The 231,070-nt window shown below is 33.8% G+C and overlaps 1 protein-coding gene and 2 non-coding genes across 12 annotated transcripts; 2 read left to right on the top strand and 1 right to left on the bottom strand.

Annotated features, from left to right (window-relative positions):
* The first annotated feature begins 24,445 nt into the window (after positions 1-24,445).
* Positions 24,446-24,548, top strand: LOC116157571 (U6 spliceosomal RNA). Its single transcript, XR_004141700.1, has one exon. It is a non-coding gene; the product is annotated as a U6 spliceosomal RNA (small nuclear RNA).
* Positions 24,549-30,171: 5,623 nt separating this feature from the next.
* Positions 30,172-228,012, top strand: BIRC6 (baculoviral IAP repeat containing 6). Of its 10 annotated transcripts, none has more exons than XM_064494613.1 (74): positions 30,190-30,635; positions 53,332-53,513; positions 54,799-54,936; positions 61,023-61,216; positions 63,426-63,537; positions 65,177-65,259; positions 65,922-66,144; positions 66,227-66,387; positions 69,877-69,935; positions 74,037-75,431; positions 80,797-80,946; positions 83,204-83,429; positions 85,046-85,206; positions 86,252-86,383; positions 86,859-86,990; positions 89,062-89,240; positions 90,267-90,400; positions 90,748-90,909; positions 91,000-91,131; positions 91,703-91,800; positions 93,228-93,375; positions 94,134-94,267; positions 98,796-98,942; positions 106,932-107,020; positions 107,906-108,229; positions 108,473-108,572; positions 110,567-110,781; positions 110,967-111,175; positions 111,509-111,855; positions 112,447-112,666; positions 113,274-113,407; positions 114,143-114,280; positions 115,638-115,765; positions 117,753-117,884; positions 118,694-118,909; positions 119,505-119,688; positions 120,317-120,472; positions 121,870-122,003; positions 122,635-122,788; positions 124,990-125,106; positions 126,754-126,908; positions 127,402-127,528; positions 129,833-129,943; positions 131,426-131,559; positions 134,347-134,474; positions 140,562-141,124; positions 142,083-142,258; positions 143,225-143,321; positions 143,468-143,662; positions 144,462-144,662; positions 146,894-147,173; positions 148,043-148,299; positions 148,561-148,669; positions 151,528-151,749; positions 152,766-153,546; positions 154,958-155,101; positions 155,705-155,834; positions 160,728-160,859; positions 162,142-162,309; positions 163,325-163,498; positions 164,750-164,946; positions 169,971-170,271; positions 172,107-172,324; positions 175,655-175,819; positions 176,693-176,861; positions 193,700-193,910; positions 208,429-208,574; positions 209,225-209,335; positions 211,669-211,886; positions 213,491-213,652; positions 217,248-217,325; positions 219,866-220,054; positions 223,176-223,310; positions 226,846-228,012. In XM_064494613.1, exons 1-74 carry the CDS (start codon positions 30,311-30,313, stop codon positions 227,023-227,025), a joined length of 14,568 nt encoding a protein of 4,855 aa, XP_064350683.1. In that variant the 5' UTR covers positions 30,190-30,310; the 3' UTR covers positions 227,026-228,012. The 10 variants fall into 10 exon arrangements, 9 of the variants coding, with proteins under 9 accessions (XP_064350683.1, XP_064350680.1, XP_064350687.1 ...); XM_064494610.1 differs by having other exon boundaries at positions 106,932-107,119; positions 112,465-112,666; XM_064494612.1 differs by having other exon boundaries at positions 30,191-30,635; positions 86,294-86,383; positions 98,796-98,930; positions 106,932-107,119.
* TRNAN-GUU (transfer RNA asparagine (anticodon GUU)) lies at positions 224,013-224,087 on the bottom strand. The gene has a single exon. It is a non-coding gene; the product is annotated as a tRNA-Asn (tRNA).
* Positions 228,013-231,070: the final 3,058 nt, after the last annotated feature.

Below are 231,070 nucleotides of genomic sequence, written 5' to 3'. Positions count from 1 at the left end.
GTAACATGGCCGTCTCTTGGTATGTATTCCTTTAGCAACCTTATCTGTCAGGAAATATCCAGCAATTCTGAAGCAAGCCTACAAAAATTTGCAAGATATCAAGCCTGTCTCTCTACCTTTCCACCTCTCCCTCAACCTACAAGAGAAAAAAAAAAATCAGATTTTAAGCTGTAGGAAAAGTGTGGAGCTACCCTTCAGCCAGAATAATGTGGGAAAATTATATAATGCTGATTTTTAAACTCAGCTTAGGAAAACAGATTAGAAGCACCAGAGGGGCAGAAATTCTAGAACCTAAAATAATATGAAATAGTATGGAAGAATCTGTAGCTACAGGAGCAGCAACTCTAGAATAAACATTTGTCACACTCCAGGAGTTCCTGAGATCAAGACTTGGTTATAATGGATTATTATATTTGATTTCATGATATTGACCCTGGAATCTTCCTCAAAAAGCTTGGGGGTCCATACCAGGCAGTAGAGTTTTACTAAGCAAAAAGTTAAGGTGTTTTAGGACCAACTTCATCAAAAGATGGTTTAAAAATTTTTTAATCTATCATTTCTTTAAGATGTGAATAAAAAGTTTACTTATATGGACCATGTTTATTCCTAATAATGTAAGATAAAGTGAGGTAATTGTGTTCTAAAAAAGCTTTTAAAAATAATAGCATTTAATCTTGGGAACTGCCCTGTTTTAGGGTATATATAAATGCAATTTATAATGCTTCAGGCACATCCAATATCTTCATGTGCAAATGAGCAAAGCAGTTAAAACAGATTGTTAGTTTGAAAGCACAGTTTGTAAATGTGTACAAGATACAGTACTGCTACAGCTAATGGTAAGCTGACCATAATGACCTCTCCTTGAATTTGTATATGATAATATTTTATAAGTCATACTAATTTTAAATCATGATTTCCAATCTAATTAGTAGTTCATTTGTAGTTTTAAACACAACTAACAAGATAGTCTCTTCTAGTTATGTGTGTGTGCGTGTTTTAAGTGTTATCAGTTATGATCCTGATGAATGTTACTCCTTAGAAAAAAGAGACGTCTTTACTTCTGTTTCAAATTGATTGTAAAATAACTGAAATTTTTATTACAGATCAAAGTCTATATAATTTTTATTGTATTAAAATACAGTTTAGGAAGATTTCTAAAATTTTATGAACCTTTATTAAACTTGGCAATTTCTAAGGTCAGTAAGACAGTTTTATATATTATGTGTCTATTTCCAAAAATTCCCCAAATATTAATATATTAATATTTCTAAATTAGTGAAAATTTGACTTAAAATATGAGGTAGATTTTTTGTTTAAGTATTGTTTAAAATTTAGGTCATTAAAAATTCTGACATAATAAAACATTGAATAAATGCTTCTATAAACTAATAAAAACAATATTTTCCATATTCAACAAAACAATATTTTAAGATGATTGTTATTCATCTTTTCCATTTTTATTAGTGCATATTTTAGCTAGTTTAGGCTTTAGGAAATTGTGACACATTTGTTAAGTTTTGTTAAAATATCTTCTGTATGATTTTTCTTTTGTAATTGAACAGGTTGGATTTTTTGTTTGTTCGTTACAAGAAAAGAGAACAGCTCTCATCATGGGGACCATAGGGTGTCTCAGAATGTTAAAAAGGCCCTATTACAGGATGTAGGCTTGTTTATGTTGATATAGTTCTTTCCGATTACATGGCATTCTGAAATAAGTGTTGATAGAGCTGAAAATCACCTTCAGATATTCTCTGCTCTTGTTAGTTATATAAACAAAATAGTAGTATTTTGTTATTCTCTTTCATAAATGGTTTCTTTAATTGGACCCTTGTATTACATCTTACCTAGTACTACATTTTAATTTCCCTTTAGAAACTTTATTGCAAGTGCTCTATTCCTTATTTGTATAGTTTCCTGACAGTAGTTTGTGTGTTTGAGAGTCTTTGTCACTTTATAAATAAATCCCCAAATATGATTTTGACATCAGTTAAGACTAGACATTCTTATATCTTTGCACCAGACATCATACTATTTTCTGAAGAAAATTCCACTTGTGAATACATTTTCTTTGTAACAAACTGGTATGAATTTTATACTCTACTGTGCCTTATGGGATATAGTGGTCTGAAGAGAAATGGTTAAGAGAGTATCCCCTATGCAAGGTATGTATTATTAAACATGAGGCTTAGGGTTAGGTTTCTCATTTGAAGTTCTTTTGATATGCTGAGGTTCCAGTTTGGAGGTTAATTCAAAGAAAGAATGTCAGTATAGATAAGATGATATTAGTAAAATAATTCCCTATTTTACATTTTGTATTGGTAGTAGTCCTGGTTTCAACTAATAATTTTCAGCAAGTATCCACAAGGTTTTACTTTGAAGATATTTATTTTATAGTTTGCAGGTGCTTGAAAAAAATTCCTTAAACATCCCTTCTGAACAGTTTAGGGATATGCTAATACTGTCACTTAGATTTAAGCTAGATATTAATATGAAAAATATTTTTGTAAAATATTTCAGTACTTGCAATTAGATGAAAAAGAATATGAAAACAAATGTAGGTATATGTATGACTGAAACTATGCTGTACACCAGAAACTTGACAGAACATTGTAAACTGACTATACTTCGATTAAAAAAAAACTTGCAATTAGAGTATATAAGGATTGTTAATACTTGTGGGGGAAAAGTAAGCTTTCCTACCTGTAGTAATTTTCTTAAATTAACACTTGGAATATTAAGTTAGATTTATTAAGAATAGAAACCTTAGTTTTTCTATAGTAGTTGCCACTCAGCAATTTTGATTAAAAATGAAACAGGCATAAAAAGCTTACCAAAGTATTTACATAGGATCAAATTAAATTACACAGAATGACTGGTTATGGGAGAAATTTGTCATCTGGTGAGAAAAAGATAACATAAAAGTGATTGCTGCTATTCACAAGTAAGTGCTCATTGTTGAAGATGAAATATTGAAATTCTGCATTTTCCTCGATTTTATAATGATTCTACTCACTTGTGGAATTAATCAGTTGCTATGTAAATATCACTTAAATAATGTGTATGAAATAATGAAACAACCCATATGTTTTATAGTCCTTATGCTAAATTTCTCTCTGATAATTATAGTGACTCCATAGGAAACAGTAAAAAATAATACTTGCTGATGATGATGGGCCTAGGCGCTTGAGTCCTTCATACTTAATCTGCTTTGCCAAATGAGATTTAGGAAAATATGTTGCCTAACACAAATTTATTTTCAACGAATGGTAGTGGTGGTAGCCCCAAGAACAAAACAAAACATTCAGAAGAAACAGCTTTTGAACTGGGTATGCTGAGTATGAAGAGATAGTTGATATTCATCAAGTATTTATTGACCCCTTTTTATGTGCCAGGTACTATGGTAGGTGCAGGGATACAGTGATACGCAACAAAGGCCACAAACATATGCACACCCTAAACTTAATGAGCCAGTATTTTTTGAGACATAGACAATTAGTTTCACAAATTGTAAAACAATTGCAACAAATGGAGGGAGGTCTGTGGAGGCAAGGGAGTTTGTAACAGAAGAATTCCATGAGAAAATCCTTCCTGAAGAAATGCTTAAGCTGAGATTTTAGGGAGAAGTAAAAGTTAACTAGGCAGAGAAGGGAGGGAGACTATTCCAGACAGAGGGAATAGCAGGTGAGTAGAAGGAAATGAAAACTCATTTGACTGAAGTTTAGTAGTTTATGAAATCAAACAGGTATGTTGGTACCACACCATACCTGACATTCTAGGCCATGTTTTCTTTGTCAGAGCTTTTGATTATGAATATGATATAAGAGATGTGTCCTTTTAGTACTAAGGTCAAGATCTGCAATTGTACTCTTGATATATCCCCAACAGAAATACATGTACATATGCCACAGGAGACATGACCATGGTAACATTCATAATAGCCAAAAATTGGACATAGCATATCCATCAACATAAGATGGATAAATAGGTACAATTATTCAGTGGAATCTTTTTGCAATGAAAATGGTTAGAACCATGTGCAAGAATATGGAGAATTTGTCAAGCGTTATGTTGAGTGAAAGGAGCTGACACCAAAGAATTTGCACCTGTTAACTCCATTTGTATGAAGTTCAAACACAGGCAAAATTAAGCAATAATATTTAGGGATACATATTGAGGTGCAACGTTTTTAAAGCAGCTTTAACAAGGTTTACACACCACAAAATTCATCCATCGTGAGTGTGCAATTTGATAATTTTTAGTAAATTTGTATAGTTGTACAACCATCACCACAATCCAGTTGGCAGAGTTATTTTTATAAAAAGCAAGAAAGTGACTGCCATAAAAGTCAGGTTAATGGTTACCTTTTATTGTGAGGGAGAAGGTTTGCATTTGGAAAGAATCTTGAGGACTTCTTTAATGGGTGATTTTTAATAATTCATTAAGCTGTATGTTTTCTGTGTGTGTGTTAAAGTGCATCTTAAAATTTTTAAATTGTTTTAGACAGGTTACACTTAATGTAGTTAAATTGCCACTTTGCATTTTGCTCTTTTCGTGCCATAACCATCTTCATGTTACCATTTCTTCAGAGAACTCTTCCTTGAATCTTGTAACTATCCAACCATGTGCCCCAGTTAAACTCTATTACATCATTGCTTATTTTATTCATAGCACTATTACTCTCTGTAAGTGTCTAGATTTTTCTTTAAATTCCTCCATTATAATGTAAGCCCTATTGGGGCAGGGAAGTTTTCTGACATGTTCATTAGTGTACCCCTAGTACTTCTGTTGAATGAGTGCATGAACCGGGTCACCGAATCTCAAATTCAAATCCAGATCCAGTGAATTTCAAAGCCAGTAGCTTAATCATTAGTCTTTCATAAAATGTTAAAGTTAGGGAAAAGCTCAGAGCTCATCTAACGAGTGTAATCATACCTTATACAGATGAGGAAACTAAGGCCTAAGGAAAGATTGTCTAAAGTAACACTGTTGACCTGCAAAATTGGAATAAGGGCTTACATTTTCAAACCCCAAGTCAGGTGCTCTTTACATTACAGCGTGGAACAGCACAATATAGGTAGTTGCCTTCTGCCATAATTGAAACATCTTTCTTTTTCCTTTTTGATCTTTTTTATTCCACTTTTTAGAAATCCACTATTAGTTTTAGGCTTACAGGTACTTCATGTTAATATTAAATAATTAAGGTTCAAAAGACTGTTGTGAGGATTGAGTGAACTAGTTAATATAAAGCACATAGAATCATCCTAGTATTCAGTGAATATTAGCTATTAAACTGAGGTCATTTAGATCAATGAAACAGGAGGGTTTCCAGAAATGTATTCAATTATAGAGAGGAAGTTAGTATGTGAAAAGGTAGCATGTCAAATTGGTATAAAAAGACGGATTATTAAATAAGTGAAGATGCTGCATCAGATAGCAGTGTGTTTGTTTTCAAGAAACAACCCTACGACCAGTGGCTTCACTTAATAGGAGTTTACATTTCTCACAGAAGTAATCCAAGGGTGTATAATCCAGGGCTGATGTGGCAGCTTAATGTCATCAAGGACTGAGGCTCCTTTTATATTTTTACTCTGCCGTTTCTGGTGGGTGGCTTTCTTTCCTGGTCTCAAGATAGCTGCTTCACCTCTAGGTATTACATCTAGATTCAAAGCAGGAAGAAAGGGAAGGTTAAGAGGCCAATGGAGCATGTCATTCAAAGTTGCCTTTATTTAAAAATCTGTCTGAAAGCCACATTCATTGACTTTCCCCTATTTCTTGGGGTAGAACTGAATCACTCCTTGCTGCAACGGTCTGGAAAGTATCTTAAGCTGGGCACGTTACTACCTGAAACAAAGTCACAGTTCTGTTAGTAAGGAACCAGGTAGGTAATGGATGCCAGATAGGTAACTAGCAGTGTCTGTCTGACAAAAACATTATAAGCCACTTAGGAAAATACAAGGCTGGATCTATACCTTAACTTCCTACACCAGAGTAAATTATGGATATATAAAATATTTTAAAGGCAGAACAAAATAGAAATTGTTTTCATATACTTTTTGGGAGGATAGGGCTTTTGAAGCATGACATAAATAGAAAAGCTAAAAAAGAAGAGATTAAGTAACTCGACTGTGTATCATTTAGGACAGTTCTGAAAAAGATAAATCTACAAATTGGAGGGAAATATTTGCAAGGCTAGTGTAGATAAAGGGCTAATTTCCTTAATATGAGAACATTCACAAATTAGTGATTTGAAATGGGCAAAGCATATACATGGGCAATCATATAGTATACACTATGTAATAATAAAAATATAAATTGATAATTTAAGATGGACAAGGAATATAAATAAGCAACTCAGGAGAAATGATTAAAAAAAAACAACAAAATTTTTAAAAGACCAATAAATACATGTCCAGATGCACAAATTTGTGTTTGAATGCAGCTCAGACAACAGCAACATTGACCTCTCAGTTTGTCAAAACCTTAAAAGATTGAGAATATCCAGTGTTAATTGGTTGGGATTATGAGCAGATATGATATTTAGTGGATAGACACTAGCATGGATGTCTCAGTTGTTAAAATACTGAAATTCGTCTGTATCAGTGGTAAATAGTATTACTGTAACTGAAATAGTACTGAAATTAATAAATTATTTAAATTTTAACGTAAATTTGTTAGTTCTTTTGTGACAGCCATTGATAATGGACTTTCTGTTGTAATGACATTTGAGAAACAATTGCAACATCTATTAGATTGGCCTGTATCATGGTAAATACTATTGCTGCCTTGTGCATTACCCATGAATCATTTTATGTTCTAACAGTTGCTACTGCTTCTAAATAGTTTAGTTTTTAATTTGATTTTACTATTTTAGTGCATTGTAGTTGTTAGTTGAAAAGTTAATACAGTGTTTTAATATTTTAAAATAGAAGAATTTGTAACGAAATATAATGAACACCCCAAAACTGACACTATCTGCTATCAGTTGATGTGGAACATATGCATACCATATCACCCAGCAAACCCACATGTTCACCAGCACATGAATTCAGCACTGTACAATGGAACTTTCTGTGATGGTGAAAGTGTTCTGTGCTGTCCATACAGTAGCTACTATCCACGTGGCTGTTGAGCACTTGGAATGTGGTTAGTGCAACTGAGGAACTGATTTTTAATTTTATTTTATTTAAAGAGCTACATGTGGTGAGTAGCTACCATACTGGTCAGAGTAGTGAGTGTTCATAGCAACACCATTAATAATATCCAAACCTGGAAACAACCCAAATAGACAGTCAATTATGGTGTCACACAATAGAATACAAGAAGATTGAAAGATCTGTAACTACGTGTAATACTACTCATCTCAGAAACTTAAGGTTGAGCAAAAGAAACCAGACACGAATACATGCTTTATTCTATTTATGTATGGGACAAAAACATTATGTTGATTACTTTTGAGTGGGAAGGAAAAAACTGAAAGAAGGTACAGGGGTTGGGGCTTCTGGGATGCTGGTATATTCTATTTCTTAATCTAGGTGCTGATCATATGGGTCTGTTCAGTTTGTGAAAAATTTTCAAGCTATACGCTTATAACATACACCTTCCTGTAAAAATGTATTTGAATTAAAAGTTGTAAATTGGAGAGAGAAAAAAAACACCTAGAATGTTAGCAAAGTGTTGATAAGCTTCTTAACATTCTTTTTAAATGCTTTAAATGTTCATATTCTAAAATTGTGGAAGAACATAATGAACTGTAGCTTGGAACATTTCTTAAAACATCCTGAAATGTCTTTTGATATGGTGCAAAAATTAATATGAAATAAAACAAATGATTTTCATTTCTGAAATGAAAACATGACTTATTGCAAGTGATGTAAATGTTGAATGCAAACACTGTTTGCATTTCAACACTTGTAGTGTCGAAAGTGCTAAACTAACATTTCACCCCAAAAGCAATCATGTTCATGTAAAGCTCATGGTTCAAAGATTTGCAGTTATCAATAAGAAAATAAAAGGATATCATAAATCATTTACAACAATAAAGAAGTTGAAATAATGACTTCTAAAAATTTCACCTAGGAGTTTAAATTGATCAAACAAAAAATATTTTTAAAGGATCATCCAAATTGTTAACACCATCTACTATGTTGTTAATGTTGAGTACAATCAAGGATTTTTAGGCATGAAACATTTAATAAAACATTAATACAGACTTACTACAATTTAGATTTATAGTCTCACTTGTAAAAAAAAATGACAAAAACAGTAAAGAAAAATTTCAGTCATCACTGCAAAGCTTCAATTAAAACACATAAAATTGTCTTAATTTACTTAAAAGGCAAAATACCACAATTTAAAAACCAGCTTGATGGCTTTCATTGATGCTGTGGAGCTAAAGATAACATATGGAGCAAGATAACAAACTTTATTACCGGTGTTCAAGGAAAACTATATAGAAACTTTACTGGGTTTTGAACAGACAGTACTATGGGATGCTAGGGAAGAACTCTGGAAATTTTGCCAAAGTTTTAGAAAGATTTCCAGATGTTTTAATTTGGCCCAAAGACAATAAATTTGATTATCTCCAAATGATGCAATAAAGGTGTAAATAAATGAATCACTTTTAAGTATTTTCCCAATAAACTGTATATTTACTATCATAAATTTATAGTAGCAAATGTAACATTTTTCTGAGAAAGTAATATTATCTGAAGAGCTTAGAATTGTGATAATGATAATTGAAATTACATCTTGGCTTCAGTGGGAGCCTATAGTGCTAGAACTACAAAAGTAACCTGGAAATCGTATCAACCCTTGTATATTTTCTTCATTAGATATTTTGAAATCAGAGCAAACATTTAGGATATTAAAATATTTTTAGAAATTTGACCTTACTGAAAGTATTTAGCAGAGATACCAATTCCTTATTTAGATTTTCCAGAAAGTGTTTTAGTGGTTGAGGTTTATAAATTAATTTGATGGAAACTAAAAGTGTTTGAAACTGAAAACATGAAAAAGAAGCAGAAATTCTTTAAAATATGGAAATACATATGATATTGTATGTTAATTACAACTCAATATGATTTTAAAATAAATACGGAAATGCAATATGCCATTTGAAATAAAATACAAGGCCAATTCAAGTGAAACTATTATTATCTAATAAATTGTCTGATAACAGTTTGGTATATTCCTTTCTGTGGTGGTTAATTTATATGTAAACTTAACTGGGTCACATGGTGCCCAGATATTAGCATGTTTCTGTGAGAATGTTTTTGGATGAAATTAACATGAGAGGAGTCCTCCTAGCTGACTGCCTCTTAGCTGGGACCTCTGTTTTTTCCTGACTTCAGACTCAGAACTCTTCTTGGGTTGAACCTGTTGGCCTTTGGACTGGAACTTCACTATTGACTCTCCTGGGTCTCCAACTTGTCCGTTCACCCTGCATATCTTGGGACTAGTCAACCTTTATAATCTTGTGAGCTAATTCCTTATAATAAATCTGCGTGTGTGTGTGTGTGTGTGTGTGTGTGTGTATGCAAACACACAAAAACATATTTGTAGAGGAATTTTATTATTGCTACAGTTATGTAAAATTTACAATATAGTTTAGCCCTTTTTCAGAGGTCATGAGATATATTCAGCTTTTTGCTGTTATAGCAAATATCCCTAGACTTCTGGGTTTCTTAGGATCATAGGTGTGCTTTTATAAGTGTTTGTCTCTGGCAGCTATTGTTTCTTGATGTTTAGACTTCATATTGTACCCTCACATGGTAGAAGGGGCTAAGGAGCTCTCTGGGATCTTTTTTATATGAGCAAAATATTATATATAAATATATGAAATATATATTTATAAATATATATTATATATTTGTAACAATATATACATTTTATACATATTTATATATATGTATGTGTATACACACACACACACACACACACACACACACACACACACACACACACACACATATACTTCCTATTGGTTCTGTTTCTCTGGAGAACCTTGTTATATACTTTCTATCTTTTTTTTGTTCCCTATGCATAATCTTAAAACATGGACGTTTTATGTAAGTAACTTTTGTATAATGTTATTCTAAGTATGCTTTAGTGCTCATTGATTTTCAGGCACCTACATAATAGAAGATAGTGATATAATATTTACCTTTTTAAAGCACGAGGTATGCAGGCTTCCCCTAAGTGGGCTGGCATATGTGTAAACAGCTTGTCATAGAATATGGTTACCTGAAAGCTCAATTTCACTCACTTCTGAGTACCTTTTGGCTGTTCCTCAAATCTGGCTGTGGTCTAATTGGCACCCAGTGGGATTTCTCTCCTTCTGGTGATCTGACCCTCTAAGTCTGCCAGTGCCATCTGCTGTGGGGTTTATTTTCTTGGAAGCTGAATCATACTGATTTCCCAGCTTACAGGTTCATCTAATGCTTCTGTTGTACACTTTTTTTTAGAGCCTGAGTTTCCTTGTTTTACCATTGGCCTGGCCCATTAATTTGGAAAAGATAGGAAATAGAGATTTCTAGCTCTCTTTGCTTCTAATTATCTACTAACAGTGAACTCTCTTCTATGGATTTGGACCTATTCCTAATAGTCTGTAGCCTTTGCTTATTCTGTGTGGTAGCTTTCTGGCTTTAATTTAATGTGTAATCATTCAGGTGCAAGAAACATCACATTTATCTGTTTTTCTAAATTAAATCTTATCTGAGCTTCCCCAGGATTGGCTAAAGAATTTCCACTACGGATGGAAAGTCAGATTCCCTAACTTTTCACTAGATCCTAAACGTTAACCCTTGGCTCTCCCTAATGCCAGATACGGGGTGTGGTTCATTGTTTTCATTCCATTGCTCCTTCTAGAGAATGCTGTTGCTGGGGAATGGTCTTCCTCTGTCTGGTAGGCCCTATTGCTCTTTAAGGGTCACCAAGATGCCTTACTGCCATCTCCCCACTGATCACAGGCTTTGCTCTCAAGGCCCCTGCACTTATGCCAACCTTAACCACCCTAGAAACGGCCACATAAGAGAAACTTGCCTAACATCTTAAGAAAAACCCCCAAACCCAATCCCCTTCCCAGTCCCCAGGACCTCTTTTTCTCCTCTGATTAGGCTACTCCTTTTATCCTCCCAGCACCACTATCTCCCACATCCCTATTCCATTCTCAATACCAGGTTAAGTCCTTTCTGACTTTTCCATGGCAGCCACTGAAATACAAAGGAGCCACAACAGGCCCTCCCTGCTTCCTACACGGACACCAGTGGAGAAGAACCCAAATTCAAGAGCATAAGGGCTTGATTGGAAAAGGGGTAATACCTCTCTATCATGATGAGGAACTACATTTCTATCATGATGGGCCAACAGTCAGGAAAGTAAGACCAAGGTGATTTTTCTTTTAACTATACTATGAAACATTTCAGACTGATAAAAGGGTATGCAGATTAATGTAATCAACACCTGTGTTAAGAAATAAATTATTACTAATAGTTTGTACTCCATTATCACATTTTCCTTACTCCACCTACCCAACAAGAGTACCAACTCCTAAATTTAGTGATTTTCATTTCTGTGCATTTTGTTAAAATTTAGCTACATAGTTGTACACATATATATGTATGTGTATATATATATATCTATTCTTAAGCATTATATGTAGCATAGTTTGTGTGTTTAAAAAATTTATGTCAGTGATGTCTTTATATATTCTTTTGCATCCTGCTTCCTCTGTGGGGATACAAATAGCTGTAAATTTATTCAGTTCCACTGCTGTAGAGAATTTCCTTGAATGAATATACCACATGTTATTTATTTATCCATTCTCCAGTGAATGGGGCACTTAGGTTGTTACCAAATATTTGCTATTACATACAATGTAACTATGAACATTGTTCTCATATTGCCAGGTCCTAGGGCATGTGCATCTTCTACCTCAATATAAGCTGCTACATTGCTCTCCAAAGTAAATACAGCAGCATACTCTCTTACCAGAACTTTCCTTTTGCTTCACATCTTTACCAGGGTTTAGTGTTCTCAGAATTATTAACTTGCCAATCTGATGGTTCCTCATTTTGGTTTTAACATCCCTGATTACCAGTGGAGTGGAGCATCTTTTCATATGTTTGCTGGCTGTTCAAATTCCCTTTACTGCAAAGGCTCTTGTGCATGTTCATACCCTCTGTTGTTGTTGTTGTTATTATTATTATTATTTTATAATATTGGGTTGTCTTTTTTTGTATTGATTTGTAGTTCTTTATGTGCTCTAGAAACTAATTCCTTGTCACTCATTTACATTTGCAGATACAATCTTCCACTCTGCAGCTTGTTTTTTTGCTTTGTTTGCAGAAGTTTTAGATGTATATAATTTTGAAACTTTACCATAATTGTATGTAATTTTCTTTCATGTGTGCTTTAATTTTGTTTAAAAAGAAAACAACAAACAACTCTTTCCTATCCTAAAGTCATATAAACTTATCAACCCTGGGAATACTTTAATCTTTAAATATTTATCCTGAGAGGGTAGGCCTGGAACCAGACTAACCAGGTTCTAATCTCAGCCTTATCACTTAACTGGGAGACCTTTAGCAATTTATTTAACTTCTATGCCTCAGTTTCTTCAGCTGTAAAATGAAAATAGTAAAAGAGGTAGATACTGTATAGGATTGTAATGATGACTAAATGTTGATACAGACATAGCTTGGTGATACTGCGGGTTTGGTTTCAGACCACCAAAATAAAGTGAATACTGCAATAAAGCAAGTCACACGAACTTTTTGGTTTCCTAGTGCATAAAAAAATGACGTTTACAGTATACTGTAGTCAATTAAATGTGCACTAGCATAATGTCTATAAAACAATGCACATACTTTAATTTTAAAATACTTTATTGCTAAAAAATGCTATCACCTGAGTCAGCGAGTTATAATCTTTTTGTAATAACATCAAAGATCACTGATCACAGATCACCATAACAATTATAATAATAATGAAAAAAATTAAAATTTGTGAAAATTAACAAAATGTGACAGCATCCAGATGTTGGTTTCTAAATCCCATTCTCCATTAAAAAGAATCAAGACCGCTTGAAGAAATGCTTCATTCCAGGACTGGGACAAGGGAAATACAAGATGAGCCTGGCCCACATTTTCTTGAGCTATGTCAATCATATACTGTTTGAAGGAGCTCTTTATTGACCAAATCTGTAATAATGTGAACATCGAAATAAAAAAACTGAAAGCAAGGGAATATAACCTACTGAGTAAAGAACAGGACCACAATGATAGAACCAGATGGACAGAGAGAGAGATAGGAAAAGAAAGTTCATTTTCTCAAAATAGAAAGCCATGTAGAAGAAATGAGAAAATTAGCAAATCGTCATTTTGCAACCATCATAGTAACAATAATGGATGTTCAAACTTGTGGGTGAAACTGAGGAATAATATTTAGATAGTCTCAAAGTATCTCTCTGAAAGATACCTACTAACTAAAAGGGGTAAATTAATAATTTGACAGTGGAGAAATCTGGCCGATCCTACCACCTTAACCAATGTCAAAGATAGCACTAATAATGAGAAAAACCAATATCCTATGTCTTTTGAAACACTGACAAGATTTCACTATCACTTTTTTGGTATTCTTGCCACATTGCATAGCCTGAATCTAATCATGAGGAACTACCAGACAAATCCAAACTGAAGGACAGTCTACAACATCAGTGGCATGTACTCGTCAAAACTGTCAATGTCATTCACTGTGAAGAAAGACTGAGAAACTGTCCTAGTCTAAAGGATGATAAAGAGGCATGAGAATTGAATGCACACATTCATCTTGGATTTTCTTTTCGATTTAAAGGACATTTTTAGGAGAAATGGTGAAATCTGAGCATATGTAGGTTAGATAATAGTATCATAATAATGTCAATTTCCTTGATTTTAGGGAAAACACTACACTGAGGTGTTTAGAGGTAAAATGGAATGACATAACTTAGATGGCTCAGTAAAAAATTACACACTGTACACACACACACACATACAGAGGGAGGAGGGAAAAGCAAATGTAATAAAATGCTAACTGGTGAATCTTACCAACTGGTGAAACTTAAAAACAGTAAGTGAAAGATATCCAGGAGCTCTTTGTACTATTCCTGCAACTTTGCTGTCTGAAATTAAGTCAAATTAAAACTTTTTTATGATATATATGCTTATTGCCTTGATTGTGGTGATGATTTCATAGTTGTATGCATATGTGCAAACTTATCAAATTGTATACCTTAAATATGTGCAGCTTTTTGTGTATCAATTATACCTTAATAAAGTAGAAAAGTATTTAATTTAAATAAATGTAAAGGAGCTTAGAATGGTGCCTGGCACATAATAAGGAGTATGTGTGTTTGCTGTTACTGTAAGGACGGATTAGAAACTTATGTTATGTGAAGATATAAGAAGGTGAGGATAAAGAACATGAAGGTAGGTAACATTTTCCTTAGAATATCACAAGTCCCAGGAGTCTGGGGACTTGTGATAGTTTACTTTAGAGTTTAATGTAGCCTGGATTTTATTTTCACTTGGAAAGAATCTAAAAGCATATGATCTTAAAGTGGAAAGTGAAAAATAGCTTCTTATTTGAAAAGAATGGAAAGATTTTGTAGGCAGATTATAAGCACACCATCTGGTTAACTCAAGAGAAATCCTAACAGCTTAGAATTCACATTTGTGTCAGCCATGTGTGGTTTAAGATAGATCTCCCTAAGCTAAAAATATCAAATCATACTTGTATTGCTATTCATAATTTGAAAATGCCACTCAACTGCAGTGCTAAAGATTTCTATTTATCTTATCTAAGAGTTCAGAGTCCATTGTGGTTTATATATTCTCGAGTTCAAATGTTCACCGGTATGCAAGACAAATTCATCACATAAGAAACAAGCAATGTTGGCACAGCAGTAGCATCTCTAAAATTAATTTTAGTTCTTTAAATATAGGATCACACCCAATGGTTCTTAACCAGGTACGAAGTCTGGAGACAGTTTTGGTTGTCACTACTGGGAGGATGGGAGAGGGGAGGGGATATTACTAGAGATGCCGCTAAATATCGTACAAGATACAGAACGGCCCCTCAACAACTAAGAATTATGTGGTCCAACATGTCAATAGTGCCTGAAGTTGCAAAATCCTTCACTAAATGAGCACATTTTCTAAAATTTCACATAGTTATAAAGTGCTTCTAGGAATGGAATCATGCTTCTAGTCATGTCTTGATACAGAATATTTATCTGCTAGCCTTGTGCCTGGTAGATAATATTACTCAATATATATTTGTTTACTCAATCTATTCTATGACCATTCTTATGGTTTTCCCTTCATTTTTATTTGCACTAAAACTGGACCAAGACTTCATTACTACCTGCCTCATAAGTATCCCACCCTTGTCTCATAATATAGCAAAGGAGAGATTTTTACACAGATTATAGGAAAGTGGAGAAAAGCCAATATTAATTAGAGATTGAATATGAAAGAAAACCAATTTATGTAGCTTCTAGTATAATGAACAAATTTTAAATAAAGACACTTATTAGGAAATCTCATTAAAACAAAAATTTCAAATGCAATTAGAAACATGGATAAGAATTCAGCTCTCCAAGGGTTCACACGCTGTGCAAATCTCTAATACTGTTCAGACGACAACTACTTGTCCTAGTTGTCCTGATAAGCTGTGGGGAGGATAAATCTCTCCCCATCTTCCTTTGCTTATTTTGTGCTTGAGGAAAATGATTTATCAGGTCACTTATCACTGCTCCACTCCCCAGGGAGCATAAGCTTGAAGATGCACCCCTTGCCCCTGTTAAAATGGAGACAATATGAACTGCTGAGAGTTTGTCTATACCACTTGGTTTTATTTTTCTCTATGACAGGAATTGTCCACAAAACTTTAAAAAATCTGTGGCAAAATCTCAGATTGTCTGATTGGCTTGAAAATGATGTGTAATGTGTTATACTCCGTGACTACCTCGTGTCTAGAAATCTCTCATGTGAGAAACAAGTGATGATTACTTAGCAAATATAGTGGTTACAGAAGAAAAAGCATTAATATTCTTTAGAAACATATACAATTTCTTATGTATTTGCATTTATTTGATTATGATGATTTTTAATTGTTTACTGTATTCTTAAATACTGTAGCAGTAACAGCAGTTCTCCCCACATTTGATATACTAAGGACAAAAGTTAATATATCTATTTTCAATTCAAGTTGGTTCTTTCATTTTTATTCACTGTTTTAAGAAATTAATGTTTAGTAAAAAAAAAAATTAACCAGTCCAGAGGACACATAATGAAATGCCACAGCCCTTACTGCCATTCCTTCTCCATTCATTCCAATACTGCTTCTCTGGGACCACTCATTTTTGTTTGTTTTCTAGGTAGTCATCTTTATAACTCTGAATAATATTCCTATGTTAATATTTCTTGATGTGTCAGTTGTAGGCATTTACTCCTACCTTTGAAAGGTAAGGTCTTAATTACTTAAGCTACTCTCCCTTCTCTCCATTTTTAGTGGTTGTATTATCTTTAGTTATTCTATTGGACGTCTTAAGATCAACTCCTGTTTCTTGTTCATCAACTGATTTTACAATAGCTTGTCCCCCTTGTATGTAAGATGAAGCCATCATCATACTCCTTTCCTTCTTTCCCCTTCTTCTACCCAACCTCTGTCAGCTTCACTTTTGCTTTCTGTCCTTTAACTTTATGACATCAAGGTTAATGACAACTATACTCTGTTCTGTAACTATAAATAAATATGCACTGTTTTGTCTGTAACTGATTCTAAACTTTAAACAGCAGTAAACAACATTTGCTTTGTTATCACTATGAAAATATTACTCAGTGCAGAGGCAGGTGCTATGCCAGAACATTTCCTCCTTCACGAGTCCACTTTTTGACCCCTCTGCCATCTAAGAGAGAATGTCTCTTTCCTTAAATCCCATCAGCTGTCAGAATCAACCCATTTTGTCTTTGCTTCATGTCTGGACTGTCAGTCAGTCAGTCAGTTATTTGTTTGTTTGTTTATTTGTCTGTTTATATTTGGGGTGGGGGTAAAGAATCACCCAATCAGCAAAGACACTACAGGCTTGTATACAGAGATGCTCTTCAAAATATTTGACAACCAAGAGGGAACAGTCAAAGGGCTAATCAGAATTGAGTCTGACTGAGGCTCTGGAAATCATGCCTGGAGGACCCTTGCTGGACAGAGCATTAACTCTGGTGGATACATTGTAGGGAGGGTCCAGGTGGCCCCCAGGTGGGAGGGAAAGTGTGAAGGAGCACTGGGATGTCCAAGATGGTGGCTATTTCAGTATTTTAACCTCCTGTATAGTCATGCTGGTGAGTCCTGTCTCTCTGGGTTGGTCTCTAGCCTGAAGTTCTCGCAGGAATCAGAGATCCAGGTAGTATTCTAACTATCTATTCAGCAACTCAGCTTCCAAGGTGTTAGGCAAAAATCCAGCTCTTCAGAAATTGAGCCACAAGTGTAGAAACTCAGCTCCAGAGGGGATGTTATGCCAGATGCTGAGAAACCTGGAACAAAGGTCAGATCAGGATAAGCAGCAGTCTTCAGCTATTGCTTTGAGCAGGGTCAAGGTTGGAATCAAAGAAGGACCACTGGGATGGGGGGTAATTAGGAAACCTGGATTGGAACGTGAAAGTCCAGGCAGAATGTTTCACTATATTATTATTCTCTGAAATCTTACTGATTGTACCAACCAGGGTTCAGCGCAGGAAACAGAAACCATTGAAAGTATTTTAAGCACGAAGGGATTTATAATGCAGATTTATGTGCTCAGAAAATCTTTGAAAGGGCCGAAGGAGCAGGTTCTAGGCTGGGACTCCAGGAATGACTCTTACAACACTACAGAACTGACTCACCAGGGGGAACTGCCTTCTGAGGGCACTACTTGGAATGACTGACTTCAAGACCACAATACCATGGATACATTCCAGGGTTCAGGAATCCGGTATGGCTCCTGTTGCCACAGTAACTGCATCTCAACCCCCAGGAAGCTGTATAGAAGGAATACTGAAAGTGCCGCTGTAAAAAATAAACCCACGCATTCCAACGACCTCACCCTGCAGCAGAAAAATTAGCCAGAGGAGCAGGAAAATAGCATCCACCTTGATGGTGCCTCCCAAATTTCACACGAATATGTCTAATTTGTGGAAGCTAATTCACATCCAGAGCTGTACCTGCAAAGGAGGAAGGACTGTAGAATTTAGTGTTCTAGCCTCTCCAGTACAGGAATGTACTCTGGAGGAGGATAGAATGCAGGCTGTGTGAACCAATCCACATTATCCACTAAAATGACACACCAACTTTAAGGTGCAAAGAAGTACACTGAGTGGGAACAGGAAGGACCACTCAAGGTGTCAGCTGGAGGCCAGGTGCTGTGTAGAGGTGCTGAATTCAAGATCAAACATTTTCCCATGGTGTTTACAATCACTGTGGGCTTGATTTGCTTTTAACACTAGTACCATATTGGTCAATCTTTTCTCCTTTCAAAAACTTATTTGACAGTATTACTTTGTGAGTAGGTAATGCATTCATATCGTTCAAAACTTGAAAGGTCCACGAGGAAACAATCACATCTTTTATGCGTATGCTTCAGAGATATTTTATATACACAAATATAAGCATATATGTGTATCATATTCTCTCTCCCTTTTTACACAATGATGGTCGTTTTGCACCTTGCTCTGAACTGTATTTTTTTTCACTTCCCAGTAGATCTAGGAGATTATGCTACATCACCACAGAAAAAGCCTCTCCATTCTTATTTATAGATACCTAGTATTCCATTGTATTATTTTTAACTACAATTTATTTAGTTCCCTATTGATGTATGCTTTGATCGCTTACTTTTTTAAAAAATTAATTAATTTTTGTTGTTTTTTGGTGGGGAAGTAACTAGATTTACTAATTTAATTTTTTTAGAGGAGGTACTGGGGATTGAACCCAAGACCTCCTGCATGCTGAACATGTGCTCTACCACTTGAGCTATACCCTCCCCCTGCTTGCTTCTTTTGCTACTACAAATAAAGCTTTGAGAAACAATGCTGTACACATGCCATTTCACAAGTCTGCAGGCATATCCATAGGAAATTCCTAAATGTGGAATTGCTCGTATTTTCATTATTTATGAAAAAACATGGATTAGAAATGATAAGGAAGACCTGAGAGCCTTAAGATCATTTTGCAGAGGAAGGTAGCCCTAATGTACTTAGATTTGGGTCACCCTATCGTAGATCCTTTACGACTTTCATTAGGACCTGGTGAAAAACAGTTTCACTTGCCAGCTTGTCCCTTAGGACTCCAATGATCAACTTGTCCTCTAAAATTAAGTAAAATTGATTAAGTAAACTTCCCTTTTATGGGACAGTTTAGCATTATCTATCAAAATAAATAATACATGTACACTTCACCTTGCAGTTCTGCTAGAATCACCATAATATCTAGCTTCTAATGTGTAATAGTAAAAAGGACAAGATACATTCATATTTGATTGTAAGTAAATGTTTAAAAGTTCTAGAATGATATGAAACTAACAACAGTGGTTAACTGTTAGTGGCAGAGGAGGAGAAGCTAGGCAAATGGAAGACAGGAGGGAGGGAAGGCAGGGTGGGTAAGGGAAAGGGGGAAGGAGAGGGAATGATTTTTTAAATATAGCATAAAATAAACTTTAAGCAAAATAGTCCAGAAACCCCAATATTCCTCCAAAACCTCTGAAGTTCCCATGGTACCCACATATTTCCTAGCTGTCTCTGTCTTTGAGTTCTTGCTTCTACTGACTTGTCTGGATTTTTTTCCTCTCTGCTGTTTTATCTCCCACACGGTGTTGTCCGGTGTTGTCCCTTTGCTGCCCTGTGTTACAGCTCTGCTTCATCCTGATATATTCAGTTCCCAAAGCACCACCACAAGGCTACGAGGAGCACGTTTACTCAAGGAGCACATGGTACCACATTATGGCCAAACAAAGAACCTCAACTTGGAGGCTGTTCTTAAAAGCCCCTCAGCCACTCTGTCTTCATGATTGCCTCTCCACAGAGAGCCTTGTAGCTGGGTGCTTGTCTCCTCTTTGACCTTCTCCCCTGTCCTCTAGTGTCACTCTCCAAAGTCCTGTGAACTTCTTAAGCAAAGCAGTTTGTCTCCCAGTCCATTTCAATGGGCCTCAATCGACCAAAAGCAGCCGTTAAGATATGTGTGTGTGTGTGTATGAACTTTTTATTTTGAAATAATTTAGACACACTGATTCTGAATACCTATCACCCAGATTTCCCTAATGTCAACATCTTTCATAACCATAGTACATTTATCAAAACCTAGAAATTAACAGTAATAGTACAATAGTATTAACTAAATGACCAACGTTATTTGGATTTCATCAGATTTTCCGTTAGTGTCCTTTTCCTGTTCAAGGATCCAATCCCAGGTCCCACATTGAACTTTGTCATCATGTCCCCTTAAATCTCCTCCAGTCTGTGACAGTTCCTCAGTCTTTCCTTGTCCTCGTGACCATAAAACTTTTGGAGAATACTGAAATTGTGAAGAGTACAGTTCTTTGTAGATTGTCCCTTAATTTGGATCTGTCTGATATTTTTCTCTTGATCAGATTGAAGCTATGCATTTTTAGCAGGAAACTTCAAAGTGATGTCCTTACCAGGAGGATGTGACATCATGGGGTATGTGATGTTGCTATGTAAAGGAATTTCAGAACTGCTAACCTCTATGCCTGTGAGAAACAAGTTCACTAAGGTACAGTACTTCACGCAGTAATTCTTTTCTTAAACTTACAGTATATAGTCAACATACATGTTTTCAAAGCCACTTAGATTAGTCCTTCTCTGCTTCATTCCCTTTAATGTGCTTATGTTATTTATTTGTAATAAAGTGAAGTTCATTTGTTGTAATTTATATTCTCTTTTGGGTTTCCTTCGGTCTGGTTGAATTTTTAGAAAGTTTACATTAAGACATGTTTTTAAGGAAAGTATATTCTCTTCAGGAGAAAGATTCTGTTGGCAGCTCTCTTAAAGTAGAGGCCCAGCTAAGTTAAGCCCAAAAATATAATTTGTTTGTCTACTCGGACATTTTTGTGTTTTTTTTTAACAATTGTGAATTCCTTGCTAATATTAAGAAATTGGAATATTTCACATAAAAAGTCCAAATTGACAGTTTTGCTTAAAAGAATCAGGTGTATCTACCCTGAGCCTGCCTTCCCATATGAAAACAATTCCAACACAGTAGGTCTGTTGTGGGACAAGGAAGTTCCCCTAGAGGCCTGAAGGGCTCCAGTGATTGAGACCTACTGCTCAGAGACAGAGTGAGGCACACGTGGAAAAGCCAGGGTTAGAACAAGATCCTCTGATCCAAGCCATCCTCTCATTACACCATGTTCCTTTTGAGCATTAATATCAAATTAATAAAATCATACCTTTCAAAGATTTACTGTAGAGCACAGGGAACTATATTCAATATCTTGTAATAACCTACAATAGAAAAGAATATGAAAAAGAATATACACATTTATACACCTCTGAATCACTGTGCTATACACCTGAAGCTAACACAATGTTGTAAATCAACTATAGTTCAATAAATAAATAAATAAATGAAAATGAAAAAAATATATACCTTTCTGTGGGAAGTTTAGTATAGTGACTAAAGGGACAGGCTATGAAGTCAGACGGGAGTTCAAAGTTCAAACCCTGGCTCCTCCATTTACTACTATATAATCTTCCTTATTCCTTTAACCTCTCCCTAACTTCCTTAACTTGTTAGGACTTCAGTGGCCTCATCCATAAAACAGGAATAACAACATTTTGCACCTTACGATTGTGGTAAAGTATGTCCAAGGTAATGTTCAAACTGTGTACAGCCCAGTGCTTGTATTGAAAAGTTCACTGCAGCTGCTACTTTACATGTGAGATTGCTCATCAGGACTATTCAGCATCATGATCAGTTGAATAAATGAACAGAGGAATGATCTCCTAATTGGTTTTCCTATTTCTGCTTCTGTAGGGTGAGACAAGTGAGGCACTTAAAGGGGTGCCAAAAACCTTGGTGATCCAGATAAATCGTATTTTAATGAAATTCTTTTTAAAACCAAAACAAATACCAAAAAATGGTGGGAAAGCATTAAAATTTAAAGACAGGATCTACACTAGCACAATCCCATTGTACTTTTCTTAATCTAATCTCCGCCCTGAGAACTTGATTTTCAAAAACAGGGAACTGGACTGTAGGCTGTAGTTTGTAGATTTGATTTTTAAAATACTGCTTTAAAATATGGCTTATCTGGATCACTGAGTGTTTTGGCAGCTCTTTAAATTCTGCACCCAAGGTGAGTGCTGCTCCCTAGTTGAGCCCTGCTTGTTGCCTTTAGATTTACTCTTTGCATAGCAGATTGGTCTCTTTAAAGGTAAATCAGATCCTGTCACTGCATTGTTAAATGGCTTTCCCTTGCGCTTAGTATGAAGTCCAGATTTCTCATTGAGGCCCATACCTATCAGCTCCTACGTAAGCTGGCCCCTGCCTCCCTCCTGAACCTCATCTGTGCCATTCTTCCCACGGCCTACTCAACTCCAGCTACACTCGCTGGAAAAAGCCAAAAGCCCCAGGGCCTTCATACAGCCTAGAGTATTCCCTTTTCCAAAATGCTCCTAAATACTTTCCTCTTCAACTGGTATTTCCTTGTCAGGTTTTAGATGTCAGCTTGATGTCCACATATGTTCAAAAGCCTGACTTGACTTTCTGGTCACTTTTTCATAGCACTATAAATTTTTCCTTCATAAACTTATCACGTTTGCAGTCACATTTTTTTTGGATAATGATTTGATGTCTGTCATCTTAATTGGTTGTAATCTACAAGGAGCAAAGTTGATGTCTGTTTCTTTGTTAAACTATTGTTTCTTCCATCTTTATCACTAGTGCCTTGTATGTAGTAAATGCTTAATAAATACCTAACATAGGCCATAATAAATTGTCACTAAATGTTTGAAATTATTTTTAGAAAGGTAAATCAGATAGTGTATGAATGCAAGAAGGAAATCGAATGAACTTTCCAGGCACTTTAATGACTTCCAATGAGTTTCCACTGTTGTTTTGTTTGTTTTTTCAGTCCATGACTATTTCCTTAATTTCAGGCTGCAGTCCTATACTTACCCTTATCATATTTGTAGCTCCTGAAGATATCTATCTTTAATCCAGAACAGCCTGGTGAATTTTTTTATGATTGCCTGAAAGTGTCAAAGGTAAGTGGATCAGGTATCCAAGCCTTTCAATTAAATGCTACATAAACTTTTCTCCAGCAACAATGACTGTTCGCACCAAAAAAGGCACTAGGCTTTTTCTTATGGTTATTCTACATCAAATTCAGAAAATGGAAGCTGTTCAACATGCTTCACTTCCTGTGAATGTGGTTTGGCCAAGAAGGAAGAATTGAACCGCTGAAGCAATAGAGCATTCCCCTGACTTTTGCTTCTGATCTTCTAGCTCTGATTCTCAAAATATGGTCCAGGTATCATCAAGCATTGGCCTCAGAGCTGGGAACTTGTTAAATGCAGAGTCTAAGATCCCCACCCCCAGAATCTATATTTTAATAAGATCCCTGGGCCTTGAAAAATTTAAGAACGTGTGTTCCTAGTAAGGGTTTAGTATAAACAGGTAATCATTCCAGAATAGGAAGAGACTCTGTAGTTCAAAGTTTTTCAAACCTGGTTGGTATCAAAATCCTGTGAGATGCTTGTATAAAAAATACGGATTCTGTGAGAGTCTAATTTTATAGGTTTAGGGTGGGGCTCCAGAATGACTGTGATGCTGCAAACACATAAAATAACATTTGGAAACTGATGATTTTATCCGGCTTTATAATTTAACACAGGAGGCGACAGAGTTAGGAAGCTCTGGCAGCTTGCTCATTGTTGCTACATAGTGACAAAACTGCCCTGGAAAATAATGTTTTTGGAGGGAGATAGAGGGAGATTATAAGTGTTTAATTTTATATTTTCATTCTGGTAAGTATTTTTAAAAATTTTATTATGAAAAATTTCAAACGCATAGAAATATTGAGAGACTTTTCATAGTAAACCACTTTTTAATGACCATTTAGACTCCGCCATTAACATTTTACTATACTTGCTTTATCACATATCTACCCACTTTAACCCATTCCTCTATTCATCCATCCCCAATCTATCTTTTTTTATGCATTTCATAGTAAATTGCACACGTTAGTACATCCTCCCAAACACTGCATCACACTTAGGAGGTAATTTGTTTGACTTCTCATCTTTACATGGTATCACACACTTTTCATAAGAAGGGCAAGAAAACTATAAAGAAAGCAGAAGTAAGAAAAACAGTAAAAACGTGTAAGAGAAGGAAAGTAAGAAACATTGGCACAGTGCTCACTTCGGCAGCACATACATTAAAATTGGATACAGAGAAGATTAGCATGGCCCCTGTGCAAGGATGACGTGCAAATTCAGCAAGTGTTCCATATTTTTTCACTTTGCTGTACACCAGAAACTAAAACAACATTGTAAATCAACTATACGATGATAAAAAAAAAATTAAAAAGAAATCCTGGCACATTTAAAGATGATTACCTACAATTTTTGAAGTACAGAAAACCTCATACAAATCTAGTAAGTTTGTGCAAATTACTACAGAGAGTAATTTTTTAAAAAGAGTACCTCCCAGATACGTATTAACTTTATGAAGACTGATCTTTGGCACTAGACCCAATATTTGGAGCTAGCATGCTATTGTTCCTTCTGACAGCATTTCCCTCCTAGAAATCATGATATTCACATCCTAAATATACACATCCTGTAACAGCCCTAGATCTGGCCTCTTTCCAGGACACTAGGATACCAGTGATGTGAAATAAAACTGAATCTTGAAAGATTGGGGGAATTCAAATTCCTTCCCAGTAATAAGAAACAAATGTGGACTATGCTTCTGTTTTCTCCTGACAGTGAAAATTTTTTATTAAAAAAATTGTGATAAAACACATATAAAATTTTAATCATTTTAACATTAAAAAATTAAATCTTTAATTTTTTGAACAGTTTTAGATTTATAGAAAAATTGAGCAGATGGTACAGAGAATTCCCATATAGCCCCTCCGCCTGCAATCATTTCTCTTATTATTAACATCTTGCATCTAAATGGCATATTTTTTGTAGTAAATGAACCAATACATTCTAATAGGTGTGTCGTGGTATGATCATAACCATTTTTTTTTAAATTTTAAGATTTGGCTTTTTTCAGCTCTTCATGACTCTGGCATTATCCCAGCTAGCAGAGAGAAAGGAGCTCCCCATTGTAACCATTTTTAAGTTCACAGTTCAGCAGCATTAAGTACATTCACATTATTGTGCTACCATCACCACCATTAATCCATAGCACTCTTTTCATCTAGCATGACTGAAACTCTGTAACCATTTAACAGCTCCCCATTCTCCCTTCCCTCCAGCCTCTGCAACCACCATTCCACTTTGTCTTTAAGAATTTGACTGTTCTAAGTACCTTATGTAAGTGGAATCATGTGGCATTTGTCTTTTTGCAACTACCTTATTTCACTGAGCATGTCCTCAAGGCTCATCCATGTTGTGGCATAAGTCAGAAATTCCTTCCTTTTTAAGACTGAATAATATTCCTCTGTGTGTGTGTGTGTGTGTGTGTGTGTGTGTGTGTGTGTGTGTGTGTATACACACACATATATATATACATATGTATAATATTTAGCTACGAACACGGGTGTTTCGAGACCCTCCTATCAGGTCTTTTGAATATATCAGGATATATCCAGAAGTGAAATTGAATATACTCAGAAGTAGAATTTGAATGTATCCAGAAATGGAATTGCTGGTAACTCTATTTTTAATTTTTTTTTTGAGGAACCACCATACTATTTTCCACAACAACTGCACAATTTTACATTCTCACCAACAGTGCACAAGGGTTCCAATTTCTCCACATTCTTTTCAGCATTTATTTCCTGTGCTTTGTGTTTGCTTTGTTTTTAGTAGTAGTCACCCTAATGAGTGTGAACTGGCATCTCATTGTTGTTTTGTCCTGAGGGTGAATTTTAATGATACCTATACTGGCTGTCAATATCAGGCCAGATAGAAGGAGTTCTTAGTTGATCAGCCTTTCAGTTAGAAATTGTTAGAACTTCATGGTACTCTGCTTTGGGACAAAGCAAATATCCCTGTAAATTTCAGCAGAGAAGTTAATTGGGCACCAGGGTATTGATTTTCAATTTTTATTTTTTTAGTTTAGAGATTCCTTTATTGTCACTAAAGTTTTTTTCCCCCTGAATTTAGATTCTCTTATCATATCAAGCATTTGCTTTATGCAGTTTTGTATATGGCCTAAGTGTATGTGTGTGTGTGTCTGTGTGTGTGTGTGTGTGTGTGTGTATGTCTGTATTGTGGGTTTTACTGGAGTATGTTAAAAAATGCCCAAATTCTAGTTCCTGTGGTGTGACAGCCATTTACTCAGAGTCTCTCTAGTACTTCCTAGGGATAGTGTTTGCTGTGTGTGCTTCAGAATCAGTTTTGCCTCTCTCCCTGCTCCTACATGGTGCCAGACCCAGGCCTCCACTCAGCTAAAGCCCCTGCTTACTCCTCTGCCAGTCTTCATCTTGCAGTTCTGGGACAGCTCGTCTCTTTTAGACCTCAGCCTCTACTCTTCCTACTAGTGGCTTCCCACCACCAGTGGCTGCACAAGGGAAATCGAGGGGCGGGTGGGGGGTGAGAAACTCTGTCCTCTCTCTCTTTATTATTTCTTTTCCTTGCCTTGTTGCAGTGACTTCCGTTAAGTTCTAGAACTTCCAGTACTGTGTTAAAAAAATGAGGTGAGTGGATGTCCTTGACTTGTCCCTGATTTTAGAGGGAAAGCATTCAGTCTTTTACCGTTTTTTTCTTAATTGAAGTATAGTCGATTTACAATGTTGTGTTAGTTTTTGGTGTACCGTATACTGACTCACTTATACATGTATTCCTTTTCATATTGTTTTTCATTATAGGCCATTACAAGGTATAGAATATAGTTTCCTGTGCTACATGGATTAGGACCTTGTTCACCTATTATATATTTAGTAGTTAGTATCTACAAATCCTGAGCTCCCCATCCTCTTTCCCTCCTGGTAACTGTAAGTTTGTTTGCTATGTCTGTGAGTCTGTCTCTATTTTGTAAATAAGTTCATTTGTGTCCTTTTGTTGTTGTTGTTGTTGTTGTTGTTGCTGTTTGAGATTCTACTTCAGTTCTACTTCATTCATTTTGAGTATGCTGTTAGCTGTAGGGTTTTTTGTGGAATTTTTGTTTTTTTATCAAGCTGGGGAATTTCCCTCCACTTTTAGTCTGCTAAGAGGCTCTTTCTTTCCTTGAATGGATGTTGGATTTTTATCAAATGCTTTTTCTGTATCAATAATGCCAGCTTTTTGAGTCCACATTTCTGATTCCTGCAAATTCCTCTTTCCAGAATGATTGTGGGAATTTCTACTTCCTTTAGGTGATCGCTACCCATGCCCAAAATGGTTGGGCTGGAGGCTCTCAAAAGGCTATCACTTCAAAATAGACCTGCCATGAAAATCAGTACGTTTTCAATGTCAGGAACATTTGCTCTCAACTCCACGTGCAGAAAGACATCGACAACACAGTTGATGCTAAACTTCACTCTGTCTTGCCCAGTTTCATTTTCACGAACAGTTCCAGGAATCTTACCCAGGGTCCTGAAACACTTCACTGCTGTCCGGTGGGGGGGGGGTGTCTCAGCAAGTACTCAAACAAAAACACTCCCCAAAACAAGGAACAAGTTACACTAAAGAGCGCTCTTTGAAACACTGGCTTTGCAGGATTCTGTGCTGATATGAATTTATGAGATGTTGATAAAGGAGGTTAAACAGTATTCTTTATCCGAAGAGGTCTCAGAGCTTTTGAAATGATAATATGTATTATAAATCTCCTAAGAGGAGAAATACAGGGGGAGTTCTTTCCTCAATTTTTTTGATTATGAAAGTGTTTTATTTCAGAACATCTTCTGGGTCATGAGCTTTGGAGAATGCTGGTTTACAGGTGAAGGGTATCTAAATTCACGGGAAGAAATATTTTTTGTCCCAACCCCAAAAAAGTAATACAGGCTAACAGAAAAAAATTTGCCTTTTATTCTTTTCAATATAGTACAAGATTAAAGTAAACTAAGTTTAAATTTAGTGTTTAGGTTACTAGTTTGTTTTTCCTACCAAAAAGATGGGGGGCTTGATTTGCATCAGAAGCCTATTCAGGGGAACCTTTCATATTAACAGAAAAGTTCGCCCCAAATGGGTCTTGAGAGAGAAAATCTTTGAAATGCTAGTTTATAGTTTCAGCCTGTGTCCTGAGATTTAAAAACTGTTTTGGAAGAATGCCCCCAGTTACATTTAGATGTGATTATTTGTAGTCTTTTTTTTTTTTTTTTTTTTTTTTTTTTTTTACTGCAAGCCACTGAAGTTTTGAGCAGGAGGGTTAAGTTAGGAGTATGGCTTCTGGAGTCAAACAGCCTGAGTTCATACTCTGGCTTGTTGTTATCCCTGTCCTCACAAGTGGTGAGATCTCGGACAAGTCATTTAATCTCCCTGTGATCTCATTTTTACAGTTTACAAGTACTTTCACAAGTACCTGTAACAACTCAAAGTAAGGCAAATAATTTGATCATCTCCATTTAACTCTTGGTGGAACATTCTCAGAATGTATAAATTACTTGTCAAAGTTCACAGATAAATGAAGCCACAGTGACTCAAAATCAGATATTCATTTAGACTTTAATAATTTTTTCCACTTTATTATATGTTGCCTCTCAACATCAGATAAAACTGGTGTATTTGCCATTTTAAAATGGAGTGAATATTTAGATTACATTAATACAACTTTGCATATGAATAAACAGGTTAAAGATGTAGTTTGGATAATCTACGAAGATTTCTTGAAGGAAGTCTGCAGGAATGTGGGAGGGCAATCAACTTCCATAGCTTTTATTGAGCACCTATGCGTCAGATCCTTTTCTACATATTTTACAAATGATTATCCTCCCAGTAGCACGTTGATTAGGTTTCAAGGAAGAGGAAATTAGGCTTTCTGAGATAATATTAAGCTTTCTGAGATAATCTAATGAGCCCCAAATACACAGAACAAAGAATTGTGTATCTTGATCACACTGCGCGAATCCACACTTGATAAAATGACATACAACTATACACACATCATACATATGTCAAATCCCTGCTTTTGATATTGTACTAAAATTACGTAACCTTTGGGGGAACTGGGTAAATTGGACCTCTCTGCTCTATCTCTGAATCAGAGTATTGGTCAGGTATTCTATAGACGACTCAATTTGGGTCTGTCCAATGTTCTTCTCACAGTTAGATAGGGGTTTTGGGTTTTGGGGAGGCAACTAACTGTGACTCAATCTACTAATTATTTTGAAATACAAAGTAAAAAAAAAAAAGTTATTCTCCAAAATTTGTAAATTTACTTGACTACAATCCTTTCTCGTCCCACAACACACTTACTAACAATTCTTGTTTGGAAGCTGGACAGAGAAAATAAGCTTAATTGTATGTTTTTAGCACCTTGTATTTGGCACTTATAGTCAACAAAAAGACTTGGGGGTGGGGGTGGGGGCGTTATGATACGCATGGGCTGGGGGAGGTCGCTCGGTTTCTCCAAATCCAAACTAGACGTTTTTCAGACTGCTATCCTCAGACTAGAGCTACGACCCAGACCGTGTCTCCTTTGGGCCATGGCCAAACAGCGGAACCGGGTGTGGGGGGAACCATCCGGGCGCAGCTAGAACATTAGCAAGGGGCAAGGGGCCTCAAGGTGTCTCAGCCAGGTGGCATGGACGCGGGTCCCCGCTTAGCAGAAATACACGCCCCAACCCCCTACGCCCCCCCCCCCCCCCCCCCCGCGGCTCGGAGTAGAGGACCCGGGCGGAGCCCAGGCAGCGGCCACTCCCTCGCCTTGGAAAAAGAAACTGGGACGTTGCGGACGCGGAGCTGGCCGGACCAGCGGCGCGTGGCACGCAGGAGCCCTCCGGCGCATGCTCCGCCCGGCCGCCTCTCGCTCCCGCCCCGGGTCCCGCCTCTCGCTCTCTCCCCCTCCCCTGCCAGCCTCCCTCCGAGCTTGGCCCCACTGGGCGCGCGGCCGACGTCCCGCGTGCGTGCCGGCGCCTGACTTCACTTCCGGCTAACGCGCTCCGCTTGCCCCCTGGCCCCGGATGGTGACTGGCGGTGGTGCTGCACCTCCCAGGACTGTCACTGAGCCGCTTCCCAGTGTGATTGTGCTGAGCGCAGGCCGGAAGATGGCGGCTGCGGCTGCGGCGGCCTCGGGCCCGGGCTGCTCCTCGGCGGCGGGGGCGGGAGCGGCTGGGGTCTCCGAGTGGCTGGTGCTGCGGGACGGCTGCATGCGCTGCGACGCCGACGGGCTGCACAGCCTCTCCTACCACCCGGCGCTCAACGCCATCCTGGCCGTCACCAGTCGCGGGACCATCAAAGTCATCGACGGCACCTCAGGGGCCACCCTGCAGGCCTCGGCGCTCAGCGGTGAGTGTGCGGCACGCCGGGCGGGGACCGGACCCTGCGCGGGAGGAGGACGCCAGGGAGGGAAGCCGCCCAGCCCCGGGGCTCGGCCTCCGGAGGAGGGAAGCGGCGTGACGGGAGGTGGTGGCGGAGGGCAGGGCTGGGGGCTCGGGCCTGGCTCTGAAGGGAGGCCCGGAAGCTGAGGGAGGAGGACCTTAGGACTTGGCTTTTTCAGCGGCTGCAGCTAGGGAGGAAAGATGGGCGAGGCGGGGAGTGGTGGGAGTTGCCTTTCGGGCCTTGAGCGTCCGGTGTAGGTTGGTCCTCTGGGAGAGGTGAGGAGGCCCCGGAGCTCGGCACTGGAGAAGCCTAGGCCCCCAGCTAGGTCCTGGGGAGGGTGTCCGTACTGCCTAATGCTGGATCAGAGACCGAAAGGGTCGCAGGGTTGGTACCGACTTGAGAGGCCGGTGGCGGGAGCCGAGCGTCCGAGCCGGCATCCAAGCCCTCCCCCCTTGTGGAGAGAAGTGGTTCCGCGGCTGTTCCTGGGACCCACAGGTGCGGGGATGTAGCGCCGGCTTCGCCCCTGGGGTGGGGGTGGGGTGGGCCCTGGGTGGGGGTGGGGAGGGAAGTAGGCGGACCAGCTGCCTGAACTGTTCGGTCGACGACTTTAGGACTCGGACGGACGCCATGGAAGACTAGACCTTGTCCCCTAGCTCGGGGCTTCCACCTCCTATCCCCTCCCCAACACGGAACGAGAAACTCAGCACCTGCGGTGTCTGAAGTACAGATTCCTTTGGGTTCATTAGGAGGTGAAACTTCAGGTCCTCTCTGCTTGTTTCACCACAGCGAGCTGAACGTTGGGATACGGAGGCGTGTGTGAGACTCACTAATGGAGGAGAGCAGTTCTGGCTGGTGTAAACGTTGGTCCAGGGGCGCGACTTTCAGTATGCATGAGGTCAACGCTCAGTGGGCTAGAGTGGAGGGTTTTGGAGTGCCCCGGCCAAGTTAGATTTGGCTGAGATGACATTTCATTTGCGGTTGAATGATGAGGCTTAATTTAGATGTTACAAATTGAGATGGAAAAGTTAGTATACGAGTAGGGTAGACTCATTCACAGAGATGTAATGTATACGACTGTCTGCATTTAGTCAAGTGGAAGTAGTTATGTGGCCTTACTAATTCACTTGTATTTTGACAGAGACACATTAAGAAAAGAAGGTTAGTCTAGTTTACTGTATGAGGCACTTTAGAGTAAATGGCTATTTAGGGATACAAAGATAAAGGATTTAATTTTGGTTGATGTGAGAGTTGTGAAAGAAATGGATTGCGTATAGCTATGAAGTATAAACCTGGAACATAACTAAAAGATATCTAAGAGGAAAGTTTGTATTGTAGCTTTGTAATTTTTCTTTTCTTGGCTTAGGCAAAGCACAGAAGTGGTGTCCCAGAGGTAGCAGTGAGCATTTACTGCAACTTGGTCATAACAGCTTGTCACTCTGTATGAGAGGATGATTCTCATTAGTAATTGGTTATTTTTCTTCTTAAACTCACTTAAATATATTTCATATAGGAAAAGGTGTAAAGAACAATTATGTTGGACAACCATATATTCCTGACTCAGTTTAAAAAATACATTACACATAGAGTTGAAGCCTTCTGTGTCCCTCCTGGACTGCATTCCTCCAACTGTCTCTCTTCCATGAGCATTATCCTTAATTTGGTTTTATCATTTTTATACATGGCTTTTTGTTTTTAGTATGTACCTTTATCTTTAAACAATATCTAACACTGTCTTTGATGATTTTAAACTTTTAATAAGTGGTATCATAGTATATATATTTGGATTTCTATAAAAAGCCATATTAACAAAGTTAAAAAATATTTCAATAGAAAGAGGAGTCTAACAGGGTCTTTTTATGTCTGGAGGCCATATTTCAGAAAGATTATATGTGCCGGAGTTAGTTATAAATGATTGGGGAGATGGGACATACATGAATGGGCCTGTTTGTGAAAGGGAAGAAAATAGTCACTCTAATGGTAGATTGCTAAAAGGGAGAGCTTTAGGTGTACACTGTAAGTGAAAAGATAAATGAATAAACTATAGCACTGATTTGGGATACTTTAGTTGAGAATGTTGGGGCATTTAATTAGAAAGTATGGGATTGGATATGATGGTGGATGGCCATGCGTTGGGGATTGAGTAGTATATGATTAAAAATATGTAGACGAGTTCATGACAAACAAAAGGATTACAAAAAAAGTTTGAAAGTGACAATGGACAAATTCTAAAGTGTTTTCATATATGAGAAGTGCAGTTTATTCACAATAATTAACAGAAGTTGCATAGGATCCTGTGTGTGTTGTTTATTCAGATGATTGGGACAGAATGCTGCATTTTATGTTTTGCCTGGAATATGTAGGAATTTAATAGGTTTGCTTTTAATGATGAATTGAAGGTGACAGTCCTATAAATAGAATAGGGAGAAGGTGCCAGTAGTGACTGTGGTCCTAACATGACCCCTCTTTACAGTTCATGGGCAGTGAGCCACCTTTTCTACCTTAGAGGAAAGACATCTTTGTTTAAGGGATAAAGAGTGGTGTAATCATGGAGTTTTATTGTGTGTTAGAGTAGTCTAATGGTTGGGTTCAGTTTATAGGGTTATGGGTAGCCTATTAGTGTAGATTGGAAACTGGAAAAATGGGAGCGGGACTTGTATGTATATGTATTCAATTGGGTGGCAAAGACGGTGAATTTTTAACTGTCAATTAGAACATATCGTCAAATTGTCTGTATCTGACATAAAATGTTTATAAATACTCTTTCATTAGTTTAAGAGTCATCAGTATATACTTAGGTTAGGCAAGTATTTGCTCTCTGTTAGTGTTTAAGAGTTAAGATTTCTAAGTCTCTGTGCTGATTTCTTTGGCTTGACCTTCAGTGACCTCCATGATGTGGCCTCTACGAGTCTTTCTAGTTTTGTCTCATTGTTTTGTTTTGTGAAACTGGTTCATTTAATTTCCTTTCCTAATTCCACTAGTTTTACTCTTTCTTGGAATTCACCAGTTCCCTCCAGATTAGACAAATCTTACCCATTTTTTCAAGACTTAGAGCATATCTTAACTTCCTTATTCTTTTAGTCTGAAGTGATCCACTGAACCCCTAAGTACATATTGTCCTATTAATGTGTATTTTAGTTATTTGGCAAGTTAGCTGTTTGTGGTATGTTTTCTGTCTTGAACTATTTATATATTATTTTATTTATTTTTTTGTGAATATGTGGTATCTGTTTAACTATTTCAAACTCCTTGTGGGAAGGAGCCTTGTCTACTTGTTTATATCCCCTCCGCAGGATGCTTAGTATGAAATATTAATAAATATTTTTGATTTGGTGCATGTATACTAATGAGTGTGTTATATGGATGCTTCCTTATATATTAACTGCTAATTAAACACCTTTTTTGGCTTTTTTTTCCTTAAATAGACTATTTTTTAGAGCAGTTTTAGGTTCATAGTAAAATTAGGCAGATGTTAACCACTATATATAAAAATAGATAAAAAACATATTTCTTCTGTATAGCATAGGGAACTATATTCAGTATCTTGTAATAACATTTGAAAAAGTATATGAAAATGAATATATGTATATATATGCATGACTGGGACATTATGCTGTACACCAGAAATTGACACATTGTAACTGGCTATACTTCAATAAAAAAGATAAATAAAATTGAGCAGAAAGTATAGAGTTCTCATATTACCCTTTTTCTGACCCCCCCATCAACATCTGACACTGCAGTGATATGTTTGCTACAGTCAATAAACACATCATTATCACCCTAAGTCTGTAGTTTATGTTAGGATTCACCCTTAGTGTTGTATATTCTATGGGTTCTGACTGTATATGATGTATTGTTTAATATAATTTCATTGAAATCCTCTTGCTCTGTATATTTTCTCCTTCCCCTCTATACCCTGGCAACCATTGATCTTTATACTGTCTCCATAGTTTTGCCTTTCCTAGAATGTCATATAGTTGGAATCATACAGTGTGTAACCTTTTCAGTTTGGCTTCTTTCACTTAATAGTATGCATTTAAGTTTCCTTCATATCTTTCCATGGCTTGATGGCTTATTTCTTCTAGCACTGAATAATATTCCATTGTCTGGATGTACCACAGTTTATTTATCCGTTCACTTACTAGAGGATATTTTGGTTACTTCCAGGTTGTGACAGGTTATGAATAAAGCTGCTATAAATATCCGTGTCTAGGTGTTTGTGTGGACGTAAGTTTTTAGTTCATATGGGTAAATACTAAGGAATGTCACTGCTGGTTCATATGGCAGGAGTCTGTTTAGTTTTGTAAGAAACTGCCAAATTCCCTTTAAAGTGGCTATGCCATTTTGCATTCCCAGCAGCAATGAATGAGAGTTTCTGTTGCTTCACAGCCTCATCAGCATTTGATGTTGTTAGTGTTTTGAATTGTTGCCATTCTCATAGGTGTGTAGTGGTATCTTATTGTTTTAATTTGCAATTCCCTAATGACATGATATTGAACAATTTTCACATGCTTATTTGTGGACTTGGATTTGAAAAATCAAAATAGCTCTACATACACCACTTGACTGTATTTTTTATATTATTAGATGTATTCCTCTCTTTAACTTATTTGTTAATTTCATTTAGTGTAACAGTTAGGAAGGAGAAAGGTTTTAAGTTGTGATCCTGGTTTCTGTCCCCCTCCCCCGAACTGTGTAACTTTGACTAAATTACTTACCATTTCTTTTCCAGTTTCCTCATTTGCAAAATGGGGGTGATAATTGTATTAATTGTGAGGATTAAGTATGTGTAAAGTGCTTAGAATGGTGTTTACTGTTAAAAATGTTTCTTTAATTTACTTGTAAATCTCCTTTTTTTTCCCGTTAAATCTTTGTGATTTTCTCTGTTAAATCTTTTGAACTTAACCCCAAATTTGGACTTCTTAGGAATTGCTATTTACCACTTTTCACCATCCTGCAGAATCTATCTAGTTTTTGCTTTGATGTAAGAGTAAGGTATTGTTAATTTGTTCAGTATTTTCATATTTATTTAATTACTGGTGGTGGTGTTTTCTCTTGCTTTCTGAAATGGGGCCCCTTCTCCCCTAAATGTATAGTACATTTTACATATATATATATATATATATATATATATATATATATATACACATTTTTTTTTTTTCAGTAAGCTTTTTTGAGGACATGTGGAGAGCGAATGGGCTTTATGTTTTAGGTAGTCCTGAATTTTGAATTTAGCTCACTTACTACCTAAACTTCCTCAACTCCAGCTTCCTCATTTGTAAGTTATGATTAATATTTAATGGGATGGTTGTGAAGATTTAAGAGGTAAACATTTTTAAAGTGCCTAACACTGCTAGGCTTATGTGTAAGTAGATAAAGAGCGAATGCTGATTCTCTTAAGCCTCATGGGTGCTTAGTGTTGCCATGTGCCTCACTATTACTCTCTACAAAGTGTTTACTGACTTAGTGTTGTTTTTTTTTTTTAACATTTTTTTAATTGAGTTATAGTCAGTTTACAATGTTGTGTCAATTTCCAGTGTAGAGCACAATTTTTCTGTTATACATGAACATATATTCATTGTCACATTCTTTTTTGCTGTGAGCTACCACAAGATCTTGTATATATTTCCCTGTGCTATATAGTATAATCTTGTTTATCTATTCTATATATGCCTGTCAGTATCTACAAATTTTGAACTCCCAGTCTATCCCTTCCCACCCCCTTCCCCCTTGGCAACCACAAGTTTGTATTCTATGTCTGTGAGCCTGTTTCTGTTTTGTATTTATGTCTTTTTTTTTTTTTTTTTTTTTTTTAGATTCCACATATGAGCGATCTCCTATGGTATTTTTCTCTCTTTCTGGCTTACTTCACATAGAGTGATATTCTCCAGGGACATCCATGTTGCTGCAAATAGTGTTATGTTGTCATTTTTCTATGGCTGAATAGTATTCCATTGTATAAATATACCACATCTTCTTTATCTAATCATCTATTGATGGACATTTAGGCTGTTTCCATGTCTTGGCTATTGTAAATAGTGCTGCTATGAATATTGGGGTGCAGGTGTCTTTTTGAAGTAGGGTTCCTTCTGGATATATGCCCAGGAATGAGATTCCTGGGTCATATTGTAAGTCTGTTCCTAGTCTTTTGAGGAATCTCCGTACTGTTATCCACAGTGGCTGTACCAAACTGCATTCCCACCGGCAGTGTAGGAGGGTTCCCCTTTCTCCACAGCCTCTCGAGCATTGGTCATTTGTGGACTTTTGAATGATGGCCATTCTTACTGGTGCGAGGTGATACCTCCTTGTAGTTTCAATTTGCATTTCTCTGATAATTAGTGATATTGAGCATTTTTTTCATGTGCTTATTGATCATTTGCATTTCTTCCTTGGAGAATTGCTTGTTTAGGTCTTTCTGCCCATTTTTGGATTGGGTTGTTTGTTTTTCTCTTATTAAGACTGACTTAGTGTTTATATACAGAGAATAGATACTCAAATGTAGATGGAAATAAAAATGTTAGTAACAAATGCTATCTATATTTGGATAAATATCTTTCAATGTATTGGTGTGACTGAATGTAAGAATGAAGTCAAGACATGTATTACTAGTTCTGTATGTGTGTATATATATATATATGGATTGTTCATACAGTATATATACATATGTAAATGAAGATGTATGTAGATGTTAATCAATGGATATTGTGGTATGTATGTGAGAGGAAGTCACATCTCTTCAGTTCCTGAAGTGTGTTCCATATCTTTGTCACAGTGATTAGGAGGAAACTCCAAAGCTGCTCAGTGTTTTCACAAACACTCCAGTTTTTGTTTTGTTTTTTTTTTTTTGTATCTCCCTTTTCCTTTTCCTTTGTAGATACTGACTTTAATTTGATTCGAGAAGTTTGTACAATGTCATAAATCAGAAAAAAGATCGTTGTACTCTACTCCAGTTGCAGTGAAGTTCAGATTGGGTGACTTGATTGATTGTCTTATATGACAGCTTCTTGTTTGGACTTCAAGCCCAGAGTTGCCTGCTCCAAGAAGTCTTGGAATGTAGAAAACTAATTCTCCAACCTGTTCACTCTCCCCACAACCATTCATTTTTCTCTTTTCTAAGTAACTAGCACAACCAGAAATTGGAATGAAAGCTTAGAAGACTAACATTGAAGTATTAATGGCTTATGATAATGCTCCTTAATAAGTTCTAGCAATCTAACCAATGCTTCCTTTATCCATCTAGTTTGAGCTACTGGGGAGATTTGGGCACTCTCAATCCTTATCTTATTGGCAGGTTCCCAGGCCAGCATGTTAAGGAAGATGGAAGGGCCCAGGAATAGGATGGGGGAGTTAAGTTGGATAGACGTTTTCCCCTGTGACCCTGGAGCAGGCACACAGAAAGGATGGAAATCATGCTCATCTAAAGCTAGGTGTCTCTGCACGGGGTCTGTGCCCTTGCTGTTTTACCAGCAGGAGGTGATGAGGCTGTGCAGTTCAATTCCTGCTCTTACAGGGTGTGGCTGGCTTTCTTCTCTGAACCATGTCTGCCCCTAGTAACCCTCAGTCTTGGTCAAAGAGAATGATCTTCCCAATTAGAGGGGCTGTTCTTTGCTAAAGTACTGATTTTTTTCCCTGGCCTCATCTGCTGTTTCCTGGAGCACGCTACCCTGGGCTGTCCACAACAGTGTTAAGCATCAGACAGGCCAGAGTTCAATTCCTGCTCTGCTATTTACCAGTAGTAGGACTGGTGGGAAATCATGTACTCTGTCTGAACTTCAGTTTTCTTACTGGGGAATAATATCACCTATGCCATAATATTATAGAGAGGATTTAACAGAAAAGCTCCAAGGTCATTACTTGGGATGTTAGTCCATAGATGGTGGTGGTTACCGTAATAACAACCGCACCAGTAATCAGGTGTCAGGGAATTTGTCATTCGAAGCTTCTCTGGAGGCAAATGGGCTAGACCTCGGCAAAAAGTGTGTGAAATGGGCAAGATTTATCTGTGACATCTCTAATCCCGCTTTTCTTCATTCTTTGTTGATATCACGTCCACTCCCTCACAGACCCAGTGGTATTCTGCTTTCTGTCCACCTTCCTCAAACGGAAGGGGTAAGATTCTGATGATGACATAGGCGTGCGGATGGATCCAAATCTCATGTAGATCGATAGTTAGCTGCCTGTTTTTGTACTGCCTGTGAGTAGGAATGTTTTTTCATGCATAGTCTTCACAAAATAAATTTTATGGATCAAACTCATACTTATCACCTCTTTAGAGGTAGAAAATATTTTTCTTACTACTTCTGAATTGGGCATACATTAATATGGGTAAAATGTAACATCTTCCTGTAGGTCTCAGTTTTGGAAATTGTAAATGATACAAATCTCTTCCTATTTTCTGACTAATCTTGGTACATGAGTTCTTCCTAGTCTCAATTGTAAACATGGTATAGAGTTGGAATTTCAGTAGCCCTACCATATAGTTGTCTTCTGGATGCATCTGAGTTTGTTCGTTTGTTCTTTCTTTCTTTCCTTCTTTCATCCTTCCTTCCTTTTTCTTACATTTTTTAATTGAGTTATAGTCATTTTACAATGTTGTGTCAAATTCCAGTGTAGAACACAATTTTTCAGTTATACATGAACATACATATAGTCATTGTCACATTTTCACTGTGAGCTACCACAAGATCTTGTATATATTTCCCTGTGCTATACAGTATAATCTTGTTTATCTGTTCTGTGTATGCCTGTCAGTATCTACAAATTTCAAACTTCCAGTCTATCCCTTCCCACCCTCCTTGCCCTTGGCAACCACAAGTTTGTATTCTATGTCTATCAGTCTGTTTCTGTTTTGTATTTATGTTCTTTTTTTTTTTTTTTTGAGTTCTTTATAAAAACTTAATTCAGCAAATATCTTTGACCATGGGCTGTGACTATGTACTTTGGCTCTTGTTTCAGTTGACTGACTTTAGTAACGCTACATGATGATGTATCTTATGTCAGAGATTTGCTGTTTTATTGGGAAAACATTTTTCTGTAAATAATTAGAGTGAATTAAGATTCTTAAAAATATTTTGCTATGTTTTCAAGATCTATATTTATTCAAATTTTTGCATTTACCTCCCACGTTTTCCCAAATATTCAATACTCAAAGATGGTTTTGCTCTAGCAGAGAGTTTATTCTAGTCTTTGCTACTAATGAGAGGCAGTATAAGATACCAGCCTCTAGAACACAACAGCATAAGTCTTAGTTCTGCTTGATCTTGAAGTTCATCTATAAAATGAGGATAATAATATTATCTACCTCTTAAAGTGATTGTGAGAATTAAAATGAATTAATATATGTTAAGCATATAGAGTAGTGCCTGGTACATAGGATATGCTCTATAAGTGTTCTTGTGGTAGCAAAGTTTGTAGAGTGCAGTAGATATTTTTACTACAGATACTCTGTTGAAATTGCAGTATTTTTTTCTTTCAGTTCTCCACATGTATGGGTGGGAATGTGGTGAAATCTAATAGACGTAAGAGCAATACTTTTGTATTATAGGAGAGATAAAAACTATGTAAGTTAATTGATTTTGGACTTGAAATTTTTAAAAGAGCAAGATGATGTGAAGAGCTGGTTTATTGACATTCATTCATGCATTTATTGAGCATGTGCTAGGCATGGGGCACAAAATAAGGCAACATTTTGATCTTTGAATGAATGCTTGGAGATGTTTTTAGGTAAACCATTTTAGCATAAGTACTATAATATAGATATGCAGAGTGCTGTGTGAGTATAGAGGAGAGAGTTTCTTCAACCTGAGGAAAATAGAGAAGGCTTCTCAGAGGATGTTGCCTTTATGATTGGTTTGGGAAGATGAGATAGTGGGAGGGAATGTTATGGGATGATCATCTTAAGCCAAGGTACTAGCTTGTGCAGAAACATATTGGTCTTCAAAAACATGGTGAATTCAGGAAGTTTTGCGGGGAAGAGGGGTTGGGGTTGGATGGTTAAAGTTGAAACTGAGAGATAGATAAGGACAAGGTCGTAATATGTTTTGCTAAAGAAGTTTGGACTTGATGTCAGTGGTAGGGTGCCATTGTAGGTTGTGACAAAATTGGTTCAAGCTAATGCCCAGGTGTGAGAAGTTGTGAGAGCTGCATGTAACTTAGCTTGAGAGGTAGGAATAAAATAATTCGGTGAATGTGGGGATGAGAGGGATTGACAGGGTGAAAACTACTCATACTTAGGTTTCTACTTTGGGTAACTGGGTGACTGGTGTTTAGTAACCGGAATAAACGGCACAAGAAGGCGTGGTGAGTAGCTTTTGTTGGAGCACGCTGAGGAGCAAGAGGGACATAGTGATTTCAGTTGTGTAAATTTTGACGTTCTTGAAGGACATCCAAGTAGAGATTTTTAGAAGACATTTGAAATTCAAGATTGAAGCTTGAAGATTGGGGAATACAGATTGGAAAGCATTGGTAGCTATAGAGAAAGCCTGGTCTAGTGGTTAAAGATATTGGTTCTGGAGCCAGACTGAGTTCCAGTCTATGATTCACCGCTTATTAGTTGTGTCCTTAGGCAGGATGCTTAACCTACCTCTGCATTTCGTAATTAGCACCTAACTTCTTTGGTTATTGGAAGGATTAAACAAACTGATACATAAAGACATGACTTGACCCACCATAAGCACTACATAAATGTTACTTTTTGTATTGGTGTTTTAAATTATACAGTTCAGTTCAACAAGTGTTTGTCTGCCATATGGGGATAATAAGATGAATTTTAAATACACTCCCCCTAAATTTGTAAAGCTTTCTAGAAGAGGTGACGCTTCAGGTGAGACTTGAAAGAAAAGGAATTAGCCAGGTTGAGGGAACAGCATGAGCAAGAGTAGAGCGTGAAGCAGGTAATATTTGTTATAAATGATTTTTATTAGAGTGCAAAGATGATGAAGAGAGTGATGAGACAGCCTGAGGATCTTGGACTTGGTCCTCTTGGGCCATGGCTCCCATGTTTTTAAGTACGAGAACTCCCAGTATAAGGTAAAAAATGTTGGGTCCTGTTATGATAGATCTGTTTTTAGTGTCAGTTAATTGAGAGAGTATTGCAAAAAACCGCTTTTAAGTAATTTTCATTTTAGACTTATTATCTGTGTAATTTGAAAAATACTACTACACACTTATTTTGGGCTTTCCTCTCTGCTGGCTTAGCCTTGAGATTTTGATGGGGGGAAATAAGTTAGTTAACACTCTTCCATCTGCCCCTCCAACTTCAGAAATTTTGTTGTTGTCATCTCCTCACTTGCTCTTTTTGTCTTTGTGGGTTTGTTTAATGCCCTCTTTAGTATTTCTTTCCTGTTTTTCCAGTGAGAGTGTGGGAGGGAGCAGAGGTAAATGTGTGTGTATTGTATCCTTGTTGTTAAAGTGGAAATTTAAACCGTAGTTAGGTTGTTGAACATTTGGAAATCTGTCCTTAGGAATGTTAACTATAACTATAGATAGAATGTAAACAATAATAGATTTCTGTAATGTAGTATGTAAAAATAATGGGAAGGAGGGTGGGAGGTTCCTGTCTGATATGTGCATTGTTCTGCTCATAGTCTCATGCAAAATGTCCTTAGCAAGGCACTTCTCTGAGTTATCATCTCTAAAGTGGGCTAGTAATTCTTGCCTAGACTACTTCATCATGTGATACGATAATGAATGGAGAAATTCTTTGTAAATTATACTTCAAATGTGAGGGATACAGAAAAGTTAAGCCAAACTCCTTGGGTATAGAGAGGAGACAGTGGAGGTACAAATGACAAAAAGAATAAGTTAATTGCTATATAAGTATGAAATAGTTTGTGGCAAGGGCAGTGCTCCAAAGAAACAGTTGTCTAGTTTGTATGTTAAATCAGAGATATATTTTATAGGAGATGAATATTATGCTTACTTTTTAGAGAAAATGATAGAAATGTTAGAGTGGGGCAGATAGGAATGTGTTCTTTGAGATTTATTGTGAGCACCAGGAATTTAAATCTTTTATGATTTATTTCTGTACTCTACTTTATGAAATAGGAGAGACAAGTAAGACTGGGCAGATGGCACAAAGCAGTGCTTCTCAGGCTTGGTTGCTCATTAGAATCATCAGGAGAGCTTTTAAAAAATACTCTGCTTGTGTCCCAGTATTCTGATTTAAGTGGCCAGGAGTGGAGCCCAGGCATACTTAAATTATTTTTTATTTTTTGTTTTTAAGGCATGGCAGGTGATTCTAATGTGCAGCCAGGATGAGCGGTTCAAACTTCACCTAGGATCTTAAATGAGCAAGTTTATTTGATATGCCTGGAATAAATGAGAGATTTTATTTGAATTGAATAGTATTCTATTTAACCTTACTTTTTTTTGGTAAGAAAACCTCCCAAGTTAGTTTGTCAGTAAAACCTACCTCATTGTATTTTAAGTTGAATTTAGTGTATATATAACGAAATATACTGGTAAGCAGCAGGACTATATCACAGGCCATATTTCTGTTGTTTTATGTTTTGTTCTTTTCTGATGTAGCTCAGTTCTGCTTGATTTTTTTTGAGTTTTTTTTTTTTTTTTGAGGTCTGATTTTTTTGAACCAATTCAGTACTCTGATACTTTTTCGTCGAAATGCCACTGCAGAAAAGACAGTGACCTCAATTTGGGGACAGGAGGACAGAAGGGGAAAAAGGTAGCTATAGAGGTCAGAGATGGCTGAGGTTATCTGTGCCAAATCAACTGTTTCATGCCTAAAATTGTTTTCCTGTTGTATTATGAAAAAAGCTAAGTGTGAGAATGTTGCATTTTACCACATTATAAGCTTAGTTTTAACACATTAAAAAGTTCTTCAAAGCTATAGAAAACGACTCATTTATTCAAAACATTTACTGTGTGTCAAGCACTGGTGATATAGTAGTTAACATAAGTCCTTACTTTCCTAGAGCTCGTGGTTTAGTGGAAGGAGGTATATTACACACATGCACACCTGCATGTACTTTATCAGGTGGTGATAAATGCCGTCAGAAATCAAACTGGTATGAGACAGACAGTGGTGGACAGATTTGTGCTGTGTGGTGCGCTGAGGGAGTCTTGCTCAGATGGCACTTGAGTAAAGATCCTAGTGATGTGAGACAGCAGCAAGGCAGATGTCAAGGGCAAGTTTCTGTTGGCCTGTCTTACTGTAGTATGCAAAAACAGCTGGATGGATTTTCATCATATTTGGATGGAATTTGACTTGCACTGACTTAAAATGTAGGCTATGTGAGGAATCTTGAGAAATCTGTGACTGCTAGTCTGGAGGTATGTGCCATCATCTATATTAAACAGGGAATAGTAGTTTCATATATGAGCTCCAAATAGAAAGTCACAAGGGCACATGTTTCAGATAGTAGAATTGTATTGATTTGTAGCTGAGTTGTTTCTCAGATGGGAAACTTTGTGTAGCAACAAGAATTTATTTATAGATGTTTTAAGGGTTCTCTTGTGCAATATCAGATAGGGATTTTAGTCCCCACATTTTAATTATAGCCAGGTCGAGTTCTTTTTTATTTTTCTTTTAAGTTTAAAAAAAGTTTTTGAGGGGTAAGGTTTATTTATTCATTTATTTAATGGAGACACAGGGGATTGAACCTGGGACCTTGTGCATGCCTAAGCATGTGCTCTATCACTGAGGTATACGCTCCCACTGGGTTAGCCAGGTCAGATTCTGAAGGAAGAATATAATCTATGTATCCCAGAGTGACTGAGAGATATAACTGTGAAAAATTGAATATTATATATATGAAAAATATCCCACAATTTCTTGCAGGGAGTAAGTCCTTAAAGATTGAGTCCCATCCTTAGAAAATTTTCCGTGGTTATTATATCCTGAAAACTTTTCCAGTTGATGTCAGATACTTAAGATTATGGTAAAATAAGTGGTCTGGTGGCAGTTTTAGATAAAGTGAATAGAGAGAATTGGAACTTGAAAATCTTAATTCCAATAATTCTGTATCTTTCAGAGAGTCTCTTCCATGCTTAGGTAGAGGGTGGTTCTCCTGCCTGGAGTAATACTATCCCTGCATTACATTTTATCCGTTTGTTACTTTTTTCTTCATGGACTAGCCACAGAACTTTCCCAAACTTTATTTGCTTTGCACCAAATTCTGTTTTTTTGTAAATACTCAGTTAGTCCTTGAATTATATAGTATACTAACAACTTTTGTAAAATTATTTTTTGCTAACTTTAATTATATTTTAAAGGCTTTGTAAGAACCTAACATTAATTTTGCACCCTCTTTACTGACTTTGAATGATGGTTGTATATTTGGTTGTTATGGTAGACTGTTTCAATCATTGAAGTCTGATGTCATCTCAGTGAACATGGACTTTTACAGCTTGTTGTGTCAGTTTGCCAAAATAGTGTATTTCTAATGATGTTTTTTCACGTTTTGTAGGAATACATGTTGTAGATAGTGCACTATTAAAAGGTGGCTGTTTCTTGATGTGGGTATTAGAATGATAACTAATTAAAAAAACACAATTTCCTTCCTTTGAAAATTTCCATTTTAAAGGTGACTTAGCTTATTATAGGACACCAGATAGACTAAAGGAAAGAGTAGTCACTTATGATTTCATTACCTAGAGATGGGCAGTTTTAGCATTTTGGTGTATAACAAGTTCTTTTTGCCTGTTTCTGTTGTTTAATGTATTTTTTAAAGAATTTGAATTGTAAAACATTATGGTGGTTCCTCAAATAATTAAAAATTACCATATGAACTTGCAATTCCACATTTGAGTAATGGGTATAAAGAACTGAAAACAGGATCTTGAAGAAATACACAGTGTTCACAGCAGCATTATTCTCAGCTGGACAAAAAGTAGAAGCCATTCAAGTTTCCATCAATGGATGAATGGATAAACAAAATATGGTGTGTATGTATATATATACAATGAAATATTAATCTTAAAAAGGGAGGAAATTCTAACACATGCTACAATGTGAATGAACCTTGAAGACATTATGCTCAGTGAAATAAAACAGAAAAGGACAAATACTGTATGATGCCACTTACATGAGGTACTTAGTCAATTTCATACAGACAGAAGAAAATAGAATAGTGGTTGCCAGGTTCTATGGGGGTGAAGGTGGGGACTTGGTATCAATGATTATGGACTTCCAGTTTTGCAAGACGAGAGTTCTGTGGATGGATGGTGAGGATTGTTTTCCAACAGTGTGAATGTACTTAATGCCACTGAAATGTACACTTAAAAATGGTTAAAATAGTAAGTTTTATGTAATGGGTAATATACTACAGCTTAAAAAAATCAAGTTGTCATGTTTATGCAGATCTAACTCTGGATTTTGTTCTGTTCCGTAGATCTAATGTCTGTCCATTTTCTAGTAGCATACTTTCTTGTGGTACTGTAAGCTTTATAGCAGGTCTTAAAAGTCATGTAATGTGATTTGCCCAACTGTATCAAAATTGTTTTGGCTATTCCATTTCCTTTGCCTTTTCAAATTACTTTGGACTCATTTTATCTATATCTCAAAAATCTTGGAGGAATTTTGATTGAAATTAAATTAAATCTAAATAGCAGTTTGGGGACTTTTGACATCTTTGCTATGTTGATTCTTCCAGTCCATGACCATGATTTTATTTAGGTTGTCTTTGATTTCTTTCACTGGTCATTTGTACTTTTCAACATACATATTGTGTATACCTCTGTATCTTAATATTTTATGTTTTTAGAGCTCTTGTAAACTTAAGTTTTGGGTTAAATTTTTGTTTCATATTGATCATTGCTAGCATATAGAAATACAGTTGATTGATATTTGTGTATTTGTTCAGTGCAAACTTGTTAAACTCTTTTGTTAGCTCTAGGAGTTTTTTGTTTTTTAGATTCTTTGGGATTTTCTATATAGGTAATCATGTTGCCTGTGAATAGGGACAGTTTCATTTCTTGCTTTTTTTTTTTTAAACATTTTTTATTGTTATAGTCATTTACAATGTTGTGTCAAATTCCCAGTGTAGAGCACAATTTTTCAGTTATACACAAACATACATATATTCATTGTCACATTTTTTTTCACTGTGAGCTACCACAAGGTCTTGTATATATTTCCCTGTGCTATACAGTATAATCTTGTTTATCTATTCTGCATATGCCTGTCGGTATCTACAAATTTCGAACTCCCAGTCTATCCCTTCCCACCCCCCCATTTCTTGCTTTCTAATCTGTCTGACTCCTCATTTCTTAACTGCAGTGGCTCAATCTTCCAGTATGGTATTGGATAGGAGTGGTGAGGGTGTAATATTTTTGTCCTATTCCTGATCTTAGTGAGGAAGTGTTCAGTCTTTTACTGTTAAGTATGTTGATAGTGGTAGACTTTTTGTAGCTGTCGTTTATCAGGTTGAGGAAATTCCCTTTTAATTTGCCGAGGACTTTTTTTTAAATCATGAAAAGATGTATTTTGCCAGATGTATCTACTGACTTGATTGTGTGGTTTTTTGTTTGTTTGTTTGTTTAAGCAATTATTCTGCTGGCTTCTACTGATGAATACTGAACCTGTTTTGCATTCCTGGGATAATCATATTTGGTCCTAGTGTATTATTATTTTCATATGTTTCAAATGAATTCCATTTGCTTTTATTTTGTTGAGAATTTTTGCCTCAATCTGTATGAGGGATAATGGTATGTAGTTTCTTTTTTTTTTGTATTTTTTTCTAGGTTTGGTATCAGGTTAATTCTGGCGTCATAAAATGAGTTTGGAAGTGTTCCCTCTTTTTCTGTTTCCTGAACGAGATTGTGTAGAGTTGGTGTTACTTCTTACTTGAATGTTTGATAGAATGCTCCATTGAAATCAGTTAAGTCTGGAGATATCTTTGAAGAGTTTTAAACTATGAATTCACTTTCCTTAATTCAGATTATCTATTTCATTTTGAATAATTTGGTAGTTTGTGGTTTGTAAGGAATTTCATCTGTATTTTCAAATTTATGTGTGTAGATTTATCTGTATTACTACCCAGTTACTTTTTTGACATCTGTAGTGTCAAATTTATTTATTTTGACAACCTGAGTTGTCAAATTTATATGCACAGAGTTGTTCATAGTATTCTTCTATTTATCTTTTGATGTCTGCAGGATCGCTCTGGCTCCTCTTTCATTCCTGGTATTGTGGTAATTTGTGTCTTTTCTCTTCTGTGCCAGTCTTTGCTAGAGCTTTATCTATTCCATTGATCTTTTCCAAGAACTCTTTTTTACTTGTATTGATTTTCTCTATTGTTTTTCTATTTTCACTTGCATTAACTTCTGTTATTATCTTTATTATTTCTTTCCTTTTGCTTGTTTTGCTCTTTTTCTAGTTTTCTTAATAGGAAGCTTAGGTTATTGATTTGAAATCTTCTTCCCCACCCTAATATAAGCATTCAGTTTCTATAAGTTTTACTCTAATCACTGTTTTAGCTTCATGTGACATACTTTGATATTATATTTTCATTTTCATTCTTTTAGAAATATTTTCTGAGTTACTTGAGACTTATGTATTGGCCTAAGGGTTATTGAGAAGTATTTTTTTAATTTCTAAGTATTTAAAGGTTTCCCGTTATATTTCTGTTATTGATTTCTACTTAAATACATTATGGTCAGAGAACATACTTTTAATTTCATTTCTTTTTCATGACCCAAGATATGATCTGTGTTGATGAATGTTTGATGTGCACCTGAAATGAACGTGCATTCTACTGTTGATAGATGGAATATTTTAAAAATGTCATTGGTTGATGGTGTTGTTCAGTTTCTCTATATTTTTGCTAGTTTTCTATCTACTGGTTCTAGTTCTATCAATTACTGAAAGTTGAAGTTTCTAACTGTAATTTTGGGTGCCTGTTTCTCCTTTCGGTTCTTTTAATTTTTGCTGAATGTATTTTGAAGTTCTGTTAGGTATATAAACATACATATATATCTTAAACAGTCCTTCAGAAGTCTCCCTTTAATTGGTTAGGTGTATATGTATTTAGAATTGCCTTTTCTTCTTCATGAATTGATCCTTTTATCATGTAAAGCCCCATGCATGCCTGCTTGATCTAAATATAGCCATTCCATCTTTCTTTGATCAACATTGGCATGATACATCTTTTTTCTATCCTTTTACTTTTATTTTTACCCTTTTATTTTTCTTCAGGTGGGGGAGGTAACTAGGTTTGATTGTTTATTTAATGGAAGTGCTGGGGATCGAACCCAGGACCTTGTGCATGCTAAGCAGGTGCTCTTCAACTTGAGCTATACCTTGCCCCCCCCTACTTTTACCCTTTCAGAATAGTAAGTTTCTTGTAGACATCATAGAGTTGGATTGTGTGTTTAAACTCAATTTGTCTTTTCATTGGCATACTTAGGCCATTTATATTTAATGTAATTGTTAATATTTTGATTTAGTTATTCCATGTTTTATTTGTTTCCTCTTTTTTTCTCCTATTTTTGGTTTGATTTTTTTTTTTTACACTTACATATTGCTTTTGACTAATTGTATATATTTTTGTAATTATTTGAGGGCTTGCAATATATATACTTTCCTCAGTCTATTTAGAATCAATATTTTACCACTTTAAGTGAAATGTAGAAACATTACCACCCTATCATACCCTTCTGTCTCTTAAATTATACTGGACTTACTTATTACATCTATGTGACATTGAAGACCATCAGACATTGTGATTTTTGCTTTCAGTTGTCTAATAGTTAAAACTGAGGTGAAGAATGATCATTTATATTTACCCAGATATTTACCATTTCTGTTGCTCTTCCCTCATTCTTGATAATCGTAGGTTTACTTCTGAAATAATTTCCCTTCTCTTTGATGAACTTTTTGTGGTTCTTTTCAAGCAGGTTTGCTGGCAAAATTTCTCACTAGTAGTCCTTCATCTGAGAATGTCTTTATTTCACCTTCATTCCTGACGGATATTTTTGTTGAATATAGAATTTCTTTTTTCAGTACTTTAAAAGTGGTCCAGTTCCTAAAGAACCCCATGGTTTTTAATGATAAATGTGCTTTCGTTGTAATTATTACTTGTCTGTATGTAATGTATCCTCTCGTTGCTTTCAGGATTTTTCTTTGTTAGTTTTCAGCAGCTTATTGTGTTTGGCTGAATTGTTAACCTACTATTTTTATGGTTTCCCCTGCCCCAAAAGAAAATCTGTGCTAATGTAAGTCATTGGTGTCAATCCAGGGTCTGTAAACTATGGCCTACCACCTCTGTAGCCTTCAGGCTGTCTCCTGATTTTATAAATAAAATGCTACTGGAACACATCCACACCCATTTATTTACATGCTGCTTTTGCACTACAGTGGCAGGGTTGAGTAATTGTGACAAAGACCACGTATGTGTCTTGCAAGGCACTGGGTATTTACTATCTGACCTTTACATAAGAAGTTTGTTGATCACTGGTATAGATGGAGGAAATTTGAGTTTTTCTTCTATTAAATTTTTTGCTTGAATTTATTTTTAAACCATATCCATGTAGGTTTAAAAGTCATTTTACAAGTATCTTCTGTACAAAATTCTTAAATAAGGTGCAATAGGGTGATAAAAATTGGTGGTTATAGGGTATGTATAAGAGTTTTCCCCCTCTATTTAAAAACCAAAAATGGTTTTTTTGAAACTTTTCTTGAAAACTTAACAAACAGTTAAGCAGAGCTTATCTGTCCTTGAGAAGTTTATTTTCAGACATTTTAAACTCATAAGGAAAACAAAATAAATTTCTGTTAAATAACTGGTTTATGTCAAAATAGGATGAAAAAATTTTAAAGGTAGTCTTGGGAGATTTAATTTAAATATAGGTTATAAGTTATTTATTAATATTATTTACAACATTAAAAATTTTTGACAGTGTTGCATAGTAATGCTACTAAAACCACAGACAAAGCAGTATGGATAAAAGTATAACTTAAGATACAATTTCATGCAAGACTTTGAAAAGATGTTTTCTTACTGAGTGACACAACCTGGCTCAAACATAGGTTTCTTGGTTTCTTCATCTCTTTTATGAACCATTATGTGCTTAAAATTGTTATTCTTAGGACAATTAAAAATAAATGTTGAATTTACCTCTTATTATGAAACCTGTGCTTTTTTTCTTTCTTTCCTTTTTTTTTGCTGTACAGGTAGTCAATTCTGGGTCAAACTTAAAGAACACGTGGATTCAATTTTTAACCCAAATTAGAGAATTTCTGTCATTGGTCTAATTTCTTGTTAAGTAAGAAAAGAGTTGCTTAGACATGTAAGAAGGTGAAAAGTTCCACAAAATATTCTTTATTCAATGCAGGATATTGTTTCTTCACAGAAATCTAGGACTTGTTTAGGGGCAGGTGTAAATTGAATCTTGAGCATACTATCAGACTACATTAATAAAGCGCTTTCTCTCAAAATGAAGTTCTCAGGCTGAGCAGAAGATACAGAGAAAGAGCCTGTAGTGGGTTGCATAATCCTCTCTCAAAATTCATGTCCACATGGAACCTCAGAATATGACCTTACTTAGAAATAGGGTCTTTGCAGATGTAATTAGTTAAGATGAGGTCGTATAAGCTCAAAGAGCCTTTGGGGTGATATGGCTGATAATCAGTTTACTGTCTTCCCTCTGTGCAGTACAGCAGTCACCAGTTAAGAACGGTCTTCTGTAAAAAACCGTGAGTGGACTCATCTGAGTAAACGTGGGCCTGTTAACACGCTGCTCTATGGGCCTGAAAGACCTCTGAAGAAATTGCCAGTAGGGCTGCTTGGTCACTGTGCATTACTTTGAGTGCTAGTAGAGCATAGTGTAAGAAGTTAAAAAACAGTGTTGACTTTTTTTCAATCATGATCTTTTGAGGAATCTCTGTGACTATATATATGGAATTCTAACATGGAAACCCAGTTGAAAACCCTGGTGTAGAGTCTCACATTTTATACCTCTCTGGGGAAGTTTTAACAAAATAATGATTTTTATAGTTCATTACCTAATTACATGCCCCTAAAATAATAAAACAGAATTCGTAGTTTGTTTTAAAATTTTTCGTAGTTACTTGTAGGGGCAGAGCACATACGGGAAATCTCTGTGCCTTCTGCTCAGTTTTGCTGTGAACCTGAAACTGCTGTTAAAAAAGAATAGTCTATTTAAAAAAATTATAGTTAATGAATTTTGGAACTATCTTTACAATTTCTTACACAATTTTACTCTGAGTTCCTGTAATTTGTATGGTTTGTTGTGGTTTTACCTAGAGATCAGAGTGCTAGGTAAATACTCTGATTTTATTGTATTTTCCTATATGCTAACATATATTTCAAACCTTCAGATCTGAGAATGAACTATAGAAATTCCACGAATTATTCTTTGTTTTATGTAGATAATGAATTAATTCTTACTCAATTTTGTAATGCCTCCAAGAGCTTGAGAGAACTATAAATATCTGGGTTAAGAAAGCCACCCCTAGTGTTTATTGATTATAACATGTTTTATAGTTGTCCTAGAGATCGGTGAGTTTCTCTTCCTTTCTACTTTTGTATCACTAGGTAATAACAGTACTAATATCAGGAATGTTCTTTAGAGTTGAGATTGGAGTTTAGAATAAGCTGTACTGGCAGCAGGATTGCTTGCCCACAGAGAAGTATCTTCTCTAGTGCAATAGAATTTCACAGTTGCTCATTCTTTGAAGTCTTTTTACAGAGACATTATATTCGTGGCAGAACACTTAACATTAGTTTCCTTATAAATCTCCTTATGAATTTAAATGTAAAAACTGATGTTACCTTTTCCAAACTATTTTTTGGTATTATATTTAAGGCTTCTATCTTTTACTACGTTTTATAAGACTTCTTGAAATTCTACGCTAACTTATCCTGAGAAATTTTATAGTTAGTGTATTCACTGGCTTTCCATTAAAAAATACTCTTCTTATATCGATTCAGCAGAAACTTCAGGGAACATTGATCTTCATAGTTGACTGTGTTTTTTTAGTGGTGTTTAACTAGAGATTTTACTAGTTCTCTTTCTCTTAACTTAGGTTATAAACATTTTCCATAGTTTTATCTCAGATACAAAAAGCCCTAAATAAGTTTTTGAGGTAATTACCTCGAAACTATCCACACTGACTTTATGCTTAATGATTTTTGCAAAAAAAAAAAAAAAGACATAAATAAAATATAGAATATCCTATTTATTTATTTATTTAATTGAAATATAGTTGATTTCCAAAGTTGTATAGTATTGAATATTGAAAAATTTTTTCCACTTTATTTTAAAATAGTGTAATGCAAAGAACTTCCCTATAACTTTTACCCAGTTACACTTACTTTAATTGTAAATGTTTTACCACATTTGCTAATCGTTTCCCCACGTATACATACGTATTACTTTTGCTCTATCGTGAGTAGGTTTATATAATATATCATGCCCCTTTACCCTTTACTATTTCTGTGTTTATTTCTAAAAACAATGATACTCTCTTTTATAACAGCAATTTAGTTTTCAAGTTCTGTTAATTTCATATTGTTATGGTAATCTACAGTACATACTCTGATTTAACCAGTTCTGATAATGTCCTTTAGAGCATTTTTCCAATTGAAGATTATATATTATGTTTAGTTGCCATATAAACATTTATTTTAAATGGACTATTGGTTTTAAAATCTTAAGTATTGAATTTTTGTTCTTTTAACAGCTAAACCAGGTGGACAGGTGAAATGTCAGTATATTTCTGCCGTGGATAAAGTTATATTTGTGGATGATTATGCAGTAGGGTGTAGGAAGGACCTTAATGGAATCTTGTTGTTAGACACTGCTCTGCAAACTCCAGTTTCAAAGCAGGATGATGTGGTTCAGCTTGAATTACCTGTTACCGAGGTAAGTTGAAATCAGTATCAATATGCTTTTCTACTTAATGTAGTCTCAGACCTATTAGCTGTTAAATGAAATTAGGTTGTCTTTTGAGGATATTATATACGTACCCCTATAAAAAACAAAGAATTGACTTATTGATCACAGCTTTCTTGAAATACTTGTCTTTTCTCTGCATAATTAATTGATACTTGTTAAAATGGTATGCGTGAACTGTACAGGATAAACCACTGTAACAGAGACCCTAAAATACAATGGCTTAAACAAGATAGTTTCTTTCCAGTAACAAAGCAGGGCTAAGTGTAGGGACAGCTTACTTACCTAAACACTTAGCTTCCATCTTGTGAGTCCAAGACAGCTGCTTCAAGTTTCATTATTTCCCAGTCTTAGGGAAAGAAGGGGAGGGCAAAAGGCCAGGGAAGCACACTGGCATTTCCCACTCTGCTTCCTGTCCTTTCCCTTCACCTCCCTCCCTCATCCCCTTCCTCCCTTTCCCCTAGCCCCCTCATTTTTCTTGTTCTCTTTTATAAACTATCTCACATATATCCTTTTCATATTCACCCCATTAGCCAGAGTTTACTCACAAGGCCACATTAAGCTGAGGTGGTTCTTTCTTCTTTAATATTAAAAAAAAGGAATAAATATTAATGGACAACCAGTAATCTTTGCTGTGTATCATGTTTCTTAAGAATTTTAGTTTAAAATTTCAGCCATGTGTATTTTCTTGTGTTACATATGCATTACTTAATTTTTAAGTCTATTCTAACTTAAATCCTTTGGTATGTGTTGATGGTCATATCATGTAATTTGAAAGTACAGTTTTCAGATTAATCAAGATTTTAAATCATCTCAGAATATTAAAGATTATAATGCTATATACTTCCTAATAAAGTGAGGTATTATTTCTGTCTTCATACCAAGTTGTTGATTATTAATTGTTTTGCATTTGGTGGATTGATATGATTAGTTAATAAAATCTGTATATCATATTTCCCATTTTTTAGTACATGAAAAGTATTAATGTGTGAATTTTAAGTGCAGTATAAATGATTTCATTCCTTCTTTGAAGGCTTTTTGTAAAAAAACCCCCAAAATCCAACATATATATACTTAGATTTCATGTTTAGTGTCATAACACTAAAGTCATCTAGTCATCTAGATTAATTAAGTTTGTTTTGAAAAAAGTAGGCAAGCTTTAGTATAGTACCTGTCAGAATGAAAATATTTGTATAAGGATCTGAATTTAACATTTTCTGTTGTGTTTAATTTTTTGTGATCATCTTTTATTTAGGCACAACAGCTCTTATCAGCATGTTTAGAAAAGGTAGATATTTCTAGCACGGAGGGTTATGATTTGTTCATCACACAGCTCAAAGATGGTTTGAAAAATACATCTCATGAGACTGCAGCAAACCACAAAGTTGCTAAGGTAAGAAGGTAAAAAAATTACCTTGTTTGAGGTTATAATAGAGAGAACACCTCTATACTTTCACCCTTCTCTGTCCTCCCCACACTGATGACTAGGATGTCTGTGGGAGATGGTACTCTGAATTAAATCCTCAGGTATATTTCATTAATTCTGCATTTTTCTTTTAAGATCTTTTCTAAGTTATAAATGTAGTACATATAAAATTTTTATGCCAAAGGGTATAAGGTAGAAAGTAAAAGCTATTTTTCTAAAAATAACTTCTATGTTTATAAATGTCCTCTTCTCAGTTCTTCTACAGTTGAAATTATACTATGTACTGTGATATTAATGTCTTAGTCTGCTTGGGTTGCTATAACAGAATACCACCGACTGAGTGGTATTCTTTTGGTAAGTCCTTCTTCCTGGGTCATAGCTGGCACCTTCTTGCTGTGCTTTTTACGTGGTGGAAAAGGCCAGGGATCCCTCTGGAGCCTTTTATAAAGCAGGCTCCACCTTCATGACTTACGTATCTTCCAAAGGCCCTACCTACTAATACTATCCCCTTTTGGGGTTAGGATTTCAAAGATGAATTTTGGGGTGGGGGACACAAACATTCAGGCTATACCATATACTTTTTTTTTTTTCATTGAAGAATGTATCTTGAGTATCTTTTCATATCAATCCTCATAGATTATCTGTATTCTTCCTAATATTTATATTGAAGTTTATTTTATAGATTTACCATGATTTTATTCCATTGATGGGACATTTTATTTAGTAAAACAGAAGCCATACTATGCATTACAACAGAGAGAATTTATTGTAAGGAATTGATTTAACATGTGTGTAAGAACTGGAAAAGTGAAAAGGAAACCCTGAGTTAATACACAGATGATAATTATGGGAAGCACCCTTACCTAGGTCTGAAGGAACAAGAGGTTAGGATTTTCAGAACTTAGATACTTAGAAACTTACAGAATATGCCCTGTGGGTCTGGGACTCAGACTTCTGAGGAGCTGTTGCCCATAGGTACCTCAGGAGCTTGGAGATTGAAACTTGTGGAACTGAGACTCAGATCTCTGAAGAGAGGTGCTACTTTGCTGATGTTAATGCCTCTGAGGGAGCTTTTAAGACTGGTTCTAGGAATGCTAAAACAAAAAAATCTCTGAAGACAGGAAGAATCAACTGCTACTACCAGGTCCTTTGCTAAAACAATGTTGACAGCATTGACAAGTAATAAAGGAGTAAGTCTTTCTCCTCTCATCATGCTTTCCAGTTTTCATCCTGTGTTCCTTTTGTCAGAACTTAACAGTCTGGAAACTGGTTGGCAAACTGGTTTACAGAATCCCAACTCCAGCATGACAGGGAACAGAGATAAAGGGTAGGTTTGGACCTGAGAGACAGTGGTTTAGTAACTGTCACAGTCTACTCCTTCGGCTACTCAGCATCTCCATATGTACTGTCTATATGTGTTTAAACTTTCGTACAGCAAAAGTATTATGTTTTTGCTTAACAAGAGGCACCATTCCTTTTTACAAAATGAAGATTCTCTCTCCCCATCCCAAGAACAGACAGACTCTAAGTTCCAACAGATATTTTATTTAAGCCTAGGTGATATTAACTACTCCTAACATTTAATTATAGTCTCAGATGTTTAGTAACAGAACTGTGCTACCTAAAGACTAAATTAACTAGAAACAAAAATTCTTACATAAAATAATAAGTCTGTCTCTGTGTATCTATCTAAATCTATATCCGTCTATCATTTATATAATAAAGAAAGAAACTCTGTGTAGCTGTATATCCCTTAGTTCTGGTTAAGAGGATATACTTGATATTTAGAGCCTCCCTCTTCTCCCTACCTATTCCATATTTCCTTTGTCCTCAGCCAGCACTGTAACTAATCAAGTGTCTTTATGTGATGGAGTGACCCAAGTCTTTACTCTTGTAGGATCCACATCCTCTGTGGTGCTGTGTTAAGTTGTAATTGTCCTTTCACTCTTACTACTGGACGTGGAAGGACTTAGAGGCACCCTAGAGATTCTCCTGGATTGTAATTAAGTTCTCCTTGCTTCTGTTATTTAGCATCAGTCTGATTCCCCCATGTGTTTGTCATTTTAAATCATAACCAGCCAATAGAATAACCACCTTTGCTTGGTGAGTCAGTGACAAGAGGAAACCCAAATTACTGAGTAGTAGTATCAACACCTAATTCAATGGAACCATTGTTGTACCCTTGGTGGAACATTCCTTCCTTGATGTAAGACCTCTAGAGCCTAAAGCTTAGGAAAAAAAATACCTGTGAATGGATTACTAAGTATAATAGTGACCTTGCTAGGAGAAGCTGTGTCACGTACTTTTTGTTGATTCAAAGCATATATATATAAAATCCTGTAAGGTAGAACTCCCACCTTTCAGGCATCTCTCCCAATTAATAAATTGATTGGGAAATGAAATGAATGAAAATGAATCTTTTTTGTCAGCTCAGCTCCTTCAGTATGATACCACAGTAGGAACAGTCAGTTTCATGGACAAGAGCCCATTGCTGCTTCCACCCTTTTTTTTCCTTGAAGTGCTTTCTTGGTCAGAAGCAAAAAGCATAGTTGTGTGGAATACCTTGTTGGTACATAAGCCATTCTGTTAGTCCACAGGTATTGTAATATTATGGCAGAAGCATTGTGGGTGGAACAGATAAATGTACCTCTGAAGTACGTTATGTATTACAGTGAAGACAAATTGCCACCCAATCCATGACTGAAGGAATCCAATATAATCAACCTGCAATCAGATAGCTGGCTTCTTCTTCTGGAAAATGGTGTCATATTGATGGCTCACCTTTGGTACCTGCCATTGGCAGATTAACCTGATGTTAGCCTGCTTAGTCTTAGTGAAAGGAAGTTCATGTTGGGCCTATACATACTCTCTATCTCTGGCCGTGGCATTTTGAGGACAGGTTCATTGAGTAAGGACTGCAGTGGCTATGGAGCAAGGGTGAGTGACATTCATATAATGTGTATAAGTTGTCCATGCTGTCCATTTCCTCTGGGATGGAAGGTTTTTTTTTTTTAAATGGAAGTACTGGGTATTGAACCCAGGACCTTGTGCATGCTAAGCATGCACTCTATCGCTGAGCTGTACCCACTGGAATGGATGCCTTTTGATAAGCATTCACGTATTTCACAAATATTTTTACACTCTGTGTTTATTTTGATAGGTCTGTCCATAGACTTCTACCCTTAACTTCCTTGTTAACAATCTTCCAAATGCCTGACCATTCAGCCAAAACATTAGCTACTGGCCATTAATCAGTGAAGACCTTTACTTCTGGCCAGCTCTCAATCCAAAGAGAACAGCCAGATGTACTGGTTGAAGTCCTGCCCACTGAGAAGATTCACCTTCACCACTGTCCTGACTGGGACTGTGATACTATGGTCATCAACTTTGGCATGGTATCAACATAGTGTGCAGAACCATCTGTATGTCAGAGCCAAAGGTTTTCTTCCTCAGTTATCTCTTCATAAATTCCCTGTGAAGCCAACAATGTGGAATGAGAAAAGAGACATTATAAGAGTAGATATTTTAAGAGTGGAAATCTGAGCTAACTTGCTATTCAGGTGGTTCAAAATTGAATTGCCTTTTGGACTTTCTCAAGACTGATCTCTTAAAAGCCACTTGATGAAGGATAGCCCTTATGCCCAGTAGTATGATTTGCTGTGTTAAATAACATGTAGTTTGTGGTGGACAGTTCTGATTGTGTAGACATTTATCTCATGGATAAGTTATTTCTGTCAGGGACTACTGAGAAGCCAGGGGTTGTCACTCAAAAGGAGAACAGTTTTAGTTACAGCATCTTTACTTATGGCAGATACTTACAGTGTCACTGAGTATGCTCATCAAGTACAAGTGGGAGAGCATATTGTCGTTCAGTCTGGTTGTGCTACAGAGCTTGTTGTTCCGTGCCTTATGTATTATTTGATAATTGAGTTAGAGCAGCATACTCAAATATACCGGACACCAGGTCCAAAATCTACTTAATCCCACCAAGCATTGTGCCTCTTTTTCATTGTTTGCTTTTACAAGTTGTAGTAACTTGTCTTTTACCTTGGAGGAAATATCTTGATGTGCCTAGACTACTGGGCCTCCAGAAATTTCGCAGAGGTTGCAGGATCCTGAGTTTTTCTGGGGATTATTTTCTCTGGCTTGCATGTTTCTTACTAATACGTTTAAGTTTCTTGCTACTTCCCCCTTATCTGAACCAGTTAGTATGATGTTGCCTACATAGTAGACCAAGGTGATGATCTGCGGAATATTAGGTTGATCAGAATTTCTATAGACAATGTTATGGTAAAAAGCATCAGATACAGTCCTCGGGTAGGACTGTGCAGATTTATTGTTTTTTCCAGATAAAAGCAGTCTACTTTTGGATGGTCCTAAAAATTAGTATAGAAAATAGTATTTGACAGAATTGTAACTGCCTACCAAATATTAAGGGATTTGTTGATTTGCTTCAGTAAAAATACTTCATCTGGAAAAGCAGCTGCAGTTGAAATCATCACCTGATTTTACAATGCACAGTCATTCTTCAAGACCCATTTATGTTTTGCATGGGCCAAATAGGCCAGTTAAATGGAGGTGAGATAGTTTGATTATCACAGTATCTTTCAGGTCTAGTATAATGACATTGATCTCAGAAATTTTCTTAGGATCTGATATTGCTTTCATTTAGCAGCTTTGTAGAAAATGAAACTTCTAGGGGCTTCCACTTGGCCTTTCTTACTTTAATAGTCCTCAGAGAGGATTAGAGAAACAACGTAGGAATTTTTCCTACATTGCCTATTCTGCTTCTCTTCTAGTTGTACATTTGGAAACTTGAGAAATAACTACAAGATAGATCTGGAGACCCACAGAGTTCACTGTGACAACTTTGGGCCAAAATTCCATTAATTGTTTCACCATCACAAGTCCCCACTTTAACTAGTGGACCACAGTGATGTTTTAGTTCAGTTCAATGCTATTATCTTGTAATGCCTGAGATATCACAATATTTTCTATTCCCCTGCACAGTGACTATAGTGAATGTCCACAGGTGCCTTTGAGGAAGGCTTGGAGTGTGATTTATAGTGTATAGTTGAGGAATTGTAGGATCCTTTTTCAGGAGGATTTAGCCTTCCTTTCAACCAAGAGTCTCTGCATCTATGAACAGGTTAGATCTAGGAACAAAGTAAGGTCAGTCTGTCTCTGTCTCTGTCTCACGTAATTGAAGTCATGTTTCTAGCCACAAGTATTTCCATTAATATAGGTTAAGTAGTAATTTAGTAGGTTGCCTGGAGTGTATTAGGAAGAATGGAAACCATTCATAGGCTAGCAGGGACAGGATATAAAGATGAAATTACTCTATAGACTTATTTCTCTTGGAGAATAATAATTAGCATTTTTTTTTGCAGCCTGACTTTTTAAGTAATTATTTTAATACTGAATAATTGTGATTAACTTTTATTGAATGCTTACTCTCTCGGCCACTATACCAGGCCTTACTTGAATTTTCATAAGAACATTATGTGAATATAAAAGCAGGAAACTGAAGTTAATCTGACCAGGATCACATGGTTAATGGTGAAGCTGGGCTTGGAATCCAAGTCTGTGTGACTACAAGATCTATGCTTTTAGATATTTTTGCTAGATATCATGGTGACAACAACAAATACATAGGAAACTGCTAATCCAAAGTAAATCCTCATGCAACCCAGTAGTGATGAATTATACAACTATATTTTTATGAATAGGAATATTTGAGTGCCTAGTTTATGCTTAACATTGTGTTATGAGCTGGAGGAATATGAAAAGTGACAGATAATTTTAGTGATCCTTAATTGTGGATAAGATATGTAAAAAGACGTGCTACCATCCGGTTCTAAACTTTCTTTTCAGGATGATTAGTTGAGGTTTCATTTTTTACATAATTGCAGATTTCTGCTTTAAATGATAAATTAATGAAGTAAACTGACTTGAAACTGTAAATAATTCTTTTTCTTACAATGTTTAAGTTATGGTTTTGGTGAAAAGTGTTGAGTATGTTTTCCTTTGCTTACACTCCCATTTTCTTTCAGTGGGCCACTGTTACATTTCATCTTCCTCATCATGTTTTGAAGTCCATTGCCAGTGCTATTGTGAATGAACTTAAGAAAATAAATCAAAATGTTGCTGCCTTACCTGTGGCGTCCTCAGTGATGGACAGATTGTCTTACCTTTTACCTAGTGCACGTCCAGAACTTGGGGTGGGGCCAGGCCGTTCTGTGGACAGGTATGACCTTACTTATAAACTGATGCAACAGTGAGATTGAACTGATTAGTATTTTGGATTAACAAAGAATAACTGTAAAATTTGGTTGTGATTTAAAAAAATTTCAGAATAGTTTTGAAAACCACTCAGATTTTTATTTCTATCAGAGTACCAAAGTGAAGTAAATACTTCTTGAATTGCTATTAAACAGTTTCTTTTGGTGCCTGGAAGGTATTTAAAGGGATTATAAAACTTGATTTAAAAATTCCGCCTTTGTTCCTGGTTAGTAAATATCACAGTCAACTTACAAATACTATGATTATTCAGTATAAGAATTATTTTGCCTTGGAAACTGACACAACATTGTAAACTGACTATTCAATTAAAAAAAATTATTTTGCCTTGATGAAATTTTTTGATCTTCAGCATAAATTTTGGTAAATTAAAAGACTGTGTCAGAATCTGAACATAAGAGCCATATAATATTTCCTACTTAAAAAAATGAAAAGCATTAAACAATTAGAGCAATTTTGAATTAATATTTTTATGCTGCCTGCCCTGGATTTAAATAGTGTGTTACGAAAATCATACCTCAACCATCATTTTCTTCAGTAGCGATTTATCGAGGTTCTGCTTTGTATAAAACTAACTAAAAAGCCAGTAATACATTCATTTAAAAACTTAAATGATTTTACTTGAAATAATACCAAATTTTTATTAAAAGTGCTGAAGTTCTGTTTTGATAAGTTCACATTTGCCTTCCCACGTAGCATTTTACATTTTCACATTTTCTTTGGATGCGAATTGTAACTTACAATAAACGTTTCTTGTCCGAGAGCCATGCCCATCTTGAGATTATAATTTCAGAGTTGTTTTCTTTGCAATCAGTAAGAGAGTTTCTGAAGAAATCAGTGCAAGCTGTGATGAATGGTTTATTTTAGGAAATTCATTCATTAGATAGGATTTTTAATGTTTCTGTAGGTGTTAAAATGTCTCAAAATGTTAATTAAAATTTTTTACTTATTTATTTTTAGGGGCAGAGGTAATTAGGTTTATTTACTTTGGAGGAGGTACTGGGGATTGAACCCAAGACCTCATGCATGCTAAACATGCACTCTACCACTTGAGCTATACCTTCCACCCTCAAAATGTTAATTTTGATGTAGCCTGTGGTGTTTATTTCATTAAAAATGAATCTAGGAACCTTATGAGGACCTTGATGAACTCAGGTTTGTCGGAGGTTTGAGTTAGGGTCTACTGGATGCTATTGCTGTTTTGTTTGGTAATGTAACTAAGTGGTCAGGTTTTCTGTTCTGAAACTGGCACAGATCCTGAAGACATCTGTAGCCTGTAGATGATAAGGCTTTTCTAATCGAACATTTTTGTTTTGTTTTGAAGTCAGAACACAACTATGAGTTATACCTAAAAGCTCACTAGCAATATTATAGGAAATCATGTTCTAATTTAAGGGAAGAACTTAAAGAAAAATATTTTTCTGGTCTTTTTGTGATGACTTTTACCTCTTTCTCTGTCCTTTTTTAAATCAGTTGCACTTTGTGTAAGGAAGGGGAAGCTTTGTTGATCAGTCCTTTCTTACTTGAAGCTGTTTGGACTTTCTAATTTTGGTGGGCTTCTTTAAAAAAGTACTCTAGTTTGTTACAGGTTCACTCTCAGCTAGCTAATGTATTTTAAAGAAAACATACGTGAAGATTTCCTTTTTTTTTCTGATAATTTCCTGGAGTGTATAAGTTTCTTGGGAAAGGATTTCTCTGGAGAAGGAACAGAAAACTGCTTTCTACTTAAAAAAAAAACAAAAAAACTAGAATATATTTTCTCAGTATGGCTGAGATAAAACCACTGTTCCTTTGGTTGTGGTTTTATCCATTTATGTAAAACTTGTCACATTATGAAAGTGTAAGTTTCTCTGCCTCTACGTTTCCAGATTTTCTGCTCTCTGATTGGTGATTTCGCAACATTGATTAATTTAATCTACCCCTGGAATTGTTTATCAGTTGTAGCCATCTTATCAAACATTTCTTTTCCCCAACTCTTGTTCAGGGGACATTCCTAAAACTTAGAATTTTTAGTTTAAAATACAGATTTAACCTTGGTCGTTAGACAGTCCCAGTTTTTGTTGATAATCCAATAAATTTTTCTCTCCAGTGCTAGTTAGAAGTGTCACTGTAATTTGATGCTTAACTTCAGTTACATTTAGTATATTTACTTTTAGATCATTGATGTATAGTGAAGCTAACAGAAGGGAGACATTTACCTCATGGCCTCATGTAGGCTATAGATGGGCACAGCCAGATCCCATGGCTCAAGCTGGATTTTATCATCAGGTAAAAAAAGACTGTCAATTTTTTTTCAGTATGACTTTGTAGCCTTTAGTGAAATTGTCAACATTTTAATACTTTTTTGGAAATGTATATTATTTTATGCAACTTGGCTATGTGCTTGTGTGTATACATGTAATGTGTGTTTTGTTTTATTTTGGGAGTTGTGCTCTCTGGTTGTGTGTTTATTTTCAGTTTTGACTTACGCATTCATAACAGAGTAGTAAGTATTAGGGTAATGCAATAAAAGCAATGCATTACAGTTACTCTTGAAAGTTTAATTTTATTGGGATGCAAATTACCCATATGCTAGATGACTATGGAAGCAGCATCGCAGATAGTATAGTGTAACCTGAATACACATATATTGAAGAACTGATAAAGAAATTATGTAGAAAGAGAAATAATTATTCAGGGAAAATAGTCATAGTTTTATGTATGAAAAGAGGAGTGTGTACAGGGTAAAGATGAATGTGACAAAAAGGCATGAGAATGGGATATTATAGAAAGCTTCACTGAGTTAAAGTAGAGGGAAGTTAAGAAAAATGAGTTTAGGTAGGCATAAAAAGAACAGGTAAAGGAAACTCAACAGAGTAGTCTAGACTGGCTCACCACAGTTTTGCCATTGCTAAAGAAGCTAAGAAGTCTAATACTTACATGTCAGTTTACATAAAGCATGCTTATTTAATTTTAGAATTCAATTAAATTTTGAATACATTGAAGTTAGTATTATAAAGAATCTTAAGAGTGATTAGTTCTTGAAGTATCTTAAGATTAAATCAGAAAACCATATGTATTTGAAGATTTTATTCCAAGTTTGTCTGATTTCCAGTTAAAGATAGATTTGTTTGGAGACTAGGTATTATTAGAGTTACTGAAATTATTTTCCCAAGTTAAGGATTGAATAAGGACCATTTTTCCTAATAACTTACCTTCTTTCTTCTTATTTGGTGTAATTTCCTAAAACAGTCTCTGTGAAGTGATGCCTTGACATTTTTTCCATTGAGCTATTATCCATTGTATTTCATCTTTGCAAAGAGAGCAAATCATAGGTTTTCTAGATTCTGCCACCTGTTAATACAGGGGCTGATTATTCTTAACTTCTAAAATATATAATATATTTACACCTGTAGACATAGCAAGTGCTAAGTAGAGTAAGTACTCAAAAATACTAGTTTTCAGAGGTATATTTCAGTTCAGGTTTTGGAATTTTTGTCCAATGTGTCTTACTTAAAGAATGTTACATGAATTATGTTCCATTGTTTGCTTGTCCTTTTTATTTGTCCTTTCTTATTAATAGTATGGAATTCAGTTTTTAATAATAAACCTGTTAGACTATTTCCTTTCATATACTTCATTCTATTTAAAATATTTTAGTAATATTAGAAGATGCTAGATCAGAGATTGAGTATGTGTGTGCCTCCATATTTGATTTAGTGGTTATTTGCTGATGAAACACAACTTTTCAAATAAAACATCAAATTTAAAGTATTTGGGGATTCAGTATATTGTTGGAGCCTGATGGGATAGGCTAATTTTCTTTTTCTCAGTATGGAATTTTACCTAAAATTATGGACTTATTTAGGAGTTTTTATTAAGAATCTATTTTAATATTGATGAACCTTTTCTGTCTATAAATTTGCAGCCTGCCTCATCTGGAGATGATAGAGCCATGTGTTTTACTTGTAGTGTATGTCTTGTTTGTTGGGAACCTACTGATGAACCTTGGTGAGTCTTGATTTTTCTGAGTATAATAGGCTAAGTTCTATAAATGTGCTTTTGAATCTTATTTTTTTAATCTGTGTATATTAATATTCTTGCTTTTTGCCATCTGTGTTTTTGCCTTTGTCCTAAGAGAGTGAGGTAGTGCTGACTATGATCTGTCACATCATTTAGCATATAAGATCTCTGTCTTTGACTACCCAAGACCTGTACGTGGGAGAAGAGCCAAAGAATGGAACTGGGCTCTGACTGAAAACTAGAAGGCTATGATAAAATGAAATAAAATGTACCTAACATAAAAAATTTTAAACGGAAACCAGGTAGTTATTTATATAGAGCTGTGGGAAGCCAATGTGAAGAACTATCAGGAGTTTAAACAATTTTATCTGTTACACAATAGCATTTATTTCTCACTTTAATCTGAGACTGGCTTTATTTGTAATCACTTAAAGTGAACAGTGCTATTAAAGTGAGTGCTTAACATGTTAGAGTGATCTCAGTAAAACTGAATGATTTGGTTTATGAGTCTTTTTAATGAAAGAATACTTTAAGTTCAACTAATTGTTTTTTTTTAAAAAGGAAAAGATATCATATAGTTTCTCTTTTAGTGTATAAACTTAACAGATTTGTTGTTCAGTAAACTTTCCCTACCTTAATTTTTTGTGAAGGTCTGAACATGAGAGACATTCCCCAAACTGCCCATTTGTGAAAGGTGAACACACACAGAATGTGCCATTGTCAGTCACTCTTGCAACAAGTCCTGCACAGTTTCCTTGCACAGACGGAACTGACAGAATATCTTGCTTTGGGTCGGGGAGCTGCCCTCACTTTCTTGCTGCTGCAACGAAACGAGGAAAGATCTGTATATGGGATGTTTCCAAACTTATGAAGGTATGTTTTTAATTTTGAAGTGACAGGTTAGTAGTTCAGAAGAAAATCAGTGTAAATTTAGGTTTCTCATTTATTTGTTTAGGTGCACTTAAAGTTTGAAATTAATGCATATGATCCAGCAATTGTACAACAGCTTATTCTATCGGGAGAACCAAGCTCCGCAGTTGAATCAAGGAGACCAACTTTTACATGGCTGGAAGACTCCTCTAGTTGCTCAGATATACCAAAATTGGAAGGAGACAGGTATGTAAATTTGTTGTAATAGTATTTATAGAAGGGAAGTGTTTTCTTTTCCTAAATTGTATGTTCTCTTAATTCTAATTAAAGAAACAGAAAAAATTATTAGGTCAAGAGATTAGAGACTAAATGTTTAGTTAGAAATCTGAAAGAAGTATATGATTATGGGAAAAAAATTTCATTCAGAAACACCATAGTCTATAAAACATACTTTATTTTCTAAATCTATGTCAATTGGAAACCCCATTGAGAAATGAAATATAAATAATGAAGTGAAATCCTTGGATTAGACTTAGAATTTCACCTTCTACTAAATCTTTTCATAGAGTAATTGAATCATTTGGTTCATTTTTCCTTTTTTCATTAGCACCTTAAAATACAGAAGTGGTAATGAATAGTAAAGCAATCTATAGCTAGGCAAGATGACCTAATAATTTAAAACAGTAAACATATCAGTAGTCAGCATTGAGTTGAGGCACAATAATTATTGCTAAAGAAAGATTTTGGTAAAGTTGCTCTTCTGGATTCTGTTCCATTCAGCTTTTCTTTCAGATTCATATTTCTATGGCTGTATTTGATCTATGCAGGGCAGGAGAGTCAAAATATAATCCCATCTCACCTACTTGTCTCCCAAGAAGCTCTGCAGTTGTAACTCTGAACTGGGGTAGGATTATAGAGCAATATTTGTAGTATTCCCATGTAGACGTAATAAAGGGTTCCATAAACCACACAGTTTGTCTTAAGCATTAGAAGCTACCACCTTTTAAGATTCTGAAGGTAGCAGTGTGAAACGGAGTCTGTGTAAATGTGATCAGATGTCCTGGTATACTGAGATATATCATTTCACTTGCAGGGGCTTCTTGTGTTACTGATGTGTGATTGGTGTTACACCACAGTCAGTGATTTATCATTGTCCTTCACAGTCTTTTTGGTGGCATGCGCTTTCATTAAGAAGTAATATAAAGCTTTATTAATGGAAATGATTTCATTATTTAAATTAATGGAAAATTCACAACATATCAGATGGGAAGTTTACCTCTGTCTAGTCCCTCTTGGTAATAGTATGTCCAAATTATGCATCAGTAATGCATGTGGTCTGAGCTCTGGAACAGACTGATTTAAAGCTTCGTGGTTGTTCTCAGTTATTATAAATCCCTCTGAGAGCTTGATGGGAAAGCAATTGGCCCATCATTGTCTTGAGTTAGACTACATTTGCCAGTAGGGCTGGAAAGTAAGCATGCTTGAGTTCTGATTTTTTTTAGAAATTAGTGGAAAATTATTAATGGAGATACTGAAATTGGTATATCCTGTACAATGACTTTGACTTGGAAGTTTGTAATTTGAGGATTAAATATTGAATTGAGATGTAGTTTTAAGATTTTACACACACACACCTTGGTAAAATGTTCATTTTTGGTAAATGCATATCCAGTATTTCTGGTGGACAGGTATTATCTGAGTTAGTGTGCTGGAGTTGAGCTATAATTCCCTCTACCTGCTTTTTTAAGAGACTTAAACTCTTTATATGGTAGAAGGACCCTTTTCTCCCAACAAAGTGTGAAATGAGTCATTCAGAATGATTACTTTGTGTTGGGATGGTAGGAGAAAGCTGAAGAGGTGGAGCTTCAAGCCCTTTCTTGGCCGTTCCTCTCCCCTGGAGGTAGCAGGATTCCTACTGGGTTAGTTGTGGCTATAATGAGCTAAAACTGCCTCTTACTCTGTGGTACAAGATACACATCATAAGATTCATTCTTTAAGTGTACATTTCAGTTATTTTAATCATATGATTTTATCGTGTAGTAATAGAAGCATTTTTCTGTCACAAAATAATCTTTTTTAAAAGATTTGTTTTGAAGACTCAGAATAAAGCTTTTTTTTTGCTAACTAAAATGATTATCTGGTAACATTCTTTGTACCTTCAAGATACCTGAATTCCTACTTTAAAATATACTACTATAAGATTTTATCTTTTGTCTCAGTATAGCTGGGTAATGTTCGACTATTTTTCTTAATGCAAAAACTCCTTGAAAATTTTTTTTTTCATTGGGGGGAAGGTAATTTGTTTTATTTATTTTTATTTTTTTTTAATGAAGGGACAGGGCATTGAACCCAGGACCTAGTGCATGCTGAGCACACACTCTACCACTGAGCTATATACCCTCCCCCCTCAAAAACTCTTGAAACCAATTGTGTCTTCTTGGTTTGGACTTCATTCTGGATAATTCCCAATCATTAATATTTCATCTTAGGATTTATTTTTCCAGGTTTCTTTATTATTTTTCTGAAACTAGCCAATTAGTATTTGAATAGCTTGAGGCTAATAAGCAGCTCATCTTTTTCACATTCTTTTTGTTATTTTTAGAATTATAGCTCAAAATTGACTTATGGTCAATTATTGCCACTTGAAAAAAACTAAAACACAGAAATTTTGTCCAAAATATCTAAGCAAGTATCTCTCCACCTCAATTTCAAACATTACCTTAAGCATTATTAAGGGGAATTACCAGCTTACATTTCATATAAAATAGCATAAATGCCTAGGTATTTCAGATGGAAGTAAAATACATTGTCTCAGAAAGGGAAAATTACTTTTCCTTCCTGCGAAATGCATCTTTTAATTTCCATAGTTAAGTATCATAATTTCAGAACTGTAGTAGATATGCTGGTTGTTACTACAGACACGGCCTATGTGCTAGAATGATCTGTAATTACATCTTTTTTCTTGTCTGCTAACAATGGAGAGTGAGGATAAAGCTGGATGCAGAGGGAGAACCTGGCAGTTTCTTGGGCACATGAGTGAAGAGCAGAAGGGCTATTTATTGTCTTGTTATCTTGACTCCTAAGTTAGGAGTTGTAGTTTTCCTGCTTGTCAAGGAGTTCTTAACAGCACTTCCCAAACAAGCAAAAACAAAACAAACAAACAAAAAAACCCAAACCCAAAACAAAAATTAAATGCATATTTGTGTGAGAACTTATACATACATACACATTTATATAACTATTCCATTTGGTTTTAGGGTGACTTTCCTTAATTCAGGAACAGAATAGTTATGATTTTACTACTGGAAACTTGTGCTTGATTTTATTAGCTGCTGCTTTTTTTTCACTTTTATTTACCCAAACTATCCCCAGTCATACCTATTCAGTCTTCAAATTCCTACAAATTGTATTATAAATTTTTAGAGATTACCAAACTATTTCAGGCAAACATTTATTTGTTGATTTAAAATGATTCATTTTTAGCATTTTTAATCAGTTAGGATCTCAGTCCACTTACATCATTTAAGCTAGTTTTTAAAAAAAATCTGTTTGGAAATTTAATCACAATTTTTACAACTCTGAAGGATCAAGTAAATAAGCTAGTTGTAGTAGTTGTCTATGATGCTTATGTTTGAGATGCAAAACAGTGGTTGTAACATTGTACCTTTTCTTTATTGTCTCATCTTATATATACCTTTTTTGAAATGGAAATTAATTTTTACTTTGTCTTTTAAGTGATGATTTACTGGAGGATTCAGACAGTGAAGAGCATTCTAGATCAGATTCTGTGACAGGTATGTAAAAAAATGTTACTCTGTTTTTTACATCTTTGCATTTGTACTGTTTCTGGATAATGCTAAATACCAGTTAATTCTGTATTAGTGCGAACTCTAAATTTTCACAGATACACACAGAAAATTCAAATATTGTATATCAGAAATCTTGAATTAGTAGTATGTATATAGAGTTCCATATTTAAAATTTAAATAGTGCCTATTTGAGCCAACGAAATTAAGATGAATTTTATTAAATCTTTGTCACAAAGGACAGGGAATTGAGATTAAACTCTTCCAAATGTGCTCAGCTTATTTGTGTAATGGGTTGTTAAATGAAAGTAACATTTAAATCAATAATTACTAATTATTTCTTATTCCCAGAAGAAAACAGGTGAATAGAGAGTAAATTTTAAGGTATAGAGTCATGGACATTAAAGAATCAAGTAAATGCTGCTTTGATCATTAACTTATGAAATGTTAAGTCAAAAGAGTATGCCTCATATTTTAATGTAGTTATATTATAGACAAGGCATCTCAAAATAGTTTTATTATGTCAGAATTCAAATCCTAACTGTCACTATTATAGTCTGATTACACTTCCTAATATATGAACTAGTGATATTAACATCTGTTAATAGAATTTCGAGGATTGATTAAGATGAAAATATATAAAGCATAGTACCTGGGAAGTAGCCAGTATTTTAAAAAGTGACCGTTATTAAATTCGGGCTGTCCTCTAATGTCAGATGTCATGATCTAAGGACATATATGACTTACTAAATCTCTTTGGAGGAGACTTGATTTTGCATAATACCATTGTCCGAAGTTATATGTCAGAAGTTAGTATAGTGACTGCTCTCAATTCTTACTTGTTGTAGAATCTTTTTTAAAGCCACCAAACATAATACTGGACTGGTTTTGGATTAACCCTCTCTTAAGGTTATTCTTAACAATGAAAAAAATCAACACAAATATAGGAAAATGCCCTGAATAATGTACAAATGTGTAATTAGCTCTAGGAAAAATAACTAATTGCACTTAAAAAATTTACTCTGATGAAGTGTGGTCTTTTTCCACTTTGTTACCCCTTTGTGAACAAAAGGGCTACTACTGTAATTTTTAAAAATCTGATAAAGAATAATGCATTGGTCACTGGTCATTTGGAGACCTGATTAGAGTTTGAACTCTTTTACAATATAACTCTTGGGTCTTGTCAAGTCACTCTAACTCTCTGGGCGTCAGTTTTTCTTTTGTAAAATAAAGTGTTTGAACTAAATTTTTTTAGTTTAAATTTTAGTAGTTCAACTAAAGTTTGAACTACTCTTAAATTTTTTGATTCTAACTAACATTTTCTTTGTATGTTATAGCTTAGCTCATTCCTCTGGGTCTAAGACTCTCAGTAGGTATTTTTGTAATTATAATACTTACATATTGGTCTATTTCCTTATCCCTTTTCTTTTATCTCCTTCATTTATGCCTGTGTGATCTTTCACATTTCCTTTAGAGTCTGTTTATTTACTTCATTTCCCAGTATCTAGAAAATTACCATATGTTTTTGTTGACTCTGTAGGATACCTCATTCAGGTTTGGGAGTGGTGTCCTTATGTAGTATTAAAAGGTAGCTAGGGTAAGAGAAAAAAATCCTTCCAGTTCAGAATTTGTAATTGACTCATTTGAGAATTTGTTAAGTAGTAGTAGTTCACTAATTAATAGTAAAATATGTATCTTCTAAGCTAATTCTTTTATGTTGAGAGACTGTTGGTGAATTTATGGAGGCTTGTGATATTAAAGGGAGATGTATTCTCTTCCTGAAGTATCTAAAATAAATCATAGATGCTATTCAAAACTTATATTTACTAACTGAGTGCTTCCCATCAAATTGAATGATACAATATGAAGAATTGTAGAGTATATTTTTAGTTTCAGAAATGTGCATGGAGACCTAGAGACTTTTGTCTGTTTTTCATTTGAAGGTTATGACTTTTCAAAGTATCTAAGTGATGTCAGAGAGAAAAATTTGGTGTTTGGTCCATATATCAGAATTAAGGATATATAACTTCTTGTGAAGAGTGGGAAGAATCTTTGGCAGGAGATTGAAGATGGATTCAAATTTAAATTTGATGGTTTTAGAAATATGCCTAGATTAAACCTCTGGAGTTTGGCTGGCAGAGCTGTGGATTGACACTACCTAAGGAAGCAGAATAGAGAAGGACTTACCAAAATGATTATCTGAAGAATACTATACTGTAGGATGTTTTTAGGTTTGTTCTGTAAAAATTTACTTTGTGGTCCAGTAGATTTGAGAAATTCTAAGACAAGCAAAGGTAACAGGTTTCCTTACTGCAGTATTGGACAGTTGTCATTGTGCCTTGTCAGTCCTCTAAGTAGAATGTACAGTATATGCTGTATCCGAGACATTAATTAGTTGGGAAGAAGCAGAGTAGTAATGCCACTGTTATATTTTCCTTTTTAATGAATAATCTCACCTCACATGACATTTACTTTGATTGTCTTAAATATGTGTTAATATATGTAATTTATGGCTAATTTATTTTGTTTTAATGTGTGCATAGACTAAAATAACTTTTTCTTGGCTATTTCCTACCATAACTTTAAAAGAACAATCTGTTAAGTTTTAGTTTAGACCAATAGATAGTTATCATCCTGAAGATTTATTAGTGTATTACATGTTATAAAAACCTCACTATCAACTTTCAACTTCATACCTAAATTAGTAAATTAATAAAGTAAATATAAATATTAAATGCCAGTATAAAGGTTGCATGTCAGTATAGTTAAATGAGTGGGTAAGTATAAACAAACAGCTTTATTGGTACAATTAAGTTAAGTTTATAACTAAAGTTTTCTTCTGCTTAGCTGGAAATGGATTTAGTTTTAGACGATAATAGTGATCATTATATGAAGTGGGATCACTGTTAGGAAATGGGAAGAATCTAGATAAAGCTATCTAGGAGCATTTTGAAGATATTGTTAATTGAAATGGTTGACAAAAGTGGGGGAGTGGTGAACAGAGCTTTTATTATATCTTAGGTGTTTGATATTCTGTGATTCTTTGTTGCTCATTCCTTTACTTGGGTAACTTTCAAACTTTCATGCCGTCACCTTGAGTTATTTTATACTTATTTCCTTACTCTTCTTTGTTCTTCTCCATCTAAAATTGTAAAGCCAATTCCAGTTTTCGTGGTCTTTTTTCAAGTTACATAGAGTGAACTTTACATTATTGATGCTAATATAATTAGTTGTTGCCTAATAGTTTGTGCTATTGAGAAAAAAAAAGCAGATTTATTGAAACTTTCAGTTCAGTATCAAGAGATTATGCCTGGTTTAGGGGTTGGCTGACATCTGATTTGGGGTTTTGTGTAGACAGAGATGGCATTTGTGGAGCATTGAGACAGAAATGACCTTTATACTATTTGTAAGGGGACAGCTTGCAGAGCACATGATAGACAAAAGGTCAGTAAGGGGTCATGCAGTATAGTTGACTTTAAATGATCTAAAAAGTAGCAGATAATACAGAAGACATTTATATTTCACTTAAAATGACAAATCTTGTGAACTTTTCCTTCCTAATTATTATTTTTATTCTGAGCTGAGGTTAGAATTAAATTTGTATTATAACAGTCAACTGATAATTAGCATGGTGGGGTGGGAGAGAGGAGATAAATTGAGATGACAATAATGTTTCATGGATATTCTGCAAAGGACATAAATGACACATGCATGATGAGTATTTTTTTGGTTTAGAATTGAAGCACAGAAATTATTATTTTAATAATCCTTCATTTTTTAACCCTTCTATTTTTTTTAAAGGATTTTTCTCAAAAATTGTCAGGAGAACGTATTCTGAATTGAAAATGATTTTTGAGTCTCTTCAGTATCTCCATGATTTTTCTGAGTAGATTCATCTCAGATTTAAATTTTAAATTTAATTTTAAATTTTGATTAAATTTTATTTAAATGACCTTAAAGTCTTCCACTGATGTACTTATAATGCACTGACTAGAAGAGTAAAAAACAAAAATTAATGAAAATTTTGTGGTACAGATTTTGATTTATATTCACAAGGCCATTTCTAATGAATATTATTCCTTTTCAAAGGGCATACATCACAGAAGGAAGCCATGGAAGTAAGCCTTGATATAACAGCACTCAGCATTCTCCAGCAGCCAGAAAAACTTCAGTGGGAGATTGTTGCAAATGTGCTTGAAGATACTGTTAAGGATCTTGAAGAACTTGGGGCAAATCCTTGTTTAACCAACTCTAAGAGTGAAAAGACAAAAGAAAAGCACCAGGAACAACACAACATTCCCTTTCCATGTTTATTAGCTGGAGGTTTATTAACATATAAATCTCCTGCTACCTCACCCGTTAGTAGTAATTCTCACAGGTCACTGGATGGTTTAAGCAGAACTCAGGGTGAAAGTATATCAGAACAAGGGTCAACTGACAATGAATCCTGCACTAATTCAGAATTGAATTCTCCTCTGGTGAGGAGGACTTTACCCATTTTGCTTCTTTATAGCATCAAGGAGTCTGATGAGAAAGCAGGAAAAATCTTTTCACAGATGAACAATATAATGAGTAAAAGTTTGCATGATGATGGTTTTACAGTTCCACAGATTATTGAAATGGAGCTGGATAGTCAGGAGCAATTGTTGTTGCAGGATCCTCCTGTGACTTACATTCAACAATTTGCAGATGCAGCAGCCAACCTTACCTCTCCAGATTCTGAGAAGTGGAACTCTGTGTTTCCCAAGCCGGGGACTTTGGTTCAGTGTTTGAGGCTGCCAAAGTTTGCAGAGGAGGAGAATCTTTGTATAGACTCAATAACTCCTTGTGCTGATGGAATTCATTTGTTGGTAGGACTGCGGACATGCCCTGTTGAATCCTTGAGTGCAATAAATCAAGTAGAGGCCTTGAATAATTTAAATAAATTAAACTCTGCACTATGTAATAGACGGAAAGGTGAACTGGAATCAAATCTTGCTGTAGTGAATGGTGCAAATATTAGTATAATCCAACACGAATCACCAGCAGATGTACAGACTCCTTTGATAATTCAGCCTGAGCAGAGGAATGTTAGTGGTGGATATTTAATACTTTATAAAATGAATTACGCCACTCGGATAGTGACTTTAGAAGAGGAGCCCATAAAAATCCAACATATCAAAGATCCCCAGGACACAATTACCTCGCTCATTTTGCTTCCACCAGATATACTGGATAATCGAGAGGATGACTGTGAGGAACCTGCTGAGGAAATGCAGTTAACCTCAAAGAATGGCATTGAGAGAGAAAAAAAATCTGATATTTCTACTCTTGGACACCTGGTAATAACCACTCAGGGAGGATATGTAAAAATATTAGATCTTTCAAACTTTGAAATTTTGGCCAAAGTGGAACCTCCCAAAAAGGAGGGCACTGAGGAACAGGACACATTTGTTTCTGTCATTTACTGCTCGGGCACAGACAGGCTGTGTGCATGCACCAAAGGTAAGCTGTTGATTTGTTTGATTCTTCTATAAATCTTATAAAACCAGTGTATATAGCATTCATTTATGTGCATACCAGCATGAATTTTTGATCTGTATAGATGGAGAGATTTTTTTTTTTTTATAATGAAGTAAGAAATCTTTCTACTGTTTTAACTGTTCTTAAAACTTTTTTTACTGTCCTAGGTAAGAGTCTAGTTGTAAATAAGTCAATAAATCTCTCAGAAACTATCTTCTCTGCTTTAACCTCAAGATAGTAACCTGTTGTTTCTGTGAGTCCTGACTCTGCATTTGCTCAAATTTGTGACCTTGGGCAAGTTAAACTCAGTAAACCTTTGTATCTTTATTTATAAACTACAAAAAAGCAGCCTATTCCCACGCTTGACAGAATTAAATGAAATAATATATGTAAAGTTTCTGGCACAGATATTTTCTTCTGAAATAAAAGTATTTAGTAAATAAATATTAGTTTTGCCAAGTAATCTTTTTCTTGTCTTATTTACTCCTAACCTTTTGCTGAGAGTGAATCAGTTTTGCAACATTTAAGGCCGCCATATTGAGTAACAGATAATGTTCAATTTTTTCCTGCTTTTCTTAATATACACTTTAATAAAGTTAGAGAGATAAAGCAATTTTTATATAGAATTACTGACAATATCGGGCAGTATTGATTAGTGGGAATTAAGGCCAGGAGATATTTGAAGCGTAAGAAACTATAACCAGTGCTTGGAGGAGGAATTGAGTTTGGAAAGAGTTGTACATCTCATTTGTGGTTCTGGTGTGAATTAACCTGAATTTTTCTTCTATTTAAAAATATTTCAAGAGTTTGGCTAAGAAGGATAATGATGAACGTAGTGATTTGGATTGCCTGCTTTGAAACACATCTAGTGAAATAACAGCGAAAAACTCTCCAAATAATGTCAAAATCCAACTAGATTATTTTAAAAAGTGGGCGGTGCAGAGTAACTTTAGACTAATAAAATTTTCAGAAAAACCATTAAAATACTGTGTGATATCAAGGATAATTTGAACTTATTATCTTGTACGTGCCAGTTCATTTCTGTGAGAGCTTTAACTCTGTTTATTTTAGTCATCACACCAACTTTGTGGGATATGTACTATTATTGTCTGCATTTTACAGATAAGGAAACTGAGAGAAAGAGAGGCTAAGTAATTTGCCTAAGTCGCAGAGCTAATAAATGACAGAGTCAGCATTCAAACCTGGGCAGTCTGTCATTAGAGTGCTAAAACCACATTAAACTGCCAGAATTTAATAAAACTGGAGACTCATCCATTGAATTTTTTGGAATCTTTTAATCTGAAAGATACAAAAAAGGAAAACAATTTAATTTGCCATAGGCCATCCGAAGTGGAGGTTTAGAACCTGAGTGACGTGGTCTCAGGGCACATCTTCATAAAATACTAGTAGTTTCCAGAAGTGGAATCAGAGTTTAATGATTTGAATTATTTGATGAGATATGCTTTTGGTGATTCAGAGGGGAAGTAGTACTTTTTAACTTTTTATTTTATTTTTTTGGGGGGGGAGATCAGTAGGTCTATTTATTATTAGTTTTTTGTTTGTTTGTTTTTTAATGAAAGTACTGTGGATTGAACCCAGGGTCTTGTGCATGCTAAGCCTGTGCTCTACCACTCCCCCTGGGAAGTAGTATTTTAAGCTATAATAGATTAGTGTATTCAAAGAATTTGGACAATGAAGATTTCTTGGAAGTGATCTCATGTGATAGGGAATTTATTCAGATGAATTGAAGGACAAGACAAAGCCTGAGACATTAACCACTTTGAAAATTATCTCCCAGTTCTTTAAGGATTGACTGATCAAGATGTTATTTGAAAAGATGAGATTAATAGCAATAAAGAGGACAGAAAGGTTGATGTTTTAAAATGTATGTATGACAGTCCATAAAGTAGACTTTTAAAAAGCACTGCAGACTGTAAATCAAATGGATTTGACACTGTTTTATGTGTATATTCAAATAGCATAAAGCTCTTTTTCTCATGGAGAAACACTGAGTCTTGAAAAAAATCTACAATTAATGAATGTTGCAAGTTAACTTTAAGTAATGTTAATAATATACTGAAAGTAAATTTGGTGCAGCTGTCTGTGATTAAAATTTGGAAATAGACTATACACGTAAAAATATATACATATTATATGTACATATATACTAATATTTATATGAAACAAGGAAACAGGGTCCCTACTGCCCATCCTGGCACCACCAGCCACTCCAGAAATGTGGACCACTTTTCCCACAGCTGCAGTAGCGCTGAGGAATGGGCATGGCAGCTGGTTTGTTCAGGCCACCCATATGAAAGATCAGCAGCCTCTCACTTAATCAGAGCACTCTTTAGGTTGTTGTAAGTTTCTTGTTAGGTTCCAGAATTCTGAAATACTTAATTCCAGTCACTCTAGTTCAGCAGTTGCTATGATGGAGGTACTGACCTCTAGTGCTTCACCCCAGAGCTTCCTACTCTGCCATTTGGTATGACATGACTGGTACTTGTGTTGACTTTTATTTTTAATACTTTTTTTAGAGTTATCTTTTTAGTGATTTATCACAGTCTACTTCGGAATAATACCAACTTAATTCTAGTAAAATAGAGAAACTTTGCTCTAAGCTTTCTCTTCCCCATTTTTGTGCTACTATTGTCTTATATATTGCATTTAGATGAATTATAAATCCAACCAAAAAGTGTTACTTTATTTTTAAAAAAGTCTTCATTTTTTAAAAAAGTTAACAAAGATGTGAGAAATACATATATAATGTTCACCTACTTACCGTTTCTAGTACCCTATTTTTTTTTTTTCTTGTGAGTTTGGTGTTCATCACTTCTTTCATCACTAAAGACTTCCTTCAGTACTTATGGTAAGGCAGATCTGCTAGCAAAGAACCCAGTCTCTGTTTATCTGAAAATGTCTTTATTTCACATTCATTTTTGAAGAATGGTGCTGTATATATTATTGATTGACTGTTCCTGCACGTCACTATAGTTCCTTCTGGCCTTCATTGTTTCTAAGGAAGCTGTAACCAGTTTGCGTTGTAGTTCCCATGTCTATGATGAGTTTTTGGCTGCTTTCAAGATTTTCTCATTGATCTTGACTTTTAGCAGTTTGAATATAATGTATGCACCTATAGATTTTGTATTTTATCCTAGTTGAGATTCATTGAACTGATTAGATTTGTAGTGAAATGTTTTTTTTTTATCAGATTTGGGAAGTTTTAGGCTACTATTTCTTCAAAAAATTTTTTCTATACTTTTCTCTTTCTGGATTTCCCAGTAAGTGTGTGCTCTTATACTTGATCTGTCCCATAGGTCTCTGGAGCGCTTTTTTTTTTTTTTTTTCATTTTTAATAGTTTAAAAACTTATTTATTTATTTATTTTGGTGGGGAAGGCAATTAGGTTTATTTATTTATTTTTTTAACGGAGGTACTAGGGGTCAAACCCAGGACCTTGTGCATGCTAAACATGCACTCTACCACTACGCTATACCCTCCCATCTGATGTGCTTTTGACTTTTAAAATCTTTTCTGTTACTCTGATTGGTTAATTTCTATTGATTTATTATTATTTATGAGAATTCTTAAGGTTTACCCTTAACAACTTTCATATATAACATACAACTATTGATCTATTTTTATTTCACTGTTTCCTTCTGTTGCGGTCTTAAATCTGCATTGAGTCACTCTAGTAAACTTTTTATTTTAGCTATGTCACTTTTCAACTCTAAGAATTCCCTTTGGTTCTTGTAAAATAATTTCTGTTTCTTTGTTGGGATTCTTTATGTGTCAAGTCATTTTTACCATTTGTTCTTTAATTCTTTATACTTGGTTTCCTTTTATTCTATAAAAATATTTACAGTAGTGTCTTTGAAGTCTGTCTGCTAAGTCTAAATCTGGGCTCTCAGAAATAGTTCTCATTGATTTTGTTTTCTTGAGTGGGGGTCATTCTTTCTTCACATGTCTTATAATTTTTAATTTAATGCTGGACATTTTAAATAACATTGTAAAAACTCTGGATTCTGATTTTCCCCTCTCTGGAGGTTTTTGTTGCATTAGTTGTTTGAAAGCCTATCTGGACTGAATCTGTGAAATCTATTTCTTTTGCAGTGAGTAGCCAACTGATGTTTCTTTCATTTTTTTTCCTCCTCTGGTTTTTATTGTTAAGACTTGTTTCTTATTTGTTGCCTCTTTGTCCGCATAGTTTAGTATTCAGCTGAAGATTTTTATAATTGGTTGTGACCAAATACCTCTACTGGTAAGGTTGTGTTCAAGTGTGCCCTGGCTTTTATTTTCTGTATTTTTATTTTTTGTTGTGCCCTTTCAGGTCTTTTCTGCATAGGCACGGGGGCTTAGCTGACTGGCAATGTGTTGATGTCATAGCTTTTTGTTCTTTGCTACTCATATGTGTAACCACTGATCATTGTGGGATATAGAGAAAGTTTACCATGCCCCCTGTATTTCTCTCACTTTTTGTAATTCTGTGTTTAATACATGGTTACTTCTAGTGATTTGCTGGCCCAGACAGGATCTTGACTTCGGAAAGTAGAGTTGATGGGCCTTTTTGCCACTGAACCACTTTAAGCAGACAAGCTTTCCAAATCCAGTGAGCCCCCAGTAGGAGTAGGAGCAAATCTGTTGGTTTTCATGGTTTAACCCACCCTGGTTAAATGATAGTTTTGTCTAGCTTTATAGTTGCTTTTCAGGAATAGGATTTATGTGTTCTTTATTCTTTTATGTTGGAAGTGACTCTTCAAATATTCTTGTTAGAATAATACTTTTTATCCATTGTTTTTTTATTCCCTTTGGTCTTAAATATTTGCTAAGCTTGATTTCCATTTTTTTCTGTGTTAGAAATATGAGAAATAGAAGCTTGATTTGGTTTCATTTCATTGTGAATACTTCAAAAAAATTGAGAATCTTTGTTCAGTTTTGTTACTGCTGTGATTAAGGGATTGAGCTGTGGATCCCAATATAGTTAGTACATCAATTTCCTCATCTGTAAAGTGGCCACAATATTCCCCCCTACCTTCAGGGTTTTTGTGAAGACTAAATGAATTGATTTAAGCATTTAAAATAGTATCTTACACATAGTAAGTACTAGATAAATAACCACTTTTACATATGTTTATGTATTTGCCATTTTCTTCATTAAATTTAAATTTCAGTTTGTAATTCTTTGCCAATTTGATTTCTAAATTCTTGGAGATATCATTTTGGTAGCCTTCTTTATTTGCCTTTTGAGTAATACTGAAATAAATTAAGTTTCTTAACTAAGTAGTGTGCATTTTTATGCTTACCTGTTTTACATGTATCTATGTTGATGGAATTCTACTACACCATAGGTGGTGAACTTCATTTTCTCCAAATTGGAGGAACCTGTGATGATATTGATGAAGCTGATATACTAGTGGATGGATCTCTTTCTAAAGGAATAGAACCATCTTCAGAAGGTTCCAAACCTTTATCAAATCCTTCAAGTCCTGGCATTTCAGGTATTATACTAAGTTTTTTTTAATGATTTTTTAAAAGTGCAAATTCTTGTGATGTTTTCTGAATCTTATATACTCTTAAAACATTATTTCATTTTTTAGATTCAGTTCTTGGTTCTATGAGAGTTCATTTCCTTATTGACTTTTTTTTAACCAGGCTTTTTTTTTTTTTTTTTTGTATTATTTATCATTTTCTCAGTAGTTGGAAAATGTTGTAAACATTAAAATAAGAAATGATTCTCAACCTGTGGTAGGTTGACGAGTATTAATGAAGTTACCTAAGAAGTAAAAACATTATTTTGATCATTAAGGAGCTTTTGGTCTAGTTAGGGAGGAACAAAACATGTGAAAGAGAGGAGAGTTCATTAAATAAGTGTAAAGTGAGTAGAATGGCTAATACTACTGGAATCAAAAAGCTGGAAAAAAAAATCATCCCCGTAGGGTGATATATTCGAACGCTCATTGCCCATTGTGAACCTTTTAGATAGGTTTATTTCTATTTGTTGTTTTTGCCTTTTCTCCCATCTATGTTCTATGCTGCCCTCCAGAACTAGTTTTTCAAAATGTTATCCCTACTTAAAAATCTTTATTTGCTTTGTGGACTAGTAACACTAGTCTTCTCAATCTCTAGTTATGGCAAACTTTTCATGGTTTCTTAAGGGTATAATTCAGTTTCATGCTCTTCACATATTACACTAAACTCTTTCCTTACCTTTTATGCCATGCCCTTTTGTACTTCCATTGCACTGTTACATTTTACTCTTAGCACTTAGACATTTTATTCCCCAAAACTAGCATTTAAAAGAAATTTAATGAATCTTCAATGAAAAAGTATGTTTAAACTCAAGCATATTCCAAATATAATACATAAAGCTGATTTTTGTCTTCGTGGGTACTTATATTTGGGCTTTTGTTATTCTTCTTTGCACCAAAGGCAAACTTTTAATGATTACTAGTATAATACACTTAATTTTAGTTGTATTATTATAATACATGGCATTCATCACTACTTTATATGCCAGAGCTTCTCAACCTCAGCGCTATTGACATTTCAGACTAGATGATTTTTTTTTTTTTTTGTGGGAGGACTGTCCTGTGCTGTATTAGCAGCATCTCTGGCTTTTACCTACTAGATTCTAGTAGCACATGTAATTGCCCCCATCCAGATGGCTGATGAGAGGCAACATTGTCCCCTGGTTGAGGTAAACTGACTCATGTCTCTTGCCATGTATAATTAGATTTGATTGTCTTGATTAACTACACAAGTTTGTTAAAAAGCCAAAGTTCTGAATATTTTCATTTTATAGGATATTGGTATAATAATTTTCATGTAAAGTCTGTAGAAATACTATTTAGTAAAGATGAATTGGATTATAAAGAAGTGAGTAATGTAAAGGAGGAACATGGATATGCTGTTAATGTTTACAAACAACATTTAATACAGTTTCAGTCAGATTTTAAAGGGCTCTAAGCTTTGAGGAAAAATGTAATTTGAAGTACACCCGTAATAATTTTATAGAACTCAGTGTACATTTTCTTTGTGAAGCTATTCTAAACTTACCAGATTTTGTATTTTAGCCTTTTTAAAAACTTACTTTTGTTCTTTGGAACAAGAACAGCAGTCTTTCAGCTTTGTCTTATGTTAGGCATTTTACAGTTGTGAATACATGTATTTGTAAAAGCAAGCTAATCTCTTTGAAGCAGATTGTTACTCTTATAATACTAGTATGTATACAAGATACTCTTAACTACTACAGAAGTTGAAAAAAATACCATTTTTAAAGTATTTTTAAGCTTTTTGTTTGTAAGTAAGTATTTGGTTGCCATCAGTATAGCTTTGACTTAAAAAATCTTTAATAAAGTAAAAATAGGGCAGATGTTATATGCTTGCTGCTGTTTAGCATTTTGTTTTGTAAATAACAAAGTGTAAGAGTTATCAATCTGCTGTAAGTTTGGCTTGCATTTCAGCACCACCACTTTTGTTCTTATTAACGTGGGGCTTGTTAAAGCTCAGTCAGGGCTCTTCTAACAGGTTCGGTCTGGGTTTCTCCAATAATGAGTACCCTTTCTATAATTTAAAATTTTCAAGATGGATTTTTCTTATACCTATTATGTAGTCAGTGCTTGTTACTTTAGTTGCATGTCATGATCAACTTTCAGGATATTCAGTACATGTTGTAATTGACTAGAGAAAAAACATGAACTAAAAACTTCTTTTTTAAAAAAACCTATTTCAAATTCTACATTCACTATTGTTAAGGAGTTGATTTATTGGTGGACCAGCCATTCACCCTTGACATCCTGACATCTCTAGTGGAGCTAACCCGCTTTGAGACTTTGACCCCACGGTTTTCAGCTACTGTTCCTCCATGTTGGGTGGAAGTTCAACAAGAACAGCAGCAAAGGAGACATCCTCAACACTTGCATCAGCAACATCACGGAGATGCTGCTCAGCATACTAGGACTTGGAAACTACAGACTGACAGGTAAAACATTCTTCCAAGGTTTTTATTTTAATTTTAAGTCCATCTAATGTATTTGTTAGAAGCAACACAGAATTATTTTATATATGTATGTTACTCTTTCTCTTAACTTTTGCATGTTAATAACTTGATTCCTTTTATTTGTCACCTTAACTTTAGAAATTCCTACATTCTTATTCTTAGTTGTAGGATAAAATATTGAGAGTAATCCATCATTGCAGTTAGTTTGTTAAATAAATTTATAGATTGAGTGACCAAATATTTAAATGCTTGATTTGTGCAGGCACTTTTGTGGGCACTAGTAATATGACTTCTGTGAAATTTATATTCTGGTGCGGATAGCCAGACAGTAAGCAAATTACCTGCTATGTCATACAGTCATAAAAGCTCTGAAACATGTCAAAATAGTATGGTGATAGAGTAGTTGTTGGGTGTGTTAATGTGTAAGAGAATGAGAGAAGGAGAGAAAAATATGTGTGATATTTTTATACAAGGGTCCTGAGAAAGGCCTCCATGAAGACATTAATCCAAAGGCAGTAGCTTGTACAAGACCCTGAGAGGTATGTTTTATGAATTCTAGTAGGAGCAAAAAGACTACTATTGGAGTTAAGTGAACATAGGGGAGAGTGGTGGGAGGTAAGATCAAATGAGGTAGTTGGTAGCTAGATTGTCTTTATTGTTCATAGTAAGACTTCTCTGCTGAGTGAGGTGGGAAGATGTTAGATGGTTTTGAATATAGGAGTGATGTGCTACAATTTATTTTTTAGAAGGATACGGTAAGACTACTGTGTTGACAGTGGGTTATGAATGGTTGTGGTGTCTGTATTGGGGGGACAGTGATAGAAGCAACAATTTTAGTTTGAATGCTGTTGTGGTAATTCAGGTAATTATGGTAGTGGTAATGATAACTTGGACTATGGTGATAGTTTATGGAGGCAGTGAAGACTGGTCAGATGGAGTTTGGAGGTAGAAGAAATGGTACATGCTAATGAGCCTCTGGTGGGAGAGAGAATAGTTAAGGATGGCTAATGTTTGGATTGAGCTAATTGAAAAATGGAATTTCTGTTTACTGATATTGGAGTTGGTAATCAAGTTTGGGTTTATTTATGATAATTTTGAGATATCTGTTAGGCATTTGGGTATGAGTTTGGAATTTAGTAGAGGAGCATGGTTTGAAGATTTTTATTTTTCAGCATATAATAGAATTTAAAATCAGAATGGGCATGTATAAGAAATACATGAAGTTCTTATTTTAAAATACAAATTCCTGTGACACCTCCTCACCCTCTTAGATTTTGGGTGGGGCCCATGAATCTGCACATAATTTTGATGCACAATAGTCCACACTTAGAGGAACAAGGGTTTATTGGAATGTACAATTCCCAAGACAGTAATGTAGATTCCTGAGGTAAGATTATTCATTGCCCTAAGTCTGCCCTAAGTTTCTCTATTGAGAAATCTTTCTCAATAGAACTGCTTATCTTTTTTCCTAATCCTATTAAGAAGCATGAAATTTTGTGGAGGTTGCAGAGTGTATGAAAGGTGACATTAGTAATAAGATGGTTATGACTGAAGAAAGATTTTCGCTTTATTTATAATTTTTTCCCCTTACATTACAGCAACAGCTGGGATGAACATGTATTTGAATTGGTTCTACCTAAAGCTTGTATGGTTGGACATGTGGACTTCAAATTTGTTTTGAACTCAAACATCACCAATATTCCACAAATACAAGTGACACTGCTGAAAAATAAAGCTCCAGGCTTAGGGAAAGTCAATGGTAAGAATGAATCAAAATTTACATTTGAAAATTTTATCTTATAGTTGGTTTAAAAAAACAAAAAAAACCTGATTTTCAACTTGACTGTCTAGGTTTGATGTCCCTTCTTGCCCCCTCACCCACATGCTGTTTTCCTGCTCTACTTTTTGTGGTTTGATTTAGAAAAGTTAATTCAGAGAACATTTAAGAGCTTTTCAGTTACTCATTGTTGTTTAGTGTTGTACAATCTTAATTTAATTTTGCTTTCTGGGAAATGCAGTTAGTTCTTTTATGAGTTAGTTTCACTTTCAGCATTACTAGTTCTCTTCGTAAGAGGAGACTTGGTTGGGAAAAGAACTTTGTTATGGAAGTCACATACTCTTTGAAGGTTATTATAAAACCCAACCTCTCATGTAATGCCAGAAGTATACCCATTTTTATTTATATTTCTTGCAAGCTCAGAATTTCATATATTGAGATATTAAAATGGATTGTACATATTTAGCATATCGGAAACTAGATGTTATTTCTCAGTGTTTCCTCCTTAATAGGTTAATTTAAAATACTGAGGATAATTTAATTAAGAGTAAATTGGCTGTTTCACACTAGGGATAAAAACTTTGAAACAAGAAAAATTTCCTATTTCACAAATATGTATGTGTGTATTTGTGTATATATATGTTTTTGTATACATATGTGTGTATTTCGTGTGTGTGTATGTGTTCTTTTGAATCATGACAGATTCTGATTTAACTGGGGATAAGGACTTAGGTATTGGTATTTTTAAAACTGTGCAGTTGCGGTACTGTGCAGCCTAGGGTAAGAACTCTTAGTTTAGTTGCCAGCAAATTATTTCTTTAGGTGAATATTTTACTATCATTAAAAGTGAGAAGAACTTATGAAACAATTCATTGAATCTAATTTTCTTCCTCTCCTAACAACCATTTTATAGCATCTGTGATGAAAATCACTGTAGTTCCCAGTTTTACAGAAAATTTTAGAATTTTAGGCACATAAATCATTGATTTTAAGCAAAATTAAGTTTACTAATATTTTTATCCTCTAGAAACAGCAGTAGATAGGCAGATCACCTTTCCTTTGTCTCCAGCTCTTAACATTGAAGTGGAACAAAATGGGAAACCGTCCCTGATTGATTTGAATGAAGAAATGCAGCACATGGATGTAGAGGAATCACAGTGTGAGTTAAATTATAGAGCTGTTGTCCATGACAGTAAAAGGAGTAGTGATCCAAATGCATCATTATGGGCAAAGATTTCCTTACGGCTTGCAAAAACTTGGTTTTAAGAACACAATTAAAAATAACCTATAATTCTGCTTTGGCAGTATGCTCTAACTTTCAGCTCTTCTTTGTGAACACAGCTGCGCTAATACTTACATTCTTGTTTTTTAATATCTCGGGATTTGAAATCATAGTTTTGTTTTTTTTTTGAAAATCAAGGTGAATGTAAATATTGTGGGCATGAAAAACAACGTAATATATCAGATAATTGATTATAACTCCTTGATATGATAGTGAATTCTTACTTGAATATGTTCTAAGTGTGGAATTTTGTGTGGTGGTGTTATATGTAAATGGGATGGATATTTGCTTGTTCAATATTGCATTTTAAATTATATGCTAATTTAAAAGAAAAATCTGTGTTTTTCTTTAGGTCTTAGATTATGTCCATTTCTGGAAGATCATAAAGAAGACATTCTGTGTGGTCCAGTATGGCTTGCTAGTGGCCTTGATCTATCAGGGCATGCTGGGATGTTGACATTAACAAGCCCCAAACTTGTTAAAGGTGAAGTAACATATTTTACAAAAGTAGGATTAATAATGCCATAGTTGTAAAAGTAGATTAAAAAAATGATTTCAGAAAAGTATGATTTTTGGCGGAGGCATAGGGGACTTTTTGTTAGCAATTCCATTGGTTTCCTGGTAGCTGAAGTGATTTCCTCTCATAAGTGACTATTGTTATATGAAACTGTAGATCCTACTTTCTGTGTCTTGAAGGTCTCAGTGCTTTTGAAAAAAGTATAAAAAGTGAATGCAGAATGACTTAGCGTGACATAACAATTCTTCTGAATAACCAGACACCATGTTCTGGCATGTTTGCTTTTTCCATTAATTTAGAGTCCTGTATCTTCAGATGTTTTTATATATGACTATATATATATTATATATATATTATATATTGTCATAGAGAACACACATTTATCTTCTCTTAAAGGGTAAGTTTTTATAGAGGAGTTTTGAAAGTATCAGAGGTAATGATTTGAATGTCTCAAATTGATAATGTATATTTAAAAATTGGCCATTTTATAGATATTAGATATTGCAGTAGTAGGACATTTATTTCACCTTTGCATCCCAGGGGTAGATTTAAAAAGCCAACAAATGAGACACTTTGATTATTAAAGTATATTTGGAGGTGGGGTAGGATGTGGAGATCCTTCCCCAAACCAAGGAAGTACCTGACCACCTAAATAACTATCTTAATTTGTTTGTCCCTATTCACACATTTACGTTTAGTTGCAGGCATAGTATTTATATAAATTTGAATGTACTCCCTTGACTTGCATCTTATTCATCAAGTTCATGAGACCCTATGATGTATTAGGCTACATACTGGGCTACAGTGGTAAGCAAAACAAAAAAATCTCTTCTCACATTGCTGAGAGTATAAGTTTTGTTGAATGAGAGTGTGACACTTAAAATTTTATATGAAAATTAAACTGTTGCCTTTGACAAAATTGGGGATGGAATTAAATGACATGCATTTTAAAAGATTCAATAATGCGAAAGTGTTAATTTTTCCTGAATTTAGTAGGAATGACTCTTTTTCTCATCAAATTCCTTAAAAAGAATCTTTAAATTGGAGAAAACGATTGCTGTATTTTTGTGGATGAATAACAGGATGTTATGAGCCAAAGAAATTTAGAAGAAGATTGAGAAAGAGGGTCTTACTAGATACTAGAACCTAGAATAATACAGCAATAAGAAGACTGTATGAGTGCGGTGCTAGCACAGTAGGCCGGCAGATCAGTGGAAGAGAACAGAAGGAGCTTTTGTAGTCACAGAAAGAGTTAATACCTGCTTAAGCAATAATAGGCTTATGGCTTGCTTATAAATATGTTAGTTTGAGGGTATTTTTATGATAAGTTTTACATATAGATTGTATAATATTATCTCAATTTAGTTAAAACCGTAGCAAATGCAAACTAGTGTTAATAACAATCCATATTTATTGAGTGCTTCTTTTGTGCCATGCAGTTGTGTTTTAGTTACCTTTGAGGTAGGTACTAGTATTCTCATTTTACTTTTGAAGAAACTGAACCATGGAGAGGTTAATTTATCACATGCCTAATAAAATGGCAGGGCCACTATCAAACCTGGGTAGTGACCCCAAAGCCTGTGCTTTTTCAGCTGTAATACTGTAATGTGTACTTGTGCATCCACATATGCATGTGTGTGCATGCATGCATAAAAAGCCTGGATTGATATACGTAAAGATACATCATTGTCTTTGGGGGTTGCCTTAATGACCATTATTTCGTGTGTGTGTTTTTCTGTAGTTCCCCAGATTTCTATTAAAATAAATAACTTCTTTGGGGAAAAATATACCAGGTGTTTATAACCCTTTGAAGTTTCTATCTTATGCTGTTCACATAATCCCTGTGCTTTTTGTTCTTTTGCTACCAATGTATGAAGGTAATTTAACCTTATTATATGCAAGCAGTGTAATTTAAAAATGCTGGCCAAGTATATTTTTCTTTTTATAAAGTTAATTACTCCACTTGTTCTGTGAAGATGAAAACAATATGATTTTTTGATGATTGAATTATTTATCCCATTCTACACTACTCCTCTAGGTATGGCAGGAGGAAAATATCGTTCATTTTTAATCCACGTCAAGGCAGTGAATGAAAGAGGAACAGATGAGATCTGTAATGGTGGTATACGTCCTGTAGTAAGACTTCCATCCCTAAAACACCAGAGTAACAAGGGTTATTCACTTGCTTCACTCTTGGCAAAAGTTGCAGCTGGCAAGGTATGAAACGATGTCATTTTGAACTGTAACATTGCTGTTTTAAACATTGTGGATGAGATTTGACACACTATTGGAAGTAGTATGGTCCGTAATTGATTTTTCTAAAGAAACTTGGTTTGTTTATACTTTCTTTGCTGCGAGTTAAAAAAACATAATCAGGGAGAAAATATTTGAATTAACTTTAAGCAGACTACCTAGCTTTTATAAAGTATATTCGATAGGGAGTAATTGTTAGCAGGTACTCCCCTTTATAATTATTTTGGACAGTGTTGCTTATTTCTTTGGGTGTGAGACTTTGTTTCTGTGCCTTCTATTGGTAACTCAGTGCTGGGATTTTTTTGCTTTTTTTTGTTTTTTGGGTTTTTTTTTTTTTTTTTCCTGTAAACATTTGGGAGGCTGAAGGAAGAGAAGTTGAGAAGTGATTTTAGAGATGTATCTTAATTTTCATGGTTCGTTTTCTACAGCTAGCTGTGTGTCATATAGTTTCTTCATACTTACCTGATCTTGGATTTTCCTGAACTCTGGAGATTTTGTTTCTCTATCATCATTATTCATAAGCAACAATAGCAATATCAGTAACACCAATCATCTTATATTTGTATAGGTCTTCCAATTTTTCAAGGACTTCTGTGTACTTTATCTGATTTAATCCTCAAAATAACTCTGAGGTAGGCAGAGCAGGTGCTATTACCTCCATTTTTCCTATTGAAAGTGAGTGAACCTTAGAGACTGGGGAGCTGGCATATCTCATATAGCTATTGCTGGGACTTAGACTCAAGACTCGGGCTTTATACTCTTTATTCAGTGGGTTGTCACCTTTAAACAGTGATGATGTCTTTCTTTTTTTCCCTTGTTATAATTCTGGGGCAAATTAATCATTTACTGAATATGAGGGTAAAGCTATCATTTTAATTTGAGATTTATGTTTTGATAGTCATAATTCAGTTATTTTATTTGTGAAATTTCATAGTAAATTTTTTTGTTTCATTGGATTGTTCATTCAGTTATTTATTTTTATATGTTTAGGAAAAATCATCTAATGTTAAGAATGAAAATGCAGGTGGTACCCGTAAATCCGAAAACCTCCGGGGCTGTGACTTACTTCAAGAGGTCTCAGTCACAATTCGAAGATTTAAGAAAACTTCAATTTCTAAGGAAAGGTAATCTCAGTTCCTTCTTCTATTCTTAAAATAATAAAAGTACAAAGGAAGAATTCCAGTAAATACAGCAACATACACAAAATTTTAAAATTCTAGCTTTTACTTGAAAATTTTTGTTTGGTTTTCATTTTAAGAATTTATAATCTCAGTGATGCTGTGTATTGTATTTCCACTTCACTGGTTTCTCCCTGGGGTCTATGTAGTGCTCTATAATTTAAATAATTTCTCTTCTTAAAAATTGTGATACTCATGATTTCAAATGAAACATATGACCAACCAGGTTGAAATAGGTTTAGTCTCACTGTTCTATTTCGGCTGTTAATGTGTCTATATTTTGTTTTTTGTAGAGTGCAGCGATGTGCCATGTTACAGTTTTCAGAGTTTCATGAGAAGCTTCTTAACACTCTGTGTAGAAAAGCAGATGATGGCCAAATCACAGAACATACCCAGAGCCTTGTGTTAGATACTCTTTGTTGGTTGGCTGGAGTACATTCAAATGGACCTGGAAGGTTAATAAGATTTTATTTACCATGGACTGCCCTTTGGATGTTATGATTGGAAGTTCAAGATGAGCCTAAATGTCTGCTATTGTTTTGCAGTTCAAAGGAAGGAAATGAGAGCTTGCTTTCAAAAACACGAAAATGTCTTTCAGACATTGTACGTGTTTGTTTCTTTGAGGCAGGACGAAGCATAGCCCATAAGTGTGCCCGATTTCTAGCCTTGTGCATCAGGTTGGTTTCAAGTTGAAAATATACTTTGAAGGTGCACCTGCAGTTTGGCAGGTGATATCTTGACTGTAGTGTAATTTGGTGTTGAATAGATGTATAACTAAGATTTTCAAAAGCTGATAAACATTACTAAGATTCTAAGAAAAAATTTTGGGTTTTTTGGGCAGAGTGTCATGTTAAATCTGTTAATAAAAGAATTCTACTAACCATCTCTGCCTATTAGTAACAGGGGAGTTTGGTAAGGGGAGCCCTTCACCCACTTTCACTCTTACTGTCTCTATTTGGATTCTTCACCTGAGGCCTTGTTCCCCGCTTTATAGCAATTTACCAGGCTTATTTGTAATATTGTACAGATCGTTTTCTCTAAACCCTGAAACTCAAACTATATGGAAATTATTTAAAAGCTAATTTAAGCTGTCTTTTTTTCACATCTTTAGGGCTTTAAGGCATATTTTCTTCCAATCTGTATAAGTACATTTAAAAGATTTTTGAAAGTACAACACTATGCTTAGAGTTGGATTTATACCTTGTTGAGTAATGTATTTACGTTTTCTCTTTAAAACCTTTTTTTCAGTAATGGCAAATGTGACCCATGTCAACCAGGATTTGGATCTGTTCTGTTGAAGGCCTTACTTGATAATATGTCATTTCTACCTGCAGCAGCAACTGGTGGTATGTGAAATTAGTTCAGTCACAAATAACTGTAGTCTTATGAAATAACTCACAGTATGCTTTGGGTTATATATTAACTAGTTTTTCTCAATTAGTCTTCTTTTTTTTCTGTAGCTTATCTGTTTTTTAAGGGGTTTTAAATTGTGATTGGGTAGGCAGATATTATCTGTTTGATAATATTTTTAGGGAAAAAGTTATTTGGAGTTTTAAGTAAATACCAAGTCATCTCAATTCATACATATTCTGTACATCATTAAAATAATTATTTACTGATTGTAGATCAGATGGCACAAACTAAAATGTCAGTAAGTGCCTGAGAGATGACCTAAATAAGTAAAATGGTTCATGCACTTATTGTGTGTGATTGGTAGGGATTGTGGCAAACTAGAATTCTCTGGAAGGGGCCAGTAGTTTTTGTTTTTTTGTTTGTTTGCTTGCTTTGTTTTGTTTTGTTTTTTGCAGCATCTGAACTCTGTGGGAATGCTGTTCAAGAATGAATGAAGTAATAATATAGGAATTTACTGTTAAGGGCTACTGATTTGTCCTTTACCTAATGTTAGTTTTTGTAGGCATTTCTCAATCTTTTGTTTCATAAATAACCAACCCATTCAACAAGTTATCTCAGTGAGATAAACATATTTCACAAGAATTTGATCTTTGTGATATATCAGAAAAAAAGCTTGCTCAAAGTTAGTTTGTAAATGGTTTTTTTTTTTAAATCAATGTCTTAATTTAGACAGAAAGTCTGTTTATGTTTACCTTGAACATATACTGGCTAAAATTACTAACTTCTAATTATATAGAATAGAATGTTTTGGACTTGGTTGCTCACTTTAATAGTCTCTGGTGTTTAAAACGGTTTCTTGAGGATAGTCTTAGAGGTAGGATGCTTAAATTATGGGGTATACTTAGGACTTAGTAGTTAGATATGTCAAAGTTTATGAGTCTTAAAATATATCATCATGATAATCCTTTAAGCTATGTTGACCTATATCTAACTGGCAGTACAGAATAACTGTACTTCATTTCCTTGTTACAGTATGTTATTTGTAGCTGCCATCCATTGTTTTTGAAATTTTTAGTACAGAGAAACAGTATTTTAGGAAAGATGGCATGAAGGACCCGACATCTCCACTCTTCTAGCTGTTATAAAATGTCCCTCAGAGTCATCTCATGTTATTGAAAACCTAAATGACTAGATTGACCTGATATATTTCTCAAAAAATATGATTGAAATTCTTTGTCAGTGTCCTCTTTGTCAGAGTCCCTGAGGGGAGTTAATCCTTTTTTGTAGGTTGCCCTACAGATTTTGTTTTCCCAAAAATCTTCCTAGGAAAAGGGGATATTCTGATAAAGATGAAATCTGAAGTTCTTTTTGTTAGAGAAAATAAGGAAATGACACATTGATTTATTTGTGGTGTTTTTAGGTTCTGTCTATTGGTATTTTGTCTTACTGAATTATGTTAAAGATGAAGATTTAGCTGGGTGCAGCACTGCGTGTGCGTCCCTGCTCACTGCTGTGTCCAGACAGTTACAGGACAGACTAACACCAATGGAGGCTTTGCTTCAGACAAGGTATTTTAATCTCGGGCCTTTCTGGATATGATGCCACCTTTGTACAGAACTGTTATTATATGTATTTGCTTAAGGTTCTCTCTCTCTTTATTTTCTCTGGAAATATATCCCTTTAGCAATTTTGAAAGTCCTGGAGATGGTTATTCAGAGGGCTAATTATATTAAAACACTTAAAAGTGGTAGTTCTTGCTAATAGAAGACGTATTTAAGGGAATTTGTTTCTCTATTCTTAAAACTTTGTGGGTGGAATTATGTAAATCACTTACTGTCCTTAGCTAGTATTTGTCATCTGCTGTTTGATTTTCTAAAACTTAAACTAATGAAATAAGAAATAGCTAAAGATTAGATCTGAGTTTTTGCCCAATCATTTGAAGTGGAGTATTGTTTTATATAAAACAATTATTTTTGTAATCTTTTTAAATTAGAAATCTTGATTTTTGATGACATTTTACTCAGCCCTTGTGCTTTCTGCTGAGTTAATGTAAATGACTGGGGCAAGGGATGGGTGCCTCATATCTCTTCCTTGATTCAGTCTGCAGATGAATCATTAGCTACCAGTTTAGAATGAAATCACATTTGTTGTGTTTCTGATCAGTGTCTTTTGGAGTATAGTTGAGATTCAGTGAATTTAAGGAGTTAAATCTGGTTAGTGTCTCCTTCTACCCTGTGTAAAAACTACTTTTAAACCTAAGTAAATAGATGATTTGCTAATTAGATGGCTGACAGGAAAATTGTTAGAACTTTATTTTATTTTCCAGATACGGATTATATAGTTCACCATTTGATCCAGTCCTCTTTGATTTGGAGATGAGTGGCTCTTCTTGTAAAAATGTGTACAACAGCAGCATTGGTGTCCAGTCAGATGAAATTGATTTATCAGATGTCCTTTCAGGTAGTAATGTCTCTTATTAAAGGAATTTCTGAATTTGATATCTTGGGTTTAAGCTACCATTGACTTCTAATAGATTGCAGTTACTATATTCTGTCTTTAAAAATTACAGGTTTTTAGAAGCGAATTTCGGTATCTGTGAATCATTAAACTATTTCCCTTTGTTTCTTAACTCCCTCCTCAAAAAATACTGAAATTATTTCTGAAAGGATTGTGAATTTGGTTTTTGTTTGTGTTTCATTGCGTGTCAGTATGACTTTAATGCCAATAGGGGACTGAAATTTGGTTATTTCTTACATAGCTTTTTCAATTTTATTTGATGTGCCTTTGCTGTCCATAATACCAAAGAACATGCTATGTCATATTTCAGAAAATAAAATTAATGTATACTTATTGTAATAAGCAAAGATGCAGAAAGTAAAAATGATTTGCTGCATCTTCTATCCCACTTTTGGGAGGTAAACTTGGTACACAGCATTACATATATTCTTGCATACATTTCTGAAGAATGTGCTTCTGGGATTGTATAACACTATTTGTGTAATTTTTTCTGGTGCTAGAATTTGTTGTTTATTTAGTTTTGTTAGATAAAGCAATGACCGTTTTATTTTTTGTTTTCTTCCGTCCCACTTAACTTACTGCAAGTGTTGCTAGTAAACCAAAATATTAGAAAATTTATTTGTAAACATATTAAAATGATCACTTTAAATATAAGACATTTCGGGGGTTAGTCTTAGTTTTGTTTAAAAGTGAATTATGAATTATGGAAAAAGCAAAAGTAAAATCAAATACAGAAATATAAGTCAAATGTAAAGTGGCTCAACTCTAATCTCTATATCTTCCTAGATTACCATTGTTAATAAGATGTTCAGCTGTTTAGACTGGTTTGCTACTTGCTTGTTTATGAACATTTTTAGTGAAAGAGATCATACTATACTTCTGGTCTGTTACTTACTTTTTAATGACTTATTCTTTCTTAGGTATGTTTTCTCCTCTGATGACTTAGGCTCTTCAAGCCAGTCTTTTCTCTATCTAAGTGATATGCCAGCTTATGAGTACAACTCAGTGGAGGGGTTAGAACTCCACCTATAGATTCCTTCTGTACACCTTAGGATAGAATGAAATTCATTATAGAGTGTAAGGAGAACACCACAGAGCTCAGGCCACGCCAGGGGGTTAAATATGCAAGAGCAGCCATACTCATTACAGAAGACCCAGAAGAGGGAACTTAGAAATCAAGATGTAAATCTCCATATGAATATGTTTTCATTTTATTCCTCACCTTCAGGCCTTCTGCTGCATTCCTTTTCTCATTTAGTGGCATCCCTGGCACAAAACAGAAATCTGAATGTTGTCTTTCTTATCCTCCCCATTGAGGCTATCATCAGAGTCTGTTTTCCACCGATATATATTTCAAATCTGCCCATTTTCTTACCTCCCAAGGTTACAGTCTAAGCCATAGTCATCTTGAACCTGGACTACAATAATAGCTTTATACCTGTACTTTCTGCATCTGTTCTTGGCTCACTTTTCTACGTTTTCCAAATCTGAATGCAGTCATATTTGAATGCAAACCTGATCTCATCACCTTACCTCTCCTTAAAATATTTGTCATGTCTTCCCATTATTCTACAGTCCAAAGTCTCTACTATAGCACGGAAAATCTTGTATGATCTGACTCTTTTCCCCTTGCCACTGTTAGTCTTCTTTCTGTGGCCCAGTGTTTCTCAAAGTATGGCAGAGGCCCCCTCAGGGTTCCAGAGATCCTTTCAGGAAGTTCATGGGTCAACTGTTAATGTTATTTGCCTTTTTCACTGCATTGACATTTGTACTGATTGAACAAAAGCATGATGTTCTTCCCTAAGCACTTACAGTAACAAATGCCAGATTCACTTAGACATATCTTTGATGAAACACTAAAAGTTTTTAGTTTTATTAAATTTTGAACCCACAAGTACACATCTTTTAACTGTTTTGTGATGAAATGGGAAGTATGAATGAATGTTGCATACTGAAGAGCCATGGTTGTTTCAAGGACAAGCACTTGTGCAGTTGTTAAGAGTTACAAGCTGAACTAGTTGCTTATTTCATGAAACACCACATTTATTTGCAAGAATGACAGATATAATATATTTATTCAGATTTGATTATTTGGCAGGTATTTTCTCAAAAATGAATAGAAAAAGCCCACCAGTATCCATCCAATTGATAATATTTGCTGCCAATGTTGAAAGTAGAGCTTTTAAGCAAAATTTAGAATTTTGAAAAACTTGTATCCTCTGAAGTGAACTTGACAGCTTCTCAATACATAAAGACTTTTCTGTTGGGCTCCAGTGATACGTTAGTGAGTGTCATTTTCTGATATCATATAATGAAGTGTGTTCGCATTTGGAATATCTGTATATGTTGGTGAACCAGTATTTTCCAAATGATCATTGCATGGTCATTCAACATCACGCACGGGCAAAAGATTACTTAAAAGTATAAGCTAGGCCGTTAACCTTAACGAAATAGAGTTTGAATAGATCACTGATAAGATTTCAGACGCCATATTGCAGCTAATCCTAAACTACCATGTGTCAAGTTTTTGAATATCTAAGACTTTATTAAAATATTCCTTTCTTTGCCAACTACATATTTGCGTTGGGCCGGATTTTTTTCACATACCTCTATCAGAGCAACACACTGTTGCAGAGGCAGATGGGCAAATCCAGCTACCCTCTAATAAGCCACATTTGAAAGAGATTTGCAAGAAAGTGAAACATCACCACTCTTCTTAAGTTAATTTTGTTTTATATTTTTAAAAAATTTTAATAGTTATTTTATTTTCGAAGCTACTTTGACAGTTCTGTTTTACTTTTTTTTAAAAACACTTTTATTTTGTTGTTTGTTTTTTTGGGTGGGGAGTTGTAGAGGTAATTAGGTTTATTTATTTATTTATGTTAGTGGAGGTACTGGAGACTGAATCCAGGGCCTCGTGCCTACTAAACATGTACTCTACCATTAAGCTATACTCCCCCCCAAGTTTTTTTTTTTTTTAGAAGACAGTTATTTTTCATCAAAGTATGCTATTCATTTTTATATCTAATGAGTTTATTTCTATTAAACAAATTAATATTTAAAACTATTCTCATCTTATAATTTCTGCGTTGATAAATATCAGTGTATATAAACAACCAACATAAATGAAAACTTTTTAGAGTTCCTTAAATTGTTTTAAAAATATGTAGAGGGGTTTTAGGATTGAGAAATACTCCTCTTGGTACATTGTTCTTTCAGTTTCTCTAATGTGCCACATTCCTTCCTACTGAAAGGATTTCACTCGTGTCATTTCTTCTGCTTGGATTCCCCTGCCCCAGTGGAAGAAGTAAACATTAAAAAATTTTTTTTTCTTCCCATCAATCTCATGACCTGATCATGGAAGTATTTTATTACCCCTTGACTTAAACTGATTTCTTCATTTCCCCTTGACTTAATTGTTCTTAGAACTTCTGTTAAATAAAACATAGTACTTTTTTTTTTTAAAGTTAAATTGAATAATGAGTAGTTTAATACTTGGCAACCTTGAACAGAGTACGTGTTTCATGACAATTAGGGCCTTCCCTTTTACTCTTGTATCTCCCATGTCTTCTGTTGAGTAAGTGCTCAATAAATGTTTAACACCACATGTCAGGCCCTGTGCTGGTGCCAAAGGGATGTTGGAGAACAGCGTTATGACAGTTTAGTCTTGTATTTATTCCTTCAGATGTTTGATGGCAGTTTATATCTCCCCATTCTTTCGATCTTCTGTTCTGTTTTACTTTGTCTATTAAAGAATTTTGTTTAAAGTAGTGATCTGATTCCAGAAAATTTGAAGAGTACTATTAATAACCCCCAGTATATACTCTTAATTCTTTTGTGTTCTTCTTGCTGTGGTTTTATAGTTCACATTGTTGTGATCACATGATTTTTTTTTTTTAGTAGTACAAATACTTAAGCTATTTTTATGATTATAAAGTAGTATGCCTCATTCTAGAATATTGATAGTGTATATAAAATATAAAGATTTGTAGGAAAATCTTGTTAATATTTTGGAATGTTTCTTTAGTTTTTCTTTAGTGTGTCATTTATACAGTTGACATCATAAAGTATATTCTGATTTTATGCATGCTGATTTTAATTTAAACAGATTGGGTAGTAGCTAATCTAAGTAGCTGGTTTATTATTTTTTCCTCATTTAAAAATCTAAACCTCTTATTCCAGCAGAGGAAAAAGGAAAAAAAAAAATCGACATCACTTGTTAAAGTTCCGTGATGGTGTGAGTGGCCACTAAGTTGCTTCTGTGCAACTCTGCTTTTGTAGCAAAGAAACTAGTATCTCCTGTTTGTTAGTTTTCTTAATACCATGTGTATTGTAGAAGCCCTGTGTAAGCTTTGTGCATTTATACATCTTCTCTAATTAAAATTGAAGTAGCAACTATAGTTTCAATATGACTATTGCCTTTTTAAAGATTAATTCACATTTTATAAGACTTGTCTTTTTTTTGTATTAGGAAATGGAAAGGTCAGTAGTTGCACAGCTGCTGAAGGTAGTTTCACATCTCTCACTGGACTTCTAGAAGTTGAACCCCTGCACTTTACTTGTGTGTCAACTAGTGATGGAACCAGAATAGAAAGGGATGATGCAAGTACGTTTACTGGTATATACCTTCTTTTATTATATACATTCTTTTATTATCTATTTTATGTTATAATAACATGGTATATCAGTATTTACATATCAGTTCATAATGTTTAAATTCATTTGCTTTCTTGTTAGTAGAAACTTACTGATAGGAGGAACATTTTGGGGAAAATCATAGGTAGTTTCATGTTCTTTCCTAAGTCTATTCATGAGTTTCTTTTCCTATCCTCTAGAACACTGTATTAAAATGTTAAATTCTGTTGTTTTTATGTGTGTGCATTTTTAGAAACATTTTAATCTGGAAAATACCAAACATAATGAAAGTAGAGGGAAGAGCACATTAGACTTTGTATTTTCATTACCCAGCTTCAGCATTCATGGCCAATCTTGTGTGTAGTTTTGGCATCATGATGCTACCTCTTGCGTTTAAAGTTAAAAGTGTATTTGATGTCTTTGAGAAGGTTGAGATGATTGAAGAAGGAATACTATTTTTTTAGCTAGTTTAAAGCAACTTTGGATCTATGAACCAGTATTTGTGTGTATTGAATATATGGTGGTGTTGATGTTTTAAATGAATAATCAGTAAGAACTCTTGTTTATTGTGTATATCTTATTTTCTGTTTTTTTCCTTCACATTGTAGGATCAGTGTTTATTTACAATTAGTTCTATCTGGGCACAAATAATTGAAGTTTTCATAATGAAAAATATTGGTATATGGTTTTATATTTATACTCACAGAAGGGATTGAATATTGTCTTGAATGAATTTTGCTGTTGGAGGTTTTTTGTAAGTGGGTGTCTTTTTGTTTCTTCAACTGTTTAACTGAAGATAAAAACAGTTTTCATGAGAAGTCATGAAAAATTTGATCTTGCACTTGGGTCCAGAATGGCAGAGTATTTTAAAAGAAACTTAACAGTTCTTTGAGCACCTTTTTATTCAGAATCATCGTAATATCTTCCAATTGTAGAAGTAACCATCAAGTGAGATTAATGTCTTATGTAGCTCAGTGTCTTAATTGAAAATAAAAATCTAATATTTCTTTATGTGGAGATGCCAGAAGAGTCAAAGCACATTTGTTTTCTTGGGCTATTATATTCATTTTGTAGAAACTTATACATTTACAGTGCCATGGAAACAAGAAAGAAGTGCCATGCCATAACAAGAACTTAAACTTCCAGAGAGCACTTTAGTTATAAATCAGACTTTTTTTTTTTTGGAACTTTCATGAAATTAAGTACCTAAAATATTTTTACTGTAAGAAAACTCATGTGTTTGAATAAGTAATACTTTGAGAAGGTATAAAACTTAAACTGTAAAAAATCTGGTTTGAAAAAGAATAGATTTCCCTCACTCTTCCTCCCCATTTCTTCTCCTGCAAAGCAAGTAATAGGACAAGTTTCTTGTCTTTTCATAGGCAGTCTGTGCTTTTAACAAGCAGTCACCTCTATATTCTATACAGATTGAAACCACCACCAGCAGAGGGGTTTTATTAACTGTTAGGGCAGAGTCCTGACTAGTGATTATAAGGTGCTAGAAGATGACTGTAGTCTCTCAACTTCCTGTTTGGTTTTTTTTTTTTTGGAAATATGTTAATTGTGAAATCTAATGCCCATTTAGATGGGTACAGAAAACAGTTGTATAAGTGAAGCAATTTATAACAACGCAAACTGCCTGTGTGACCACCAAGTCAAAAAATAACATTTCAAGTACTCGAAAAAAGGTATCTTTATGCCCCCTTCCATTTATTCTCCCTCACTCTCTCCAAAAGGTAACCATTGTCCTAACTTTCCAAGTAAACATTTGTTGGTTTTTGTTTCTTTGCATAACCACTTAGGCATTCCTAAACACTGGTTGAGTAGGGTCTGTATGGTATAGAATTGCATTTATGTATTTTTGATTGGCCTTCTGTTCAATGTTATAATTGTTAAATTCACCTACATCATTGTTTATAGATAGCTGATTCATTTTCATTGCTGTTTTAAAGATTCTACTCTCTGAATAAAACAATATTTATATATCCACTATTGATTTTTGAACTGTTGATGGACATTTGGTTTGTTACATTATGGTGGTGTTAGTACTAAATGGATACGCTTTTCTCTTGGATGTGAAGGTACTAATTGATTTGCTGCTTCATAAGGTTTTCATATATTCAGCTTCAGTAAGTAATGTTAAAGAAATGCTTCCTTAGTTTCCAAATATATTAACGTTTTCTTGTTACCATCTTGTTATTCATTTCTATTTAAATTACTGTAGGGTCAAAAGAAATACTTTATCAGTCTTGCAAAATTTGTTGGAAATTGTAGAGGATCAGCAATAATGCCTGACAAAATGTTTACTCTGTACTTAGTAAAGTGTACTCTGTATCCATTTGGGCAGGTTTGCTAATTGTGTTCTTTAAATTCTCTGTCTTTATTATCTTTTTCTTGTTTGGTTAGTAAGATCAGCATGTTAAATTCTTGTCATTATACCTGTGTATTTAGTTTAGTCAATTTTTAGTGTATATGTTTTGAAAGTACCATACAAATGTAGAATGTTTGTATCTTCATTGTGAACTGAATCTTTTATCATTAGATATTATCTCTTTGTTTCTAAGATTGATTATCCTAAAACTGTTTGATATTATACACCAGGCATCAACTTTCTCTTCTTAAACTATTTGTATGGTATATAATTTTCTTTCTTTTTCCTTTCATCTTTTCACTGTCTCCTTATATTTTAAATATCTCTTTTTTTAAGCAGGATGTATTTTTTTTTTTTTTTTACCCTCAACCAATCTGATACTTTCTCTTTCAACTGGAATATTCAGTTTATTTACATTTAATGTAATTAATAATACATTTTTATTTAAATTTACTATGTTTTTCATATGTCCTATTAGATTTCTCATTTGCCAGTTAGATGTTTCTTTTTCTCCCCTCCCCACCCCCACCCCCTCTTTTTGGTGAGTATATTTTTATTGAGCTATTTTTCTACTTATTATTATTTTTAGCAATTATCCCAGAGATCATAATATACATACATCCTTGATATACAGAAATCCAGTTACTTTTTTTTTTTTACCATGCAGTGCAAATATATTGAACACTATCTTATTACCTTTCCAAATTATGTGGCATTGTGGTTTTATACCTTAGTTGTATATGTATTTTAATTCCCATGATTATTATTATAGTTTTTTATATTCAGTATTCATTTGGATTTTCTCATAATTTCATTCTCATTCCTCTTTACTCCTTTTTGTGCTTTTGAGATTTTATGTGGAATGATTTTCTTTATATCTGAAAACTACTCTGTAGGATCACTTTTTGTTCTTGTCTACTACTGATGATGAGTTTACTTAGTTTTGAGGGGGAAATATTCAAAATTTTTGGAATAATTTGGTAAACTGCATAGCCAGTATTGATGTTTTTCACATTTCATTTTTATTGTTTTTCTTTGCTGAAGTACCTCAAAACAAATCCTAGGTATTATAGTTGACCCTTGTACAATATGGATTTGAATTGTGTGGGTCCACTTATATTCATATTTTTTTTTCAATAAATGTGTACTACAGTACTACTTGGTTCATGATTGGTTAAAACTACATGTGCAGAACTGTGGACACAGAGGTCTGACTGTAAAGTTTTCTGTGGATTTTTCATCTGTGCAGAAGGTAGATACCCCTAAGCCCTGTATTGTTCAAGGGTCAACTGTATATCACTTCTACCTCTACATACGTAGCACACACTTAAGTACCTTAAACAATGTGAATATCCTCTTTAATAACTGATTCCATTTTTATTATAATTATCTAAACAAACTATGGTTTATCATGATGAATTGTATTATAATGAACTAAATTAGCATAATTAATTTCATGCTATCATCTAAATTCCAATACTTCATTACATTTATCTGAATATCACAATAATAACTTTCTACATTTGGCTTGTTTGGATCAAGAGGTGTCATCTTCATTCTTGAGGTATCACATGTTATAGAATTCTAAGCTATTATTTCTTCTAGTTATTTAAATATAATCTTTCTTTTTACCTTAAACCAATTTTTTTAGACATAACTTGTCAGTCTTACTCCTTTTTTAAAGTCACTGTCAGTTTTCAAGGTGTTTTTGAGATTCATATTCTCTCTCTCTGCCTCCTTCCCTTTCTACCTTCTCTGCCTCTCTTCCCCTCTTTCCCCATCTCTCTCCCTCTCACTGAGCATTTTTCTCTTATGTTCCTATATGTGGTTTCATTTGTATTTATTCTGGTTGGGATTCATAGCGCTTCTTGAATCCTTACTTGATATCTTCCATCAGCTTGAGAAAGATTCAGACGTTAACTGTTCAAACATTGCTTCTGTCCTATGTTCTATCTTCTCTCTTTTTGCATCTTCAATTTCATGTATGTTATACCTCATCACCATAACTGATACAAGTTTAACTTTTTAAATCTCTTCTTTTACTATGAGTATTTTCTTCTAATTTATCTTAGTTTACTAATTCTTTCTTCTAATGTTTAATCACTTATGGGAAAAATACTATCCTTCCTCCACTCTACTGCAACGTTGTCTCTGTTCATAATCATTTGTCTCCTATCTGTTTCAGTTATTTCTGTTCCGCTGGTCAGTTTGTGCAGCCTTATGCCAATACCTCATTATCTTAATTACTGTAACTTCACAGAAGGTCTTAACATCTGATAATATAAACCCACCAACTTTTTCTTTCTTTTTCTGGTAGATTTAGAAAGTTTATGTATAAAGTTTCACAATGTTACATAATCATCACCAGTATCTAATTCCAGAGCATTTCCATCACTCCAAAAAGAAACCTCGTAGCCATTAGCAGTCACTCCCAATACCCCTCTCTCCCATCTCTTAGCAATCACTAATATATTTTGAGTCTCTATGGATTTGCCTACCCTGGTCATTTCACGTAAATGTGGAATCATACAGTATTTGACCTTTTTGTCTGGCTTCTTTCACTTGGTTTAATGTTTTCAAGGTTCATACATTTAGTGTGTTAAGTGTCTCTTTTTAATGGCTGAATGATACTCCATCTTATGGTTACACCACTTTTTAGAATTTTTTAGATATACCACATTTTATTTATCTGCTCAACAATTAGTGGACATTTGGGTTGTTTCCTCTTGTTGATTATGAAGAAAAATAGTTGTGAACATTTTTGTGTAAGTTTTCGTGTGATACATGTTTTCAGTTTTGTTGGGTGTGTACCTAGGGGTGAAATTCACCAACATTCTTTTTCTTAAAGATCATCCTTCAAAAAGTTTCAAGGTCTTTTGTATTTCATTTTTTTCTAGCTTTATTGAAATTTAATTTACATATATAACCTTGAGCAAGTTTAAGGTGTACAACATGTTGTTTTGATACACTTATATATTGTAAAATGATTACCTCTATAGCATTAGCTGATCCCTTCATCCCATCACATAGTTATCCTTTTTTTTCTTTTGTGGATTTGCCTAAATTTAAGATTTAGTCTCTTAGCAACTTTCAAGTGTATAATATGGTATTATTAGCTATAATCACCTATATATTAGAGCTCAGTAATTTCATTTAATTTTTGAATTGGCTTGACAATTTACACACAAAAAAGCTTATTAGTATTTTATTTTAATTTGTGGTTTGAATATAACCATTTGAGAGATTTGATATCTTAAATATTGAATCTTTCAGTCCATTAACATGGTATGTAAGTTCTTTAGTGTATTTAGGTATTCAGTATATCTTGGGTGATGTTTTATACTTCTCAGTACACTAGAAGTTTTGCATATCTTTCTTAGATTTGTACCTAGGTATTTGATTTTTTTTATGCTATTGTGAGTAATGTTTTTCTTAATTGTATTTCTGTTCTCTTGTTGCTAGTGTATAGAAATATAATTGATTTGTATATATTAATCTCATGTCTGGTAACACTGCTATATTAACTTATTCTAATATTTTGTAAATTCTTGGGGATTTTTAATATACAGTTATGTAATCTGTTAATAAACAGAGTTTTACTTCTTGTTTTTCTAGTTGTTTTATCTTTTATTTCTTTTCTTGGTCTGTTGTGCATCCTAGGACTTCCTGCATGATATTGAATAGAAATGGTGGTAATAGTCATCTTTATCTTGTTCTCACCTGTTTTTTTTTCATATCTAGTTTTAGAGGTCCTTAGTATAAAAACAGAAAATGATATTGAAAACTCAAAGACTGTGCAAAAGATTTGAAAGTTAGTTTTGTAATAGCGTGGTGACTTTTCTTGGATTGTTTGTCTGTTATGTGTTTTAGTGACTTAATTCATTTTCCTTTAAGTATTACTTGATTTGGGCATTAGATTTTAAAATCAGTAAAGGGGCTAAAGTACACGTGGTTAATATTGAAATTCACTTAAATTACCCCAGAAGTACAAGTACAACATAAGTGCTTCAGTAAGTTCAATAATTTTTTCTCCAGAATTGGAATTGCTGTTGCTTTGGTGGAACCTTTGGAGCAGATGGATTTCATTTGGGGACACACAGTTTATGAGAATTATGATTGCTGTTTCTTTGACCAAGTTCATGTAGTTGAATTTGTGTAAGTTAAATGAAGTGTAGGATGACTGCACTATAATAAACGTGCTTTTTTTAAGTTGAGGAAATTTTGTATTATAAGAGGCTATGTACAATTTTGTTGTTACTTCTATCTGGTGATTGTAGCCTAGTTTTCTTTTTCAGTAATTCATTAGAATTCTGCCATAATAAAGCCATTGTTAGATTTTAAGATAGGCTGTCAGATTACCTATTTTTTTTCCCTTTTCAAGTTTTATGCGCAAATTAATTCCCTCAATTTTAGATTCACTATCTGTGAAATGGAATAACAATAGTACTCACCCATGTGCCACTGCAAAGTTTAAATGAGTTGATGTAAGTTCCATGCTTAGCACTGTGCCTCTCACTGGCTTTGAATTCACACAGTCGTTGGTTCTAACCCTAGTTCTACCACTGTCAGCTCTACAGGGTAACTTCTCTGAGCCATTCTTTACTTAGTCAACCAAAGCAGAATCATAGTACCTGCCCTTCAGTGTTGTTCATTTGTTGAATGTAGTAATTAACTAAAACAGTGAAAGATGGTTGGTAATACACACTAAGCATTTGCTATTCTTGGAGCAGTTATTTTTCCTTAATATAAGCTTTCTAATAAAAGCCTTTTATAATATAAATATTAATGAGGTTATTAGACTTGGCCTTTACTTCTTGTTTTATGCTGACCTGTGTAAGTTAGGAAATTAAGTCTTTGTCTCAGCTGTTTTCAGTAGTTTTCCACAAATATAAATATGTGATAGGGAAAAAAGTTCCTTTATACTGTATATTCAAATAACATTGGAAAGCAAAGTCAAGGAAGTGTTTTAACTTGTGTGATTTCATAGACCTTTAATGATGATAATGTTCATGAGGAAACAGTATGTGCCAGACATATTTGACTATGCATAGGTTGTGCTTCTATTTTTATTAGTGTTCTAGGAAGTGTATGGTAGGAAATATTGCTTTACATATTCTGTGTGGGCCAGACTCTGTCTAGGTTTTGCTTTAAAATGAAAAATAGATGTCATCAGTCTTCAATGACGTTCTTGTAATTGAAAGTCTTTTTTAGCTTTTTAGGGGAGAAGGGAGGAAATGTTGCTGGAGGAAAACTTAGTAAAGCAAAAGTCAATGTATTTCTTACACTCAAATTGTATAAAAATACTCTCATTTTGTATTTTCATTTTAGCCATATTAAATGAAATTTCTCCTGTGCTGAAAATATTTTTAAACTCAAAAGTATACTAATTTTTTGTTTGATATAGAAGTCATTCCTGGGTCTTGTATGCTTGAATACTGTTGTTACCGATACACTTTTACCATTAAGATTTCCTTTCAATATTTCTATTTTTAAAATAAAAGTTAACTGTAGTTTTAGTGTCAGAGTAGTATGGTGTGCGTATGTTTCTCTGTGAACCTTTTCTTCATCCTGTTTTCTCCCCCCCTCCTTGTCTTATGCCAGTGAGTTCCTTCGGGGTTACTCCTGCAGTAGGTGGACTATCATCTGGGACAGTTGGGGAAGCTTCGACAGCCCTGAGTTCAGCAGCCCAGGTAGCTTTGCAGTCTCTCTCTCATGCAATGGCTTCAGCCGAGCAACAGCTGCAGGTGCTGCAAGAGAAACAGCAGCAGCTTTTGAAGCTTCAGCAACAGGTTGGAGACTATTTGGCTCTTTGTTCATGCTGTCTCTAAACTTCAAAAGCTGAGAAAGTACTGTAAAAATGACCATTATTTTCATAAAGGAAATTAGGTTGACCATCTGAGCTAATCATTTTCTGCAAAAATTGAGGTAACGTCTTTGTGACATACTTAAATTTTAAAAAATTATATAAATGTATTTTATTTGATACATACCTGGGGTAATATAATTGCTATTTTCTTTGTAATCATTAAGTAAAATCCATTCTTAACTCTGTTTAAATACTCTTGGTCAAACATTACAGTTACCAGTTACTATTTTTATGGATTGAAAAACCTAAAACAGTTTTAAAGACCAATTAAATTAATGTGATTAAGATTTAGTAAAAACAACAGATGTTTTGGAGATTTCATCATGGTCTAAATGCATCCTATGCAATTCCAGGTGACAAATTATATCAGGTTAGGCAACATGAGAATCCACTGCCTGTTAATATTTTGTTTTTAGGAGGAGTTTGTTTCTTTATTTACATTTAATTGTTCTGCTTTCTTTCCATCTTTGCTTTGAGAAAGTCCTACTTCCCAAATACTCAAGAAATTTTAAGCAAATGTTTAATGAAATACATATATATACCATAGAAATACTCCGTCCGGGTTGAGTCTGTTTTTTCCTTAGTTTCATTTTTATTGAATTAGGATCCAGTTAGTCATGCTTATTTTCATAATATATACCATGTAGTATTCCCCACAACTTAGGCAGGCAGGATTAGTCTATATTTGTTGCTTTTACTTCTCTTACAGAAAGCAAAGCTGGAAGCCAAGTTACACCAGACCACTGCTGCAGCAGCTGCAGCAGCATCGGCAGCATCAGCAGTAGGTCCTATACACAACTCTGTGCCTTCCAACCCAGCGGCAGCCCCTGGATTCTTCATCCATCCATCTGACGTTATTCCACCCACTCCAAAAACAACACCACTTTTTATGACTCCACCACTCACCCCACCCAATGAAGCAGTTTCCGTTGTGATTAATGCTGAACTTGCACAGCTTTTCCCAGGCTCAGTTATTGATCCCCCAACAGTCAATCTTGCTGCACATAACAAAAATTCCAACAAGTCCAGAATGGTAAATTATTATATTTTAAATAGATGTTCACTTATACATTGATAAATATTTTGATGTATGTGCTAACTTTAGAAGGCAAAATTTTATTATACCAACTTGTTATATCAAATTAGATTATTTTGTTTTATGAGATGTTATAGAATGTACATCAGAAGATGAGACTTGTTAATTTCATATTATGGCTATTAGTTTTTATAGAGCAAGAGTGATACCAATATAGAGTTATACCTTTTTCTTTTCTAGAATCCACTTGGTTCTGGTCTAGCCCTTGCAATTTCTCATGCTTCACATTTTCTTCAGCCTCCACCTCACCAGTCCATTATTATTGAGCGAATGCATTCAGGTAATCTTTGACTTTCTTAAGATATTTTTCTTGCTTTGTCTGCTGGCCATTTGAATTTTGAAGACTTTTTTTGTAGTTAGATTTTTCTTTTGAAAATAAATCACATATCTCTTGGGAAAATACATTTTAGTAAGAATAAGCACTCCATAAGCTTAAGCTGTGTGCTCACCAAGTTGAATGGAAGAGTGCTGCTGACTAGGTTCATTAATTCTATCCAACCTGTGGCTTTGATCTGTAAATGAGTCTCGCATGTTAAACCATGGTTGACATAGATTTTCAGCCTCCATTGGAGCTGCTCAATTGCCATTACACTAAAAATTAAAGAAGTATTCCTAAAATGAGCATTCTGGTCTTGGAACCCTTTCTTGAGAAAAGCAGATGGAATTACTGCTAATTATAGTACATAAGATTAATAACACTTCATGGTCGCTGCATACTTCAAATTTTACTTAGGCTTGTACCATGCTTATGTGCTAGAGACCTGTCATCAGGATAGGTGCTTTCAATTAGAACATCTGTACTACGTATCTTGTATATATACTTCATATATACTATATGCAGTATTTATCTTATTGTCCTACCAACTGTTATTTCCAGGCTTGAGCAGCAGCAGAATTTAACAGAATTTTTAGGTGTGTTTTATAGGAGGAAGTAACATGAATATAGTTAAGTGAACAGTTGAACTATATTTGATTTATTGCAGTGGGTTATTTCCTTTTTGGAAGAGTTTAAAAAAAAATAAAGTGTTAATGGTGTTTTCTGCCCACTAAATAATTTATTGGTAATAACATCAGTGCTTATAACATTTAGAGTGAAATTTGTTGTTGTCCAATCTTAAGAAATGTGAGCAGTTGTTTTATACTATGATTTGGTTTTTTAATCTATGGACTTGATTGTGGCACATAAACCCCCTAAGGAGAAGAATTATGCTTTTTGTTGTTCAGTAGTCTTTCTGTTTAGGAAAGTATTGGTAACTGCCTTGTTTTCCTTAAAATGACTCTATTGAGAATAATACTAGTCCTAGAAGTTAAATTTAGTTGGGTCCTTTAACTGTAAAATGTAACTGGTAAGGTTACTATCTACCCCTAACCCAGTAAAGAAGAAAAATAATTACGATTTTATTAATGCTTCTGCTTACTGTTTCACTAATTGAGCATATTCCTGAAATGTGTGGGAGATGAGAGTTGCAGAACTGCTCTTTTTTCTGTTCCTCTCAGATCATTCTTGCCTTTCATTAGCATGAGCATCTCAGCCATGCTGAGTGTGGGTTTAGTGCTTACACAGAAAAGACACACTACCTCTTTAGTGTGGCCTTGAAGAGTAAGCCTTCTGCTTCATCTGGTACTGAGCTGAAGAGAAAGTGATGTGTCAGTAAGGTGGGGTAGGGAGGGGGAGGCTTGTTTGAGATAAGCTTTATCTGTCTCCATTAGACAACTTTCCTAAGACATTTTTTAGTGTGGTAGTAATGGCTACATGTGATTTCAGCCTTATGCTTTTCCTTTACATCTTAAACCCAATGTAAGATGCAACTCCAAAAGATGTTAAACAAGGCTTAAGAAAACCAAAATCATGTGATACAGTTTGATATTATTAATACATCTAATTGTGAAATTTTTTAAAAGTCCAAATGACTGAAAGAACAGATAGGTACTTTATGGGAATTAATCTGTATTCTGTTTTTGCTAATTTACGTTTACTTTTGCTCTAATGCTTTAAATTAAGTCTATGTGTACAGTTGATTGCCTTGGTAGTAACAAGCTTTTTCATGTATATTATTTTTTTTTAAACCAAAGTCTTAAGGTTCAAACTAACATAGATTGAGGTTTTAGACAATTTTTGAATGAGTTACTTAGTAAAAGTAACTTTTTTTCTCATGTTTGTAGTTTAGTAAGTTGATTTCTTATTTCAAGACAAGTGTTCCACACTTTCTGAGTGTATCTTTTGGTTAATTGATATATGGTATTTTGTGTCAAATGTTGCTCTGTCTCTGATAGGAGCAAGGAGATTTGTGACCTTGGATTTTGGCAAACCAATACTGTTGACAGATGTATTAATTCCCACATGTGGAGACTTGGCCTCCTTGTCAATTGACATTTGGACATTAGGAGAAGAGGTAGATGGGAGGCGACTGGTAGTCGCAACTGATATAAGCACCCATTCACTAATTCTTCATGACTTAATACCACCTCCTGTGTGCAGATTCATGAAGGTAAAGAACTTCAAGAAAATGAATTGATACGCTTTCTGTGTTTCTGATAAGTTATGAAAACTATTCGGACATACAATTTAAAAGTATCTTTTTATAATTTATAATTATATCTCTTTTAAAATACATTACAGAGATTTTTACTGTTGTAGATTGGTGGTACCCGTACTTATAAGTTTTCATTTCAGATCACTGTCATTGGACGTTATGGAAGTACAAATGCCAGAGCTAAAATTCCATTAGGATTTTACTATGGGCATACCTATATCTTGCCTTGGGAGAGTGAACTGAAATTAATGCATGATCCTTTGAGGGGAGAGGGAGAATCTGCAAACCAACCAGAAATTGACCAGCATTTAGCGATGATGGTTGCTCTACAGGAGGATATACAGTGCAGGTTAGTAGAAAATTGCAATATATTTTAATCTTACTGAAACCCTCTATTTTGTATAATATCTCGGATATATATTTGTCAAGAAATGCCTTTTCATTAGTGTATAGAAAAGAGTGAGAGGAAGTAGGGTACTAGCTTGTTACAGTAATACTTAATGCATTAACATATTGTGATTAAGTAATTGGCTCTTTTTTTTAGTACTTACCAATTGATTAATTCTTTTTAATGGTTATGTGTTAACGTGTTTTAGAGATTTAATTTTTAGTTAATGTTCATACTTGTTCATCAAAGAGAATGTTGCAGAAATTATTTTATTCACTTATTTTTTACTTATAGGTATAATTTAGCTTGTCATCGACTGGAAACTCTTTTGCAAAGTATTGACCTTCCTCCCCTCAACAGTGCTAACAATGCGCAGTACTTTTTGCGAAAGCCAGACAAGGCAGTTGAGGAAGACAGTAGAGTTTTTTCTGCCTATCAAGACTGTATTCAGCTACAGCTTCAATTAAATTTGGCTCATAATGCAGTGCAGAGGCTCAAAGTAGCTCTTGGTGCAAGTAGGAAGATGCTGAGTGAAACATCAGATCCAAAAGATTTGATTCAGATGTCTTCCACAGAGCAGTTACGTACTATCATCAGATATTTATTGGACACTTTGCTCAGCCTTCTTCACTCTTCCAATGGTTTGTATTTGGTTTAAGTACTTAAAAGGCTGGAAATGTATTTGATGTGGTTTTGTTTCATGTTTTGTTGTTTCCTAGGTCTAGTTAATTTTGATTTTTTTTCAGATGTGTTTATGAAATGTGTTTTAGGTTAATTCATTTTTTTCCTTGTTTTTATTTGTTTTTCTTAAATGGAGTTTTGATTTTTGTTTTGGAGTTTCTGCTATTGATGTGCCACATTATTTTTAATGGCAAAATAATAAATAATGTTTGAAAGCACAACAGTGAAAACTGTTAATGAATTCTTAGTCTAATATAGTACTGTCGCTATTTTTGATCATTACATGTGGGGCTTGCACACGGGTGCACACACACGCGGCCATCTGATACACCCAGCTCCACATACAAGAAATATAATTGTTTTAAGTGCTAACTCATCCTTACCTAAGTGTTTAGCAAATAAAGCTGTACATATAAGGAGTAAATAAATGAATAGGAAAATAAATAGAATATAATTTTTCTGTTAAAGAAGGAAATATGACCAGGCATACTGATTTTGATAGTAGAGCATACTCTTAAATAGAAATTTTACTGTTTTCTTTCTTGTAATAGGACACTCTGTTCCTGCAGTTTTGCAGAGTACATTTCATGCCCAGGCCTGTGAAGAGCTTTTTAAACATTTGTGTATCAGTGGAACCCCAAAGATACGGTTACATACTGGTCTTTTACTTGTTCAACTCTGTGGTGGTGAAAGATGGTGGGGCCAGTTTCTTTCTAATGTTCTTCAGGAATTGTACAATTCAGAGCAGCTTCTCATCTTTCCACAGGATAGGTAAGTCAGAAAATACTGGAGTAATTTGTTACTATGAGTTATACTTCTCATAGTCAAAGTTTTGATTTGGAAATCTTGTTTATGTGGATATTGAGTGTGGGAAATGAAGCATGTCTTTTCAGAGTTTGGGGAATGCCCAGTGAGGGGAATATTGAAGAAGATTCTGTATCATATATAACTACACTACATTCTTTAGCTTCCTGACTGAATCTGTGGAGTTTATAGACCTGTGTTTAGAAGTATTTCCTATCAGATCATGTTACTTTATGTGTCAAAGGTATTTTTTTGAGGTTAAAATTTTCTCTACCTGATTTCTTGTGGATAAAGTTAGAAAATAAAACTAATAGCTGAGAAACAGCTGATTTTAACATCATAGTTCCAAATATAAATCTTGCTGAGAATCAGAGTTCAATAGGTATTCTGTGAGAATTGTTCCGCATGCAGATGTATTTTTGATGTATTTGTAGTAGAGGGTGAGCTCTGCATCCTTAAAGCCCCTCTCAAATCTTAAGAATCAAATATTCTAACATTCTATAATTTTTAAGATGAACAATTAAATGGATTCTTACTGGTTATTTTATTTATTTATCTTTTTTTTTTTTTTAAGGGTCTTCATGTTACTTTCCTGCATTGGTCAAAGGTCACTTAGTAATAGTGGAGTATTAGAAAGCTTACTTAACCTGTTGGATAATTTACTGTCACCTCTCCAGCCACAGTTACCCATGCATAGGAGGACAGAAGGTATTATTAAAAGTAGCGATCTTTAGTCAAAACATAGGATTCCTATAAATACTGCTTTTACGAAATGGCTGATCTGAAATATTTATTTCAGTGTTCATTTTGCTGCACATTTTGTTGTTATTTTTATGATGTAGACTTTTTAGAATGACCAGCCTTCATGTGATTGACTACAGTATGGGGTTATTGTTTTTTAAATGTGTTTCATCATGTGAATTTTGAACTTGGAAATTGTGATATGTTGTTTCTATACTATCATAATTAAAATTAAACTCATGTTTAAATTTAAGGCAGTGTTGCTGTTCTTATCATTGATAATGAGCTTCATTTGAACAATAAAATAATTATTGAAATAAAAACTTTAAAACGTGGTTTAAAACTATGTAAATTATAAATTGAGAGTTAAAATTTTTATGTCAGGCACCTGTAAGTCTAAGAGTAGGTGTCTTATATCTTGTTTTCTAGTTTATAAGTTATTATCTGTTGGATTCAAGCTATATTTAAGACTCTGTTTTTGTTCCATGAAGTGTTTGTCAGATCTTTCATTTGATTCAATGTGTTACTCAATTTGTAGGCATAGGTTTCAGTTTTGAGGTTTATTATAAATAAATATTAGTGTTTATAATTATATCATGTGTTTTGGATTTATAAAATGTCTTAATTTTATTAATATTTTATCAGACTTCATTAGTACTCTTAAAGTCACTGGATTACTTTTTCCCTTTTATTTCTGTATAGGAGTACTAGATATTCCCATGATCAGTTGGGTTGTTATGCTGGTGTCCAGGTTGCTGGATTATGTGGCAACTGTAGAAGATGAAGCAGCATCTGCAAAGAAACCTTTGAATGGTAAAGACAGAGAGAGGTTTCTGACAGGTATCAGAAGTTTATAATAATCTTTTGGTGGGGATTTTGAGTGACTGTGAAGTTTTCCCCTAACTTGCTTTGTCCTGGAGATTTCAGCTGTATGTAAAATGTTAGTTAACTTTACCAGGAATAACAGACATATAAGTGAAGTTTACGAAAAGGAAATCTGTGAAGAGTAATTGTAGTTTTATGTTATTTAGTATAGTGTATCATTCCATTTACCATTATAGAATATAGTTCTACTAATGAATTACAAATGACTTTTATGCTTAGATACAGAAATTACCAGATTTTTGTGAGTTGTAATCTTTCTCCAGAAGTTTGAGTCACAGAAAATTTTTTATATTAAAGGAAATCAAACTGCAAGACAAATTATTTTCTTCCCTTCTTCCAAGTTAACAAGACTTTTAAGAAATACCTACATTTAATATGTAAATACAGACAAAAGGTGCCATAAAATTTGGAGTTTTAAACATTGTTAGGATTCTAGTATTGAAAAAGATCCCTTGAGATGTTTTATTGATGCACATTATGTTTGAAAATAGGGTGGAGAATTCTTTTTATGTACAGAAAGTTTGTCTTACATATATTTAGTTTTTAAATGCTGTATGTGTCTGAGTCAGTTCAGTCAGTTACAGGATATATAGATAAGACATTAAATACAACTACCTGTGAAGTTGGACTATAACAGTACATTGTATGGGAGGTCTTAGTTTTTATTTACAGCATTCATGCATTATGCAAACACATTGGTGGAAGACATATTTTTAGGGTTTGAAGAATTTGAACTGGCTTGACAAAAGGGTAGTAGAGAATAGAAAAAGATGTCATTAGGTTAAGACGTGAAAAAAACATTGAGGATGGGTCAAGTGTGGGAGGGATTAAGCCTGCACTGAATGGGAGAATGGCGAGTAAGGAATAGTCTGGACACATTCCAAAATGAGACTAAGTTGAGCTACACAGCATGGTTTTTGAACTATTCAGCCTTATTTATGCAATCATTAAATCAGATTATTGAGTATCCCTTTTTTTGGTCCCTGCACAGAAGTATGTGAGTTTGGCATAGGTAACAGTGGGCATTTTCTTGTTGTTACAGTGGAGTGACATTATCAAAGCTGTGTTGTACAAAGATTATACAGTTGTGGAGAAAGAAGGAAAGATTGGAGGCAGAGAAGTCACGTAGGGTCTAGGTTAGCCTTTCTAGTGTCACATCTTCTTAGCAATTTGTTTACAATGAGTTCCTTAATTTTTAATAAAACTGTTTTGTCATGATTGACACATTTATCATTTTGTGTTTTCTGGCTATGAATAGTACATTAAAATCACATTTAACATAATTTTTAATACAACCTTTTTTGCCCTATAGGTAACCAGTGGAGTTTTATTAACAATAATCTGCACACCCAGAACATAAATAGGTCTTCCAAAGGCAGCAGTAGCCTTGATAGATTATATTCCAGAAAAATAAGAAAGCAGCTAGTTCATCATAAACAGGTAATTTTTGATATTTTTTGTTTGTTTTAGTATTTGAGACATTGTATGAGATGGACTTGCCATCAGACCTTACGTATGACATTAATGAACTACTTAGGGAAATTAACACTTTTGACAGACTTTCCTTATTTGTAAGATGGCAAAAATATGTAGTTTACAAATTTTAGGTGATGTCCTTTTAACTGTCTCTACCTCTTCACATCTTTGTTACTACCATTCTAAGTGAGACCATCATTTGCCTGTTGAAAGGCCTATCTGCATTTGTTCTTTGTCAGTCCGGTCCGTTTTTCATGCTACCCCTAGAGAGTTCTTTTTAGATACAAACCTGATCATATCTCTCCTTCTCTAAATTATTAGTGGCTTCCAATTGACATTTAGATAATGGTCAAACTCCTTAACATGGCTTTAGCATGTCTATTATCTGCCCAACTAACTTTCAGTTTTGAATTTTGATCTGTCTATTGAATTTGAGTTCCTGGACCATCCATTTCAGTTTTTTCATTTAGCATGTTCTGGTCTCCTCTCTACCCCATACCTTTCAATTTACTCTTTAGCTTGGATAATCTAACTTATTTTTCAGACATTAGTTCATATTCACTTCCTCAAAAAGGCATTCCCTGGTTTCTAAATTAGTATCCCATAAAATATGTTCCCCATTTATCCTATATTCTCGAATAGTTTAGGGAGAAAATGTCTTTGTACAGCAGGAACTAAGATTGCTGTTTCAAAATAAGTTAAAAATTACATTTTCTCTTGGTTATAATTGTTGTATATGTTAATTGTAATTTTGGAACAGTTTTCTGAAAATACTGATTTGCATTAGTTCTCACATTGACATGACTGACGTATGTTGATTATTTAATACATGTGCGTGCTGGTTTTAAATTAGGATACATTTTTCTTCATATATAGAGATAATAGCCATGTGGATATTTCTTTATATTAGTTCTTTTTTTCCTGATAACAAAAATATATAGCAGCAGTAGAAATTTAGGAAATACTCTTAAAAAGTAGATTTATTAACTTCTTAACTAAATAATTCAGTTACAATTATGACTATAATGTTCTAGTGACTTTCTGTTTTGAGTAATGTTCCTTGTAATGAATATATGGGAAAGTGGTCATTTAACATATTTTTAGATCTTTTTAGCAGAATTTTTTTTTTAATCTCCCTTTTGGTGTATTTGTTCATCTCAGCCTACTAGTGGTTACGAGGGGTAGGGATGGGGCAGAAGAGGGAGGAGGATGGACAGCATAAAAGGACAGCATGAGGGAACTGTGTGGTGATGGAACTGTTTAGTATAAACTATAGTGTGGATACCTGAACCAACAAAAGTGTAGAATTCTATAGAACTCATATACTTAAACACAGACGCAGACACAAATGAGTACAAGTGAAACTGGAGAAATCTGAAAAATTTTGGTCAATTCTAACAATGTCATTACTGTGTTATATTATGCTATTGTTTTGCAAAATGTTATCTTTGGAGGAAGTTGAGTGAAGCGTACAAGAGATCTCTGCATTATTTCTTACAACTGCAAATGAATTTACAGTTATCTCAATAAAATTTTTCATAAAAACCATAAACATACCAAAAAATACTACTCTTGAAGGAGATTCCCATAAAAGCAAAGCTAAGAATATTGTGCAATAGAAGTATTTTCACCAAGTATTTAAAAATAATTCTTTTCCTCCATTTAAAAAGTATGTCCATCAGTCAGTCTCATTAGTGGCTTACATAAAAGTCTTCCAGTTTTGTCTCTTCTCCCAGGGCTAAGAAACTAATTCTCAGTTATAACTGAGAGAGATCTTTTAGTTGGGATTTGGAAATGATTTTTTAAAAATCAGCAATGCACTTAAAACTAATTTTTCAAGGAAATACTTATTACATTAGTTTTACATATGGATTCGGTGAGGAGTACAGTAATTTACTTTCTTATTTTTTACATTGTTAACTCTAAGATCTTTTTTTTTTTTTTTTTAAAGCAACTTAACTTACTAAAAGCAAAACAGAAGGCTTTGGTAGAACAGATGGAAAAAGAAAAAATACAAAGTAACAAAGGATCATCATATAAACTTCTGGTAGAGCAGGCAAAATTAAAGCAAGCTACGTCAAAGGTAAGATCTGTACTTTTTAATGTAATTATATTATAAAAGTCACTCTCCCTTTTAGTATTTTAAATTATTTGAGAAGTTTCCTGGTCATTATTAAAGCTACTTAAATATATGTTATTCTCCTTATCAAGAGAAAAATCTGTTCTAAATACTTTCTTTTTTTTTTTGGATAGGTAGCTTTTAACTCAAAGAAATAAATGATAAATGTGGACTTAAAATATTTTCTGGTGTATTCCCTTTAAAGTGTATTGTGTTCCAGTAAATTGAAGATAAAAGGACTCAGGAAATACATAGTTTTCCTAGTGTGTCTTTTCTAAGTGAAAATTAAGTTCAACGATTTGTAGACAAAATTTTTAAAAAGACTTTTTTTTTAATTTGGGGGAGATAAAACATATGTAGCAACCAAGTTTATGTATTGTGTTTCTATAAGTATGACAGTATAGTTATTCCATCAGATTTTAAAATAATACTTTATACCTTAGGTTTCTTTACCATTCATCTTTTATGAATTATGTTTAGGATGTTTTGGTAATGTTCATTTAAGATGTTATATTTGACCTTTCTATAGAATTTCACCTTTCTGAAACTCTGTTATGTATCTGGTACCTTACTCTAAAATATGACACATGGTATATTGGTTAGTATAGTTTTTAGTAATTTTATTGTTTGAAGCTTATGGTTTGCCTTAAAAATTTCGTTCTTTAGAATTTGTAAGTTTTCTGAGTGAATATTTTGATTCCATAAGTAAATCTGTACTGAAAGAATTTTCATTCAATAAACATTGATTTAAATATCGTGAATTTTTGTGACAGCACTTTAAGGATTTAATTCGGTTACGTCGGACAGCAGAATGGTCCCGTTCTAATTTAGACACAGAAGTTACAACAACAAAAGAAAGTCCAGAGATAGAACCACTTCCATTTACCCTGGCCCATGAACGTTGTATTTCAGTTGTCCAGAAACTTGTCCTGTTTCTCCTCTCCATGGATTTTACATGCCATGCAGATCTCTTACTATTTGTTTGTAAGGTAAGTAAATTAATAAGCATAATTTATAATTATAAACTTAAAGGGTAAGAAAAATAATTAAGAAAAAAATACAGTTTTTAATTGATTTTTAAGAGAAATAAAAGTGCTTTCATTGGTTTTCCTTTTATGCCATTTAGTTTTTTTTTTTTAATGTGCCTTGAAAGATTTTAAAATATTTTGTCAGTTATTTCTCAGAAGACCTGATGTATGATTTTAATCCTGTTAAAACTAGATTAATGTAGATTTGAAATGTCAGTAATACAGGTATATCTATCTACCCTTTTTCTATTAATTAAAATTGGAAATACACAAATAATGATCAAATTATAGCAGTGAAGGGTGTATTAGTGCCTGGAAGGCTTTCCTGTAGCATATTCATTGTTTACAGAAATTATTTTAAACTATTCAACCCACATTTTTAACCAGATTTTAATATTTGATCCATGAAATTATATTTCTTTTGCATTCCATGTCAGACAATCATTTTGACATCAAAAGTATATCTAATTGAAAACTACTACTCTAACTCTTGATTTTTGGAGAAAACTTATGTAATTGCTATTTATAGCATATGATTTTGTGAAATGTATTGCAGGTTCTTGCACGTATTGCGAATGCCACGAGGCCAACTATACATCTGTGTGAGATTGTGAATGAACCCCAGCTGGAAAGACTGCTATTACTTCTGGTTGGAACTGACTTCAATAGAGGAGATATATCTTGGGGCGGTGCTTGGGCTCAATATTCCTTAACTTGTATGATACAGGATATTTTAGCAGGTTTGTTAGGATTTATTTTTAATAGGATATGTCAAAATTAGCTTGCCTCTGCTTGACAAAATAATCTTAAATGGAAACTATGTCCTCAAAAGTATGAAATGTTTCTTTCATGTTATAGCAGTAGCAACCAGTTAGGGTTATTTTGTATTTAATTATGTTGACAGTTGAGTTAAATCCAAGTGTTTTATGGAGGAGCTGAGTTGTTAAAGTGCAGGAATATTGGAGGTAGTAGGCTTCCTCATTAATACCAGCAGTGGGCTGCTTCCTGGTTTTTTATGTGGACTTGAGGAAGGTGCTCCCTGTTCCTCAGTTTCTTTGTCTGTAAAATAGTACCTTCCTTATGAAGTTATTTTGTTGAATAAGTGAGTTAATATATGTAAAGTGAATATAATAACTCCTTGTTTATATTTTACATTTTGTATTTTCTGCTAGTCACTTGTCCTTAGCATTTGATGACGATACAGTGTGTCCTAGCATGGATAGGTGGGGACTCATTTGCCTCAGAATTTTTATAGGTGATAGAGTACACTTGCTTTCATTCACTAAACTGGAGGAAAAAGTATGTTGTAATATGTTTTGGATGTCTGTTTATAAATTACTGAAGCAGTTATGATGTTCTTACCTACAGGAGAATTGCTGGCTCCAGTGGCTGCAGAAGCCATGGAGGAAGCAACAGTGAGCGATGATGTAGGTGCAACAGCTGGCGACTCTGATGACTCCCTTCAGCAGTCTTCAGTTCAGTTGCTGGAAACTATAGATGAACCTTTGACACATGATATAACAGGTACATTCTTTGAATCATGTTTTACTTAAAATATCCTTAGGTCTTTCTAAGAAAAATGAAAATTATATTTCAAAATTAAAAATATTAATGAAGTATAAAATTAAGTTTTATATTAGATCTTTAGCCTTACTAACCATATCAGTTATTTTCCTGATAAATATGTTTTGCTTTGATTTTCTGAATGCTTATAATAAAATGGTATCCTTTCATAGTGTCCAGGTTATTTTGATATGATCTGTTTTAGCTGTTAAAGAAATTACAACCTAGAAAATAGTTAAAGATACACAGTGATGAAGATAGCAAGATTCAAGGCTCTTGTTTTATTTTCTTTCCTTGTTTTCTGCCTTTTCAAAACTATAATTTGTATCTTAGCATGCACAGTCCTTTGTGGTGTACTCTCAGGTTTTCAAGACTGTTTTAGTTATTATATTATTAGTTACTTATATGTTGCAGATGCTGTGGTCATTTCAACCATCTGTGTTTCTTAATCTTAGAGTCCCTCATGATTTTAGCCCTTCTACCTGATAGTCCCTTTATCTGGAATAGACTTTCTTCTCTTATTTGCATGATGAACTCCTTATCTAAGATTCACATAGAGCATGCCCTCCTGCAAGGAACTTTTTCCTTTACCACCAGCAATGTTGGAGGCTCCCATCGGTGCTGCCTACATTCTTGATTGTCTCTGATAGCACTTACCATGTTGTAGTTGGTTTGATTTCTGTAGTCTATCCTCACCTCTGAAGCTCTGTTAATTTATTGGAGGGTAGAAATTTATTAATCTTCATATACTGAAAACCTAATACAGGCTGGCATTTTCTCTGCATTCTATAAATATATGTTGAATAAAAGAGGGTAGGAAGGGAAGAAAAATAAGGATTGTAAGGAATAGAAGGCTAGTTAAGAATTTGGAGTCATCTGAGAGCAAATTAATTTCTAATTCATAATAGAAAAACAAGATGAATAGCAGTTTTAAAACTTAAATCTTTGCTTTTCACTTTATTACTGGGTATCATTTCTTTAATTACTGGATGTAATATATTAAATTATGTATTGGAGGGAATAAAATGAATAATATTGTCCATCCTAGAAATGATTAATGATTATTTGTAATAGCAAAGTTTATGCCATTTGATTCAATAAAGATAGTACTGTGGTCTTTTTTCCCTAGGAGATCAGGTGTTATTGCACGGGTGTTTTTAATTGTGTGTTATAGAATGGTATATTTACATACTTACTAATGTTTAATTGTCAAGTATAAAAATTTAGAGATTTTTATATCAGTAGGAACATATGTTATACATAAGTAAAGTAACTTTTTCTGTAATTAAAAGCAATATATTGGTTAAATTTTATGTTATATACTCCCCCAAAAAGAAATCACTTTTAATTATTTGAAGGTGCACCTCCTCTTTCTTCATTGGAAAAAGATAAAGAAATTGATCTTGAGCTACTTCAGGATCTAATGGAAGTTGACATTGATCCTTTAGATATTGATTTGGAAAAGGATCCTCTTGCAGCCAAAGTTTTTAAGGTATGATACTCTAAAGAATTCTTTGCAATTAAAATGTTTCATGTTATACTTTTGATTTATTAGTTACGTAAAAGAGGAAAATATACATCTAATGTAGCCCATTATTCAGTTTACTCAAAGTTAAATTGCTATAGGTACGCTAGTAGACTAATACTAGTGAACAGTATAAGGACAACTTATACCATTTTATTAATACAGCCACTAACATCTCATATGTTAATAAGAACCACTAACAAGCATGGGAAGTATAGTTATGGACTCAACATTTCAAGCAGCATTTTAGTTCATCCAAGTTAAGTTCATTGCAGAGTCTATTTTGTTAGCTGTAGCTTTTTCTAAAGGAGATACATCCCCTTATTTTGATTCATTTTGTGTGTAGGAGATTTTATTAAAGATGTGAGTTATCTCTCAGATTCTAATAAATAAGATGTTTTTAGATTTTGGGATATAATGGAGAGACTATTACTGAACCATCCCTATAGATCATTAAGATTATAAGTATGTTTTAGAAATTGAAAGGGTGAGGAGAATATTTATTTTGTAGCCCTATTTGAGTTTAGGTAAAGTAAACAATATGTCACTCTTCCTGAAGAGGCAAAAATAAACCACAGTTTTTTCCTATTCTTTTAAGCCAATAAGCAGTACATGGTATGACTATTGGGGTGCTGATTATGGCACCTACAATTACAATCCTTACATTGGAGGCCTTGGAATTCCTGTAGCAAAGCCACCAGCAAATACAGAGAAGAATGGATCACAGACAGTTAGTGTTTCAGTGTCTCAAGGTAAGTGTGTGTTCATATTTCAAGGCATAAGCTACTCTTAAAACAAGTCCTAAATTTATGCATGTTTTGTCTCTTGAGAATTTGAGCCTCTGTGTATGTGGAGAGGGTTGAATGTTATGGAGGTGCCATGAGAGTGACTGACATTCAGAGCTTTACGTTGCTCAGTGTGGAAGAACTTCTGTTAATGGTCCATCTTTTGTTTCTCAAAATAACACCTTGCAAAATACATTTGCGAGTTGTGTGGGTTTGCTAGTGGTTTTAATTAATTGTACTTTCTTTTGTTTTTATTGTTAATATCAAATTTATATTTTACTTGCAAACAGAATGAAATCATGTTGAGTATTGTTTTTGCACTCTTCTAGTCACAACAAGTATATTACTTTTTTTTTTATAAATCTTTCTGTAAATTTTGAAACAATAGTACATTTACCAAAAAGTTGCAAGTATAATGCAGAGAACATTTGTTATCGTGACCCATTTGGGAATAAGTTGCCAATCTGATGTTTTTTTGTTTTGTTTGTTTTACAAACCAAGACATTTCTTGTATATAAACACATCAGGAAGCACATTTCATCTAAATCAGGAAATTAACCCATTCAGGTTTCAGCAGTTGTATCTAAATAAAAATGTCCTTTATGCAGAAGCATCCAGTACAGAAACATGCATTGCATTTACAGTTGACCCTTGAACAAGGTTGGGGTGAGGGTGCCCACCTCCACACAGTTGAAAACCTGTGCTTAACTTTACAGTTGGCCCTCCCTATCTGAGATTCTTGCATCCATGCATTTAGCCAACTAAGGATTGTATACTGCGTATTTATTTTAAAAAGTCCACATATAAGTATATACATGCAGTTAAAACTGCTGTTTAAGGATCAGCTGTAGGTGTCGTATCTCTTCAGTCTCACTCAGCCTGCCACAGTTTGTCAGAGGTAACTTTTGTGACCTTGATGCTTTTAAAGATTGTAAGACAGTTATTTTGTAGAATGTCCCTCTGTTTGGGTTTGTATGCTGTTTCCTCATGATTAGATTTTGGTCATGCATCTTTCACAGAACTATCACAGAAGTATTATGTTCAGGCTTTCTTATTGCATCCTATTAGGTGGCTCATGATTTTAAATTTGGACCACTGCTGATGCTTTTAAGTTTATTTAATTCATAAAGGAGATGTCTGCCAGTCTTCTCCATTGTAAAATTACTCTTTTCCCCTTTGTAAAAAAATTGGGGAATTGGGGTGGCAGAGCAATAACTTGGAAACTATTCTTTTTTTAAAAATTTACTATTTATCTAGTTTTGAATAGACCAGTGATTTCCTCTTTTATTCAGTGGGTTATAGTTTGTTGTTATTATTCTTTATTTGTTTTTATTGAAGTAGAATATAGAAAACATAAAATTTACTATTTTAGCCATTTTTAAGTGTATAGTTCCATGGCATTAAGTGTATTCACAGTGTTGTCATTATTTATTTTGATGTTCAAATTGTCCCTGATTTGACCAGTGATAACTCTTTTAAGCTGGTCTCTTCCTTTTTGGCATACCTCATCTTTGAGCAGTTCTTCATTTTCTGGCACAATAGGATGCCCCAGGCTCATCATTTACATGCCCTTTCCCAGACTGGAAATTAGCCACTTGATGAAGGAAAAAAATATTTCAAAAACTTTCATTGGAGAGATGTGATTAAGGATTCAAGATTGGCGTACTAGATATAGTTAGTGCTAAGTTTTGGTTGTTTCTATGCCCTCTTGATGGACACATCTAGGGAGTGTGTATACACATTTGTGTTTATATTTATTTCTCTATCTATTTATTTCTCTAAAATGCCATGAGTTCACATTGATAATCAGTTCTTTTAACTGTAATCTAACTCCAAAGACTTCAGTTTAGTTTTCTCATTTTCCGTATTTCTCTTTTCTCTAACAGTGAGGTTCTCATTATTCTTAATTTGTTTGCTTCTATCTTCATTGCTTCACTTATTTGCTCCACCTCTCTCTGTATATCCACTCTCCCATCTCAGCCTCCCTTGCACAGATGCTGTTACCTGCTGTGGCTCTGATACCCCATGCCAGATCGTTCCAATGTGAGGACACACTCCTTACCCTGTTTTGAGTTCCAATGGCAACATGTTATTTTAGGAAGTAGGCCTTGAATAATAATTATTAAACAGCTTGTTTTTTTTTTTTTCCTTTTAATTGCTTTTGGTAGCCTTAGATGCTCGCCTAGAAGTTGGACTCGAACAACAAGCAGAACTTATGTTGAAAATGATGTCTACCCTGGAAGCGGATTCCATTTTACAGGCATTGACAAATACATCTCCTACATGTAAGCAAAAGTCACTATTTTTAGAATGTTACAGTGAATAATTTATCTCTTCATTATTTGCAGGTGCACTCAGAAAGGATAGATTTTTAAATTCCATGTTTGATGGGAATCTGAGGGGGCTGTGCATGTGCGTGCATGCATGTGTGTGTGTGTGTGTCTCACCTCTCCCTTGCTAAGTTAGTAGCAAGTTGAGAAATAAGACAAAGGATTAATGAATTGGGAGAGTAGAGGGGGAGCAAAATATCTACATGTAGTGGTTTTTAATTCAGTTGAAAAACCTGAGTCATGTTTTTGTTATTGTGGTGTTGTGAAGTTAATGAAATTCCTGGCAAAGCCTGCATAGGTAGCTGCCTGGGAGTTTGTTGCATTATATCCAAATTTATGATAAAGTGGGTTTTTAATAGTAACATCTTTATCATCCTTGAAGTCTAGGAGCTAGATAAGGACGACAGCTAAATGGGCCTACTTGAACTGCAGAATTGAGAGGATTTACTACAGCAAAAGAAGGAAAACTTTTTATAGTTTTTCTGGGGCTGTGCAGTGTGTGTTGCAACTATACATTCTGACTTTGTAGCAGGAAAGCAACTGTAGACAATGTATGCCTAAATGAATAGGTATGGCTATTAAAGAAACTGTGTCACAGAATCTGGTGGCCTGCCACATTTGGCCACTAGGACATGGTTTGCTGACCCGTGATGTAATGCTAGACTTGGGCAGACCCCCTTCTATCAGGTGAGTGCAGTTAAGATTACAGCTTGTCTGTCTTAAGATAGGCATGTTGCTGAGGAGATGGTGATGTTTTCATTTTTCTTAGGCCAGTGAATTGCTTTGCTTTCTCTGGGTCATGGTAGTGAGTAAAGATGTAGAGATACTGGCTGGCACCTAGGAAGCACATCATGTCCTTCTTCTGTGAAGAAGAATTCACAACCCATTTCAATAGAGAAATTTGGGGTTTTAGGTCTTTCTGTGTTAAACTAAATTGTTTTGATTTGCAATCCTCATTTATTTCTTGCCTTAGGAAGTATGGGAAAAAAGGAGAAAAACAGAAGGATTGGTCTAGTGTTTTGCTTCTCAGTATTTTCTCTCTTTTGATTATTTTCCTGTGCAGAACTGTGTGCTGTTTTAATATAAAAACTTTATAAATATATGAAAAACTAGAGTCCCTTTATTTCTCTGTTCCCCTTGAATATATATGCATTTAGTTAGGTTTGGTGTGTGACTTGGCATCAGAATTTTTTAACGCTTCCCTGTAATTTTAGTGCACCAACAGTGTTGAGAATGAGTGGATTAGAGTCTAGATTATTCTAAAGCTGCCTTCTCAAGTATTAGGCAAGAGTCTTCTTTCTTTCTCTCTACCCCCTAACCCCTTATTAATTAGGAAGAAGTTGAAAATAAAAATTACTAGAGAATAAGGTTCTTTTCTCTTGATGGACAAATCCTGTGAATTTGGGAGCGTCTCTTTTTGGTGATTATCTTTTTAACTTTCATACGTAATGTTGTAAAAACAAGTTTTCAGATAAACAATTTTAAGGAATGCAATTTTAATTTTTTTTAAAAAAGATCTTCACTTACCTATACATATTGATAGCTAGTTAACATTTCTCCTGATACTTCGTGTATAAAATCATAATTGTGTTTAATTTTCAGTATCACAGTCTCCCACTGGAACAGATGATTCACTTCTAGGGGGTTTACAAGCAGCGAACCAATCCAACCAGCTTATTATACAGTTATCATCTGTCCCAATGTTAAATGTTTGTTTCAACAAACTTTTTTCCATGCTTCAAGTCCATCATGTTCAGGTATGACTTCAGGAGAAATGCTGTATTTTTAGACATTAATACCAGCCTAGTAAAAGATGAAAATAACGGGGATCATTCTCAACCAGACAGGGATGATTTCTTTGTGATACTCAGATGAAAAAATACCGGAGATACTCTGATTAACCACAGCGCCTCAGTGATAGGTCATTTTGTAATTTTTATTATTTTAAGCTTTTAGTGCTTTGGTTCCAACTATGTATTACACATACCTGTATTTAAAGACTTGAATCACCTCTTTTAATTAGTAAAACATTTGTATTAGGTAAATTATAAATTTTAATATAGTTAAAATTTGTTTGATCTAGAGTTTTAAGATGTTTTTGCTTGTCTACTGAATTGACATAATAACCAGGAAAAGTATTTAATAGAAAAATAATTTACTCATGAGGATGCATACAAAAGATTTTTGTTTAAATGATATTTCATAATATAATAGGTACTTTTTTTTCTGTCAATTTTCATTCTTTTTCAGTTGGAATCCCTTCTCCAGTTGTGGCTCACATTGAGTCTGAATTCTAGTTCATCTGGAAACAAAGAAAATGGAGCAGACATTTTTTTATACAATGCTAATCGAATACCTGTCATTTCATTAAATCAAGGTAAGATTTATTATTGACATAACATAAGTAATAAGCTGGAAAGGTAATGATTATGTTAATAATACCTAATCTTTGTCATTAGGGTTATAATGTTTTAGTGAAAAAAACCTATTTTAATATACTGACATAATAATTATCAGGAAGGAGGACAGAAAACTCTTAGTCTTTGATCTGTATTATCTTATATCTGTGTGCAACACAGACAAAATCTACAATGTTCTGTTAATCTTTACATTTTATTTTCCTCAAGTATTTTCTTATTCATAGACTGTTTTGTTGGAACTGGTATTTCTTATAATTGTGAAATAGCTTCTAGGGCATTGGTAAATTGGAGAAAGATGTCAATTTTTGTATAAATTGTGTTCATTTTTTTTTTTTCTTGGCAAATACAGGAATGTGGGAATAGTGGGACTAGGATAATACCCTTCAATAGGAATAGAACTAGCCTTCAGTTCTAGCTACAGGAATCTATTTAAAGAAGAATAAAAGTCATTTTTTTCCTGGTGTTTTCTCTAGAGATACACAGGATGCCTGGCTTTCACATGGCCTGTCTGTCATCCTTAGTGACAGCCATACCTGGCTCATGGTCCCACTTACATCTGCATTGACTCAGCAAGAGCCAGCCCTACTTTAATTATTAGGTTTTTATCTGTTTCACTGTATTAATAATAATAGTAATAATTATCATTGTAGATTTTGCTCTGATCGTGTTTTTTAACTTTGTTATTGTGAAAATCATTAAGCATAAACAAGAGTGACTAGAAGGGTAATAAATTATTCCTTAGTATAAGATATTTGGCCAGTATTCAAATTTCTAATTGGCTAAACTGTTACAACATTTGTTTATATGAAATAGAATCCATGTAGGGTCTACACATTTTAGTTAATTATGATTCTTAATCCCTCTATATATAGATTCCCTCCATGTCTTTTTTTTAAATCTCCTTGCAATGTTATTTGTCAAAGAAGTTTGCTTGTCTTCAGGATGCCCAGGGTCCCAATTTTTAGTGATTGTGTTCCTATGATATCCTCTCTATTTCCTGTATTTTTTTAAATTTTTATTTTAAAAAATTTTTAAATTTTTTATTGACGTACAGTCAATTACGATGTGTTGACCTCTGTTGAACAGCACAATGTCCTAGTCATGCATATAAATACATATATTTGTTTTCATATCTATTTCCTGTAAATTGGAAGTTGGCCCTAGAGCTTAATCTGACTTGAGGCTTTTTTTTTTTTTAAGGCAGTTTCATAGGTTGTGTCTCTTTTTATGTTGTTAATAGGCACTAATGATTAATGCCTAGACTTATTAACAATTCATAGAAAGTTTCAAAATGAAGATAATCTAATTCGTCTGTTACTTCTTTATTATCTAAAAAACTTCCATAAAGAGAAACTTCCTTTCATATGCTATCATGTTATCTTCTGGAGACTTTTTATGTAACAGGCAGGAAAAATGCTAGAAATACTTGGGGTTTTAAAGTGAAAATTTAAAATGAATTGGTTCATAAGTAGCCTGCAATTATAACCACTTAGTTTCTTTAATAAATACCTGTATAAGTTCATGATTTTAAAATATTTCTCATATTTCTGTTACAGTCATGCTTATTGTGCTATATGTGGCCAATAAGGTGCTTCTTTAGGTTTTATTGGTTTTGTTTTTTGTGAAATACACAACTATGTCTTTGTTAGATTTTAGTGTGATAGATGTTTCAGGCTCTGTATTTCCTGCCTGAGATCTGGAATCAACCGTATATACACAGTGTTTTAAGGGTACAATCTGGGCACTGTTTTGTGTTTGTGTATTTTTAATAACTTTTTTGGCTTCTTTACCTGCCATGTGTGCTTCTTATCTAGACATTGCAAGTGAGTTAGTTATTGTTTTAGTTCATGCTTGTGTTGGGAAGTTGTATTGGTTTTGAATGGTCTACCCATCCCTGTCTTTCCAATATGCCCTGTTATTTTTAATTCTTGGTTTTGCAGAATGTGAAGATTTTTAGTAAAACACAAATTGTGTTTAGGTGGAAATGCCTGTACTTTGGAAAGGACAACAAATTTATAGTGATGACATGTTATTTTATTTGTCACAGGGTGAGCCTTAGACAGTAAAATGTTGTTGATGGTTAGTGCATTAGTTATATTTAATGGGGAACTTTTTATTTGTATATTTCGAGGACACTAGGTAGTGAGTTGATTTTTAAAAAGTAATATCATGTTTTAAAATTCATTATTTTTCTTTTTAATTCTTAGTAAACATTTGCTTTTTCTGGGTAAAAATGTTTCCCCTTTTCCTTTTCCACATAGCGTCGATAACTAGCTTTCTCACGGTGTTAGCGTGGTATCCCAATACTTTGCTCCGGACGTGGTGCCTTGTGCTTCATAGTCTAACACTCATGACAAACATGCAGCTTAATCGTAAGTTCAAACATTTATTCCTTTAAATCTATTTATTCCTTTAATTCTCTGACATATACTTTATTACCCTTGATAGCAGATTCTTAAAGAAGATTTTTCCAAGAAGTGATATAGTTGTGAAGATGATTAAATTCCTTATTTTAATATGTCTTTTCTGAATTTGTTCTTAATGTATCTTACCATTTGTGCTTCTTTACTTTTATAATATAGATACTTTCATATCTCTACAAATACAAGTTCAAATTACCTTCTAAAAATGTACTAGTTGTTAAAGTAAAATTGATTAGTTTTAGAGTACAAAGTCAAGTGTTTAATGTTAGTCTGTGTCTTGTGTTGGCTGTTTATTCTTTTAAAAGTACCGTTGCACTTAAAAATGGTTTGTTCATTATAATATTCATGAACATATAAGACTAGATTCCTCAGTTTGTATTTTTCACCTCTAAGACATATATTCACTAAACATAATTGCTACTTCTCAGATTGTAAAGTCCCATTATGTTTCCTGCTTTCCTTATCCCACACCCTTATTTCCCATTAAAGTTAAGATGGTAAAATAATTTCTGAACCTTCTTAGGAAGTTTTAGTGCCTTCTGTGGCTTTCAGTATCTCACAGTCACAAAGATAGTCTCCTACATTATCTTCTGTAATGCTTACTGGTTTTGCTTTTCAGGTCTAGATTTTATTTGACATTCTTGAGGTTGTTGGAAGGTAGGGATCAAAGTTCATATTAGAGAGCAAGGACTAGCCGCTTGTGAATTGAAATCTTTATTGTATCTGTAGGTTATGACAGCAGTGGGTGGATTTCATTCCCATCTTTTTGGGTTGAATTTCATTGACTAGAAAGCATCGTCACGATGACGAAGATATTAAATTGAATCACTGCTTAGCATCAAAATGGAATTGCATTTTTTTCATTTGAAATATATTTTCCAAATATGGGACCTAAAACATCACCATGTGACACTGAAGATAGATTTGACTCAAAGATATTTTGTTCAGTTCAGGAAACGGATGTGTTATCTGTATATCAATTAACAGTATACAGCATTTATATAGCTGACATGCAAAAATGAATATGTTTTGCCTCAGTTTATCTTCTGAAGCTTGTTAAAATTTACCTGAGAAGTCAATCTCTATTTCTGGAATGGAGAAATAATTACTAAGAATAGGCTTACCAAAAGGACCATGAGCATTTAGTTATTTCTTTTCTATTGACCGTATGCTGAATAAGATGTGCATTAAATTGGGTATTTTTTACAGTCTGATTAGGAGAGGGGCATGAGATCTGTGGTAGATGAAAATAGAGAATGAGTCCCACTCAGTACAGTAGAGATTCAGACCCTTTTAATCAGCTGTAACTTCCAGGAATATGTGAGTTTTACTTGAAACTAAAAGATGTTTTAAATACTGCATTTCCATTGATTCAGGGCCTATTTGTTGAGAACTTTTTTTTTTTTTTTTTTTTTTTTTAATATTTTATAGCTGGCTCCAGCAGTGCCATTGGAAATCAGGAGAGTACTGCTCATCTGCTGGTTTCGGATCCAAACTTGATTCATGTTTTAGTGAAGTTTCTTTCTGGCACCAGTCCACATGGAACAAATCAACACAGTCCACAGGTAATAAGACTTTCTGAAAATCCATAATAGGCCCAGATTATAGAATCAGCATACTTGAAAGAAAAACTTTTAAGTGTACCTAAATACATAAAATTTTATGTATCAGTGTAATAAAATGTTTTGAATTATTTGTAATATTAATAACAATACTGAAATTGAATTATAGCAGGTAGTAAGTTTTTGCTTGCGTTTTTATTGGATTATTGTGTAGGGATATATTTTTGGCATTAATTTTGTATAATTTAATAAACATTTTAAATAAATACTTACCTGAATGTCAGAGAAGCATTTCAAAAATTGGGTAATTAAAAATAATTTTTAAAATAATATATTATGTTTAATGATCTCTTGTCAAGATTGACAAGTCACCTAACTTAATCGTTTATGATATTAAATGTTCTATTTAACAAAAAACAGAAAGTTGACATGGATGGATCTAAAGGATATTATACTAAGTGAAACAAGATGGAGAAAGACAAATACCATATGAGTTCACTTTTATGTGGAATCTAAAAAACATGACAAATGAACAAACATAAAACTGAAACAGAATCACAGATACAGTAATGGGGGTAGGAGTTGTAGAGGGGATGAGAGAAATTGGTGAGGTAGAGTAAGAGGTACAAATTTCTGAGCACAAAATAAATGAGTCACCAGTGTGAAATGTACACTGTGGAGCATATAGTCAATAATAATGCACTTTCTTTGTTGACAGATGATAACTAAACTTACTGTGGTAAGCATTTTGAAATGTATAGAACTATCAAATCACTGTGTTGTACATCAGGAACTAGCACAGTGTTGTAGGTGAATTATACTTCAGAAACAAACAGATTCACAAAAAAAGAGATCACATTTGTGGTTACCAGAGGCAGGCAGGGGGTCAGTGAATTGAACAAAGGTAGCTAGAAGGAAAAACTTGCAGTAATAAGACAAGTAAGTACTAGGGATGTAGTGTACACCATGGTAAATATAATGAACATTCCTTTATGTTATGGATGAAAGTTGTTAAGAGAATAAATCTTGAGTGGTCTCATTAGAAGAAAAAAATTTTTTTCTCTTATTTTATATCTACATGAGATGATAGATGTTCACTAAAATTACTGTGGTAATCATTTCATGATGTATAAGAGTCAGATCATTATGGTGTACCCTTTAAACTTACTCAACCCTGATGTCAATTATATCTCGAAACTGAAAGGAAAAAAAGAAATACTGCTTTTGTTAGTTAAGAAAAAAAAAGGATGTATCAGAGCTTATAAGCATTTTTAGTCTAACTACAGATTTCTTTTATATTAATTCAAGTTTTTGTTATACTGTTTTAGACGAGATCGGGCACATTCAGGGTGGTATGGCTGTAGACTATATCATACTGTTTTAAAAGTATTTTTCCTTCAATATATTTCTTTTCACATAAAATATTTAGTGTTCATAGCAGCTATTTAATGGATGTTATTCAAGATTATCTTTCAAAGTTATCATCTTTTTTTTCTTAGCTATATGCTTATATTTATGCTAAGTCTAGGTACTGTTATAGTAGTTAGGGGATATAAGTAGTTAGCCTGTCTGAGTCTCTCTGCCTTTCTTGGAGCTTAAATTCTGTTGGATACATTTAGTCAGTACTCTTATACTGAATAGACTAATTTTTGTAGAGCATAGTAAAATAAAAGAGACAAGGTAAAGAATGAGAAAGAAGAAACTACTTGTAGTTAGATTGGGCCAGAGTTTTGATGGGGACAGAGGCGTGTTATCAAGTGATTATTATACATAAAGATTGTGTGAATTTTGAATGTGAGGATTCCTGAAATCACTGATTCTAACTTCATTATTTTACATATGAGAAAATATGCATTATTTGCATTGCCTGCAATTATACAGCTAGTTAGCAGAGCGTGGGTGTCAGGGGGCATGCCACTGTATAAAATATTTTTTCCTCTCTTTTTTTCTTTAAAGGCTGAGTAAAAGTTATTGAGGATCAAGCTTTCCTCAGATATTTTGGTTTTATATAGGAAGTTTGGTTATTAATATGATTTGTATGCTGATTATTAGAAATTAAATTTATCTAACTCTAAAATGGTTTTTAGAATTATATTGCATTTTATTTTTTCAAAGCTCCTTTAAGGTTTTATGATTATACTAAATTAGGATCAAATAAAATAATATGTAGGAGAACATTTCAAAACATACTTTAGGATACTTAGTGTGGTTCTCACTATCATTTTTTTCACTGATGAGACAGAAATTTGGGAAAGCAGTTTTTTATGAATTGGTACAGGTTTTAAGCTTTAGGGTTTTTTGTTTATACGGTGTTCTGTTTTTTGTTTTTCATTTACTTTATTTTTTGCTCTGCTGGTCATTAGAAGCATGACTTTTTGTGGATCATTTAACCCCTCTGAGTCTGAGTTCTTGTGTTTTGAAATGGGGTAATTAATAAAATTGTTTTCGAAAATCAATACATAAGTTCTTTGTACTTTTGAAAGCATTATGAAGATATTTCTCGTGTAATTCAGGTGAATCTTTTTCTGTATTAAGTTAAATGAACCTAATATAAGTTGTTCTAGACCATAATGAAAAAAATACTGATAATAAATCTATAATTTTCAATTTAAAATAATATATCAAGACTTAAAAATAAATTGGTTTTCCTGCTATCACTATTAATATTTTTGTTCTTCAAATGAGAAGTTACAACGGTATAGCTCTTGACTTAACACTTGATACTTTTTAAATGAATAATTGTGAGTGGGATCAGTAAGCAGTTTTCAACAGAACTTCATTTTTTTTCAGGTTGGGCCAACAGCTACGCAAGCTATGCAAGAATTTCTTACCCGATTACAAGTGCATCTTTCTTCAACATGTCCTCAGATATTCAGTGAATTTTTGCTCAAGCTAATTCATATACTTTCAACAGAAAGGTAAATTTCAGCCTGTACATATATTCCTGATGTAGAAGCAATCGGTAATCTTCCAAATAAATGTACCCTTATCACTTGCTGGAGGTTTATCTGGGGACAGATAAGCAGGAGGATAGTAGGGATTAAGAAGATAAGGTTTATTGATGTGTTTCTTGGTTGTTTTCATTTCATTTTGCTGTCCCATATCCTAAACTCTATTGTGAAAGGAATAATGGGTTCATAGATTAGTAATTATAAACCTTCTAGATGAAATTTACTTGAAGCTGTTTAAATTGTTCTAGAATACAGGTAGAGAATTAAAGTTACCAGTGATTTTATTTGAAACTTACATTTGATCTAACTCTAACCGGAAAAGTTAGCTTAAAAAAGAAAATTAAATACTAATCTCATATAGAAATCTTAAATAAATTACTACCAAAATCAGGCACTAGGTTAAAAAGATTAAAATGTGACCGTGATGCATTGATGCTTGAAATGCATAGTTCAGTATGATATGATATATGTCATATTAATGAATCATTTCATCATACTGTAAGACATTTTATAAAATCCAACATTACTTTCTGAGAAAATTTTTTAATGAAATATAAATAGTGTCATATTATTTAAAGTTATACAAAAAAACTATGATGAACAAAGCAAACTCCAGCATGTTTGATTATTTTAAAAATTTCCATTAATATCAAAAACAAGTTAAAGGTGTTATTTGCTATCTTTATTATTTAATTTCATTCTGGAAGTGCCAATGAATTTAAAAAAGTTTTTAATGATATTAGAAAATGGTTAAAATCATTTGTAGATTACATGACTTTAAAAATTAGTTTTTAAATATTAGAATTCAGAAAAAGGTATAGTTTATAAAAGTTAGCATAAAAATTAATAATTTTTAATAAGTTATTTTTTATAGATCTGTAGCAGAATACCTTAAACCTAATATAAAAATTAATGTACAGAACTTATATGGAAATATGTTTTCATAGTTGCAAAAATTTTTATCTCATGGTACTATCTGCTTTTTGTTTTCTTCCTCCATTGTAACTATTTTGAAACATTCATGTGGTTGTAGTTCAGCCTGTTTGTAGTGTGTACACAGTGAGTGAAGCATAGGCGCCGGAAGAAGTTAGTCACAAAATCAAAGACTTGCTGTATGGTATGCATGTGTGTATTTGGAAAAGTGACCCTGAGGATTTTGTATGATATAAATAAAACCAACTGACAAGAAAAAAATCAGTCACCATGTATTTCATTTTTGTTTTAACTAGGCTTTTTTAAAAAACTGTTCGAGAGACCTCTAAATATACTTACTGAAGACTTTAGATCTGTTTCTGTAGAGTCTAGCAGTAAAAGATTTTCATATGAAAATTCAATGTATTTACTCTAATATTAATTTCCTACAGAAATGTTAGTCTTATTTTTAGCTTATTACATGCTGTTTTAAAAAATCTTTTATATCTTTTTTTAAATCTTTTTTTTAAGTGAAGATATTTGTAGATTTACATTTCTCAAAAACTAATTAGAAGGGGTTTTTTTTTAACCAACTACTTTTTCATCCTCTTCAACCCTACACACACCTCATACATATTCTTTAATTGCCTCCATAATGCTGGCCCAAAAATATTTCTTAGTTTTTGTTTCCTTTGTTTTGTATGTTTTTAAGAAAGTGTCTGGTATCCCAATAAATTAGCTCTTCAGTTAAATTGAAAATATGAATTGAAAAGAAATGCCCAATCTTCATATGAAGAGGGCACTCATTTTTATCAGATAAGTGTTTAGTAGATACTTTCTCTTTGCCTGTAGATTATATTTTCATTTTCTTAACAATATCTTTCAAAAAGCAGCTTTTAATTTTGAAGAAATATTGTCAGCTTTATATTATTATTATTTTTGTATCGTAAAAATAGCGTTGCTTAACCCAGGTCTTAGAGATGATCTCCTATGTTTTCTTATAAATTTTATAGTTTCAGATTTTACGTTTAAGTTTATGTTAGGTTAAATTTTGCATTTGTGTCAGAGTTCTTTTTTTTTTTTTTTGGCCTATGGATGATGTTCAATTGTTCCTGTACTGTTTGTTGAAAAAAACATCCTTTTTTTTTTTTTTTTAACATTTTTTATTGATTTATAATCATTTTACAATGTTGTGTCAAATTCCAGTGTTCAGCACAATTTTTCAGTTATTCATGGACATATACACACTCATTGTCACATTTTTTTCTCTGTGAGTTATCATAACATTTTGTGTATATTTCCCTGTGCTATACAGTGTAGTCTATTCTACAATTTTGAAATCCCAGTCTATCCCTTCCCACCCTCCACCCCCCTGGTAATCACAAGTCTGTATTCTCTGTCTGTGAGTCTATTTCTGTCCTTTATTTACGCTTTGTTTTTGTTCGTTTGTTTGTTTTTGTTTTTGTTTTTTAGATTCCACATATGAGCGATCTCATATGGTATTTTTCTTTCTCTTTCTGGCTTACTTCACTTACAATGACATTCTCCAGGAGCATCCATGTTGCTGCAAATGGCATTATGTTGTCAGTTTTTATGGCTGAGTAGTATTCCATTGTATAAATATACCACATCTTCTTTATCCAGTCACCTGTTGATGGACATTTAGGCTGTTTCCATGAAAACATCCTTTTTAAATTGAATTCTCTTTGTGCCTCTTTCAAAAATCAGTTGACCATCTTTATTTTGCTAGATTTCTGAACTCTATAGAATTGATGTTTTTGTCTGTTCTTTTCCAATATTACACTGCTTTGGTATTTTTTATTGTTTCTTGAAGTCTGATAGTATAGATTTTCCATCTTTGTTCTTTTTTCAGAATTGTTTTGGCTATTCTACTTTCTTTGCTTTTCTGTGTAAGTTTTAGGATCAGCTTATTGATACCCCCACCTCCACCCTTACAAAAACAAAACAAAACATAACAAAACAATACTTTCATTGGATTTTAATTGAATATGTCAATATGTAGATGAATTGGAGAAGAGTTATAAATGTATTTATAGAAACAGTTATACATGGAGACATAGATAAAAATAGTTATATAGAGAGATATATATATGTGACTTTTCTTTGTACACAGTCATGTGGTCATTGAATAATGTGTACATCTTTTTTGCTTTTTCTGAACCTGTTGAAATGTTCATGTGTCTACAGATATGACAAATTACATTGATTTAGAAAAAAAAATGTGTTGATCGTTATGGTATGATCCTATTTATATCTTGCTGGATTTAATTAATTAATACTTTGTTGAACATTTTTGAATGTATGTTAAATAGAAATATTTGCATCTTTAAAAGTAATGTCTTTGGTTTTTATGTCAAGGTAATACTGGACTCCTAAAATGAGTGTTCCGTTTGGAAGAGGATGTGTAAAACTGAGTTATTTCTTACTTAAATATTTGATAGTAATTCTGCCATTGAGGCATCCTGTGTCTGGAGTTTTAAAATTTTTTCTATTTATTTTATAGGTAAAGGATTATTAAGATTTTCTTTCTTCTTGCATGAGCTTTGGCGTTTTGTGTCTTGAAGGAATTTATTCATTTCATCTACATTGTTGAATTTATTTGTATTATTTTCCTTTTAATTTTTATAGGATGTAGTTCATTCATTCTATCATTTTTGATATTGGTAATTTTAATCTTTATTTTTGTTCATCTTGCTGAAAGTTTATAATATTGATATTTTAAAAGAACCAATTTAAAGCTTTGTTGATATTCTCTATTTTTTCATTTCTAGTTTTATTGATTTTTTCTCTAATAATTATTACTTCCTCCTTTCCAGTTTTTTTGAGTTTTATTTGCTCTTTTCTAGTTTAGATTGATTTGAGACCTCTCAGCTTTTCTTATATAAGTATTTGACGATATCTTTTTCCTAACTAATCTATTTAGACTATTTTACATTTAATTGTAATTATTGATATAGTAGACTAAAATTATCAGTTTGCCAGTTTTCTATTTATTTAATCTGTTCTTCCCTTCAAAAATTTTTTTTCTTGCCTACTTTTGGATTAAGTAATTTTTTATAAATTTTTTTATTGAAATATAGTTGGTTTACAATTTTGTGTTAATTTCTGGTGTATGTTGTAGTAATTCAGTTTTATATATATACATACATACTCCTTTTCATATTCTTTTTTATTATAGGCTATTTCAAGTTATTAAATATAGCTCCCTATGCTATTGTGATTTCATTTTGTTTCTAGTGTTGTCTTATTATCTATAACAAAAAAATTTGGATTAGCTTTGCAGTACACATCTTTATTTCATAACATTCTGCCTTCAAATATTTTTATACCTTAAATCACATATGTCAGAAGTTTACAACAGTATGTTTACAGTTTGTTTCTCCCATCTTTGTGATTTAATTATCTAGTTTACTTTTACATATGCTGTAAACTAATACATTCCTACAATTTTTTCTTTAGATAACCACGTATCTTTTTGACACTGAAGTAACTAGTATTTAGGCCTGGAAGTGGACAAGCCTCTTGTAATGGATTATTAGCATGAGGATTTGAGTCACTCTTTCCAGGATTTGACCTTGGTTTGGTTTTCTTGTTGCTATGGTTACCTTTAGTGTTATATCAGCTTCAAAATGATCTAGTTAACTTGTGCTTCAGTGTGGGTTGGGGTACATGGGATTGTTTCCAGTGTTCTTGCAACATTCTTAGCTTTTGTTCTTCCTTATATGTTTGTACCACAGAGAGACTTTCTCTCCATGGCTCCATCTCTCGCAGTCAGTTGCTTTTGCTTGTTTCTTAATGTCCCATAGACTCCTAGTGATGGCAGATGTTCTCTGATATTCTGGTCCTGGCTCAGTCTTGGGCAGGCCCTCTGTGACTGGGCCTTATGGGAGGAGCTTTCTCAATAATTTTTCTCATTCCTTTTGTCAGCCAGACTCTGGCTTGTGTCTTTGGTCATTTCTCAGCAAGAGAGTGTTTCCTTCTCTCCAGTGGGAGGAAACTACTATTGCTATTTGAGATTTTTTTTCAGTAACACCAAATACCTGGTGTCTTTTTTAACACCATTTCTCTGATTTTCTGACATCAACCCTGTGTTACAATTCAGCCCTATTCCACCACTATCCAAAGTTAGCTTCACATTTATAGTTTTAACTACTCAGTCCCTCAAGATTGTCTTTACCTCAGAGGGCACTTGCAACTCCGAGGTCCCCAGGTTACCCACATTTCTGTATGATTTGACTACAAATTCACATGTTCTCACAATCCCCTCTTCAGGTTCAGTAATTTTCTTGGACTCATAGAACTCAGGAAAATCACATTACTTACATTTACCAGTTTATTATGAAGTATAAAGCTCCGGAACAGCCAAATGAAATAGATGCAAAGGGCAAGATGTGTGTGGGGGATGATGAGGGACGGTGTCTGTGTGAACTCCAAGGGTTCAGTGTTATTACCCTCTTAACAGTTTGTTAAATATTTTAGCTGAATTCCTCTTACCCATTTGGATATTGCCAACATCTTGTCTTCCCAAATTCTGCCACAGGACAGCTAATGCTCGTATTCTATCTCCTTGGAGGTGCCTGTCTTTTTATGGATTTAAGGCTTTTTTGGAACTCTGTGACCTCAGCTCTCTGATGGATTCAAGAAAAGTTATGACTTTATAGTTAATTTGGCTTTTTAAAAATTGTTAAGTTGGGGTTGATCTTTGCAACTTTCTGTATCTTAGGCATAAACAGAACTTGAGAGCATTCAGTTTTGATGCATAAGAATTATTTGATTGAATCGACTTTAAAAAATCAAAATCAGTAGGAAATGTTTAAACTAACAACATTTGAGGTTTTAACAAACCAGGGCTCTTTCATTATGAGGACTAGTCTCTAGTTTAGAAATCACCTCTTTGATTTACTTATCCTTTAGTTTTCTATTTGGAAAGGAAGTTATTTTTGATTTTGTATAAGTGGAGGCAGGAACAAGAAGGACTCAGGAAGAGGTAGAAACTGCTACAAAATGAAATAGTAAATACGAAGAGTTTAATTATTGTTTAGCTTCCTTGTGATGTGGCGGTTACTTCTTTCAAAACAACTTAAGATGGTCTAATTTTAAATTGTCTCCTTTTTTCTCCAGGGGTGCCTTCCAGACAGGCCAAGGACCTCTTGATGCCCAAGTAAAGCTCTTAGAATTCACCCTGGAGCAGAATTTTGAAGTCGTTTCAGTTAGTACTATTTCTGCTGTGATAGAGTCTGTCACCTTTTTAGTGCACCACTATATCACTTGCTCAGACAAAGTAATGTCTCGAAGTGGATCAGATAGCTCAGTGGGTGCTCGAGCATGCTTTGGGGGACTCTTTGCCAACCTCATTCGTCCAGGTGATGCAAAAGCAGTTTGTGGTGAAATGACAAGAGATCAACTCATGTTTGATTTGTTAAAACTGGTTAACATTTTAGTACAGCTGCCTCTTTCGGGCAATAGGGAATACAGTGCAAGAGTGTCTGTGACCACCAATACGACAGACAGTGTTTCAGATGAAGAAAAAGTTTCAGGAGGAAAAGATGGTAATGGAAGCAGTAGTAGTATTCAAGGATCACCTGCATATGTTGCTGACTTAGTGTTAGCCAACCAACAGATAATGAGCCAGATTTTGTCTGCTCTGGGCCTGTGTAATAGCAGTGCCATGGCGATGATAATTGGTACGTATTGAAAATATTAATCTTATACTTGTTTCTGGTACTGTATCTTTTTTCTTTAGCAATGTATAAATTAATTTTCTTTTTACTTTATAGTGCACATTACTTTATTGTTAACTTAACGTGACTGATTTTTCTTAGTGAAAACTTCTGTAGAGTGGCTTCAATCAGTAAATTGAAATATTGAAAATATTTAAGTGTGAATTTTTTGAAAATTGGAAAATACTAACAAAATAATGTATTGAGGTAAATTAACGGGGAAAAAAATCAGTCTTGTAAGTTAGGTACCATAATTTGTAACCTTGTATCTAACATTTTCAAGATGAAGAATTTCACATCAAATTTTGTATTAGGCAACCAGTAAGATTTATTTATTGAGTTTCTTAAAAAGTGAAGTATAAAATTTTGTTCACAATGTAACTAGTTTCTATGACATACATCAATGTAAAATTTATATATTGTTGCTTTACTTTTCTACCTATTTGAAAGCTAATGTGTTAGTTTTTTAAACTAATTGAACTTCTGTAAATTGTGACAAAATCCATTATTGATATATTTTTGCGTATTGTTATTTCTTCCTTTGTGTAAGGGAAGCAGCCATATCTTCTTTTTGATTAAAAGTTTTGAAGTGTAATTTTGTAACAGTATCCCTTATTTTTCTCTCCTTTTCTTCTTGATATGTATAATGATGTTCCTTAGTCATATAATAGAGCAACTTTTTGTTGCTACCAACAATAGAGGTGTATCATATAAAAAATAAGAAAAATGTGTTCTACTGCATGTTAGAGATATTTTAATTTCTAGATATATGTATATGTATACACAGACACACACACAACTATTACGTACCCATTTTTCAGTGGTTTTGGGGAAAAAATGGCTTTTAAGCCTCTGTTTTAATTATTACTGGTATTTAAGAATATGCTTTTAAAAAAATGTGTAATCTTTTTATTTAAACTAGGAGCAAGTGGATTACATCTCACCAAACACGAAAACTTTCATGGTGGTTTAGATGCAATATCGGTCGGGGATGGATTATTTACAATATTAACAACCCTTAGTAAAAAAGCTTCTACAGTTCATATGATGCTGCAGCCAATTTTAACCTACATGGCCTGTGGATATATGGGCAGACAGGTGAGTTCAGCCTAGCAACATTTGCAGTAACTTATGTAGTTTCTAGCAATGGTTGCAAGGAATTATTTGTAAGGCAGAGTACTCATATTATATATTAGAAAATGAACAGAATCATCGGGTCAGAACTATAGATTAGTAATAGAAGTTGAAGAGTAAAGGTTCCTTGAAGTGATTCTGTTAAAGATGACTACAGTGATGTAAGAATAAAATATTTAACATATTTTAACATTTTAGGACTTCTTTCCATTGTCTTAAGAAGTAGTTCTTTTTTTCTCTAAAAATAACATAATTGAGTAACAAAATGTTCTTCATAGACGTTACATATGAAAATTTAATGAGGTTTTTTTTCCCAAAGCTTAAGCTTCGTATTTAGCTTACTTTCAGTTAAAAGGGGTTAGGATAATTTTAAAAGAAAAATAGATTTGAATATTACTACTTCTTAAGTTTCCTTTTTAGAAAATGAATCAGTGTGTAATTACAGTTTTCATAAATGTATATGACATATATGTATATATTTCTCCATTGGAATATACAAAGATATTTGAGAAGGATAGGTGTTTTTTCTTTTTTTCAGTTCTATTAGATAAAATTATTACAGTTTGACTATGCATACATATTATATTGCATGTAAATATGTGATTAAATGAAGGTACTGTCTAGTGGAAAGCAAAATTGATGCACATTAAGGTGGAAAATGGTAACAGTACATAGAGACAGATGCTTAAAATATGCCTGTGTTCAGAGAAGATACTGTTTATGTCCTGTTTGATTTGGGTAAGATTTCTTAGGTATTTTGGCAGACACTTGTATTTAGTGATTTAGATTAAGGTTGCCATTTTATGAAAATTAACTGTAAAAGAATATTACGTTCTATAAGAAATTTAATTGTCATAATCCACAGGTAATTAATAATCACCTTTTAAAAATCACAGTATACATGTGTGGGGTTTTTTGTTTGTTTTTTAGGGTTCTCTTGCTACTTGCCAGTTATCTGAACCACTTCTGTGGTTCATTTTGAGAGTGCTGGATACTAGTGATGCCTTGAAAGCGTTCCATGATATGGGTAAGATGAAATTTCCAAAACTGTCATTTAAGTGTAATCATTTGATAGTACATTATGTTCTTATTTTTGTAGTTTTCTATGAAAGTTGACTCTGTTAAATTATCTGTGTAAAGATAATTTTCATTTAGTATTCTTTGTAAATTTAGGTGGTGTTCAGCTCATTTGCAACAATATGGTTACTAGTACAAGGGCTATTGTAAACACTGCAAGAAGTATGGTTTCAACTATTATGAAATTTCTTGACTCTGGTCCGAATAAAGCTGTTGACAGCACTTTGAAAACAAGAATACTGGCTTCTGAGCCTGACAATGCAGAAGGGATCCATAACTTTGCACCGCTGGGTAAGAAAAGAGTTATTACATGTTATTGGTGTGAATTTATATAGTAGTTCATTAGCTGGTATGAAGCGAAAATAGTTGTCAGAGTAAGCTGATTGTGTTGTAATATCACCATTTTAATTACAAACCATTGATTTTTAAAGGTAGTAGTTTTTCAAACATTCTACTGATTAGAAGGAAGTTTTTAATAGTTCTTTAGTAATAAAATTTGTTTTTATTTTTGAGTTTACATAGAAGCACAATTTATGAAATGAAAAAGTAGATTCTTATGTCAGTTTTCACTGTAAATGTTAACCAGTTTAAAGAAATTTGTTCTTTCTTATTTTGAGTGGTATTTTCCTTTTTAAGAAGCTTCAGATTTAGATACTGTTTTTCCCAGGCTACCTAGTTTCTTTTTATATTATATTTCTTTTCATATTTCTAACTGATGAACATTGACAATTTAAAATAAAAGTGATTATTTTCAAGTTGAAGGCTGTCTTGGACATTGTTTTTTTACTTATATCATTTGAGAATTATTGTGCTGAATTTGTTGTTGCTAGTTTAGTTTTCATATGACATGTGAATATAAAGGAATTAAGCAGTGGTTAGCAGTGAATGCTACCTTGCCAGCTGACTGGATGTCCGAATGTTTTGTGAGTACTCTGACAAATTATGCAAAGTGTACTGAGTACACTCAGACTATCAAATGTTCATATTTTTAGCTAATTTTTCTAGTGTAATTTTATGATTTGAATAGTTCTTGGTGCTTTATTGGGTTTCTTTTGCAAGTTTTAATTTTATTTAAAATATCTTCTTGCAGGTACAATCACATCTAGCAGTCCTACTGCCCAACCGGCCGAGGTGCTTTTGCAGGCCACACCACCCCACAGAAGAGCTCGCTCTGCTGCTTGGTCCTACATCTTTCTGCCCGAGGAGGCTTGGTGTGACCTTACCATTCACCTTCCTGCAGCAGTGCTTCTTAAAGAGATACATATCCAACCTCACCTTGCATCTCTTGCAAGTGAGTAATATCTTTTGTTAAGACCCATCATGAAAATAAACTATAATATAGAAGCATCTAAAAATGAGCGAAGTATTTAGCAAACAATGGTACACTTAGATACAATTTCCAGGTTGGTTAATATTGAACAGTTTTTAATACAACTTTTAACATTACCACCAAATCATTTCCCATGAAATGAATTAGCATGGCTATTCCTCTGAAACAAATAGAAATGTGTGGTGAAATTCAAACAGATACATTCCAGTTAAATACTATTTTACTTTTTCTCTTTCCCCAAATTTATTAAGCTATAACATTATGTCAAAATGAGTTAGTTTACATAACTGTAGATAATAGTCTTTAGTTTTTATAGCCTGGTCCTCAGTCCTAGCTCTGTAATGTGAAATTAGCGTAGATCCCCTCCCAATTGTAAGATAATTACATCTCAAAAGAATTGTTTATTACAATATTTTGAGTAATATTTTTAATGTTTGTGCTTTTTAAATTTTTAACATTTTGAGCATCACTTGATAAATTTCCATTGAATACATTTTGTTGTAACTTTGCAAGTTAAATAATTCAAAAGAATTTTTAGAAAACAAGTTATACATTAAGAGGAGCAGGAACTCTTTCAAGTATTCATAAAGGAATGTGAAGTACTATTTTGCATTTATGTTGGTCCCCAAATTATTTCAATATAAATGTAAGTGTAAGAATTTGTACAGAATTGTTGAAGTTGTCACATTTGTTTATCTTCATTGATTGATTCTGATTGCTGTCATATGTCACACAGTAGTTTAATGCAGAACTATGGGAAATTTTGTAGACCTGGCATATTTGGAAGAATAAATTTTCCTACTTATTTGCAAGATTAGATTATTATTATGCCCTAATATAATTGTAGAATCCACATGTATTAAGTTAAAATAGATATAATAAATAAAACGGCAGAAGGAAAATAGACTAACCTACAGTGTTTTAGTAGGTCAAAAATAACTGTATTACATGGCAAAAATGTAATCAGTATATAAGACTTAGGAGATAATCTTAAGATGCAGAAGAAACTGCTTTTATTTGGAAGGAGAAAGTGGTTCATGTAAATAGTGGCTTTGGAGTGTGCGTAGAATTTGCATATAGGAATTGAGACAGGAAGAATGTTACAAAGGAGAACTTTGTACATTATAAAAAATAAATAGGTATTCTCTATTATAATTATGCTTAATAAAACATTTCGATTTTTATTATTGGATCAGAGCAGAAATTTTTATTACTGGATCAGAGCAGATCAGAGCAGTGTGTTCCAATGGAAATAACATAGCCTTTAGAATCAAACATGAGCTTAAATATAAAATGTCCCCTTTGTCATGTGGGAGTTTGGATTATTTAATCTCTTTGACTCTGTCAGTTTGTATTGACAGTCAAAGAGATTAAATAATGTGGATAATACCCCAAAAGGTAAGATTAAATTTAAAAATTGATGTAACTTGTCTAGTTCTCAGTGCAAACCAGGTATGTAGTTGGCATACAATAAAAGTTACTTCCTAATTTTATAGTTAAAATTAAAATCAAAGTTTAAAGGTTGTTTTAGTTGATAGATATATTTATTATGTGGGCTTCCATGTTTGTGAGAAAGAAATAATTTTCCCATAGTAGCTGCCAGTTGCTACTTCATTGAGCCTCCTTAAATTTTAGCAGGAAATGATTAAAAAAAATCTTTTGAATGTTTATATAAATTTTGAAAGAAAAAAAAGATCAGAGGCGAAAGCAAGTTCTAAACTCAGCTGTATTTAAAATTGTAGCAATATGGTTATAGTAAAATAATATTCATAAAAAATACTTTTTTTGTTAGATTCTTCCCATATTATTTACAACAGTAAACCATAATAGTCAAATGTCCTATATTGGTAATAATTCTAAGTAAAGTAGAAATGATAATTTGCCTATTTGTTTTTTATTTTTCCCTTGGAGAGAATTAAGTACATGTGAATTGTGTATCTTCATTTACTCTCTTTTTTAGGTGAATGTTAGAATTTTTTAAATATAATTCTTATTTTACTGTGGACTTCATATAATAGCTTCAAAATCAATTATGGTGAAAATCAGTGACAGAGTATGATTTGGTATAAAAATTTCCTTTTATGAGTTCATAAAGAATATAACTGAAAGCTACTGTTTTACTGGGATTTCCTCTAAAATGTAAAGTCTGGTTTACTTTTTCTTTAGTAATTGTTGAATTTGTCTTCCTGTAGCCTGTCCATCCTCAGTGTCTGTTGAAGTAAGTGCAGATGGGGTAAATATGCTACCATTATCCACTCCTGTTGTCACAAGTGGTCTCACCTACATAAAAATTCAGCTTGTTAAAGCTGAAGTAGCTTCTGCTGTCTGCCTTCGACTCCATCGTCCACGTGATGCCAGCACCTTAGGCCTTTCACAAATTAAATTACTGGGCCTCACTGCTTTTGGTACCACTTCTTCAGCAACAGTTAATAATCCCTTTCTTCCATCTGAAGATCAGGTATCCAAAACAAGGTATGTGATTTTTCATTCTTAAGAAAAACCTTTTTGTGTTTTCTTGTGAAATTATTTATTCTGTGGTTTCTTTCTTTTTTAGAGTTTAGTAAATTCTTTATTCTGAGGCATCTATATAATATTGTGATTTTAAGTGTAACAAAGAGTAGTTCTATAGAAGCAGAACCCTGAAGCTGGTTAAAATTGAGATTTATGTGCGTTTAATCATTGAGGTGATTCACAATATGATATATGTGGATGTAACTTCCAGTTCTTTGGATCGTAGTCCAGTATAAGCATTTCCAAATGCCTATCCCCAGCAGTACACCTGAACCATACAAACTGATCATATAGACAGGCACCTACTCTTATAGGGTAATTCGTAAGTGCCAGTCAACAGAGGGTTAGAGTTGAACCAAACTGACCAAAGAAGGACCTGGATATATCCTTTAATTTACATTCTTCTGGTAAATGTTGATGGTTGAAAATTTTATAGACTAATTTTATTATAAGTTTTACCTGAGGAACAAATTTAGGATTTCTTTTGACTCTCAAGCTGCCAGGACTATAGTTTTGCAAGTCTATGAGCTTGTGCAGTATGTATTTATGCATATAAATATGCATATATACAAAAACATTTCCTGACTGATTAAATGAAAAGCAAGTTCTTAGTTCCTAAATGGTATTAACACTTAAGTATTTTTATTTACTGTGTTATAGGGGAGACTTATTATGTGTTTAATTCTTTACTGATGTTACAGTATTTTAAAAACTTTTTTTTTTAACATAGATTGGTGCTACTTAAGAAATAAACATGAGAATTTTGTAACCTGAAGTGATTTCAGCTACTTTAATTTACCATATAAGCCATTTTGTGTTGTGTATTTCAGTATTGGATGGCTACGGTTATTACATCATTGCCTTACTCACATAAGTGATCTGGAAGGAATGATGGCAAGTGCAGCTGCACCCACTGCCAACCTGCTACAGACTTGTGCTGCCTTATTGATGTCTCCATACTGTGGAATGCATTCACCTAATATTGAGGTTGTGCTTGTAAAGATAGGACTGCAGTCCACTAGAATTGGCCTGAAGCTTATAGACATTCTTCTGAGAAATTGTGCAGCATCAGGCAGTGATCCCACAGGTGACAATTAATTTGATATTTTAATTTTTACATATCTGCAAAGTTAGGACAGTTGAACTATGTGATATTTGTGATTAATTCTGTTTCTGAAATTAACTTCCATTATGGCTTGATTATTTTTAGAGTTTGTTTTTTATTGTTGCTGTTGCTGAAATTTACAGAAGAATTCTTATTAATGAATAATTTAAGATTAAATTGAGCATATCTTCTCATCCCATTTGCTTATTTAGCAAACTTTTCCTTTTGATTCTTTGTTGCAAGATTTGAATAGCCCTTTACTTTTTGGAAGACTGAATGGACTCTCTTCTGACTCCACGATAGATATTCTTTACCAGCTTGGAACAACTCAGGATCCTGGAACAAAAGACAGGTATGTGATGATCTCATTTTTCATATAAGGACAGACACAATCACATGTAGTGAGTGTTGCTTGTGATGCTTTCTTTTTAGATCATTTCATAAAAGTTAAGCTAAGACTGTTGATTATATCATACATTTACCTGTATACTTCACATAATGTAACTTTTAGAGATTTTCATGAGTGTTAAACATAAATTCTCTTAAATTTGGACATATTCGAATTTGAACTCAAATAGATCCTTACTTAGTATTGCTTTTGAGGAATGGATTGGGATAAAATATTGAATATATTTTTATGTCAGCTATGTTGTGATGAAATCTTTGTAAGTTGATGGGGTCATAATGATACTACCTGTCTTAGGTATTACTATACATATAGAAATATAGGAATAATGTGTCCATATTAGGTACTTGGACTATTTTGATAATAATGTTTGTTTTTATTGATTTTTTTAATTAATTACATTATTTATTGATTGTTTTTCATTAGCCTCTGTATTCTCTTTCTCCTGCTTCGTACCACAACGTGAAACACTATCATACCAAGTAAATACCTGAATGTTTCACCTAAATGTTTAGTGATCTTTCAGTATAGGTAATTTTAGATGAGTTTTACTAATGTAGTTCTTCCTTGGTATCTTCTACCTCCAAATTAATAAAGACTCCAAGTATTTTTTAAGCGTGTTTTTATTGATAAATTTGGCATTCTCTGGTTTTATGTATATCATCTATATCACAAAAAAAATTTATAGAGGGTGTGACTCTATAAATAATATAAATAATCTTTATGTTAGAGATTATTTCCTGAGTTAATATGCTTTTAAATATATTGAATATTTTATATCCAGTTAATATCCTTTAATATTTTCATTAATTTACATTTAAAGTGAAATCATTTGGTATGTTATTTAATTTCTTACTTTGTAAATTATTAATAGATTATTAATTTTTTGGTGGGTGCTTACTCATTTTGTATCTATTTACTGAGTAACTGCTGTATGCCTTGCATTGTGCTAGATATTGGAGAGATCAAGTTAATTAAGTCCAACTTGTGCCCTCAGAGTTGGGGAGACAGGGCAGTGTCACTCACAGGGAAGATTTATGTAGGACAGACTTAAGGGTATGAATTAAAAGTACCAGGCAGTGAAGGCATCTGGGAAGATTGTTACTTAATCACTGATAATGTAATAGCTTTCAATTATTTTAGGCTCACTGCATTCAGGTTCTCTGTGTTAAAAATATTTAAGGACATAATTAACAAAGTGAAATTTGCTTCAGCAGGATAGTTTCAAAATATTAAAAAGGCTAACTTTGTTTTCGTTAAGCTTTTTTGCTTTATAAAAAATATATGGTAACTATGTTGTATTTAAAAATAGACTGAGAGAAAAATACCATATGAGATCACTCATATGTGGAATCTAAAAAACAAAAACAAACAAACAAAAACAAAGCCTAAATACAGTACAGAAATAGACTCACAGACAGAGAATACAGATTTTTGGTTGCCAGGGGGGTGGAGGGTGGGAAGGGATAGACTGGGATTTCAAAATTGTAGAATAGATAAACAAGATTACACTGTATAGCACAGGGAAATATACACAAAATGTTATGATAACTCACAGAGAAAAAAATGTGACAATGAGTGTGTGTATGTCCATGAATGACTGAAAAATTGTGCTGAACACTGGAATTTGACACAACATTGTAATATGATTATAAATCAATAAAAAATGTTAAAAAAATTAAAAAAAATAAAAATAGACGAATATTTTTTGACAAAGTAAATAGGAATTTGTGTCAAATTTGAATCATAATGGTTAATAGGATTAAAAATATACTTAAAATTTTGCTAAATATTTTTCTAGAATAGGTTTCTTAAAATCCCTTATGATTTTTTTAATTTTTAATTTTTTATCATCAGAAGAAAATTGCACTTAAAATTATTTTCTTTGTATAATGCAAATGTAAATACTTCACAATGCTTCAGAACTGACATTAATGACAAGATTGTTGGTTGCTATGTAGAAAATGTTACTTTTCCCTGATTGTTTCACCCTTTTCCCTTTCTATGACTTGTCAGTATTTCTTGTCGTATGAAATATAAATGAGAGAGGGTAGAGAGAGGGATTAAGTAGTAATGTATATCTTCTGGCTCCTATTTCTTTTACCCTCAAGCAAAGAACCTTGTGCTCTAAACTAGAGGAAACATTTCAAAGCAATCAAAACAAAGATACAGTGTTTTAAGAACTTGACTATAAATCTCAGTCCCCACACCCTTTTAAACTATAGACTCCGAGCGTTACTGCTTTAAAAAGTCTTTGGCTCTCATTTAGTGGTCCCCAGCCCTAGGTGATAGAGAATAGGATGGCCTTGAAAAAGTACATATGTTAGGGCTATTCTGTTGTCAAAGTGAAAGAGGGTGGGTGGCTGCTACTAGTATTTAATGGTTGGGGGCCATATTCATGAGCTTCTGCACAATGAAGAGTTGGCCCCAGAGCACTGTTCTGTCTTTTGTGGATTTGTTAGAAGATGAGAGAAAATTTAGAGGAGAGAGTAATTTTGTTAAGCTGTGTATCCTGTATTTCTAGACATTTATATATTGTGTCATAAATAATGGAAGAATCAATGTTTGCTGAATTAGAGTTGTATTATCTCAAACCTTTTCATCTCTTAAGATTTTAAGTTTATTGGAAAAGTAGATTTACTGTGTCTTTGCTGATTGTATAATTCTTTTTCCTTCCTTTTTATCAAGAGCAAGTTGGATATTATTCTCGTAAATACATTGCTTACATGCAGTAATGATAGTTATCCATATTAAATATCAGCTGTGGTATAATTAATTATTTGAATTTATTTTCTTCTTTTAAGAATTCAGGCCTTGTTAAAATGGGTCAGTGATTCTGCCAGAGTGGCTGCTATGAAAAGAAGTGGCAGGATGAGCTACATGGGCCCTAACTCTTCAACAATAGAGTATGGACTTTTGATGCCATCTCCTTCTCATTTGCACTGTGTAGCAGCGATTCTGTGGCACAGTTATGAACTGCTTGTAGAGTATGATTTACCAGCTCTGCTAGACCGAGAGCTCTTTGAGTAAGTATGGTTTGTGAAATCCTTTTTCCCCCCAGTACTAGATCACTTTAGGTTTTTACTTGATGAAACACATTTTACATGATTATTTGGATAAAAACAGTACTTTGAAAGTAGTAGTTAGGTATATAATCAGTAAAATTTTGGAATGAGATGCTACACAGATTTATTTATCTTCGTGTTTTAAGAAGCTGTATTAGTGTCACTGCTGCTTTTCCCACCTAAAATTGGAATGTTTAATGTCTGCTCCTGCAGTTGGTACTGTTTACTCTCATCTGCAAATTTACCCATTGGATCCTTTGTCTTTAATATGCATCTTTGGAGGAAAAGTATTAGCTAGAGAAATTGAAAGACTCTTTTAGACAGTTTTTATAATTGGTTTTTACCTCTTTCTAGATAGCCGTTATGATTGTTCTTTTGTAAATAGTTTCCACTTAAGCCACGTTTTTTCACCATACTCAGCTAAGGCTTTGCTGAGCTGACTGCCTGATAACTGCTAAATTTATAGCAAAATATAATATAATATTTATTTCTAAAAGGTTCCATGACTCATGAAAAGTTGGTCTTTTGGCCTCTCGTTTTGTCATTTTCATTATTTGGTCCTACTGGTTGGCATAATCGATTACTTACTAGTGAAACTCACTAATAGTTCTCAATTTGCAGACATGAATTGAAGCCATCAATCTTGTCAAATTCAGTCTAAATATTTCTTTCATATAATTTTTCATTGTTAATGTCATTTTTTGAGATCACACAGAGAATGATAGAATCATTTTGATATAGATCTCTTGGTTTTCTGTATTAATTTTACAAGTCTAATCTAACTTCCAATCTATTTAACAAAGTATATATCACAAGCAATTTTCTTGAAATACTATGTCATAATATTTAATGTGAAACTGTATAACTTTCATCAGGGTGATTTCTAGTAGAATTATTTGATAGTGAGGTCTTTCTAAAAATACGTATTGTTAACATGTAAATACATGTTGTTAACATGGTGTCTTTTATTCCCCTAGGCTGCTTTTTAATTGGTCCATGTCTCTTCCCTGCAATATGGTTTTGAAGAAAGCTGTTGACAGTCTACTTTGCTCGATGTGTCACATACACCCAAGTTATTTCTCTTTGCTCATGGGCTGGATGGGAATCACCCCTCCTCCAATGCAGTGTCACCACAGACTATCCATGACAGATGATAGCAAAAAGCAAGATCTTACTTCATCCTTAACAGATGACTCTAAAAATGCACAAGCACCTCTTGCACTAACTGAATCACATTTGGCGACCCTTGCTTCCTCTTCTCAATCTCCAGAAGCTATCAAACAATTATTGGACTCAGGTTTGCCTTCTCTTCTTGTGAGAAGTCTGGCTAGTTTCTGTTTCAGCCACATCTCTTACTCAGAAAGCATTGCTCAGTCAATAGATAATTCCCAGGACAAACTCAGGCGTCATCACATTCCACAACAATGTAATAAAATGCCTATCACAGCAGACCTGGTTGCTCCTGTTCTTAGGTTTTTGACAGAAGTTGGCAATAGCCATGTTATGAAAGACTGGCTCGGTGGGTCTGAAGTCAATCCACTTTGGACAGCACTTCTGTTTTTATTGTGTCACTCTGGGTCCACTTCTGGAGGACATAATTTAGGTGCACAACAGACCAGTGCAAGGTCGGCTTCTCTTTCCTCGGCTGCTACGACAGGATTGACTACTCAACAGAGGACAGCGATTGAGAATGCAACTGTTGCATTCTTTCTGCAGTGCATTTCCTGCCACCCTAATAATCAAAAGCTGATGGCCCAGGTAAGAGTAGGAAAGCTGGCATATATTGTAGGTGTCTTACTGTCTTTACATGCTCTCACACAGCATTCTTGAAATTGGTTAAGCAAGGGGCATGTATTAAGTCCAGGTGATGATGAAGTTTGAGGTTGGGTGCATTTAAGGATCCAAATTTAAACCAGAATTAAACTTAAGTACCGGTATCTCCTTCCTTCTCTTCTCATAAATCAGTTATTCTTTTTGGTGAGATAGAGGGCAAATTCATGGAGCTTCTAGCTACAAATCATATATTCCTCCTTTTTAAAAACTCTCCCAAGTAAAAAGAATGACATGTCAGCTGCTGGAACAGGTTTGACCACTTGAAGGTGATCACTGAGTGCCTCATCTTCAGTGAGGCTTTGCATTTTGTGGTAACCAAGATGCTACAACTGTTGATTTGCTTCTAATGAAGCAGATATTAGACTAGGTTTCAGATAGGAGACTGCTGACAAATCACATTAAAAGCATGAAAGATCATTTTATTTTATTAAGCCCATGGGGCCAAAAATCTGAAAGCTGGAATTACCTCAAGAATAATTCTAGTTGCTTTTTGCCAGATTCTAATCCTTTCTGGCTGTTGTGATCTTCAACAAATTGTTTAAACTATTAAATGGTGATAGTAGTACCTGCCTTTCAAAAGATTTTTGAAAGGCAGGCAGATTTTTGGAGAGAATTAAATACTATAATGTATATGAAGTACCTAACATAGAGCCTGTCAGAGACATGGTAGATCCCAGTACCTAGGAACCAGCTTCTCTTTTTACCCCCTTACTTGATAGTGCTTATTCAGGTGAAACTCTATTAATATCTGGAAGGATAGTTACCATGATTTTTAAAAAACACTGAATGATTTAAGAAGGTACTTTATTGTCTTAAGTAAGTAATTATTGTGAGACTGCTTAATGTGCCTAATTTGAAAGAGATGTTTCAATTAGCAATCTTAACCAAGTTCTTGAGTATAGATGTTTGAGAATTTGGCTTGTGTCTTTGATTAAGATGAAGCTTAATGCCTCATTGTTTTCTGGCCTAATTATCATCTCTTAATTTCTTTTAAGGCTTTGTTTCATACTTTTAATGTACTTTTTTTCAAGATTTTTATTGTAACCACATTGATATTGACTAAAATTAAAATTAACTTGGTTATTCTGGGTAGTTACTACGTGAAAGCACTGTAGTAATAACTTCTCTTATCCACAGAAATTTTTGTTGCACTTTTAGCTTTTTATCTACTTCTGTATTCATATATTTTAAAATGAAATAATATGTTCTTTAATTACTGGTTTGATGAATTCAAATACACTTCTTAATCCACATTTAGAATTTTGTCTTTATTCTTTAAAATATAAAGCTGCAAATAAATACCACATTTAACTTTTAAAATCTCTTACCTTGCTAGGTTCTCTGTGAACTATTTCAGACATCTCCTCAAAGGGGGAACCTTCCAACATCAGGGAACATTTCAGGGTTTGTACGTAGATTATTTTTGCAGTTGATGCTGGAGGATGAGAAAGTGACAATGTTTCTTCAGTCACCCTGCCCGGTAAGTATTTAACAATTAAATTAAATCTTAATGATAAGCTGTCTGTAAAGATGTTTTACATGTTCATATAAGAGCTTGCAGTTATCTGTAATAATTTCTAATATAGCACAGTGAAACTAGCACAACCTTTATACTTAATGATAGGACTTGAAAATCTCAGCTAACCTTCTTGGTCTAGAATAACCTATTTATACCTTGCCATGAATGGCATAATTTTTGTTTGATTGATTGGGGCAGAGGTAATTAGGTTTACTTATTTATTTATTTTTAGAGGAGTTAATGGGGACTAGGGACTGAACCCAGGACTTTGTGTATGCTAAGCATGTGCTCTACCACTTGAGCTACATTTCCTCCCCCCACCCCATGAATAATAAAATTTGACTTGGGCAGGGAAATGGCAGATTATTAGGTACAATCATGCTAATGCAAAAGTTGACCAACACATCACATAGCAGATGTTCCACATTTGAAGAAATATAAAATAATCTCTTTATATTCTGTATGCATTATTGAAGTTTTATTCTTTTATGCTTTTGAAATTGTTATATAATGGTATACATTTTAAAAAAATCAATTCTTGATTTCTTTTAAATTAATTTTCAGCTGTACAAAGGTAGAATTAATGCTACTAGCCATGTCATCCAGCATCCAATGTATGGAGCAGGCCACAAGTTCCGTACACTTCATTTGCCAGTCTCAACGACATTATCAGAAGTTCTTGACAGAGTATCAGGCAAGTCCAGACTTAAATACTCTTTATTCTTTAACTTTATCTTAGATACATGTGAAATTTTACCATTTTGTAGCTATTTTACTGCATTCACTCACTCAGCCACCATTTAATAACTGGAAAAGGTTAAGATAGCTTCACTGTTTGAAGCATGAGTAAGAAGCTGATGAAGTGCACAAAATGTACAGTATATTCCAGCACCAATATTTCTTCTGATGTGATGTATGTTATGTGTAGTGATGACAGAATGGGCAGTTGGGAAGTAGACAAGCTGTGGGAAGCCATTGATGGAGTTTTCTCTCGGTAAACCATCTGGCTGTTTTACGGTAGATGAATTACATTACAGCAGGTTGCATAACAGAATTCTAAGTACTAAGCATGTTCTAAATCTAGGGGAGATGTGAGTGGTCAGTAGGTAGAATTGACTGGTGACCTTATTGTTTATAACAGTGAAGAAAACAGAGAGAACGTCCCCCTAAGTTTCTTGCCTTTATTTCGAAAGCTCCGACAGTGCCTTTAAACAGGATAGAAATTATTAAAGTAAGAGTATGTTTTTGAAGTAGAATGCAAATTGACTGTGCTTAGTTTGAGTTTATTGCCTCTCAGAAATTCTAATCAGTGATGAATTCATTGAGCTTCTGCTATGTATAAGCACAGTAATTGGTTCTCGGGATGTAAAAGGGAGCAAGACACATATTTTGATGCTCAAAGTATTTATGATCTTATGTATGTTGTCGGATTAAAAAATAAACTGAAAATTTAAATGTTTGCATTCTGATTTAAATATAAATATGTTTCTATCTGTACACGTTAGAGAGGGTACCTGAAGTCTTTAAGCAATACTGATCACTGAAGGAGTATCTCAGAAAAAAACTGGCATTATTTGTTTATTAGTTGGAAATAGAAATCTGAACTTATAATAAAAGACTGAGTTGAGGAGATTTGGGAGTTGTTACCATACATAGATGGTAAGTTAAACCATATAAATGGATATGATCACTTCGAGAAAATAAAGTAGAAAAGATTCTTTACCAGTTTTAGTCACTACATCTAACACAAGTGAGTAAAATTGAATTCTTTCCTACACTTTTACAAGTTACACAGTAAAATGTTAGAGTATATTATAAATGTGTAAGCTTTTTTTCTTACTTGAAAATATCTACCTTACCTGTTCCAGCTAACCTTTTGTGAAAATTTGGTTTTACAAACTTTTTTCTAAATTTCAACTTTCCCAGACTCTTCCTTCTACAAGATGAAGAACAAATTTATAACTAATTAATTAATTAAAAGAAGGAAGGAAGTGGGGAAGAGTACTGAAATTCAGTTTTTGAGATTTCATACATTTAACTTGATAATGGGAAAGTGTACACATATTACAAAATAACTTGAAATTTAACAAATTTTTATTTTTCTTTACAAATACTGAGTTTATCTTCTGTTTAGTGTATTTGTGATCTTTAGCCATATTTTATAATGTATTAACTTGTGCATATGTATTTTATTAACATATTTGAAAACAAATAATCCAAAAAATTTTAGTCAGTTATTTTACCCACCTCCTATAGCATTTGACTATATTGCTTTCAAATAATAAAGGTTATTTGTCAGTGTTTTTCCTTTTACAAGTTTTATCATTGTTTTTAAGCAATTTGGTAATTATTAAGTAATATGCCTTATAGTTTTCTCAATGTTTCTTATGATTTGGGTTTTTGGACTTCCTTGAATCTGTGGATTTATAAATATCATCAAATTTAGAAGGTTTTTGGCTATTATTTTCCCAAATACATTCTGTCTCCCCATCACTCTCCTCTCTTTTTATATGTCCTTGTCTTCATTTAAAGTGTACAAGCTTTCATCTGTCATCTTAAATATATTGACCTGTTTATGTTGTTTTTCTTTTTTCTCCTTATTGTGGGGTGTGTGTTATTTCTTCTGTATTTGCCTTGAAAATTTTATTGGATGCCTGACAATGTGCTTTATTTTTCTGGGTCATGGTTATTTTTGTATTCTAATAAATATTTTTAATTTTTTTTGAGATATGGTTATATTACTTGAAAACAGTGTTACTTTTAGGGCCAGCTTTTAAGCTTTGTTAGGTGGGACCAGAGCAGCTTTTAATGTAGGGAAGAACTTACTGTGATGATGGAAATTTTTTATAAATCTACACTATCTGGTGCAGTAGCTTTTGAGCACATGAAATGTATCTGGTGAGACCAAGAAACTAAAGTTTTAATTTTAATGCACTTAATTTTAAATAGATACTGTATTGGATTAGTAATAGGGTACCACATTTGAAAACGGAGGTCTAAGGCTAATTTGGCCCTACTGCTGAGGTAATGTCCTTCTGAAAACTATTAGGAATTCACTAGGGCATTGGGAATACTAGATATTTTCTAATCCTTATTTTAGAGCCTGGGGTTGTTCCCTTGCTACTTTTGAGAAGTATTTTCCTTGCCTTTAGGTGATTTCCTTGTATGTAATGCTTGTCAGTTTGCACTGCAGACTCAGAGGAGATCCTCTATAGATCTCTGTGGCTCTCTGTCTATGCTGATCTCTCCTCCTTGGAGTGTGCCATGTGAAGTGCAGCCAAAACTGCCTTTGTCTTCCTGGACTCCTAGCTCTGTATCCTCACCTTGTGTGGTACCTGGGTTGTCCTGAACTGTGGTCTGGGGAATTGCAGGAAGTAAGCTGGTGCAATCGTAGGGCTCACCACATTTATTTCCACTCACTCAGGTGTCCTGTCCTGCCTCCTGATGCCCAGTATACTGAAAACCACTATATCATATGTTCTCCTAACTTTTAGTTATTTAAGGTAGGAGAATAAATCTGGTCTTTGTTATTTCATCTTGGCCAGAAGTGGAAATTCAAATCCGAACAATTTCAAACAAACTTGAGAAAAAATTTTTCTCAGTGATATCTTTTAGTATTTGAATGGTATTTATTGAGGTAACATTATATTAACACTATTTCTTGTTTTTTAAAATTTTTATTTAGTTAGAAAACTTAGGTAACACAGTAATATAAAAATAAAGAATGTAAATTCTTATCACCTAATGAGCTATGACTAATTGTGTGAATTTTTTTTTCTTAAATATTTCCCTCTGACTTGTATAAGTATTTTTTGCCATTTTGGGTTGCTTTGTTGTTTCTGTGAGAAAGTAGAATGTATTGTTGCATTATGTATCTACAGTGGTCCCCCTTTATATGCAGATCATATGTTCTAAGACCCCCAGTGGATGCCTGAAGCCACAGACAGTAATGAACCCTGTATATACTATGTTTTTTTCCATCCATACATATTTATGATAAAGTTTTAATTTTAGGTGAGAACACAGTACGAGAGTAACAACAATAACTATTAATAAAATAGAACAGTTATAACAATATACTGTAGTAAAAGTTCAGTGAGTGTGTCCTCTCTCCCTCTTTCTCTCTGTCTCTCAAAATAATTTTATTATACTGTGCTTACCCTTCTTGTGATAAGAGATGATAAAATGCCTATGTGATAAAATGAAGTGAGGTGAATGACACAGGTGTTGTGACGTAGCGTTAGGCTACTTTAGATACTCTGACAGTACATCCAAAGGAAGACCAGAAGGAGGATCATCTGCCTTGGGTGATCCTGGCTGGGTTTTCCAGCCATGACGACTGACATCGATGATTGGATGTCAGGAGCAGATAGTGAGATAGTTGGGAATCCCAGGTGTGATGGAGCCAGTAGGCGTGAGATTTCATCATGATAGTCAGAACAGCAGGCAATTTAAAACTTATTAGTTGTTTATTTCTGGAATTTTTCATTTAGTATTTTCAGATCACAAGTAACTGAAACCGCAGAAATGAAACCGTAGATAAGAAGGAACTACTGTATTTACAGTGGTCAAATTTTTTTTTTTTTAATAAGTATAGAAGCTGTCAAAAGGCAGTCATAGTTAGAAAGAAGTTCAAGAAATTGAGATTACTGGGATATTTTCAGATATTCAAAGAAAGCTACAAAATAGGAGATAATACAAAAGATACTGTTTTAAAATTTGATCATTTCACCTTTGTAACATTACAATAAAGCACCGGATCATAATTGTGTTAAGTTAGAAAAGTAAAAGAGAATCTGTATCAGTCATACCCACTTAGTGAAAAACGTTCTTAATATCAAAACAGTTTATCCAGCTTTTTGGGTTTCTTAATGGTTAAATCAGATCATTTGTTTCATGGTTTATAATAGCATGTGATATTCAAGGAATTAAAGAAAATATTAATTATGAGAGTTACAACAATCTGTGAAAGTCCTTAGTATTCATTCTTGAAGTACTGGTAAAACATATTACTTTGTTATCTAAGATTCCTAACTAAAAACAACAAAACCAGAAATCTCTGTTACTTAAATTTGTTCCTTTATACCACCATTTGTAGAATAAGTTCTAATGTAATGCTTTAGGGTGAGTACTGAGCTTGAATTCCATATTGCCCTTTACAGATTGTATCAGTAACCTTGCGAAGGCTATTTCCTTATTTGAAAACAGTATGCTTTCTTGATATACATGTTGTGAGAACCGAAAAAGATGTAGGTAGCAGGCAAATTGAGCTATGTGTAAAATAAAGCAAATGTTTTTGGTAATGGTTTTTACTGCCTCTAGAGGTGGTACTATTGTAATATGTAATATTTTCTAGAGATTGGAATTTAAGTATCCTGGCTTAAATTAATAAGCTCTCTCATCTCATCGATAAAATCAGCAAGAATGGAATGTCAGACTTCCCCTTATAACATTTCTTCAAAATTCACTTACGTTGCCTTTTTACTAGTGGTGATATAATCTTGTGTAATTATCCCCTAAGATATTCATTGCTTCCCTTCTTAATGATTTTGAAAAGCAATGTATTTTATGTAAAATTTTCTTATAGATACACCAAGTATCACTGCTAAACTAATTAGTGAACAAAAAGATGACAAAGAAAAGAAGAACCATGAAGAGAAGGAAAAAGTCAAGGCAGAAAATGGATTTCAGGACAATTACAGTGTTGTTGTTGCTTCAGGTATACTTTCTTTTTTTCTCTATAATCTTGATTTTGTTTAGGTTTCTATAAAATGTAACAATTTATATTTACAGGAACTTCATGTAATAAAAAGTATTAATGTAAAAAAGCTGGTGTGATGATGTCTTAATATTACTTATTACTCAACTGTTGCACCAGAAATCCATTACTCTTTGGCACTGGAATTATTAAACTCATTTTATGCTCACCATATTTCATCAGATATGGAATATGTGTAAATCATTTAGATTTTCCACTTCAGCTTGACAGTTTACAGACGGTTATACTCTTACAAGTCCCCTAAGTGTTAAGGAATTTTTCTATAACCTTGTTTTTAAAAAAAAAAAAGCTAAATGAAAAAGTATTCACTAGTTTTCGCTTATGACGTTGTGTTCATTACATAAATTAGAAAATAAAAATAAAAGAAAATTGGTTGAAAGATGAGTTTTTACTATTAGGTGCAGGAAGAAGGAAAAAATGGCCTAGATAAGTTATGATTTTGGAGGATATTTTCCTTAACAAAATTCTTAGTTCGGAAGAGAAGGCTCAGCCTAGATTACCTTACTCCTCAAATAGGAGACCTTTGTATTGGTTTAATCTATCCTACTTGGAGAAAAATTAAGAACATAGGATTTCCTAGACATACTTGCACAAAACTACTTTCTAGTAAATGGACAGTTATCTCTACATATCTCAGAGATATAGGAGTTAATAATATTTATACTTTCTTGAAAAGTAATTACAAATGCAGTCAAAGTTATTCATGTAGTATAATGAATGACAAATAGAATCAATAGATCAGATTTTTGTTTGTTTGTTTGTTAATAGACTTTTTTTTTTTTAAGGCAGTTCAGGTTCTCAGCAGAATTGAGCAGATAATACAGAGAGTTCCCACAAAGCCCTCCCCACCCACACATATATACTCCCCTACCCTCAACATTCCTCATCAGTGTGGCACATTTGGTACAATCGATGACCCAACGTGTACACATTATTATCAACCAAAGTCCATAGTTAGGGTTCACTCTTGATGTTGTATATTCTATGGGTTTTGACAAATGCATGATGACCTGTAGCCACCACTATAGTATCATACAGAATAATTTCATTGCCGTAAAAATCCCTTGTATTCCATCTATTCATCTATTTAAATGAGAAGCAGCATTTCTATCTTTTGGCATTAGTTAGGAATACGACACTTCAGTAATATATTGTAGAAATACACCTTTACTTCATTAATGTGTTGGCTTTATAGACTCTTAGGGAATTTTTTTTCTTTTAGGATTGAAATCCCAATCTAAACGTGCTGTGTCAGCTACACCACCTCGCCCACCATCCAGGAGAGGGAGGACGATGCCCGATAAAATAGGAAATGCTTCCTCAGGAGCAGAGGCCGCCAACAAAATAATTACCGTCCCTGTGTTTCACCTGTTTCACAAACTCTTGGCCGGTAATGTTCACAATGATAAAACATATAAGATATTTTAATAATCTTACAACTGTATAAATCAGATGTGTAATCACCAGAGTCATGTTTAATCAGGTGCCATTGATGAGATAAATAATTTAGTGAGAATTTGTCCATACAACTCCCTGCAAGAGAAAGTGAGAACAAAATAGGGAATAACCTGTTTTATATCCTTTTTGACACTATAATGTTGTCTTTTTAAACTTTAGTAGCTTTCTAAATTTTGTTATGAATGTGCCATAGAATGATCAGTAATTAATATTTTAGTGAGTTCATGACAAATTATATAGGATGCAGTGTGAGGCAAAATTTAAAGAACTAGTTCTCAAAGTGGAATTCTTAGATGTACCACTGATCGTTAAGGTTCCTCTCCACCTAAAACAAATTCTTTGACCAGCATACTTTCCATTGGTTAAGGGAATGTCAGTTTTTGTGCTGTTATCATTATAATCAAATTGCTACTTGACTTTGATTTTCCTTCTTAACTTTACATTGTTGAATTATAGCAGAGATCAGTAAACTGGCTGGTGGACTGGATGCGTCGTTTTGTAAAGAAGTTTTATAAGAATACCGCTGTGCTCATTACTTTCCGTACCGTTCAGAGCTGTCACGTGCTACAGTAGAGTTAGTGTTTGCAGCAGAGACCTTATGGCCTCCGTAGCTTGAAGTATTTATTATCTGGCCTTTTATGGAAAAGATTTGCCAACCGCACATTTATGAAAGTGGTTCTTTTTTTTTTTTAATTCATCATGGCTCAGAAGATCTTGGTGGGATTTGGTTAGCAACTATTTAACATTTTGTATAGACATTATTGTTCACACGTCAGAAATAGATTTAAGTTTTGAACTTTCCATGAGCTGTTTTTAAATTGTTTTGAAATCAGTGTCAAAATCAGACTCTTAACCTGTAATTTAGTAAAAGCATTAAGTAATTGAATCAAATCAAGTAAATGTCTCCCACTTGAATTCTAAATTTAACTTTGTTATGTCACTTTTAGGCCAACCATTACCAGCTGAAATGACACTTGCCCAACTTTTAACTCTCCTATATGACCGAAAACTTCCTCAAGGTTATCGTTCAATAGATCTGACTGTTAAATTGGGATCAAGAGTTATTACAGACCCAAGTCTGTCAAAAACAGACTCTTTTAAAAGACTACACCCTGAAAAAGGTATGTGTATGATACTTGTTTAAAATTACAGTTTGTAGTCTGAGCAGGCAAGGGTTTCTATAGCTGATGACTTAATTTATATTTTTATTACATCAACTTAATGAGATACTTTTTACTCTATGACTGAGTTATTTTGTAAATATAGAAAATTGCCATTATTTCCATTAGAAATTATTCTTAATTCCTTATGTATCATCACTTATTTTATGGCCCATATGCTTTAATTTCTAACATTTCTCTATGAGCCATGGGAATTGTTCATAATTTTATAATCAAAGTGAAAACCCCAATTTAGAATTCCAGTTTACTGATAATTTATACTGAGTGTTATTTCATGCTCATAAATTATTTTTTCTCGAAGAAAAGTAGGATTATATATGTCTTACCTTTTTACTTTTACGTGTTCAATTCAGTATTTCTAAATGTGCATTTTTATTGCCTATTTTTTATATGGATATAACAAAATTTATCTTTTTATCAACTGTCGAAACATTCTGATTTTTCCAGTTTTTCACTACTATAAATGGTAATTAAGCAGGGTTTTCATAGTGTGGGATACGATGTTATCTCATTTATGTTCAGTTTTTCTCATGATTAAAGTTCAGTGTTTATTTATTAGCCTTTTGTATTCTTTACTAAATTTTAATATGTTTCCTTTACACAAATTTTCAGTAGGATTATTTGTCTATTTTATGTTCATAGGGTCTGGCTCTGTGTGAGCATAACTTGGTTTTCCTCTGTGAATGATTCAAAGTTAAACCTGTGTGGTGCAACTTTCAGTTTTCAGTAAGAAAAGTCTTTGTCATTGTTCAGTTTTTCCTAATTGGATACTTTAGAGTGTACATATATTAGTATTTTCTGCAAGTCTCTGATGTCTTACTTATTTGCCCTAAATAAAGGACAGTACTTCTCAAATTTCAGTATTCTTATAAATCATAAAAATGCCGATACCTATTCAGTAGGTCTTGAGTGGGACCTGAGAGATTCCACATTTCAAAAGCTCTCAGGCTGATGCTGACACTTACTGGTCTAGGACCGTACTTTGAGTAGCCAGACTCTAGGGAGCAATATTAGAAGTCATTTAAAAACATTTTTGTAGCTCCTAGCCTTAAAGTAGTTATATCTGAATAACTTAAGATTATTACACTCTTCTGCTGAGTAGAGAGATGACAACAATATCTGCTCTATAAATGAAAATGTGTTGTAAAAATACGTCCTCTCTAAGCTGTTATTTGCAATTTATTCTTCTAGATCATGGAGATTTACTTGGTAGTTGTCCTGATGATGAGGCCCTCACTCCAAGTGATGAATGTATGGATGGAATATTGGATGAATCTTTACTTGAAACCTGTCCCATTCAGTCACCATTACAAGTCTTTGCAGGAATGGGTGGACTGGCTCTTATTGCAGAAAGACTACCCATGCTATATCCAGAAGTAATTCAACAGGTAAGATAAGATTCCTGATTGACTATATCATTACATGGTGAAGAATTTTCCTTCTTTTTTTTTTTGGTTTGTGTTTACCTTAATCTTTTTGGAAGTACCCTTTCCTTTATAGTCTGAGTACTGTTTAAATCTTTCAAAGCTCAGCCTATACAGAGCTTTGTGAGAATTAGTTGATACTGAAGAAATGTTGAAGACCAAGCACATTTGCTAAAGTCATCACACTGTAGCACTTAACTTTAATTTATAGTTGTCACACTGTAACATTTTTGTTTCTGTGCTTCTCTTTAAGGTGTGATTAATTACGGATATTCCTGGAAATGGAAGAGTAAAATAGTTGTGTATACTTCTACCCGAATAACATTATTGCTTAATTTTTATTTCTTTTTAGGTGCCATTTCCATTTTAAGTAGTTTTAAAAACATTAATTTAACCTCTTCATCTGTTCATTAATGTTACTGTTATTGAGGTGTGTACTTTTCAGTGTTCTTTTATTTATGGGGGGGAATGTCATGCATGGAGAGTTGTAAATACTAAGCTTTTTATTTTTGTTGAATGAAGTAGGGGGATTATTGTATCTAATTTTATGTACTCTGTGTGTGTGTGTGTGTGTATGTGTGTGTTTGTGTATGTGTGTGTGTGTACATGTATATATCTGTATATGCCTGCAACTAATGGCTGCTATAACAGAGTGCCAGAAACTGGGTGGCTTCAAACAACAGAAACTTATTTTCTTACAGTTCAGGAAGCTGTAAGTCTGAAATAAAGGTGTTAAGCTAGAGCCATGCTCACTGTGAAGGCTGTAGGGGAGAATCCTTCCTTGCTTCTTCTTAGCTACTAATTTGCTGGCAGTTAGTGGCATTCATTGGCCTATAGCAGCATCACTCCAGTTTCTTCCTGCATTTTCACATGGCTATCTTCTTTCTGTGTATATGTGTGTCTCTGCATCTCCCTCCTTTTATAAGTACACCATTTATTGGATTTAGGATCCACCCTATTTCCAGATAAGCTCACATTCACAGGTACTGGGGATTAGGACTCAAGCACATCTTTGAGGGGGTATACAGTTCAGTCCACAATAATATCTATTCTGTAAATGGTTATTGCTTACCTGCTAGTCAAAGAGCTCTTATGATATTTTAATTTTAAGGTGATATAATCATGATAGGAAGTGACTGTCATAGAAAAATATGAGTAAAATTTTATTTCTTTATAGAAAATGTAATGACATAGCTAAAAGTTTGAAATGGAAAAGACACCAACATTCTCAAGATTATGCTCAATGAAAATGACTTTCCTAATTCAGTATTCAGTATGATTCCTTATATTGATTGGTACCTGGAAATTGGGTGCTGCTGTAAAAACACCTAAAAGTGTATAAGTGACTTTAGAATTGGGTAATTGTCAGAGTATGAAAGAAGTTTGAGCATGATAAAAAGAAGTCGAGATTGTCTTGAACAGACAGTAGAAATATGGATCTTAAAACCTCTGCCTGTGAGGGCCCAGGAGAAAGTAAGGATCACGGTAGAGAAAACCTATGTATCTTAGAGAATACCTAAATTGTCTTAAGCAGAGTGTTGGTAGAAATATGGATGTTAAAAGTGCTAATGGTGCAGCTTAGAAGGAAATGAGGAATATGTTATTAGAAACTGTGGGGGGAAAAAAAAGATCCGTGTCTTTTAGTGGCAGAAATCTTAGCTTATTTGTGTCCTGGATGTGGAAGGCAGCACTTGGAAGTGATGAACGTGGTTAGTTAGCTGTAATTCCAAGCTGAGTATGAAGATACCTGTTTTCTTTCTGGTGCTTATAATAAAATGTGAGAAGAAAGAGATAAATTGAAGGAGGAAGTATTAAGCAACAAGCAACCAGAGCTTGACAATTTAGGAAATTTTCAACCTATCCAGATTGCAAAAGATGCTAAAATTAGAGAATCACTGTCGGAAAAGCATGCTCTAGAGAAAAAGCCAAGGATGTGGCTATTCAACTTTTGTTGGTACCTCAGAAAAATCAAGATGTTAGAGCATTCAGTCATACAGAGGGCTGTTTGAAGATATAAGGCATAATATCTATAGATCTCGGCCATCTGAACAGAAGCCAGCAGTAGAGAAAGTTATGTGATAGTGGTAGCAAAGTCAAAGGAGAGGATGTGACTGTGCAAACAGAGGTTCAAATGAAGCAGCCAAAAGCCAAGAAATGTGAACAGACTCTAGAAGCTGGGAAGCACAAGGAACTGATACTCCCTGAGAGCTTCTATAAGGACCGCTTGATATTTAGGGTCAAAAGCTTTGATTCTAGCTCCCTGAGACCCTTTTTGGATTTCTGACCTCTGGCTTTTTTAGGATAATAAATCTGTGTTGTGTTAAGTCACTGTTTTGTGGTGATGTATTATATAGCAAAGTATACAGGGAAATCAGTAACAAATTTCGGTCTATACTTCCTTATGATGTTTTTGTCTGGGTTTGGTATCCGAGTAATACTGTCTTATAGAATGGGTTGGATATTCCTAATATGTCATATTAAGAAAATTGTTAGATGGATTTTTTTTGATAGATTAGAAATGACAGATTACAAAATTAGTGATATGGAAGATGTACCCAAAGAAATCATCCAACCAAAGCATAGAATGTATAAGGAATGAAAAGAGTACACATATATGGACACATATCTAGAAGTGAAAAATTCTAACATGAATTGATGGTTGCAGAAAAAGAGTGGATTGAAACAAGAACAGAAGCAATACTGAAAATTTCCAAAACTGATATAAAACCTCAATTCAAAATTCAAGAAACTTTCTAAACCCCAAGCAGGATATCCACGCCTAGGAACATTGAGATAAACTGCTAAAAAAAAAACAGAAACAAAGAGAAAAGCTTAAAACCAGCCCCCAAGAAGTAACCCATAACTTTCTTAACAATCACACTGACGACTAACCTTTCAACAGAAACCTTGGGAGCCAGGGATTTACATCTTTGAAGTGTAAAAGGAAACAAAAAAGTGCCATTCTAGCATTTTATATATACCCAGTGAAGAAAACTTTGTACAATTCCCTCAACCACCACTTCTCTTTCCATAAAAGGTAAATTGATAATGGTAGACTAACAGGTATAGGATTAACTCTCTTGTGTATATAATTATAAACTCTGGACAGCCTATTTAAAAAAAAAAACAACTGTTCAGAGGCTCTGGAGAGTGACCAAAAGCAGGCAGATATTGATTGGAGAGGATTTAAACACAGAAAGAATGAAACTACATTGGGTGAGATGAGTGTGTACATGACTTTTCTCCTGAGAATACTCCTCAGTCTGTGTGGGATGGGTCACGTAGATCTCAAGCAAAAGCTACAGAGGAGTTTGGTTCATTCATGCTGGCTGGAAATTAAATGGGAAGGAATTCAGAAAGGAGAGAGCCACAGATAGGGGAGGTCTAAATTCTGCACATTAATTCCTACATAGCTGTAGCTGGATCCTGAATTATTGGAGGTGAGCAAGAGCTAGAAGGCTGAAAGAGCTTTCCAGAGATTTCAGCTTCTGTCCATCATGAAGAAGACAGACTTTGCAGTTCTATTCCTTCCAAATTAGAGCTAAAAATCTTGGCTTTTCCATTGGAACTGCAAGTGAGCCACACATTAAGAGTTAAGGGTGACATTCTAGTAATAAAGGATTCACTTGAGGAATAAGGGCAAAAACCAAAATAGGCCCTCCTGATAAATTACAGAAGCCTCTATAAGTTCAAGGGGACCCAGTGATAATTTAACTATCTTCTAAAATAAAACTGAACACACTCCAGAGTGTGTTATAGAATTAAGAGTTAAGGGGCGAGGATATAGCTCAGTGGTAGAGTGCCTGTTCAGCATGCATGAGGTCATGGGTTCAGTCCCAAGTACCTCCATTAAAAAATAAATAAATAAACCTAGTTACTCCCCTTAAAAATAATTTTTTAAAAAAGTTAAAAAAAATTAAGTTACTACATCTTATCAACAAGATATAATAAAACAATTACTAGAAATGCAAAGAAACAAGAAAATGTCACCTGTAGTTAACAGTAAAGTAAATCAGTGAACAGATCTTATTCACATTTTGCCAGTTGTCCCACTAATGTTCTTAGAGACAAAAGGGAAAAAACTCAGTTTTCTTTTGCATGCGATGAGGGAGATGGTGGTCAGAAATTCAGTTCAGGATCATATATTGCATTTAGTTGCCTCTTTAGTCTCCTTTAATCTGTAACAACTCTGTTACCTTTATTTGTAATTTATGACCCTAACATTTGGAAAAGTATATGTAGGCTACAAATTTTGTCTGTATGTGTAATCACATAGATACATGTGTCTATTCATGTTTTTCCTAGATTTGTTTGCTTGTAGGGCATGAAATCAGATTCCCCCCCAGCAATGTGTGCATACCTGTGTCCCGTATCTTCTTTTTTAAATAACTGTTTCCACTAAAAGAAATCAGTGCCCCTTGAATAAATTCTAGCACTGGAGCAGAGAATGTACAGGGTGAGCCCAGATACAGAAGCCTGCTTTAAGGAGGTCCCACTGACCAAATCTGAGTCTACTTGAGCATTGAATAAAATGATTGTAATAGATTATAACCTATAGAGTAAAATTAGGATCCATACTGATATAAGTTACTAAATGAATGAATAAATAGAGAAGAAAATGTTTTTGCTTACAGTTCATTGCCAACTAACAAATGTAGAAGGAATGGTAAAATTAGGAAAATCACCATCTCGCCACCATTATAATAATTATTATTTAAGGCAAGCATTATAAAAATCCTAATTCTAATGGATGAAGTGTAAAACAGATATTTATGTCTCAAAGAATCTGTCTACTGATACTTAATTACAAAGGAAAAAGTATTAACCTTTAAAGTGAAGATACTTGGCATGTAACTCATTTTTAAAAATCTGTCCCTTTATTGATTTTTTATATTCTTGTATTTTAAAGAGATCATTTGAATTTGAGTCTTTAATTTGAAACTGATGTTGAAACAAACAAAGAGTCAAACAAAATGTTTTTTCTTTAGGTGAGTGCTCCAGTTGTAACATCTACCACTCAGGAAAAGCCAAAAGATAGTGATCAGTTTGAATGGGTGACTATTGAACAGTCGGGGGAATTAGTTTATGAAGCACCAGAAACCATTGCGGCTGAACCTCCACCTATCAAGTCAGCAGTACAGACCATGTCTCCCATACCTGCCCATTCTTTGGCTGCTTTTGGATTATTTCTTCGTCTTCCGGGCTATGCTGAAGTGCTACTGAAAGAGAGAAAACATGCCCAATGCCTTCTTCGCTTGGTATTGGGAGTGACAGATGATGGAGAAGGAAGTAAGTATTTAGTGTTATTGGTGAAATTTAACATAGGTATGTTGTGTAAAAGTTACTTAGATCATTGCCTATTAGGCATCATTTATTTCTTTAGTAATTTAGCTCCTAAATGATTTGTTATTGGCTCCTTAGTTCCAATACTTGACATAATAAATTCTAAAGAATCTTCATTTTCACTTTTTTATTCATTCAGAAAGTATTTATTGAGTGTTTACAAAACTGCCAGGCATCATTGGAGGCATTTAAAGATGAAGCAGGTATTTAAATCCTGACCTCAAGTAGCTAATGTCCTCCAGTAATAACAATGAGGAATCCCTGTACATACATAAACTTAACAAGTTATAAAAATTGCAGTATTATGGAGGATCACAGGTGTGAGATTATTTTCTTACTACCCAGCAATGTGAATAAAGTAGTATTGTTTTTAGTGGGGCCTTGAAGGATATAGTCAATGTAGGTTGCGAATGAGTTACTTCAGAATGGAGGAATTATTTGGGTAGTGTTTACATGCTCATGTTATATAAGAGGGGATAGATTTGCTGATGAAATTTGCATAAAGCAGCACTGAGAGCTCATTTTAAAAGCTATTACTGAAAGCAGCTGGAGGGAAAGGCTTCGTAAGAACTTCAGATTTTATTCTGAATAGCAATGAAGATTTGTTAAAATATGTTAAGTGAAGTAATGATGTGATGACAATGTTTTTAACAATTCTTCAGAAATCTGGTAGTAGTATTTAAAGAGAACAGAATGAGGAAAATAGTATAAAAATTTATTACTGAATAATGTATTTTATAATATAATAGTAATAATAGAGAATAATAATGAAAGCTATGGTGATTATTTCCATTGGACTGGCAGTTTTTTTGTTAATAGAAGGAAACAAAGAAAAATCATAGTTAGGGTGGCCTACCAAGTATATTTTCACTTGGTTTGCCTCTAATTCTTTAATCAGTGACCATGACATTTGAGAATTAATATTTTTATGTTAAAATCATATGGTTTTGATTAGAGGTGAAGCCTGTCACATGCCATTTAGAATTAATACACTGTTAAACCCTGTACAACAAAGTATATTTAATCCAATAAAATTATATTAATTTATTTGTGGACCCTGTAACTCTAAGGCTGTTGAGTATTCAATGTATATACTTTTTCTCTTGTATTTTTGTATTGATGGAATTCTTCAAAAATGTTGACCTAATTTTAAAAGTTTTTATAATAATTGATATTAAATTACAGTGCCTATATGCTAAATAAATCCTGGTTGGTGTCATATGTCGATTGTATATACTTATTTTAGTAGATGAGAAATTTCTGAATGCTTGATCTAGTATTTTAAAGTAGCTAGAGGGATAAGAACCATGGTATTTTAGGACTCTTATTACAAGACAATAGGTATACATACTAAAACAGAAAAGGAAAAAGAATTGACTTAGGCCATTTCATATCATTTCTAATGAATATGCAGTGAATGTTTACTAAAAAGCATACTTCTCATATCCCTTTCTGCAGTAATTGTCTCATCCCTATTCATGTAGTAGTATTTTTTTGATTTGTTTTGTTTCTTACATTTAATGCTCCTCTCTAGCTAGAACATAGTAGAAAACTTAGTGTAAACAAAACAAAATAGTTTCACTCTTTCATTATGTGCATGGTTGAAATGACTTCTCAGGCTATTACTATTCTGTTTTCTTTTTATGGTATTATTTTGTGGTTGTTTTCTAATAAATCTAATGATACAATTTTATATTATGTTATCATTATAAATTTGTGGCTTGTTGTTACTTATTGTGTTTTAAATATTTTTAATTTTGAGATCTCTTCTTTTAATCTAGGTCATATCCTGCAATCTCCATCAGCCAATGTGCTCCCAACCCTTCCTTTCCATGTCCTTCGTAGCTTGTTTAGCAGTACACCTTTGACAACTGATGATGGTGTGCTTCTACGGAGGATGGCATTGGAAATTGGAGCACTACACCTCATTCTTGTCTGTCTGTCTGCTCTAAGTCACCATGCCCCACGAGTTCCAAACTCTAGCCTCAATCAAACAGAGGTAGGTTAAGTTTTAATTCTTTAAATTATGAAAAACTAAATCAAATTCATGAAATACAGATGTGCTTATTTCTAAAGTAATTAATACTTCAGAGGCTATGTTCTTTTTATGCCACTAAAACAAAGGATATTTAAATGAGAAATAATGAGCTAATTATTCTCTTCTTTGTTACGCTCTTTCAGAAAGCTTTAAGTTATCCCAGCTACTTGAAAAACAAAATAGATTTTATAGCTTAATAAGCTTTTCCATTTACCAGGGTATGCTGAATTTATACTCTAATCCCTTTTCCCTTCCTTTCTTGAACTTTAGAGAATCATACTATTGAATGGTAGGTTCTAGCCAGTACAGTAAGACAAGGAAAAAAGAAAGAGAGAAAAATTAACTCTGATCATTTTGAGATAATTTGATTGTGTTTATAGAAATTCCAAAAATAACTAATGGCTTAAGTGACTTTAATGAGAATATGATATGCAGGTTTAATATATAAAAATTAAGTTATTTCTGTATACCAGCAACAAACAAAATGAGCTTTTTAAAGGTGTCTTTTAGAATAGCATCAAAAAATGGAAAATATCTATGAATAAATCTATCTGAAAAATATGTTCAAGACCTCTTCGTAAAATAACATAAAAATTTCTTAAAAGACACTTACTAAAATAAATTCAATAAACTGAAGTCTCTGTCCATGTTTACCTCTCATGGAGTAGAAAATACAACAGTTCATTAATATTTCTTCCCAAACTGTTCCTTTAATTTGATGGAATTCTGGGTTTATGTTGAAGGAAATTGACAAGTCTGTTGCAAAATCTATTCAGAAACTCAAAAGAGTCAAGGATAGCCAAGGCAGTTTCAAAAAGAACAATGTATATAGCATTCTCAACGTATTGAAACTTACTATTAAGCCATGGTATTTGTACAAGGATAGATAGAAGCCCAGCAAACAAAAGAGACTCAAGTCCACATATATATGGTTATCTGGTAATATGACAACAGTGACTACAGCATAATGGAGTAAGTATAGTCTTGCCAGTTAATGGTGGTAGGGTCAGTTAAATAGCCATATGGAACAAAAATGAATCTTTAGACCCTACTGTACTCTATATGCAAAATTCTAACTGGATAATAAATCTAAATGTATATAATGTGTACAAAATATACCAATACCGTTTTACCAAAAAAGATAGATACCTTTATGATCTCAGAATGGACAAAGATTTCTTGAACAAGATATAAAGAAAGCACTAGCCCATATGGGGAAAAAGTGGAAAACAGCAACTACGTTAAAATCAAGAACTTGTCATTAACAACACTATTTAAGAGAGTGAAAGGGGAAGCCACAGAATGGGAGACTATATTTGTGTATATCTGAACTTATCAGTTATCCAGAATATTTACAGAGCTTCAAAAATTCCAAAAGGAAAAAGCAAACAATGAAATAGAAAAATACTAGATGAAAAGCTAGAGTGGGCACTTCACCAGAAGAGGCTGCCTAAATATCCAATAAATGTACAAAGGTGATCTGTTGCTTTAGTTACCAGAAAAGTACAACTGAAAACCTTTAATACACTAAGTACACATCCATCAGAATGTGTAATACTTCAAAAATAATAATACCAAATGTTTTCCCATCATTTGTAGTAATATAAAGACAATAGGATGAGTAAATAAATAATGTAAGAGCAACAGAGTGGGTAAATAAGTTGCAGTCTACTAGTAATGGAATACTATAAGGTAATGAAAGTAAACAGCTACAGCCAACTACATATAATAGGACTAATGGATTTTACAAGCACAACTAAAATGCTAGACATAAAAGAATATATACATCATGATTCCATTTATATGATGTACAAAAATTAAAATAAATATAGTGACTACAGTTTCATGTTTAGGTGGTGAAATTATAAAGAAAAGGAAGGAAATAATGAGTATGAAAATCAGGATTATAGTTAGCTTTGTAAAGGAATGAGGGTGTGAGAAGAAGGGCAGTTTCTTGCATGCAATGATTTAATTCTTGACCCGCATGGTTAAATAAATTATTTGCAGTTCATTAAGCTTTATGCATTTGTTTTATGTCCTTTCTGTAAATATGTTATACTTCGTATTTAAAATTTTTTTTTAAATAAATAGCTGTTTTTTCAATAACCTTAATTATTCTACTGTTAGATATGTGGTAATGAAATTTTCATGATTTCTTTAGCAGTTTATCTTACAAACTGTGAAAGATGGAATTCCTCAGTCATAGATTGATAAAACTTTTTCAAATCAATTTATGAAAGTATTATTTGTACCTAATACTATTCCTTAGAAAATGTTTCCATTAAAATGTTTGCAAATTACCCATGAAATTAATACTTAAATATCAATGTTTTGAGGGTACATAGTACGTTAATTTAATGACAGTTCATTAAAGGAGGATTCTTGTTACAGAATTAATTTTATAGTCCATAGAAATCATGGTAAGAATTGACCTTTGCAGAGTTTGAGGTTACATTAATAAAACAGTGGTTCTCATTTTTTTCTGTCTGTACAGCATTCATGTTTTTAGTATGTTCTCTATTCCCAAAGGAAATTTACCTGTACATCACATTCTGAACAAGAAAGAAGTTGAGAATTATTTCTAGACATAGAAGGAATCTTGCTGTGATTGAAAACATATGACATCATAGATTCATCCTAAAAGATCTGGCTCATATTTCTATTCCTTTCACTATTTCTGTTCCTTTCCTTTTTGAGTCATTGACTCTTTACACCCTAAGGTGGTTTACCCCATCTATTCCTGATAAATACTTTAAAATTTCATTTATTTATACTTAAATATAAGCATTTGTTCCTCATTTTCCCCTTCCCCTAACTGTTGACAACTACCAGTCAGCATTCTGTCTCTATATGTAATTTACCTATTCTGGATATTTCATATAAATAGAATCACATACTGTGTTACCTTTTGTCTGTCTTATTTGACTTAGCATAATGTTTTTGAGGTTCATCCAGTTAGTACTTCATTACTTGTTATGGCTGAATAATATTCCATTGTATGTATTTACTACAATTTATTTATCCATTTAGCCATTTAATGGGCTTTTGGGCTGACCTTTTGGCTGTTGTGAGTGGTCTTCCTATGAATATGAGTATACCTGTATTTGAGTATCAGTTTTTATTTCTTTGGTTATATACCTAGGAATGGAATTGCTGGGTCACATTGTAGTTTTTTGTTTAATTTTTAAAGGAATCTCCAGCTGTTTTCTGTAGCAGCTAAACAGTTGAAATCCTACTGGTAGTTTTGAGGATAAAACCAAATAGTAATAAATTTTCATTTTTTATTATAAGCCACAGGTATCAAGCTCTCATAACGCTACATCAACAGAAGAACAGCAGCTCTATTGGGCTAAAGGGACTGGCTTTGGAACAGGCTCTACAGCTTCTGGATGGGATGTAGAGCAAGCCTTAACTAAACAAAGGCTGGAAGAGGAGCATGTTACTTGTCTTTTGCAGGTATGTTTACACAGTTGATATTGTCAGTGATAATAGTTAAATAATTTTTTTGTATTTGTATTAATTTTTAAGTATTGTTGACTACCTGACTCATCCTTAGCTACTTTTATAAAGCCCATTGTGCTCCCTGCTCTCAGTGCATTTAAGACTACTCTTCCCTGCTTGTAACTCCAAATTCTTCCCTCTCAATTAGTTTCTTCACTGAGAGGAAAGTGACAAGGATGAAATTATTCAGTAACTGAAAAATATACCATCTCTGTCTTCTTCTGGTCAACTTCACAAGGGCTCTATCTGGACTCTTTCTTTGAAAAAAATTATCTGTTTGTATCTTTGTTTCTCACATTGTTCAATTAAGTTTCTAGAATCAGGCAAGGTGAACTAATATAGAAACTCCTTAATACCACATAAATGAGAAGAGGAGGTTCTTAAAGATTAGCTTTAGTTCTTGCATCAACTAATTGAAATTAGTTGCCTTTTTTTTTTTTTTTGAGTTTTGGTCAGGTCTTTGAGCATTATTTTTTACAATTCTAGAATGATAGCCTAGTTCTAGTATAAAATTCTAAGATTTCATCACCCTCAAACTGAGTCTATTCAATAAAAGAAATAATCTCAGAGTTACTAAGCTTTTAAGTTCATGTTCTTAGATGGATTGCTTCTATATATCTAGTCATGTACTGTGCATCGTTATGCAGAACACATCCTCTTGAAAATCTGAAGAAAAAAAATCTTATTTTTAAAACACGTAGTATGAGGCATTGATTGAGTTGAAAATACATACTCTTGGTATTCAAATTGAATATGTAACATGAAATAGGGGCTTTTAAAATATGTGAAGCTAAAATCCAATTTAAATCCAGCAACTTTTATTTTTAGGTTCTTGCAAGTTATATAAATCCTGCGAGTGGTGCTATAAATGGAGAAACTCAGTCGTCTCACGAGAGTAGAGGACAGAACAGTAATGCCCTTCCTTCTGTCCTTCTAGAGCTTCTCAGTCAGTCCTGTCTCATCCCAGCCATGTCGTCGTATCTACGAAATGATTCAGGTAAATCACGTTGCAACTATTCCTCTAAAATATCTTAATGGATGAATACTTTTGTTTACTTATTTTATCATCATCAGTTTAAATGATATGGTTCAATTGAAATATTTGGTATTATTCTTCATATATATATATATTTATGTACACCTATATATATTTGTAGGTATGAGTTTAATGTATTTATTTCTTAAAAATTATTCTGGAAATACTTAGTTGTTTTGGGAGGGCCTCATTTGTTACTGTGTAGTCATGTGTCCTATTACATAGTTTTTATTATTGCTTTGTTTTCACCATGAAAGTACATTTTTTTCTTTTATTAATCTGGAACTGAAAATGATAGGGCAGAGGCTAGCAGCTTCATGACAGTATTCTGATCTGAATATGGTTAATTGAATTTCTTTGTGTTTTTAATATTTTTCTCAAACACTGGAATTTCAGGCAGTAGTAATTCAAAGAAAGGCAGAAAGATAAATTTTTCAAGTCCATAGGTACTTGACAATAAGGGTATTAGATTTTATAAATTCAATAATAAATGTACCAGAGGTACTTACTTTGCCAATATTCAAGTGATTATTGATTGAAGCTAGTTTATTATTCCTTTAGTTGTGGAATTATCTTCCAAGAAATGTATATTCTTTTCCTAAAAAAGAATAGAAAGTTTATGTCTTATTTAGACACCCAGTGACATACAGGTATTGCCAAGAAAAACAAGCAGTTAACATCTACTCCTTTTAGCCGGGACCTTTAGCTTTTTTATTTATTCACTTTGTAAATTTAAACTATCTGTTCTTCTTAACTCTGCTTTGATTCATATTCTTATTCATGAAAATAGATACACATTTAAGTAGATTATTAAGGAAGACTCAGGAAAGCAATAGCAGTGAATCTTGAAGTATTCTGTTTTGATGCTTGGTAGCAGTTTAAATTCACGTTGGATGGATGGAGTACATACTTGTATTTGAAAAGGGATTACTACCCCTATATTTCCCCTTTATATGGAGATTATTGTGCTTTAAGACACACCATTTCCGAGCCTACCTCAAATTTCTTCATAAAAATGTTGAGATGTTACATTATTTAAATTGATTTCTTTTAGACTGACCTGTTTAATACATCAGATTTGTCTTTTTAAAAATTGAATGTTAAATATGCAATATATTTCTTGATTAAGTAAAATATTTGGAGCTGTAAACACTTAAATATTTCAGATCAGTACCAAGATTTAATATTAAATTGTATAGAAAAATTGCACAGAATAAGATAAGATTTCTCTTTATCTCCTTCCACATTATTAAAATATTCTTAATCCTTTTACTTTTAAACTATATGACCTCTCAAATATTTTTAAATTTCTGTCTTGTTTTGAAATTCAATCTTTGTGCAACATTGAACTTTTATCTTTATGGCTCAGGGTCAAAAAGGAAATCTGATATTACTTACTTTTACCATTAAAAATAATCTACTGAAGTAGGTACACTTTCTGGTGAGTGTGTATGTTAATAAATAAGCTGTGATTCTGGTAACTATATGTATTGCGCAGGTTTAGATATTGCATCTTGAAACTGTTTTACAATTTAATGTGACAGACCAGAGTTTACCTTTCCTTTGTGACTGTTTTCCTGGAATAAAGAAATTTCTTTGCCCAAGGTTTAGATTTATATGCTTGATACGTTGAACCTGATACGTTGTCCAGTGGTATAATTATAGCTGATACATTTATATTCAAATGTGGTTACAAAAATTATTTTGAAATAAGATTTTAAATTAAGATAAATTAATATAAAGTAATTGACTTAGATAACTGGCAGCATACCTCTTAAATGATGTCTTCAATGATCAGAGAAAGTTTTTCTGTAGTTTCGGATATATTCTGATGCATAGTTTGTGAGAAACGAGGTACAGTAGTTAAGCCCATTTAGAATATTCTAGATACAAATTATATATACAGAAAATGTAGCTTAATACTATATTAGTGAATATGTTAATTTTTAAAACATTTTAAATCTGAACAAATTACCTAGTCAGAGTCTTCCTAGAACTTAGTAAAATTCTTATTTTAGAAAATTAGTCTAAAGTTCACTTTCCAATTTTGTCATTGGTCTGTAGAATATTAGTTTTGGCCATGTGGGGGAAGGGTGTTGGGATAAGGTAAAGCCTCCAGTCTAGAATCTTTTACTTCACTTAATTATCATCTTTGTTCTCCTTTAATCTAGAACAGTTCTCAGCTTTTCTTTGCCTTACATGATATTGACATTTTTACAGAATAGACTATTTTATAGACTGTCCAGCAAGTTGGTTTTTAACTGTGAGAGCAGTGCTAATATTTTCATGTGAGACATTATATTTAAGAGATGTTTTGCTTACATTGCTAGCAAATTATATACAAAAACACAAACCTAATGTAATAGGCTCTTTTGAGAGCTATATAGTAATCTCCTTGGGAGATTGGTTCCAGGACCCTCTGCCAATACCAAAACCTTCAGTTGCTCAAGTTGCGTACAAAGAATGGTGTATGTAGTATTTGCATATAACCTGTGCACATCCTCTTGTGTACTCTAAATCAACTCTAGATTACTTATAATACCTAGTACAATGTAAATGTTATATAAATAGTTGTTATGCTGTATTGTTTAGGGAATAATGACAAGAAAAAAATGTCTGTACGTCTTCAGTACATGGGCAGCCATCATCATAGGACTAACTACATAGCACATGCCAGCACGGTGTACCATTTTCTTTGTTTTAGCACTTAACAGACTGCTTTCATTTAATGAAAGAGAAATACAAAGAATAAAACACAGAATATTTAAAATACAAATACATATGGAAAATATAATTGTAAATAGAGAAAATATAAATTCATTCTCTTTCTCTCTCACACACATACTTTGTTAACAATCACCAAAACCCTGGTTCTTCTTTCTTGATAACCCTTGTATGAGGATTATGGTGGTGATGGCTATATGGTGCCTACATTGCTGATGTGGTGAGATGACAAGATGTGTGGCATTGTAGTAAGTGGTGAGACAACAGGCTAACTTGAAACTTCTGACAGGACATCAGAGGGGTCATCTATGTAGGAAAACCAGTTCCAATTGCAGACGTTCACACTTTGGAGGAGGCCCAATAATAGTAAAGTCTTAATCTATAGAGTCTGAGAGCTGGGGATCTTCAAGTGTTGAAGATCAAGGATTCACGTTTGCAGATGCTTTAGTTGAAACATTGCTATAGGAAGCTGTTTCTTATTTCCTTTGCATCATCAAACAAATCTTACAGTGGTTGTAGGCATGTTGTTATCCCTCAGGTGACACAGAGGCATCCTTCCACTGAAGGATGTACTCAAGGATCGTATCCTTTAACACTTCCACCTTTTCAAAAACTGCTGCAAAGTTTCAAGTGTCCAAACTGATAGCTCTGCCTCCTCTGGATCTTCTGCATCATCATCTGTCGAGGATGTCAGCAGATCTTTGAGTTCCTTGTTGGTTAAGGTTTCTTTATGCTCTTCTATGTGTTTCCTGTTGTCATTCTCAAATCATGTTAGAGAAGACTTCTCCATCAACCTCACTTGCAGCATTCAAGATATTCCTGACTTCTGCATCAATAGTGGGGCATCAGTCACAAGCTCACTCCATATGGCTTCCAACATGCACTGACTGTCTTGGGCTTTTAGGGCATCTGCAGCATCTACATTTGTGAAGCTTTTCCGTAAGTCCATGATATTCCAGTCAGGGTTAACATCAAGGGCAGCAGGAATCCTCCTGAAGGTGAGGTGGGTGTAGGTCACTTCAGTGCACTTAATGATGCCTTGATTAAGTGGCTATAGCAGTGACGTAGTGTTAGGAGGCAGGAACCTCACTTCCATTCTCCTTGGTGAAGCAGAGACATTGGGGATGGCTGGGAGCATTGTCAGTTATGAGGACCTTTATTGGCAGCCCCTTCTTTTTGAGGTGTTTCTTTACTTAGGAATGAAGCCCTAACGAAACCATCTCAACAACAAGATGGCTGTCACTCAAACCTTCTTGTTGTGTTGCCAACACACAGCCAGGCGATTATTGGTTTTGTCTTTAAGATCCTCAGGATTGTTTGCTTCACAGATGAGGCCCAGCTTGATCATGTGACCTGCTGTGTTGCCACACAGCACTGTAGTAAGGGAATCTCTTTCTAGGCCTTGAGCCCCACGGCCTGCTTGGTACTCTTGGCTGTATGTACGGTTCAGCATCTTCTTCCAGAAGAAGTTTTTTTTTTTTTTTTTAAGTCACAATTGAAGACTTGCTCTGATATGTGACCTTTCTATTGAGTTTCTTAAGCCCTCTGGGAATGCTGACGCTGTGTCAGCATCAGCTGATGCTGATTCTCCTGTGATCTTTAAGTTTTTGAAGCTCTGCTCTTTTCATAGCTAACTAGCCATCCTTTACAGCCTTAGAGTCCCTCTCACTTTCCTCAAACCCCTCACAGCAGTGCTCAGAGAGGCTAAGTGCTTTTTCACACATGGTTTTGCCATCAACAAGGATATGCTTTTGTGATGTGTCCTCTAGTCACATGCTTGATGCTTTCTCCATCTTTGCAGGCAGTGTATCAGGAAACAGAGAGATCATTTTTGCCATTGTAGGGGCAGCATTAACACTTCCACAAATTTCAGCTTCTTTCTGCTTTATTGTGCAAATGTTCGATTTATTCTTTTCAGCCTTACCAGTAAGCCCACTTTGGCAGGCAACATGCCACTTTTCACATGATCTAAGATTTTTATTTTCTCAAGAGATAGCACTTTACATTCCCTCTTAGCCTTTGAGGGGTTACTTTGACCTCTTAATTGCTCTTTAGGAACACCCCCCCCCCCCGAAACAAAGGTGTATACAACACATGTAGCCACTGAGTGAGATGTGAGGCAGACAGTGCTCAGCAGCATAACTCTGTGTTGGCCAACTATATGTAACAAACTTTGTAATTTTGAAATAACTTGGATTTTTCTTCAAAGAAATTTAATTCAATAAACTAAGTCTATAAGAGAGTTGTTAGAAAAATTGTAAATCAGTAAGTTTGAAGCCACAGCTTCAAAGTAAGTGACTGAAACAAATAAGTGAACTGTATGTTTGTATTAGGCCATTTTATCTCTAGTATCATTCTCAAAAGGAATGATAAAAACCCTTAAAGAGAGAAAGCGGTTATTTTCATGAGAGATTTCTTAGGTAGATAGGAAAATCCTTGTATAAAGGATGTGTTCGTTTTAATTTCTCTCTTGTAACATTCTGACTTCCATTTGTCATAGCCATGTTTTTTGTTCTGCTTTGTGAACAAGTATTTTTCCTGAAGCAGCTGTCAGTTACATGTATGCTATTGCATAAGCCTTCAGTTTCCTCGCTGGCCACTAGATGGAGATCTCATTTCATTGCTGGAAATGCTTTGTAAAATTACATAAATGTGAGAATTAACCAGTAAAATATTAATTTAAAGTCCCTCACTCTCATCTCATCTCACTCCCATTTTGGGAAGTGCTGTGTTCCTCTTTTCAGAAAATAGTACCACTGAGCACATTAAATTACTTGCCATTAATTTAGGGGAGCATGCTAAAAATCCTTTATCAAAATGTAATAAAGTCTTTACCTTTTTCATACTGGTTTCATAGTGTCAGATTAGGAAGAAACAAATGAAATCCAGAGAAATTTATTCAGTGCCCAAGTTTAGCAGTAGTATGACCATTGCTAAACACGTATTTTCAAATTTAAAGAAAGATATAAATAGGTTTTTTGAGTGTGGAAAAGAGAAATGAATAAATGTGATATGTTAGAGGAAGGTAGAAATGAGACAGAAACAGGCATAGAACTTTTCTATTGGGAACATTATAAAGTATCAACTAATTTGGCTTTACCTTAGCTAAATGATGGCTTGTATTACTATTAAATTTCTTCATTTTCATAGTATTTGTTTGGTAGTTCCATAACTATCTGTAATGTGACAAAACCCACTATTGCAAGATTGTTATACCATCTGATTTTCCTCACACTGGATTTTGTGGGTTTAAAGTTCTTTGATCTTAGGTTATATTCCTCAGAAAGTCAGCATTTAAGTAAAATTTTATGAGAGAATAAAGTTAATTTTGTCATTATGGCCAGTGTCTTAAGTATGACCACACTCTTTAAATCCAGAAATTATTTCTAAAGTTACTTCAGAGTAAACGTACAGTTGGAACTACAGCTATCTTTCCAGACCTCAGCACAAGAAATTCAAGAGTGCCTGTTGTCCTCTAAGGGCTTAGAAATTGTATTAGTGTTGTAACACAAAAATACACTGCTGTATCAATGGAAAATATGTAATTTTATCATCATTTATGAAAGCAGTTCTTTTGCTTGTTCTGTTGATACACATTGCCTCAGAAACAAGTAAATTGAAATTATTGAGCTGTCATAACACATAGTTCTTAACTTTATATCCTTATTTATAGTTTTCTTGGTAATAGTTCATTTGAAACTTTAGAGTTATATTGTCATTTCTTTCCACTGTTGTAATAAACAGTCTGCCAGAAATGAGTGAAAGTTTTACAAGGTTCTTCTACTAAGTAGAGTTGCATGTCACTTGATTTTTAATCCCCAATTGTGTTATGACATGGTCCCAGTTTTCTTAAAAATTAAATGAGGAGTACAGATAAAATCTGAAACACTTGCCTATATTTAATATATTCTACTTCTATTTATGATTCAAAAATGAGATACTGCCTGCCATTTCATTCTTGGTAAAAGAGTACAGAGTACCAAAATTTTGAGCATGTTAGTGGCCACTCAGAGTATCTGGCACACGTAAGTGCTCATCAACAAATACTAGATCCTTTTAACTAGAATTCTCATAGCTGTCAAAGTATCCTAGGTAAAAATATTTTTGGTTTAGAATACATTACTCTGTCTCTTAAATAGTTATACGGGTAAACTTTACAAGGGAAAGCGAGGTTGCTTAGATTAAAATTTAGATGGGTTTCCAATTGATTTGATTTATACAGATTTGTAAGGGTAGAATATATGCAACACTTAACGCACCTTCTTTGATTACCCAAAGTAGAGTGGTCCTTCCCTTTCCATTAGTTACCAGTATACCTGATGCTTATATTTCCACTTCTCACGTTGTAGTCTGATTACAGTATAAAACTTCTTATTAAAATTCCACCTAGCCAACCTGCCAAATGAACTATAACTCTCTATCTATAAACAACTTGACTTGTGCCATATAAATATTTCTTTTCCCATTAATTAAATTGTAAGCCTAAGAGTTAGTTACATTTATTTCCAAATTTATTTATGCCAGTTATATTGCCATGACATTGTTAAATATTACACAAACTAGATGCTTATATGGTAAATTAATGGCATAAAAAAGGAATTGGCTAAAACAATCATTGAATTAAGTCTACATGAGAAACTATAAAACATACATGTGTGTGTGTATGTATATATTTCGCACCCCCAGTAGAATCCCCTTCCTGCTGAATAGAGCAAATTTATCTTGGCTTGTGTAAAAAAAACATTCATACTTTGATATTCTTCCAAAAATCTTTGATCTTTTGATGGGGTTTTCATGTATTTCATTATTTGGTCCTACTGGCTGGCTTAATTGTCAACTGTAGCCAAAGTTTAGCATATTCTAAGGTTGACATGAATCTCCAAAACAATTTATTGGCTAAGGCTTGGTTGAGAAGTATAAATTCAATAAGTAAAATAATGGAAAAATGAAAGGAAATGAAATATTATATATGAATCATTACATACAGAAGTTATTTTTATCGAAGTATTTGTGTAAAACTCACTGACGTTTTCCTTACAGCACTTGCATGTGATGGAATTATTACTGATTGCATATTATAATGTACAGATGTTCTTGATGATACGTGCTCACTTAAGATACCCTGTTACTAATCTCATTTGCAAGGATCTTAATTGCAGAACTGTGTTTTATTTTTAAATACATAGTATCAAAGAATAGTTCTTGGTTTATTTATTGGGTTACATTTTAGTGAGAATTTAAGATTCTAGGTGAAAAAATTTCTCTCACTTTACTATACCCAATGTTTATTTCAGCTTAAAAAAACTCTATATTGTTTTAAGTACAATATCTACAACTATTGATCTGCTAGAGAAGAAAATATATTTTAAAGTTAGGAAGGATAAGTATAAAAGTCAAATTATTAAATCAGTACTAAAAAATTGAGCTGTTTTTTGAATAAATTATACCAGGCAAAATATGTTTATTACATGATTATCTTTTAAGATATGTACACTTAACATGCAACTTTTAGGGATATTGATTGCAAATAATTATGGATTGTTTTAGTGTTCAATTACTTGAAAGGATTTATAGTTTACAGATAAATAATTTAAGGATCTCTGATTGCTTTGTTTCCATGTGATATTTCCATGAAATATAGGATGATTTTATATTTCAAGTTACACAAAATAAGGATGGATAAATTCTGTAATTGAAAATTAAATCTTTGAATAATTTATTTATTAAATTTTCACATTAGTTTTTTAGTCCACTCATATGGCCATTCCATAAACAAATAGTACTTTACTAGATTGAGTTGAGTTTTTATACTTTAGATGAGTATTTCTCATTTTGTATTACTGGAGTTCATCAGAGAAATAAAGTCAAAACATGCTGAAGAATATCAGAAAAAAAAAGATACTTTTTCTATGTAGTTTTTATTTTCTATGTAATCTTGTAGTCACAACTGTTTAACTACCAAAAAAATCATTATAAGGCATGCATTTCTTCTGATATTCAATATAAATCCAAAAGAAGATTATACTTTTGAAAATATTCAGCATTTATTAATACTGACTAAACTTTATTTTCCTATGCATTTTGTTAGTCGTCTTTCCCATACTGAAAAAATTTCCCTTTCCTATATTAGGTAGATTAGTAGAGACTTAAAGTAAAAATAAATCTGCAAGCAATTTGAATGTAAATAATGTGTATTCAGTATGTACTTTAAGAAAAATGTCTGTGGCATTGTTGCCTTTGTGTCTTCTTTCTATTACCAGATCTTGTATGTTTTTTGGCAAGATATCTTTATTGTCCATATATTCATTGCTGTGCCTAGAGTAAGGCACTTACCCTGGATGCCACCCTTAGAGCCAGGCGCTTACCCTGGAATGTTTGTCATAATCTTTTGGAAATATTCTTTTAAAGGGTTGTCTTAGAAATCATTTTTGTTAGAGCTGTTATTTGTCCTGAATGCAGCCCCATGAAAGAGACCATCAGAGTGTGATATAGATATACACAAAAACAATTACCAAGAGGTTAAGTATTATGCCAATGATGCCTAACATGGTCAAGACAGATTCTTCTTTTTCTTCTTTCTCTTCTTGCTTCTTTACATCTCCTGCTATGATGATGACAGTAGTACCCATTTTCCCAGAAAATCTCTTGGTCTAGAGAGAAAGAAAATTAATTGTGAAACAAATCGCTAGGAAGGGTTATCTTTGAATTGTATAGAGAAATAGTGAATAAACTACTGTACTTGTTTAGTTGCATAATTTTTCAGTGTGCAGTTCTATTTTAGTCTGTTCAGGTGGTAGAAAATGATAGAAAATGAATGCATTTTAGTAGAACTTCAGATATTCTAATTTTAACAATTGGATAGAATAATAGAAAATATAATAAAAAGACATTATATTCTGCCATTTATTCATTTTGGTTCTATAGTAGTTATAAATATATTTTTAAATGTTTTATATATATTTAACTAAGCCAACATATTTAATGTGAGCTGCAGTTCATGCCCGATATGTATGTATAATAACCACTTATTTTAGCCTAAAATAATTGTTACTAAATATGTGAGTTTTTTTTTTTAGTATAGTTGATGTATAATATTATATAAACTGCAGGTGTATGATATAGTGATTCACAATTTTAAAGGGTATACTCCATTTATAGTTAGTATAAAATATTTACTATAATTGTCTGAGTTTTAAAATAAGTAAAAGAGAAGTGTTCCTTACCCTACATTGCATCAGGAATAAAATATTATCAGATATCCTGCTTTAGTCCACAGTAGTTATGAATGAATCTTTTCTCTTCGTGGAGAACTTCTGTTTACAGTTAAAAACCTGGACAAACTTCTTATCAAAGATGGCAAATTTTTTCAATTCTCCAGAAGGGTGGGTCTTTTCCATTAGTAATCCATGGTAAATTTCACTGTGACTGTTTCCTAAAAATTGATTCTTCAGCTTCTGTCAGTAATAAGCCAAATAATAATCGTGTTCCATTTTTGTTATAGAATTATTTTTAGTTTTTATACATGCTGAATTGTGTGTTTCAGGAACAAAATGGCTAATGTTTATGATTATTTCTTATAAATTTCCTGTCAGATCAACCTGTTAATTATTCTGTTTCTTTTCAGCCATTTGAATATCCTTTTCCCCACTGAAATATTTCAAATACAGAAAAATGAGAACTTTATTCTTTTACCTAGTACTAGTTACTATTTTCAAATTAGGTAATTTCTCTTACTGGAATAAGTATAGTAGTGTCACACACCTGTATCTGTAGTTGGTGATGATAATTCCAAGGTATTTTCAAGCATATTTCATTGCCTATTTCAGCAGATAGGCACCTCTGAGGATCTGAAGGATAGTGACTTTGCTTGCTTGGTGGCAAGCAGTAACATTGAACACACACTTGGCACTCACTGAGTGAAGAAGTTGCTGCAAGCCACCCTTGCAGACGTGGCGTTGCATAACAGTGTTGTGCCTCCGCTCTTCTTTGTCAGGCTGGTCACATTTAATCCTGTAGTAACAATGAAGTGTGCTTTAGGAAAAGACACTTAACGGTTTTATGGTGAAGCTCTGCATGGCAAAAAATAGAATCAGGGAATTCAGGAGTGAAACACCTGTGTTTTGTACTCATTTGTAATTCATTAAGAGTTTGTTACCACTTATTGACTCCTTTTGTTTACTGACCACACATACATGTTAGTTTAAAAGTGCATATCTTTAAAAGAGAGCATAAATTAGCTCTTCCCGTAGTTTCCCAGATTCCCTCTCTGGGAATATTCAGAAATAAGTCTTTTTTAAAAAAAAACGAATAAGTAAAATCGGGTATAAATAACATGTTCCAATTTCCAGACATAAGCATAGATTGCCAAATGCGTTAATATCTGGGTAGATTTTGACATTAAAATGAGTGAACTTGTTTATGTAACTGATCGTTGTCAAGAAAGATACAAATATACAAAAACTTCATATTTTAAGTTTAAAATGCATGTTGTAAGAAATGATAATAGTAATAAAATTTATTTAAAATTCTTTGTAAATCAAACCCACAATTTTATGTCTCACACTGTTCTTACTATTCTCAACCTTATTGTCCATTGCTTCTTACCCTGTCTCCACAGCTTTTGCTTCCATCCCTCCCTGATATGAGGAGAATATCTTCTCTTTCCATAATTTAAGATTCTCAGTTGGCACAGGGCACTATAATCAATATCTTATAGTAACTTACTATGAAAGTGAGCATATGTATGTTTATGTGTGACTGAAACATAATGCTGTACACCAGAAATTGAAGGAATAAAAAAGATTCCCAGTTGGAATCTTAAGTAATCTTCTCACTGCTAACTTAGTTGAATAAAATAAATATCAGTAGAGTGAAAAGAAGTACCATGTTTCATTTATTTTTGAAGAGATGTCTTATTCTCTCTGTGCCCATTTATTTCCAGATTTTAACTTTTCCCCCCAGATTTTAAATATTAAAATTATCAACCCTACGTTTGTCTTGTTCTCCCCCCTCCCCCCGCATTCTGTACTGAATTTTAGCATGCTAAGTTATCCTCAGCTTTATTCTTACAATGGAGAGGTAGCTTCTCATTTTGTAGTTTTTCTTGTTGTTCTTGGTAACTTCATAATCATTTAATTATTTTTTAAAAACCAACATGTTTTGGATTATGTACATTCTTATCTAAAATAATATATTTTTATAGTTTATTTTTAAACTAATACACTAATATTTTAAAATTAATTAATAGACTAATTTTAAAAATATTTTTAGAAGCAGTTTTGGGTTTACAGAAAATTGAGCAGATATTACATATATCCCATATACCCTGCCTCTCTTTCACTCATAGTATCCCATTACTCACATCTTGCATTTGTATGGTACATGTTTCAATTGATAAACTAGTAGTGATCACATTGTTTTTAATATATTAGGGTTTATTTCCTAAAACACAAAGGCAGTCTACTACACAACCACATACAGTAATCAAAATCAGAAAAAAAAAACAATTGATAGAATATAACCATCTAATTAATCCACAGACACCATTCATATTTCATCTGTTGTCCTAGTTCTGTCCTCTATAGCAAAGAAAAAAATTGCTTTTTGTCCAGAATTTAATCTAGTATCACTTAGTATCATTAGTAACCTTTTCCACGTCCTTCATTCTGTGACATTCCTCAAACTTTATCTTTTGTGACCATGACATTTAATAAAATCTTTTATTATGGACAAGTTTGAAATATGTAAAACTAGTGATGGTAGTATAATGAAAATAATGAACCCCCTGTGAGCTCCATCACCAGCTTCATCTGATAAACTTATGGCCATGCTTTTCATTTCTATCCTTGGTCAGCCAGTTTTTTCCAAACACAAAACATATATACACATAGTAGGTTATTTTAAAGCAAATCTAACCTAGGACATCATTTTATGCACCCCATAAGTAACTTAAGCAATGCCTAAAAGCACAAAGGAGAAAGTAAAAATAAATTTTAACATAAAATTACCTCATGTACTGCCATCCAGGAATAGTGATCAGTAACATTAGTAACTATGAGTGTATATAGAAATGTGAACAGACAGATTGGTAATGGAAGAAGATGAAATTATGAAAATATTTGGGACTTAAACAGAATAGCTATTTCTAGCAGAAATGGAGAGAAGAGTGAAAGACTGTTGGGGCATCAACATATATACATTTAAGCCCTTGTAATTTATGTGTGGGCTAGAATGAAGAGAAATTCTGCACATATTTTTGTCAGTCATAGCTGTTAAGCTAAACAGACTTTTCATGATTAATGAAGTATTTTTGTTCTGTTTTTACCCATTGATTTCTGCTCCCAGAATTTTATTAGTCAAAGTATCATTGTAGATTTTTTTTGTTTCTTTCTTTTTCTTGTTCCTTTGTCCTATTAGATAGTTTCAAAAAGGCAAACGTTTGACTAGTTAATATGTATAAAGTTGACTTACTCTTAAGATGCATTAATTGTAAAATTTGTAATTTTATGGCAAATAAAATTCAGCTGTAATTGTTTTGACTCTCTAGGTCCTTTGTATTTCCATAAACATATTAGAGTCATCTTGTCAGTTTCTACTCCCAACAAAAAGCCCATTTGGAACTTGATTGAAATTACATTCAATCTATTCATTAATTTAGAGAGAGTTAGCTTATTAACAATATTGGATCTTCTAATATATGGGCATTATGTATCTGTTTGTTTAGATTTCCTTTAATGTCTGTCAGCTGTGTTTCTATTTTAAGTGTTTTGAACTTACCATATTTATCCCAGTTTCATTTTTTATGCTATTGTAAATGATACTGTTTTTAAAATTTCATTTTCTTACTGTTAAAACATAAACAGTGCACTTGATTTTTATTTATTCACTTGATGTCCTACATTGTGAAACTCACTTAGTAGTTGTACTGGATTCCTTGATATTTCTGTACAGATAGATAATCATGTCATGAACATTAAAGACAATTTTATTTATTCTTTCCAATTTATATGACTTTCTTTAAAACAATTTTTAAAATTCCACTATCTAGTTCTTACAGAAGTTGTCAGTTTGCGAGAAAAGTGTTCAGTCTTTTCACCATTAAATATCATGATTGACATAGGGTTTTTGGTTTGGCTGGTTTTTTTTTTTTTTTTTTTTTTACATTTTTTTATTGAGTTATAATCATTTTACAATGTTGTGTCAATTTCCAGTGTAGAGCACAATTTTTCAGTTATACATGAACATACATAGATTTATTGTCACTTTTTTTTTCACTGTGGGCTAGCGCAAGATCTTGTATATATTTCCCTGTGCTATACAGTATAATCTTGTTTATCTATTCTGCATATGCTTGTCAGTATCTACAAATTTTGAAATCCGAGTCTATCCCTTCCTACCCCCAAGCCCCTTGGCAACCACAAGTTTGTATTCTATGTCTGTGAGTCTGTTTTTGTTTTGTATTTATGTTCTTTTTTTTTTTTTTTTAATTCCACATATGAGCGATCTCATATAGTATTTTTCTTTCTCTTTCTGGCTTACTTCACTTAGAATGACATTCTCCAGGGACATCCATGTTGCTGCAAATGGTGTTATGTTGTTGCTTTTTATGGCTGAATAGTATTCCATTGTATAAATACACCACATCTTCTTTATCCAGTCATCCATTGATGGACATTTAGGCTGTTTCCGTGTCTTGGCTATTGTAAATAGTGCTGCTATGAACATTGGGGTGCAGGTGTCATTTTGAAGTAGGATTCCTTCTGGATATATGCCCAGGAGTGGGATTCCTGGGTCATATGGTAAGTCTATTCCTAGTCTTTTGAGGAATCTCCATTCTGTTTTCCACAGTGGCTGCACCAAACTGCATTCCCACCAGCAGTGTAGGAGGGTTCCCTTTTCTCCACAGCCTCTCCAGCATTTGTCATTTCTGGACTTTTTAATGATGCCATTCTGACTGGTGTGAGGTGATACCTACCTCCTTGTAGTTTTGATTTGCATTTCTCTGATAATTAGTAATATTGAGCATTTTTTCATGTGCCTATTGATCATTTGCATTTCTTCCTTGGAGAATTGCTTGTTTAGGTCTTCTGCCCATTTTTGGATTGGGTTGTTTGTTTTTTTTCTTACTAAGTTGTATGAGCTGCTTATGTATTCTGGAGATCAAGCCTTTGTCAGTTTCATTTGCAAAAATTTTCTCCCATTCCGTAGGTTGTCGTTTTGTTTTACTTATGGTTTCCTTTGCTGTGCAGAAGCTTGTAATTTTAATTAGGTCCCATTTGTGTATTCTTGCTTTTATTTCTATTGGGTAGACTGCCCTAGGAGAACATTTTTGAGATGTATGTGAGATAATGTTTTGCCTATGTTTTCTTCTAGGAGGTTTATTGTATCAAGGGGGAGGGGAGTGGGAAGGGACAGACTGGGAGTTTGAAATTTGTAGATCCTGACAGGCATATGTAGAATAGATAAACAAGATTATACTGTATAGCACAGGGAAATATATACAAGATCTTGTTGTAGCTCACAGCAAAAAAAACTGTGACAATGAATATATGTATGTTCATGTATAACTGAAAAATTGTGCTCTACATTGGAAATTGACACATTGTAAAATGACTATAACTCAATAAAAATGTTTAAAAAAATTAAGTAATTTCCTTTTTTACAGAGGTCAGAATACTTTTTAAAATTTTAACTAGAGGAGGGATGGTAAAGCTCAAATGATAGAGCGCATGCTTGGCATACATGAGGTCTTGGGTTCATTCACCAGTACCTTCTCTAAAAATAAATAAATAAGTAACCCCCCTTTCCGAAAACAAGATTTTAACTAGAAAGAATATATGATAACATATAATTTGTTGCTTTTTCTAACTCGCTTAAGATCATAGCTTAATTCCTTTTGTGTATGTGCCTTTATCTTAAGTTCTTTAAATCTCATCTATGTGTTATCAACTTACTGTGATCTAGTAATTACTGAATTATCTTATATTGTCAATAAAATATTTATGGCATGCCTGTACTCTGATAAACCATTGCAAAACAGTTCAAACAGGTACATGATGACAATTAATTCACTCTAACATTGTCCCGCCAACCCTGGTCCTTTTTCTACTTGAAACTACCTTTACTAGGTTTATGGTAAATATTCTTAATATTCTATGTCTATGCAAGTATACCTAGTACATATGTGTATCCCTTGTTTTGAAATAAACTTGAAATAAAATATTTATACTGTTCTGAATATAGTCTAGAGATTGTTTCTTTTAAGTATAGCTATGGTGGCTCTGTGACACCTCCAACACCTAGAGAAAGACTCATATGTTTGGTTAGAGCCAGTATCTACATACTTCCCGTGGTTTGTGTGTATAAGGAATTATCTCTTGATGGCACTGTCCATGAGAATTTTTTGCTGTGGTGGAAATGTTCTATGTCTGTGCTGTCCAGGTATTAGGTCCTTATTTCACATAATTCACAAAAGTAAATTCCAGTTGGGTGAAAGCCGCAAAACCTAACAAAGCAACTTATAAAAGCTTTAGAAGCAATACATGTTCTTAGAGTAGGATATCCATTCTTAGATGCATGTAACATGTATTAAGAAAGAAAATTCATTTGACTTATAGCTGATAATTGAAAGATAGCATTGTCAACTTTTTTTTTCCTAACAAATTGATTTGTTGAATTATACTTCTGATAAACTGTGGTCATATTTTGTTTTACCTAAGATACAATGGCTTCATTTCAATTTAATTTTTAAAATATATTTTTACATCATACTGATAAATATACTTACTGCCATAATGGATTATCTGGACTACTTAACCATTTTTATGTGTGATATACCTAAATGGTACTTAATTACATTTCTTATTATCTCCCCAATTCTATGCCTTATTCATTTTTTTGTTCCCTGAAAGTGCCTATATACTTTTCATATTGGTCCTTCACTAACATTAACATAAGCCCATTTACCAACTAACCAATTAATAATATTAAGATCCAAGTAGAAGCTTCACTGCTGTGGATTTACTTTCATATTGCGCATGTGCTCATTTTATGCTTTTCCCCTTTCCTTTGTGTAGTTCTCGACATGGCAAGGCATGTGCCACTCTATCGAGCTCTGCTGGAATTGCTCCGGGCCATTGCTTCCTGTACGTGCATGGTGCCCCTATTGTTGCCTCTTTCGACAGAGAATGGTGAAGAGGAAGAAGAACAGTCAGAGTGTCAAACTTCTGTTGGTACATTATTAGCCAAAATGAAGACCTGTGTTGATACCTACACCAACCGTTTAAGGTACTAGACTTTGTTCATTTCTCTTGACCTTGGCTGTAACGATCTTTTTTTAATAGCTTTGTGGTTTTTTAAAATGATACATGCTAATTAAACACACATATGCACAGGTAATAAATAAAACTACAGAGAAAAAAGTACCTACCAAATCCTACAGTCAGAAATGTTTATTCACAGTGGCTTATCAGACAGCTCCCTCTGTGATCTTATAGCTATAGATATAGTTTTTCTTAAATGCTATCACAATTACACAGATAGATCCTAGTTTTATTCAATATTGAGATCAACTATATCTTCACTGTCATTAAGTTCATATTGCTGATATTCTTAATACTTCTGAGTATGCATTGTGTATAGATGCTGTATTTTACTTAACCATCTATTAGTGGACATTTGAGTTATTTCTGATTTATAATAACCTCAGACATACATCTTTCGGAACTTGTAGAAGTCTCTGCAGAGTAGATTCATAGAAGTAGAACTGTGGGATTAATGGATTTTAGAAGTCAGAGGATTCAGTATTTGTTAGAGTTATAATAAAGTTAGTATTTATCTTCTTGGGAAATTGAGTTTTTAAATGAATCTCTGATTTAAGTTTATACCTCACTAGAAGTCAGATGGTGAGTTTTGTTATCAAGAACTCTTTTTTAAATAACGTTTTCCTGGTAACTTTTTCCAGTCTCTTAGCAGAGTCCATTCAGTGGTGTCAGTTTTACTTAAAGATGATGCTTCTATAAACATCAGTATTAGGCCAGAGGAAGTATATTCCTTTGTCAGTGGTCTTTTTGATTGAATTAATCTTCTTTACCATTTTTGCCATATATTTGTTCTACCTGTTCTCACTTACTTTTTAAGAACCTAAAATTTGGGAAATGTAGTATACATCAAATGATGGCAGAGAATTGGTCATTAGAGAAACGGTGTTTGGCAGTCTTTATTTTTCAGAGAGAAACCAACTTGTCAGATTATCATGACTCTGTTAGCTTATTGTACTATCATTATCACTTTAAAAACTAGTGGCTCACTGACAGGCAGTAAGAATCACAAATTAGAGAAGAGATTAAAGAAGAGCCACTTGGTAGCAATATAAAAAGCTATAGGGTCATACTGTTACTAGGGAAGGAAAATGTAAAGGTATATTTTCTTTGATAGTGTGAGACTTCTGTTGTAGAGAAGAAAATAATATTATATTTGGTCCCATCCTTTGTGGCAAAAGTCTTTCTAACTAGTAATCTAAGCAGCTTTAACATAATTGTATAAAAAGAGTGTGGTATCATAATTGAACTGAAGACCTGATTTTCTAATTGAGTTAATGTCTCATTGAGACGTGTCTAATTGAACTTCCCATTCTCTGCCCTGGCCTTCTGTGTTCCTTACTCCGGCACAATAAACATATATTTTTTGACAAAGCAATTAATAATGCAGATTACACAGAGCTTTGAAATTGCCCTTGTGTGTTTTTAGGGGCAATTTACTCTTGTGTTTCTGTATCTTATATTTCTCTGTTTTAAGATGTATTATACTCATTTACAACTAAAAATTAAGAATTTATGAAACCTTGAGTGGTTTTTCCAGTAGTATTTTATTTCTTAGATGAAAAATTGTGCAAAGATTTGGAATGTAATTATTATTGCTTTGGTTAAAAATATTATAAATTTGCTGTGTTATAAATGTGAGAATAAAACCATTAAAGTAAGAATAACTTTCTTTAAACTATGTATTTCCTTATCCCATAATTTCTATTGGATCCTGCAAAAATGGAGTTACAGTGTACTGAGTGCTAAGGTAATTATAGAAGATGCTTATTGCAGTAATTGGAATTTGTACACCTAGAGTACCTTTTTCATTGCTTTTATTAATTTAATGTATTTCCTTTTCACATAGCATGCAGTAAAAATTTTTTTAAGTAAACTGCATGAAATGTATTAGTTAATGAGTGATTCACTACAAAAACTTAATTGCAGTTAGAGGATAACCAAATTTTGTTTAACTGGAGCTCTTTATTTTTCTAGTTGGTTACCTGGAAAAAAATATTCTTCAAATTCTTTCCTTCTTTCAGTAAGGGAAAAATGACACTTCAGACTTCTAAGTTCTGTACCAGTAAAACATGCATGTAAAGATCATATTGACAATGCACAGAGCTCATTTCATTTGTTATTTTATCTTTACAGTGACCCTGTGCAGTAACTATTTTAAAAAACTATTTTACTGATCAGGAAATGCTCATAGAACCAGAAATGACACAACATTGTAAACTGACTATACTTAACTTCAATTTAAAAAAAAGAAACACTCGTAGAGAATTTTGTATTAGGGTTTGAATATGCATCATGGTTGAAATCCCTCGTGATATCTATAGCCTCTATTAAAAAAAGAAGCCAGAGAAACATATATGTTATAACACCCCTGCTTTCATTTGAAAGTTTGGCATCTTGAGAATTCACTTTCCACTTCACAGAGAGAGGGTAAAATCTTTTCTTTTCCAGCCTTTTAAAACTTAAGATGTATTTCTTTTCATATTTTCATTAGAATAAAGTGAAGAGTATAGTCCAATTTCTTATAAAGTCTTAACCCACAGAAGTTGGCCTAAATTCAGTTTTAACAGTGTCAAAGTGCAGAGCTTCCGCCTCCTCCCCACCCCCCTACCTGTCTGCCTCATCCCCCCAAAAAATCAAAAACCCAGGATACTCTAAGAAGAGAATGGTCAAGGCAAATACATTCTGTTTATATATCACTTTTAGGATATATTTTAGTGCTTCATCAAGCTTTGGAGTTACGGCTTTAAAATTACTGTGTAGGTGTACCACAGCTCAAAACATTTTTACATTATTTCTGTCTTTTTTTTTCTCAGTAAGAAATAGGAGGCCCTGGGGGCTTGCTGGCTGGCTGGCTGGCTGGCTGGCTTTCTTTCTTGCTTTCTACTTTCTTTCTTTCCTTCTTTCTGGTGAGACAGAGCGAATATTAGTTTACTAATTATGTTTATATATCTTATTGTATTACTTTGTTTTTTTCTTTTATTTCTCACTTGTACTTTTTTTAAACCAAGCACATACAAAAGGCATGTAATTTTTTTTCCCTTCAAATGAAATTTTAACATAGTACTCTTTGGTCATCTTAGATAAAGAAAAATAGGTTCTCTGTAATTTGCAGTCTTTAGATGATAATTATTGTTACATATAATGATTTTCATTGAAGTTATTTCTTCTGTATATGTTATACTTAAAACTTTTATCTTTTGTGGATGAAAGGAAGGATAAAATGTTTTGCCCAAGTACAAAAAGGTAGTTTACTTTTTACTAGTAGGAATAACCTAATTGAGATTATCCTCTCTTGAAGACAACGCCTAAACCCAACTAGTTTTGATCTCAGAATTCAAAAAATGATGGAGACTGTATAGGTTAGCTGACTCTTCCCCCCAAGTCTGAAATCTTCTATAAGAGGAAATAGAAAAATATCATTAAGGTGAAAAGGCAGATTGTTTACTTTGCTTTTATCTAATTTGTGCTTTAGAAAATTGTGATTATATTTCGATAGATAAGATCTGGCCTGGTCACAAGAACATCACTGATTTGTTCGTTTAACAAATGTTTATAGAATGTTCATGAGAGCATAACAAGAAAGGTCTTTTTTCGAAGGGACTGACAGATAAATGGGGAAACAGTAACTAGACAGTTTTAATAACACAGTACATGGTGTATTGGAAGTATAAGACATTACTGGAGGATCAACCCAGATTTGGAAGCCCAAAGAATAAGTAGAAATTGACTAAATGAAGAGGGACGGGGGCTGGTATACCAGGCTGCGAGAATAATGTTAGCAGTGGAAGAAAGCATCATGTATTCAGGGAAATCTAAAGAAGTTTGGTGTGCCTGGGTATCCTGTGGGTAGGAGATAGAGGTGGGAAATGAGGCTAGAGAAGAAAGCAAGTGCTCGAAGAACTTCATAGTTCCTTGCACTTAAATATGGTGAAGAGCTATTGGAAGGAGTTCAGCAGGGCTCTAATTAGATTTGCATTGTAAAAAAGATTATCTTGCAGTATAGCTGAATAGTTGGGATGGAAGTTAGACTAAACTGCCATGGAAGAGATTTTCATCCTTTCCATCTTGACATTCGAGCTATTTGTGTCCTCTCCCCATTCTGCCATTCGTGGGGACTGAGGATTTGTGTCCATTAGCATTCTTGCACTAATATTATGGATTTACTGGAAAGTTAGTTCATGAGTAGAAATACTTTCTATGTTCTAGATGTTTGACTTTAAAAAATCAATAATATAACTCAGGCTTTAAATTATTTATTAACTACATTATTCTGCCTATGTATTAATATTGGCGACTGCAAATTTATCCCTAGGAATCTCCTTCAATAAACGGCAAGTGCTATTGGGTGAATGGTTCTGGGAGCATGGTTTCTTTTGATAACATAAGAATCTGAAGTCTGTAATCCCACGTGGAAGTTTTCCAGTACTGATCTTACCAGGTTATTTAAGTGACCCAGTTAGACAGGAAACAATCATTTATTGGCTTGACAGAGGCTCAGAATCATTAGTAGAGAATCTAAAGTCTCTTAATGTTAAGGTTCAGGAATGGCAGGGTGAGACTACATGCACATTCATACATTCTTCTGCTATTTCTTAAAGCTGTCATCCAGCTAGAATTATAGATGTGGAAAATTTATATGATGGTAAGTAGGCTTTAGATATAATTTTTCTGGAGCTTTTTGTCTGTTATTTTAGAATTCATCTAACTCTAAAAATAGAGTCCTCAGGTAATAAGAGGATTTTTATTAATCTGATCAGATAAGTCAAACCATTTTCATGGTTGAAAACTGAAGGAAATTTTTCTTGGTAGAAATTCTTTGTCAGTGTGCAGAGTCTTGGCATGAGATTCTTAAGAGGAAGGACTTTCAAATCTTATACCACCTATGCTATTGTAAGAATCTCTCTTTAGATTTTTTTTTAACCAAACATTTTATGTAAAGAGGAAATTTCAAATTATTACCATATCAGAAGAACCAGTGTCATTTGCCATAAATAACCTAGCTTTTGTTTTTAAATGTGGCCACAGGTTAGAGTGGCGTTTTGGTTCTCATCCTCACCTTAAGAGTTTTACAAAAAGTAGCTGGTTTTTACCTTAACATTCTTCTCTTCCTTTTTACTTTTCACTTCCCTGCTCAGCAAGATACCTAGTGTCCTCTTTTGATCCCTGTCCAGCAAAGCACCTTATAACTAGGTGTGTCCTACTGTTCCAGAATTTTGCCCTTTTCAAGACAGACTTATATAAAGAAGGAAATGACCCTTTTGCCTTTCAAGGGGGCATTGTATTTTAATAAAGGATAACTCAGGTAACTCTTGGGTGAAGGATGGATTGACGATGTATTAGTTGGGTTGCCTTCTACACCATACCCCCTTTTAGGCAATATGCTGAGGAGATGACTTGGTAGAATCAATATTGCAGCCATAATACTAAACTTTTTACACATCCAAAGGCTTCAGTAAGAATGACTGCTTATAGGAGGAACTTGAGTTGGCACAGTGGCACAACACAATGGGAATGCCTTTTATGCCTGTCAGTTCTATAATTAAGAGTTTTTGCTGGTATATTATAATAATACATGAAATATAATTATATATGCATGTATATATCAATAGACATACAGATATCTGAAAAGTAGCCTCTGAATTTTAGCCTTTTTTCTTAAAGTGAAAGCAAGTTTATTTAGAGAGAGACACACTTCACAGAGAGTGGGGTCCATCTCACTCAGAAGGGAAAAATGGGAAAAGGCTTAGGAGATACATACTGTGTAGGCAGAATATGGGCCATCTCAGAAAGGTGAGAGGGAGAGAAGCTGAGAGGTGCAGGGTGTTTAAAGTAAAAGTAGATACACACTCCATAGACAGAGTGCGGGCGTTCTCAGAAGGCAAGAGAGACAGTGACCCTGAATTTTAACTTTTGAAATAATAGACTCTAAGGCATGTTTCAGATTTCTTCAATTATAATTATACCTTAACAGAATGATTATCTGTTAGGGGCGAGGATTAGTTTGGTGACTGATAATTATAGTACTCTGCTGGGATTGGTATTAGTGTAAACCAGAGCAGTATTCAAGGAATGAATATACTTCTCATTTATCATCTGCTTTCTTGGCCAGATTAACTGTTGATATGGCAGGGTGACAACTAGGAGTGATTTATTATGATTTAGGCTGCCTTTAAAAAGCCGTTAAATATTTACTGTACAAATTGCATTAAGAATTTCCTAAAGATAATACTATTTTAATATTCTTTTACTCCTGATTCTGTATTTTTATTATCTACCACTTCTTCTAATAAGTCCTTTCAAGATTCACAATTTGTATTAACTGCTGAGAGTGAATTTGAATCTAATGGTTAACATAAGTAAACTGATTGATACTGGTGTTGGCTGAGTATTAGTAAGCATTTATGTTAAGATAAATCAGGAATAACATTCCTTTAGGAAGCACAGAGGACTAGGCCAAAGTGTATTACTTAAAAATAGATAATTTTTATGTTCAACACTTTCCAACTTTTTTCTGAAACAGGCAAGATTAAAGGTAATTAATTATGAGGATTTTTTTCAGAAATTAATTTTTTCTAAATATATGACATGTTTTGTAGCAAAAACATATACTGGTTTTACGCCATTTTAAAAACATACCTTAACTGTACCTATAAGGTTAAATGTATTTATCACTTAAGGCCATTTTCTGTCATCATCTGTTGCTTAAAATCTAAACAGAATTGGAACATTTCAGGATGCCATCATAAGGAAATTTTGTATTTTTTTATTGTTCAATTGAAAATTTGAACAAAAATGGAGAAATGGTTGACTGAAGTATTGGTTCTGTTTAACTTTGTTTGCCACAATAATACTAAGTAGTTCATTTACTTTATTTCAGAGAAATTATTTAAAAAGCCACTTTAGTAGTCACTTCAATAGAAAAATCAAAGGAATTCCAAGATAATTAAATGTTCTTATTTCTTTTGCCTGTCTCCTGCTGTAATAGGCACTTAGGAAGAACAAATAGTTTAATATTTATCCACAAAGGATAAGTAGAATTCACTCAATGCCTAGTGTTTGAAAACTTCTGTTACCATAAATGTTTTATTTTTCAGGTGCCCTCAGTGTAGCAATTTTAACACTTTTCTTTCTTCCCTAACATAGAAAAAAATTTATCCAAATTAAAAATTTACCCAAAAAGTCTTAATACCTGATTTTTTCTTTAGTTTTATAATTTGTGTTTAGTAGTTTTAATTTTTAGATCTACAAGCTGTGGAAGAAATAGTTGCCTAGAGGCCAAAAGAGAGGGGTAGAGAGGGAACGCATGCCAGAATGAGAGCATGATATGAAAAGTAGGAGGTAAAGGGTGTTTAAAGGTGTAAGCAGCCAGTGTTAGATACGTACCAGAGACAGCCTGTGATGAGATTTTTACTGATGCATTAGTCCAAGGTCACTACCACTTAATTTTATACTGATTATGAGAAATCAAAATCTGGTGAAAATGAATTTTTGTAACTGTCAGAATAATGACTTAGGCACATAGAAGACTGAAGTATTTCCTGAATTCCTTTTGTTTTGCCAATTTGAATAATTTTGATTAGTATAGTGTTTATGTTCCAGCCTCTATGCTTTTATTGATTTCTCTTTTTGTGTCTGGAGAGTAAGCCAGACTGCTTTAAATTGTGAGTAACTTACAATAAATATATAATAGCGTATAGATTTATATTAAAAATACATGGAAGTAATACTATAACCTAACTTTTATGTCGGATACACAATTTCAAAAGTTCTCAGGTGTCTGTTACTAGTTTTTCCTGCTCTGTGTGGTAGACAAGAAAATATTCTTGTTTGCCAAAGAATGAAACTATTGCTTAGAGTTTAACATTTAAAAACTTACTAATAGTTAATAAATCTTAGATTTAGCTCCCCAGTCCCCTGACGCCTGTGATGTTCATTATCACAAACAATATTTATGAAGAAAAACAAGTTAATTGACCCAAAGCCCAGATACTTCTATTTTTATACACCATTGCTCAAAATTGTTCAGTGATCACTTAGGTTTCATGCTTGTGTAAAGGCTAGACTTGAGCCTTAGCTGGTTCCTGAAAAACACTTAAAGTGCCAAAATGCTGCTTATTCTATTATTTAAGTGATGAACAAAAACTCATACAAATTAAAAATTGACTTAATACTTCTACCTCAGTAGCATAACATACCAATATAAAATGATTATTTGTTCCTTATCAGATTACATTAGATGAGCTTAATGTTTCAGGACAGTTCCCACTATCTTTATCTCTGACAAAACCTCAAGCAATCTTAATTGCTGAATTTGAAGTCTCTTGCATAGTAAGATTTAGTTTATAACCTATCTTTCTGGGCATATCACAGTAAGTAACCTGTCCCATGTTATCAGTTGGTTTTTAAACCTGCAAGAGATTCTCTTTAGAGTTCAGATAGTTCAGAACCACCTTTTTATAAATGAGGAAAACGAAGTCCATAAATACTGTGATCTATTCCAGGTTCTCTGATGTTTAGTGGCAGAGCTATAAGATCTAAAATCTAATGTCCCAATCAAGTATATTTATTTATCAAGTTAACCATCCAAAGAACAATTCAATTTATGCATCAGTGAATAATTAGAAGTTGGGGAGGTGTACTTTTCTCTTATTTGCCTTTGGAAATTTAGGATACATTAAAAATATTTTAAATGTTGACAAGTAAAATTTTTTAATTGAAAGATTTGCTTCTGATAGTTAAAGTATATACAATAATGAAGATTCTACAGAATTTTTCTGATGTTTTCTTTTGCTCATCTTTTTTAATTCCCCTGAAGAATTTTTAAGTTAGCACTATGATAAGATGTTAAAAGGCAGCATGTTTCATTAGATATGCACAACATTCAAGTTGTGCCTAAGAAATAATTACTGGATTATTACACTAAGTAAGTTAAACTGTAGAACGTGAGCTGGTGGCACTTACATAATTATCACTCAAGTGAAGAATACGTCAGCTTTACCCATTTGATGTTTTCCTTGCTCAGAAGAATTAATAAAAAGCATTCCTCTGAAAATGTCTTACTTTTTGATGTGTATTTTTCTTCTACTGTTTTTTCAAGCTGATCTGGTATCTACTTGCAGAGATTGGGGCAGTGTGTTGGAAATAAAATTATTTTTTCTTTTCAAGAGTTTGTATAGCAATATTAGATATTTAAATAATAAGCAAAATACTCCCCCTACTTATGACCAGTTATTGATGAACAGTTTATTTTAGATTCTTAATAAAAGAAAGAACTCAAAAGCATTTCTGTTGTCTCTATTAGTAAAGGGATTTGTGGCATAGGTAACATAATACTTTAAACTTTTATATATATATATATATATATTCTGCTTGAATTGGAATTTAATTATCTAATGTGAAAGTTCATTTTCTTCCCACAAAATAATCACAGTGAGAAGATGTGACCCCTTCAGCTATTTATTTATTTATTTATTTACTTACTTACTTACTTACTTACTTACTTACTTATTTGTTTGTTTGTTTGTTTATGGGAGTCATTAGGTCTATTTATTTATTTGTTATTATTATTATTATTTTTTAATGGAGATACTGGGGATTGAACCCAGGACCTCATGCATGCTAAGCATGTGCTCTACCATTGAGCTACACCCTCCCCTACCCCCTTCAGCTTTTAAATACCATTCTTGGTGAAATTCATCTGCTGGCCATTCCAACCTGTGTTATGTCAACATGAAGTCAAAGTATAGCCATAGTAGTTTGGTTTCACTTTTGAGTAAGTGTGACACTTCATAGCTTCCTTGGAATAGGAGCAAAGGCAGATATTTTGTCCTTAATCTTCTGTGCAGACTTCGCCTTCTGGACTCCAGTAGGCAAATAATCGTGTTTTGTATATTTAGTATTTGATAATTCCACCAAAATTTTGAAAGAGGGACTTACAATCAAATAATCTTAATTGCCAATGAGGACATGACACAAATGGCTACGTTAAGTGTAAGGTGTTCTTTCACTTTGAACTTCTCTTTAACATCATTAAAGTAAGCATCCTTGATTGCTGTTTCCCTTAGCTATCTCAAAGTGTCTTCTAGTGCGAAGTTCATATTATAAAATAACTGAATTCTCTTGTAGAAATTACCCAATTCCTTTTTATCTAACTAAGCAATAAGTTTAGTTGATCTGCTTCTTAAAAGACATATCTTGTGTCAAACTTTCTTATTTTAACTTCTTTAAAGTTCCTGTAGGTTTCAGTTCCAGTTCTCATTTTGTTTTCATTGGAAAAACATTTCCTATGTCTTCTTTTTACCTCTGCCTCTCAAATGTACGAAATGAAAAAGACCTAATTTTTTAGCCAAGAAGCATTTATTGTAGCCATATATTCTTTTTTAAGTTTCCTTTTTTGTTGACCTTGACCAAGTTCAGTGGTTGATCGATCAGCTTTTTACTTGGTGATGGAGACAGCAATACCAACATTTATTTTAGTATCTCTTCTTTGCCTCAGCTGAAGTGGCTCTTGGTGAAGCATATTACTTTTGGCAACCCATTCCACAACAGCACACAGCACCTTTATTTATCCTGTAATATTTAATCTGACCTAAAAATTGTTATATTTTTATCTAATCTAGAAATCGAGATTTTTCTTATTTTCAAAGGCTTCTAAGACCGCTGTTTTGAATATTCCCTTCTCTCATATTGCTTATTTTTGCTTCCCAAGACAAAGAAGATTTTATTTTCAACTTTCACTTAAATTATACTAAAAACTAAAATTCATACTTCCTTTTGGAAAGAGTTTAAATAAAAACAAGAAAGAATCTAGAGTTAAAAACTAAGCTTTAAAGTAATCATGGAAAACACTCATCTTATAAAGGTCTTCGCCCTGTGTAGTGATGCATTTCAAGAATTTTCATATTTTCTGTAGACATTAGAAGCAAATAATTCTCCACAGTAATAATTAAAAAAAAATCTTTCTACTTACTTTTAATTTTTTTGAACTGTAATTCCTGGCAAAGAGCTCTAGAACTGTGGAGTGTGGTATGACACATTGTTTTATAGGTTAATGTAGAAGTTTCATTCTCTTAGAGTTTTAGAATCTTTCTCTAAGATGCTAATTCTTATTATTTCTGAATCTGGACGTTTCAGCATTGTGGTCTCCTGATTACTTCTTCAACATCTCACTGTGTTTTAAATATTTATTTCAACGGTGTGATAGTTTTCCTTTAGAATTAGAAGTTCAGGGGATTGATGTGGTCTTTTGTAATGTTCAACCAAGAAATAGCTACATTGAGCTATTTTCAGTTTATAGGTTATAAAAGAACATAGTTCTGATATTTTGTAGTTAGCCTTACAAATATCAACCTAATTTGGGTGATAGTATTAGCAGAGGCAATTCAGTATAACTGAATTTTGAGTTATGGGTTTTTCTCTTTTTGTTTACACAAGAAAGATTTGCCCATTCTGCTCACATCCTAGTTCAGATTATATGTCACAGAGCCAAAATTTGCTTAATTTATTAGCTGTTTAGTTGGAATTCACAGCATAGTGGAAAATGTTTGCAGATAATTCTGTGCAATAGTAGAAACTTCAGTTGATTCCTCGTATTTCTTCAGGGCAGTGATCACAACCAGATTCAACGTATGCACAAAGCAGCGGATACCATGGTAGCGGCCGTCGCTGATTGCTTTTACCATGTTGGATCCATTGTCAGTCTCAGAGACCTACTTCCAGCTAGGTGCCTTGAACTCAAATAGCTTTTCACACAGACTTCAGGATGTGAGCTAAGGTATGGCCTTTTTTCATGAGCTGGGCCTACATATGGGTTTACAGTAACCTGCAATTTTTATAGAAAAGAGACTATTGGCTGTAGTTTAATGTCAGACAATGACTAGTTTTAGTCATCATTAGGCAGGTAGTGTGTGTTCTTCATATATTTGAAGTAATCTCTTTTGGAGATTATTCCTTTTTCTCCTGTTTGTTTTTGTCACGAATACTATCCACCTGAAGATTTCTCATTAGAACCTGGTGTAAAGGTCTAATTAAGTCTGTTTTATGATTCAACCATTGTCTTCAGTGTGAGATATATATGACCATATCTTTTATGCATTTGGTGTAAAAAATAATATTTTTAAACCTGTGGAATTTTACACTATTTTTAAACATTTTTAAGATTTTGAAGTCAAAATAAAATTTTTTTCATCTTAACTGATTCCACTATTTTAATAATAGAGATTTCTCCTACTAATCATCTTTTAAAAACTGAAATTAGGATATTGGTATTCATGAATAGGGCTTGAAATTTAGAATCAGTAGTTTTCTGAGGGTAACTTGCTCTAAATTGCATTGATGCAGTTTACTCTCCATGCCAGAGGTTCTTGTTTCTTCAAGGAGAAAATACCCTGATTCTGGAAAAATGAGCTTCACTCCTGTTATCTTCCTTCTCTGCTTGGCAAGATGTATTTCTTTAAGTGAAATCTTTATTGAGAGTATAAGGGATCAGCTGACTGATAATAGATTTAGGAAACCATCTTTATTTTATTATAGCTGTAACCATAACTCTTTTGTTTTCTCAAAGTACTTAACATTGTTTTCCTTTTATGGTTCAGTGGCCCTATTACTTAAGAATTTTTTTAAGCCCCCAAAAGAGAATCATTTACAATTGGTGATTGAATCTTATAAATTCATATGGTGTACCGTCAATCAGCTTATGCACTTTCCTTGATTGTAAGTGTTTGACACTGATTTGTGAATAGCTATTGGTTAATGCAGAAGTTGAAAACCTGTTTGAGCTTATCTAGCAGAATCATATCTTTATTTAAAAAATTGTCAGACTCACCATTAAACTATAGTCTCAACTTTTTTTATAGTTATAAAAGATGCAATATCTTATTTGATTCTAGCAGCAAAATGTTTATTTAAGTCTTAAAACATTCATTCCCTATATTCTCCTTACTTACATATATAAAGTATGTTCATTTACACGTTCACACATAGAAGTTGATAACTAAAATGATATATACAGTATAATATCTACCAAGTGGTTCCTGAGTAGCAAAGGAAAGTTAGACATGTGTTCTCTGGGACTTCTGTGTACCTCAGGGAAGATAAGGGAGCATAGGAGAAAAGGCAGTAACCCAGGGACACATGCTGGCTCCTAAGTTAAATCATCTTGCCTGGTGAGGTAGTATATACTTTATAGTTAAAAATATCTGTAGGTACTAGTTTTTCACACATTGAAACACATTCAGAAGTCATGCATAACACTAAAACCATTTACCCTTGTTATCCCCCTGAGTGGCTCTTCTTAATTTACCTCTTGGGTCTACCCAAAGTTAAGCATTGAATTGCTTCTGAGCAGATATTTGTCTTTGTGATACAGAACAGTTTATTTGGACATAATAGTATTATTTTGTTAAGGACATTCTACCTTCTGTTAGTCTTTTTATAGTTCTCTAAGGCTCCATGCCCACTTCGTGAAATGTTATTTTAATATAATAGCCCAGACTTTTTGTTAGTAGATGCACAAACTAGAAAAAAAAAGATAAATAGTTTAGATTATACCTTAGCGTAAACATTTTAAACACCTTTATTTATGTGTGGTTTCAGTTTGTTTTAAATTGTCTATTTAATGAATTAACAAAGATGTTGATTTTTAGTATCTAAGCAGTAGTATAATTATTATATGAGAAAATGTACTGAGAGTTGAAATAGAAAAAAGGATTCTGATATTTAGTTATTTTTATTATCTTGTAATAAAATTACAAATACAGTAGAAGTACCACATTCATCTAGAAAAGTTAAACATTCTCATGCCTTATACACTGAAACACAGTTTGATATGTCTGAGTATATTTTAGACCCTGAATAGGGAATGACAGAAGAATATCTTTAAAATGATTATGCCCTAAAACTTAGTGTTTAAGTAAAGGTTCGGTGTATAGAAGTACATTGTATTAAGTAGTGAATCTGCACTTTACTCTGGAATATTTCTTTTTTTTCCCTTGTAAATTAAAATATTTTGAGTGAAATACATACAATATTAAAATTAAAAACTACCTGTGGATCTTTGATTCCTAGGTCTTAGGAGGCAGGGAATAGACAGCTGTCACTTTTACATATGGAAGTGATTTCTCTACTGCTAGGTACTTAAACTATATAAGTGTGTTTTTAAAGGTGTGGATCCAAGGACATACCAGGTATCTGGCTTTTTTTACAGTGTGACATTTCTATAGTGTTTATCTCTTGTCTACTTTTGCATATGAAGAAAAAACCTACCCAAAACTCAGTTTATTGTTGTAGGCATTATCCCTGGCTTCACAAGCAACAATGCATCTAACTTAAACTACTTTTGGTATATATCGTGTGTATGTCAAAAGAAATGCACACTATCATACTGATTTTTAACCACTGTTACTGACTTATGAAAGTATTTATTTTTCGAAACTAAAATCTTAATTTTCCTTGCATTTCTTTTCATATTGAAAAAACTTTTTCAGATCTAAAAGGGAAAATATTAAAACAGGAGTAAAACCAGATGCATCTGATCAAGAACCAGAAGGACTTACTCTTTTGGTGCCAGACATTCAGAAGACTGCTGAGATCGTTTATGCTGCCACTACCAGTTTGCGGCAAGCAAATCAAGGTATAACACTATTCCCTTTATGCTCCTTTTCTTTTGATACAAAGATGTTTCATTTACTACTGAAAACTGCCTTCTCATCCCTCTGTGTTAATTTTTTTCAAGCAAGTTATTTATGTAAAGATTCTGCTCTGTGTCAGGTTTTCAAGCTAATTGTGAATAGTCTCTAATTTTAAAATATTAATCTCTACTTTGTATGATTACCAAGACTAAATTTAGTCAGCCGACAGCATGCACCAAAAATTTCTTTTCTTTCCATCAAAGTCATGAAATTGAAAAATGCAATTTTATTAGAAAATAGCACAGTAAGACTGTGTAAGAATTTAGTTAAAATTGGCATTTTCATGTATTAGCAATGGAAGACATAAAGCCTTCTACATAATCTGTTGTTCATTTCTGCTGTTTTTGCCTGAATGGATGTTAATTAGCATTTTAAGAATTTAAGCTTTAAATTTAATAAGATTTTTAGCTCTATTAGTTATTTTTATGAAATAGAAATCTTTTAATTTTAAGATAGTACAGTAGGAAGATAATTGAAGAGTTTGGTAATTTTTTGGAATTAAAAATTTGAACTCTAGAAGTTAATAGTTTTGTTTGTTTTACTCTTCTAAAATGTATACTTATGTTATTTATCTTGAAATATTAAATAACAGAAAAAAAACTAGGTGAATATTCAAAGAAGGTGGCTATGAAACCCAAACCTTTATCAGTATTGAAATCACTTGAAGAAAAATATGTGGCTGTTATGAAGAAATTGCAGTTTGGTAAGTTGAAATTGTAATCTTCATTTCTTCCGATTTCATTTCACTTGTTTAATAGTATTATTGAAATGTGGCTAGTAAAATTAAAGAATTTAAAACTTGCTTTTACCATGAATTATTCATATTATCTATATACATATATATGTATGTATGTATATATATACACACCCACATGAAAAGTTTTATCATCTATCTTTGAATTTCTATCTCTATTTATAGTTAATGTTTAGAAATCATGATTCAGTATAAATCTAGGGGGGGAAAAAAACAAAGCCAAATAATCTGACAGGCAGAAAGAAGAATATCTTTTCTTTAACTCTCCATTTCTGTATATCCTGGTCTGAAGGAAGCCAAGACCTGGGACTTTACACTCAAGTCTGTTACTCTTACCATTTTAGAATTCTGAGATTTACCTTTAGAAAATGTAGTTACATGTAGTTCACTTGTAGCCTTTTCTATTCTAAAACTCTTGACAAGTAAGGACTGATGAAAAGATCATATCAGCACCACTCATAAGGTGTTAGTCAGCAAGTAAACACTAGAATTCCAAATTTTGATGACCATTATTAACTATTACTGCATGTGCTTCTTTTCTATTCTTGAGAACTATCCCAAAGGACATTGACTATGTTAAAGTAGGAGACAAAAAAGCATAGATTTTTGTCATACAGTCAAAGTCATAAACCAGATGAATGTTAGCCAGCCAGGAGGCTTCTCTTATACAGCACTTAAAATCTTAAACTCAACAAGTTGGATGTGACTTTAAAAGTAATTGAGTTTTGCTATCCCTTGGCTTTTTAAATAATCTAGGAAAAATACAAGCTTTCTGTTGAGTTCTTTAGTAAACTCCATTTTCTACCTTATATATCCAGTAGTTTGTAATATGACAATTCTTCTGCAACTTTATTGACTGCCTAATATTCTCATATAATGTACTGTCATTTGTTTAAACAATAATTAAACATTTAGGTTGTTTTCATTTTTAAGTAACATCTTCAGCATCTCAGTGACCATCATTGCATATAAATATTTGTACACATCCAGGATTATTTCCTTAGGACAAGTTAATAGAGGAAATGCTCAGTCAAACATGATTTATGTTTCACAGACTAGCCATTATCTTTGAATATTTCAGTAAAATTTTGGCATTAGAGGACCCTGTTCTCTTATAAATAAAAGATATAAAAACTTCCTGCAGGCATGGAAATAAGCTCATGTTTGTGTCTGGTGGATTGCTGTTTATAAAACTCAAAGGAAATTTACCCCTGTATTAAGCTTTTGAAAGACAGCAGAGTTGGGAGAGTGAAATTACTCCAGTTTTTAAGTTTACCGATAGAAACTAGTCAGTAGTCTTCTGAGACCCAGTATATTTGTAGTGCATAGATCCATGATACTGTTATAGGTCTTCCCCTTTTTTCTAGATTATAAGCTTCCTGAAGGTAGATATATATTCCTATTTATTATTTAACCCAAACAGCCTAGCCTAAGTAAGTGCACTTAGCTATTGGTAAAATTTACTGCATTAATGATAATTATAATGTAGTGTTACTGTTTTTCCATATATTAAGAATTACACGAGCACAAGATCAAAGGTACCATTGTTTCTTTTCTATTTGCACTAGTAGGTGATTTTAATTTAGTGGTACAAGTTATTTAAATATCTTTGTTTTAATCCACTGGTATAGTTCAAATCCACTTTTTCTTTCTATTATATTTGGACGTAGCTTTTATAAAAATAACTTTAAGTCCTTACAAACATGCCTAGATAAATGGTTAAGAATTAGCCCGTTACTTATATTCTGTCAAAGTACTTAGATTGCCCTGATAATCTTTTATCCTAGTAATTTAAATTTTTAAAGTAATGGAAAAGTAAATTTCAGCCTGTCATTTCTGATTCCAAATCAGTGCAAATTTATGAAGACTTCCTCTCTTCTTAAAAATGAAATATAATGAAATACTTTTTGGTATTTCATATTCTGTAATTATTTTGGCAAAAATATTATATTCTACTCATTTTAAGAATAAGTTATCTACTACTTTGCATTGTTATTTAAATACTTGATATAATATAATCTATCTGCTTGTCCAAACTGTAAATTAAAAATCATTTCTTCTTCTGCATCTGTGACATATTCCATCCATCTAGCAGTGTTAATATCTATAGGTTGGTATTACGTAAACACAGTTTGCTCTTCTTCCATGTTGCAGTCCTCTCCATTTTGGGTGGAAGAAGGGCTGTGATTTATGTGTGATTTTTGTTGTTATAACAGCTGTGCTCCATTCTGGTTCTTTTTTTTTCTTCAGTATTTTTTTTTCTTTTCTTTTTCTTCCGTTAGATACATTTGAGATGGTTTCTGAAGATGAAGATGGGAAGTTGGGTTTTAAAGTAAACTACCACTACATGTCTCAGGTGAAAAATGCAAATGATGCTAACAGTGCTGCCAGAGCCCGCCGCCTTGCCCAGGAAGCTGTGACACTGTCAACCTCACTGCCTCTTTCATCGTCCTCTAGCGTGTTTGTACGCTGTGATGAGGAGCGACTTGACATCATGAAGGTAGAGAAAACAACCTTTTTCCTGTTTTGCTGGCTAATCCTGTTATTCAAATATTCATACAAAGCACTAGAAATAGCATGAATTTTAATAAATTTAATAAAAATTCTGTTGACCATTTTGCATATCAGTTTAAGGAATCCTTTTCTAATGTTAGTTGAGAGTATGTGGATAAGAATACCATTCAGAATAAAGATTTAGAAGAAAATACCAAAAGACCTTTCCTAAACAAAGGTTGTATGCAGCCTATCATAGTTTTAAAACATAGTATCAAAGGATTTAATGCTGGTCAATACAAAAAAAATTTATAAGATTTCTTCCTTATAATCCAGGGTTCTTCTCTCATGTTTTATACTATCAGTTTTCAAAATTTTTCTTTTTTTTCCCCTAGGAAATTTATGTATTTCAAAATCCATATGCTCTATGAATTAAGTAATAGTAGTACAATAAATAAACAATCTGTACCTTTATGTTTTAACACTGTGGTAATCTGGCTTTAAATTCCAAGAGATAGCTGCATCAAACATTTTAAAGATTTGACACCTGAGGAGGGAGGAACTTTACATGATTCAGTTCATAGATTCAGTAGTCTGTCTTCCTTAGCTACACAGCCAAAACTATTGACCCATTGATTTGACGGCAGTTTTTTGTTTCTTTGCTTTTTTGGATAATTTTTCAGAGGAAATTTCATAGGCCTTGCCTATTTGACCAGACTCTTACTAAAGAGCCAATTATTAGATGATTGCCTAGGAAAGTCTTTTATCACTAAATGGACCACATAAGTTCAGACTTGTGATTTTGTGTCTGCTAAGCACTATGCTGTACCTAACATGAAGGATCCCACGCTGGAGCCCCAAAATACAAAGCAGAGTTGTCATCGACTGAGGCTCTATCTAGTACCACGTGCCTCCACACGTAGCTCTTCAGGACCAGAGGCTTTGCTGCTCGTGCCTTGTATGCTTATTGTCTGTTGATTGACTAAAACAAAATTCCTTAAGTAATTCTGACAGTTACTCAGACTGTTGGGTTCTGTGCTGTTTTTTTAGACTACCAATAACCCTAAGGGAAACACCTACTGTTCTCATAACCTTTTCTATAGTAAGTTGTTAGATGAGAACTTTTTCTCCTGTTTGCTTGTTTCATTTTCCCAGAAAAAAAATCGTTAAAAGTAATCTATTTCTTAAAACATTAACTTATCTGAAGATTTAAAGCAGAAAATTACTCTCATACCTTTGAGATATGATAATGAATGTACCAAGAATTTCAAATTGTTGAAAATATGGTAGAGATCATGCAGGAAAGCTCTTAGGAGAAAGTAACTTAATATGTTAAAAGGTAAATGCTGTTAAAGTAAGCTTTCCTGCCGCCAGTCAGGCATCTCTCTTTCAAAAGACCATTTTCACCAAAAGCAAGTCACTTTAAATCTTAACCTAAAACCACTTCCTAGTCCTATGTGTGTTTAATTTTTAACTTCATATTTAACAGCTTCTGGTAGAGATGTATACAGGATGTAAGAAGATTGTTCTCATTTCACATTGAATTGTTTTTCTGAATAGCGGTGTTTAGGAATAGTAACATAGGTTTTTGTGTTTGTATATGCATACTAGGTTCTGATAACTGGTCCAGCGGATACTCCTTACGCAAATGGCTGCTTTGAGTTTGATGTATATTTTCCTCAAGATTATCCCAGTTCACCCCCTCTTGTGAATCTAGAGACAACTGGTGGTCATAGTGTGCGATTCAATCCAAACCTTTATAATGATGGCAAGGTAATGTAATTGCAGTCTTTTATTTCTAATGCCGAAGTATTGTAACCAAAGGTTCTTTGTAATTTGAATAGAAATTTTGTTTTAGTTATCTTCTTTTCAAGAGTACATGGGGTTTTTCATGTTTCTTTTCCCTATATGCAAAGATCAGCTTGAGGAATGAGAGTGAAGGAATCAAAAAGGGCAGAAACAGAACAGTGTTAAGAAGTCTTAAGATGTTATTTTGAGGGAATAACTTACTCACATATTCCTTGGCCAATTGAGAGCTATCTCCACCCAGAAAACAGAGCCAAATTGTCTGTCTGTGCCTCTCACTTTTCTTTACTTCAAACATCTCCAATTCCAGTTATCTGTTCACAAGTGCCTGAAGATACTATCCATGTTTTGCATGATACATACCATTGTGAACTTATTTTAAAAGTTTAATTTGTGTTAAAGTGTTTTAATATTTTTTATAAATAGGAAGATGCATTCCTAGCCCCTCAAAAAAAGTTGACAGACAGGTAGAATAAAAATCATTTCATATGACAATAAACCTTTCAAAATTAGACTTAAAAGAATAATCATCACTTTTCAGAGTAATTTTGGACAGTTTGATGAACTTTCAACAGTAAATTCCCTGCTGAGTGTATTCAGTGTTAAAAATCACTTGACACTCAAAAGAAATTTCCAGACTTCATAAACAGACACTTCTTTGATCATGTGAGAATAACAGATACTTGAAGTTGATCTGGTTCATTAAAGATGGCCCAAGTTCACAAAAACAGTCATATGGATCAGTGGAACAGAATAGAGAGCCCAGAAATAAACTCGTAGGCCTATGGTCAAGTAATCTTCAACAAAGGAGGCAAGAATATACAATGGAGAAAAGACAGTCTCTTCAGCAAGTAGTGTGGGGAAAACTGCACAGCCACATTTAAATCAGTGCAATACACTCCATACACAAAAATAAACTCAAAATGGCTTAAAGACTTAAATATAAGATAAGACACTATAAACCTCCTATAGGAAAAGATAGGCAAGACATTTTCTGACATAAATCTTAGCAATGTTCTCCTTAGGCAGTCTACCCAGGCAATAAAAAGTAAAAATAAACAAACAGGACCTAAGTAAACTTATAAGCTTTTGCACAGCTAAGGAAACCATAAGCAAAACAAAATGTATGGGAGAAAATACTTGCAAATGATGTGACTGATGGAAGCTTAATTTCCAGAATATGTAAACAGTTCATACAACTTAATAACAACAACAACAACAAAAAACCCAATCCACAAATGGGCAGAACACCTAAACAAGCAATTCTCCAAAGAAAACATACAAATGACCAACAGGCACATGAAAAAATGCTCAATATCACTAATTAACAGAGAAACACAAATCAAAACTACAGTGAGGTATGACTGCACACCAGTCAGAATGTCTACCATTAAAAAGTCCACAAGCAATAAATGCTGGAGAGGCTGTGGAGAAAAGGGAACCCTTCCACACTGCTGGTGGGAATGTAGTTTGGTGCAGCCATTATGGAAAACAGTATGGAGATTCCTCAAAAAACTGAAAATAAACTTACCCTATGATCCAGCAATCTCACTCCTGGGCATATATCTGGAGAAAACCCTTACTTTGAAAAGATGCATGCACCCCAGTGTTGATAGCAGCACTGTATACAGTAGCCAAGACATGGAAGCAACCTAAATGTCCATCGACAGATGACTGGATAAAGAAGTTGTGGTATATTTGCACAATGGAATACTACTAAGTGATAAAAAAAGAATAAAATAATACCATTTGCAGCCACATGGATGGACCTGAAGATCATCATTCTAAATGAAGTAAGCCAGAAAGATGCATGATTGGGACATTATGCTGTACACCAGAAATTGACATACTGCAACTGACTATATACTTCAATTGGAAAAAAAAAAAGAAATAAAAAAAAAACCGTATGATATCACATATATGTGGAATCTTAAAAAAGAAAAGAGGACACTAATGAACTCATCTACAAAACAGAAACAGACTAGAAGACATAGTAAACAGTACTGTAGTATTGGGTAAAGGGTATGGGAAAGGATAAATTTGAGAGTTTGAGATTTGCATATTTTAACCACTATATATAAAAACAGATAGAAAACAGTTCTCTTCTGTAGAGCACAGGGAACTATATTCAATATTTTGTAATAACCTTTATTGAAAAAATAGGAAAATGAATAATAAATAAATAAATAGAATAAATAAAAGAAAAAGATGGCCTAAGATTTTTTATTTTTAAAAGGTACAGCCTGTCTCAGATTTGTGCTTACAGATTATCATTTTGTCTTTATCATAAGCTCACATCACAAAATTGGAATTCATTTTCTGGGTTTATTGCAGATTTAACCAGAGGTAGACCTTACTTCCTTTGAGAGAACAAAGGACAAGTCTTTTATATCTGAGCAGAGAGGACAAAATAGCCATGTTGATAGGCTTTATTCAAAAGAGAGACTAGAACTTAAATAGAGTTTAAGTGTAAATGTTAAAATGTATTTAAGAAATGACTCCCTTAAGACTTAATGGTATAGGGGAGAGATTGGGAGCTTGAGAATCCAGTGTCCTGAATTGTGTAGTTTGCATTCTGTTACACAATGGGGACTAACATTTAACCTTAGGTTCTAGAGCTGTAGATAGGAATAAGACCCCTGCCATTGGTAGTCACAGAGATACTAGAAAAATCAGGTGGGCTGGTATGTCTGTCAGTACTTTAAATAGATAATTCACAAAGCTGTTCAGATACAAGTCTTTTAAAATTAATAATAAGTTTATCTATTTAACAAATTGACATATTTTGCATTATGTTTTTCACAGAGCATTAAAAGAATATCAAGGAAATGGACTTCCCTGCTTTTTAAGGACTGCTTGTTTTTCATATGTTACCCATTACATGACATTGTTAGTTTACAAGGACAGATAAAATGTCCCTGGTTCTCTTATTCCTATAGTGACTGTTAACCTGTGTTTGGAAGATGCTTTAAGTTCATTCTTGCTGTCTGAGTGAATAACTATCTAATGTGTCTTAAAATTTGTTCTGAGAGACTCTGGTGATCTTCAGGACCCTTTCAGGGCATCTGTGACCCTTTTCAGCATAATGTTTGTGTGAGGCCAGATTTTATTCATACATTTCAACCAGAACAATATATTACAACAAATTGAATGTAGAGGCAGATGTGAAATCAAGATCTCTTTTGTTAAGCTATATCATATTTTCAAAATTTATAAAATTTCAAAAGAGATTTTCTTAAATGTAAAATAGTACCACTTTTCCTCACCAAATTTTTTTTTTGGTTTGAAAAAGTTATTTTTCATTAAAAGTGTTACTATTATTAATGTGTAGTAGCTGCAAATTCATTTTTCATTATGAAAAAATTGTAATGCCACACAGATTTAGATCATAATTGCAGATGCCAATTTGTTTTAACAGACCAACCCATAGGGTTTTGTTTGGGGATGTAAAACTGAGCAACTTTGACATAATAGCATTTCAATTTTATTTCTAGTTGTGGTAGTTTACTTTTAACAACCACTTCTTTCAGTTCTGTGTATACTTCTTCCCCTTCTTCCTCAGGTTTGTTTAAGCATCTTAAATACATGGCATGGAAGACCAGAAGAGAAGTGGAATCCTCAGACCTCAAGCTTTTTGCAAGTAAACAAATTTCTCTGACAGTTTTACTTAGAAAATAAAGAACCATCTATGTTTAAGAAAAAAAAGTTTTTAGTGACCAAGAATAAACATAGTAAACCACAAAAAATAAAAGCTAGATTGATAGGAAGTACATATTAAATAACTTACAGGTGAGCATCACATTTGGAATTTAGAATGTTAAGTTAGGGCACAAAACAGAAATTTCTTTTTGTCAGAATTGCCTTTTAATAAATCCCTAACTTGCCCTTAAAGTACACTCTGGTACAATAATATTAGACAAGGCAGATTACCCTCTCCCATCTCCCAGTCACTATAGGGCTCAAACTCAGCTGAGTAGAATTTAACACACTATTAGTATTACATCTCTCTCCACACATGATACGGTTCTTCTATAATCTAGTTAGTAATGGGACTCATCTGAGGCTTAGAAATATTTTCCTGGCATTCATAAAACTTGGGACTTGTAGTTCTTATTTCGCAGAGCATTTGACACACACATTACATAGTCTTGAATTTTATAAGTTAATTTCCACATAAAATATGTTGTATACTATCCCATCAAATTTTTTTGCTGATGCTTTATATTAATACTTCAGAATCCCAGTGAAGAGGTGGACTAGTAAGTATATTAATAATGAGTTAACTTATTTGTTCACTGAAGAAACAGAAACAAGACACTGTTGCTGCATAATAGTGTAAACTCACATTTACAGTGTTTACTTTAAAAAGATCACCATAAATTACCCCTGGGTAAGCCTGTTAAAGTTGACCTACCCTGAAAGGATTCTTTTCCTACATTATTATTTAGAATTAGGTAAAAGAAGATATGAAAGATCATTCTTTAGGATGTGACTTTCTTAGAGTATATGAAAAGACCTTGCAGCACCCTCATGAATTAAAGAAATAGTGCTATAAGTTTTTCCTTTTTGCTAGTATGGAGATCAAGAAAAAAAGAGGTTATGTGATTCATGCAGAGTAGCTAGGGAATTTACTAGAATATTCCTCCAAGTCATTTCTCAAATGTAGTTTTCTTTGTTCTATATACAAAGCATCTATTCTTCACTTTATTTGGTTCAACTGTTTTAAACCAAATGCACCATGTGAATCTGAAGTAATTCATAAATTTGAACCTACCACTGCCTGAGATTTATAAAACAATATTTTGTGTCAAAGGATGTGAGCTAAATAAGTAACTGAATCCTGTGTTACTAATTTGTGGTAAGTTTTTAATTTAATTTCTTTTTCTGCTTTTGTAGAAAATCAGGATATACCCTACTCGCATAAGAGGAAGATTGTTTTTTTTCTTCATCCTTACATTATATACTCTTTATTCACATGCATTTTCATTTAATCCTCATGACAGTCATAAGATATTATGGATATATTGAATCCGTTGTACAGATGAGGAAGCTGAGTCTAGAGCAGTTAGGACATTTGCCCAAGGCCACATGCTAGTAAGTGGCAAAACCAGGCTTCTGAAGCCAAGATGCTATACTGCCCATGTGGGCTCAGCTTGCAGCCAGCCAGTGTGTGTGAGTCAGGAGGCTATGGAAGGAATGCAGGGACTTCATTAGTGGTCTTCACAAGTCTCAGACTTCATGCCAGGGTCATTGGCAGAGCTGGTACAACCCCCAGCAAACTACTCAGAACTGTGTTCAGTAAAGGAGCTGCCTTATGAGTTGGGCGAAACCAAAGAGGGGACAAAAATGAAGAGCAAACAAACATAATGGTAAATGGCAAATTCCAGCTCTGTAGGTTACTAGGTATCCATCTTAAAAACTGCTTAGCTCCCCCTCAGGGCCATATTTCCATAGGGAAGAATTAAGAGGAAGATTATTTAAAAGGGAAGACGAAAGGAACTAATAAATATATCCTGGAGTGTTATTTCAGAAGTGTCAGGTTTGAGTTAGGGGAAAGTATGTAGCTAAGGAAAATTCCTTTCCTTCAGTGATATATTTAGTTTCAGAAAGTTTAAAAATTATGAGATCTTTGCCTCAGAATTATACAGGTTTAAACACTTTCTTTTGTACACTTGACCATTGCCTCAGTAACGTGTTACTTCTGATTGTATTTAACCTTATCTGTTCTTAGGTCTTATATTTCAGGTTCAAGTTCTCATTTAAAAAATTTCCTAGGAATATATATCTCTTGACTTCTAAGATGCATACACTTGATATTATTTAATCATCTTTTCTAATGAAAATACAACTACTGCTAATTCTTTTTCATTTCTGAAATGGGCAGATGTATCTAACATTTTCCTGCCTCCAAAGATGCCCTATTAGCTAGTTAGATTGGTATAGTAGCTAGCAATAAGATTCTACTATGCCTATTTTAATTTCGCTTTAATAATAAATAACATTTATTATTCATTATTAAATAATAATAAAGTATTTCAATGTCATAATTATTAACGGATTTTTTGGTGATAAAAATATGTGGAAGCACGTTTAAAAGGGACTCCTGGTTGATAAAGCAAGGTATTCACTCTCTAGAAGTAAAAATGTCCCATTATAACTATTTATTTCTTTGTTCCTCAGGTGTTGGTGTCTGTTCAGTCCCTTATATTAGTAGCTGAGCCCTATTTTAATGAACCAGGATATGAACGGTCCAGAGGCACTCCCAGTGGCACACAGAGTTCTCGAGAATATGATGGGAACATTCGACAAGCAACGGTTAAGTGGGCAATGCTAGAACAAATCAGAAACCCTTCACCGTGTTTTAAAGAGGTATATTTAATAAACTTACTGAAATAGTTTATTAAAGATGTTACAGAATATAGTTTGTTAGTATTGTGCTTGCCTTTATTTTAGCGTATCTGTGGTGTATTAAACTTTATTATCATTTTTAATCATAAAAAATCAGTAATAATAGAATACAGATGAATTTTTAAATCATTTACTTCCTAGAAGACATCTGACTTTCTTTTGCAACAATTTTATTCCTTATTTTTTACAGCTACCATTCTGCTAGCATACTGTATGTGCTTGTAATGTTATTATAAAAGTAATTCTTTTTGTTAGAGGTTAAGATACTTTCTGATCGTCTTGCAAATAGAAACTTTGCCCTTATACTGATATCTGGGTGTGAACATTAAAGAAAAGACATTTCATTTTCTTTATGAAAAAGTTGGGTTTAATTTCTGAAACCTCCCTTGATACTGTCAAGTGCTTTTATTTTACCACATCCTGCAGTGTGACTCTTCCCTGTGCTTAGCGCTCTCTCCTTAGTCTGCCTAAAATATGGTTGTATTTTTCACCTGTCATAACAAATTCCTTCATCACATCTTATTTTTACTTTCTTGTGAAACAGTTTTCTTTCCTAATTGTTTCTCTTGATCATCAGTTCCTTAGGTTGTGCTAGAAACTCAACATTTTAGAGGAAAAATTGGCGTATTTATCTGACAAAAAATTGATCTTTAATATGGTATATATGACTGCCATGTGACATCATTCCTGAAGTCTTCCTCAAGAAGTAGCATCAGTGAATATACTCTGAAGGAATGTAGACACAGTGTTTTTTCCTTCTGTTATAAACTAACTAAATGAACTTGCACTTTGAGTAACAAAGTTGGATATTTTCCAGAGGCTTGCATTCAAGGCTGTGGGAAATCACTTTTCCTAATATTATTGGAAATACAAATGTGTATTTTTTTGTGCACTCTTAATCACGATATTTTGTACCTTTTCAAACCTGGGTTATTTATATTAAGTAATTCATTTTGCAACTGTATTGAATACCAGCTGTTACCAGGGACTGCAGTAAGGTACTCAGAACTCAAGGCTAAATGAAACTCAGTTCCTGCCCTTGAAAAACTTATATACCTCCTGTTTGTATCATAAATTAATTTATTCAGTGCCCTGAAGACTCAAATAATGAATCCAGATAGATGTATGAATACTTGACAAGTCTGCTAGAATGTATCATAGCCACCTCAAGCATAGCATTGTCAAACTGCACTCTTGATTCTTCCTTCCTTTCTTCTCTCAGTAAAAGCACCATCGTCTAAGCCCAAAACCCTGACCACCTGTGGCTTCTTTTTTTCTCACATACCACATTCAATCTGTTGACAAATTCAGCTTCACCATTCAAAACATAATCAAAATTTGGTAATAAAGAAACATCTTTGCCCTGGCCAGCCTGTTTCAAGCCACCATGATCTATTGCCTAAATTGTTGAAGTAGTTTCCTAACTGGTGTCCCTGCTTCCACTTTTGCCCTTCTTCAGTGATTCTCCCCACATAATCAGATCATCTCACTCCAATGACTTCCCATTAAATGAAGAAGAAAATTCAGAGTCCTTACCCTAACATGCAAAACTCTGCATTGTCTGCCTCTTGTCTACCTATTCATCATATTTGAGAGTTTAAAGGCTTTTGATACCAGAAGTTAGGATGTGGCACAACTGGAGCTCTGATTTACTTCCTGGTGGGAATATGAATAGGTACAGCCTCTTTGGAAGACCGTTTGGCAAGTAATAAACTAAGTACATGCTTTATGACCAGCAGTTCCACTCCTTGGTATATAGTTATACTTTTGGATTAATGGAGGGTTAATGGTGAGAAATATACAAGTGGCAGCGAGGCCTCTGGTGTGCTTGGTGACGTTATGTTTCTTATCTGAGTAGAGGTTATTTTGGTGTGTTCACTGTGGGAAAACACAGTCAATTGTACACATACAATTTAGGCACTTTTCTGTGTATGTTAAACTTCATTTTTTAAATGTATTGAAAAAATTGTGTAAATGTATACACCAGTCAATATAACTTGTTGGTTCATGCTTAAATTTTTTTCTTCCTTCTGGAAGAAGAATAAATTTAACACAGGACTCAGAGTGGGGTGCATAACTTTTATAAAAAGTAAATAAGTATAATTTGAAACAGTAATCCTTTCTCATCTTGTAGACCTAGTTCACATTAAAGGGAGTACCCCTTGTCTATCAGTGCTTTTCTCATTTTCCCAATTGGTTGTGACTTGCTACTCTGTATTCTTTGGGATTTGTTTTTGGTTTTTTATAGTTGTTGTTTTGTCTTTTTTTAAAGAGTATCCTTCTGGTAACTCAATAACTTGTTGACATTTTACCTCCATTCTCAGGTTTTCCTCATGATTTTTCCTTTGTAGGTATTTTTGCCTTTTCTTTAGGGGAGATAAGCTCATTGGGCAATATACTAAGTAGCTTACCCAGAATACAGAAGAATATTTCCAAATTGATCTGTTTTCTAGCTTAAATTGTCAAAAATAGACTCTTACTACTTACTCAGAAAGTTTATCAGTGTTTCAGAGATAATTTTAAAAATCTGAAATGTAAAACACATTTATCACAAGGAAAATAACTTCATAGGATAAACTCTTGTTCATAAATTAACCAGAAGACAAATAAAGAAAATAATAATAGTGCCTATTTTAGGGCTATATTCTGATTTCTATGCAAATGCCTGTGACATTAGAATCTCTTTACTCATCTAGGTATTCTTTGAGTTCTATTTTAAAAATAGAAATTGACAGTTTTTCTACTGTCAGTACTTTTCTCCTGGTTATTCGTTTATTTACATTCACCTTCTGACTCTGTTACATTCTGTGTGTCTTGTACGCTCTGGATAGGATTAACTATTGAAATGTCTAAGTGGGATTGGGCATTATTTTCTCCTATGGAACTGGGTATTTCAACACATGACATGATGTCATAATCCTTATTCTTCCTTGTTACTAGTGTAGAGTTCACCACATTGAGTTTTATGGAGAGAAAAAAATTACAGTGTCTTTTAAATTTCATTTCTTTGGAATGTCACATACTTTGTCTTTTAAATTCTGACCTGAACACATTTTGTTCTCTTGCTTGTTTTATTCTTAAGGTTATACATAAACATTTTTACTTGAAAAGAGTTGAGATCATGGCCCAGTGTGAGGAGTGGATTGCGGACATCCAGCAATACAGCAGTGATAAGCGGGTGGGCAGAACCATGTCTCACCACGCAGCAGCTCTCAAGGTGAGTGACCCTCCCTAACAGGGGCCTTGTCGGTGGCTTTAAAACAAGATTTGTATATTCACTGACAGAACCATGGCCACCAGAAAGAAACATTAAATTTATTATTTTAAGTTCAGATGTTACCCAAAAGCCTATAGAAAAGTTACATTGCTTTTGACAACGAATTGACAGTTTCTAAAATTAGAAATGAGTATAGGGACAGAGCCAACAGAGTTTCATAGAGTTGTTTGAAGATGATGGCAACAAAATATGCTCCATGAATGACTTTTTATTCCTTCGGCTTTTCCCTGGGCCTCTTCCCTTCCAGAATTTTATTGTTGGAGTAATGAGGGGGATGGTAGTTGCAGAGCCTCCAACCGCTGATTGGTGGAGTGTCTGTGAGACAGACCTGTCTGGGGGAGGCAAGCAGTTGTCTTGGACATTCACAGAATGGAAATGTAGAACATGATGGTTTTGGAGATTTTTTTGTTTGCAGGAATCATACCTTCAACAGCCACCCTTTTTTGCCTGCCTTGGCTTATCTGCCTTTACTCAGCTCTGTTCCTTTTATCCTCCACCAGTGATGTTCAATTTTCTCTTTCTGCTGGCTCTTTTCCTTCTAACTTTGTTTTAAGCTCTTTTATTCATTCTTTCTTTCTTTCTTCCTTTCTTCCTTCCTTCCTTCCTTTCTTTCTTTTCTTTCTTTTCTTTCTTTCTCCTTAATGGAGGCACTGGGGATTGAACCCAGGACCTCGTACACAACAGGCATGCGTTCTACCACTGAGCTATATACCCTCCTCCTTCTAACTTTAAAAGTATCTTCACTTAAAATGATTAGATGATGATGATAAGGATTTACTAGTTCTTTTTCATTAAATTTTTTTAATGTCCGTATTTTTTCAGGTTACATACAGAAATGTTAATGAATGAAAACCCGTATGATGCCTGGAGTTTGCTTCAAAATTAAATGAGAGAAGTGGTGGGGATATAGATCAAATAAGACTGGCTATGAATTGATAAATTTTGAAGCTAGGTGATAGATTCATGGGAGCTTATTTTATATTCCTCCCATTTCTGTATTTATTTGAAAATTTCCCTTATAAAAACCTTTTAAAAAAATTATTTTTCTCCATAACATTTATATCCTCCTAAGCTAGTTTTATTTTGTCCCTGTTGTTATAAAAATATTTCTCTTTTACTATCAAACTAGAGCTGTTAACACTTTTGCTTCCCTTTTTAAACCACCCTCTCAGTAATTAACATCTTGCAGTTTAACTTCCATTCTACTGAAGTTACCCACTCTCCAGTTCTCAGAGCCAGTGACCCTGGCTCACCTCTCCACGCACCTCTCTCCCTTCCAGGCTTTTATAAATGCTTACTTTTCACTCTGCTTTTTTCCTGCTCTACTGGCTCACTTCCATTCACTTTTCAGCTTAAATTTCACTTCGTGGGAGCCTGCCTTGACTTTTCAACTAGGTGATTTCAGTATAATCTCTTATAATGCCAACCTTTTAAAAACCTTCATAACACTGGTCTGATGTTGTCTTTTCTGCTGACTGTGCATCTCTAGGCTGTGTTGGCTCTTCTTTGTCTCACACTGTAATTCTTTCAGCATGTTTTTCTTTCCCCTTTTTCTGAATGATTGTGTACCTGAAGGCTTACTGTTTGGCCCTCAGGGCTATTTTATTCTCCTTCTCTTTCATTGTATCTATACCCCTGACATTGGCCATTTACTCTTTAAAAGTGCCTTTTTAAGCTGTTGTCTGCTTTTAGCTTTCTTCAAATCATATTACTGGCATTTTACATGTCATTACTTCATTGAAGATCCAAAATTAGAACTTATCTTTCTTCTGGTCAAGTTTTCTTAACTTTCTGTATTTACTTAATTTTAAACAATTTTTCTCTGTCTTAAAATCTTCAGATATTATTTAACTCCCCCTTTATCTAATTTACCTATCTGGTCGGTACTTGGCCCTTATCAGAGCTGCCTTCATAAGGGGATTCCCCCCTCCCCATTATCCTATTTAGTTCCCATAGCTCAATCTTCCTTGCGTCTGGTTCTTCCCCTTCCAGTTATTTTTATAGCACATAACCAGATTGAACCTTCCCAAATGTGTGTTAAGATATGTCTTTTCCTTACACAAAACCTCAGTGGCTAAAGTCCAGCTTCTTTGTCTTTGTTATTTCAGTCAGTGTCTTGCTTATATCTCAAATTCTTATACTATGTTGTTTCTATGTTACCCTGATTTGGAAATCTCTATCTCTGCATCAATCCAGTGTTTTATCATTTCAAATATACTTTTGCTGCTGAGTACTACTTGAGAAAAGTATGCAGTTGTTCAATTTCATGCCACAATAAAGGCATAGTATTCCCACCTCAGCTGGGGGCCCTTATAGTTGTCAGATTCTTCCTTCTTCCCCAGTTAGTGTTTTCTCCTGTTATCCACAGTGGAATGGAAATTTGGGCTAGAGAATTTTTGAGTTGCCAACATGTAAATATACATTGAAAGCTTACAAATGGCTGCAAATGTGTAGTTGTCTTATCTTGTTTATATGTCTTACACCTCCAACCAAAATTTAGCCTCTGCAAGATCAAAGATCATGTAGTTGGTCTTCCATATACATAAGCGATTAGTTCCAGGACCCCCGACAGATACCAAAATCCACAGATGATCAAGTCTCTTAGGTAAAATGGCATAGTTCAGTCGACTCTGTATCCAGCTGTATCTTCCATATTTTACTCATTGCTTTTACATTGTTGAATACAGTGCCTTGTTCTGTAAATGCTGGTTAATTTTCAAAGTTAGCTATCGACACAACTAATTTTCAGAGCCCTTGGTGTAAGATTTGAGATCATTTCTCTCCCACTAGAAAACTGTAAACTAAAACAATGTTTCTAACCAACCACTCTCTATTAATGCCTCTACATCCTTCCCGAAGTGTCAGTATGGGGTAATACACAGTTATGTAATCACTCTAGATCTTCTTTTTCATCTGCTTACATTTTTAAAAATTCTGATGAGAAAGTATTTGTCAAGTGTATTCCAAGCATTTTGTGAGATAATGAGTATGAAACACTTTGCAAACGTTCTACATAGGGCCTGATAAATACTGTTTTCATTCTCTAAAATAGCAGTGGTTTTATTTTAAATATTTATGGACTTGTCTTTCTCTCAGAAATACTTAGTCAGAGCTCCATGTATTATAAGTCAAGAGGTTATTCTCTTTAACTTAAGAGAGTATATATAGCATATGACTGGTGTCCTGTAAGCCATTAGTAATGCTGTTTCTGTTACAGGGGTTGGGCCATGGGTAGGCAATGTGCATGCTACTCAGTACTCCAGGCTTATCAACAACATCAGTTATTTTGAGGTTAGAGATTTTTGCTAGTTTTGTTCACTGCATGTTACAGTAGCTAGCATAAGGGAGGTCCTCAATTAATATCTGTAGGCCTAATACTTTGGGCTTTGTTTTAAATTCAACTCCTCCCTCCAGTGATGTTGTGCTGGAATCCCGGAGTTTGCAGTTTTAACGTCACTCATTTTTCCCTGCATAGCGTCACACCGCTCAGCTCCGGGAAGAGCTGCTGAAACTTCCCTGTCCCGAAGGATTGGACCCTGATGCCGACGATGCCTCAGAGATGTGCAGTGCCACAGCCGGTGCTGAGGAGACTCTAATGCATGATCAGGTCAAGCCCAGCAGCAGTAAAGAACTCCCCAGTGACTTCAAATTATGAGCTGCGTTGACATGGACTGCATAGACACAAAGGCTTTGAAGCACAAGCCAAATATGTCAATATTTGTATGTAAGAAACTAATTATGTAATAGGTAATGAAACTGAAACTATACTACGCCCTTAAGGAGATCCAGTTTAATTCAAGGTGATCTTTTATTTACCTGTACAAGAGTGTAAACTTTTTTGTGCTTTTATTTTTCAATTGTGAGAACCACTGATTGGTATGTTCAACAAATTTGTGTATACAAAGAAATGGATAAATCACTGATATATAAGGGAAACTACCTTAGGAAAGAATGTTTACTGAATGTTTATTATTATTTTTTTTTTACTGTAGAGTGAGGGGTTGTTAACAAAGAATATATATTGGTCATTCTTACAACTACTATTTAAAGTCAGCAACTTTTCACTGAATTTGATAGATTTTATGTTTGGCCATATCTTCATGCTCATATTTGATTTCTGAAGACTCCTACATACACTTCAATAAAAGTTAAATGGACATAATCCCTCTTTTTTGATTTACTGGTACATTTTTTAAATGATAAATCTGCCATAAAATGCATTATAGCTGGAGACTTGCACTTGTATGAATGAATTTATTACATTCAACATATTTAATTTTATGCCTTCTAATTCTAAGATGCAGAAAAATAAATGAACATGATTTTATTCTATGCCAATATTTGGGCCTGTGAATGTATCCGTTATTTGAATTTAAGCATATGAAAAGGAATGGTCAATTTGAAAAGTCACGCTAAACTGAATTTTTCCTAAAGGGCTCCTTTTTTCCTGGACTCTCTGGTTTTATTACTAACGTCACATGTATGTATTAAACATTGAGGCTCTGTAGAGCAGAGAGGATGTACCTCTCTGGTGCTGTTACAGTACATTCTGTACCTGCCATATAGGCTCATTTTCATGCAAATTCTTCCTAGAGCCAAATAAATAAAGACTTAGGTGTATTAGTATGTCTTGTTTCTAAAAGGTGTGAAATGCTATTTCTACAAAGAATTGAACACTTTCATGACCTACGTGTGGGAAAGGAAAGGATGTTTTTTCAATACCAATTATCACAAAGGAAAAGCTAAGATGATTCTTGGCAGAATTTGTATAAAATAAACTGGCACGTGGGAACCTTAATCTGGAGCTGACCAGAAAGAGAAGCTGTATTCTGACAGTGAGTTGTCCTCTGAAGGAAAAGGGGAAATAGGGACAATGATACCTTCTCAACAAGGTACAGAGCTCCTTAAAGGAGATAAGTGTGTGACCAGGAAATCAGAGATTCTTAAACACATAACTGGTAGGTCTAGTGGGTGGTGAATTACCCCAAGCATGACAAAATGAAGTTCAGTTTGTGAGAAAGAAGAGTCAAATATCACCCACAGATATGCTAGCTTATATTTCAGTGTAAAATTATCAGCAATAAGAAGTAAAAGGCACAGTCATCAATCCTCTAGGCTTTTTGGTTTTTCATTTTTTGGTCTGTCAGTGTCCTGTCAGGGATAGATGATACAAGCTTCTGTTTAAATGTATTGTTTGCCTCCATTTTTGGATTTTATTTTTAGTCATTACAGTAAGGTAGCATCATTTTCCCCATTCCACATCATTAGTCCTCAGAAAGCTTTATAAAAGCAAACTAACAGTATCAGTACTATAAGGTCTAATTCATGTTTTTTTAAAAACCAAAGTCTAAGGTCTAAAATTTGAGACTTTAGTCTAATTTGGTTCCATCTGAAATCTTGACTTTGTGCCAGCAAACATTTGAGCGCTCACTTTGTGCTATGTCCACCCAAGTTCCTGCACTTGGGGGTCGAGTGACAGGCATGAAAACATAATGTCAGTGCAATATGGTAAGTTCTCCGATTCTGTTATTGACAGGGTACTACTGAGAGCATTGAGGAGGGACATCTCAGGCAAAATGTTGATGCGCACTGAGGTGCCATGGTCAGGAAGAGCTTCCTAAAGGAAGGATCCTGAGTCTTGAACGATGAGGATAAATAAGTTAGCCAGGCGGGAAGAAGTTATTCCAGTCTTAAGAGAGCAAAAGGAGAACTTGAATTAATGGCACCATGTTTGATACTATTGGGTTTTAAGAGGCAAAATGGAAACAGTTGGTGGGTGGGATGTATGCTGTGATGCTGGAGAGGTTGGAGAGATTGGGTCATGGAAGAGCTTGTCTGTCCTGTTGAGGAGCTCTGGCATCCCATAGGTGATGGAGAGCTCTCCAGTAGCTTTAATTAGAGGAGCAACCTGGTCCAGTCCTGTTTCAGGAAAATCGTTCTGCCAACTTTTGGGTGGCAAGGATCTCAGCTGAGAGCCCATGCTTGAGTCCAGGTGGTGGTCATAAACTAGGGCAATGAAAGGGGTGGAGAAGAAGGGAAAATTGACAGAACTTGGGGAAATGTATATTTTTTTTGGTATGAGAATAACTTCAACATGTTTTCAGGCTGAAGAGCCAGGAGAGAAGGGTGAGTGTGAAGGCCTTGGAGAAGACTGGAGCAAAGGCCAGCAGTCATAGGATGGCCTAGATCTGATAGCGTGTGCAGAAACTGGGAAAGCCAATCGGTCAGTTCATAAAACTAACTATGAAGTTGTTACCTTAAAGAGAAGTATGGAAATAAACTGCGTAGATACCATTCTAGCATTAAGACCAGTATCTCTAAAGTCAGACAAATGTAGAAGTTACTGTAAACGTTTTTTTTCCTTTGGTGTCCTATAATTTGGTTTATTTAGGGTAGGATGGGTGAGGTGAGACATTCTACTTAGTGTGTCAAACTGTGGTGAAGGGCCAAGGTCTTTCCGTTAGAGACCAGTACTTCATATAATACAATGAAGATGGTGCAACACCGTGCCATCACTTACTCTTTATACTTAGCCCACTGCCAACTGGTCGCAGCCTGTGGACTGTGGCTTGAGCAGCCCTGTGCTGAACAACTCAACTGAGGGTTGGTTCCTAGTGAGGCATTACTCACTGGTTATTTATTCCTTAAACCAAAGCTGATTAGTAGACAAATTTCTACTTGCATTTGTTGCCATATTAATTAATTAATTGTTTCCACAATTAAGCGTTAATACTCTGCTATGTTCGTGCATAGATGCTGGAACAGTATCATTTGCTGAAACAAGCTTCAAATCTTAGAAGGAAATGAGACAGGTTAGACCAAAAGATTCCAATATGGAAACAGACATGCCTGCTGGATCTGCCTAGAAGTGGGAGTAGGCCCAGTTGCAGACCTTAGTGACTCTGGATACTCAGAGCTGGAACAGGCAGCGAGGGTGCAAGGCTGGCCCAAACTGCTGCACTGGTGCTTCAGTCTTGGGCAAGATGGTCAGAACATGGCAGGGCCTCAGGTTCCCTTGGTTTTAGTAATACTGAGTTTGTAGGGGGTGGTTTTTGCCTTACAATATTTCTAATTTAATGTATTCATTATGGAAAATTGGGGAGATACTGAAAAAATACAAAGTGCGAAATTAAACAATTTTCTGATATCTTTCCTTCTAGTCTATTTTCTATAATTCTCTTTTCTATACAATTAGTATATTGTATGTACAATTTTATCAACTTTTAAACAATACATTATGTACTTTTTTATCATTAAAGAAAATTAATGGTGGGGGGAGAGTGGTGGGGTGGTAGGCCAGGGGAGGGGAGAAAAAAAGAAAATGGCTGCATAATGTGGATGTACTTAACTAATCCCTTACTATTGGACATTTAGGTTATTTCTGTTTTGCTAATTATAAATAATGCTATAATGAACATGGTCTATATCTTTTATTTCCTTATGATGAAGCCTAGAATTATTAGGTCAAAGGGTTTGATATTTTTAATGACCAGTTGCTTTCCAAAAAGGTTTTATTGATTCATACTTCCAGTTTCAATTAATGTTCCCAATCCCTGGCCAGCATTGACTATTATACTCTTTTAATCTGGAATTTTTACCTATCATCATCAAATATGCTTTAGTGTGGATTTTTTCAACATTGTATTTATTAGCCATTTGTATTTGTCTTTGATCAGTTCATGCCTTTTCCCCATTTTTTG

Source organism: Camelus dromedarius, chromosome 15 (assembly GCF_036321535.1).
Source record: "Camelus dromedarius isolate mCamDro1 chromosome 15, mCamDro1.pat, whole genome shotgun sequence".
In the NCBI taxonomy this organism is placed as follows: Eukaryota; Metazoa; Chordata; class Mammalia; order Artiodactyla; family Camelidae; genus Camelus; species Camelus dromedarius.
The sequence above is the reverse complement of the archived record's forward strand: the minus strand, read 5'-3'. Positions and strand labels throughout refer to the sequence as shown.

What these genes read in the sequence shown, in the direction of transcription:
- BIRC6 (XM_064494608.1), top strand. Translation starts at nt 30,311, where the DNA reads ATGGTGACTGGCGGTGGTGCTGCACCTCCCAGGACTGTCACTGAGCCG. An exon ending in TTCAAGTCCTGGCATTTCAG is followed by an intron (nt 80,947 to 83,203) that starts GTATTATACTAA and finishes ACTATTGTTAAG; the next exon opens with GAGTTGATTTATTGGTGGAC. An exon ending in ACCTTTATAATGATGGCAAG is followed by an intron (nt 213,653 to 217,247) that starts GTAATGTAATTG and finishes CTTCTTCCTCAG; the next exon opens with GTTTGTTTAAGCATCTTAAA.